Source organism: Oncorhynchus clarkii, chromosome 5 (assembly GCF_045791955.1).
Source record: "Oncorhynchus clarkii lewisi isolate Uvic-CL-2024 chromosome 5, UVic_Ocla_1.0, whole genome shotgun sequence".
Taxonomy (NCBI): Eukaryota; Metazoa; Chordata; class Actinopteri; order Salmoniformes; family Salmonidae; genus Oncorhynchus; species Oncorhynchus clarkii.
Window position 1 is genome coordinate 56,155,331 of NC_092151.1, and position 288,358 is coordinate 56,443,688.

Sequence of the window (288,358 nt, forward strand, 5' to 3'; positions counted from 1 at the left end):
CTGGTGAATAACCAAGTTTCCAAATGGAAAGGTGTGCTCTGCCATCTGTTGAGTTGTCTCAGTGTGATAATGCAAAGATTTAGGTAAACACAATAGGAACATTGGTGATTCATAAGCTCTTCTGTCCCTGACCACCTTAAAACGATGCTCTGTAACCTCTTCAACCTTGCATGTTATTTAATGAAATATGTTACCTAATCATTTTGTAGCCATTAGTTCAGTGGTTCATTAGTTAAAATACACATTTAATTGAAGTTATGCAATTGGTGATTAGAAAAAAAGCCAGCCTTTCAGCAATTGGACTATTGCTGATGCCCTCGACAGCCACTAACCATTACACATTGCAGAAGCCCTAAACTAAACTATACAATTCTCCATAAATAGTGGAACTAGACATCATCTATAAAGGCTGAAGCTTTAATACTTCACTAGCTATGTGAGTTGATGCCCTCATTACCGGCAGTTTGTTAGAATGCAGTGTATATGACAAAAGTGTGCAAAGCTGTCATCAAGGCAAAGGATGGCTACTTTGAAGAATCTCAAATGTTAAATATATTTTGATTTGTTTAACACTTTCTCGGATACTACATGATTTCATGTCTTATTTCATAGTTTAGATGTCTTCACTATTATTCTACAATTTAGATTTTTTTTTAGTTTTTAAGTTTTTAAAAAATTAAGAAAAACCTTAGAAGGAGTAGGTGTGTCCAAACTGTTGACTGGTACTGTATATAAACTATTGCCATATCAAAAACAGCATGTTTTCAATATTAATGTTAATATTTATCAATAATAATACATTAATATAAGAAATTGTTGAAATCAAAACACTACTCATATTAGAGCAAGTGGTAAAGCTTCACATGACACCAATATTTTCTCTGTAGCACAACAGATGGAACTATATGGTGTTTTATTAGGAGGCCTGAGTAAGTTATTTCTCAATTATGTTTTAAGATTCAAATGTCAAATATATGTCAAGAATCCTTCCTCCAAATGACCCTTCTATGGATACAATTGTGAAAATCCCCAAAATCATGGTATTATTATTATTATTATCATTAACATTAATTTTGCCTCCAATGTCATTTTAGAGAATTTGGCTGTCCAACCGGCCTCACAACACCATACCACGTATAACCACGTCAGCCCAGGACCTCCACATCCGACTTCTTCACCTGCGGGATAGTCTGAGACTAGCCACCCAAACAGCTGATGAAATTGTGGGTTTGGACAACCGAAGAATTTCTGCACAAACTGTCAAAAGCCGTCTCAGGGTAGTTCATCTGCGTGCTTTGAACAATGAACACAATTGCATTTTGTCGATGGAAATTTGAATGCATAGAGATATCGTGACGGGATCCTGAGACCCATTGACGTGTCATACTTCAGCCGCCACCACCTCGTGTTGTAGCATGAAAATGCACGGTCCCATGTCACAAGGATCTGTACACAATTCCTGGAAGTTGAAAATGTCCCAGTTCTTCCATGGCCTGCATACTCACCAGACATGTCACCAATTGAGCATGTTTGGGATGCTATGGATTGACATGTACGACAGCGTGTTCCAGTTCCCGCCAATATCCAGCAACTTCGCACAGCAATTGAAGGGGAGTGGGACAACATTCCACAGGCCACAATCAACAGCCTGATCAACTCTATGCGAAGGAGATGTGTTGCACAAATGGTGGTCACACCAGATACTGACAGATTTTCATGTCCACACCCATTCCTTTTTTTTGTTCAAGGTATCTGTGACCAAAAGATGCATATCTGTATTCCCAATCATATGAAATCCATAGACCAGGGCATAATGAATTTACTTCAATTGACTGCTTTCCTTATGTGAACTGTAACTAAGTAGAATCTTTGAAATTGTTGCATGTTGCGTTTAAATTTTTGTTCAGTGTAGCTGTATGACATTTGGTGTAGTAATCAGCTGGGTACCATGTGTTGATAGAACGCCACCCATTACAGCCCATTCTATCTTGATGTACCCCCATGTATGGCCTTTGAACCCCCAAGGTGGGCCAATAGAGATTATACCCTGATGAAAACAGCTTGGCTTTCAAAACAGTGGAAATAAATGATTGCTCCTAGAGTGTGCAGCTTTTCTTTTTTAAAGGGCCCATAGCCTCTTGAGACCCAGCAATTCATTTTTTTCCTCTCTAGTGAACATCAGTTCTTGGTCCGTAACTCTGAGGCCATACAGTCACTGTATTAAGGCGTTTTGTTCTACTGTATTATTGACTATGTTTTGTTTATTCCATGTAACTCTGTGTTGTTTCTGTCGCACTGCTTTGCTTTATCTTGGCCAGGTCGCAGTTGCAAAGGAGAACTTGTTCTCAACTAGCCTACCTGGTTAAATAAAGGTGAAATGAAAACATTTTAAAAGTCCTGTTGTCCCTTTAAGAGGACATTCTAGGCTTTTCAATGATATCATGTGTGGGGGTGCGACCTTGACAGCTTCATCTTCCTGGTTCTTAAAAAAATGGCTGTGGTCAAAATTAGCACATGCGGTGGACATTTGAAAAGAAGTGTGTGTAATTATAATTTTTGTGAATTTGACATTCAAATTCTTTCTGGTAAGTGAATATCTCAGGAATAGTTAAGGGAGTTGTCAGGACTGTGTAATACTTTCTTTCACATTAAATAAGAGCTTATCAAGAAATGTCCTCTGTACACAGAGTGGTACAGAGTGGTAGTGGTTAGAGCGTTGGACTAGTAACCGGAAGGTTGCGAGTTCAAACCCCTGAGCTGACAAGGTACAAATCTGTCGTTCTGCCCCTGAACAACCCACTGTTCCCAGGCCGTCATTGAAAATAAGAATTTTGTTCTTAACTGACCTGCCTAGTTAAATAAAGGTAAAATAAACACCCGGATCCCACAACTGTTTTTCACCTTCTGTCCCCATTGATTTTAATGTTATATATTTTTTCATATTTAGATCCCAATGACCACTACAGAGGACAATTTTGCACTTGCAATAAAATATGAATAACAATATTTGTTCTAATTTCTTTCTTGGTAACATGTTTTTTTCCCACCCCAAACATTTAATAATAATAATCATCACGGGTCTCAGGAGGATAGAGATGTCATTACCAATCCAATTGTTTCATACGTTAATTTGTGTTGTGTATAATGAAGTAAATGATATATGAATTGCTTTAGTGTGAGAAGATTGTTCCCTTATAATACAACATTTAATTTAATATGCTCAATATCCGGAAAGGGGTCATAACATGTAATGCAGTGAAACTATATTTAGCTACCTCCTATAAGTGGTTATCATACCAAAATATAACCCACAGACATGGACCTTAATGAAAATCATCATTAGACTTTGTCACCCCAAAGTGGACAATTATGTTAAATTTGGCCCTCTGGCTAATGGACTACAGTATATAGGAATAAATAAATATATAGGTTGAGCAACTGAAACTTAAGATAATATTGTAGCGACCTTAGCCAAACACCTACTTTGCAATCTCGTCAAGAAGTTCGCACCTCTTGGAGTAATGGCTAAGATGTTGTTTTCTGGACTTGGGATCATCAAGTCGGGGCTATGAACCGAATTCGCTCCCTTGGTCTCAGAAGTGAGATGGTGTTTGTTTTATCTGATAAACCCAATGCAATACACAACCACGCTTGATATCCGCTTAATCTCACCCTCAACATGTAATTTATCTTTATTTAAAAACACAAGTACTGTGAGTAAACTGTGACACTAGAATTAGGTATCATCCTCTCGTACCAGCGTTTATGTGGGTCACCCTCAATGAGAGGATGTGAGTGAGAGTGGACTGACAGTGTAACAGATGTGAAATGGCTAGCTAGTTAGCGGTGGTGCGCGCTAATAGCGTTTCAATCGGTGACGTCACTCACTTTGAGACCTTGAAGTAGTGGTTCCCCTTGCTCTGCAAGGGCCGTGGCTTTTGTGGAGCGATGGGTAACGATGCTTCGTGGGTGTCAGTTGTTGATGTGTGCAGAGGGTCCCTGGTTCGAGCCCGGTATGGGCGAGGGGACGGACTAAAGTTATACTGTTACAAAAGCAAACCCATTTTATTGCCATCATGCACACCCACTGGGCACACCCAATTCAACGTCTATTCCATGTTGGTTCATCGTAATTTCATTAAAATGACTTAGAAACAACGTTGATTCAACGTATTGACCCTATGTGCGTACTCCGGGTTTTTTGTTTACTTTATTTAGGTAAGCACAAAATCATATACATTTGTATTTTTAGTGAACCGTCCTTTAAAGAGGCTACCTCAGTAATGTCCAGAGTTTTTCCCTGCCCTGCTCATTAAAAATCAAGTAATTTGATTATTGACCACACGTCTATTATTTTCTCTTGCATCCATCAATCATGAAAACGTGTATCTGTGATAGAATGTCATTTGTCATAGTAGCTGTTTGCTTCACTTCATTCAATCATAGACTGCAATAAATACTGTACCTTTTCCCCCTCACAGAAAAAAATCTGATAATATGGTTATTGCAAATCAATTGGAGCTTAGAAGAGATACCACATTAAACAAATCCCAATCCCAGAAGTATAGTACCAATTGATGCTAGTAAAGGTTGATCTGGCAGCAATGAGATATATGTTTTCCATCGATCCAGCTCACCTGCTATTAGAGAGATCCAGACCTGCTGAGGTGCTGCTGCTGCGGCTGCAGGTTGGCTCCAGTCACTGTGCTCTTGGGCCCTCCAGGACACGACGTCTGACATGCCTACATTGGAGTACAGCAAAAGGGAAGGTTTGGGGGCCACCCGGGGCCTCAGCGACAACTCTGTGGATCACTGTGCCCCTTCCAACCCCAGAATATGATCAAGTCGATGTTTACCAAACGATAGAGTGGCTTTGTGAGTACTGTACCTCTGAGTGTGCCGGAGGAACGCAAAGCTAGGGATGGTGGGGTCAGGTAACCGCCTCAGGTTACTGCAACGTGATTGGCCCTCACATGTTGCTCCTGTTCCTGTTACAACGCAGCCACGGTGTGAATTTCAAGTTTCTCTCAGATTTATCAGCTGCTAATTTGTTATTTCCTCTCTGTAGATAGATATCGATCTGCTCTATAAATGCTGGTAATTTTTCATTTAATTGCAGTGCTGTGCTCTGCTGTGTATTATTTCACACACCATGCATTGAGGAGTCTTGTTTGTATTTGGGGTCATGTGGAGACGACCTGATACTCTGTCCATCTGACATCACGGAACAACAGGACAAGTGAACATGTAGCTGTAGGTAGAAGGCTTACCTGCACTACTCAACAAGGAATTCAAAAAAGGGAATGGTTGTACACGCAGTTTCCTCTAATCTGTACAGTATATTCTAAAGAACCACCCAGCCATAGGAGTATTAGACCAAGGGAGTTTTCTTGAGAGGGTGTTTTGTTTTATGATGTACTGTAAATCGGTATACAACTCAGTATGTGAGCTTACAATAACAACGGCATGGTTTTCAATCTAAAACACAAGAGGGTAAAATTAGGGAGTTGGTGACTTCTATAAGCAACAGATGCACATGACTGTTGTGAATAACTAGAGATTGAATAACGCTCAGTGGTCACAACCTCCTCACCAATGAGATCTGCATAGTCATTCACATGGGCTAGACCCATTCTTTCCCCTCTATTGTCCCTGCATCTGGGGGTGGTGAGTCAAAGCGGTTAGAACAGGCCACAAAAGGAGCTGAGCAACAAACCTTGCCGTAAACCCTTAAGTCCTCACATTCACCACTTACTTTCATAACCAATGAGCAAAGCTAAAACATACAATAGTTTACCTTCTCGTTACTCAAGAGCTTGTTGAAAAGGTTCTGTCAAGTTGCAGCAGCCGGGAAGGGAAAAAAAGTCTGCTTTGCCAGGAGTAGTTACATAAGGTTTTCCACAGGTCTACACTTCACTGGAAGTGTAGACTGCATGCTTTCCAGTCAGACAAACCTGCAACTATTTCTGCTAGTTATCTGGAATAAGATCAATATGACTGTGTTTACACAGGTAGCCCTAACAAAAAAAGTGGCAAATCTCCAAATTTGTATTTTTTATCTTATGACTAATACAGTAGCCAACAAACCTCTGCAGTCTTGTCTGCATTACCTTAGTGACCATCAACAAATATATAATTAATTGACCTAAGAAAGGACAGCAGCATGGAACTAAAATGATAAACTAGGGACAAAGAACATGAAAATATGTTTGTCGTAAAAACCAGTATGCACTATAAGGCGCTTCAACAAACTACTGAAACATACACCACTTCCACGCAGAAATCAAAGGTTTTTATTATAACAGTGTAAGGCATTAATACCCTGAGTTATACAAGCTAAGAGGGTAATGATAGTTAATGCAATAGGGGGAAACGGACAACGATGACCAACTCATGTGGCTGTATGTTTCTAAACCAATAATTAATTTGCTTGAATATCGAGCCACAAGGGCCATAAATCATAATATAAATAGAAGCAGCGTCAGACTATTCAGTGACGTCACAGTAGTGTATCGGCTATGAGTCCTCAAGTCTCTCCAGTGCCTCTTCTATCCACGACTGCAGATGGAGATGTCAACATAAAAAGGGGTGGGGAGACAACACATGGGCGTGGCTAGAAATGAGGGTTGGTGACACCCACTCCTTGGCATTCGATGATGTAGGTGTCATTGCTGGCATTCTCATCTTCTGCCTTGGTCACTGTAAACTTAGCCTGGGAATAAGGACAACACTTTCTATTAAAAAGTTGACTGGTTTTATAAAAAAGTTAATAAACCATTGACATTAACAAATGCGCATCTTCAGAAATAAATGAAAACCTTTTTGGGACCCACCTGGGTGAGCTGCTCTGCCACATGGATGGCAGTCTGTGTGTGTTGGGTGACTGGGCCAGTGCGGATTCTGGAGGTGCCATTCGCCAAGGCCATGAAGAGGATTAGCTGCCAGAAAGTGTAAGACAAAGAGTTCAGTGTGACTCTAAATAGAGTAAGGTCAAGCGGCTGCTGTTAGATGGAGAGTAAGGCAAAGACAGGGGTCAAGCACCTATTCAACTTGGACTTGGAAGTTCACGTTACTTACAATTAGTATAGATCACTTACAGGAGGACACCTAACATTGCGTTGTAAAATACCTGTGTGTGTGTCATTGCTAACCTGGTCCTGGAGAAACTCATCCACACAGCCGTTGTGCCTTATATTCCTGAGCAGCATCTCTGCAGCCTCGAAGCCCACTTTGTCTGCATATACACCTGAGGCATAGGAGAAAAGCATTAGTTGTCAATTTTTAAATAATTATTTTTTAGATCTGGGTCCGTATTTTTGGTGTCTAATAGAGCAGAAGTGGGATCTAGGATCAGGTCCTCCCCTTGTAATTTTTTTCATTATAATCTAAACAGCAAAACTGATCCCAGATCAGCAGGCCTCTTACGGCGTCTGCATGCTTCCCAGACAAAACAGTTCGGAAGAGATTGCGCATATATTATGACAACATTTTGTGATATTTTTGTTAGCGTTGGACTTCGGTAATGGTTTTTGTATGTCCCGGCATACATTTTCCCTCGAGGCAAGCTGATGACTACGCCCCCCCCCGTCTGATTAGTCCACAGCAGGGATTATTCAATAAAGCATTTGTCATTCAACGAGAGAACTAATTTTCATTCACATTTTTTCATTGTGAAATACTGCACCAAACATCTTAGTTTACTGTAAAATTGCACGACTAAGATCTCCTCTGCAAAAACGTAAAAAATTAACCGACATTTTTTTCCCGTCATCTTAGATTAATTCTGACTATTTTCAGGAAGTGTATACTGGCTACTGCATCTCAAAACGGACAAACAGTAATATTGCCTAAGGGAGTATGTAAGCACACTCGTTCGGTTCGCCTAGCTGAGCTCAAAGCATGCCAACGCCTTTACTCTAAGCTTTATGAATACCGGCCAAGAGGTTATCAGTGTGTGCCAGAGAGTTTGAGTCATTTGTTTCCCTTAACAGGTGCACTGCATACACCTCCTAACTCTGCTCCCAAGAGAACAAACTGTGTTGTTGTAGAAACAGACAATCTAAAAAAGAAAGAAAAAAAAACGACCTACGGATGCATCTGCTGATGGCAATTTAAAAATAGTAGCCACTACTGCCAAACAAAATACAATGAGCAAGATTTTCCCTTTTCTCAATATTTTCCAATTTCTCCACAGTTGACAACTTACCCTGTATGGCCTTAGAAATGTGGATGCACTACTTCACTCACCATCCAATCAGATTTTACAGTTTCACATCCTAGCATAGACATGCTAGGCATTCTCTGTCGGATGTTGCCGACTAGTGGTACATCGTGTACTGTACACTTCACAGACCAAGCTGCAAGCAAGCACAAGAACAGTGGATTTCTCACCTTTCTTCCCAAGAGCTGACCCTGCAAATATACAGCCCGTGGAAGACTCTGCGATGATTCTGGTGAAGATAGACAGCATGTCAAAAATGAGGTAGAACTGCTAAGCATTTAAGACGGCAGATTACCCATGGCAGTAAAAAAATAAAAAAAACCTTCTCTCGTCTATCCACCAAACTAGGGACACAACATTATGCAAGCCACCAGTCTACTTATGAAAGATTTTTCAGATGACGCCATCAATACACCCTCTACTAGTGCAAGTGGTTTGACAAGGATCATCTCCAAAAACATTGGCATAGTGACTGATACAGGTTTACTGAGGTCATACGGGTATTGGCATCTTTTGACAGTGTTTTACAGTCGGAGGGTTCACGGAACGGTAAACCGTCAGGTATAAGCTCACATGATGCCGTTGCCACTCCCACAGGCCATGTCCTTCTCCTGCAGCGTTTGGATGTTTATGTATAGGTCCTTTATCTCTCTCCTGATAACTCTTGTCGCCGTCGTTGCCATGTCCTTGGCGAGCTGGAGGAAAACAAGTACGAGCTCACTCAAAATGTAGTTCATATTTTTCTTCCACGTGCATAGAGGATAGCACATGTATGGGTGGAAAGAACTGCCCCGTGGCATAAATTTCACCTGTCCAGAAACATCTAATTCATTGTGGAATAAGGATGAAAACCAATCAACTCCATTACTAGAGTAGTATATTATTACACAGGTAAAACATTAACTTAATGTAAAATTCCTAGGCAATTCTAACCCAAAGCCATTCCTTTGTACTGTACCTTATAGGGTAGCACCCCAGCAACAAAGGACCTGCCATATATCTTGGTGATGGTCCCTCGTTCGGTCATGGTGACGGGGCTCAACTCACTCACTGGGTTTACCTTGGCCACCACCTCACCTCCACCTTTGGGGTAGTAGCCCCTATTCGAGACAGAAGAACAGTCATTTTTTGGGCGGCCAGGCAGTATTATCCCACCAACAATTCTCCCAACATGGGAAGGGATACGAACCTCATTCTCAAATCACAGTCAAAATGTACTCCAAACTTCTCCACGATGGGCTTGAATACCTGGAAGACATTTGTATGTATTAAAGTATTTCCAATGGCATTTAACAACAATAGGAGAATGGCAAGTAAGAGGATGTCGAGTGAGTCATATACCAAGCGGTCATCTGCGGGCTTATCTATAGACACAGGGTATATAACTTGAGAGAAGTCAAATTCATGATTTTCCAGGAACACAAGCCGCCATTACACCCGCTGGCACCTTTACAAACACAGGTTAGGTTAACCATACCTTTATGGTGTAGTCAATCTGCGGGGCCATGTCTGCGTTGGTGCCCCCCTTCAGACATAGCTCCGAGGGTCCGTCAGCATACAGGGCACAGGGTAGAGAGACCTGCAGCAGCAGCCCAACACTCCTGGCATAGAGCGACACAGAAGTACGAGTTCGATGGAGACTAATGTAGTACGTTTTTTCCTATTTGTTTGGTGAAATTAAAATATTGAATTCTATAGACACTTCTAGATATTATTTTGGATAGTGTTTCTACGACTATAAAATATGTCAGGTTGATAGTAACTACAAGGTTTTTAACACAACAAACTGTCTGTCCCATACTCTATTTGAATGTGTAGTTTGGAAGAACAGAGAAGCAGCCTGACATGATTTACCCTGCTGTTTGGGGGTCTGCGGTGTGCTTCCCAGCCTTTATTTTCCCAGGGGTGAGTGTGACTTCAGTAGATCCCACTGTGCCACCCTCTAGATTTCCACAACAAATGTCTCTCACCAACTCCAACCCTGACAGATGTTGTGGTCTTGTGAAAAGGGGAAGGGGGGTGGCGGGTTAACAATGAAAGAAACAAACGTCTTATTTCACTATAAAAAATAAGTAGGCTTTGATATTATCTGTGCAGAATAATATAGGCGATGAAGGGAAAGTTGAGTAGGCTAGTTCAGTTGTTGATAGAAATAAGTGAACAGCCATGTGCTAGCGCATTAACCAACAAAGGATCACATGAAAAATGTAACGAGGGCATCTGCCGTTCAATATAAAACAAATTAGACAGTTACAAATAAAGGCTGTAAAACGGTTATCAATTGTTTGTCGGAGACGTACGTTAATGCTACATCTACTTTGAAAAGAAAGGTCCTTTAGACCAACTTTGCTTTGTTTTCTGATTCACTAAACTTCTGTCTGGCGTCGCCGGGGATCGCCCCAGGGCTATAGACTGCGACTATAGTGAAGCTTTCATTTATTAGTAATGACATGTGGCTTTTGTTGTTATACATACTCTCTATAATAGTATGGCAAATATTTATTAAATGAATTACCTTAATCCTGGTGTACTTCTACCTGCGCGGATTTTGTGTATTCTGATGGATGCGCCGTTGATGCAACTCAGTGCGGCGGTTACTCTCAAAATTTGCCCGCCCTGAAAGAGGACAAAACATGACAATGTACACAGTAAATACATATCCTAAGTTTACTGTCAAACCATTTTTATAAAATATGTAGTAGAAAGTGTATTTTAATCGTGTGAAATACTCACACCCTCCATTATACTTCCGTCCATTTCCACTGCTGCGGCCATTTTTGAAAAAATAAGACAAATATTTATACTTTTCAATAACTTCACCGCTCTAAGAAATGTATTATTGCGGTCTTTAATGATGCGAAAACACGCCAATGTGGATGGTCTGCTCTGAAGTAGCCTTGGACAGCGCTTGTAGAAGACACTCGGCGGTGTCTGGGGCAGACAATACAGCAAGTCCAACCGCGAACTTCCCCCAACAGTCACTGCGCAGTGCGGTAGTACTTAGGCCTAATCAATTAACGCAATTTCTTATCACTGAGAAAAAAGTTACATCCACAATGGTCCCAAAAACGGGTTATATTTGAACTGGGATGTTCACGTTATTCAAAAATGTCCATGGAATATATTGCTCAGCATAGGCTGCTACCACAGAGCTGCTACTCTTGAGTCTGTTGATAGTTAGCACATGCGCACTCGTGATCAGCAACGCAATGAACCCCACTCTCCCTGTTCAAACTTGGTAGTGGGGGGGAAAGGGTGATGGCTAGAAGGATTCCAGTTTTAGTCAAATTAAGGTCAAAAGTTGTTGTTTTGTTCTTGCATTTTAGGTAACCATTTTTCTAGCCTTAACCGAATTATCATAACCTGCTACGTTAAGGCTAGGAAAAGAGTTTGGGTTAGCAAAAGTGCTAAAAAATAATACACTTTTGACCGTAATTTGTCAAAAGCTGGATCCCTTCTAGCCACGGCTGGAAAAAAAGCCTAGGAAAAAGGAGATTTTTTTTTTTTTTTTTTTTTTGGAAAAATAATTTTTATTTTCATTTCACATTCAAATACAAATTCAGTGCATAACGTTGTACATAACATGGATACTTACAAACAGTATCAAAACTCCTTAAAAAAAGTGCTGTTCTGCAGAACCTGAGCAGTATTATTGGCCTATATTCGAGATTAACATGCCTCTAACAATCTCCAAAAACAATACAAACAATTCTATAAGTAAAAATATATACATATGCCAAAATGCAGATTCCCGAAAAACAAGCTACTTCCATTCAGCTACGACTTTTTCGTCGCAGGTTAGGATAATTAACGTATCAGGTTAGGAGCTATAGGTTAAGGTTAGGGAAAGGGTTAGTGAAAAGTCACTTGTAATGAAGTGGCGTGTTTTTATGGAGTCCCAGAAAAAAGTGGCACCAAATTATCTCATCGCAAAGTGACATATCGGAATTATCAACGTGCGGTTGTTGTACTGTGTGTGACTATGTTATGTAGGGAATTTGTTATTAATGTATTGTCAAATAAAGCGTAACCAAACGTTCTAGGTGAATCAACAGCCAAGGTAAGTGGCAAATCAAGTTGGTTATTTTGACTCGATTTACGGATTTGTAGCCCAGTCTGAATATACTAGTGGACCACTAGTCCAATAACTCCAATCAAATGAATTTGATTCGCCACTCAGTGCAAGCAAAGATTTTGATAACTAACCCAAGACAGACCACAAGGTGTCATTTCCAATGGGAGCAAATTAAGCAGAGTGGGCAGAAAAAGTAAGGAGGTGGGCAGGGCTAACACGAGCTAGCGTTCTAGCATGTATTTGCATATTTCCGTTAGGAACGCCTACTGTGAAGCGCTTGTGTGCAATAACACAGTTTGCCCTTGCCCTTCTAAACAAAAAACAAAAATGTAAACTTTTGAAAGGGTAAAGTCTACAAATTTTAGTGCACTCTGTTCGTAACATTACAGTTTTGGGAACGGAAAACTGTTTTGAGATCGAATGTTTCATCAATAAGAAAATCAGAAGAATGTTGGCCAAGTTTCATCTAGCTTTATCTTCTCCCACTTCCCATCAATGGACTTCCTCTCAAAAAATATCACCCCCCCCAAATGCTAACCTCCCGTTATTGTATTGTTGACACTATGTACAAAAAGTGCTTGTACTTTTTATATGGTTTACCCGATGTGGATGAAAATACCCTTAAATTAAAACTGACATGCACTTTAACGTCAAAGTAAATGTTTAATTTCAAATCCAAACTTGTGGAGTGTAGAGCCAAGAGAAGAACAAATGCTTCACTGTCCCAATAATTACAGAGGGCACTGTTTTATCTGTGGTGCAAGTATGGGTAGCTGCAGCCCAATATGGCGACCGGAGTATGGGCGAGTCAGTGTGTTGATGGGAGTGGGTGTATGGAAAGCAAATCAGTTAATTCAGCAGATGTGTTGCCACCATTTGCCATTGCAAATGACTAGTGCACCAGTGTTGTATAGAGCTGCTTGCTGACCTGAGATGCTTCCCACAGGGCAGCTGTATCAGGATGTCGCCGGCTGTAGCTAACATGTTGACCAGTGCAAAGGTGTTGTATCAAGGTGCCTGCCAACCTGAGGTGCTTCCCACTGGGCAGCTGTATCACGGTGTCACAGGCAGTAGCTCACGTGGCAATTTATTCCATCACAGAATTTTATTTCAAGTGGGATAGCAGCCTACACAAGAAATAACTTATATTGAAAACCAATTTGGATGTCACCTTTTTAAAAATGTTATTCTTTGGATACATACCGTCTACTCAATGTGGAGGGTATGAACGGCAACAACACCGGTGTCCTTCGCTCCCACTTGACAAGCACCACTGTCCCGCAAGGGTCGTGGGAAGATAGCAACCTAGTAGCCAATATCAGGGAGACAGACACCGTAAGCCCACACATACAACGCATACAAGCAACAGTACATCCATCATCAGTACATTTAATCAAAAATAAACAATTGTTTGAGTTTATTTTATTTTTACAGGGACAGTACACATTAATCAATGTTTCAGCAAAAGTGCCGGTTTTAGCCAGCCGGCTAATTTTCAACCGTAGTCCCTGGGCAGGTTATTAAAAGTGAGTAGTGAGCACATGCAGAGCAACATAGGACAAGCAAGACGTAGCATACAGACAGAGCAACATAGAACAAAAAGCAGCAAGTCAAAATTCATAAAAGCAACAACGTGTTTCCACACTTCACAAGCTACAGATGACAGACAACATGGAAAGCGACAATACACAGCTAGGGATTATGATCACAAATCTGATTGACCTTTAGCCATGTATTCATACATTTTGTGAAAGTGTGATAGGTGGTGCAGTTATGTGTGTCTGATGGCAGTGTATTCCAGACATGGGAAGCTCTCACAGAGAAAGCAGATTTACTAAAGTTGCTTTTCCTTAAGGGAACTATAAAGTCACCTCTCATGGCGGACCTTGTGGATCTGCTGCCATATGTTTGGGTTTTCTGTTTAACAAAAATACTGAGTGGAGGGGGAACCAGGCCATTTAGGATCTTGAATAGAAGACATGCTTCGGTGTATTGCACAATATTTTCCCAACTCAGCAGCTCATGCTTTCTGAGGATGTAACAGTGATGATGGCTATTGGGCTTCCTATCAAAGCACTTTGAGAGCCTGTTTGTAGACAGACTGAATAGGTTTTAATGTTGTAAAGCAAGCTTGGGCCCAACTAGTCAAGCAGTATGTTAAGTGGGGGAGTATCATAGATTTGAAGTACAGTTTTGCTACCTCTGTAGTCAAACAATTTCATATAAATCGGAAATTAGCTAGGTTGAATTTGGTTATCTGAATGAACTTTTTCACATGCTTTTTAAAAGAGAGGTTGGAATCAAGTATGATGCCGAGGTACTTAAAATCAGATACCACCTGTGGCTTCTTCCCTGACACATAGACATCAGGTTCAGTAGCATCTGTTGCCCTCTTTGTAAAGAACATGCAAACAGTTTTTTTCACATTGTTAATATGATATCTGAGCGAGAGTGATTCATGAAATGAATGGGGGCCCCCTGGAGGTCAGGTCACCTGGGCACGGGCACTGTGTGCCTGGTCTGTAATTCGGCCATGATTACTACAGTCGTGGCCAAAAGTTTTGAAAATGACACAAATATTAATTTTCACAAAGTTTGCTGCTTCAGTGTCTTTAGATATTTTTGTCAGATGTTACTATGGAATACTGAAGTATAGTTACAAGCATTTCATAAGTGTCAAAGGCTTTTATTGACAATTACATGAAGTTCATGCAAAGAGTCAATATTTGCAGTGTTGACCCTTCTTTTATAAGACCTCTGCAATCTGCCCTGGCATGCTGTCAATTAACTTCTGGTTCACATCCTGATTGATGGCTGCCCATTCTTGCATAATCAATGCTTGGAGTTTGTCATAATTTGTGGGTTTTTGTTTGTCCACCCACCTCTTGAGGATTGACCACAAGTTCTCAATGGGATTAAGGTCTGGGGAGTTTCCTGGCCATGGACCCAAACTATCGATGTTTTGTTCCCCGAGCTACTTAGTTATCACTTTTGCCTTATGGCAATGTGCTCCATCATGCTGGAAAAGGCATTGTTCGTCACCAAACTGTTCCTGGATGGTTGGGAGAAGTTGCTCTCGGAGGATGTGTTGGTACCATTCTTTATTCATGGCTGTGTTCTTAGGCAAAATTGTGAGTGAGCCCACTCCCTTGGCTGAGAAGCAACCCCACACATGAACGGTCTCAGGATGCTTTACTGTTGGCATGACACAGGACTGATGGTAGAGCTCACCTGGTCTTCTCCGGACAAGATTTTTTCGGGATGCCCCAAAAAAATCGGAAAGGGGATTCATCAGAGAAAATGACTTTATCCCAGTCCTCAGCAGTCCAATCCCTGTACCTTTTGCAGAATATCAGTCTGTCCCTGATGTTTTTCCTGGAGAGAAGTGGCTTCTTTGCTGCCCTTCTTGACACCAGGCCATCCTCCAAAAGTCTTTGCCTCACTGTGCGTGCAGATGCACTCACACCTGCCTGCTGCCATTCCTGAGCAAGCTCTGTACTGGTGGTGCCCCGATCCCGCAGCTGAATCAACTTTAGGAGACGGTCCTGGCGCTTGCTGCACTTTCTTGGGCGCCCTGAAGCCTTCTTCACAACAATTGAACTGCTCTCTTTGAAGTTCTTGATGATCCGATAAATGGTTGATTTAGGTGCAATCTTACTGGCAGCAATATCCTTGCCTGTGATGCCCTTTTTGTGCAAAGCAATGATGAGGTAACCATGGTTGACAGAGGAAGAACAATAATTCCAAGCACCACCCTCCTTTTGAAGCTTCAAGTCTGTTATTCAAACTCAATCAGCATGACAGAGTGATCTCCAGCCTTGTCCTCATCAACACTCACACCTGTGTTAACGAGAGAATCACTGACATGATGTCAGCTGGTCCTTTTGTAGCAGGGCTGAAATGCAGTGTAAATGTTTTTTTGGGGATTCAGTTCATATGCATGGCAAAGAGGGACTTTGCAATTAATTGCAATTCACCTGATCACTCTTCATAACATTCTGGAGCATATGCAACTTGCCATCATACAAACTGAGGCAGCAGACTTTGTGAAAATTAATATTTGTGTCATTCTCAACACATTTGGCCATGACTGTACAAGTTTAGATAGTTTAGTGTTTGTCTAGCCAGCTAATTTACCAATCAACATTTGTTGTTGTTGACATGGGCTAATTGAGTGACTGTCATTGAGTGACATTAGAAGAGGAAAAGTGCTGATGCCCAACCACGTTTCGAAATTGCACCTTGTGTATTCTGCTATTCTAACTCAAATTTAATAAAATGTTATTTGTCACATGCACCGAATTTAACTGGTGTAGACTTTACCGTGAAATGCTTGCTTATGAGCCTTCCCAACGATGCAGAGTAAAATGAAATAGTAACAATATAAATAAAATACACAAGAATGGAGCTGTATAAAGCGAGTACCAGTACCAGATCAATGAGCAGAGGTACAAGGTAGTTGAGGTAGATATGTACATGAAGGCAGGGTAAAGAGACTAGGTATCAGGGTATTTAGTAATAATAGTACAATAAAGAACAGAGTAGCAGCAGCAAATGATAAGTGTAAAAGTGTTTTTGTTTGTGTTTGCATGTAATGTGCATGTATGTGTTTGTGTTGTGTCGGAATGCCTGCGTTATGTGTGTGCGTATGTGGTGTACCTGTATGTGAATGTGTGTATATAGTGTGTACTGTTTAGTCTAGTGAGTGTGTGTAGGGTCAGTGCAGATCAGTTGGGTACCATTAATTTAGTATTTAGAAGTCTGGCTATGGCTTGGGGGTAGAAGTAGTCTTGGAGCCTGTTGGTCCGAGAGCTGATGCTCCCGTACCATTTGCCAGACTTTAAGCAGAGTGAACAGTTTATGGTTTGGGTGGCTGGAGTTTTTGGCCATTTCTTCGGGCCTTCCTCTGACAGGACCTGGATGGCAGGGAGCTCGGCCCCAGTGATGTACTGGGCTTTCCACACCACCCCCTATAGTGCTTGCAGCTGTATAACATTTTGAGTATCTGATGATCACTGCCAAATCTTTTCAGCCTCCTAAATGGGGAAGAGGTGCCATTTTCACGACTGTGCGGGTGTGTGTGGACCATGTTAGGTCCTTAGTGATGTGGATGCCAAAGAACTCTTGACCCGCTCCACAGCGGCCCAGTCGATGTGATAGGGGGTGTGCTCTCCCCTCTTTCTCCTATAGTCCATGATCAGCTCTCTGGTTTTACTGATATTGAGGGAGACGTTGTTGTCCTGGCACCACACTGCTAAGTCTCTGACCTCCTTCCTGTACACGGTCTCATCGCCGTCGGTGATCAGGCCTATCACCGTTGTGTCGCCAGCAAACTTGATGATGGTGTTGGAGTCGTGCATGGCCAAGCAGTCGTGAGTGAACAGGGAGTACAAGATGGACCTAAGCACACATCCCATACCCTCACCACCTGGGACCAGCCTGTCAGGAAGTACAGGATCTAGTTGCTAGTGCTGAGCAATTAACCAAAATGTTGGTTATTTTTCATTTTTTAAATAACTAATTATTCATTATTCCAGTTCGTTCATTTTTTTTATGTGAGCTTGATGAGCAGTTTCTGTAGAACCTGAAATGTGCAATGTAGTAGGAAGTTGTAGTTTCCAACAGGCCAATATTCTACATAGTTTAGCTCAGAAAACATGGTAATTAACTACAATGACCATAATTCATTGTGCGCCCACTTAAACTTGTCCGGTCTGTGTGGAGCAGACATCGAGACTGAGAGAAAAGAGCATGCACTATAGAGAAGGATAGAAAGCTGTTGCTTTGCATGCCTGAAAATGCATGATCTAAGTGATTGGTAGTTGGTTCTCAACAGTCATAAATGTATGCCTTATTTACTTTGAAGACATACTAAAATAGTCATTTTGTCAGACAACATAGGCAACAGCTCTATAGAGATGAGATGATGACTTGGAAGGAAATAATAAAGTGATCAAATAAAACAAATATTTTATTAAAGTAAAGTGAATAAATGATAAATAAAAAGTAAGTGATAAGCAGTAATGGGCAGCCACTACCATCATGGGACTTTTATTCATTGTTTTATTCAGTGTTTGTACAGCATTCAACCCACATAATGCAGAGTGCATTTAATGTTTTAAAGAATAATCGAAAAACTGTGATAATTTTTTAATAATCGAACCAAAACCGAACCAACCTCAAAAAGCACTAAACGCTCAGCCCTACTAGACGGAGAGGGAGGGGTTCAGTCCCAGGGTCCCTAGCTTGGTGATGAGCTTGAAGGAGACTATGGTATTGAACGCTGATCTGTAATCTATGAACAGCATTCTCACAGTAAGTTGAGACCCTGATTGAATTCCGAATGTCCGGACCTCTCCAATAGTGTGTGATTGCGGCCCTCAATTTGGATGTTCCTGCATGTGTGCATTCATGAATCAGCAAGAACTGTCATGTATTGTCATATTATGTCTTGTTCCTGTTCTTTCTCTTCACTCCGTCTCCCTCTGCTGGTCGTATTAGGTTACCTTCTCTTCCCCTCTTTCCCCCAGCTGTTCCTCATCTTCTCTAACTACCTCGTTCACCCTTTTCCCACCTGTTCCCTTTTTTCCCTCTGATTAGGTCTCTATTTCTCTCTCTGTTCCTGCTTCTGTCTTTGTCAGATTCTCGTTTGAGTTTCTCATGCCAGAACCAAACTATCGTCTCGTTTGCTTCAACCTTGTCCTGTCCTGTCAGAATCTGCCTGTTCATCTGAGGCTACGTGTGATCAGGTACCTCTGTCCTCTACAACCCAGCTAATCTCCTCTGCTGCTAGAAGGGGACTCTACCCAGCTATTCTCCTCTGCTGCTAGAAGGGGAACTCTTCTGTGATATTCAGAAGGACTTTATGTTTCATTTGTCGCTCTCTCTGCGGGTTGTTTATTTTGCCATCATATACATTTGAAGAGGATCTATGTCTTACCTGTGTTTTGACATTAAAGGACTCTGTTTTTGTTAAACCGCTTTTGGGTCCTCACTCACGTGCATAACAAGAACACCCCTCCTCGAGCATCCCATTGGTTCCTGCATGTGGCTTGTGTTTAAGTGACACTTTTTATATTCTGGATTTCCCCTACTTGTCTATAGGGTTAAAATGTGGGTCAAAAGGGAAATAAAAGTATTGAGTTTCAGTTAGGCTATGACAGTTTAATTAATGTACAATGTAGTAAACAAAAGTATGAAACAAACATTTTACTTAGATTAGATTCTTCAAAGTAACCACCCTTTATGACAGTTGCACACTCTTGGCATTCTCTCAACCAGCTTCACCTGGAATGCTTTTCCAGTCTTGAAGGAGTTCCCACATGCTGAGCACTTGTTGGCTGCTTTTCCTTCACTCTGCAGTCCAACTCATCCCAAACCATCTCAATTGGGTTGAGGTCAAGTGATTGTGGAGGCCAGGTCATCTGATGCAGCACTCCATCACTCTCCTTCTTGGTCAAATAGCCCTTAGCCTGGAGGTGTGTTGGGTCATTGTCCTGTTGAAAAACAAATGATAGTCCCACAAAGTGCAAACCAGATGGGATGGCGTATCGCTGCAGAATGCTGTGGTAGCCATGCTGGTTAAGTGTGCCTTGAATTGTAAATAAATCACTGACAGTGTCACCAGCAAAGTACCATCACACCTCCTCCTCCATGCTTCATGGTGGGAACCACACATGGGGAGATCATCTGTTCACCTACTCTGTGTCTCACAAAGACACAGCGCTTGGAACCAAAAATCTCAAATTTGGACTCATCAGACCAAAAAACAAATTTACACCAGTCTAATGTCCATTAGTCGTGTTTCTTGGCCCTAGCAAGTCTTATTATTATTGGTGTCCTTTAGTAGTGGTTTCTTTGCTGAACTCTATGAAGCATTTATTTGGGCTAATGCTGGTAACTCTAATGAACTTATCCTCTGCAGCAAAGGTAACTCTGGGTCTTCCTTTCCTGTAGCGGTCCTCATGAGAGGAACCAGTTTCATCATAGGGCTTGATGGTTTTTGCGACTGCACTTGAAGAAACTTTCAAAGATCTTGCTCCAAATGCTCCAAATTGACTGACCTTCATGTCTTAAAGTAATGATGGACTGTCGTTTCTCTTTGCTTATTTGAACGGTTCTTGCCACAATACATGGTATTTTACAAAATAGGGCTATCTTCTGTATACTACCCCTACCTTGTCACAACACAACTGATTGGCTCAAACGCATTACGAAGGAAAGAAATTCCACAAATGGACTTTTAAGAAGGAAACCTGCTAATTTAAAAGCATTCCAGGTGAATACCTCATGAAGTTGGTTGAGAGAATGCCAAGAGTGTTCAAAGCTGTAATCAAGGCAAAGGGTGGATACTTTGAAGAATCTCATATTTAGATTTGTTTAACACTTTTTTGGTTACTACATGATTCCATATGTGTTATTTCATAGTTTTGATGTCTTCACTATTATTATACAGTGTAGAAAATAGCAAAATACAGAAAAACCCTTGAATGAGTAGCTGTGTCCAAACTTTTGACTGGTACTGTATTAGATACCATTTCACTGATTCCGCTCCAGTCCTTACCACAAGCCTGTTCTCCCCAAATAAGGTGCAACCAACCTCCAGTGCACCCTTCCTAAATGTCTTACATTCCCTGAGACCAACCAGAAAATGTTCCTAGGCCAAATATTCCCAGATTTTGTGCTCTCCCGTTTCTGCATTGCCAAATTCTGCACAGGCAAAGGAGTAGGCTGGGTGCACGTCAATTGCTCATTAGGTGCATAGATTGCAGGGGTGTCGTAGCACCTCCGCCACTTCTTACAATGGTGCTCCTTTAGTAAAGTTTAGATCAAAGCTGAATCAATGTCTTGGACAGTGGCGACCCATCATTCAGGGCAGGTGGGGCTGTTTTGAGCCCCACTTATTTAGCTAATATGTATGGACACACCCAGGGTGTGGACACACACAGGGTTTTTCTTTATTTTTACTATAAAAATAAAGAAAAACCCTTGAATGAGTAGGTCTGTCCAAACTTCTGACTGGTACTGTACATCAAACACATGATTTCCAGGTGGACCGTTTAGAAATTACAGCACATTTTGTACATAGTCCAAAAGATATTGGGACAAATTCAGTTATATGTGTATTAAACACAGGAGGTTGGTGGCACCTTAATGGCTGGAGCAGAATCAGTGTAACGGTATCAAATACATAGTTTCCAGGTGTTTGATGCCATTCCATTTGCTCTGTTGCGGCCATTATTATGAGCCGCCATTATTATCCCCTCACCAGACTCCACTGGAAGGGACTTTTAAATGAAGTAGCAGTAAATACACTATATATACAAAAGTATGTTGACAACCTTTCAAATTAGTGGATTCGGCTATTTCAGCCACACCCGTTGCTGACAGGTGTATGAAATCGAGCACACAGCCATGCAATCTCCACAGACAAACATTGCCTGTAGAATGGCCTTACTGAAGAGCTCAGTGACTTTCAATGTGGCACCGTCATAGGATGCCAGCTTTCCAGCAAGTCAGTTTATCAAATTTCTGCCCTGCTAGAGCTGCCCCGGTCAACTGTGCTGTTTGTCTGTCCTCGGTTTCAACACTCACTACAGAGTTCCAAACTGCCTCTGGAAGCAACTTCAGCACAATAAATGTTTGTTGGGAGCTTCATGAAATGGGTTTCCATTGCTGAGCAGCCGTACACAAGCCTAAGATCACTATGCGCAATGCCAAGCATCGGCTGGAATGGTGTAAAGCTCGCCGCCATTGGACTCCCTGGAGTGATGAATCACGCTTCACCATCTGGCAGTCCGATGGACGAATCTTGGTTTGGCGGATTCCAGGAGAACACTACCTGCCCCAATGCATACTGACATGTTTGGTGGAGGAGGAATAATGGTCTGGAGCTATTTTTCATGGTTCTAGCTAGGCACCTTAGTTGCAGTGAAGGGAAATCTTAATGCTACAGCATTCAATGACATTCTAGACGATTCTGTGCTTCCAACTTTGTGGCAACAGTTTGAGGAAGGTCCTTTACCGTTTCAGCCTGACAATGCCTCCATGTAGAATCTCCACATGAGACCTGGACAGAGTCTGAGGACAAAGTGAGGGAAATTATCTCTGGAGAATTGAAGATGGACCACAGGAAGATTTAGGTGGAGAGCGCCCACAGGACTGGAAAACTCACCACCGGCCCAGATGACAAGCACAGGCCGATAGTGGTCAAGTTCCTGAGGTTCAAGGACACGATAGATGTTCTGGAACGAGCCACTAACTTGAGAGGAACGTATATCTTCCTCAATGAGGACTATCCGGAAGCTGTGCGCCAGAAGAGGAAATAACTTATCCCAGCCATGAAAGCTGCCAGAGTGCGTGGAGACATTGCTTACATCTGCCATGACAGGCTCATTTTCCACCCTTCCTCCCAGAAGACTGGAAGGGATGAGCAAGCCAAGCCTATTGGTTTGTTGCTTCAACCCCGCAGAACACACACACACACACCAATTGATTAATGTACTGCTGAATGTAGATTTTTTAAAATCTTGCTTTGTTTGCTCTTCTCTATATTATGTCTATCTCTGATAAGCTACCCAGGAAAGGGCTGAAAATAGCACATATTCATATATGTGTAGCCTTAGAAATAAGGCTCATGAAATTAATAACTTGCTAACATCAGATAACATTCCATTTATTAGCCATTTCTGAGACTCACCTAGATAATTCATTTGATGATACAGCAGTAGCAATACAAGGATATAACATCTATAGGACAGAAATGCTTATGGGGGAGGTGTTGCTGTATATATTTCTGTATATAGCCATATCTCTGTAATGCTTAGAGAAGATCTTATGTCATGTGTTATTGAAGTGTTGTGGTTGCACGTTCACTTGGCACATCTAAAGTGCTAACAATCCGTATCTAAATAATATGTTTGAAATGCTTGATAGTGTATGTGATGTAAACAGAGAGGTCTACTTTCTTGGGGACCTGAATATTGGCTGGTTTTCATCAAGCTGTCCGCTCAAGAGGAAGCTTCTTACTGTAACCAGTGCCTGAAATCTGGTTCAGGTTATTAATCAACCTACCAGGGTGTTTACAAACACTATAGGAACAAGATCATGCACATGTATCGATCACATTTTTACTAATACTGTAGAACTTTGTTCTATAGCTGTATCCGTACCCATTGGATGCAGTGATCACAATATAGTGGCTATATCCAGGAAAGCCAAAGCTCCAACAGCTGGGCCTAAAATAGTGTATAAGAGATCATACAAAAGATTTTGCTGTGACTCATGTGGATGATGTTAAAAATATTTGTTGGCCTGATGTGATTAATAAGGAGCATTGAGATGCTGCACTTTATGAATTTATGAAATTGCTTCTTCCAATCATTGATAAACACGCACCTGTTAAGAAACTGACTGTTAGAACTGTTAAGGCTCCATGGATTGATGAGGAATTGAAAAACTGTATGGTTGAAAGATGGGGCAAAATGAGTGGCTAATAAGTCTGGTTACATATCTGACTGGCTGACTTACTGCGAATTGAGAAATTATGTGACTAAACTCAACAAAAATAAGAAATTGTATTATGAAGACAAGATCAATGATATAAAGATGGGAAAAAACATTGGAGTACTTTAAATGAAATTATGGGCAGAAAGACACATTTAACTCCATCTTCCAACGAATAGGATGGCTTACTCATCACAAAACCATTTGATGCTGCCAATTATTTTAATGATTACTTCATTGGCAAAGTAGGCAAACTTAGGCCGGAAATGCCAACAACGAACAGTGAGCCATCGTATTCATGCATTTAAAAAAATAATGGAAGAAAAGCATTACAAGTTTGAATTTTGTAAAGTTCATGTGGGAGAGGTGGAAAGATTATTGTTATCAATCAATAATGACTAACCTCCTGCCATTGACAACTTAGATGGAGAGCTACTGAGGATGGTAGCTGACTCTATAGCCACTCCTATCTGTCATATATTTAATCTGAGCCTAGAGGAAAGTCTTTGTCCTCAGGCCTGGATGGAAGCCAAAGTAATTCCGCTACCCAAGACTGGTAAAGTGGCCTTTACTGGTTCTAACAGCAGACCTATAGGCTTGCTGCCAGCTCTATGTCCATGATTTTGTAATGAGATGTTTGACGAGCAGGTGTCCACATACTTTTGGTCATGTAGTGCATGTTGAATGAGAAACTAATCAGCATGGAGAGCCCCCTTTGGCGAAAACATTTACAGCACCCCCACCCCCAAACACCTCTCAGCGGCTTTGTCACCAGTCGGCTTAGGCTACCACATCCTTATATATATTTAATAAACGCAACATGACTCCAAGGGATAGGTTGGAATGTCTGACTGAAATACGGAACACATTAAAAAAATGTATTATTTGGTATTAGCGGTGTTTGAATTTGTAGATAAAATGCGGGACTTGATTGTTTGTTTGCAAAAAGGGCAAAAACACAAGACTGTCCTGCACAATCCGGGAGATGTGGTCACCCTACACATGAAAACCAGAGAAAGGCGAATATCGGAATTCCATTAGGCAATGAATTGAAGATCCTGTAACGCCTCACACAGCAGATTGTCGACCAATCGCGTTCCCGTTGTCATGCTGCGTCACGCGGTTGCTAAACTAATCGTCACGAAATCCCGTCTCAAAATCAGGGTATGAGTCGAGAAACCTGCATATTTTCCTTGAAAGTACGTAGTCACGATTCCCCAGCTATACGATATAACAGATAACCAATTAATTATCTCGGAAAAGATTTGTAATGTTGACGAAATTCATGCTAATGTTGGGTTTTTGAGCTAGCGCCCAATTGACTCTCATTCACCGCTTGAAGGAGAGCTTTTCTTGTCCCAGAAAAGTCCAGAATGCATCGCGCATGACGACGCATGGTCAAAGTACACACGTTAATACGAGTTTCCCTCCACATCTGCTCTACTTCTATTGTATAGAAGACCAAAATAAAATAAACCGATTTGATCACTACACAGGCTCGGGCGTCTTCCAGCGCCAGTAAAACGTTTTTACAAGTCCCAACCATTTGTCTGCGCAACCACAATGTCCAGTTTCTTCTGAGGCTTGAGTTGTACAGTTTAGAACTGTGGCAATGAATGCCACAAAACCCACATTTTTAACACACGGGGTATCTTTTGACTTGCAGCAAACAGTTATTTCAGCATGTGGTGCATCCACTACCATATTTTCACGAGCATCACTTGTTTTCTCAATTATTTTGCCACCTCAATCTCCTTCACCAGGCACTCCAGGAACTCAGGTTCCCCACAACTGCAATACAGTTTTTCTTCTACACACTGTTCTTCAGTATACTCCGTCCGTCTGCCCACACTTGAAACAAATCCTTTACAGTTCTTACACTGCAGTGGTTTGGAGACTAAAGCTCTTACAGCGTGTCTTACTTAACCACGCTTCACATGAGTAGCATAGGAGGTTGGTTGCACCTTAATTGGGGAAGACGGCTCATGGTAGCGACATAAGTGGAACAGACTTTATTATTTTTCGCCATTCACCCATTCAATCTTCCTTTGTTCTTCAGAAATACAATGAATCAAAATAAGACCACTCCTGGTCACTGACACATTCCACTTTTCCCAGCGTGTACATCACCATTTGTCACCTCAAATGGGTTTCCCAGACATGCATTCTTACTCAACAAGAAGCGATTCATTATCATTCATAGACGTTTCCTCCACTCCAATTTCAGACAATTTCATTTTTGTTACAGTTTTTGAAACTACTGTTGTCCCTTCAGGACATGCATCTTCACCAACTTTGTTCAGTGCGCTGCTTAATTCGAACTCAGCATCCACTTCTACCATTTTACCTGTCTGACCTGGAACAATGTGACACCTTTCCCACCCAACAGGAAATATGATTTATTCTCAGTTAGGGGTAATTGTTCCCATCTCCTCAAAAGTATGTCTGACTCATATAGTGGATTTATGCCGCGTTCACAACCCCGTTGAAACTAGGAAATCCGGATATTCTGACTTGCTAACTGTTTGAACATGGTACGTGTTTCCTAGTTCCGACTGGCCTACGAACGCAGCAACATCTCTATAATGACTGATCTCTGATTGGCCATTGAAAGGGGCGTGCGTTGGATCCGGACGAAGAGAAACAAAGATGGCGGCAGTTACCAGAGGCTCATTCACATTTATGAGACGCTTGGTAGGTTTGTTAAAGTTTTTCCAGATGTGTAAACCGACGTGAAAGCTTTACGAGATAGTTGATGATGCACAAGGATCATACATTTAGAAATACTGCTACTGTACATCAATATAGATACGCTTCCCATGCAGCTGCTAGCCTGACTAGCAAACAAGCTAATTCGAGTCTGTTACAGTGAAGTGGGATTGAAATAGACAATTTTTTCCTAATTGTTTTGTAGTTATGAATAATTGCTGTGAATAATTGCTATCTGTTGGTTACTACTACCCAGATAGTCAACTATTTATTTGACTCAAACTGTTGACACTGTGTGTCTGAAAGAATTGAACTTGAATGCCAATACAATGTCATCCCTAACCCATTCATAGACCACTGTAACTAACGTTACCTTTATCGCCTGACGATAGTACTGTAATATTTTGTTAAGATTTTCTACGCTAGTTCTGAACGTTAAAACGCATCGCTTGCGGATGGTTTTGGAATCAAGTTACGTATTTTTCATATCAGCGACAAATGCATTTCTTAAATCAAAAGGTTAAATTACGACACACTTTTTATAGGGTTAGCGTTTGTGATAGGGTTTCCACACGGCAATCTCTGTTATATTACAACCTTTGTTTACGGAAGACAGGCGGCCACCTGTGCTAATTGGCTATTTAGCGTTCTCCGAACACCTGTGTGTAAACTTAACTGGGGAGGAAGTGTAGTTCGTCAACTGGAGGCATACACTGCGTATGGATTTGTGCAACACTTACCTTAGCAGTTTATCTTTGTTATTTGAAAGATTCTTTCTCATTGGTATTTTTATTTCACCTTTTATTTAACCAGGTAAGCTAGTTGAGAACAAGTTCTCATTTACAACTGCGACCTGGCCAAGATAAAGCAAAGCAGTGCGACATAAACAACACAGTTACATGGAATAAACAAGCGTACAGCCAATAACACAATAGAAAAAAGAAAGCCTATATACAGTGTGCTACTTTGAAGAATCACAAATATAAAATATATTTAGATTTGTTTAACACTTCCTTTTGGTTACTACACAATTCCATATGTGTTATTTCATAGTTTTGATGTCCTAACTATTGTTCTACAATGTAGAAAATAGTAAAAATAAAGAAAAAACGTTGAATGAGGTGTCAACTTTTGATTGGTACTGTGTGTGTGTAACATTAGATTGTTAAACTAAACTTGCTCTGCAGCTAGTCAACTGTTGAAAGCTACGAAGTCATGCTAGCTATATCTTTAGATGCTGAAATGGTATAGAAGTATCCATTAACAAAGCCTAGTCCTGAAACGTGACCCCATCTAATGACTGATCATGACATGGATCTATTTCTCGTTTATCATCGCAGCTCTTGGCACATCGGTACAAGCGTTGCTGCTCCAGGGTCCAAACTGGCCGACCAGACTACACCCGTCATCCCCACACTGTCTTCATCCCTCAGCTGTGCAGCTCTAGGTTTTTCCACACCAGTTATGGTAAGTAGGCTTCGGAATCGGCGCACAGGGATGTGGAATGAGGAAGATGCTACTGCTGACAGTGTACACTCCGTACAGACGGTAAACTAAACAATCTTAAATGCACGAAAGGCTATGTGGAAGTTATAGGTTAAAGAATGGATGTTTCATTTTTAATGATCATTTGCTTTCTTTAGTCACATCAGGACCAATTCTGCCATTCAAACTCTCAGATATTGGCGAGGGCATCATGGAGGTGACGGTGAAGGAATGGTATGTTTTCAAAATATAGTACAGCAACATACAAAGCTGTATATGAATTATGTTTTGTTAAGAGTTGCCACTAGAGGGCACACAAGTTCAATGATTACTAAGCATTGCTACTCCAAGAGAAAGATGTTAAGGTTGTCTTTCTGTTTCCATAGGTATGTGAAGGAAGGAGACAAAGTCTCCCAGTTTGATAGCATCTGTGAGGTACAGAGTGACAAGGCATCTGTCACCATCACAAGTCGCTATGACGGTGTCATTAAAAAGCTCTACTATGAGGTTGATGCCACAGCCTTAGTGGGCACACCCCTGGTGGATATCGAGACAGAGCCTGGTCCGGGTAGGTGTACCGCCAAAGCACCAACAATGGCATAATGGGAATCTCCCAACTTTTTATGTATCAAATGTTTAGACAATAGAACTGAAACTTGAGGCCAGTTCATATTACCTGGGTCACGTTTATAATAATAATAAATAAAAACAGTTTGGAACACCAAATTATCTAAGTTCAAAACAACGTTGGCTTCTGTAGGAAGGTGGGAATAGTGACTTTGGTCGATCTTTCAGAGGTGGTCCATGAGGAGGATGTTGTGGAGACCCCGGCGATGTCAAACGATGAGCACACACACCAGGAAATCAAGGGACACAAGACCCAGGCCACTCCTGCAGTCCGTCGTTTAGCCATGGAGAACAATGTGAGTTGTTATTAAAAGACCGACACATACACATGCAAGCATGCATTCACTGCAAGATGGCACTACAGCACAAGATTTAGCACCACCCATTTAAATCTGAAATGGCCAACTACTGGGTTTCCAGGCTTTTATGATGATTGTCTATTTACCTCTTTGCCGCCTACTTTCCATTCCTCCTTAGATCAAGCTGAGTGAAGTGGTCGGTACCGGGAGAGACGGACGGATCCTCAAAGAGGACATCCTCAACTTCCTGGCCAAACAGACAGGGGCCATCTTACCCCCGACCCCATTCCATGAGATCCAGCCACCCCCTCCCGCAGCATCCGCCCCCTCCTCGGCCTCCATGCCCAAGATGAAGCCCACACCAAGTGTCCAGCTCCCTGTCGTCTCCAGGCCCGTCTTCACGGGCAAGGACAGCACTGAGCCCCTGAAAGGTAGAGGGAGCTTTACAGAGATGGTTAATGGTTCCAATAAATGTGTTTGCTTTCTGGGATACATTTCTGATTCAGAGAATAACCCATAGTATTAGCTAGACAGGTTAAATATAGTCTATTATAATTAGAGTAGCAGTGATGTTTTGAACGTGTTTCAAAAAGCTAGTCACTGTATTTAAATTCCCAATCTAGGTTCAGTCCAGGTTCCAAACAACTTCCTTCTGGCTTTGTTTGTAACCGTCTAAAGCACATATGTCAGAGTCAAGGCCCGCGGGCCACATCCGGCCCGCAAGAAGGTTTTTTACGGCCCCTGGGATGATCTTGATTTATTATTAGAACCGGCCCGCAGCAAGCCGGCAGCCCGCAGATCTTTTACACGCACCAATACTACATTTCCCACAATGCAAAGGTGACGCACCGAGCAGTAGGCTGCTTCATTTCAATATTTATTGGCACAGCAGTCGTCAGCATCACAGTAAAATTAACTTTCAGATACCCATCAAAAATGGCAAAACGGAAGGTGGATACTGAGAACCGGGGGTTTCAAACAAGGTGGGAGTCGGAGTATATGTTCACGAAGGTAGCTGGAAAACCTGTGTGTCTTCTGTGTGGAGAAAGTGTGGCGGTACTGAAAGAGTATAATCTGAGACGACATTATGAAACGAAACACGCGGACACACACGCGGACGCAACTGTCAAGGCCAGTTTTATTTTGGCAGAAGAGATCGCTAAATCAGCCCGGCCATTTACGGAGGGGGATTTCATCAAAAACTGCATGATTAAAGTTTGTGACGAAGTTTGCCCAGAAAAAAGGCAACTCTTTTTAAATGTGAGTCTGAGCAGAAACACCATTGCCGAGAGAGTAGACCAGTTGTCCATCAATCTAAAAGAGCAGCTTGTGAAAAAGGGAAAAGATTTTATTGCATATTCCTTGGCTGTGGATGAGAGCACCGACATTTCTGACATTGCCCAGTTGTCAATTTTCATCCGCGGAGTGGACTCCAACCTAAGCGTGACAGAGGAGTTTTTGGCTTTACGTCCTATGCATGGCACAACTACGGGGCATGATTTGTATGAAGAGGTGTCAAGATGTGTAAATGAGATGGAGCTGCCTTGGGAAAAACTTGTGGGTTTGACAACCGACGGAGCACCTGCGATGTGTGGACACAGGAGCGGACTGGTGGCGAAGATACGGGAAAAGATGCAAGAGGAAAACGCGACAGGTGAGCTGACAGCTTATCATTGTATCATACACCAGGAAGCGTTGTGCGGTAAAGCCTTGAAAATGGAGCATGTAATGAGCATCATCACGCGCACAGTTAACTTTATCAGAGCCAAAGGTTTGAATCACCGCCAGTTCAAGGCATTTCTGACGGAGTTAGAAACGGAGCATGGTGATTTGCCTTATCACACAGAGGTGCGATGGCTAAGCCAGGGAAAGGTGCTTCAAAGATGTTTCGAGCTTCGTGAGGAGATTTGTCTGTTCTTGGACAGCAAAGGGAAAGACACAACACAACTCCGAGACGAAATGTTTCTGTGTGAAATGGCTTTTCTGTGTGACATTACGAGTCATCTGAATGCAATAAACTTGCAGCTGCAGGGTCGGGATCGTGTCATCTCTGATATGTACAGTACAGTGAAGGCATTTAAAACCAAACTGACTCTGTGGGAGACGCAGATGCGGAAAGAAAATTTGAGCCACTTTCCCAGCTGCCAGACCATGAAAGAGAAGCTCTCTACCAGTGCGTTCCCGAGCACACAGTTGGCTGATAAAATAGGTATGCTTGCCGCTGACTTTCGACGCCGATTTGCTGACTTTGAAGCACAAAAAAGCAGGTTGGAACTGCTCGGTAACCCATTTGCTGTTGACGTGGAAAGCTCACCACCAAACCTCCAAATGGAGTTGATTGACCTCCAATGCAATGATGCACTGAGGGCAAAATATGCGGCAGTGGGTGCTGCGGAGTTCGCCCGTTTCCTCCCCGGCACAATGCCCCAGCTGCGCATCCAGGCTGCTCAAACGTTGTCTATGTTTGGCAGCACATACCTGTGTGAACAACTGTTTTCTTTGATGAACCTGAACAAAACATCACACAGAAGTCGACTTACTGCTGAACACCTCCACTCAATTCTGAGGATTTCTTCAGCTCAGAGCCTTACCCCGAACATTGATGAACTTGTGGAAAAGATGGGACACCACCAAGTATCACCCTCAACCTCAAACAAGTGAACATTACTGTGCAATCACATATTTAGAGTTTTTACTCAGTTCAAGTTTAAAAGTTAAAATTTAATATTTGTTTTCACTGCATGTTACTTCTCCTTAAACAAAGTGTTGTTTTTGATTAATAGATTTTTGCACTTTATTTTTTTGTATTTCAATCCAATTATATTTTAAAAATATTTCAGTTGAGTGGATGATAGAAAATTGCTATTATTGTTTTTTCTTTGAAGTAAATTTAGCCCACTTTTGCTAAAATAGAAAATATAGTCTACTGATGGTGCCTTGAATACCGGTTTCTTTCATTTAATGTTCATGTTATGGGGATATTTATATAAAGGAAATTTGTCTTTTGTGTCTGTTGAAAATTAAAGATTACTGACAGAGCCATAAGAAAATATTGCTTTATTTATCTGATCATATTGTAATATATTTGTTAGGTTTTCAGTAGGTTCAATTAGGTTCACTAGACTATATGCGTCATTTAAAAATTTTTCAATGAACATTCGAACAGTCCGGCCCTCGTCTTGTAGCTGATTTTTTTATTTGGCCCTCCGTCCATTTGACTTTGACACCCCTGGTCTAAAGTGACCTGACCGGACAGGTGGTAACTTAGCAATATAGTACTGGCTTCATCAAAACATATCCCTTTTTTTCCAATGTGTTCTTCTGAACGACCAGGTTTCCACAAAGCAATGGTGAAGACCATGACTGCAGCTTTGAAGATCCCCCACTTTGGTTATAAAGATGAAGTGGATTTGACGAGGCTGGTGCAGTTGCGCAAGGAGCTGAAGGGCCTGTCAGAGGCTCGCGGTGTCAAGCTCAGCTACATGCCCTTCTTCATCAAGGTGACCTTTGACTCCTGACATGATGTAATATGAAGTTGTGAGGTGACATGTCTAGTGTCAAAGTGACGCTATTGCCAAAATGCATGGGGAACACCTAATAAGATGTGTTCGTTATGACGTTGAAATGTCAGCTCATGCCAGATCATGTACTCTTGTTATGACAGAGGTAGCAGCTTGTGTTATGTGACGGAAGTGTTATAATGCCCTGCACAGAAACTTCATTATTACAGGGGTGTCATGAAAGAATCATTGCACGTCATACCTGAAGTACTATGCCAGAGGATTTGGGTAAATAGCCTGCTTGCTGCGGTTTGGATCACAACATAGTCCCTGTGCCCATGAAAGCGAAGGTAATTGACTTAACGCCCCTTAGCACTCACGTCGGTAGCCATGAAGTGCTTTAAAAGGCTGGTCATGGCTTACATCAGCGCCATCATCCCGGAAACCCTAGACCCACTCCAGTTTGCATATCGCCCCAACAGATCCACAGATGACGCAATCTCAATCACACTCCACACTGTCCTTTCCCACCTGGACAAAAGTAACCTTATGTGAGAATGCTGTTCATTCATACAGCTCAGCGTTCAACACTGTAGTGCCCACAAAGCTCATCACTAAGCTAAGGATCCTGGGACTAAACACCTCCCTCTGCAACTGGATCCTGGACTTCCTGACGGGACGTCCCCAGGTGGTAAGGGTAGGCAACAACACATCTGCTACACTGATCCTCAACACGTTGGCCCCTCGTGTATTCCCTGTTCTCCCGCGACTGTGTGGCCAAGCACGACTCCAACACCAACATTACATTTGCTGACGTCACAACAGTGATCACCGACAATGATGAGACCGCCTATAGGGAGGAGGTCAGATACCTGGCAGTGTGAGGTCAGATACCTGGCAGTGTGAGGTCAGAGACCTGGCAGTGTGAGGTCAGAGACCTGGCAGTGTGGTGCCAGGACAACAACTCCTTTAACGTGCTTAAGACAAAGGAGCTGAATGTGGACTACAGGAAAAGGAGGGCCCGAGCATCACATCGATGGGGTTGTAGTGGAGCAGGTTGAGATTTTCAAGTTCCTTGATGTCCCCATCACCAACAAACTATCATGGTCCAAACACACCAAGAAAGTCGTGAAGAGGGCACGACAATGCCTTTTCCCCCTCAGAAGACTGAAAAGATTTGGCATCCTCAGTTATACAGCTGCACCATCGAGAGCATCCTGACCGGTTGCATCACTGGCTGGTATGGCAACTGTTCTGCATCCGAATGTAAGGTGCTACAGAGGGTAGTGCGTGCGGCCCAGTACATCACTGGGGCCAAGCTTCCTGCATCCAGGACTTATAATACTAGGCGGTGTCAGAGGAAGGCCCAAAAAATTATCAACGACTCTAGTCACCCAAGTCATAGACTGTTCTCGGCAAGCAGTACCGGAGTTCCAAATCTAGGTCCAAAAGGCTCCTTAACAGCTTCTACCCCAAAGCTGTAAGACTGCTGAACAATTAATCAAATGGCCAACCAGATTATTTGCGTTGACACCCCCCCGTTGTTTTTACACTGCTGCTACTCGCTGTTTATCAATGCATAGTGACTTTACCCCTACGTACATGTACAAATTACCTCGACTAACCTGTTCCCCCACACACTGACTCCGTATATAGCCTCGTTATTGGTATTTTGTGTTATTATTATTTTTTACTTTAGTTTATTTAAAAAAAAAAAAATGTCTTCACTCTAACTGCATTGTTGGTTAAGGGTTTGTAAGTAAGCGTTACACGGTAAGGCCTGTTGTAATCGGCGTATGTGACAAATAAAATGTAATTTGAAGATAATCATGATCTTCTCTGTTTGAGCAGGCTGCTTCCCTGGGCCTTCTCCATTTCCCTATCCTCAACGCCTCGGTGGACGAGGCTGTTCAGAACATCACCTACAAGGTAAGGCTGCAGGAAGGGGGGATGGTGTTGGGGAGACATTGCTTCCCTTTCAGTCAGTCAACTTTGGTACAACATACTATGGGGAGTTGCACTCTCAACTTCTGTTGAAAATCTAAAATCACTCCTGACAAGGCCAATAAAATCCTTTCCTCTCTGGAAGCCCCGCCTTCCACAGGTGATAAGTGTGAGGCTAGAATTAATTATTTCCATTATTCCGCTCTTCATCTCGGTGTAGACAGGAACGATTCACGCTACTAAAACAAACAATTGGAACACGAGACTGTCTCACGTTGCGCCAACTAAACTGCCCCTTTGTGGTAGAGCGTGCGCACCCCTGGATGTTGTGTGCTGGAGTTTGTATGGTTCTTATAGTTTCCTAATCACAAAAAATGTGTTATTCTTCTGATTGTTTGGCCTGGCTATAGCAATGAGTTAAAAATGCGACCTAGATGACGACGGCTAAGCCGGGTTTGGGTTCATAACCATGCCCAAATGAATAAAGAGATACTCAGGTTTGTTGTCTTTGTGTAAGTTGTGTAAGTTAGAGGTTAGAGGTTGACAAGGGAACAGGAATGGTAGTGAAGTTCTGGAGTGAGGCCTAATATATAATTTGCTTAATTAAAAACAAAAAAAAACAATAAATGGTAATTTCCTCGCTCCAGTTGTAGCCAGTCACTTGACCTCCGATGCAAGTGGAGAAATACACAGTTGCATGTCATGAGTTAATTCGACTGAAAGGTTGCTTGTTCGGCCTCCTGGGTGGTGCAGTGGTTAAGGGCGCTGTACTGCAGCGCCAGTTGTGCCACCAGAGACTCTGGGTTTGCGCCCAGGCTCTGTCATAACCGGCCGCAACCTGGAGGTCTGTGGGGCGACGCACAATTGGCCTAGCGTCGTCCGGGTTGGGGAGGGTTTGGCCGGTAGGGTCTCATCGCGCACCAGCGACTCCTGTAGCAGGCCAAGTGCAGTGCACGCTAACCAAGGTTGCCAGGTGCACGGTGTTTCCTCCGACACATTGGTGCGGCTGGCTTCCGGGTTGGATGCGCGCTGTGTTAAGAAGCAGCGCGGCTTGGTTGGGTTCTGAATCGGAGGACGCATGACTTTCAACCTTCGTCTCTCCCGAGCCCGTACGGGAGTTGTAGTGATGAGACAAGATAGTAGCTACTAACAATTGGATACCACGAAATTGGGGAGAAAATGGGGTGAAAACAAAAAAAAAACACAAAAAAAAGGTTGCTTGTTCGAATCCCAGAGCCGGCGAGGTGGGAAGAAAATCGTCCGTTCTGCCCGTGAACAAGCAGTTAACCCCCACAAGAACTGCTCCCAGTTGCTGATGATGTCGATTTAAGCCCCCCCCCCCCGCACCTCATTGGGTTAAATGTGGAAGACACATTTCACTTGAATGCATTAGGTATCCACTTTCCATCTGGGTAAGTAGAAAATCTCAATGTGGTTATCACAGCCATTAAACTCTTAACTGTTTTGAAGTCACCATGAGGCCTGTATCTTTGTAGTGACTGGGTGTACACCATCCAAAGTGTAATTAATCACCAATATTTAAATGTAGTTTATTTTTTAATATATTTATTTTCATCTACCAGTAGATGAAATATAATTATGTGTGGGGTACAGCGATGGTGTAGTCATTTTAAAAATCATGTTAAACACTATTATTGCACATAGTGAGTCCATGCAACTTATGTGACTTGTTAAGCACACGTTTACTCCTGAACTTATTTCCACTTGTCATAAAAGGGGTTGAATACTTAATGACTTAAACATTTCAGCTTTTAATTTTTAAACATTTTGAAAAATATATAATTCCACGTTGACATTATGGGGTATTGTGTGTGTGTAGACCAGTGACGACAAATCTCAATTGAATCAATTTTTAAATCAGGCTGTAACAACAAAATGTGGAAAAAGTCAAGGGGTGTAAAGACTTTCTGAAGGCACTATATAGCTACAACCAGGCCTGCCCTGAGAACAGTCTTGGTTTCCACTAAAGCGATTCTGTATGCAGAACGGGGGACCGACGAGCAGCTAACGGAGGAAGTTATTTCTGATTTCTGCACATACAAATTATCACGGGACAGGAAAATTCCGGGGTTATGGAACTGTTGCGGGATCAGGACATACAGGGAACATTTTTGACAAGACATGACTGGAATCAATTTTCAGTTGTAGGATGCGGAGATGGATTGAGTCTTTGGTCAGCAAATGTCTTAAATGCCTGGGTGGCTGCCCTCAATCAACACGGTTCTTGCGCGCTCTATCACCAGTTACGGGAGGCTACTCGACGAGTACTTCATGAAGCCGGTTGAGGGAATGCTAAGAGTGCAAAGCTATCATCAAGGGAAAGGGTGGCTTCTTTGAAGAATCAAAAATGTTTTGGTTTCTACATGATTCAGAATAGAAATTAGCCTGTAAAAGTAGAACAATGTTCTTATACCGAAATTAAAGATGTTTATTGAAAAGCAAAATATTAACCGTTGAGTCTTCATCCCTGCTAGAAATCATCATTATCATTTAAAAAATAAAATTTTTGCCTTGAACAAGTCACCTACACAGTAATAAAACACAATGCCGAAGTATATTTATATAATTTGCGAGCGACCTGTCCAATAGGTTATTTGTATGAACATTTTAAATGAATAAAGAACGAAACACAGACTCTAATTTAATTTAGCCTAGGCATGAACAATTAGGAGTAGGAGTAGTAAATAACAAAACATGGCTGTCTACAAACACCAGGGCCAGCCGGTCATGGCTAGAAGGGATCCAGCATTTGTCAAATTGAATGTCAGATTTGACTTGACTTTTTGTAGCAGTTTAGGAGAATTAGGTTAAAAGCTTAGGAACAGGGTTTGTGTTAGCTAAACTTGATCTTAATTTGACAAAAGCTGGATTCCTTCTAGGCATGACCGGGCAGGCCCGGCCCACTCACCATTCTCGCTGCGATTCAGCACCACAGCAGTGGAAAGAGGACACTAGGTGGTCACAAAATGAATAAATTATAAAACTGTTGTTGGACAATCACTCGATATGTATGTAAACGAAATTCGTTAAGGCTTATTTTTATAATGTTCCTGTGAAACGAGGCACGCGTCATGCATTTATGAAAGCACTTGTTTCCAAAACACAAATGATATCCCTTTTTACAGTTCTTCTAGATTGTTTATTGTAACGCTCTCTTATGTTTATTGAACGCTCCACGTCCTTTCCAACCGCTCTCTTAAACTGCCGCTCCAAATTTGCTCCATTCATTTAAAATCACCATTTAAACCAACCCCCATCTATTTTTGTGACTACCTGGACTGATATTTGGTTTGAAGTATTGAAACCAAACCCTATGATGATTCCACAAGGGGGCACCCTTCCCATAGGTTGTGCATTACTGGGATTCATTGCTGCTTCCTGTCTGTAGTTCACTAGTCCCTAATGAGGTGTCTAGTGATACAGGTTATGGGCCCGTAGGTGGTTGGAAGCAGAGTTGAGGGAACAATCGGGGTTGGACACAACCATGCTATTGTCCAACACACGTTCTCTGGTTCAAATGAACCCCAAAATGAGCTGTCTTTCCCCAGCTCAACACTTTTAATTCCTAGGAATTAGATTACGGATTCTCAACCTATTGCGCCCACTTGGGATTTGGTTTTGGATGCTCTGTGAGAGGCCTTCTTTTGAATGACTGAGTCTGGATCTGAAGATCTTCTCCTGTGACACCTCCTTTCTTGTGGCTTTAGCCTCGGCTAAACATGTTGGGGACCTCCCAAGTCATCCATGCACCCTTCCGGTACTTAGTTCGCCCAAGGCCATTCTGAGGTGACGTCACGTCCAAATGCAGTCTCTGCCCCGAAAGTAATGGCTATGTCCTACAGGTCCTTAAAAAAATGTTTAAGCTATTTTCTATTGATGAGCAACAGTTTGCATGCCCTGTGTCCGGGGGCCTTCTTTACGCACGTACATTGAACGGACCCGGGATATCCGACCAACTTTTTGTCTGTTTTGCTAATCCATCTTTTGGCAGGGCGCTCTCTAAGCAGCCTCCACAATCCAGTGGGAGAGACGCGATCTCCCTGGCATGTAGCAGCAAGCTAATGAGGGCGCCTCGCCTCAAGCGCCGATTTTAAAACATTGCAGATTTCTACTTTGTTTGTGTTCTAGTGTTTTTTTTCTTATTATTTTTGTTTTTATTTCACTTGGTCCCCCCCACCGCCTCAAGTCTATACTCTGCCTCCACCCTAATAGACATTGTATTAATCACTGCTACAGTTGTGTATATAGTTCTATCGTTTTTTTTAAATTAGCATTGTCATTTTATTTCCACTTAGTCCTCCACTTGTCCCATCCTACATCTTGAATTTCCTTGTTCGTGCTAGGCCCCTTAGTTCCATTGAAGAGAAATCTAAACGCTACAGCATACAATGACATTCTGTGCTTCCAACTTTGTGGCAACAGTTTGGGGAAGGCCCTTCCCTGTATCAGCATGACAATGCACTCGTGCACAAAGCGAGGTCCATACAAAAATGGTTTGTCGTGATCGGTGTGGAAGAATTTGACTAGCCTGCACAGAGCCCTGACCTCAAACCAATCGAACACCTTTGGGATGAATTGGAACGCCGACTGTGAAGCCAGGTCTCATCGCCCCAACATTAGTGCCCGACCTCACTAATGCTTTTGTGGATGAAGTCCCCACAGCAATGTTCCAACATCTAGTGGAAAGCCTTCCCAGAAGAGTGGTGGCTGTTATAGTAGCAAAGGGGGGACCAACTCTCAATATTAATGCCCATGGTTTTGGAATGAGATGATTGACGAGCAGGTGTCCACATACATTTGGTCATGTAGTGTATATTCAAATAGATGGGGTACTTGCTCACAGTGAGCTGGATGTAGAACTAGAATGACTCATGAACATGACATTTCTCTCATCCTTTCTTCAAAGTGACTGAGAACCTGAGCTGGTTCTGAGATGTGCTGATATGTCTCCTCCTCCACCACCAGGCATCCCACAATATTGGTCTGGCCATGGACACGAGCCAGGGCCTGCTGGTGCCCAATGTGAAGAATGTGCAGTTGCTGAGTGTGTTTGAGATCGCAGTGGAGCTCAACCGCATGCAGACCCTGGGCGCCACGGGCCAGCTGGGCACGGCTGACCTCACAGGAGGCACCTTCACCCTCTCCAACATTGGCTCGGTGAGCGGGGGAGTGGGCGGGGGAGGGAGGGGGACTAGTGGCTGGGAGGATGAGCTTAAAGTGATACAGATAAGGCAAACAGATTTATATATTTTTTTAAACCTTGTGTGATTTTATGTTGACGTTTTCATAATTAAAAGCTGTGTTTTGCATTTTTTAGTAGCCATCTAATGCTATTTTAGTAGCCATCTAATGCTATTTTAGTAGCCATCTAATGCTATTTTAGTAGCCATCTAATGCTAACTTGAATAGTAATTGACAGCTAGCGGCTGCATTATTTGGGACCTATGCTTGCTTAAGCCGCTTGTTCAGTCTTTACATGTCATGTATTTGTGTTTTCCATTGAATCAGATTGGAGGCACTTATGCAAAGCCAGTAATTCTGCCTCCTGAGGTGGCGATTGGCGCTCTTGGAAAGATCCAGGTTTGTGAAAATTATATTACTTTAACATTATCAGTTGTCAATGCTGGCTATGATGAGTGGCGCAGGGGTACGGACCTCAGCTGATAATGGGAGCTGAGTGTTGGTGCTAGTTCTCAGCTTAGTGGGCATGTGGCCAGCTGACTGGGAGGTGTCAACACGATACAGACGCCTGACTGAGCCTCATGACATTGTCTGGACTTACATTTATATTTATTTGATAGTTATGGATGTCTGGATTGATTTATGAATAATCATCTCCTGACATGTTTATGCCCCTTCCAGGTCCTACCCAGGTTTAACTCGAGGGACGAGGTGGTGAAAGCTCACGTCATGAACGTCAGCTGGTCGGCAGACCACCGGATCATCGACGGGGCCACCATGGCGCGGTTTTCCAACCTGTGGAGGGACTACTTGGAGAACCCGGCTTCTATGGTCCTGGATCTGAAATGAGCATGCGGTACCCTGGCCTGCATCCCCTGGACGCAAGCCCAGCGACGCAAAACCAGCCCCCATGATGATGTGAAGTTGGTCTACTGTACCCTGACTCTTTGGGTAGTCACTTTGACTCGGTGTTACTGGTCACCATACTGCTCCTGACCCCTTGGCCTTCCAAACCTTTCTTCCTCCGAACATGGATGGCTGCACACGCCACGGACACCACAAGTTCCCTTACTACTCAACGTTGTGAAACTAATCTCTAGTTGCTGGCTGTTTTTATCTTTGTGTGTGGCCTTAGTTTGATTGCTCTCTTCTGGTTGCCTTACTGACATAGGATGGGTATGAACAGTAGCGCTTTCTCCTGAAGAGCAGAATGTTGGAAAACAAACTTTTTTTTTTTAGTAAACCTGTTGTATTTCTGAAATACTGTATAACCCTGTAAAAATGTCTTTGCACCTTTTTGTTTTCTTACAGCCCCACACATTCCCTCATCAATGCTAGAAAGCTATTTTCAAGAGAATGTGCGGTTTAGTGATTCCCTATGGAAAGCACCATTGCACAACATGCGCTTGTTAGTGTTCATATCAGCTACAGTGCCTTCAAAGTATTCATACCCCCTGACTTATTCCACATTTTGTTGTGTTACAGCCTGAATTCAAAATTGATTCAATTGATGCAATACCCTACAATGACAAAGTGAAAACAGGTTTTTAGAATGTTTTGCAAATGTATTGAAAATGAAATATAGATCTCATTTACGTAAGTATTCACACCATTGAATCAATACTTTGTAGTAACATTTGGCAGGAATTTCAGCTGTTAATCTTTCTGGGTAAGTCTCTTAAGAGCTTTCCACACCAGCATTGTGCAACATTTGCCCATTATACTTGTCAAAATTCTCCAAACTCAAATTGGTTGTTGATCAAAGCTAGACAACCATTTTCAGGTCTTGCCATAGATATTCAAGTAGATTTAGGTCAAAACTAACTTGACCACTCGGGAACATTTACGGTCTTCATGGTAAGCAACTCCAGTGTAGATATTGGCCTTGTGTTATTATCCTGTGTGTGGTGGAAAGCAGACTGAACCATGTTTTCCTCTAGTATTTTGCCTGTGCTGATTTTATTTTTATCCTGAAAAACTTCTGTCCTTAACAATTACAAGCATAACATGATGCAGCTTCCACTATGCTTGAAAATATGGAGAGTGGTACTCAGTGATGTGTTGCATTGGATTTGCCCCAAACATAACACTTGGTATTCAGGACAAAAAGTGAAATAGTTTGCCACATCTTTTGCAGTATTCCTTTACTGCCTTGCTGCAAACAGGAGGCATGTTTTGGAAATTATTTATTCGGTACAGGCTTCCCTTTCACTCTGTCAATTAGGTTATTATTGTGGAGTAACTACAATGATGATCCATCTTCAGTTTTCTCCTGTCACAGCCATTAAACTCTAACTGTTTTAAAGTCACCGTTGGGTTCATGATGAAATTCCTGAGCGGTTTCCTTCCTCTCCGGCAACTGCGTTAGGAAGGACGCCTGTATCTTTGTAGTGACTGGGTGTCTTGATACACCATCAAAAGTGTAATAACTTCATGTTCAAAGGGATATTCAATGTCTGCTTTTTGTTTTTACCCATCCACCAATGGGTGCCCTTCTTTGTGAGGTATTGGAAAACCTCCCAGGTGTTTTGGTTGAAATAATTTTAAATTCACTGCTTGACTGAGGGACCTTACAATTATCTGTATGTGTGGGGTACAGAGATGAGGTAGTCATTCAAAAATCATGTTAAACATGATATTTGCACACAATGAGTCCATGTAACTTATTATGTGACTTGTTCAGTACATTTTTACTCCTGAACTTAGGATTGCCATAAAGGGGGTTGAATACTTATCGACTCAAGATATTTCAGCTTTTCAATTTTAATTTGTAAAAAACCTTTGACATTATGGGTGTGTTGTGTGTAGGCCAGTGATAACAATTCTCAATTTTATCAATTTTAAATTCCGGCTGTAACACAACAAAATGTGGGGTATGAAAACTTTCTGAAGGCACTGTATGATGTCAGCAGCTACTGGATAAAACACTCCAATGGTTCCCCAATTGTTAGTTTGATCAATTTGTGTTACTGCTTTTCTTGCTGTTTGATGATGTTTAAAAAAAAAAGAGGAAAATATTAAGTTATGGGTGGAAGTGAACACAAGCTTTGTTCGAATACACATACTACCTACTCAATTTATGTCACAAATAGTGCGGTTAGTATGAGTATTCGAACATAACCTTAGTGTAGGGTTTTGGGAATGCGTACTGTGGTCTCTGTATTTTAGGGAGATTGTACTATTTGAAGGTGTGTGAGAAATGCCTGTCTGACTTAATCACCGTTTCTGATATTGTGTGGATCCTGAAAACAAGTTTTAATAAATTTGAGGTGTAAAGATTTATTGGCTTTGCTGAGTGTTGTGGGTTATGTTCCCCAAGAATTCTGACACTCACTAGTTTGGCAAAATAAAGCCTTCAGTCTATAGATGCTAAATAATTGTCTTCGCCTGGAAGTATGGGAGAGATACAGGTTCATGTTGGAAATTCCCAGTCATTTTTCCCATGGGAATTCTTTTAATGGTGAAAATAAGGTCTGTATTATTATAGCCCTACAGTTCATTTAAAATATTTTGTTAACTGAGTAACCATCTTTCCATTGACCATTGCTCAATGTTTTTGTCTCCAGGACTTGGAATGAATAGAACTCGTCCTAAAATGCTTCTAATTTCCCACCCCATTGAACAGAGGACAAACATGTTGCGTGACCATTGGAACAGTTTCCACCCCTATTTCACACAATTCTTCCTACTGTCTTCTGAAGGCATGTGTTGTCAGGGGGACTGTAGTCCATGTGGCAAGTTTAGCTTGTGACCACCACCACTATTTTCAGTGTTCCACCCCTGACTAAAATGAAACCTCCGGAGTCACGTTTCATCTAGGAACACTACTGACAAGCTATGAGCTCTATTGCTACTCTTACAAGATTTTCAAAGCAAATAAGCTATTCCATCAATACAATAACATACACAAAGAGGGATATGTCGAGGGAATTTAGCACATGGGTTTACTTCATGCAAATTAGTGCAATTTAGAAGGTACTATTTAATTTGGCTGCGACCGCCCGGCAACAGGATTTGACTGTTTGTTACAGGACTACTGCAGCTGTGCTCCCATCTGTTTTGAACGTATACATTAACTGTGTTGGTGCTTCCATGAACTTTACAGTCTATTTGGAGTGAGATGTATTTGATCCTTTTTGTCAATTATGTGAAAGTTACTTACTACATGCAGTTTGGCTTGATAATGAATAAGAATTTAGGTCCAAATTGAAAAAAGGCTAATCATGTTGTCAATCATTATGAGGACCAATGCGTTTCCTTCTGCAGTGAAGAAATCTAAGCAGATATGTTCCTGCCTCTGTCCTTGTCAAGCCCTACCTGTCTAATTGAGGAAGCAGTGAGCAGGCAGACTCCAGTCCTGTTTTGAGTTAAGACTGTTTTGGGAGCTGCATTTGATCAGGGTCACCATGACCGGGGTGGCAGTGGCACCGTCATCTCTATCAAGTCCCTTGGGAGACTAGAATTAAGCAAACTAAACAAGATATGCAGAAGCAACAAGGTCAAAGGGCCGGTGTACAGTTGTGGCCAAAAGTTTTGAGAATGACACAAATATTAATGTTCACAAAATCTGCTGCCTCAGTTTGTATGATGGCAATTTGCATATACTCCAGAATGTTATGAAGCGTGATCAGATGAATTGCAATTAATTGCAAAGTCCCTCTTTGCCATGCAAATGAACTGAATCCCCCCAAAAACATTTCCACTGCCTTTCAGCCCTACCACAAAAGGACCAGCTGACATCATGTCATTGATTATCTCGTTAACACAGGTGTGAGTGTTGACGAGGACAAGGCTGGAGATCACTCTGTCATGCTGATTGAGTTCGAATAACAGACTGGAAGCTTCAAAAGGAGGGTGGTGCTTGGAATCATTGTTCTTCCTCTGTCAACCATGGTTACCTGCAAGGAAACACATGCCGTTATCATTGCTTTGCACAAAAAGGGCTTCACAGGCAAGGATATTGCTGCCAGTAAGATTGCACCTAAATCAACCATTTATTGGATCATCAAGAACTTCAAAGGAGAGCGGTTCAATTGTTGTGAAGAAGGCTTCAGGGCGCCCAAGAAAGTCCAGCAAGCGCCAGGACCGTCTCCTAAAGTTGATTCAGCTGCGGGATTGAGGCACCACCAGTACAGAGCTTTCTCAGGAATGGCAGCAGGCAGGTGTGAGTGCATCTGCATGCACAGTGAGGCAAAGACTTTTGGAGGATGGCCTGGTGTCAAGAAGGACAGCAAAGAAGCCACTTCTCTCCAGGAAAAATATCAGGGACAGACTGATATTCTGCAAAAGGTACAGGGATTGGACTGCTGAGGACTGGGGTAAAGTCATTTTCTCTGATGAATCCCCTTTCCGATTGTTTGGGGCATCAGGAAAAAGGCTTGTCCGGAGAAGACAAGGTGAGCTCTACCATCAGTCCTGTGTCATGCCAACAGTAAAGCATCCTGAGACCATTCATGTGTTGGGTTGCTTCTCACCCAAGGGAGTGGGCTCACTCACAGTTTTGCCTAAGAACACAGCCATGAATAAAGAATGGTACCAACACATCCTCCGAGAGCAACTTCTCCCAACCATCCAGGAACAGTTTGGTGACAAACAATGCCTTTTCCAGCATGATGGAGCACCTTGCCATAAGGCAAAAGAGATAACTAAGTGGCTCGGGGAACAAAATATCAATATTTTGGGTCCATGGCCAGGAAACTCCCCAGACCTTAATCCCATTGAGAATTTGTGGTCAATCCTCAAGAGGTGGGTGGACAAACAAAAACCCACAAATTCTGACAAACTCCAAGCATTGATTATGCAAGAATGGGCTGCCATCAGTCAGGATGTGGTCCAGAAGTTAATTGACAGCATGCCAGGGCGGATTGCAGAGGTCTTGAAAAATAATTGTCAACACTGCAAATATTGACTTTGCATCAACTTCATGTAATTGTCAATAAAAGCCTTTGACACGTATGAAATGCTTGTAATTATACTTCAGTATTCCATGGTAACATCTGACAAAAATATCTAAACACACTGAAGCAGCAAACCTTGTGGAAATTTATATTTGAGTCATTCTCAAAGCTTTTGGCCATGACTGTAGGTAGGTGAGTGATGTTTATCCTTGATAATTTTATGGAATATTGAATACCCATAGGTTCAAAACCCAATAGGCTTAAAGGGATACTTCAGGATTTTGGCAATGAAGACCTTTATCTACTTCCCCAGAGTCAGATGAACTTGTAGATACCATTTTTATGTCTGCGTGCAGCTTGAAGGAAGTTGCTAACTAGCATTAGCGAAATTGCTAACTAGCATTAGAGCAATGACTGGAAGTCTATGGTATCTGCTAGCATACTAGTAGATACAGTGCCTTTGGAAGGTATTCAGACGTCTTGACTTTTTCCACATTTTGTTACATTACAGCCTTATTCTAAAATGGATTGAAAAATATCCTAGGACAAATGCTGATTTCCAGATCTTTGGAATTTCTTTACATTCCAGGGTTAAATTGAATAGATATGTAAGGGAAAGGGGTATACCTAGTCAGTTGTACAACTGAATGCCTTTGACTGAAATGTGTCTTCTGCATTTAATCCAACCCAGAGTATCGAGTGTAGTTGCGAGTAAAACGTGGCAAGTGATTTTTTTAAACAACCAACAAACTACATTTTTGGCAAACCAATCAAGTGGCTTGATAACAATCCCTTTTAATAAATATTTGGAAAAAGAGCACAGGTTAAAACATTAACATGGAAGGTAAGTATCCTGGAATGTAAGTACCCAATTGTGCCTTGGGAAAGTATTCAGACCCTTTTTCCACATTTTGTTACATCACAGCCGTATTTTAAAATGGATTTAAAATATCCTCAGCAATCTACACACAATACCCCATAATGACAAAGCGAAAACATGTTTAGACATTATTGCTAACATTTACGAAAGCAAATTTCAATTTACAAAAAAAATGACGTTTTTGTCTTTTGAGCTTCTAGTCATGAAATCTATGCATCCTACCCAATCACTTGTTATAGCTACTGTTTACAGGCCTCCTGGGCCATATACAGTGTTCCTCACTGAGTTCCATGAATTCCTATTGGACCTTGTAGTCATAGCAGATAATATTCTAATTTTTGGTGACTTTAATATTCACATGGAAAAGTCCACAAACCCACTCCAAAAGGCTTTCGGAGCCATCATCGACTCAGTGAGTTTTGTCCAACATGTCTCTGGACCTACTCACTGCCACAGTCATATTCTGGACCTAGTTTTGTCCCATGGTATAAATGTTGTGGATCTTAATGTTTTTCTCAAAACCCTGAACTATCGGACCACCATTTTATTACGTTTGCAATCGCAACAAATAATCTGCTCAGACCAAGGAGCATCAAAAGTTGTGCTATAAATTCTCAGACAACCCAAAGATTCCTTGATGCCCTTCCAGACTCCCTCTGCCTACCCAAGGATGTCAGAGAACAAAAATCAGTTAACCACCTAACTGAGGAACTCAATTTAACCTTGGGCAATATCCTAGATGCAGTCGCACCCCTAAAAACAAAAAACATTTGTCATAAGAAACTAGCTCCCTGGTATACAGAAAATACCCTAGCTCTGAACCAAGCTTCCAGAAAATTGGAACGGAAATGGTGCCACACCAAACTGGAAGTCTTCCGAGTAGCTTGGAAAGATGGTACCGTGCAGTATCGAAGAGCCCTCACTGCTGCTCGATCAGCCTATTTTTCCAACTTAATTGAGAAAAATAAGAACAATCCTAAATGTATTTTTGATACTGTCGCAAAGCTAACTAAAAAGCAGCATTCCCCAAGAGAGGATGGCTTTCACTTCAGCAGTAATAAATTCATGAACTTATTTAAGGAACAGATCATGATCATTAGAAAGCAAATTATGGACTCCTCTTTAAATCTGCGTATTCCTCTAAAGCTCAGCTGTCCTGAGTCTGCACAACTCTGCCAGAACCTAGGATCAAGGGAGACACTCAAGTTTTTTAACACTATATCTCTTGACACAATGATGAAAATAATCATGGCCTCTAAACCTTCAAGCTGCATACTGGACCCCATTCCAACTAAACTACTGAAAGTGCTGCTTCCTGTGCTTGGCCCTCCTATGGTGAACATAATAAAGGGCTCTCTATCCACCGGATGTGCACCAAACTCACTAAAAGTGGCAGTAATAAAGCCTCTCTTGAAAAAGCCAAACCTTGACCCAGAAAATATAAAAACTATCGGCCTATATCAAATGTTCCATTCCTCTCTAAAATCATATGACCTACTGAAGAGATGAGTCTTCAGTAAAGACTTAAAGGTTGAGACCGAGTCTGCGTCTCTCACATGGATGGGCAGACCATTCCATAAAAATGGAGCTCTATAGGAGAAAGCCCTGCCTCCAGCTGTTTGCTTAGAAATTCTAGGGACAGTAAGGAGGCCAGCGTCTTGTGACCGTAGCATACGTGTAGGTGTGTACGGCAGGACCAAGTCGGAAAGATAGGTAGGAGCAAGCCCATGCAATGCTTTGTAGGTTAGCAGTAAAACCTTGAAATCAGCCCTTGCCTTAACAGGAAGCCAGTGTGGAGGCTAGCACTGGAGTAATGTGATATTTTTTTTTGTTTCTAGTCAAGAATCTAGCAGCCGTGTTTAGCACTAACTGAAGTTTATTTAGTGCTTTATCTGGGTAGCCGGAAAGTAGAGCATTGCAGTAGTCTAACCTAGAAGTAACAAAGCATGGATTAATTTTTCTGCATTTTTGGACAGAAAGTTTCTGATTTCTGCAATGTTACGTAGATGGAAAAAAAGCTGTCCTTGAAACAGTCTTGATATGATCGTCAAAAGAGAGATCAGGGTCCAGAGTAACGCCGAGGTCCTTCAGTTTAATTTGAGACGACTGTACAACCATCAAGATTAATTGTCAGATTCAACAGAAGATCTCTTTGTTTCTTGGGACCTAGAACAAGCATCTCTGTTTTGTCCTAGTTTAAAAGTAGAACATTTTCAGCCATCCACTTATGTCTGAAACACAGGCTTCCAGGGTAGGCAATTTTAGGGCTTCACCATGTCTCATCGAAATGAACCACCAAGACTCTTCCTAGAGCTAACCGCCTGGCCCAACTGAGCAATCCGGGGAGAAAGGCTTTGGTCAGGGAAGTGACCAAAACCCGATGGTCATTCTGACAGAGCTCCAGAGTTCTTCTGTGGAGATGGGAGAACCTTCCAGATGGACAACCATCTCTGGGTATTTTGTTCTTCTCCTGTGAATTGTTTTTTTTACTAGATTACCTGTAGTTGTTCATGTCTGTCTGTAATTGTGTTATGACTTGGTGTTGCCTATCTTGGCCAGGAATCTCTTGAAAATGAGATTTCAAATCTCAATGAGCCCTTCCTGGTTAAATACAATTTTTAAAATACTCAAGCCCTAGTCCAAATGACACTTGAGCCAGTGTGAAAACATTCTTAATAGTGTTGCCCAGGAAAAGCTGCCATTTGAGAAGTTACCCTTTTCAATGGTTAACGAGGAATCACCAGCTCATTGATGAACAGTCTTAACACCTTTACTATGGTTATTGCTCCACTTGAATGTCAGGATATGATTGCTGCTGAAGTGTTTTTCTGTGTAAAAACTGCACCTATGGGTATGAATATATACATATATGTATGTATATTAAAATTTTGTTTTCCAAAAATGTCAGTGGTCAAGCCTCTGATCAACTGCAATTAAATCTGTTGGTTTGTCGTCTTGAAACAGAAGTTGCATCTTGTGGATCTCCTCAAATAGTTGCATTGCCAAATCAAGCTTACAGAACCATTTGAAGACAAACTAGAAATATAGCGTGACATTTAACTTTTTCTTGGTGAAATAACTGCCAGCAATGTGTCCATCTCACCTGTCGTCAATTACAGCCTGCTGCCCAACACAGCAAAACATGCAAAATTATATTGATAAGTGTGTATCCTATCACATAGTGTACAATAAAAGGCTGCGGGTGGAACCCTAAAATGCATTGACTTCAAGATTCATCATACTGGTATCTCATGTTTGGATTTAGCTCAATGTTCCCTTTACCTAAGTTTCCCAACCATAAATCCATCAAAATATTCCACTTTATTGAAATGCATGGTTGTATACTTACTGTATATTTACAAGGTCAGTCAACAAATGTAATATTGAAAATAAAAGGCAGCAAAACAATGACAATACATGGAAAAGAAAAAAACTGCATACAGTATTTCAAGAAATTGCTGTTTTACAGAACACCAACTCATAAATAGCTAGAGCACACTTTCACAACTTTCATGATTCAATATGTACTTTTGGTATTTGGTCAATAAGCAAGTTAAAACGAGAACATATTTTGTTTGTACAAGTGAAAAGGTTTTTAGAAGGCCACGAGATGGATCTACGGATTCCGTAACTATGCAACGTGTTGTCTGACATAGGGTGTCCTTCGTGTAAATGAGATATTTTTTAAAGGCAAACCCTTCTTGTATGATCATTTTCTGTAACTGTACAATCCATACATGTCAGGAACTTGGCCGTGTACATGAACAAAATGAGAATAAAAGACAAAATATCAAGCCAATCTGTCACATTCTGTGATGTCAAATAGTAAGCAGGGGTTGATACGATATCTCCTTGTGGTCCCGCCAAAAAGTATCCCACCCCAATTGAGGCACCAGTCAGTCTGAAGAAGTGGTAGTAGGAATTCATATAGGCAGCAGTTTGATATAAGCATCAAAACAAAGGTGCTTTAAAAATTCAGCTGTACCATTCCAAGTCCATCGCGTCTTCACATTCCGTGGTTAGTTTGTGGATTAAGGCTGTTTTATGCAGAGATCTGGGGGAAATTTCAACTGGATTTCCGATTCAGCCCCGCATTGTCATTTTTCTCACACACAGTTCCGTAAAGCTGAAGGCCCAACTCTAGAGGACTAACCAGTCTTTTTTGATGCTTCTTTTTCTTTCTAGGTTGTTGTTTTTTGTGCAGAGACTCCCTCTTCTGATTGTGGAACACACTGTGTTCAGAAACAGCCCAACAGGTATGTCCCTGAGTTGAGCATTGCCCTGTCCAATATCATCAAAACAACGGTTGAAGAAAAACAAAAAGTAAAAGTTTGAGGAAAAACAAAAAAATTAATAAATATAAGCCATTGCAAATAGTGCCTTTGGGTAGAACTTTCTTTAAAAAAAAACATACTCCTATGTATACATATATAGTGGTAACTCTTAATATAGCATTTTGATTGTTTACTACACCTACACATGAGCTCTCTTGCTTTGTGTGGTTTTGAAGAGGGGGGGAGTCAGGCCGAGTAGCCAGGTCTGTGTTACACATTTGTGTCCTGCAGTAGGGGCTCTTTGGCCTCCCCGGGTGGCTGTGGGCTGTGGGGGTGCCCGTGGGGCGAGCTGTGCTTCTTCCAGCTGCCAGGCCGGGGGCCCAGGTGGGGGTGCTCTGGTATGAAAAGGGCCACCAAGAGTGCTAGCAGCACTGAGCATGCTCCGAAGAGAAAAGGTGGGCCAGGAATGATGGACGTCTGAGGAGAGGAGGGGGGAATAAAAAGGTACAAGAGAATTTGACAAAATTAGGAAAATGCTTAACAAATTAGGGTTACACTTGTACAAAACATATTCAAAAACAGTCACGTAAATACTTGGTAACTAGTTAACATTAAATAGTGGCCACAAACCTCTAAGATTGCATAGTGCCTAAATAATGATAGCCACTTTTAAGACAGCGATAGAGCCTTGTTGAACTGCTTGGTCACTTTTGAGGAGGTATGCTGGCTGTTGAACTCCACCCAAATTCAAGCCTCGTCGGGTTCAGGCTGCGTATCAAAACTATGAGGAGGAGGAGAAAAGTTTGGGGCTGGGGGCTAACCTGTGGGAGGTGCTGAAGGTGGGGTTGAGTGTGGACCGGTGTGTCCTGGCTGCCGTCTGGGGGTGCATCTAGCTCCACGTGGAAGATGTAGAAGATGAAGCCGTAGAGCGCCGGCCCCAGGCCGTTACACAGACCTCGGATCCCCGTCACCATCCCCTGGCCCACCCCTGTGGGATGAGCGCCAAAATAATTTTCGTATTAGTTTATTCAACTTTTAATTCACAAGGTAAGTTAAAGGGATAGTTCTGCAAAAGTACATATTTATTTCCTTACCTTGAAAAGTGGTCTATGGCTAAGCATTAACTGGTTTCAAGGTAAGGAAAAAAATAAGTCATTTTGATTAACTGCCCCTTTAACAGAACCATTTCTCATTTGCATTTATGACCCTGCCAAAAGACAAATCAAAGAAAGTTGCAAAATAAAGTTATAACTAAGTACAAACCTTGTTGGTCTGGCTCAGCGGTGCGAGAAACCAACGCACTGATTGCTGGGAAAGTGATGCTTGACATGGCTGCTACAGCCCCTGCTGCCCACATCATCCTGTGGAGAGATAGTCACTTTAAAGAGTATCTATCACTGTAAAGAGTATCTATCACTGAACTGAATCATCAGATGCGTTCAATGGTTTGAGTCGCCTTGAAAAAGCTTACCATGGCTCGGAGCCAAACCCATACCAGGCGAGCTGCAGTATCTGGAACCCAAGGCCGAGCAAGATGGTGTTCTTATTCCCGATGGAACGCATGAGTAAACTCAATATTACAGTCTTTACAAAGGGAACAAAAAATAACAATTAGAAACACTTTATTGGAATGTTCATAATGCCTATAATGAAAGTCCTTGTTATATGGCCAAACCAAAGGTCGTTATAACATGGCAGAGAATGGAATAACTATATAGATATATACTACATGACCAAAAGTATGTGGACACCTGCTTGTCTAACATCTCATTCCAAAATCATGGGCATTAATATATTGTAACAGCCTCCACTCTTCTGGGAAGGCTTTCCACTAGATGTTGGAACATTGCTGCAGGGACTTGCTTCCACTCAGCCACAAGAGCCGGCCACTGATGCTTCGCAGTCGGCGTTCCAATTCATCCCAAAGGTGTTAAATTGAGTTGAGGTCAGGGCTCTGTACAAGCCAGTCAAGTTCTTCCACACCGATCTCAACAAACCATTTCTGTATGGACCTCACTTTGTGCATGGCGGGTATTGTCATGCTGAAACAGCAAAGGTCCTTCACAAAGTTGGAAGCACAGAATCATCTAGAATGTCATTGTATGCTGTAGCGTTAAGATTTCCCTTCACTGGAACTAAGGGGCCTAGCCCGACCCATGAAAAACAGCCCCAGAACATTATTTCTCCTCCACCAAACTGTACAGTTGGAACTATTTATTGGGGCAGGTAGTGTTCTCCTGGCATCCGCCAAACCCAAATTCGTCCGTCAGACTGCCAGATGGTGAAGCGTGATTCATCACTCCAGAGAACGAGTTTCCACTGCTCCAGAGTACAATGGCCGCGAGCTTTACACCACTCCAGCCGACGCTTGGCATTGCGCATGGTGATCTTAGGCTTGTGTGCGGCTGCATGGCCATGGAAACCCACTTCATGAAGCTCCCGACCAACAGTTCTTGTGCTGCGTTGCTTCCAGAGGCAGTTTGGAACTCGGTAGTGAGTGTTGCAATTGAGGAAAGACTATGTTTACATGCTACAGTGCTCGGTGGTCCTGTTCTGTGAGCTTGTGTGGCCTACCACTTCGCGGCTGAGCCGTTGTTGCTCCTAGACGTTACTACTTCACAATAACAGCAGATCTAGCAGGGCAGAAATTTGACAAACTGACTTGTTGGAAAGGTGGCATCCTATGACGGTGCCACGTTGATTGTCACTGAGCTCTTCAGTTAGGCCATTCTACTGCCAATGTTTATCTATGGCGATTGCATGGCTGTGTGCTTGATTCTATACACCTGTCAGCAACAGGTGTGGCTGAAATAGCCAAATCTACTAATTTGAAGGGGTGTCCACATAATTTTGTGTGTGTGTGTGAGATAGATATACACACACACATTATATATATATAAAAACATAAATATAATTAATGTAATGATAGTTAATGACAACTAACCTGTGCAATGATTGAAAGCAGTCCTAGAACAGCTATGAAAGCTGCAACATTTTCAGGTGAAAATCCCATAATCTGAAAAAAGGGAGAGCGAAAATGTGATCGTACTGCCAGTGAAACAAAATTAGTATGCCTATCATCAAGGATATATATATACAGGCCTAGCTGTGAGCAGCAAAGAGCAGGGGTCCAAGCAAAATATGATAACTTGGTTGTATACTTTGAATGAGCTACATAGTCAAAATCCCTCGACAACTCTACCAAATTATATACTGACTATGAAGGGGACTTGACCTCAGTTACATTGATAATGGAAATAGGGGGATGGGCTGACATCTGACGCGCATCTTACACGTCCGTTTATGTATTTGACAGTATACATTGCCGACCTGTCGTAAGTAGAGGAAGAAGCTGGAGTACTGGCCAGCCTCAGGGAGATAGGACAGGAACACTGTTATACAGATGAGCAGCACAGTGGAATCCTGGCCCACTTTCCTTAGAGACTGGAGACAGAAAGAAAAAGGGGTTAGGAGGACGGTAGGTGATAACAAGTGTTAACGATATGATGTGCAAGAACACCCAACCACTACTCCTGGTCGGAAATTAGGCCTATTGTGAGAACTGGGTCTCATCCCAAGAGAGCAAACTAGAGAAGTAGAGTTACAAAACAGCTGTGGTCTGCGTCGGAGAGTCAGGAGACCTAGAATTACACCAACACATAACCACCTACAACAGGGGCCCCCCCCCCCACGGGAAGCCAACGTTTGGTGGCGGTGTGCGGGACCTTCCTTGATTGGGGGGGCGGGGGGTACTTTTTGAACAATTTGCAATTTGTTTATACAAATCTAAAACTACGCATTTATCCGTGATGCTTTAGGATATAATCAAGTGGTGAAATGCAAGAGTAAGACGCAATTCTGGTGCACGTCGGAATATCGTTGGTTTGTCTCCATGACATTCATAAGCTGAGCTACGACCTTCTAAAGTGCTTGGGAAGTAATCTAATACAATGCGTGACTGTTGCTATCAACTGATCTAATCACTTTACGGGAAAAATTATATCATGTATAATTACATTGAGGGTTCATATACATTATAATAAACCAATATTTTCCTTATCCATTACTATCATATTTAAATAGTCTACCTCATGAGTCTTGTTAAACTATGTAGAATTGCAGGAAAGTAGCTTCAAAACAACACTTTTCTTAGGTCTCTCAAATTAAATAATGTCAAGCTGCTGTTGTATTTAATATAGGCCACCTTAATAAACAATAATAAATAAATAAATAAAAGGGGGGGGGGGGGGGGGGGGGTTTAATGTGAAAAAGGTGGCACTGGGGAACAAAGGTTGGGAACCCTTGACCTACAAACACCCCCATACTGTATTGTTATGCTACAATATCAGTGACTTGGGCCTTCAGCGTTATACAGCGTCAATCGTGATGATTGTGTTAAGAGCAAAGAAAAGAGAGACTTCACTCGGACTCAAAATAAATACTCCTTTAGCTTAAGTTTTGTAGGTCAATCGTGTGATGATGCTTATTTCCCTGGATCGATCATCATAACACACTTACATTTATTAACACAATCTTGATATTATCTTCGCAGTGCCTTGAGAAACTATACATACCCATCGACTTATTCCACATTTTGTGGTGTTACAGCCTGAATTCAAAATTGATTATATTGATGCAATACCCCACAATGACAAAGTGAAAACATGTTTTTCGAATTTGTTGCAATTTTTGGGAAAATTAAATACAGAAATATCTCATTTACATAATTATTTACACCCCTGAGTCAATACTTTGTAGGAGTATCTTTGGCAGAAATTACAGTCTTTCTGACTGTAAGCTCTTTAAGAGCTTTCCACACCTGGATTGAACAACATTTGCCCATTCTTCTTTTCAATATTCTTCAAGCTCTGTCAAATTGGTTTTTGATCATTGCTAGACAACCATTTTAAGGTCTTGCCATAGATTTTCAAGCAGATTTAAGTCATAACTCTAACTCGGCCACCCGGGAAAATTCACTGTCTTCTTGGTAAGCACCTCCGGTGTAGATTTGTCCTTGTGTTTTAAGTTATTGTCCTGCTGAAAAGGTGAATTCATCTTCCAGTGTCTGGTGGAAAGCAGACTGAACCAGGTTTTCCTCTAGGATTTTGCCTCTGCTTAGCTCAATTCCATTTATTTTATAACCTGAAAAACTCCCCAGTCCGTAACGTTTACAAGCATACCTATAACATGATGCAGCCACAACTATGCCTGCAAATATGGAGAGGTGTACGTAGTAATGAGTTGTATTTATCCCCAAACATTACACTTTCTTTCAGGACAAAAAGTAGATTTCTTTGCCACATTTTTTCCCAGTATCACTTCTGTGCATTGTCGAAAACAGGATGCATATTCTGTACAGGCTTCCTTCTTTTCATTCTAATTAGGTTAGTATTGTGGAGTAACTACAATGTTGTTGATTAATCCTCAGTTTTCTCCTATCACAGTCGTTAAACTCAAAGTGTTTTTTTAAGTCACCATTGGCCTCATGGTGAAATCCCTGACGCCTGTATCTTTGAAGTGACTGGGTGTATTGATACACCATCCAAAGTTTAACAACTTCACCATGCTCAAAGGGATAATCAATGTCTGCTTTTACTGATCTACCAATAGGTGCTCTTCTTTGCGAGGCACTTGAAACTCCCCCTGGTCTTTGTGGTTGAATCTGTGTTTGAAATTCACTGCTCGACTGAGGGACCTTACAGATAATTGTATGTGTGGGGTACAGAGATGAGGTAGTCATGTTAAACACTATCATTGCACACAGAGTCCATGCAACTTATCATTTGACTTAAGCACATTTTTACTCCTTAACCTATTTAGGCTTGCCATAAGAAAAGGGGTTGAATAGTTATTGACTCAAGACATTTCAGCTACAATATGTCATTTTTGGGGCGACCTGACCAAATTCTCATAGAAATCTGTGTTATAAATCTGTCATTCGTATCGAAAGCAAGTCTAAGAAGCGGTAGATCTACAATGATTATCTACACAATGACTACTTGTTTTGTCACAAACTGAAATTAGACAAACTATTCGAATTTTAACAACCAGGAAATGGTGGAGCAAGTTCTACATATTGCATCTTAACATTTTTGTAAAAAATAAATAAAAATAAACATAATTCCACTTTGACATTATTTGTAGGACAGTGACCAAAAAAATCTCAATTGAATCCATTTTAAATTCAGGCTGTAATAAGAAAATATGGAAAAAGTCAAGGGGTGTGAAAACTTTCTGAAGACACTGTAAGTACCCTGCAATCATCATTGGTATATCATGTGATGTTGATGTATTTCAGCGACACGTCAGCCTTCCCCCTCAACATTGCCTGAGGAAGACCTGTTTCGCTGTGCCATGTAGCTGCTGTACATTGTGCCATGTAGCTTTAACTGTTGTTGTACAGCCCCTCAGCAATATAGAGGATTATGAAAGGTTAATTGTTCCCCTATTTGGCGTCTGTCTAACAGCCTGTTGAACTCCCTCCCCCTTTTACACACACACACACCACCTTGGCTCCTTCAAACAACCCACCTTAGGGGAAGTTCAGGTTTGGCTGACAAAGACCACATCCTGGCCTAAATGCGCCATGAATGTTTGTTCCTTATTCTGGGTAAATCCAATTGTGTTTATCAAATATGATTTATTGTGTACTATTCCTGCACTGTTTTGGGCACCGTTTGTGCCAATGTGCAATTAGAACCACCGCCACTCGCTGAAAGCCTACTATAGAGAAATTATGAAAACAGTGCGCATAAATTAAAGACGAGGTAAAACTAACATGGCCAGTACCAAACAAGTTGGTCCAAATACATGAATCGTTACGTTTACAACTAACCACATTAGAACTTGTCAAGTTTCTCTTCCCAAATGCATACGACATCAGGTGGTCTTGTTCTTCTATGAACTTGAATGAAAACAGTAGCTTAAGTGATAGAGCTATTGTAGGGAAATAGGAAGACTGAAGAGGACCACTTGTAACATGAGTAGCTAGTTGAAAGTGTCAACACAAAAACAGATGCTATAATGTTTCCCTAAGGGGAACCATGGGCGGGGGTCTTGCAGCACAGCCATTCTCACCACATTCTATTCCTAAGCCCTCTTTTAATCATAAACAATACCGGCCTCCACCCCCCCGCCACCAATTCCGTTGATACCATTGTCCCTTGAAAACAGACACACATTACCCGTATAACCTTTTTGGGATTTCTAAATGACCCCAACGTCAGCAGTCAGGAGGACTGTGATGCAACAGAAATGAAAAATGTCCATATTCCGCCTCGGTCTCTTTGAGACCCCCCAAATTTCTAGCTGCACCACTGATCATAGTGCCAAACTGAAGCACACATTTTCAAGAGGTTTATCATTTTGCGTTCTGAAAGCACACTAATAATGGCTACACAAAATAATAACACTGACTGACTGAGCCTTTAGAGGTGGACAGGTACTCACAGCAAAGGGGTCGGCTTGTTCCCAGGAGATGGGAGCCCCCCAGGACGCTGGCCTCATCTTCTCAGGTAGAGACTCAGGCACGGCCACCAGGATAAAGCAGATGTCCAGCATAGCGATGGCCGAGGCCAGCACCACCACCAGGCCGTCCCCGTACACACGGCCCAAGTAGGCGCCAATGGCCGGGCTCGTCACCAGGCTAGCAGCAAAGGTGGCCGACACCTAACGAACAAGAGTAGACAAGGTTTACTACTGCCAAGCTCTGCTACTACTACTACTCTTTGAATGAAATTGTAGTTTCACTTTTGTTTTTAGCATAATTTCTGCTTTGTTTAAGAGGGACAAATCTGCAAATAGGTTCTGAATGATGTACTATTTTAGCAATGAACCACAAATCCCTGAATCAAAAAAGGTGCTGTGGTAAACAAGATTAGAAGAAACTGCGTAGGTAATGTTCAATACACACCAGTCCATAGGCCATGCTGCGCTCATGCTCCTGCGTGATGTCAGCCACATAGGCAAAGACCACAGAGAATGTAACAGCGAACACACCGGACACCGAGATAACTGCAAAGTACCACCTGAAACCCGAGGCAGGATATGGCACTCAGTTAATAATACACTTGATTCAGCTTTTAAAATGGTGATCTCAGTAACTATGAACTCTCTCAGGTTGGGACCCATCGTACCACGGGCTTATCTTCATCAGTGGAATGGGAGCGCAGGTGAAGAAAACGGTGAGCAGGAGAAAAGACTTCCGACCCCACACATCAGACAGGGCACCAATCAGCGGAGCACTCAGGAAAGACAGCAGGCCCTGTAATACAGCAAGACACACACCCCAAAAAATTGTAACAGAATTGAAAGATAACTGTTCAAAATAATAGCACATGTTCAAACACCATACCTTTACCCCCTGGATCAAGCCATTCATCAGAAACGTATGCTTCGGGAACGTCTCATGTAGGACCTGGATTGGAAGGGGACAGGAACAGAGAGTGGATACTGTAAATTGGAGAAGGTCTTCAACATAGTTTCATCAGCAGCCAACAAATCATACTGTATTAAATAATAGGTCATAAACAAGACAACATACCACCAAAGTGGGTGCTGTAAGCAGGCCCCAGGCAAAAAATTCCAAAAAGATGACAATTACAGCATGGTACACGCTGGGAGCTCCAAAACCTTGTGCCTGGTGAACAGAGTGGAATAACTATGTAAGTGTGTCAACAAGAAACAAGTAATACTCAACTGTCTTACTTTCAAAGAAGATATATTAAAAGGTCAACTCAGCAATAAGTCACCATAATACACAGTGGGGCATCTTCCTGCTTACACAACATTCATAATTGACACTAGAGCAAGTAGCGGTGTTGCAGTCTTGGCAAATTTCACTTTAGTTGTTGTTGATTTCAGTAAGCAATGTTAGGAATTTAGCTAGCTACCATATTGCTGAATAACTATAACATCATTGAACTAAACAAACGGCTAGCTAGAAAGCTTGCCCATGGTTATGGAACTCTATTAGCCTAGCCACCTTTTTAACAATAGTGTTTAAAAGTTACTTCCCTAGCTAGTCAGCTAGCTAATACTTGTCCACCTCAGATGGCATCTAGCTAAATTACTGTCAAATATACTGATATGCTAGCTAACTTAGCTAGCTAGTGCCACACATCTGGTGCTAGCCAGCCAACTAGCTAACGTTAGCTATGTTGTTTTTGAGAGAACTATGAAGAGGCATATGATGAACTTCCCGGACGCTAGCAAGCAGGAGCTAGCTAGCTCGCGAAATGTGACATATTGTAGACATACCAAATGCTGCTAGTTAATCTCAAGAAATACGATGGCAAATACTGTCATTTAGGTGGAAACTCACCGTTCCTCCATCCTTGATAATAATTTTTTTCGCCAGCAGGAGACTGCGATTCGCCCGTTTCTTCTTTTTGCTCTGTGTCATATTACCATTCTAGTTCTTCGTTTAATAAGAATCTATTTATTAAGGAATTTCAGAAAATAAACTATTTAAATCAGATTGTCGGAAAATAAACTGAAATACCTTAGAATAAATATATTTTTCAAACTAAAGGGGCTGTATCGTCCCATTCACTCAACCACCGCCATCTTTGCAAAAACAATGTTAAAACGTAATGACGTCACATCATACGATATTCTTTCTGACATCCGTGTACCTGCTTGGACGGGTACTGGTATGACTTCTTTTTAGAACTGTTACTACATCTCAGTATACATTGAATTAGAGAATAGTAGAAAAATCTGCGGACCGTGTCTGCATTACATTTCTACTTTACTCTCATGTATTAAGCACTACAGTATTCCCCCTCACTCTAGAACCGTCAACAAACAAAGACCCCATAGGTATCACAGGATCCTCCTGAAAGGCCCTGAATGCATCCTATACTACATCCTATACATCCGATCCTAGTATCAAGCGGCAGCTCTGGAGTCGAGCCTCCTGTCCCTAAAACCCGCCTGTCAAATCAAATCAAATTTTATTAGTCACATACACATATTTAGCCGACGTTATTGCGGGTGTAGCGAAATGCTTAGTGTTCCTAGCTCCAACAGTGCAGTAGTATCTGTCACTAAACATATTATTCTGTACGTAAATCCGTGCCACGCCATTTAGTATGATATGCTACCTTACGTTAGGTTACATTACATTAGGCTATTGATGGAATAGCTGTCGTACAATATAATACAAATTGTAAGACGTATAGTATCCAAAGTCTTGATTGCACCAGCTTTGGCCCATTTATAATATATTACGTTCGACTGCTTTAGTATGATATGATACCTTACATTAGATTACATTGGGCTACCAATTGAGCTGCGGTCATAATAAAATACGAATTGAAGGATGTACAGTATCCTACATCTTGATTTCACACATACAAATACTTAGAACAAATTGAATAAAGCACTACATGATGTGTATACTAGTTACACGACAATCAAGAGTCATTTCTGCCTAGAGTGATAGGACAGAATCCACAGTATGATACAACAAGTGACAGAAATGACATACTGTGGCTCTGACCTAATAAGTCAATAGTTGTGTTTGGGTTATATTTGAACAGGATGTATACCGTACCTGAGAGCAATCTCAACTGTGCATACTGATAAGACTGAATAGGCAATTTGAAATTATTCAGCATAAACAAAAATGTGATATACAAAGTTAACTGTGTATGAAAAATGTAAGGGTTGTAGCATTAACAAAATTCAGAAAGATAATCAGGTTCTTATTGTCACGTTCACATGTACAGTGAAATGCCTTTCTTCCTTGTGCAATCCCAACAATGCAGTGATCAATATCAGTAGTACAATATAATAAAATAAAAAAAGTCAAGTAGAACAAAAACACACGAGAAAGTAAGTAAGCTATATACAGGGTCAGTTGCAGGGTCAGTGCCAATACCCATATTTATAGTGTGCAGGGATAGTAGAGTGGTAGGGTTAGATATGTATAGGGGTAAGGTGACTAGGCATCAGGATATATGATAAACAGAGTAGGGATCTACAGGGAGGGATCTATAAGGGGGGTGTAAATGGGATGGGGGGGGGTGTAAATGGGATGGGGGACTGTCATCCAACGGGATTGGGGCCACCTCTTGACAAAACTATTGATATAGCACTGGGAATAACAAAGAAAAATGACAATGTTATTAAGTTGGAAAATTAAAAGTACAGTCTAAAAACCATGGATAACGCTCCCTTGATCAGGCATTTAGATTGCTGGCCTAAGCCTCTTAAAACATTGGCATGGGGAGGCCAGATGCATGCTACTACTTTGAGCTGCATACTACTACTGATGTCAGAGGAGAAGAGGAGACAGAAGGAGAGATAATGAGTAGCAGGAGGTAGAGATAGAAAGACAGGAACAGAAAAACAGAGGAAAAATACATTAGACAGACCGTGAAAGAGAATGTGTGCGTTTGGGAGAGGCCATGAAAGAAACTATGAGATAGATACAAGATGCAGAGAGGGTGTGTATGTGTTAGAGAATGATGTGTCCACGTGTGTGACAGCTGTACTAACCAGCAGAGCTGGAAATGGGCTCCTTGTTGGTAAAGGATGGACTCTCCATGGACGCCTCACCACTGGCACTGGGGAGAGAGAACAGTCTGTGAGCACACACACACACACACATGCAAAAAGTCACATAGTAAAAATGCACACCTTTTAGCCAGCTACCTGGAGAGCTGGAAAATAATGATCCAATTGAAGGCTGCCATTATCAAAAAATCAACAATCAAAAAAAGTCTTACCCGTGAAATGTGCTTGTATCACAGAGTTTTCACACTAAGTTATCTAAATCCTCTTTGCTAGTATCATCATTGGTTATGAGCCCAAAAATTATGAAATGACGAAAGGTAGCTAAGCGTGGACAAGTTTTGGCCAACATAACGTAACATACTCTATAATGCTAAATGGAGTGGCACGGATTTACGTACAGAATAATACGTTTAGTGACAGGCAAGTTTTAGTGACTGGCGGCTTGCCTCCGAGACTGTAGGTGGATGCATCTCAACGCATCTGATGATCCAGCAGTCCAGAAACGAGAGATGTACCACCTATCCCAAAAGCCCAGACCTCTGACAGATGCAGTATTAAAAAAAGTCTGATTGCAGTAAAACAGAGCCGTTTTGTCCTGGCATGTGGAAAAGGCAGCAAGTAACTGTTTCAGTGACCTGCCAATGCAATTCAGGCTGAGCTGCGTTCAGTACGAAAAAAAACAGTGTTTAACCTTCAATTAAACAGAATCGGTGCTGTTCTGAACGACCAGTTAAAAAACAGAGAGGGGTTGGGGAACACTGTCAGTAAGGCTGCTGCCCTTTAAATGGGAGATTCTCAAATGGCATGCTCAACTTCATCTTCCGTCCTCTCCTCGCCTCCTATTGAAAAAGGTCAAAGATAACCGGGGAGGGGAGGAGAGGAAATGTGGAAACAAATGTATGAAATGAGACTCACTCATGCAAATTACATTTACAGCGGTGGAATCCCAAATTAAATGTGTAAAGTTGTAAAAAGTCATTCAGCTAGTTGTGACATTTATAGATAAAAGGATAAGTAGCGTAATGTTTTTAAATATGTGTGTGCTTTTCTCCTCTGAGTAAACAACAGCTGATTCAAAGGGGGTGTGGCGTATCTCAAAACTCTTCCACAAAGGACTTATGTAGGATACTCTTGTGCTTCCTCGCCGGGAGAAGGCTATTGAGGAGGCGAGAACACTCCTCCATTCACCTACTAAGTAATTTACACTTCTCAGAGATACTGTATATAATGATGAGATTATATAAAGGCCATCCAGAACATCTACTCGAAATGGTGCCTAGGAAGGCACGCAGCACCATGAAGGACCCCACACACCCCAGCCACGAGTTGTTCTCTCCCTTGCTGTCGGTTAGACGTATCGGAGCATGAGGTCTGATACCAACAGGCTCAGAGACAGTTTCTATCTAAAATCCATCAGACTGCTGAACACTTGAACTGGACTGACCTCCTGCTCTGATTCACCGCACCTTAGCACACATGCACTCACTCATGTCCATACCTACACAGACATAGACACACTGAGTGTACAAAACAACTGCTCTTTCCATGACATAAACTGACCAGGTGAATCTAGGTGAATGCTATGATCCCTTATTGATGTCACCTGTTAAATCCACTCCAATCAGTTTAGATGAATGGGAGGAGACAGGTAAAAGAAGGATTTTTAAGCCTTGAAACAATTGGGGCCTCAGATCCTTAAAAAGTTCTACAGCTGCACTTGCAAAGGCAACTGCTTGGCATCGAACCACAAGCCGCTACAGAGATCAGTACGTATGGCCCAGTACATCACTGGACTACGCTCCCTGCCATCCAGGACCTCTATATCATGTGGTGTCAGTGGAAGGGACTAAATATTGTCAAAGACTCCAGCCACCCAAGCCAGACTGTTCCATCTGATACCGCACAGCAAGCGGTACCAATGCACCAAGTCTGGACCCAACAGGACCCTGAACAGCTTCTAACCCTAAGCCATAAGATTTCTAAACAAGATTGCTAAGTAGCTAATCAAATGGCTACCCAGACTATATACATTGACCCTTTTTTTGCTGCTGCTACTGTCTATTGTCTACATATCTATTGTGTTGCCTTGTCACTTTATCCCTACCTATATGTACAGTACATAGTTACCTCAATTACCTCGTACCCCTGCACATTGACTCCCTATATATAGCCATGTCATTTTCTACTCCCTGTGTATAGCCATGTTATTTTTACTTTTTATTTCTATTCATTATTTACTGTGTATTTAATCCTCGTGTCAACTATTTCTGTTTAATTTTTATATTATCTTTAACTCTGTATTGTTGGAAAATCACCCATAAGTAAGCGTTTCACTCTTAGTCTACACGGCTTGTCTACGAGGCATGTGACAAATAACATTTTTTTTTTTTCGTTAGGGAACACCTACTTGTTGTACTCCTTCTAAACAATGCAATATTTTATCAACTTTGGCAAAGGTTCAAGTCTACCCCAAAATGTGTCCACTCTGTTCGTAACAGATTCAAGATTTGGGAAAAGTTGTATTGAGATCAAATGTTTCATTGATTAGAAAATGTGCAGAGTCTGGTTCAAAATCCATCTCGCTCTAGCTTCTCCAACTGCTGGCCACTGGGCTTCCACTCTTCACCATATTTGGTGTCTTGTTGTTTGGAGCCAAATGGTGTCTGTATGTTAGCTTGCATACTCTCGCTAGCGTTAGCGCTAGCATTAACTTTGCCATCCGGAAGGCATTACAATTTAGCATGATTATTAGCGATTTGTTTTTTTCTGGGGTGCTACTAGGCTATTTTCTGATGTAGATCCCTCATGCTTATTGTGTTTTACACTGTGTAGATACACTACATATACACAAAAGTATGTGGACAACCTTTCAAATTTGTGGATTTGGCTATTTCAGCCACACCCGTTGCAGACAGGTGTATAAAATTGAGCACACAGCCATGCAATCTCCAAAGACAAACATTAGCTTTACTGAAAAGCTCAGTGACTTTCAAGGGGGCACCGTCATAGGATGCCACCTTTCCAACAAGTCAGTTTGTCAAATTTCTGCCCTGCTAGAGGTGCCCCGGTCAACTGTAAGTGCTGATATTGTGAAGCGGAAATATCTAGGAGCAACAACGGCTCAGCCGCAAAGTAGTAGGCCGCCACACAAGCTCACAAAACATGACTGGCGAGTGCTGAAGCGCGTAGCACGTAAAAATGGTCTGTCCTCGATTGCAACACTCACTACTGAGTTCCAAACAACCTCTGGAAGCAACATCAGCACAATAACCATTCTTCAGGAGCTTCATGAAATGGGTTTCCATGGCTGAACAGCCGCACACAAGCCTAAGATCACCATGTGCAATGCCACGCGTTGGCTGGAGTAGTGTAAAGTTCGCTGTTTTTGGATTCTGCAGTGGAAACGTGTTCTCTGACGTGACGAATCACGCTTCAACATCTGGCAGTCTGACGGACGAATCTGGGTTTCATGGATGCCAGGAAAACGCTACCTACTCCAATGCATAGGGACAACTATAAAGTTTGGTGGGGGAGGAATAATGGTATTGGGCTGTTTTTCATGGTTTGTGCTATGCTCCTTAGTTCCAATGAAGGGAAATCTTAATACAATGACATTCTAGACGATTCTGTGCTTCCAACTTTGTGGCAACAGTTTGGGGAAGGCCCTTTGCTGTTTCAGCATGACAATGCCCACCTGCACAGAGCAAGGTCCATACAGAAATGGTTTGTTGAGATTGGTTTGGAAGAACTTGACTGGCCTGCACAGAACCCTGACCTCAACCCCATCGAACAGCTTGGGTTGAATTGGAACACTGACTGCGACCCAAGCCTAATAACCCAACATCAGTGCCCAACCCCACTAATGCTCTTGTGGATGAATGGAAGCAAGTACCCGCAGCAATGTTCCAACATCTAGTGGAAAGCCTTCCCAGAAGAGTGGAGGCTGTTATAGCAGCAAAGGGGGGACCAACTCCATATTAATGCCCATGATTTTGGAATGAGATGATCGACGAGCAGGTGTCCACATACTTTTGGTTCTGTAAATTCATTAGCCCCTAATCTATGGATTTCATATGACTTGGAATACAGATATGCATCTGTTGGTCACATAGACCTTAAAAAATGTAGGGGCGTGGATCAGAAAACCAGTCGGTATCTGTTGTGACCACCATTTGCCTCAATCAAACACATCTCCTTCACATAGAGTTGATCAGGCTGTTGATTGTGACCTGTGGAATGATGTCCTACTCCTCTTCAAATAGCTGTGCGAAGTTGCTGGATATTGGTGGGAACTGGGACACGCTGTCGTACATGTCGATCCAGAGCATACCCAAACATGCTCAATGGGTGACATGTCTGGTGGGTATGCAGGCCATAGAAGAACTGGGACATTTTCAGCTTCCAGGAATTGTGTACAGATCCTTGCAACATGGGGTTGTGCATTATATTGCTGAAACACGAGTTGATGGCAGCGGATGAATGGCACGAAAATGAGCCTCAGGATCTTGTCACGGTATCTCTATGCAAACAAATTGCCATCAATAAAATGCAATTGTGTTCGTTGTCCGTAGCTTATGGTCGTTGTCTGTAGCTTATGGTCGTTGTCTGTAGCTTATGGTCGTTGTCTGTAGCTTATGGTCGTTGTCCGTAGCTTATGGTCGTTGTCTGTAGCTTATGGTCGTTGTCTGTAGCTTATGGCCGTTGTCCGTAGCTTATGGTTGTTGTCCGTAGCTTATGGTCGTTGTCTGTAGCTTATGGTCGTTGTCTGTAGCTTATGGTCGTTGTCCGTAGCTTATGGTCGTTGTCCGTAGCTTATGGTCGTTGTCCGTAGCTTATGGTCGTTGTCCGTAGCTTATGGTCGTTGTCCGTAGCTTATGGTCGTTGTCTGTAGCTTATGGTCGTTGTCCGTAGCTTATGGTCGTTGTCCGTAGCTTATGGTCGTTGTCCGTAGCTTATGGTCGTTGTCTGTAGCTTATGGTCGTTGTCTGTAGCTTATGGTCGTTGTCCGTAGCTTATGGTCGTTGTCTGTAGCTTATGGTCGTTGTCTGTAGCTTATGGTCGTTGTCTGTAGCTTATGGTCGTTGTCTGTAGCTTATGGTCGTTGTCTGTAGCTTATGGTCGTTGTCTGTAGCTTATGGTCGTTGTCCGTAGCTTATGGTCGTTGTCCGTAGCTTATGGTCGTTGTCTGTAGCTTATGGTCGTTGTCTGTAGCTTATGGTCGTTGTCTGTAGCTTATGGTCGTTGTCCGTAGCTTATGGTCGTTGTCTGTAGCTTATGGTCGTTGTCTGTAGTTTATGGTCGTTGTCCGTAGCTTATGGTCGTTGTCTGTAGCTTATGGTCGTTGTCTGTAGCTTATGGTTGTTGTCTGTAGCTTATGGTCGTTGTCTGTAGCTTATGGTCGTTGTCTGTAGCTTATGGTCGTTGTCTGTAGCTTATGGTCGTTGTCCGTAGCTTATGGTCGTTGTCTGTAGCTTAACCCCACCGCCACCACGGAGCACCCTGTTCACAAGTTTCGAATCCCCGAGCTGACATGGTACAAATCTGTCGTTCTGCCCCTGAACAAGGAGGTTAATCCACTGTTCTCCTGTAGAACCGTCATTGAAAATAACAATTTGTTCTTAACTGACTTGCCTAGTTAAATAAAGGTACAAATATATATATATATGTATGAGCTTTCTAAATGGTTCACCCAACATGAATGAACATACCCTCAAATTAAAACGGACAGTCTGCACTTTAAACTCAGTCATTGTATCATTTCAAATCCAAAGTGGTGGAGTGCAGAGCCAAAACAACAACAAAAGAATTCTGTAGCTAGGTTTCCAACTAATTAGCGGGAGATTTTCATACCAATATTCTAAAATCCATGTAAAGAAAACATGTGCCTTTTCCCACCAGTGGTGTGTTTTCACCTAACTGTCCTGTTGCAGATAAAAATCAGCGTGTGACAACATAGTCCTGAAAATGTAACTTTTCATGTACTGAATAAAAATCTAAAATTCCATCGCCATTTCAACTCTACCTATAGTTTTGTCATAAAAACTGTTGCGGTAAATAGCAAATGTGCCTACTCTGGACTTGGCATGTGCACTCTAGGCAACAGATCGCAGAGACAGTGCAGATAGGCTAGTCTACACGATGAGATTATTCTAGATAAGAATATGTGTATTTGTCAAACTGCATTCAAGCATCGATCATCATGTCACCAGAATAAGACCCTTGAATAGGCATCAAGATCACGTGCACTTTCACCACCCTGTGAAGTTCATCATAATTTATTTAATCTGTAGCCTAATGAGCGGCATGGTTCCCCGAGTCTGTAGTGGGAGGACCACACACCATGTCTTCGAGTGACTCCAAGTTGTTGGGAAAATTATGATTAAATGACTGAACAAATCATTTTAAATGGAACTGTAACTAAGTAAACTTATACTCTGTTTTATTATATCTGATTAACAATATGAGTTCATAAGAAGGGATTGTGAGACACGGACAAGGAGTAATTAAAGTTAATGTAAACCATTCCAAATAGGAAGAAACTAATGGGTTGTGGATTAAGTAAACAGATAAGGTAGTTAACCTATGGTTGAACCGACGAAACTGAGCTCTGGGGTTTTTAGATAAGACAGTGAGTGCATTCCTAGGTTTTCTGTTAATTAGAACTGTCAGCTAAGTGGTGATCGATAATGTTCAGGGGTCAAAAGTTACCTGGGAGTGTGTTAGTAAGTTAGAATGAACTTTTCACCTCACTTTGTCCCTGTCGAGAGGAGGGGTTTCTGTTAAGCAATGAAATGACGTCATGTTTTGTATATAAACTGTTGATCGTGGTGAAGTGGGAGCGCGCTCCGAGAATAAATTCTGTTACCTATTATTGAAAAGACTGGTCTCCGTCTATTTTATGCAAACAAGAATCTTACAAATTCTCATAAAATAGATGAAGGGTTTTCAATTAATGAAAACACATTGGCATAATTAAATTACAGTAACACAAGTTTACTTTGATATGATGGTTGTTATATCAATATTTAAGCATAAAGGCGTTTCGAACCCATTTCTCACCTAATTCATTTTACCCACACATCAAGATTCCACCATGTCAAAGTGATCTGTCTGCATTTCTACAATTGTATTGAAACTTCCAGTTTCCATTACAGGGGCGGCAGGTAGGCTAGTGGTTAGAGTGTAACCGAAAGGTTGCAAAATCGAATCCCCGACCTGACAAGGTAAAACATCTGTCCTTCTGCCCCTGAACAAGGCAGTTGACCCACTGTTCCCCGGTAGGCCGTCATTGAAAATAAGAATTTGTTCTTAACTGATTTGCCTAGTTAAATAAAGGTAAAAAAAAAAACTACTGTCATAGTTGTTTTTTTATACTGTATGACTTTACTCACATAAAAACTGTGTATGGAAGCGTGGTTAGTGTCCCAATACTTTTGGAGCTGTTGGGTGAGACCGGTTGTATGAAACCAATCTGTGCATAAAGTAAAGCTCTCAACCATGCCAGCCCACTCTTAATTTCTATTCAGTTCAACTAACCATCAAAGTTAGATTCCCAGCTATCCATCAGACACATTTTCGGTATGTTCAGGTCAATAGATCTTTGACTTCTAGGGTACATACTGTATCAGAATTACCAGTATAAATTGCTTTAGAAAGGACACACTGTTACATTTGAAACTTTGTTTGACAAGTGGTTCTGAACAGTAATGACATTACCTTCCAAATGATATATAATATAACCAACTTTGGAAGCACCAGCTACAACTAGTGGCTCCCGAGTGGCGCAGTGGTCTAAGTCGCTGCATCTCAGGGCTAGAGGTATCACTGTAAATCCTGGTTCAGTTCCAGGCTGTATAACAACCAGGTGTGATAGGGAGTCTCATAGGACAGTGCACAATTGGTATGTGTTGTTAGGGTTTGGCCGTCATTGTAAATAAGAATGTGTTCTTAACTGACTTACCTAGTTAAGTAAACAACTGTTCATTGTAACTCACCCATATTGACATTAGAATGTTGGAAGCTTAGCGATAGAATTCCATGTTGTGGGGCAGATATGTTTTTGGATTGTAACTTTGGTGATAGAAGCACCAATTTTTAAAGAGATTTATACAGCATTGCTTGCTGTTTGGTGTTTTAGGCTGGGTTTCTGTACAGTACAGCACTTTGTGACATCAGCTGATGTAAGAAGGGCTTTATAAATACATTTGATTCTACACACACAGCTAGAACAGGTTTTTAAACGATTTGTAGCTGGGCCAATGGAATGTCCAAGTGAGCCCGACCACTCCCCATTGGTGGTTTCATTGACAACAGGCTTGAATTGAAAGGATGGCAGTATCCTTTATTTTCATCATGCGCAAAAGCTGTTGGGCTTTCTACTCAGTTGCAAAAGGGTCCATTTAATAAACACAGGACACCAGCAATGTGGATAACACTCATTTATAGAAGAAAATGCAAGCGACTTCAAAGACTAACTTCTCTGAACAGGGGAACAAAAACATCCCCAAATTCACTGAGAATACATGACATAGTATGAATAAACAATACTCCTAACTGCAGCTTCATACTACTTGTCAAACATAGAGAACTGATACTTACCCTTTGGGGTAAGTTTGGTGTGGGGTATGGGGAGTCCATGGGTGGCTTTTCACCATTTACACATCTGAGCCATTGTTATGTTGTTAGGTTCAAATCAAACTTTATTAATCACATGCGTCAAATACAACAGGTGTAGACTTTACTGTGAAATGCTTGCTTATGAGCCCTAATCAACGATAAAATAATACTAAAAAGACAAATAATAACACGAGGAATCAAGTACACAAGAATGGAGGTACAATAAGGGAGTACCAGTACAATGCGCAGGGGTATGAGGTATTTGGGTATGTTGGGTATGAATATAATATGAATCATATCAATTCAAATGGAAAATTTGAGTGCAATCAATTGCTTTTCAACAAAATAATTTTGAAGAAATGCTTATCTGTTTCTAACTACAGAAATCATTTCAGAACGATCTGAGATGGTGAGTGTCATGGCTTGCTGAAATTAAATGGAATGACCCAGAGTTTCATTTGCACACACTGCATACAGATTTTCCATTGTGTTATTGATTGTACGTTTGTTTATCCCATGTGTTGTTGTTTTTGTCGCACTGCTTTGCTTTATCTTGGCCAGGTCGCAGCTGTAAATGAGAACTTGTTCTCAACTGGCCTACCTGGTTAAATAAAGGGGTGTCACGTCCTGACCTTAGTTCCTTTTTTATGTCTCTATTTTAGTTTGGTCAGGGCGTGAGTTGGGGTGGGCATTCTATGTTTTTGTTCTATGTTTTGTATTTCTGCTTTTGGCCTGGTATGGTTCCCAATCAGAGGCAGCTGTCAATCGTTGTCTCTGATAGAGAACCATACTTAGGTAGCATGTGTTCCCACTATGATTTGTGGGTTGTTGTTTTCTGTTTTGTATCTGTACCAGACAGAACTGTTTCAGTTTCGTTCGTTCACGTTGTTTTAGTATTTTTCAGTGTTATATTAAAGTAATTATGAACACGTACCTCGCTGCATATTGGTCCGATATTTCCTACTCCTCCTCAGAAGAGGAAGACGACAACCGTTACAAGGGGAAATAAAACAAATAAAAAAAGTAGGAGGGAAGGTTTTATGCCTACATGATAGGTCAATCTGAGACAGTTTTAGGCAACCCTCAGCCTTATTAGATAACCAAGCAAGATTTGCAAACCAGTCAAAAGCATGCCATTTACAACAAGTTTATCTTCCGTACACAAATGGCTAGTAGGTCAGCAATGTTCTTGTGGATGACAAAAGCACTGTAAACTCAAGCACTGTAATCTCAAGCACTTAAAGCCAAAAGACCCTCCCCCGTAATCCTTCTTCTTTGTCCAAGTCTTCACCGTGACTTAATCTCTCACTAACACCGGAGGCACATGCGTGTGCATGCCGTCCAAGGGCTTCATACTCATGGCTTCCTCATGTCCTAAATAACTGGATTAATCACTGAAAGGAACTCACATCCATGACGTTGCATTTGATTACAACATATAGATACACCAGAAACCAAGCAACTTAAAACAAACAAACAAATGATTTTTCAAATAACTACAATAAATGAATCTGAAGAAACAACGTAATTCCTTGAGTACTATGTTGCTATGATTGAGGGAAGAATGGTATGGTAGTTTGTCTGTGTGCATTGGAAAACAAAATGGTTGGTGTCTGTGTAGATAAATGACTTAATCTTGCGGACAAGTGACATTTTTTATTTAAGGCAACATTACATTTAGGTTTTTGAATACAAGAAAAGCAGGGTCACATATAAAAAAAAAAGATCATCAGACGACGTGTTTTGAATTAAACAACATTTCCCCCCCTGTACTTTCCCTTTAGATTGTTGAAACTGCCAATAAATGTTAGGTGCATTAAATAGAAGACGAAGTTGAGTGAATTGAGTTTATTGCCATTGACCCAGAATGTCCAGTATGACCCGACAGTAGACCTACTTCCTTTGCATGCAAAAAAAATAAAATCAAGCCAAACAAGTTGTTCAAAATGCATACCTGCATGCTGTTATTATGACTGTCACATGGACCATAGAGACCATGGTGAGGAACAGTGAGAAAAAAACATCCAGTGAATCCACAGCACGTTGGACGACTCGAGTTAATAGCAAGAGTCAATACCACATAGACAAGATCGTAGTAGTACATTTGGGCGATTCCTAACTCATCACTGTTTAACTTTTTTTTTTTTTATAAATAAAAGGTATTTGTGGAAAACACTGATTTGTCCATTACAGTGTCACCGACAAAGCGAAAATGTTCAGTCACAAAAAGTTCTGTCACAAAAAGACTGGATAGGGGACAGCAGGAGCAGGTTCTTTCAGTACCGTTTCATGGCACGAGTAGGGGAAAAGTGCACCAAAGTTGTCCGTCATTTGAGGTTAATGTCTTTCCAGGAGTTAAACTTGACAGATGTTGTAGTAGATGGTAGGCCTCTCATTGACTGTGTCCCCCATCACATCATAGCAGCAGTCCTGCTTGTGCAGAGGCAGCTCGGTCATAGGCACACCGTTCTGCATGTTGTGAGAGTTCTGTGTGCCATATGAAGGTTGTGACTAGGAAGGAACACACACACACACACACACACACACACACACACACACACACACACACACACACACACACACACACACACACACACACACACACACACACACACACACAGATCAGTATCTCTGTAATAAGTGACAAACTGTGCAGACATTGAGGTCTAGATTCACATGACATATTGATTTCAGATTGTTAAATGTGTAACCCTGGCTGGCAGACACATTTCATCAATTTAAGACAATCATTATTATGTGCAGGGCCTCTGATACCTCACAAGAAAACAGTTTGACTGGAGCTTAGGACTATAACTCAATTGTTATGATGTGGTTGCGGCTAGTGATGTGGTTGCAGACAGTGACAGCTGCCTACCTTGCCAGTAGGTCTGCGAGGAAAGTCTTTCTGACACAAGTGGCCGATGATTCCTACTGCCAGGGCGTCTCCCAGCACGTTGATCATGGTTCGGAATCTGTCCCTGAGAGGACAGGGAATACAAAAGCTCCAGAGGTCAGCCTCTCACTCCATCCAAAAAACGTTTGCTTCTTGAATGCAGAAACAATTTAAGATTTCCTTTGACATATGAATGAATTCACTTTTTAACCATAAAATGTTCTGTCGTTTCATTCACTATTAACATGTGGTATGGTATATGTTCCACTGTGGAGATATTGAATATGACTAATTGTTGTCATAGTGAACTTACAGTACCCAGTCGATGGACACAATGAGAGTGATGTCATCAGGTGGCAGACCCACTGATGTCAGCACAATCACCATGGTGACGAGGCCGGCCTGGGGGATCCCAGCAGCACCTATGCTGGCAGCTGTAGCTGTTATACTTTGAACAGAGACCAACACAATCAATTACTCAGCTAAGAAGGTGCATTACAATATTGTCCTGCCATGGTTAATATGATATGAGCTATACCCTTTAAAAAGTTCAAAAACAGTGACCAAATCTCATCATGAAAAACATCACATTAACTTTGTACAGTGACATTCCCATGTAGTTGTGTGAAACAGGTCACATCAGGATGTTACTTTTTGTGAAATGGTTATAATCCTGGCACCCAGAAACCAAGACTGTCATGGCAGACTACACCGACCGGTTACTGCTTTTGAGTTAGGACTCAAAGTTCCCCCCAGTATATGGACTGGGTAGCTTTATGAGAAAGTTTACATAAGAATTGGAGTGATTTGAAACCACATACATACCTAATGGTGACCAGCTGGCTAAAGTCCAGCTCATAATCGTTGACCTGGGCGATAAAGATGGCCGCCACGGCCTCGTAAAGAGCTGTTCCGTCCATGTTAATGGTGGCGCCTACCGGCAGCACGAAGCGTGCTATCTGCCGATCCACATTGCAGTTCTCCAGCAAACACTTCATAGTAATGGGCAGAGTGGCAGAACTTAAGAGAGAGAGAGAGTTGAGCTAAGGAACCATTCTAACTGATGTCCTCTGGATATATTATTGCTTGTTTTCCTCCATTTGGAATAGTTTCGTTTACACTACTTAATTACAGCAATCAGCTTTCATGCTTTTTTGTTGTTGTTGTACATTTAGGCTATTATTCTCTTAATACATTTCTGTGCTTGACTGTTCGCCTCTAAACACCATAGTGTGGATCAATAGCAACATGATGCAGATGCATTTGAGTAAGTTTTAAGAGTTCCAAAGAAAGTGTTTGAAACTGGAGATGATCAATCAAACATTACAATGTTTATAAGGAACCCTCTGGGACAGTGTTCTTCACACCTGGTCCTGGAGGGCCACAGTGTTTGCAAGCTTTTGTCCCAACCCCGCACTAACACACCTGAATCAAATGAATCAGGTGTTATATGACTCAGCTGAATGGAGGGGGGGGGGGTCACTTTAATTTCAAATCAGGGGGTGAACTGAAATTCGATTCACAAATTGAAAAAAGTACATTTCCGATTCAACATGAGTTTAATGTCAATTCACTTCCTGCTGAACTGACTGAATTAAGAAAGGAATTGACCCCAACCCAGGTTGTTGGTTGCACACTGCAGCCTGAACACTGCAGCAACCTCCAGGACAGTGAAAAAGATCATTGTTTAATGAGAAAATAGGACACAGACAGACCTTGAGGATGTGGCCAGTGCTATGACCAAGGCTTGAAGCAGGCCTCTGATGAAAGTGAAAGGGTTTTTCCGAGTCAGGATGAGGTAGAAGAAGGGGAGGAGGATGAGGCCGTGGACAAAAAGCCCAGCCAGAACAGTGATAGTGTACCAGCCCAGCTTCTTCCCAAGAGTAGATGGGTCTTGCATGTCCAGGATTTTTCCAGCTACGAGGAATATGATCCCAAATGGAAAATACCTGTCCGGAAAGGAAGAACTGTGTTTCACTGTTGTTCAATAAACACCTCCAAAGACTTTCTATGCAACCTACATGTAACTGCCAAAATAAAGAAAATCCCAACATAAAGTGTCTTAATAGTGCGTTGGGCCACCATGAGCCAGAATAGCTTCAATGCACCTTAGCATAGATTCTATTGGACGGATGTAACACCATTCTTCCACAATAAATTCCATAATTTGGTGTTTGTTGATGGTGGTGGAAAAGGATATCTCAGGCACTATTAAAGAATCTCCCATAAGGGCTCAATTGGGTTAAGAGCTGGTGATGGAGGTGGCCATGGCATATGGTTAATATTGTTTAAATGCTCATCAAACCATTCAGTGACCACTCGTGGCCTGGGGATGGGGGCACTGTCATCCTATGGGGTCATAGCCATGATGGACAAAACAGCATTTTTATACCTTTTATACACCCTAAACATTAAGGGATGTTAACTGGTTAATTAACTCAGAAACCCTGCTTTCAATATAGTTTGTATCCCTCATTTACTCAAGTGTTTCCATTATTTTGGCAGTTACCTATAGGTCAAATGTGCTTTTCCTAATGAGCGGTTTCCACCCAGTAAAACAGAATAAAAATAAATAAATTGTAATTTACATCATGCTATGTATTGACCAAATCTCAAAACTGTATTCACAAAAAAAAAGAAAACTAAAATTGCCCTGTTGTCTCACGTGAGTTTATTCCTGCCGCTAAAAACATGTCAGAGCCAAGAGCCATTCAAGGCTTTGAGGTCGGTCTTATATCAGCAGAACCTCTGTGGTAAGTGACATCGTACAATATGGCCGGGCCAGTTTCAGGTAAACCTGAGCTGCATGCAATGTGCCTAATGACTGTATATAAAAATGGACAAAGCCATTGATCACATGACACCATTCACTCTTATGTGAAGACTCAATAGCGCATTTAAGCCAAATGAAATTGGTTAAGATGGCGTCTCATGGAGAAATAATATTGTTGCCTCTAGTTACCACAGCCACAAAGTAAAATCGGGCTATATCATAAAAGTCATGATTTATTTTGTTGCTTAATAGTTCTAATTTAAGGTTAGGGTTAAACATTGTGGTTAAGGTTAGGTTTCAAATCAGATTTTAAGAAGATACGTTTTAGAAATAGGCAGGGTTTAACCATAATTCAGACTTTGTGGCTGGGGTAACTAGTGACGGCACAGTTTGAAATAGTCCAATAAGTGACGTTGCAGGCTAGCTTTAGTGCTTTTCCCCTCTCATTGAGTTACTCAAGTTGAAGGCCGACTGGGGTACTGCAAGCTGCCATTAGCATCTAAATGATCAATTATTGGTTCCATGGTTGTATTCGATTTTAACCAAAGATTGACCCCAAAGATTGTCATTTTACCTAGTCACTATAATGGGGGATCCTGTTTTCTGCAAACAATGCCTGCAGTACCACGGTCGGCCTTGAACCGCTGTTGCTTCAATGAGAGGGGGCAGTCACTGTCCTAGTGGTGCCAGAGGCCCCTGGGATAAGTCACTTTTGACCCTGAGCACAGGATGAGCTACTCCTGCTTGACTAATCCTTGGCATGTGCAGTTCGCTGCTGGGTGGAACGAAGCAAGATCGCCGCCTGACTTCTCCACCAAAGCTTGACCATAAGACAATGACCCCATTCTCACCACATGCCCGTGTACAGGTCGTAACCTCAGAAAGTCACACTGAATGGACATCACATCCACAAACCTGATGTTGCCATTCTCTAACCCACTGAGCCAGTGGAACCATGATAATGTAAACTATTGATAAAGCTCGTCCCCCACTTACCAAACAGCAGTGTTGATGATTTTCATGACACATTCGTTGATACACTGACACAAGTGAACTAGTGGTGCTCCTCTCTCGCCTATTTTCCCCAGTAACAGCCCTAAAAAAGCCAAATTAAAATGATTTAGATAGAGATGGATTCATATACAGTTGAAGTCGGACGTTTACATACACTTAGGTTGGAGTCATTAAAACTAGTTTTTCAACCACTTCACTAATTTCTTGTTAACAAACTATAGCTTTGGCAAATCGGTTAGGACATCTACTTTGTGCATGACACAAGTCATTTTTCCAACAATTGTTTACAGACAGATTATTTCACTTATAAATTCACTGTATCACAATTCCAGTGGGTCAGAAGTTCACATACACTAAGTTGACTGTGCCTTTAAACAACTTGTAAAATTACAGAAAATGATGTCATGGCTTTAGAAGCTTCTGATAGGCTAATTGACATAATTTGAGTCAATTGGAGGTGTTGTTTTTCAAGGCCTACCTTCAAACTCAGTGCCTCTTTGCTTCATGGGGAAATCAAAAGAAATCAGCCAAGATCTCAGAAAAACAATGGTGTGTGGTGATCCTAACTGACCTAAGACAGGGAATTTTTACTAGGATTAAATGTCAGGAATTGTGAAAAACTGAGTTTAAATGTAGTTGGCTAAGGTGTATGTAAGCTTCCGACTTCAACTGTAGCATTGATACAGAAAAGAAGAAAAAAGAAAAGATAAAAGAAAATGGAAGATAATCTGTCTTTACCCATGGTGGCAGAGAAGATGACAATCCCCAGCACATTCATCTGTTGGCTGCTGCCAGCTCTGGTCTTGTAGTGAATCTCAGGGGGTGGAGTGAGCTCCAGGAACACCGCCCGACCAGTGGGGCCACTATCGTCAGGCATGATGTACACAAAGTTGGGCTGTACTGTGACTCTGGGGACTTTCAGGATACGGACCAGATCTGTTTTGTACTGGATCAATTAGAACATTGCAGATGAGGAAGGTGATTTAAAGTACAATACCCATGAGCTGTAGGGATTTGTCTTGACTTGTTAATCACTACCAATGGAAGGTCTTCTATGTCTGGCATATGATTAAATAAACAATGGTACAGTGCCTATAGAAAGTATTCATACCCCTTGACGTGTTGCACATTTTCTTGTGTTACAACTTGAATTCAAAATGGATTAAATTAATAAAAAATCTCACCCATCTACACAATACCCCATAACAAAGTGAAATCCAGTTTTTAGAAATGTTTGCAAATGTATTGAAAATGAAATACAGAAATATCTCATTTACACAAGTATTCACACCCCTGAGTCAATACATGTTAGAATCACATATTGCAGCGATTACAGCTTTGAGTCTTTGAGAGGTAAGTCTCTAAGAGCTTTGCACACCTAAATTGTACAATATTTGCAAATTATTATTTAAATAATTCTTCAAGCTCTGTCAAGTTGGTTGTTGATCATTGCTAGACTGCCATTTTCAAGTCTTGCCATAGGCTTTCAAGCTGATTTAAGTCAAAACTGTAACTAGGCCACTCAAGAACATTCAATGACGTCTTGGTAAGCAACTCCTATGTATATTTGACCTTGTATTTTAGGTTATTGTCCTGCTGAAAGGTGAATTTGTCTATCAGTGTCTGTTGGAACGCACACTGAAAAAGCTTTTCCTCTAGAATTTTGCCTGCGCTTAGCTCTATTCGGTTTCTTTTTATCTTAAAAATCTCGCTAGTCCTTGCCGATTACAAGCATATCCATAACATGATGCAGCCACCTCCATGCTTGAAAATATGAAGAGTGGCACTCAGTGATGTGTATTGTTGGATTTTCCCAAAACATAACGCTTTATATTCAGGATATAAAGTTAATTTCTTTGCCACATTTTTTGCAGTTTTACTTTAGTGCCTTATTACAAATAGGATGCATGTTTTGGAATATTTGTTATTTTGTGGAGGCTTCCTTCTTTTCACACTGTCATTTGGGTTAGCATTGTGGAGTAACTACAATGTTGTTGACCCATCCTCAGTTTTCTCCCATCACAGCCATTAAAAGTTTCCTTCCTTACCGGCAACTGAGTTAGAAAAAACACCTGTATCTTTGTAGTGACTGGGTTTATTGATGCACCACCCAAAGTGTAATTAACAACTTCACCATACTCAAAGTGATATTCAATGGCTGCTTTTTATTTTATTTTTTACCTATCTACCTATAGGTGCCCTTTTTTGCGAGGCATTGGAAAACCTCCCTGGTCTTTGTAGTTGTATCTGTGTTTGAAATTCACTGCCCAACTGAGGGACCTTACAGATCATTTTATGTTTGGGGTACAGAGACGAGGTAATCATCCAAAATTCATGTTAACAGTTAGCGTACAATTTCCAAGTCCCCGCGGAAACCTAATTAACCTAATTCTAAATTCGCCATCAAAATCTGTCTGTTTAAACTATCGATATCTGACATGGGCTCAATCCATCGCATCTGCCGATATCACCCTTCCACATCTACGGTGTTTGTCAGACCATGATACTTCCCTAAAACCTGTTTTCTCACTTAAAGTCTGTAGCGTCCGAACTGTTTGGCCTACAAACTCACGAACACGGTGGTGGGTGTTTTCTGTTTTGCTCTACGACCCCCACAAGAGTCACGGGACTCATCTGATGTTGGTCCAGCCTCTTCTGCCTACTTCTGTGTGCAGCGTACGAACAGTTTGGGATACACACTAACACACTCTGTGGAAAGGTGAGACTCTCACAATCATGTACATGTCGGTTGTATTGCTCTATTAACAAAGGGATTGAATTACTTATTGACTAAAGACATTTCAACTTTTCATTTTGAATGAATTTGTAAAAATGTCTAAAAACATAATTCCACTTTGACATTATGGGGTATGGTGACACAAAATCTTAATTTCATATATTTAAAATTCAGGCTGTAGCACAACAAAATGTGGAAAAAGTCAAGGGGTGTGAATACTTTCTGAAGTCACTCTCTAATGTGTCATACTGTACATTAGCATTGGTCTGGTGTTACCTGTTGAAATGTCGCCTCAATAAGATTGGAAGGAACCATATTCCTGTAAAAAGATGATGTTATGATTTAGCTTAGCATGTTGATATGTTGGTGCATACAGTCAGGGTAACACGCATGGCCATTCATTCCTGATCGGTATTTGTAAGGTCAAGTGTCATTATTACCGTATAAGAGGGAATCATAATAATTCCAACTTGATAAGTATGATCATGAATAACATGCTTTTTCAACCTTTTGAATCAAATCAAATCAGTTTATTTGTCGCGTGCGCCGAATAGAACAGGTGTGGTAGACCTTACAGTAAAATGCATACATAACCAATAGTGCAAAAAAAGGTGTTAGGTGAACAATAGGTAGGTAAAGAATTAAACAACAGTAAAAAGACAGGCTATATACAGTAGCGAGGCTATAAAAGTAGCGAGGCTATTGTCACAGTAATTTGTGAGCCATTTGTCATTTGTGAGCCATGCAAAGGAAAGTGGTCCCCTGCAGTCTAATCATTGATGTGTATTCCACAGAATGTATAGAAGTGATGAACACACCTTTTGATGCATGTCTGCATAAAGTGCAGCTTTTTGACAATACAAAACATATTTTATGAATTGAAGTATTTTAAGGTTTAAAGTATTTGCATGGGCCAAACAATTACTATGCCTCTGCTGTAACGAGCGTCGTCATAGGTGGAAGGAGGTAAGTGTCCATATTCTTTAATAAAGTAATTGAACACTGAAACAATAAATGAAACGACAAACAAATAGTCCTGAATGGTGCTGGAAAAAACACTGAACAGAAAATAAACACCCACGAAACCCAGGTGGAAAAAGGCTACCTAAGTATGATTCTCAATCAGAGACAACTAACGACACCGGCCTCTGATTGAGAACCATACTAGGCCGAACACAAAAACCAACATAGAAAAACAAACATAGACTGCCCACCCCAACTCACGCCCTGACCATACTAAAACAAAGACAAAACAAAGGAACTAAGGTCAGAACGTGACATCTGCAAAGAAATGAAGAACTTGTGAAGTGTCTTCGTTTTACATCAGTGAACACAGTAGAGGCAATTTGCCCCCTACGTTATCAGTTTTTACTCTGGCTCTCCTCTATTCCTCTCTTTACTCTGCAGTGTCAGAGGTCGAGTTAATAAGTGGATGAAGAGGGCAGACGACTCCTGCGAGGGCCCTTAAAAGAGGGAAGTACTTTCAGACAGGCACGAGCCAGAAGCCCTCCTGACGTGTGCCGGTGAAGCAATCCTCCACGAAGATCCTTTGTATCCCCGCTGTTCATGACTGGGTTCATCTGTAAATCATCCCTTTTGGACAACTAAAAAAACGTTCATCATCCCTGTCAGTTAACTGGATTGTGTGTGTGTGTGCGTCCCAACCTCCTGAGATAGTTGTTGCTACTGCGTAGAACTACCAAGCATAGACAACAATAGGTCATAGCATGCCTATCAGGCCTATAGTACTGTACTTAACAGGACTGGAGTCAATATATCCTAATTAGATTTGTTTTTAAACTGGGGAAAAAAACACTTTGAATTTACATGACCAAGTTACATGTCTTTGTATTCATTTACATTTTTTAAAATTGAATAATTACCAGAAGTAGGTATTTGGACTGGAATGTCTACTGAAGTTCTTAATTTTAGTGAGGAAAATAAACATTTTGATTAACACCCAAACAATAGATCTCACTTTAAGAAATAGCCTTGGACTTCAGCATGTCTTGTATTACAGTGAAAGCCAATAATGCAGCTCCCAGTTTTTTGGGTGACATTTTCATCATTATCAGGTGAACAGCACTTTTTTTCATTCTGGATTATCAGTAATCATGGTAGCATCCACATGAATGTAGAAGTGTTTAAGAAACATGTTAAATTATTATTTACAATAAAAGTGACTCCAAAATGACACAATACATTATTGACAATTAATTTCTATTGGGCACAAAATAATCTGAAACACAACCAAAACAAACGGCAAATGCATCTAACAAATTTGCAGAGTCACAAGCTTGACGTAGTCATTGCGTGCTATGAATATGGGACCAAATACTTAAGTTTTTACTACTCTAATATACATGTAAGTGAATTTGTCCCAATACTTTTGGCACAGTAAAATGGACTATGTAGTTTCTAAACGGTTTACCCGATATAGATGAAAATACGCTGAAATTAAAGCTGACAGTCTTTCTCTTAACCTTTTAGTCATTATATCACTTCAAATGCTGGAGTACAGAGCCAAAACAACAACAACACAATTGTCACTGTCCCAATACAGTGGAGCTCACTGTAGAAACTGGCAGTCTGGTTGTGGGTGCTAGATTTGCCGCCAGCACTGAATGGGGCCATGCCACAGGACTGCCGGTTTCTAAATCTAGTCTCAACTCCCTTCATCCAAAACACACTGCTGTAACAAATCCAACTTACTCCTGAAAGCACTTTCTGGAAATCAATGTCTGGAGTCTGACTGAGGAGTGCCTTCCATCTGGCCACTCTACCATAAAGGGGACGATGCTTGGGGTTGAGGGTGCTGTGACTTTTGCCCGCGCTACATAGGGATACATTGGTCCGCTAATGCAGGACTACGTTACAGCCTTATTCTAAAATGGATTAAATAGTTTGGTTTTCCTCATCAATCTACACACAATACTCCACAATGAGAAAGCAAAAACAGGTTTTCAGAACTGTTTGCAAATGTATAAAATTAAAAATTAAAAATATCACATTTACATTGGCGCACCTGTATTTGGGGAGTTTCTCCCATTCTTCTCTGCAGATCCTCTCAAGCTCGATCAGGTTGGAGGAGAGCTTTGCTGCAAAGCTATTTTCAGGTCTCTCCAGAGATGTTCGATTGGGTTCAAGTCTGGGCTCTGGCTGGGCCACTCAAGGACATTCAGAGACTTGTCTCGAAGCCACTCCTGTGTGGTCTTGGCTGTGTGCTTAGGGTCGTTGTCCTGTTAGAAGGTGAACCTTCACCCCAGTCTGAGGTCCTGTGTGCTCTGGTGCAGGTTTTCATCAAGGATCCCTCTGTCCTTTGCTCCATCCATCTTTCCCTCGATCCTGACTAGTCTACCAGGCCCTGGTTGGTGGAGCGCTGCAGAGGTGGTTGTCCTTCTGGAAGGTTCTCCCATCTCCACAGAGGAACTCTGGAGCTATGTCATAGTGACCATCGGGTTCTTGGTCACCTCCCTAACCAAGGCCCTTCTCCCCCGATTGCTCAATTTGGCCGGGTGGCCAGTTCTAGGAAGAGTCTTGGTGGTTCCAAACTTCTTCCATCTAGGAATGATGGAGGCACTGTGTTCTTGGGGACCTTCAATGCTGCAGAAATGTTTTGTTACCCTTCACCAGATCTGTGCCTCGTCACAATCCTGTCTCGGAGCTCTACGGACAATTCCTTCGACCTCATGGCTTGATTTTTGCTCTGACATGCACTGTCAACAGTGGGACCTTATATATAGGTGTGTGCCTTTCCAAATGATGTCCAATCAATTGATATTACCACAGGTGTACTCCCATCAAGTTGTAGCAACATCTCAAGGATGATCAATGGAAACAGGATGCTACTGAGTTCAATATCGAGTCTCATAGCAAAAGGTCTGAATAGATTTCTATTTATTATTGTTATAAATTGGAAAAAATGTCTTAAAACCTGTTTTTGCTTTGTCATTATGGGGTATGGTGTGTAGATTGATGAGAATTGTATTCTTATTTAATCAATTTTAGAATAAGGCTGTAATGTAGCAAAATGTATAAAAATAGAAGGGGTCTGAATACTTTCCAAATGCACTGTAGCAGGGCCATTCCACGAATGAGTGCCTTTTACGTCCCTTTGATATTTTAAGTAGAAATCACGCTTCAGTTTTGCTTCTGGTTTTTCGTTATTGGTCACTCACCTAATGAGATCTAGCAAGGCATCAGCAGAAGTCATGACGGGCCCTCCTCCTAGCCTGTTGCTGTCCATCTCAGTGCCCACCCCGGGCTTGATGATGATCACCAGCAGGATACCCACCACCACCGCAATGAAGGTGGTCCACAGGTAGTAGGTCACAGTGAGAACACCCACACGACAACAGGCTTTGGACTCCATAGACGACAGGCCTGACATTAAACTGTAGAGAGAGAAAAAAAGAGAGAGGATTGGTTAGGATGAAATAATGAAAACATGCAATAAAAATGGCCCAATAATTGCTCAGGTTCCTAAATTGGTACCCACATATGGTTCCATTCTAGTGAGTGATTAAAGGAAACTAAGGAGAATGTGGATCTAAGTGAGATCTAATGAACATTTCTATTGAAGTGGCAGAAGGACACCTTTTCAAGTGTTTGTTGTCAGCACTACTTCCTATACTACCTAACCAAACATAGCAGGCATAAAATAAATGCCTGAAACTAGATCCCTTACATACTGGTATTGACAAGAACATAAAACAACTGTGGGGGGGGGGGGGGGGGGGGTTCTCTTCTGCACTGTTCAACCAATCCAGTAAATGTGGAGGAGGAGTTAAAATGGAGCGTCGCCTTGTTTCCATTTCCCCTGAAAACCGGAATATCTGGTTTTTGGGGAATTGGCAGAGGCTATATACTATCTGACAGTTGTAATATAACTGGAATCTGTCATGTTATGTCGACCATATGGAATATACTGAAATCTGGTTTCTAAAGTCTTGTTTAGTGGTAATGTTTTACCCCCATTCAACTTGAATGAAGATGTGATATCATTACCTGTCTATAGGGGGTAGCGACTATCATTGAGTGCGGTTATGCACTTTTCTCAAAAGTCACTTTTGAGGCTGGCTCTTTTTTTGTGGTGTGTGAAGTATATTCAATCAACAATAGAGGAATTCTCAGTGAAGATCAAATTATACTTTTATTACTCTATTGCTGGTTGAATATGCAACCATATTACTGGAAAGAAGTTGACATTAAAGATGTTTACCTGGACGTGATGAGGGGGAGGATCAGCATTTTGAGCACTCTCATGAGAAGTTCTCCAGGGAATGAAAAATAAATCTTAGCCTGGAAGGGGGGAAACATTCATGTTAATTAATGTAAGTAGGGATGAAGCCCTCACTCCAAAGCAGTGGCAGCTGGTGACTGAACACATTCGAGGAGGATGATTGTTGAAAAAAAGGCCACCTTGAAACACATTCCAAAACTTTGTCTCTTTCCACAGGAGACCCGTTACAATAGTTGGACAGATATTTTTGTTTCAAGTATTCCTGTCTTCTAGAAAAAAAGTGCCCATCAGCACACACTTGGGTGAATGTCAAAAGCCTTTTGCTTGATTCTTTGTGTCCTCTCTCCTAGATTCCTTCTCAAACCACCAAAAGGAGGTCAGAGAAGGTTCTTTCTCCTCCAATGCTCCATCTCCTTCAATGTTTTGAGAAAGGAAATTGAGGAAAAGGCTTTTCGGATTCACCCCTTGTGAAAAGGTGAAAGGTTGTTCTTGGTTTTCAAAATCGTAAAGAAATAACTGTGAATAATATTGGTTGATTAAATCTGGTTCATAGGCATGGACTATTACCTTTTCTATTACAAGATATCACAACACTGCTTCACATCAGTCATTTGTGTTGATAAAAATTATAAATCACGTGGTTTAAAATGTTTGGATGGCACTGATGGGTCTCAGAGCCATCTATGACTATACTGAACAAAAATATAAACGCAACATGCAACAATTTCAAAGTTTTTCCTAAGTTGCAGTTTGCACAAGGAAATCAGTCAATCAGTCAGGGGGGGGCATAGGCCCACCCACTTGACAGCCAGGCTCAGCCAATCAGAATCTGTTTTCCCCTACAAAAGAGCTTTATTACAGACAGAAATACTGCCCCTCCCCCCTCTGACAATCCCGCAGGTGAAGAAGCTGGATGTGGAGGTCCTGAGCTGGCGTGGTTACACGTGGTCTTCGGTTTTAAGGCCGGTTGGACATTCTTAAAAATGGCATTCTCTGGCAGCAGCTCTGGTGGACATTCCTGCAGTCAGCATACCAATTGCACGCTCCCTCAAAACTTGAGACATCTGTGGCATTGTGTTGTGTGACAAAACTGCACATTTTAGTGGCCTTTTATTGTCCCCAGCACAAGGTGCATCTGTGTAATGATCATGGAGTTTAATCAGCTTCTTGATATACCACACCTGTCAGGTGGATGGATTATCTTGACAAATGATAAAATGCTCACTAACAGGGATGTACAGTAAACAAATTTGTCCACAAAATGTGAGAGAAATAAGCTTTTAGTGCGTATGGAACATTTCTGGGATACTTTATTCAGCACATGGGACCAGCACTTTACATGTTGTGTTTATATTTTTGTTGAGTGTAGTTCTTGGTAGTAACTCCCACAGTAATTTCCTCAAGTTAAACCTCCGCTCACTTACAAACATCAGCTTTGGGTCATGCGTCACCTCACACACCTGTGATTATCGAGCACACTTTAGGCCATGTTTGCTTTGGCAAGCCAAGTCTCAGTCTGAGATCAAATAATCCCCTTCTACTGACAGGACTGAGCTTGGATTGACCTCAACTATCTACTGTTCTGAACATCACATTCCTTTTGTTTTCATGTAAAAGGGGACAGGAAGGGCGTGATGATGTGGGCATACGATACCTATCCTTCTTTACCTTATGAGCACCATAGATGGCCTATAACTCTCTAGGTGTCTACTGTTGCTCCACAACAATATGCTTGCATTTATTTTTCTGAAGCCAGTAATCCGTTCACCATCAATGGCCTAGATTAGAATTTATTCTGCCACAAAATGCGTTGAAAGTGCTACATTTGCATCAGCGGAGAACTTTTCTCTCAGGGACTGAAACACCTTGCTGAGTAGAGGTCATTAACTCCTTCCCTAACAACCACGTATTCAATCAGGGGGATGAATGCATGCTACCAGGGCTGCTCTTCTAGCTGTGCACTGGCTCTCTGTTGCTATAACAATTAACGCACACCACTTTTCAGGTTCCAGTCCCATCATTTGCTGAGGGTGTCGTGCACTAGAAGCCTCTCTCAATGGTCCATTACGTCTGCCGGTTGATGTTCTCCAATGCAAACAGGAGCTCTATCGGCGTTTTAAGTGGAACACTTTCACGGATCCGCCTCATCCGAAAAGAGTGAGAGATGGTCAAACACAGAAATGTACACACTGCCAAGGGAGACACATGGACCTGGCAGGCTGGCACTTCAATTAATCAAGCAGCATTTGCACATGCGTCCGACTTTGTGATAAAGAACCACGTACCTGGGTAGAGAGATGGCTCCCTCTCAACATGAACCCCAGGAGACAGCCGGCCAACACGGCAAAAACCGAGAGTGTCAGCAAGCCGTTGAGCTTCAGGTACTCCCTCAGCCACTGTTTCAAGTCAACGACGAAAGTCCCATGTAAAAATGTCTTGACGCGTTCGTACATGGGTTTCCCCCCAGAGTCTCCTCTTGGAGAATACGTACTATTGTTGTATCGTGTTTCCTTGCCATCTGTGGGCAGTAGTAGCTCCTCCATAGTGCCAAGTCCTTCACTGGGAAGACAGTCAACTTCTTCTGGAGGGTGCAATTAATTTAGCTTACATGGGGATTAAGCCATCGTGCAGAGTGAATGCCAGCCAGCCAAAGCCCACAATTAGGGAGAATGTGGAACTAAGAGGCTTACAAACGTGTAACAACATCTAACAAGTATTTGTTGGTAGGTAGCAGGCTGCCATGCTTTTGAACGTCATTGTTTATATCTTGTCATCTCAATCAATCATCACATTTATTTATTAAGCCCCTTTTACATCAGCAGTTGTCACAAAGTGCTCCCACGTTAACACAGCCTAGACCGCAAAGAGCAAGCAGAGGTGGAAGCAGAAGCACAGTGGGAAAACTAGGCTAAGAACCGAGGATTCATACTCTTCTAGCTGTTCTGGGTAGTCCACCGGGTCAACTGCTTCAACCTTGCTTTTCGCAAAACCTTGAACTTTCTTGGACGAGTTATAGGCTACTGAGGGAAAAGGTTTGACATCCCCATGAATCATGGATTTCATGTAGTAATAGTGTAAAAGGATTCAAGGATGACATGAAGCCCGTCCCAACTTATCCAGAACATTAACTGGTGGAAAGCAGCATAGAGCTGAGATTGGTCCATGGTTCTCACAACCCTTTCACCACCATCTGGCCTCTTTTTTTTGCTGTTTGAACAGCCTTTATGCTGATGTCTCTCTAATGAACCTGCTATTCTTAGAATGCAGAAGGCTCCCATGCCGCGCTAACTTCACAGCTTAATGAGATTTCCCCTTGTTTGCAAATGGCTCCTGATCGTCGTCATGACTAGATTTACTTCAATACAGGCTCTATGTCCTCTATTGTCATTGGTCAAACGTAATACTACTAGCCACCTAGCCACCAATTTTAGGAAGTTGGCTTTAGCTAGCCCAGATAGGTTCCCAACCTCATAACTAACTACCAAGAAGCCATTTAAGGCTATCAATCAAGTTAGAGTAGCTAGCTTGTCTAACTATCTTAGCTGGGATGCCTTATTGCGAGGTTGGTCGACTTCAGAAAAGCAAGCAATAACTAAATGTACTGAATAAGACTCAAGTTCCTTTCAATATTTGACCTAGATTTGAGCAAAGATTCAGAGAAGCATATTTAGTTTCTTTAAAAAAAGAACCAGAGTGGCGCAGCGGTCTAAGGCACCTCATCGCATGCAGTGCTAGAGGTGTTACTACAGACCTGGGTTAATTTCCCGGGCTGTGCCACAACCAGCCGTGGCCAGGAGTGCCATAGGACAGCGCACAATTGGCCCAGTGTCGTCCAGGTTAGGGCTCATCGCGCTCTAGTGACTCCTTGTGGCGGTCCAGGTGCCTGCGGGCTGACCCTGGTCGCCAGTTGAACGGTGGTTCCTCCGACACATTGGTGCTGGCTGTTAAGGAATGCGGTTAGGTGGGTCATGTTTCGGGGGACGCATGACTCCACCTTCGTCTCTCCCGAGCCCGTTGGGGAGTTGCAGGGATGAGACAAGATTGGAAATTGGGGAGAAGAGGAGGTAAAATACAACAAAAAAGTATGAAAAGAACCATTAGTCAGGAGGATACAGACAGCTCAAGATCTTAGATATGCAGATTATTTGGGGGGGGGGGGGGGGGGGGGCTTAATGGCTCTAGATTGCAGGAAAAACCTATTCAGGGGTTAGGGTCAAGATGCTAAAATGCTAAAAACCTACAATTTACAGTCGAGTGGCCTAGCCACCCTCCAGCCATCTTCACGTACTTTGTGCCCCCTCAGATATTTGGGGTGCATGACGCCCTCGCTACTGTATGAGGTCCCTCATGGTTCCAGCCCTGCCAGCTTCGCCCCAAATTTGCTCAAATTGGAAGATGTCATTGTAGTAGCCTCTTATCAAAGAAAACTACATCTAACATACACTGCCAAACTGAACAATTCTGTACCAGGGCCATATTTTATCCAAATTGTGAATAAAATCGAATTTATCAACTGAGATGAAATGGATCCCAATTGAACTGACCCCTTCTCGAACTTTTAAGGATCAGTAGATTAATATTTCTTAAGGTCAATCAAAAAGGTCAATCAAAAAGGTTTGATTGTAATTTTGTTCTAGTTAACAAAACAAATGCACGGCTGCAATCCAGTCAAATCCTATTAGAAGCTGGTTGCATTTTAGTATTGAGCCCAAATGTCAAAGGTGAGGGAGAGAAGGGAACGGAAATGACTGTGAGGAACATATATTTGGTGTGTCAATAAGAGGAAAGGTCAGCCAACAGGTAAGTGATGGAAAAGGCAACTGAAAACGGGTTTGAGAGGCCTGGAAGGTGGCTGTTCCTTCTTTTCACCTTGATGTGTGGCAAAGGGTATTTAATTCAAGATCTTAATGTGTCCCTGAATGTTGTCTGTGGATTTACAGTTACAGTCGCTAGTGAATGTCTACACAGCCCTTGCAGTCTTCACATTCTGCTACCTTAAATTTAAATCTAAAAAAAGATTACATTTGATTTTTTCCCCTTACTGATCTACACAGAACCGGCTTAGCTCCTTTTATGTTTATTTTGAACCTGACAAACTCCCCAGTCCCTTCCGGTGACAAGCATTCCCATAACATGATGCTGCCATAACAATACTTGAAAAAACAGAGGATCAACAACATTGCATAAACTCCACATTACTGGCCTGTATGACAAAGTGAAAAGAAGGAAGCCTGTTTTATGAAATCCACTCCAAATCAAGCATTCTGTTTGTAACAAGGCCGTTAAGTAATACTGAAAGACAACACAGCAAAGAAATTAACTTTTTTTGCCTAAATTAAAAACTACAGGTTTGGGTCAAATCCAATACAACACAGAGTGAAACCCTCTGTATTTTAAGTATTGCAGTGGCATCATGTTGTGGGTATGCTTGTCTCCGGCAAGGACTGGGGAGTTTGTCAAGATCAAAAGAAATATGAAAGGAGCAAAGCCAAAAACAATGGATATAATAATGTTGCCCTAAGAGTTGTGCAAAATTGGAAGAATCTTTTTCACAACTGAAATGGCTTCCAAAGGTGTTTCCACCAAGTAATAACTCTGGGGCGTGAAGACATACGCAATCAAGACAACTTCATTTTTTTGTGTATGAAACTGTTCTATAATTTTCTTTCACTTAAAAATTATGGAGTAGGTTGTGTCGATTAGGAAAAGAATTTCATCCTTTTTAGGTTTAATTTTAAGGCAGAAAACGTGAAGACTGTGCAAGGGGAGTGTAGACTTACACTAGGCACTGTATCTTTATTATCTACAAACGCTACATAATAATTAACCTGTCATAACATTCGATTAACATATTATAACCTCCTAATGTTAATACATTTCATATTCTGTTGGCATTGTTCTATACTGACAGAATCAAGCAATATTAAGTTTAAAAAGGGATGCTTTATCCAATTTAGCTATACATTTACCTAATCTCATGGACCCCTAGAATGTAGTCTACATGGGCTCTATCTTCAGCTGAGTGCAACTAAGTGACAGTATTTATTGTCAAATGCAAGCATTTTGGTATACTTTGGTCCAGCACAGGACAGCAGTAATATTTCCTGTTGCCGATCGATACAGCCACATTTGCATTAAGTTATGAGGAGTGGAGTAAACAATATCTCATGGATAGAATGTATGGACCTGGAGAATCAGTGACTGATGATGATTTGCAGTATTAATATGGTGAGGTGAATTTGTAATTTGGTTGATTTCCCCCGTAAAGGTCAACAGCATCATGAGCTTTACCCTGTACCAGGAGATTTTAGCTAAAAAAAAGGTTGCTGAAAATTGGCCGCAAGGTTATATTTCAAGAAAGACAATAACCCCAAGCACACATCAAAACCCACAAAGAAATGGTTAATTGGCCACAAAATGGCCATCTCAGTCTCCGCACTTGAAATCTATTGAAAAAGGCGCTGCAGGTAGCCTAGCAGTTAAGAGCATTGGGCCAGTAACTGAAAGGTTGCTGGTTCGAATCCCTGAGCAGAATATGTGAAAAAGCTGCCAATGTGCATTTGAGCAAGGCACCTAACTGCAATTACTCCTGTAAATCACTCTGGATAAAAGAGTCTGCTAAATTACAAATGTAAATACTGTGGGTTGAATTGAAGAGAGCAGTCCATAAGCACAGACTAAGGGCCTGGAAGAATTCTGTATGTAGGAATCGTCTAAGATCCCTCCCAATGTGTTCTCCAACCCATAAAACATTTTTGAAAAAGGCTCAGTGCGGTTATTCTTACAAGGTAAGATATTGAAAACAGGGGTGTCAATAATTCTGACCCCTGCCTTTGAGAAAATAATGATTACTTGCTTAACAAAATCGCTTTCTCTGATCAATTGCATTAGTGTAAGAGAATCTAATTTCCCAATTTTTGTTGAGCTTACAATACAGCTCAGTATTTGAATAATTTATTTGAGTCAATTTCGCTCATTGTTATCAAGGGTGTCAATAATTTCAGACCCCACTGTATCTGTTACATTAGTATATTTGAATCAGTGTTTACTGTTCCCATGGTTTACTTAGGGGAATACTCAGAACCTTCGGTAAGACCCAAGGTTAACTTTTGACATGCTGAACAGGGCGTTGTCTCAAACCCAGACCTTTGACCCTGTAGACATATTTAACGGAGGGCTCAAACTATCTTTGTAAATTATCCTACTGTAGAACTGTCAATATCACAGAGCTGTTCTTGCCTAGTTCTGTAATGTCATGTTTCATGAGGCCCCCAAAGAAGAGTAGCTGCTGCTTTTGCAACAGCTAATGGGCAACCTAATAAAATACCAAATACACCGGCTACATCCTGACATCTCCTTACTTGGAAGAGAGCCATTTGGAATATGTTATTGAAGGTGTGAACGTAAATAGTTAGGTTGCACTACAGGTTAGACGCCATGGTTTGGCCAGTTGCTAGTTCACCAACTGGAATGGAGGAAATCACATCTAAATATACATTTGAGTTCACAAAACAGTAAGAACAAGTGCTCTTTCCATTACATAGACTAACCATATGAATCCAGGTCAAATCTTATGATCCATTATTTATGTCACCTGTTAAATCGACTCCAATCAATGTAGATGAAAAGGGAGGAGACAGGTTAAACAAGGATTTTTAAGCCAAGAGACGTGGTTTGTATATGTGTGCCATTCAAAGGGCGAATGGGCAAAACAAAATATTCAAGTGCCTTTGAACGGGGTATGGTAGTAGGTGCCGGGCACACTGGTTTGTGTCAAGAACTGCACCGCTGCTGGGTTTTTTCACACAACAGTTTCTTGTGTGTATCATCAAGAATGGTCCACCACCGTAGGACATCAAGCAAACTTGACACAACTGTGGGACACAATGACGAGCACCCCTATGGAAGGCTTTCAACACCTTGTCGATTCTATGCCCCGACGAATTGAGGCTCTGTGGGCAAAGGGGGGAGGGGAAGGTGTTCTTTATGTTTTGTACACTAAGTGTACGTATTTGGGCATTTCCTTTCGAAAAACAGAGCTCAAATTTAGAAATCACACCTATGCCATCCAAGGTCAAAACAGTTTGTGGTACTGTTCATCTGACTGCGACATGTTTCTAAAACATGAACCAAATAGGATAAAGGAAAAGATGTCCGGCCATGGTGTGAGTAAGGTTTTCTTTAATGCTCAATTCAATCAAATTAAAATGGAAAACCTCACCGCCAAAACATGTAATACACAGTATATATATAAAAATAGTTTGAGTTAAACATTTGTCACAACATTGCAAACAGTTTTCATTGAAGGGCTGCTATTATCTAATATAAATAAAGTATTTAACCATCACCAACCCCATGTTGTAATAGAAGTCATAACTTATTTGCATTTCACTGTTCATTATATAAAGGAAAGCTGGTTGCCACTGAATATATATTTTTTGCATTAAAACTATTTTCACAATAATGAAAGTTTACTTTTGTTTTAAGACCCTAAAAGCACAAATTGATATGGACACATTCAATGTATAACTGTGCCCTACAATACATTTGAACAACTGATCTTATGTAGATTTTAGGGAGCACAATAAGGGTTGAGCTTTACAAATGTACCTTTTACAGTAGGCTTCCTCCAGTAAGTGTCTTCTGCAAAACATGTTAAGTTCTACACATTCACATCAGGAGCAAAACATTTTTCACAAGTAAAAAAAAAATATTTAAAAAAAGAATGTATTTAGGTGAAAATGGAATTCCTCTAAGCTGTGTAAAATGATCTGTCAAAACTAACTGTGGAAAAGACAAATAAAAAACAGACAGCCTCTACTGCTGATATCATATCTGTACCCCATAATTCATATAGAGAGACATGGGTCTCAATGTGACTCCCTGTTAACATAAACCTAAAAATAACATCTTGAAAAGGAAACCATTGATATAATCTCAACGTGACAAATATCAGGACCATACACCAGGCTACACAAATGGTTTCCAGTGAATTGATTCTTATTTGACTAGGGAGTTAGGGTAATAATTGTAAAAAGGCTAAAGTATCCAACTAAAATTACACAATTAGGAAAGGTATTCTGACTTGAATTCAATGAACGATTTGCACACATTTTTTTCTCAACTCCTTATTGGGCTATTCATTCTAGGAAACACTTACCTCAACAGACAAAAACAAATCGAAACTGTTTACATTTGACAATGGTACATTGAAATATGCACATATTTTAACATAGCTTACTGATCATGGAAACAGCAGGTACATAGACCAGACAGGAGACAAAATGAACCACTCATACTAACCACCATTATATCCTTCAACCACAAACATCAATATGTTAATATCAGTTACATATCACTGCACATAGCACATTTTCTTCAATAAAGGTTTCCTTTATGTTACAAGTCGTTCACTTCACTACCAAAATGAGTCTTTACTATAAATGCTATACATTTGTTTTCTGGATCTCTCGACATCCGTTTTCATCCGGTATCTGGAAACATATACTATCAAAGTGACTAGTTTTACCATTACTAATCAATGTCAGGAGCATGTATTCCCTATGGCAGAAACGAACACAGTAACATAGCCTGACTTGGTAAGCAAACATGTTCCAGTGCAAAGAAAAAAACTACGATACTTGATTTACTGTTCCCCTTTACCAAATAAAAAACATTTACTTTGGTAGTGCCTATGTGCACACAATACAAATTGTGGTCAGTGTGATAATCAGACAACTGATTGCATTAAAAGGCTTCTTCCTTCCATCACCATTTGATGAACATTAGGCCTGCTAGAACTCCATAGCCCAGTATGAGAAAGAGCACCTTAAGCAGTCTGTCATGTTTATCCTCCAGCTCCCGAGACAGGATCTCAAAGAAGGTGACAAAGAGGAAAGTACCAGCAGCCAGGCCTTGGAGCACCACCGATGCAATACTGCCTGCCAGGTTCTGGGCACTATTGATGCACATGCCCAGTCCGATGCCAATGGGTATCATGAGGCTGACGGTCACACCCAGTTTGATGGCATCCCTCATGGGCAAAGAAGCTTTGGCAACACTCACCCCCAGAGCCACGGCAGCCAGGGTCTCGTGGATGCCCACCCCCAGAAAGAGGCTTCCAAGCTTGGCCCCGTCCTCCTGGAGGCCCAGCGCCAGTCCCTCAAACACAGAATGGGCAGAGAGAGCCAGGACCAGGCTGGCCAGCCGTAGAGGCCCAGCTCTGGCCAGCTCGGTGGGGCTGAGGTGTCCATGGTGATGCCCGTGGTGGTGGCGGCTCACAGGGGAGCCCCGGGTGGGGGAGATGAATGGAGCGTCGTACTCAGAGTCGCTACCAGCCTCTGAGCCCCTTGCGTTGAAAGTTTCCAGGTCAATGAAAGATGGCTTCTCCTTCTTGAAGGTGAGCACTGCCTGCTCCACGAAGACTGTGAGGAAGAAGCCCAGCATCATCATGGTCTCTGCCAGTGGGTAGTCTGTGGTGATATTCACCAGTTTAAGGACCTCATCCACCTAAGGCAGAGACACCCAGTAAATGAACATTAGCATAAACATTCTACTTCTATTCTACAACAGCAAAAAAGTTGAGGCTTTCACTGATTGTCAGAATACATTTTTGGGGGATTCTCAACACAGCTTCGGTCTTCCAAACTACTTCTGAGATGACATGATTATGGGAGGTTTTATAAACCAATCAACCTTTTCCTCTACAAAATCTAATATTTTGAAGACATAGCTACTTACCTTGTCTCGTACGGCAGGCAAAAGAGCATTGAAGCAAGTGGCCAGAAATACACCCCCTCCAAAAGAATTGCAGAGTGCAAGAGCCTTCCTGTACCTTGGGGCTTTTTCATAGTCCACCTGAATCATGAGTCGCACTGGGAGAAGAATCCCAGCCAACATGAGGGAAAACACTCCCAGAAGGCAAAGGACCTTGGCCACTACAAGCTCCATAATGTCCAGATATGGTATCGCTCAGTAATATGAGTGGCACATAACCCTCAAAGCCTCTTCTCCTATTTTCTGTCAGAAACAGAGATATGTCTTGTCATGCTGGTCCTGGTCCGAGAGGCTGTGACATCAACTACAAATTATAAAATAAACAGTTAAATATGTGCAAACAAACTAACTAGGTCAACTGTGAGATGTATCTGTAGTGACAGTCCGTTACAAACTAGAACAGATAGCTAAGCTATGACCACCTTGACTGGTTTGAAATGATTACATCTCATCACAGCTGCGAGTACTAGCTAGATGTGTAATCTTGAATGATGCAAAGCAGTCTTTAATACTGCACAAGTATAGATATGTACATATCCGACAGCATGTAACGTTACCACGATACAATCAACATGCGAGATTGTTGCTAATTTAGCTAGCTAACATTGCACTCACGGCAACATAACGATAAGTCAATTATCTGAGCAACCCGTTGATAGAACACAGCTTTCTAAGTGGATACTAGTCGGTATAATTAATAATAATTTGGATCACGTTGCAATCTTTGTCAGCAGCTAAATTGTACACGAGTAAATAATAATACAATGACTATAGCTAGTTTCTGTCGAGCTTTTTGATGATAAATATGAAATACCTCTGTAGTACACCTTCCCTTCACAGCTTCATTCCTTGTTCTGGTGACACTTCGTGTTCACACGACGTAAACGTTTGATTGGTGGAGAGCATATCATTATATGATGACGTTTCGTTGAACGCATTGTAAACAGAAGTCTCCATTTGAGCGAGTTCCTGAAAATTAATGCTAAGCCCCTGAAAATACTTTTTTTCCCCTAAATATATCAATGGAAAACACAAATCCGCACACTGCTGCTCAAGAGGCAAAACATTTTTTTTATAGTTTCAAAATGTCCAAATTGAATATATGTATATTACTGTACATGTTTATCACATTCCCGGTGTATGATCATATATTTTGATACATTGATACATGTTTTCCCCCTGGATTCAGGAAGTGATGTCACTGAGTACTGCCTCTATATATAGGACCCTCCACCCCCATCTGGGATATGAAGACCTAAGGGTCAAAATATTGTTATAAATATAACATGGAAGCATCAGCAGTGTTTTCCGTGAGATGCCTACAACTCCAGCACTTGTGGAAATGACCTGGATGTGCGTATGTCCTTCAGCTTTCCTAAATGTATCAATCTCACCATGCAAGGCAGTTTTTTTATTTATGTTTCAGTGCACATAGGGTACTTGGCATCAATTCAATCTTCAGTCAACTCAAAGAAAGAATTGAACTTCAATTGATGAATTCAACTCCATTTAGAAAATATATTCATGAATTGAATTTCAACTCACTTTCTGAGTTGAAATAAACAATAGGTTTACAATCAAGTAAACATGTTAGGCTAAAGTTACCAGTGGGATTTAATCAAAGATTGGGAACAAAAACAGACAGCCACCCATGTTGTTAGAAAAAACAAATTTCTCATTACAAAATAAGAACAAAGTGGACTGTAGGTGTTATCGTGTAACTCAAGAAAAATGCTGATACAACTCCTGGATTACACTAGACAAGTCAACAACCATAAAAAAGGTCCTATTTGAAATGGTCCATTTAATTCCAATAATGTTGACAGTACTCTACATGCCATCTTTGCCTACCAGTATATCTCTGTACAAATAGATGCTTCTCAAATGAATGTAGCTGCTGAAATATATCACATAATAATCTGTTGTTGTGCACCTGAAATGACAAAGTTCAAGTGATGCAACTGCATTTAGTCCACTGGGGGTGTAGTGATTCAGTTCACTGGCAAGGATTAGTAACATTAAACAGTTAAACCAAGTGCTATACTGGCATGACATTACAGATCCGCTCAATCCATACACTTCAGACTAGATATCTGTTGACAGTGGGTTTATCAAATTTGATCAAAGTTTCACTGACTGGTTTCCTTGGAGGGGAGGGAGGGGCTGCACATGCAATAATTACTCAGTGAAGAAAAGCTTTTTGTCCCCGGAGTTGCGAGAATAATACAAATTACAAAAAAAAAAGGACACAGGCCGTCTTCACTTTTCCACACACAAATCTCTCTCTGTAAAAAAACAAAGAGCAGACCGTTTTAGGATTAGCTACATGAGCAGTGTGTACAAAAGAAAAACAACTCTACGATACATGGACCAACCCATCAAATGTCATTTTAAAAATGTTAATCTTACCCATCTGAGGGTCAAGGTTGCTCATCGTTGCTAGCGCTAGACGGCCGGCTGCGAATTTGACTCCTCAGCTGTTCAATTAACTCTGGGTTCTGCTGTTGCATCTGCTGCGCAAATTGTTGGCCCCTAAATGGACATGGTTACAGCGAGGTGATGGAATGGCAGTTACCAAGTACAAGTCACAAAAAGGTCATACATTAATGTATTTTATTAATACTCTCACATTTCAAATGCTTTCATGTCTATCACTGATGTCATTGGTATAACATACAATAATATAGCCTAATGTAATAACAAATAATACAATACAGAAGTCATATTTGGCACAGACTGAGTAGAGCTAGTAGTCGACTTACGCTTGGATGAGACCAGAGATGTCACCCGGACCCGCTCCCCCCACTCCAACTCCTGCTGCCGGTCCGGCTCCCAACCCTAACCCTGGTACAGGCCCTGGTCCTGCACCTAAGCCAGGCCCTACTCCAGACGCTGCTGGAGGTCCCATTGGCCCGTAAGCCCCTGACATCATCCCCGACATCCTGTACAACACAGACAAGAAAGTGGTATATTCTACATGCATTAAACTCAAAGCTAGTTCCCAAGTATGGAATCTCAGAGTGCATTTACAAAGTCCTTGTGCTACATCTAAAAAGAGAGTGTATGTTATAGAAAATAAATGGATAACTTACAGTTGCTGTACTTGTGGGTTGTTCATCAAACCAGATGCCTAGGATAAAGCAGCCGTAACAATTAATATAAATACTAGTTCTACTCTTTGGTAAACCAAGGCACTTGAATGCACACAACTTGTTGCTTACAGTTTACAAGTAGTATTTTCAGAGTTTCCCCATTTGTCATGCATACAGCATTATAATAGTATAGTGGATCAGCCTGGTTGTTCCTAGTATCTCTCATTTGAAAGGGCCAGTTTTAGTTAATTGGAACTCACCATGTTCATGAAACCAGGGTTACTGAGCAACCCAGCCAGATCAACTCCTCCCACTCCCCCTGTCTGAAGGAGATAATTTAAGAACAACATGATCAACAATGATTCATTCCACATGCTTCCAGATGATATGCATTTTCCATAGTGGCTGAGATGTTATCAACTTACTGGGCTTGGAGTCTCCATTTTCTGCTCTGCTATTTTCAGGTTGGATTTGTAGGTGTCGTTCTCTGGGTCCAACTCCAGGGCTTTTTTGTAATAACTTACAGCTTCTGTGTGTTTGTTTAAACTGGCTAGAGCCAAACTGGAAGCATGGGACGTTGAAGTCAATGTAAGTCAACCATCAGTCAATAACAAATCAGCAACACACTGGCCCATGTCCACTGTAATATTGAACACTAGTGTCTAACATACCCCATTCTTCCATACGCTTTGCTGTAGTTTGGGTCAATACCAATGGCAAGTTCACAGTCCTGCACTGCTCCAGCGTAGTTGCCTAGTTTGCTGTATGCAGCAGCCCTAGCAAAAGCAAACCATACAATTAGCAGTACCTTACAAAAACAAATTGGATACACTTGGATATACCTAATGTGTACATAATTGTCACATTATCCTCCAAGTTCAGGAGTTTGTTGGTCAATACCTGTTGCAGTAGTAAACTCCATTCTGGGGGTTTATGGCAATAGCCTTTGAGTAGAATTCCACAGCTGCCCCATAGTTCTCAACCCTCATTTGATCATTCCCTACCGTGAAAAACACATACAATTATTTGCCAGAAGAATGTATAGGCTGTATAGAATGTAACAGCTTAACCATAGACCCATTTGAAGAGAGCTGATATTGAAGACTGAGTAATATACAAACTATTTACAGGGAAGGTCCTACCATCAGTTTTGAGTCGCTCAGCCTCTGCCTCTTCCTCCTCAGTGGGGGAATCTGTGGCTGTGTTTATATTCACTTGGAGGGTGTTTGGATGCTGCAACAGACAGTCAACACATTTGAGACAAACTATTGACCACATATTCAACTTCATATAAAGCGGATGTCTTAAATTTACCTTCAGTGTCGCAGAGGCAAAAATCTCTGGTAGCGTTTGAGTGACAGCTAGGGTCTGGTCGTCGGTCGAGACATTGAAGGCGGTCTCCAGGCATTGGACTGCAACTGGGAAAGCATCAGATGTTGAGAAATGGCAATGACTGGACAGAGTTGAGTCCCTGACCATCTTCCAACATGGGCTAGGAGTCCATCTCCTTTTACTGAATCTTGGCTTCCCAACTCAAGCTTACCTTCTAAACTTTCCTGAGCATCTGATGATAGACTCCCAGAGCCCAGTTGATCATGAAGAAAGTGAATGATGGAGAAGGCAAGACGCTTTGTGTCAGTCATTTTGGATTGAGGTCCAAACCCCTTAGTAGAAAGTGTATTGTGAGGGACCCTGAAGAAGAAAAGAAGAGAAGAGAATATGATGTTGTTGGTACACTCGGGGAGGCAGGGTAGCCTAGTGGTTAGAGCGTTGGACTAGTAACCTAAAGGTTGCAAGTTCAAATCCCCGAGCTGACAAGGTACAAATCTGTCTGCCCCTGAACAGGTAGTTACAGATGTTTTTCTTGACTGACTTGCCTAGTTAAATAAAGGTAAAATAAATAAAATAAAATCTCCATTGTAAACTGATTGGGATAGATTGTAGGTAGCTAAAACAGTAACATTTACACATACCGGTATTATAACAAATAAACCTATATGTTACCATGTCATCTGATTAGATAGCTTCTTAATCCTAGGCTAATAACTAGCTAGCAAGTTTGATAACTTGACAAGATGTCGCGAGCTAGCTAGAATGTTCTAGCAAGTTGCTTACGGTCGGCTGCTGTTAGCTAATAAGGCTAACAGAGCTAACAGTTGGCCTACCATGTGAAAATACTATGACCGTGTATTCGTTCACGTTAGGTGTCTAGTTTTGCATGAGAAATTATTAAGCTTAACTACATGGATATCTTAGCTAGGGCTATCTAGCTGATTGTAGCTAAATAATGTTAGTTTTCTAGCCTACTTAGCGCATTAGCTTTACTGACATGACGCCAATAACAAAATGCTTGGAGCACTTTAACTCGATTTACTCGACTTTCGTTGACATTGACGTGTGGTTTAAAAAATGATACGTTATGGCACACAACAGATGTTAGCAAAAATGATCCTCACCAGTTGCCTTTGCCTCAGGTGCTTCTTGCAGTAGCTGGTGGTGCCAGAGATATTAGAATGGTATCTCTGCTGATAAGTCTGGTGATGATAGCAAAAAAGGTGTTGACTTCGTCGCAAGTGTTAGACGTCATCACTACGTAGCTAAAGCATGCCCGCACTACAGTCGCTTTATCGGCAAACACAGACTGCAAAGCGCTCTGAAAACGTTGCTACTTGGTTTTCTGGAAGATGGCACCGACAGGTGAGTACGAAATGAATCCATGTTAGTCTTTCCTAACACTTCATTGCCAAATGAATACAAACTCAAAGTTATGCATATTAATACGTCTGTGCTTGGCTCTCTGGTTTTCTGAATGCTACCTAGCTAGTAACGTTAGCTACCTGCTTTTTAGCAACGTTTGCTAGTATTTAACGTTACACACTAGTTTTACTAGGAATTAGTTGACAAAATAACGGAATAGTCCGCCGGAAGGCAGATGTCAAATACAAGTAAAGTTCAACTTTGCCGATTGTCTATAGGGTTGGTTCTTATACTGGGCCAGGGGGTATTGACATAAACGTCTAATAAAACACAAATTAGACTTTCCAAACGTGGGTCTGTAGACTCACTTCCTTTCCCGCTCACTGTCAAAATAAAAGTCCTGAACGTGCTATACCTGCACAAAAAAAGCAAGCACTTGTGCTGTGGGGGACTTCTATTTTGACATGGGGTAAGCAGAGAGGAACTGCGTGAGTCTTCAAACGACTCACATTTGAACATTATGTTTAATTATATGTGCCATTAGAAGGCAGGGCAAACCCTTTTTGGGGATTTATGGTATATCATCAAAATAAACCAATCGCAGCACGTTTTTGGAGTTGCAGTTACCATTGGAAATTAAGGTTGAAAGTTCAATTTTATATGACTAAAACAGAAAGAACCAAAATTATTCCGTTGCTGCTTCCTGTTGACGCTTCCTGTTGACAAAGACATTTTGATAAATAGTCCAATGTCAAAACACAGTTAACGGCGTCCTAACCAATATGCAGAAACAGTTCGTGATTATAATGAAAACATAGCAAATGTTATGTTTATCTGCTCATACATGTGCAACAATAGTATTACTTGTAAAAAAATTTTTTTGAGGAGACCCTTATAATCGGCACAAGCACTAAAAACTCGTTTTAACAAGTGGCAATGAATCACTTACAGTGCCTTCAGAAAGTTTTCCGACCCCTTGACTTATTCCATATTTTGTTACCTTAGCCTTATTCTAAAATGTTTTTAAATTATTATTATTTTTACCTCAATTTACACACAATAACCCAGAATGAAAAAAAAAACGTTTTTTTTTAAATGTTTGCTAATTTATAATTTTAAAACCCCCTGAAATAAGTAAGTATTAAGTATTCAGACCCTTTAATCAGTACTTTCTTAAAGAACATTTGGGAGTGATTACAGCCTCAAGTATTATTGGGTATGACGCTACAAGCTTGGCACACCTGTATTTGGGGAGTTTCTCCCATCCTTCTCTGCAGATCCTCTCATGCTCCGTCAGGTTGAATGGGAAGTGTTTTTGCACAGCTATTTTCAGGTCTCTCCAGAGATCGGGTTCAAGTCAGGCTCTGGCTGGGCCACTCAAGGACATTCAAAAACTTGTTCCGAAGCCACTCCTACATTGTCTTGGCTGTGTGCTTATGGTCGTTGTCCTGTTGGAAGATGAACCTTCGCCCCAGTCTGAGGTCCTGAGCAGGTTTTCATCAAGAATCTCTCTGTACTTTGCTTCGTTCATCTTTCCCTCAATCCTGACTGGTCTCCCAGTCCCTGCCGCTGAAAAACATCCCCACAGCATGATGCTGCCACCACCTTGCTTCACCGTAGGGATGGTGCCAGGTTTTCTCCAGACGTAACGCTTGGCATTGAGGCCAAAAAGTTTAATCTTGGTTTCATCAGACCAGAGAATCTTGTTTCTCATGGTCTGATAGTCAGGTGCCTTTTGACAAACTCCAAGCGGGTTGTCATGTGCCTTTTTACTGAGGAGTGGCTACAGTCTGGCCACTCTACCATAAAGACCTGATTGGTGGAGTGCTGCAGAGACAGTTGTCCTTCTGGAAGAGTCTCCCATCTCCACAGAGGGACTCTGGAGCTCTGTCAGAGTGACCATCGGGTTCTTGGTCACCTCTCTGACCAAGGCCATTCTCCCACGATTGTTCAGTTTGGCCGGGCGGCCAGCTCTAAGAATAACTTTGTCTGTTAGTAAACTTAAACCAACCATGACGTGGCACAGTATATCAACAGTGACAATGGTTGGCTGCTATTTGAAGCTGCAATATGAAACTTTTTGGGTGACCCTACCAAATTCACATAGAAATGTATTAGAGGTCGACCGATTTAATCGCAATGGCCGATTTAATTAGGGCCGTTTTCAAGTTTTCATAACAATCGGAAATCTGTATTTTTGGACACCGATTTGGCCGTTAAATTTATTTTTTTACACACCTTTATTTATCCTTTATTTAACTAGGCAAGTCAGTTAAGAACACATTCTTATTTTCAATGACGGACTAGGAACGGTGGGTTAACTGCCTTGTTCAGGGGCAGAATGACAGATTTTTACCTTGTCGGCTCGGGGATTCAATCTTGCAACCTTACAGTTAACCAGTCCAAAGCTCTAACCGCCTGATTACATTGCACTCCATGAGGGGACTGGCTGTTACGCGAATGCAGTAAGAAGCCAAGGTAAGTTGCTAGCTAGCATTAAACGTATCTTATAAAAAACAATCAATCATAATCACTAGTTAACTAAACATGGTTGATGATATTACTAGTTTATCTACCGTGTCCTGCGTTGCATATAATCGATGTCGTGCGTATTCACGAAAAAGGACTGTCTTGCTCCAATGTGTACCTAACCATAAACATCAATGCCTTTCTTAAAATTAATACACAAGTATATATTTTTAAACCTGCATATTTAGTTAATATTGCCTTCTAACCTGGTTCGTTGCGAACTCTGTGAAGACTATTTCTTCCTAACAAAGGGGAATGATTTAATAAAAGCGCATTTGCGTAAAAAGCACAGTCGTTATACGACTGTACCTAACCATAGACATCAATGCCTTTCTTAAAATCAATACACAAAGTATATATTTTTAAACCTGCATATTTTGCTAAAATAAATCCAGGTTAGCAGGCAATATTAACCAGGTGAAATTATGTCGCTTCTCTTGCATTCATTGCACGCAGAGTCAGTGTATATGGAACAGTTTGGGCCACCTAATTTGCCAGAATTTTACGTAATTATGACTTATGGATGCCACCCGTTAGATAAAATACAGAACGGTTCCGTATTTCACAGAAAGAATAAACGTCTTGTTTTCGATGTTAGTTTCCGGATTCGACCAAAGGCTCGTATTTCTCGTATTTCTGTGTGTTATTATGTTATAACTAAGTCTATGATTTGATAGAGCAGTCTGACTGAGCGGTGGTAGGCACCAGCAGGCTCTTAAGCATTCATTCAAACAGCACTTTCGTGTGTTTTGCCAGCAGCTCTTCGTTGTGCTTCAAGCATTGGGCTGTTTATGACATCAAACCTATCAACTCCCAAGATTAGTCTGGTGTAACCGATGTTAAATGGCTAGCTAGTTAGCGGGGTGCGCACTAATAGCGTTTTAAACGTCACTCGCTCTGAGACTTGGAGTGGTTGTTCCCCTTGCTCTGCAAGGGCCGCAGCTTTTGTGGAGCGATGGGTAACGCTGCTTCGAGGGTGGCTGTTGTCGATGTGTTCCTGGTTTGTGCCCAGGTAGGGGCGAGGAGAGGGACGGAAGCTATACTGTTACACTGGCAATACTAAAGTGCCTATATGAACATCCAATAGTCAAAGGTATATGAAATACAAATCGTATATCAAATCAAATTTATTTATATAGCCCTTCGTACATCAGCTGATATCTCAAAGTGCTGTACAGAAACCCAGCCTAAAACCCCAAACAGCAAGCAATGCAGGTGTAGAAGCACGGTAAGAGAGAAATGGTCCTATAATTCCTACAACCTAAAACTTCTTACCTGGGAATATTGAAGACTCCTGTTAAAAGGTTTCATATGTTCTCATGTTCTGAGCAAGGAACTTAAACGTTAGCTTTTTTACATGGCACATATTGCACTTTTACTTTCTTCTCCAACACTTTGTTTTTGCATTATTTAAACTAAATTGGACATGTTTCCTTTTATTTGAGGCTAAATAGATTTTATTGATGTATTATATTAAGTTAAAATAAGCTCATTCGGTATTGTTGTAATTGTCATTATTACAAATACATTTTTTTTTTAAATCGTCCGATTAATCGGTAGCAGCTTTTTTGGGCCTCAAATAATCTGTATCGGCGTTGAAAAATCATAATCGGTCAACCTCTAAAATGTATGTTTAGATCTCCTTCTCATTTAAAGCAAGTCTAAGAAGAGGTAGATCTGTTTCTATCTTAAGTTTTGTTTTTACTTCTTCTTCTTAAGGTTTTGTTCACCAGCTTCAAACAGCTGAAAATATGATATTTTTGGTTATTGAAAATATATTTTACAGTGGTTCAGATGGTACATTGATTCTCTACACTAGCTTGATTTGTCACAATCTGAAATCAGGCAAACTATTAGAATTTGAACAACCAGGAAATGGCAGAGTAATTACTGCATAGTGCATCTTTAAGTGATAGTTTGACTGTCAAATCCATTTATTGTTGTGTGGCCAGCAACCTTTATAGAGACTGCCTCAAATTTTCCTGTGCCATTTCATTAACTCTACATTTTAAGTACTGCACATCTCAGCCACTTGTGACAAAATCAGTGGTACAAAGCTTTGGGTTAAAGATGTAACCTTGGTTCTCTGAGTAGAGTAACGGGTCGCCTGACGACCTTCACGCGATGTGTTTGAGATGCTTAATATCAAAGATGTTTACAGTCACGCCACACCCTTACTGTACCCACGTGACCTGTTACTATAAAAGGCGTGGTGTGACACACTGTCCATTACTTCACTCAAACCCCACAGAGGTGGAGGAACGACATGAAAGATTGGCGACCTGTTATTCTTCTGAGAGAACCAAGGTTACATCCATAACCCAACGTTCTCTTCTGTTTTCGTAACGGGTATCCAAACGAACTATGGGAGAGGCTGTACCAAAGAGGTCTTTCGAACAACAGAGTGAGAACTCACCATTTAACTTAGTCCGGATGAGTCCCTGGGACGTCCTTGAATCCACCACAGGATGCAACAGAATATAATTACCCAACAGGTAACACAGAATTTCAACTGTACATGAGCAAGCTGAAAGCTAGAACTGACAACACGAGGTTTCAATTGGGTGAAACAGCACCACTAGTGGAATGGCTCTGTACAGTCATGGCCCAAAATTTTGAGAATGACACAAATATTAATTTTCACAAAGTCTGCTGCCTCAGTTTGTATGATGGCAATTTGCATATACTCCACAATGTTATGAAGAGTGATCAGATGAATTGCAATTCATTGCAAAGTCCCTCTTTGCATGCAAATGACCTGAATCCCCCAAAAAACATTTCCCCTCCATTTCAGCCCTGCCACAAAAGGACCAGCTGACATCAGTGACTCTCTCGTTAACACAGGTGTGAGTGTTGACGAGGACAAGGCTGGAGATCACTCTGTCATGCTGATTGTTCGAATAACAGACTGGAAGCCTCAAAAGGAGGGTGGTGCTTGGAATCATTGTTCTTCCTCTGTCAACTATGGTTACCTGCAAGGAAACACGTGCCGTCATCATTGCTCTGCACAAAAAGGGCTTCACAGGCAAGGATATTGCTGCCAGTAAGATTGCACCTAAATCAACAATTTATCAGATCATCAAGAACTTCAAGGAGAGCGGTTCAATTGTTGTGAAGAAGGCTTCAGGGCGCCCAAGAAAGTGCAGCAAGCACCACAGGACCGTCTCCTAAAGTCGATTCAGCTGCGGTCTCGGGGCACCACCAGTACAGAGCTTTCTCAGGAATGGCAGTAGGCAGGTGTGAGTGCATCTGCACGCAAAGTGAGGCAATGACTTTTGGAGGATGGCCTGGTGTCAAGAAGGGCCGCAAAGAAGCCACTTCTCTCCAGGAAAAACATCAGGGACAGACTGATATTCTGCAAAAGGTACAGGGATTGGACTGCTGAGGACTGGGGTAAAGTCATTTTCTCTGATTAATCCCCTTTCTGAAAATCTTGTCCGGAGAAGACCAGGTGAGCTCTACCATCAGTCCTGTGTCATGCCAACAGTAAAGCACCGTTCATGTGTGGGGTTGCTTCTCAGCCAAGGGAGTGGGCTCACTCACAATTTTGCCTAAGAACACAGCCATGAATAAAGAATGGTACCAACACATCCTCAGAGAGCAACTTCTCCCAACCATCCAGGAACAGTTTGGTAACAAACAATTGCATTGATTATGCAAGAATGGGCTGCCATCAGTCAGGATGTGGCCCAGAAGTTAATTGACAGCATGCCTGGGAGGATTGCAGAGGTCTTGAAAAAGAAGGGTCAACTGAAAAATATTGACTCAACTTCATGTAATTGTCAATAAAAGCCTTTGACACTTATGAAATGCTTGTAATTATACTTCACTATTCTATAGTAACATCTGACAAAGATATCTAAAGACACTGAAGCAGCAAACTTTGTGAAAATGTATTATTTGTGTCATTCTCAAAACTTTCTGCCACGACTGTACTTCTGATAGTACACCTGCCACAGTATCTTCTAATCACATGAACAATACTGAAACTCTACCTAGTTCATACCACATGCCATTGAATGCCATGACTCATCCCCTGCATAGTGAAACAAAACATTTCCTCATACGCTTTAGAAGTAGGCCTTTTCCAAGACGAACCATCCAACTAATGTCCAACCTTTCTTTCACCCAACAGAAGAGTTGGCATCTGGCACTGGTGCGCCAGTCTGTGCTGACAACCGCCTGCGCTGGGACCTGACCCCCGAGCAAATCAATCAGCTCTCGGATGAGGTTATTGCCAAGACCAAAAAGGTATATGACTGTGTCGGGGCCCTGGACCTGGCCAGTGTTTCCTATGAGAACACCCTGAAGGCTCTCGCTGATGTGGAGGTGGAGTACACAGGTGGGTGTGACTCCAAAATAGCATCATTTCTTCAACCCCTTTCCTGTATGACCACAGTGGATTGAAATTAATAGGTTATGATGTGTAGCGGGTTCAGTCCATAGCAACCACAACTAGCATCTACTCCACTGGCCTTGAAAGCGATTGGGAAAATGTCTGAGTTGGCACGAAAGAGGTATGCAATGGTAAAGACAAATCAGCACTTTTTACATAAAAACTAGCTGACAATAGTCAGTGGACACTGGACTCTACATGTTAAATCAGTCAGTTGTAGCCTTTTTATAGACTCAAGGCAGCAAATTACCTAATCCAAAAGAGCTTGTTTTTATCATCGCCTTACTGCTTTTCATAATTTTAGGCCTTTTGTTAAGACTGTGCGTAGTGATGAAATAATCTACAAAACCTAAGCCTATGTTTCAAGCTGACAATGGTCAGTTTAGACTGGTTTTTATAAACTGTTGGTGCGTGCTACACATTGGTAATGGATTGAGTCCCCCCCATTTCAGTATGAAAGCACTTTGACCACTGAAAAAGCACGATATATAATCCTCATGATACTTAGCATCACGTACAATGAAAATTACACTCATAATAACTGCTCACTTTTACATTTTGACGTGTTACTCCAGTTGACCGCAACATGCTGGACTTCCCCCAGCATGTGTCCTCCTCCAAGGACGTGCGCACGGCCAGCACCGACGCCGACAAGAAGCTGTCGGAGTTTGATGTGGAGATGAGCATGAGGGAGGACGTCTACCAGAGGATCGTGGCGCTGGAGGTGAGGAGGGCCGTGTGAGATTAGTACGGAAGGTCCCACTAGTCCGTAGATAAGATGTCAATAGTCTGTAGTTGCTTCCTCCGCATCTCCTTATTCTTCATCTACACTGATCTGAAAATGCACGCAGTGGATGTGCTTTCATCTTCCCACTTCATTATATCAGTACTAATAAAGGAGAGGAAAAGGTGATCCACTTTGACCTATTGAGCTGTACCTAGGAAGATCTCTATAGCCTGGATGTTTTTACATGTTTTTACATTTGTTCTTAACTGACTTGCCTAGTTAAATAAAGGTAAAATACATTTAAAAAACATGCTCTTGCCTCATGTTGTCTTCAGAATTATCCCATGGCTATGTAAAGGTTGCGTGTAGTATCATTCTCATTGACTGAGTTCTGCTTTTAACCTCTCACAGCGCAAGGTTGACGGTGACACGCTTACTCAGGAATCCAAGAGGTACATGGAGAGGCTGATCAAGCTGGGCCAAAGGAATGGTCTCCACCTGCCCAAAGAAACACAGGATGTAAGAGACTTTACCGTTTTCAAAGGAAGTGACCTTGACGGATATCACGGCCACGCTCATTTCCAAGTGGCTCGTTCCATTTAATTTCAAATGGTATCTCTGAGAAATGAACCCAAATTGGCCTTTTCAATTCATAAGGTCATTTAGCTATTTGATTTAGAATTTTAAGACTCTGAAGTATCCACAAAAATATTAAAAATAATTATTTACGTGTTTAACTCATTTTTGGCCCTAAAAAGTCTCCATATATACTTCAATTTTTTTTTACAACTGGTACCGGCTGACCTTCAGATAAGACTTGTGAGGCCTAGAGTGTTCGGAAGCTACAGACAGAAGTAGGCAGATTGGCTGTACTGACTTGTGGAGGTCATAGAGCAAAACAGAGAACACCCCCTTCCATAGAGGGGTCATAATAGTTTTCAGGCCAAACCGTTCAGACGATTTTGTGATGGCCGATTTTCGGGATGTCTCATGGTCTGACAAGCACTGCTCTAGCTCTGTCACCTTTCACTGCAGATGCGGAAGTGCGATATAGGTGGATGCTGTGGATTGAGACGCATCCAATGCAAAACAACCTGATATCTCTTAAACTGACAGACAATTATGGGGATTTCTGTAGTATGCTATTTAGTTTACCTTGGGGCGTGGACATCGACCTCGGGGGGTTAACAGTGACGCGAGGAATCCAAATAAATGGTCAAAAGCCACCCACGGAACCCCTGTTCAGAGAAATTAGCCATTTTGAAGTCTTGCATTTTTCCCCCATAAGTGTAAGTACCACTTTTGACCATGGATGCAGCTCTTCCTGCTGTTACTGCCACACCCTTTTATCCATATAGCTGATTTCTTGTGTTTATTAAATGGACCCTTTTGCAAATTTGGGTAGAAAACCAATAGCTTTTGCCCATGATGAAAATAAAAGGTTTGGTCATCCATACAATTCAAGCCAGTCCTCAATGAAAGCAATTCAAACACACACCTCTTAGGCTTAACCTGTGTCCAGGAAACAGACAATGTATGTTTAGTTTATTCCCTTCCAAAAATGTCTGGATTCAACATTCCTGGTGAACAAGCAAACTAACAGCAGTTCTAATGGTTTCAATGTTATGGTCTCTAAAGGTAAAAGTCCCAAATACACACTGTATATTGTTTTGTAATGGTATTTGGGTTGGGTTTAATGTTAAATGTCACTAATCAAACAACATATAAATGTTTTCTTACCATTTTTATTGAAAAACAAAAGACTGCTATGTAATGGTTTATAATAATAAATTGTTTTATTTTATTAGGGATGTCACAACATTTTAGTCACTAGCCCATTTCTCCATCACATTTTTGGACTTGTAGGAAAAGTCTTCATATGAGAATTGCACCATAGGGATAACCCTCTCAGAGAGCTGCCATTTGTTGGATTATTTGAGAGGAGTTGGGCTGCTAAGAGACGAACTGAATTGCTTTCATTGAGGACTGCCTTGGTTTGTGAGGATGACCACACTATTTATTTTCACCGTGAGCAAAAACTATTGATTGTCTACCCAAAGTTGCACGAGCATTTTCGTGATCCATTTAAGAAACACAAGAGACCAGCAACATGGATAAAAGTGTGTGGCAGTAACAGCAGCATCTAGTGAGAAAAATCTGGTATTTTCACTCTAATTTATGGGGGGAGGATGCAAGTGACTTCAATGGCAAATTTTTCTGAACAGCAGGGGAAAATCCACCAAATTCATTGAATACATTATATAGAATGAATAAAGAGTACTCTAACCCGCAGCTTCATACTACTTGTCAAACATACATAATTAATACTGTATACTTGCCTTTGGGGTGGTCCGTGGGTTTTGGATAACGTCTTAATCATTAAGAGGTTTCATATACTATATTTATTGAATAGTATATGAATCCTATAAATTGAAATGGCCAATTTTGGGTGCAGTCGATTTAGCTTGATTTCTCACAGTTCAAATCATCTTGAAACAAAATAATGTTTCAGGAATGCTGATCGTATCTGTTCCCAACAAATGATTTCAGAACAATCTGAGATGGTGGGTGTCAATCTTCTTTCTTGTGCGTTTTGAGGTGGAATGACTCGTGTCATACTCTGATCTACAGTAGGTTCATTGTTGTCAACTTATTGACTTTATCTATCTAATCCAAACAGGAAGTCAAGAGGATCAAGAAGAAGCTGAGCAACCTGTGCATTGACTTCAACAAGCACCTGAACGAAGACACCACTAGTCTGACTTTCACCAGAGAGGAGCTGGGTGAGACCATGTTCACGCGGCCTGTTCTGAGACCCCATTTCTGTTGTTGGACCTTTGCTCATAGAAATAATGGGTACTATCCACTAATGGCAATAATGTGTACTATCCATTAATAGTAACTAAATATTACTTAATAGTATTGGTATCAATTCCAATTTGTTAAAATATCTTCATTAAAAATAGATGGCCCTCTGAATTTGAATTTCAGTATACTATCTACTTAATTGAGTCAAAGTGTCCTGAAGTGAAATTCATCCCAACCTGACTCTTTACAAGCGATAAGCACCCAGGCACCTATCGAACCCGTCCCTGTTCTCTTGTAGCAGTCACCATCAAAAGGATGCAAAAAACCTAACTTCCTACGACAGTTGCTGTGTTGTTCGACCTTAACTGATTCCGCAACATTAAGGGGGAGGACACTTATGGAAACTGTTGTAGAATTTCAATGTTTCATTCTTAGCTATATGAAAGATCTAATGTGTTTTCAGGTTTCTAATTTGATTGCTTAAAAAAAAGAGGAATAAAAAATCACTAACATTGAAAGTAATCCATAAGTAGGACTTGTGACATGTCTGACGATGCACTTTAGGCGGTCTCCCTGAGGACTTCCTGAGCTCGCTGGAGAAGGATGGGGACAAGCTGAAAATCACCCTCAAGTACCCCCACTACTTTCCCACCATGAAGAAGTGCTTCATCCCCGAGACCCGCAAGAAGCTGGAGGAGGCCTTCAACTCTCGGTGCAAAGAGGTGAGCCAGTGTCTGTTTTGTGTGAGACCGAGATACTATCCTGTACTGGGAGAGCGTTGACTAGAGAAAATCGCTGAGCCCCTGAGAAACTCAAAGAAAGTCTTAACTGCTGCCCGAAATGAACGTTTATGTCGGCCAAAATTGATAATAGACAACAGTTGTGTTTTTTTTTCTCTGAGCACCAAGGAGGATAACCTGTAAAGGACCAAGGATAACCTGTAAAGTTACTTAAAATGGTCCCCTGGAATGAATTTCAGCCCTCACCCTCTGTCTTTTACCCTGGTGTAGAAGAACTCTGCCATCCTGAAGGAGTTAGTGCAGTTGAGAGCCCAGAAGAGCTCCCTGCTGGGTTTCACCACCCACGCTGACTTTGTCCTGGAGATGAACATGGCCAAGTCTGGCAAGAAGGTGGCCGGCTTCCTAGGTGGGTGTTACTGATCGAGATGGGGTACAACTATCTGAAAGGTTGTTATGGTCCGTTGTTCCACTTCCAACTGACCAGTGTATATTTAACTATTCTTAGCTGCTGTCAGTTGTATCAGAAACAATGCAGTGCTTCGGCTGCTTCACTATACTGCCCTGACAGTATAGTGCTGATACTGCTACTGGCCGTAACTACCCTGTTCCGTTTTAGTAAAAGTATTGATGTCATATTGTATTTGTTAAGGGCATTGCTCACACTCAACTATGCATTAACAAACACAACTGCTACAACACAAAGTGGTTCACATTGCAAAAATGGAATGACAGCAGTTCACACATGTTTTTTTCTGCATAGAAAAGTATTGTGTCAGCCACTCTAAGTGTTTTTTTATTTATTTAAATGCTTCATCTGTGGTATATCATAGCTAGCCTTTTAAAAATGTATATATATTTCACCTTTTATTTAACCCGGTAGGCCAGTTGAGAACAAGTTCTCATTTACAACTGCGACCTGGCCAAGATAAAGCAAAGCAGTGCGACACAAACAACAACAGAGTTACACTTGGAATAAACAAATGTACAGTCAATAACACAATAGGAAAAAAAGTCTATATACAGTGTGTACAAATGGCGTGAGAAGGTAAAGCAATAAATAGGCCATAGTAACGAAGTAATTTAGCAAATTAACCCTGGCTTGCTAGCATTATGTTGTACAGCCAAAGGTAGCTACTAGCTAGGTAGTACCAGCTATCTTGTACTTAGCTAGCAAACTTCAAAGTATTTCAACAGATATAATCCATTCCTGGCCATATTGTTTAAATGCATTGGAAGTTTGCACCAATTTAATGGGAGCCCATTTTCACTCCTATTTGTTGAGCGAAATGTGCGTGCGTTGCACCCATATACAGACTTGACAACATGGTCCAGTAATTTCACATGGCAGCTGGGTGCTGACCACAACGCATTGTCTCAATTGGGCATCATTGGCAAAAGTGGGCATGTAAGTAATTCATACCCAACCCTCAAGTAAAAAAAAAAAACTCTGTTTTGGACGAGACTTACTTTATGACCAGTTATCCTACTTGCAGTTTGTATTCCATTTTGACACTAGAATAAATGTTTGACTCATATCAATGCCACAAACTGCATGCAGAGACATAAAAATGGTGTCCACGTGTTCATCTGACTCGGGAAATAGATAAAGGGCCTCATTGCCAAAATCTCTGAAGTATTCCTTTAAAACAGCAACATTTTGTCTCTGCGGCCAATAGGGCCTCTAAAATGTTCAGTCGGTGACTGCCATTGACCACACACTGCTATGCCCCCCGCATGCAACCTAAAGTCCATTTTGATCCAGACAAAAAACCTTACACACACACGGTTTCCACCCCTCACGTCTCTGCTCCAATGTGTGTGTGTGTCTCTCTGTGTTTGGGAGGGATTGGGATAAAGCAGAAGACACATTTCCTTTGGGTACATTTGACAATAAGGTCATCTTCCTTTTCTCCAGAGGAACTGGCCCGTAAGCTGATGCCCCTGGGGGAGGAGGAGCGCCATGTCATCCTCAAGCTGAAGAAGGAGGAGTGCCAGAAGAGGGGCCTGCCCTTCAAGGGCGAGTTATACGCCTGGGACACACGTTACTTCATGACGCAGGTAGGCCATAGGTAAAAACAACAAATGTCTGCACCTCTGTTTTTCTGGGGACCCAACAGTATTTTGTTTTAACACCCATAAATACATTGGCATGGCGGGATGTCAGAGTTGCAGATTGCAAAGGTTATTCTGCTGTTGTATTCCATAATTGCTATCCCAGTATGTGCAAAGCCTATATTTATCAAAAACACAAAACAGTTTAATGTGAGAACCAGGGATTGGTCTGAAGCCCAAAAAATAAAAGGAAGTTCACAAGCACCACAATGCCTACTCCACCCATGCACTACCAAGGTTTTCCATCACACAGCTTTGACACCTACTACATTAACTATATGTATGTTGTACTTCAATCAATGTGTAGGCAGGTTACTTAGGATTGAAACTTTCTCAAACATCCTAATTTATACTCGTATAGGGGCTCCCACAATAATGTGGTTTGTACCGCATGCAAGATCATGTATTGCGTTCTTCCCAACCCAAACTAAGACATTATCCCATTCCACTACCCTTTTCAAGCTGCTTTTTGTAAATTATATGTAAGTCAGCTTTGCTTTTATAATTAAAAAGACCATTAGGCTTGATCACATGAGCTTTGTTGTCTTGTCGTAATGTATGTGGTGCTTGCCTGTTTTTTTTGTTTATTTAAAGCTTTATTTTAGCAATATAAAATGTTTTCGGGAAGTATTCAGACCCCTTGACTTAAAAAAAAAAAAACTGTATGTTACAGCCTTATTCTAAAAAGGATTAAATTAGTTTTCCCTCATTAATCTACACACAATACCCCATAATAACAAAGCCAAAACAGGTTTAGACATTTTTGCAAATTTAGGATAAAATAAAATAAACGGATTAATGTTTACATATGTATTCAGACCCTTTATTCAGTACTTTGTTGAAGCCCTTTTGGCAGTGATTACAGCCTCGAGTCTTCTTGGGTATGACGCTGCAAGCCTGGCACACCAGTATTTGGTGTGTTTCTCCCATTCTTCTCTGCATATCTTCTCAAGCTCTGTCAGATTGGATGGGGAGCATCGCTGCACAGCTGTTTTCAGCTGTTCAATCAGGTTCAAGTCCGGGCTCTGGCTGGGCCACTCAAGGTCATTCAGAGACTTGTCCTAATGCCCCACCTGTGTAGTCTTGGCTGTGTGCTTAAGGTCGTTGTCCTGTTGGAAGGTGAACCTTCCGGCCGGCCAGCTCTAGAAAGAGTCTTGGTGGTTCCAAACTTCTTCCATTTAAGAATGATTGAGGCCAGTGTGTTTTTGTGGACCTTCAATGCTGCAGAATTTTTTTGGAACCTTTCCCCTGATCTGTGCCTCGACACAATCCTGTCTCAGAGCTCTCCGGACAATTCCTTTGACCTCATTGCTTGGTTTTTGTTCTGACATGCACTGTCAGCAGTGGGACCTTATATAGACTGGTGTGTGTGTGCCTTTCTAAAGTATGTCCAATCAATTGACTTCACCACAGGTGTACTCTAATCAAGTTGTAGAAACATCTCAAGGATGATCAATGGAAACTGGATGCACCTGAGCTCAATTTCGAGTCTCTTAGCAAAGGGTCTGAATACTTATGTAAATAAGGTATTTCTGTTTTTTTCTGTTTTAATACATTTGTAAACATTTCTAAAAAAAAAAAAAAAATGTTTTGCTTTGTCATTATAGGGAATGGTGTGTAGATTGATGAGGGGGAAAAAAACAATTTAATCAGTTTTGAGTAAGGCTGTAACAAAATATGGAAAAAAGGGTCTGAATACTTTCCGAATGTCATTGAGGGGGGAATCGGATCCTTTTTTTTTCTCCGTAGGTGCTTAACATAACAACAGGTTGTGTTGGACAGAGTCATTCATATAGATATAGAGGTCTTTAGAGCCTTTCTGCCTTCCTGATTTCTGTAACCATTATCTAATCTGTGCAATATTGACATAAACTCAGAACCACTTGTTTTGCAAATATGGACCTGTTTTATAATTTGCTGTTCTGATCAATGGCCAGTTCATTACCTCTTGTCATATTTAATATGCAGCTTAATATTATGTTTGTATTTATAAAAAAATTACAATATGCCTATATCTATAAAAAAAAACAGCCATGATATTTACAGTGCCTTCAGAAAGTATTCATACCCCTTAATCCAGATGTTGTTGCTTTGCAGCCTGAATTCAAAATGGATGAAATTTTTTGGAAATGAAATACAGAAATATCTAATTTACATAAGCATTCACACCCCTGAGTCAATACATGTTAGAATCACCTTTTTGGCAGCGATTTACAGCTTTGAGTCTTCCTGGGTAAATCGCTTTGCACACCTGGATTGTACAATATTTGCACTTTTTTATTTTATTCTTCAAGCGCTGTCACTTTGGTTGGTGATCATTGTTAGACAGCCATTTTCAAGTCTTGCCATAGATTTTCCAAGTAAATTTAAGTCAAAACTGTAACTAGACCACTCAGGAACACTCAATGTCGTCTTGGTAAGCGACTCGGCAGTGTATATTTGTCTTGTATTTTAGGTTATTGTACTACTGAAAGGTGAATTTGTCTCCCAGTGTGTGTTGGAAATGCTTCCAAAAGGTGTCACATCGTTGGTTCTAATTGGACATGTGAGAGTGATAAATTGTACGATGTATAAGCGGGTTGCATCTGAACTTATTCCGTCCAAATAAAACCAAGTCTGATGGTCATTTTATGGATGCTGTAGTCTTGTTTTAATCCGACGTCTAGAATTTGAGCTAGGTTTGGGCAATTATGCTAATGACTTTGTGAAAAATCCGGTATGTGTTTCTCCGTAACGGCTGAACGGATCATGTCGAGTGTGTGTGTGTGTGTTTGTTTGCAAAGTTTCATCGACGTTGGTGTTAAATTAGCTTAGATATGATGTAGGAAGATTGCAACTTAACGTTGAGCATCAATCAATCCCTACTCAAAACATATAACATACTTTTTAAAAAAAATCATAGCTCTGTGTTTTTCACTGCGGTGTTCGAGATGACCCAGTGGGCTGTGTGGTCTATATTTGCCCCTGAAGGGATAATGTTTTGAAGTGATGAATTGAATCTGTCCTTTGCTCTTCCCCCCTGTAGGTGGAGGAGACCCAATACGCGGTGGACCAGAACCAGCTGAAGGAGTACTTCCCCATGGAGGTTGTGACCCGGGGCCTGCTGGACATCTACCAGGAGTTGCTGAACCTTACCTTTGACCTGGTGGAGGGGGGCGCCCCCGTGTGGCACGACGACGTCACCCTCTACTCCGTCAAGGACCGCACCACGGGCACGGTGGTGGGCCAGTTCTACCTGGACCTCTTCCCACGGTGAGTCGGAGGAAAACGGAAGAGATTGAAAAGGGCAGAGGATTTTAAAGATGGCCGCATACAATTAGTTATGTATGATGATTGTTTTGATATAACCATCTTTTTTTAATAAGGATTTTAATAGTTTTTTGGGGGGAAAGTCTTTATTTCATTGCTCTGAATTTGTCTACAGCAATTGAAACAGAGAAGAGTCCACCTTTTCCTCCTCCACATTATGGGGGAGACAATAAAATTAAAATGTTTAGCCAGTCATGGTGGTTGTGTGTAACCCTTCCCAGCGAGGGGAAGTACGGCCACGCGGCCTGCTTTGGCCTGCAGCCCGGCTGTCTGCTGTCGGACGGGACCCGGCAGATGGCGGTGGCGGCCATGGTGGCCAACTTCAGCAAGCCCACGGCCGACGCCCCCTCTCTGCTGCAGCACGACGAGGTGGAGACCTACTTCCACGAGTTTGGCCACGTCATGCACCAGCTCTGCGCTCAGGTGTGTATGTATACGTGTGTGTGGTGTCATTGCTACTATAGAGTATACATTGTTGCGTAATTCCTAAGCACCTAAATGAATGTTTGACTGAGTAAAGGCATTTTAGTGTGATGGTTAATATATTTCCTGCTCTCAATACGTCATTGGCTATTTAATACCTGTAACATCAACCTAAAACACATTTGTAAGCAGTGACTTTTTGCCAGTTTTAATACCTGAGAGCACAGTGTACTCCGTCAATGACCATTCACTATAAAATCTATATTTAATATGGTATAGAAAATGTCATCAAACCTATATGAACACCAAAAATGAACACCAAAATAATATATCCCTTTCCTGTCCAGTTTGATGTCTAACAGTAGTTCTACCACAGGATGCGGGGATTAACAGATGCATGTGTCTCTCCTCCTCTGCTGCTCCCAGGCGGACTTTGCCATGTTCAGCGGGACACACGTGGAGCGGGACTTTGTGGAGGCGCCGTCGCAGATGCTGGAGAACTGGGTGTGGGAGAAGGAGCCCCTGCAGCGCATGTCCAAACACTACAAGACGGGTGCCCCAATCCCTGACGACCTGCTGGACAAACTCATGAAGTCCCGCTTGGCCAACACGGGTGGGTCACCATGAAACAACACCCTGGCTCTTTCATAGAACACCCAGCTTAATAACACCTTTTACACCAGTGCCGGTGTTTAGGTTACTGGGCAGTGGTCACCAACACAACTCCTGAAGAGCTACTGGGTTTAAATGCTTCAGTGTGTTATTGTGTTAACCCTCTCCCTCCCATGCAGGTCTGTTTAACCTGCGTCAGATCGTCCTGGCCAAAGTGGACCAGGCCTTACACACCAAGAATGGGCTGGACCCGGCCGAGGAGTACGCCCGGCTGAGCCAGGAGATACTGGGCGTGCCTGCTTCCTCAGGTCAGAGACAACCTCAACCAATGGGCCATAGCACTATCACAGCTGTAGTTTGGTAGCCTGTTCCCAGATCTGTTTGTGCAGTCTTGCCAACTCCTTTAGTTATTGTCCGTTTTTTAAAAACAAATCCTTTTTTTCTTCGCCATTGTGCCCATAGGAACCAACATGCCAGCCACATTTGGCCACCTGGCGGGTGGTTACGATGCCCAGTACTACGGTTACCTCTGGAGCGAGGTCTACTCCATGGACATGTTCTACGCCCGCTTCAAGCAGGAGGGCATCATGAACCCCAAGGTTGGCACAGCTAGTTATTTACAATTCTGTTTTTACACTTGACCGTCCGCTCTTATCAAGTAGTTGGTATCAGGCGTCGTTGGTTCTTGATGCTAGTGAGCTGGCCTGCAGCCCTCCAGAACTGGAGCCAGATGATTTCACCATGGCAGAAATGTCATTGTTGTCAGCTTCAATGGTCACCTGCTTGATGCTGATGAAGTACATTTCCATCTCTTCTAGGTGGGGCTGGGCTACAGAAACTGTATCCTAAAGCCCGGAGGCTCGGAGGACGCTGAAATTATGCTCAAGAACTTCCTAGGGAGGGAGCCAAAGCAAGAAGCTTTCCTCCTGAGCAAAGGATTAACGGTAGAGCTGGAGGCAGACACTCCATGTGCCTGTTGACCAATCAGAACCAGCTCAGTGTAAACGCCCACCCCAACCAATCATATACTTGGGACACGGGCACAAGGGACATACATGTTCTAGAAAAAACAATGAAAACAAGAATTGATGCATGCTATTTCACCCTTTTGTGCTGTGTTTTTTTTTTTTTTTTTAGTTTGGAGATGTTTTAAACTATTGTATGCAAGTAAGGTTGAACAAAATACATTAAGAATTGACTTGACCCATTTGTCGCCTTCTGTCAGTTTTCTCAAATTAAGTAGCTCTTAAGGGGTTTCAAACTTATTTTGTTAATTTTATACTAAGACGTTCACGGGCCGCATTAAAACAGCTCTTAGGTCGCATGTTTGAGGCCCTGATATGCAGCCAGTATCATATAGATTCAGTATCCTTTCTGGTGAAACAAGGCGTAATACTGTGTCTCATTAGTATTACATAAGACTAACTCCCCTGAGAATGAGTCTGTAGCCTTGAAGTACACTCGCTGCCATAAAGATGTTACAACGGCAGTCCTCATGGTTGTATAGCAGTAGTACATTCCAAATGAAGTATAACCTCGTATTACAAAGATTTTGTTAGGTGTTTTGTTAGGTGTTTTTTAACTTGCACTACCAGGAATATTGTCGCAGATGTTGTTGCCAGTTCTAGCCAGAGGCAAACTCAGGCTTGACTCACTTTATAAGCTCTGTAGTTAAATACCCTGATGATTAAATGAACTCCAGGGATATTCCTGTCGTGTTCTGAGGATTTTGTTTGGTAAAATGGAGCCCGTGTCAAAACAGCTTAAGGGTAGTACAGTACTGGGGAACAAACATCATGATGTATGGTCAGGGTAATGAGCTGGAATGCCTAGTCATTCTGAAAATGAAGTACATTAATACAATATCTCAGATCTCTAACTTATTTGAGAGGCAAGCAACTATAACCAGGTTATACTTCTGTATGAAGCTTTTCTGAAATATCTTATTTCTATTAAGTATAAATAATGGGATATTTCAGAAAAGCTTCATGAGGCATTAAATAAATGTTATGCTTAAGTATAATCCAAAGCTACCCTTGTTGCAGAATATTCTTAAGTGTTCCCATGATAAAATAAAAGCTCAGTTTCTGAGATTTCTGATAATTGATTTGTTTAGTGGCATCAAGCCCGTCAGCTCCTAAAAGTGCTTGGTGAATGCTACAGTCTGATAAGTTGAAACCAATGACTGTATATTAAAACACTCTATTAGTCTTGCCCCTTCTCCCCCATGTCATTAAAGGTGAGCCTCAGCTGCAAGGCAACAGCCAACTCCCTCTTCTCCTTTCCTTACCCTAAGGGACCTCCAGTCCCAGGAAGGCACCATTCGTAAACATAGGCCCTGCTCCAATACTTTGAAAGGGCATCCTACCTTCCTCCCCTCAATGCAATCACTGACTGGGTGGGGGAGAGCTATTTTAGAGAAACCTTGGCTTTCACCTACCTGCTAGTGTTACACCGGTGATTACCTCAAGGAAAAGAGGAACGAAGGGTGCAATTTGAAAATATTTGAACAGGGCCCAAGGTTGTCTTGGAGAGCTTGATCTCCAAGGATATGACAAATAGGATTCAACGGGAGAGGGGGAAAAACATTCAGGTGTGTATCTCTCATCTAATTTCACTTTGCAACATGAAGCACAAGGAACAAGGGGCAATTGGATTGGATGCTTAAATAGTTATCTAAAAACTGTAACACAAGTACATGCTTACAGTCAGAATAGATAAGTCTGCTCACATGCTTCTCTGATGACTTTTGGAAGCTGAGCAATTATTGTGGGTCATTGTGAGATGAGAGGGAGGTTTTAGCCTGGGACAGTGCTAGGTGAGGAGGACCATGGCATCGCCAAGAGGATCACTCATGGAGGTTCTCAAAGGCCGGGCGACTGAAGGACTGAAGCTCAGGTCCAACGTGGTCCGAGTCTTTGTCAGCTCCACATTTACAGGTGGGTGTATTTTCATGATGGTATGGGTTCAGTATTTTCATTGTAACATGGGCTCAGCCTCGCGTTATAACACAAGGCATATACAGTTGCGGCCAAATATATTGGCACCCTTGAACATAAATAATTTCCTATTTCTTCTAAAATAAGTTGAAATTGAAGAAAACCTTTGGTCCCCACACCTTATTGGATTTTCAACATTGCATAACCAATTTTATTTTTGTAAACTTAAAATAGAAAATGAAGACACATGGCATTGACAAAATTATTGGCACCCTGGAGCTAGTATTTGGTTGCACAGTCTTTGGCCAAGATAACTTCAGACAAACTCTTCTTGTAGCCATCAATGAGCTTGCTGCACCTTTTCCACAGATTCTTCCATATTTGAGGGGTACCCTCCACCAACTGCTGTGTTCAGCTCTTGCTATAATTTATGGATGTGATTCAGATCTGGCCACACCAGAACAGTCCAGCATCTCTCTTTGAACCATTTTTGATGTGTGCACCCTGAAGATGGTTCATTATGAAACACGGGACTGCTCTGGAGTGACCATCGAAGAGTCCGGATGATTATTATTATTTTTTTTTTTTGAACTTTTATTTATACAGGTTTTTTCCTCATTGAGATAACATCTCTTTTTCAAGAGAGACCTGGTCCAATAGCAGCACAGGGAACAAAGCCAACACTGTCACAACATGAAACAAAACTATAGACACACATACAGTACAACAATTGCATGTTACGTTAAAAAACCCCCACAAATGTCTCGACTAAAAAACTGTTGTCCTAAAGACAATTACACTCTTATATGATATTTACATATAAACTCCACCAACAAGACTAGATAATCATATGTTTTAATGTTCAGGAGAGAGTGCCAGGACCTGAGTAACTAAAACTATTTCTACCGAAACCTGTTCTAATTCTTGGTACTGATAAAAGGAAATGAGAATGGGACTGTAATTTATATTTATTTACCGACCTGATTAAAAAGAACAGAGAAAAATAGTATCTTACCCAATATGACCTTATAAATCAGTGTACACCAGTGTTTAAGCCTACGCAAGGTCAATGACGATGAGCCAACAGCGCTGTAGAGATCACAATGATGTGTAAGACGTTTTTGATTTGTAATGAACCTGAGGACCGCATGATATACTGAATCAAGTGCTCTCAGGGTGGTGGTTGAGGCCTGCATACATATACAGTGGGGCAAAAAAGTATTTAGTCAGCCACCAATTGTGCAAGTTCTCCCACTTAAAAGGATGAGAGAGGCCTGTAATTTTCATCATAGGTACACTTCAACTATGACAGACAAAATGAGAAAGAAAAAAATCCAGAAAATCACATTGTTGGATTTTTTATGAATTTATTTGCAAATTATGGTGGAAAATAAGTATTTGGTCAATAACAAAAGTTTATCTCAATACTTTGTTATTTACCCTTTGTTGGCAATGACAGAGGTCAAACGTTTTCTGTAAGTCTTCACAAGGTTTTCACACACTGTTGCTGGTATTTTGGCCCATTCCTCCATGCAGATCTCCTCTAGAGCAGTGATGTTTTGGGACTGTTGCTGGGCAACACGGACTTTCAACTCCCTCCAAAGATTTTCTATGGGGTTGAGATCTGGAGACTGGCTAGGCCACTCCAGGACCTTGAAATGCTTTTTACGAAGCCACTCCTTCGTTGCCCGGGCGGTGTGTTTGGGATCATTGTCATGCTGAAAGACCCAGCCACGTTTCATCTTCAATGCCCTTGCTAATGGAAGGAGGTTTTCACTCAAAATCTCACGAAACATGGCCCCATTCATTCTTTCCTTTACACGGATCAGTCGTCCTGGTCCCTTTGCAGAAAAACAGCCCCAAAGCATGATGTTTCCACCCCCATGCTTCACAGTAGGTATGGTGTTCTTTGGATGCAACTCAGCATTCTTTGTCCTCCAAACACGACGAGTTGAGTTTTTACCAAAAAGTTATATTTTGGTTTCATCTGACCATATGACATTCTCCCAATCTTCTTCTGGATCATCCAAATGCTCTCTAGCAAACTTCAGACGGGCCTGGACATGTACTGGCTTAAGCAGGGGGACACGTCTGGCACTGCAGGATTTGAGTCCCTGGCGGCGTAGTGTGTTACTGATGGTAGGCTTTGTTACTTTGGTCCCAGCTCTCTGCAGGTCATTCACTAGGTCCCCCCATGTGGTTCTGGGATTTTTGCTCACCGTTCTTGTGATCATTTTGACCCCACGGGGTGAGATCTTGCATGGAGTCTTCCATTTCCTAATAATTGCTCCCACAGTTGATTTCTTCAAACCAAGCTGCTTACCTATTGCAGATTCAGTCTTCCCAGCCTGGTGCAGGTCTACAATTTTGGTTTCTGGTGTCCTTTGACAGCTCTTTGGTCTTGGCCATAGTGGAGTTTGGAGTGTGACTGTTTGAGGTTGTGGACAGGTGTCTTTTATACTGATAACAAGTTCAAACAGGTGCCATTAATACAGGTAATGAGTGGAGGACAGAGGAGCCTCTTAAAGAAGAAGTTACAGGTCTATGAGAGCCAGAAATCTTGCTTGTTTGTAGGTGACCAAATACTTATTTTCCACCATAACTTGCAAATAAATTCATTAAAAATCCTAATGTGTGATTTTCTGGATTTTTCTTTTCTCATTTTGTCTGTCATAGTTGAAGTGTACCTATGATGAGAATTACAGGCCTCTCTCATATTTTTAAGTGGGAGAAAATGCACAATTGGTGGCTGACTAAATACTTTTTTGCCCCACTGTATGTGTATGTATATGTATATATATACATATATAACATCACTAAAATCTAAATCTACGTGTAATGTACATAGTACCAGCTCCTTCTTGGCCTCCAGAGAAAAACAACCCTTATGCCGGTAAAAAAACTATTCTCAGCTTGAGCTTCCTTATCAAGTTCTCCACATGAACATTGAAGCTCAGCTTGTCATCATCCCACACACCCAAATGTTTGTACACTTTGACTTGCTCTATAGTATTCCCAGCCAATATAGCAATGACATGATTTGTAAACATGCCTGGCATTTGAAAATACCAGGCATTTTGTTTTACCTGAATTCAGAACCAGCTTTAAATCATACAGATTCTGTTGTATGATGATAAATGCTCTTTGGGCATTTTCAAAAGCTTAAGGTAAACTACTATCCCTTGAATAAAGAACAGTATCATCTGCATAAAAAGGAGCATCTGCTGTTTCAATATAATCCCCAATGTTGTTGATATACAAAATGAACAACAGTGGGCCAAAAATAGAACCTTGCAGAACACCTGAGCGCAACTCTTTGGACTCAGATTTACAACCATCCGCCATTACACATTGTGTACGATTTGATAGGGAATTTATAAACCAATCTAGACCATGACCAGTAATTCCACAACATTTTAACCTTTGCACTAACACAGCATGGTCCATAGTGCCAAATGCCTTCGACAAATTAATAAAGACACACAATGTAACTTCTTGTCAAGAGCACAGTGGATGTCATTTAAAACCTTCAATGTTGCTGAATCAGTGCTGTGGCCAGATTTAAGCCTGATTGCATTCCATTTAAGATGTTATTTTCTTGGAGGTAGGCCTTCAGCTGCCTACTAAAGACACCAATACCTTAGACAGTGCAGACAATTTTTATATGGGTCGATAGTTGTCAAGTAGCGAAGGATCTCCACCTTTCAGGAGAGGCAGTACAAAAGCCGATTTCCATAACTTGGGGATTTCCTTATCATCAAGCATAAGGTTAAAAATACATGCTAAGGGAGAGCAATGATGCCTGCAGCTAGGTGTAGGAAGTGGGGGTCTAGATCATCAGGGCCAGGGGATTTTTTTTCTATCAATTTATTTCAGGGCTTCTGAAACAGAGAAGGATGAAAAGGGAACCTGGCGATGGAGAGCACAGGGGTGTCAGGTAAATTCATAGGGGGCTCAATTATACCTTGACCTTCTCAAATAAACTGCCTGCATCTAGAAAATGCTGTCAGAGTGGAGGTTCTCTCAGTTACAATCTGTGTGTCTTCCAACAATTGTTTTGGAAGCTTGTGTATCTTTTTTGCACTCCAAACCATTCACTACTTGCCAAAATTTGGATGGATTATTTAAATTACCTGAAGTAGATTTCAGGTAGTGGTCTGCTTTCAATTTACCAATCATAGCCACACCCATATTTCGAAGAGGTATCACATCCATAACTTATGGTGAGAGCTGAAAACAGCAGTTGGAGAGTATCCCTCAAACATTGAAGAATTAAAGAACTTTGCTGCTGAAAGTGGGGAAAATTTGCCAGTAGAATGGTGCAGCAAGCTCATTAGTAGCTCCATAAAAGCATTTGGTTGGCAGTTATCTAGGCCAAAGGCTGTGCAACCAAATACAAGCTCCGGAGTGCCAATAACTTTGTCCATGCATTTGTCTTTATTTTCTAAATTAAAACTTAAGTTTACAAAAATACAATAACAAGATGTGGAGACAGTTTTTTTCAATGGCAACTTATTTTAAAAGAAATAGTGAATTATTTAAGAAAAGTGCAACGGTGCCAATATATTTGGCTGCAACTGAATTGATCAGAGATGTGATTATTCCTTATTTAGCAGATGCTACATCATCACTACAACGGCCCAGCCATTGTATCTGTTTTGAAAGAATCATATCCCGAATTTGCAGGGGCGCAACTTTGGTTCTAGAAGTTGGGAGGATATAACAACCTACCCGACCGCTCAGAGGTGTCCGCATGGTTGCCTCGTTTTGTATCACATTCCAAGGGGGGGGGGGGAATGCAATTTCAGAATGTGGGGTCCTGTCCCCAGTGAAAGTTGCACCCCTGCTAATTTGTAATCTTCCGGTGAATAGCCTCGTGTTTAGTTTTGGGTAACACTGCAAACCTAGTGTGTTTTCTGACCTGATGTGACCGTTTGGCAGATATGAGCAGTGAAAGAAATGCCTTATTGGACAAAACCTATCCTGAACTTCAAGCTTTTTGTCAGAGTCTGGGCTTAGTGTTTGAGGTGAGTAGCAGTACATTACGGGCCGCCATCAGACACATGTCAATTCATTCTAATTTCATATGAATTCGGAGATCATTATTCGGAGAAGTGTGATGTTAGTGTTGTTGGAGGAACTTCTGTATTTAGTTCTTTATCCCTGAAGGTTGTGGATATGAGATGGGGTCTCCAGGATGCAATTGCTGTGGACCACATGACCACAGAACTGTGTCTTAAGGAAATCGAGGCCTGCAGGAAAGTATCCGTAGGACCAAGTTTCATTGTAAGTGTTGTTCAATACTGTTCCTCTAGCACAGGGGTCCAACTCCGAACCTGGAGAGCTACAGGCTTTTCTTCTAACCCATGACATGAAATAACTGTGGCCCAGACTGAAGACGGATCATTTGATACCTGTATCCCAACGTTTGTTCCACGTTGGTTCAATGTAATTCCATTGAAATGATGCGCAAACAATGTTGATTCAACCAGTGTACCCAGTGGGATGTAAGTGCTGTCTACTGTGCTGGGTCAAAAACCTGCACACCTACTAGCTCGCCAGGACAGGAATTGGAGAACCCTGCACAAATGTTAATTGGCTCTTCTTTTCCTTGAATTCAATGGTTCTTGAAATATATAATTCCAGCAGGGTGTTATGTGTTTTGATTTAATTTGATTCGATATGTCTCCCTTGTTCTCAAGGCTCTGCTGGGGAACCGGTATGGCCACCGCCCTATCCCCCGTGTCCTCCCAGGAAAACAATTTGAGGTGCTGCTGTCCAAGCTACCACAGGACCAGGTGGGGCTTCTCCACCAATGGTTCAGGAAAGACAACAATGCTGTTCCGCCTGTCTACGTTCTTCAGCCAATCACAACTCTGTTGCCCCACTACAATGACCTTCAGCCTGAGAGAAGGCCGCTGCAGGATGACAGTGTCATTTCCTGGCGCTACACAGAGGCTCGATTATTGCAGCTCCTACGCACTGCGGCCGTGCAGGCTGAAAAAGACGGGGATATAACGGTTGAACAAAAACACCAGTTCTTCAAATCTGGTCAGAGCTTGCCAATGTCTTGGACCAGTCATGTTAGAATAGGAGCAAGCTAAAAACCTGTTATGTTCTGCCTTGTGATGTGTAGACAAGTGTTGCTAGATTCAGTCTTGGTGGCTTTCTAGTTACATTTCCACTTAAATTACTATTTATTCGCAATGACTTGGTAGCTTATTTGCTCATTAGCTGTAACTTATTGTAGAAAATCCACATTTTGTAGAACCAATCAACCCATTTTCTGGTGTTCTCCCTCCTCCATAGTGGCGGAGCATGAGATAGAGGAGGGTCTGCGAATTCCAGATGGGGACGAGAGCGAGCCCTCCGCCATCCTCTTCGTGCGGGAGCTACCTCACTTGCGTAAGAAGGACGGCCCGAAGCGGCTGGCCCAGTACATGGATGTGACGGCTGATGGCCTGCTGGATACCGAGGCTCAGGAACTCCTCTCGGGCCTCAAGTCGCGTCTCTTCGCTGCCTCGCCGGGCATGCTCAACCTGCACAGTGTGGAGTTGTGCAAGGGAGCCATCGAGCCCAGCTGCAAGGAGCATGCCCAGTACCTGGAGAGCCTCTGCGAGCAGCTCGTGTCCCAGACGAAGGCCCGCATTGCCAGGAGGGTTGGTGCTGGTTCGTCAGTGGAGGCTGGTGAAGTGAGGACGAATGGGGCAAGAGGAGGAGATGCAAGTCAGAGGAAGGGGGAAGAGGACAGAGGTTGGCTGCTCCAGGAGCTTAGTCACCACATGGCTTTGAGTGCCGGGAAGTGTTCAGGCGTATTTCGCGGCAGGGAGGGACTCCTTGGGAAGATCTGTCTGGCCATGTGGGAGCACACCAACACCCGCCACACGCCCCTGGTGGTGCATGGGCCACCAGGTGTGGGAAAGACAACGCTGCTCTGCAAGCTGGCACAGGAGATGCGTGGCCTCCTGGACCCCAGGGCTGTGGTGGTGCTCAGGTTGCTGGGGACGTCGGCAGAGAGCTCCGACCTGGGCCGTGTCCTCCAGAGTGTCTGTTTCCAGATCTGCTCTGTGTTCAGTTTGTCACCTCCCACTCCAATAACAGCACACACGAGTGAGGACCTGGTGAGGTTTTTCCATGGCCTTCTAGCTGAGGTGTCGGAGCGAGGAGACACACTTCTTCTGATACTAGACTCCTTGGACCAATTGTCCTCAGCCACCCAGGGCCAGAAACTCCACTGGCTACCCAAAGACATCCCCCCCAATGTCCATTTGGTGGTGTCCACCGCAGATACAGGCTCTCCAGTTTTGGCTAACCTTCGGAGAACAGTCGAAGTGCCGGGAAATTTCTTTGAAGTAGAACCCCTATCATGTGACCAGGGCAGAGAGATCATGAATGCCTACATGAGGGAAGCGCAACGAAGCCTGACTCCAGAACAGTGTGAAGTGGTACTGTGTAGCTTTCAGCTGAGTGGAAATCCTCTGCATCTGAAGCTACTGCTGGACATGGCCAGGCGATGGGCGTCCTATACACCCGTGACTGACCTGGCCCTGAGCAGTAGTGCACAGGAAGTGATGTCACAGCTACTCCAGACCCTTGAGGAGAGGCATGGGAAGCAACTGGTTGGCGCAGCTTTGGGATATATCGTTTCTGCTAGGTGAGGTGTTCGTGTACACACACAGATGCATAGTCCACAGGAGGCTTGTGAGGGGAGGACGGCTCATTATAGCTGGAATGGAATGGAATCAAACACATGTGTTTCATGTGTTTGATTCCATTTATTTCCATTCTAGACATTATTATGAGCACATCCTCCACAATTAAGGTGTCACCAGCCACCTGTGACGCACATACACACGCCCACACACATCTGGTGCATTAACCGACAATACAACATTGATATTTCAATCATTAGACCACTGGAATATCAAGCCAGAGTCATACTTTAACCTACAGACAATCCACATGACGAATTCCCAGATCAAAAGCTGCCGTACCCCCCCCCCCCCCCCCTTATCATACATTGGGGTTAGAAACTGAAAAATCCATCCTTCTATTTATAAGGATTTCTTTTCCAAATGATTATTACTCATTCTGTTCTCCAGGGGTAGTCTATCAGAGGCAGAGCTGCGTGATATCTTGTCCCTTGATGACAATGTCCTGGCTGAAGTCTACCAGTACTGGCTTCCCCCCAACCACTCCCTCATCCGCCTCCCCCCTCTACTGTGGGTGCGCCTCAGGCACGACTTGGGAGAACTCCTTGTGGAGGGACAGGCCAATGGCGTCACGGTGCTCGACTTCCACCACAAGTAAAGATCCTCTCTATATATCTCAGCCAAACAGGTTTAGGGGCTGGGGTTCCAAACTCAGATTAAGCCATTTATTTTTGCTAAAAATCTATTTTAATAATGTAGATTTTTCATTGAGCATGCTTCCAGTCCAGTAGTAGACAATACTTCTTGTATTGATCTGCTTATGGCAGAACTTCCAATCCTGTACTTTGTCTGTGCAATTTAATATGGTAATAGGCTGTTGACTGAAACTGTGCGAGAGAGGTACCAGAGGTCAGAGCAGCAGGCTGACAGACACAGGGTCCTTGCTGAGTACTTCTTGGGTAGCTGGAGCCAAGGCCGATTCAAAGCTGTCCTCCTACCCCCACTGACGACCACATTGGACGCTGACCGCAAGGTAAACAGAATGATGGGATTTCAGTTCAGTTTCCTATGATGACATAGAATGGCACCTCAAAGAACCCTTAGATGTGTTTTCAATAATAATCGGTGTACTCCTCTAGTCATTACAGTGTAAAATACAAGGGTCAACTCAGATAGTCCTTGTAGCCATTTTGTTAGCTATTTAGCAGCCTTATTGCTTGGGGGATAGAAGCTGTTCAGGAGCCTGTTGGTGTCAGACTTGATGCACCGGTACCGCTTGGCTTGCGGAAGCAGAGAGAACAGTCTATGGCTTGAGTGGCTGGAATCATGAACAATTTTCCTGGCCTTCTTTTTACACCGCCTGATGTAGAGGTCCAGGATGGCAGGGAGCTCGGCCCCAGTGATGTACTGAGCTGTCCGCACCTCCCTCTGTAGCGCCACGCAAACAAGGCCTTAGCACCTCAAAAGAGTGACGGCCATGATTTGCAAACCAAGTGCAAACGGATTTTACCGGTTGAATCACGCGAACATGTCTGCAGTCAGACAGACGTCCACCAGGGTGGTCAACTAAAACAGACTTCCACGAACAAACGGCAGATGAATGGTAGATCAACGTTCGGTGTGTGTGTGTGTGTGTGTGTGTGTGTGTGTGTGTGTGTGTGTGTGTGTGTGTGTGTGTGTGGTCCATTTGAGCTGGATAAAAGTCTCTGACACTCAGGGCCTTTTTTTAGAGGGAGCACAAAAAACACAAAAAATATCACAGTAAATAAGATCTGAAACTTAGGAAGAACAATTGATAGAGATGCACAAGAGGACATGTTTTCCATTTAATGAAATGGACGGTTGCTTTTGATACTACCTTGAAGCTAACCGGACGTGTTTCCATAGTGAAAATGTTTCCGCGGGTTACTTGTGTCGTGTTGAATCATGAACGTACACCTGTCTACTCTCTCCCCTGGCATGTTGCCAAGGTGCCCCCTCAGCCTCTGTGGTTCGCTGAAGGAGTGGCAAATGTCAAAAAGCTGCAGGAGCTGCCCTACCACCTCCTCCACGCAGGCCTCTGGGAGGAGCTGCGCCAGGAGGTCATAGGTAAGGCCACAGTGCAAAAGTCAATGGTGGGAAGAGCCAATACTGGCAGACAGACTTGGCTGATTTGAATTCTCTTATTGTTGATGTCAGGATATTGTCTTACTGTGTATGATGATGTCATATTACGAAGTCTACCTTTAAGCTGCGACTCTTTGCCCCACAGGCAGTAGTGAGTGGCTGTACTGTAAGACTCTGACCTGTGGCGTGGCCAGTGTCATTGAGGACCTGACCCTCTGCACCAAGCTCATGGACTGCCCCGAGACTCAACTGATCCGAGACACTTTCATTCTCCTCAAGCCCACCCTGGACTTTCTAGATGGCCAGATGGGTCAGATGGGTCAGGGGGGGTGGTATCGTAGTCGAGTGTTACATGTTCAATTAATGCACGTTCTGTTGGGTTTAAATCTGCCCGGTTTCAGGTAAAGTAGCTGGATCACTATTTCACATATTTACGAGCGATGCAACAACAACAAAAAAATTCATAGATCAAAAGAGAATGAGTGCTAACTGTAGGGTAGGTTATTGATGACTCTCGTCCCTCTGGCTTGGAACCAGAAACATTGGCATTATACTTGGATGGGTGGGTGGTTGGGTGATACTGTATCAGGAGAGCCTTCTCTTCACACTATCTCACCAACTATCTCACTCCGTTCTAATACTATGTTTCCTCTCCAAAGACCCCCCCCTCTTCTACACAGAGGTCTTGGCCAGGCTCCACTCCTTCGCTGAGATGTACCCTTCACTGATAGGACGACTCTGCTGCCAGTGTCACGACTGGCTCTCATGCTGTCCCGACCCCATTCTTGTCCCCAAGTGCACCTTCCTCCAGCCTCCAGGGGGAGCGCTAAAGACGACGCTTGCTGGTTTACAGAAAGGTTTGTACACATAGTGTAGGATTCTCCTGTTCATTGCAATTGAGCCCAGGAGTAGGATGAAGTAGCCACCAGATGCTGATCTAATGTCAGTCTGTTTTTCACATCTCCAATGGTTAAAGTTAGGATATGGCATGGGTAAGCTGATCTTACATCTGTGCTTAAGGACAGCTTCTTGTCTTGTCTGTCTGAAGGGGTCACAGCTCTGGATATTTGCCCAGAGAGAGGGATCCTGCTGGCAGGCTCAGAGGACGGGAAGGTGATTGCCTGGGACCTCAATGATCTAGAGGTCATCCAAACCTTAGTGGGACACACAGGTGAGGGCGAAGGTGTGTGTGTGTGTGTGCGTGTATTTCTAAGGAAAGGTATTTGAGTTTGTAATTAATCACTGTCAAGCGTATCCACATTCTGCTCTTCAGCTAAGGTGCTATCAGTGAGAGTGATTGACAGCGGCACTCACTGTCTCTCATTGGCTGCTGACGGGAGTCTGAGGAAGTGGAGCCTGCTGAGTGGCAGGCAGCTGTACTGTACCCAGGAGGCGGTGTCCATTAACTCCTTACCTTCCACCACACACATCCATGTGTCTGAGGAGAGGGCGCTTGTCTTCACTCACTCTGGAGGCCAGGTATGACAGACATGTGAAGGGGTTAATTGTATTCTATCAAATACATTTTCTTTGAGGAGTTTTCCTTCAAATGCATCTTTTCAATCATTCTGTTAACCAACCTTTTTTATATTTACAGTATGTACTCACAAAAAGATATGATCATCTGTAACGCTTCTGCTTTACCTGCAGGGGAAAGTATGGCATCTTAACACAACAGAACTGCTCTTCCAAGTCAAAGATACCGGTGTCTCCATTATTCTTGGATTTTTGAATGGAATGGTCGTCTCCCTCTCAGACGGAGGACTTGTCACATTTTCCCACCCATCTGCCGAGGACAAGACAGCGCAGATACATTTGGAAAAATCTTCACATAGTTTGACGCTGACGGCAACCCTTACACTGCAAAGAAATGGCCGACTACTTATAGCATCCAAGGAGGGCTTTCTCTATCAGGTCCAGATTGTCGAAACATGTCCTGGAGGAGGATGATTCAATTTCCTATTAGATGGACTGTATTTCTGATTTTAATGGCATAATTGGTTTCTCATCGCATTCTGTTCGACCATCTGTCATTTGTAGGTTTCCAGCACGGTACAGGGCAGACAGTCACAGTGGACTCTGAGACAGACAGTCACAGAGCTTCCAGTCTGTGCAACCTTCCTCTCCGCCTCAGATGACGAAAGGATACTTTTGGCAGGTAGCAGTACTACAGTACAGGAGGACCTTAGGAGGAACCCCATGAATGGCATTGACACTATGTAGCCTACCTCTGTGTCTCTATGGTTCAGGGGGTTGGAGTAGAGTTTCATTCCCATATGGGCCACATACAGTGCATTCGGTAAGTATTCAGACCCCTTTACTTTTTCCACATTTTGATACAATACAGCCTTATTCTAAAATGGATTTAAATATTTTTTTTCCCTCATCGATCTATACACAATACACCATAATGACAAAACAAAAACAGTTTTTGTAAATGTTTGTAAATGTGTGGCTGTGTACTTAGGGTCGTTGTCCTGTTGGAAGGTAAACCTCCACCCCAGCCTGAGATCCTAAACACTCTGGAGAAGGTTTCCATCGAGGATCTCTCTGTACTTTGCTCCATTCATCTTTCCCTTGATCGTGACTAGTCTCCTAGTCCCTGCTGCTGAAAAACTTCCCCACAACATGATGCTGCCACCACCATGCTTCACCGTAGGGATGGTGCCAGGTTCCCTCCAGACATGACACTGGGTATTCAGGCCGAAGAGTTCAATCTTGGTTTCATCAGACCAGAGAATATTGTTTCTCATGGTCAGTGTCCTTTAGGTGCTTTTTGGCAAACGTGCCTTTTACTGAGGAGTGGCTTCTGTCTGGCCACTCTACCATAAATGCCTGATTGGTGGAGTGTTGCAGAGATGGTTGTCCTTCTGAAAGGTTCTCCCATTTCCACAGAGGAACTCAGGAGCTCTTTCAGATTGATCATCAGGTCATCTCACTGACCAAGGCCCTTCTCCCCCGATTGCTCAGTTTGGCTGGGCAGACAGCTCTAGGAAGAGTCTTGGTGGTTCCAAGCTTCTTCCAATTAAGAATGATGGAGGTCGCTGTGTTCTTGTGGACCCTTCAAAGCTGCAGACATGTTTGGGTACCCTTCCCAAAACCTGCGCCTTGACACAATCCTGTCTCGGAACTCTACGGACAATTCCTTCGACCTCATGGCTTGGTTTTTGCTCTAACATGCACTGTCAGCTGTGGGATCTTATATAGACAGGTGTGTGCCTTTCCAAGTCATGTCCAATTAATTTAATTTACCACAAGTGGACTCCAATAGATTTGTAGAAACGTCTCAAGGATGATTAATGGAAACAGGATGCACTTGAGCTCAATTTCGAGTCTCACAGCAAAAGGTCTGAATACTTATGTAAATAAGGTATTTCTGTTTTTTTATAAATCAGCAAAAATGTCTAAAAACCCGTTTTTGTTTTGTCATTATGGGGTGTTGTGTGTAGATTGATGAGGAAAAAAACAGATTTAATCCATTTTAGAATAAGGCTGTAACATAACAACATGTGGAAAAAGTCCTTTGGTTTGAATACTCTCCGAGTGCACTGTATAGCCTGGTCCTAGATCAGTTCATGTTGTCTTGCTGACTTCTTGACTATAGTAATTAGCAAGACCGCACAAACCGATCTGGGACCAGGCTAGGCCACATATACTGAATGTGCTAACTGGAAAAGTGTCTGGCAAAAGACTATTATATACAGTAATATTCATATCATTACAGGCTGTGAGAGGACACTGGTCCTTTTCCATAGAGAGTCAGACTGTGTCCAGAGCTTCCTGGATCTGCACCACGAGGACACAGTGTTGTGTGCCTGTGTGTCAAGCGACAGCAGAGTGGTCATCTCGGGCTCTGAGGACCAGACTATACGGGTCAGTATTGGTTAATTGGTACCCATGAAAATGATGCACTTGTATACAACTTGTTTCTAGACTGTTCTGTAGTTATTGATTATTACTGATAATAGATGGCATTGATATAGATGGCAATGTAGAGGATATAGATGGCAAGTCACATACTGGGCTTATTCAAATAAGTCACTTGTTCCCAATGACGAACTTTGATCCAAATGTCTTATCTTGATCCCAGATCTGTTTGTGTGTTTTTTCCAACTGCCATTGTTATTGGTATAGCTACAACTTTGATGAAACATCCCTAGATAATGTGGCCTTGTGATATCCTACGTTTCTAAATTGTGCCCCAAATATACACTGAGTGTATTGAGTTGCACTGCCAATGCTTCCCACAGTTGTGTGAAGTTAGCTGGATGTCTTTGGATGGTGGATCATTTGTGATACACATGGGAAACTGTTGAACATGAAAAACACAGTAGCGTTGCAGTTCTTGACACGAACCGGTGCTCCCGGCACCTACTAGTTGCAAGACAGCACAAACAGATCTGGGACCAGGCTAACATTGATCCACTCTGCTTTTTACAGGTGTGGTCTATGACCACGGGAAACCTCCTTGACTGTTTCCTTGGCATGGATGCCCCTGTCACCACTCTGGCTCTGTATGAGGGCACTGTCGTCTCCGCCTCCTCCTCAGCCTACTACCTGAAGCTGTGGCATCTGCCCTCACCCAACAACCCTCAGCAGAGACCCAATTGCTGCATTCCAGCCGGGTGCCCTCAGGTTGCCCTCACTAAAGATGGCGACACGGTATACTATGTTAGAAACGTAGGCCAGAAAGAAGTGATTACATGGAATTGTCACACAGGTAAAAATACATATGTGCACCTTATGTTTGGGTGAAAAATATGACCTACTTGAAAATTGTCAAAGCAAAAGTTCATAGGGATATACAGTGGGGAGAACAAGTATTTGATACACTGACGATTTTTGTAGGTTTTCCTACTTACAAAGCATGTAGAGGTCTGTCATTTTTATCATAGGTACACTTCAACTGTGAGAGACGGACTCTAAAACAAAAATCCGTATGATTTTTAAGTAATTAATTTGCATTTTATTGCATGACATAAGTATTTGATACATCAGAAAAGCGGAACTTAATATTTGGTACAGAAACCTTTGTTTGCAATTACAGAGATCATACGTTTCCTGTAGTTCTTGACCAGGTTTGCACACACTGCAGCAGGGATTTTGGCCCACTCCTCCATACAGACATTCTCCAGATCCTTCAGGTTTCGGGGCTGTGTGTTTTGGGTCGTTGTCATGCTGGAAGACCCAGCCACGACCCATCTTGAAGGCTCTTACTGAGGGAAGGAGGTTGTTGGCCAAGATCTCGCGATACATGGCCCCATCCATCCTCCTCTCAATACGGTGCAGTCGTCCTGTCCCCTTTGCAGAAAAGCATCCACAAAGAACGATGTTTCCACCTCCATGCTTCACAGTTGGGATAGTGTTCTGGGGTTGTACTCATCCTTCTTCTTCCTCCAAACACGGCGAGTGGAGTTTAGACCAAAAAGCTCTATTTTCGTCTCATCAGACAACATGACCTTCTCCCATTCCTCCTCTGGATCATCCAGATGGTCATTGGCAAACTTCAGACGGACCTGGACATGAGCTGGCTTGAGCAGGGGGACCTTGCGTGCGTTGCAGGATTTTAATCCATGACGGCGTAATGTGTTACTAATGGTTTTCTTTGAGACTGTGGTCCCAGCTCTGTTCAGGTCATTGACCAGGTCCTGCTGTGTAGTTCTGGGCTGATCCCTCACCTTCCTTATGACCATTGATGCCCCAAGAGGTGAGATCTTGCATGGAGCCCCAGACCGAGGGTGATTGACCGTCATCTTGAACTTCTTCCATTTTCTAATAATTGCGCAAACAGTTGTTGCCTTCTCACCAAGCTGCTTGCCTATTGTCCTGTAGCCCATCCCATCCTTGTGCAGGTCTACAATTTTATCCCTGATGTCCTTACACAGCTCTCTGGTCTTGGCCATTGTGGAGAGGTTGGAGTCTGTTTGATTGAGTGTTTGGACAGATGTCTTTTATACAGGTAACGAGTTCAAACAGGTGCAGTTAATACAGGTAATGAGTGGAGAACAGGAGGGCTTCTTAAAGAAAAACTAACAGGTCTGTGAGAGCCGGAATTCTTACTGGTTGGTAGGTGATCAAATATTTATGTCATGCAATAAAATGCAAATTAATTACTTAAAAATCATACAATGTGATTTTTTGGATTTTTGTTTTAGATTCCGTCTCTCACAGTTGAAGTGATAGGCCTCCCGGGTTGCGCAGTGGTTAAGGGCGCTGTACTGCAGCACCAGCTGTGCCACGTGCAGTGCATGCTAACCAAGGTTGCCAGGTGCACGGTTGGTGCGACACATTGGTGCGGCTGGCTTCCGGGTTGGATGCGCGCTGTGTTAAGAAGCAGTGCGGCTTGGTTGGGTTGTGTATCGGAGGACGCATGACTTTCAACCTTCGTCTCTCCCGAGCCCGTACGGGAGTTGTAGCGATGAGACAAGATAGTAGCTACTACAACAATTGGATACCATGAAATTGGGGAGAAAAAGGTGTAAAAAAAAGAAAAGAAAAGCAAGAAGTGTACCTATGATAAAAATGACATGTTTTGTTAGTAGGAAAACCTGCAGAATCAGCAGTGTATCAAATACTTGGTCTCCCCACTGTATTTATCATAGAGAAAGAATAAGAAATAATGTTACAAATGTGAGTGTATAATGTGAACCTAGAAGGGCTAACGAACATGTTTCATTGTATGTTTTCAATATCCACATGCAACATGGAGAATATTTGCTTGTATTTGACAATGGGGGCCTGTTAAAGAGAATCTCTCTCCTGTTTGTCTCAGGCTCTTCCACTGACACCATGGCCGTCTCTGCTGAGGTGTGTTGCCTAGAGCTGGCCCAGAACAAGAAACTCCTCTTCTGTGGCCTCACGACTGGCACGGTCCTCATCTACCCCCTAGCCTTCCCCAAAGAGACCCTGTGCATCCCACCTCCTGAGACCCTGCCCACGGTGCGCTGCATGGCCATTGGCGGCCAGGAGAAGCACATGGCCGTGGCCTACGAGGACTCAGTGTGTCTGTTTGAGATCACGGCCAGGGACAGTTTCCCCAGCGTGGAGGGGCCCTCCGCAAGGTTTGCCCTCTCCCTGCTCCACTCGCCCGTCTCCTCCATGGCCCTGCTCCCAGACTGTAGGCTGCTGTACGGAACGGCCTGCGGGGAGGTCTGTAGCATCATTGGCCGACGTTACCCATAATGCTCTGTAGGCCTACAAGATATTTCGTTTTAACTTAGTAAAGATGTTGCTGAAGCTAGCATTGTGTCCTGTCTCCTTATTAATATAAGGTCACCATGTACGACTTCAAGTCCGCCTCAACCGCCACCCTGGATGGCCACCGCAGCAGGGTCAACTGCGTGACGACCAGCAACTGGGGGACGCACGCCCTGGTGGGCTCAGAGGACGCCGTGCAGAGGCTGTGGGGGCTGACCCCCCTGGTGCTGGATCACACCATGGAGTACAAGGTCAGGTTAAAGGTCAACGGTCTAGTCAGGGAGAATCTATTTTTCAGACACACCTCAGATTGACTCATTGACATAAATGTGTTTGTACCTTTTGAAATACAGGGGTTCTTGTTTGAAGGGGTTCTCTGTGCAGCGTTCTCTGAGAGTGACAAGCACGTCTTCACTGGCTCACAGGATAGAACTATTAAAGTCTGGGATGTTGCTAGTGGTATGTGCTCACTACATTTCTCCATTTGAGTTTTTTTATTTTATTTTACATTGTTTGTTTACTACTATTACAAATAAATGTTGCTCGCTACTATTTCAAACCATATATCAAACCCACATTGGTATACACAAATGAACACTACATATTGTGTATCATTTTTTTTTGTCCCAGGGAGTCTGTTATTCGTCCAGTATGTCTACGCTCCTGTCACCAAAATGTTGACCTACAGGAATGGCTTTGTGGCAATCTCTCAGCTGGGCTACGTCATCAAGGAAGGATTCCGCTGTCCGGATGGCGTCTGTCCGGAATACAACCCACTCCGGAACGTCAACGCACACTACAGGGTCACGTCCCGGCAGAAGACTGCAGACAGCCCTCACAGCGTCATCACAGAGATCCCTGAGTACAATCCCGCTCAGTTTAACTTCATGGCCCTGATGCTCAAGAGCAAACCCTCTCACTCATGCCAACTGTTGTAAGGAAACTGACATAACATAACAGACATAGTGTCAATTGTAGAGATCTAGTGTCATATACGGTCCTAAGGTGTGCTGCTACTGTATACAGTAAGTTGACTTCAGTTTCCCACACTGAATTATATGAAAATAGGGGCTATGTCTGTCAGCTCAATTCACTTGCTTTAAATCAGCTATGCACATTACTTATTATAAAACATTCTGTGAAATGTAGGAATTTGTGTTAGCACATGTTCATCACATGACACGTAGAGATGACAAATATACAAACTGTTACAAAATGCCGTGATTATGTATAAAAGCATCAATATGCAGAACATTTAAGGGCTAGTTGCTGTACAAAGCACACATGTACACTGAGTGTACAAAACATTAGGAACACCTGCTCCTTCCATGACATAGACTGACCAGGTTAATCCAGGTGAAAGCTATGATTCCTTATTGATGTCACTTGCTAAATCCACTTGTCATGGAAATTACCACCAGGGACTCAGTCAAACATTAAATTACTCATTATTATCAGTAAACTGGAGAGGTTCCAACCAACTTAATGCACAATAGTACACGTTGTTCGGGAGATCTGCCGGGGCAGTCCCGTTAGTTCTCTTATAGTTGTATTTGCATGATTTAGCTTATTCATAATTAATTAATCATTAACGTTTGGTTCATGCATGTAACCAACCAATACCTCACAAGGCTTCTTCTCGCCAAGCTAAGACCTTGAAACCGAGATACCCTTTTCAGTTCTCAAAGCAATGTTCTGGGCAGACTGCCAAATTGCTTATACTGATTGTGAGGATACCTCCCAGGCGCGATCAATCCGTCAAATTGGTTCTTAGAAAAGCACAAACCATAAACTGTTCCTTCACACACTTACATCAGTGTAGATGAAGGGGAGGAGAGAGGTTATATAAGGATTTTTAAGCCTTGAGACAATTGAGACATGGATTGTGTATGTGTGCCATTGAGGGTGAATGGGCAAAACAAAAGATTGTCTTGCCTTTGAACGGGGTATGGAAGTAGGTGCCAAGTTCACTTGTGTGAGGGGATCAAGAACTGCAACGTTTCCTGTGTGTATCGAGAATGGTCCACCACCCAAAGGACATCCAGCCAACTTGACACAACTGTGGGAAGCATTGGAGTCAACATGGGCCATTCCCTGTGGAACGCTTTCGACACCTTGTAGAGTCCATGCCTCGACAAATTGAGGCTGTTCTGAGGGCAAAAGGGGGTGTGTCTCAATATTAGGAAGGTGTTCCTAATGTTTTTTACACTCTGTGTAGAAATGTTCATATTTTGTAGAATGCTAAAATAAAATATTCTGACATTTTCTGTTGTTGGAAATCATATATAAAATAGTTATTATCTTTGCCTTCCGGCGCTCTCTTGAACAATCTTTTGACATTAAAGTACAGAGATTCACAGTGCGTACAGACTACTTCTGTTCAAAGTTGTTGCTAAACAACTCCAATGGACCAAGAGGAGGGCCCTCTCATTTATTATTGAAGTCCCAGGAAGCAGGGCACCAAACATTGCTGTCTAGTCTTTCTCTAGTGAAGGAAGGCTCTCTTCCACCATCTTGTTTTCCCCTCTGTTGGACCTTTATACACGGCTTGCAAGAAAAAGACACAAAAACTTGGTACATGATGAGAAATAAGGTTGGGCATTCTACAAACATGCTGTACAATCACTCATATGTTCAAGTCCTTTTGAAAGCACCGTCTTTCTGTTTATTTAGAGAGCATTGCCTTTCTTTTTTTGTATAGACAATTTCCCCCCCCAAAATTAATCTTTAACATAACCACCATATTACACAAAAAAAACACACACATGCAAAACACAAATACATATTTAAATGATATGCTTTTTCATGGTCATGATTATTTCAAGTGTCCTTAAAGAAACACAAGACTCGTTCCCGAGTCTGTGTTATTTTTCTCCAGCCTCTTTGCTAACACGATCTCATGCAACGTTTTAATCAACATGTTCATCCACTCCGTGAACACTAGCTCATTAGAGCTTTTCCAATGTCAAGCATTGCCTTCCTGTTCTCTGTGACTTGTGTAGCTTCCTATGGGCTTCTGCTTGTTCTCAACTGAACTTATATCTTGAAATGTGATTAAATATATTATTGGAGAGCTAATCTAATTGTGTTTTTTATTTATGGCCCCTATGCAGCTGACAATTTACTAAAACTCTACATGGTATAATCTTACTTACTTCTTACTGGTCCTGCATACAGTTGATTCCTAATGACTTGTAAATGACATTTGTTGCCTTAACTGGGGCATAAAGACATCCAGAGCAAGTAAAAACAAATATATTTAATTTGGGACTGCTATTTCACTCGAAAGGGATTTGCACTTGTCTGATCTGCACTTCTCCGGGATCGACTATGTTTAGAATATCCAGCCAAGCAAACTAAACATGTTTTTCCCCAATCAAATTCAAATGTGAACTACTGAGCCATGTCTTACCTCTAAACAGAGCAGACTCACGGTAATCCCCCCCATTAAGAAGAGGTTCTGTCTCCCCCACCACACAACCTTATCCAGGCAGCCAGCGGTGTACACGCTCGCCCCCTGTCGAACTCCGCTCCATACTCTGGGCCTCATAGCCACACATGGTGTTGAACACTGTCTGTGGAAATACCGTGGATATAACATTCCGGAGCATGACTGTTGGGTGCGCAGGATTTTGTTCCGGCCTGGCTCTAAAACCCCTGATTCTGATACAAAGCCAACTCATGAATTATAGTGAATAAACTTGATTTAAACATTTCCAGGTTTAGATTGAGTTGCTTCACTGCAGTTCTGTCATTCTGTTCTATGATAGTAGGTTGTGCTAAATTGCTCTTGGATTCTGCTAATACAGGAAGTATTTCAGCAGTCCGCTGTCCACTGTTCTGTCAGTATGCAGTGCGTAGTGTTGTGGTCTATTTCTTCTCATTTCATTTTCATAGCAAATGTTGTTCCCAAAGGTCATTTATATACTGTCATTCTTTAGTAATTAGTACATTATTAATGATTCATGTGATGCCTCTCTCCCCATTTAACGATCATGTTATAATATAGTCATATTTTAATTTATTTATTCTTTAATCCGAACACACCAATACACAAATACTCTGTATATGAGGCCCATAACGAAATCAAATCCACAATTCTAGTAATTATATTTCTATGGCCAGCACCATGCTCCAACCAACTGAACCAGTGTAATTAACCTGTTTCAGAACAAAGTCAATAACATGTTTTCAAGTCCAAATCATCCCGATTGCCTTTTCATCAACTTTTCAGTCCTCTCCAAAACCTGAAAGAACACCAGAAAACATCTCAGTGATCTCTGATACCTACAAGCAAATTAGTTTAATTTTGGTGAAACCTTTATTCTAAAATGGTGGCATGCAGAGAATTCAATTCTGCTTTGGCTTTGCATGGGATGCAATTCTCAGCAAAATACCGGCTTTCAGGGTCCTAACATTACCTTGTCAGTGAATAGGAAACCAAGCCCTGCAGCTGCAATCTGCAGGAGGATTGCCAGCCAATATCCCTAAAAACTGACAACAGAAATGATATTTCAACCTTGTAGTAGGCTAGGACAGTTGCAAGACATGATGGTATTACTTACTTTCTGCAATCACCATAAAGACAACTACAGTGTTGAGATAATTACAGGTACTACTATTTACCATAATCTATCTATGGCTTTCCAATATACAGAAAGCAATATTGTACGTAGGGCTAAGTCACAGTGATATTGTAAACAATGGTAACAAGCAAGGAGCTCAGCTACTGTCTTCAGTAGGCAGCTTCGATTGTGTCATGCCCTGACATTAGAGATCCTTTTTATTCTCTATTTTGGTTAGGTCAGGGTGTGATAAGGGTGGGTAGTCTAGTTTTTTAATTTCTATGTTGGCCTGGTATGGTTCCCAAGCAGCTGTCTATCGTTGTCTCTGATTGGGGATATTTAGGCAGCCTTTTCCCACAGTTTTTTTGTGGGATCTTGTTTTTGTGTAGCTGCCTGTGAGCAGCCCAGAACGTCCCGTTTCATTTTCTTCTGTATTGTTTTTGGTGAGTTTCATATTTATTAAACATGTGGACCTCTAAGTACGCTGTGCCTTGGTCCATTCAGATGAACGTGACAGATTGTGCAATGATCCAAAACACCCAAAGAATCTAAACATGAATCTACGTGAATCTACGTGAATCTACGTGAATCTAAACATTGAGGCAATGATGATCAGCAAGATTGCTGGGTCAGTCGTCAGTGTCCACATCTTTGGCAAAACACACACACCTAATTAATAGTCGCCCATCATTGAGTTTATTTTGCCATTGAAAATATACATTTCACTACCTATTATTTAGACTGATGCCTGACTTTTCTCTTTGGCAACCTTGGCATAGATTCCTACTGCTATAAGAACAGCACTGGATGCCTGGGAAAAGGAATGTTAAAATCATTGTCATTTGTACAGCATGCAGTTATGTTCACAAACTTGTATTACAGTATGTCCATTATAGCCCCACTAGGGGCATGTGACTGATGAAAGTAATCATTTAGAATAGCCAATCATTTTGAATTCCGTGTAGGTGGGCTGCCATTCGCAGAATAATCAATAAACACATCAGGCTTGTTGTTATATTTTGTCATCATATGTTAATGCAGTGGTCACCAACCGGCCGATCGCGATGGACTGGTAGATGTTCAAGGCATTCCTTGTGGATCATCAAACATTTCTATACAAAAGCCAATGATAAAAGCCTGCACTCCTTTTTTTGTATTTGTGTTGAGCTCTTGACACTAAGTGCACTTGATTCAGAAGCACTACGCACCGGGTAGGTGTTCCCTTTTTTAACCATTTCACTTATCTGAAATCTGAAATGACAAACTCCGCCTACCCTGCCGACCGGGAGATCTGTGTCTAAATCGAGTGCGCATACTGCCCTGGCCAATCCGATAGCTCAAATCACCGTGCCTACTGTGCTTTCAAGACCCCGGCCAAAGCAACGTTTGATACTAGCCTGTGTAAAACCATTTAAAGTTGCCATTAGGCACTGGATTTTATTTTATTAACTAGGCAAGTTCAATGATGGCCTACTTGTAAAGCCCCCCGGCCAAACCCTCCTCTATCTGACGTCGTGTAACCTGTATTCCTCCTATTTGTTTCCTAATCCGGACTACACTGGGCCAATTGTGTGCCGCCCGGGATCGAACCTGGGTCTGTAGTGACGCCTCTGGTAGACCGCTGCGCTACTCGGGAGGCGTAAGTGTACCGTCCCCTAAACGTAACAATTTGTGTGAATGCAAAACTGACCTTAGATCATTGTCTAAGGGCAACTTCATTACACTCCTGGAGGGATCACTAAGAATGCGCGTACACTGACACCTGCTGGGTATCCTAATACATTCCACACAGCAACATATTATTCCCGTTAGAAATATAGACAAATAATAGGCAGACACCCATATAGGCTGTTTTACCTGTTGAAATGAATACAGTGTAGCAGAAAAACAGCTGTTGGAATTTGGCACTGTACAATTTTAGATAATTATAATCTGTATTCCTATTGGTTTCCTTCTAGCCAGTCGTGATCCTTGACCATTCCCTCTCCACCGCCAAATGACGCACAGAGGGACTCTCCAGCAAAGCGGATTAAGGAGACGAAACCTGTCCAGTCAGCGGATTTGAACTGCGCGAGGACTCAGATTTCCACAGGGAAAATATAGTTTATTTATATGTTTATTTTTTTAGAATTTGGCCTTAAGAAACTCCGAACTCTGTAACCCGTCACCATGGGTATTTCAGAAGTACTTAACAAACTTCGAGATCGCGCAGATAAATTTCTAAATGAGAAAAACATGGTTACAGATTTCCTTGGAAAACTGGAGGAGAAAACGGGAATCAAGAAAAAAATGATTGCCCTAGGTATGTCATTTTTGTGTAGCCTACTCGGAGGACAAATTTGTTGTCATGTTAATTTGATGTAGATGTTTAAATACCATTATGTCAAAGATGGATTCCTGTAGGCTATTGATTCATTGGAAGCCTACATTCGTCGAATGCGCAGCACACTTGTAGTCCTTGCTGTGAACACGAACTGCAGCCAATTGGAAGGCCTATAAGTAGGTTATGCTATGGCGCACAGTTTGGTATTGACCAACAGGTGTGTTTCTTTAGAGCACACTCTTCAGATGTACCTATACCTACATTGTATACATTATAAATATTAGATCTACCTAATAATATTGCAATGAAAGATTATTTCCATTAGATTTTTAGGAACATACATATTTGAATGGTGCAGTATTATAATTGAAAATACTACTGCTATTACTGTATGTAAACAAAAAACAACCACACTTCATTCAGATACTTCACAAATCCAACCACAGTTCCATGTCTTGGTAGTTTCAGACTGTCCGTTATGTTGAATAATTCATTGTCACCCTCCAGAGGACTTTGGCAAGGCATGGGCCAGGAGTGGGTCCATGCCAGTGGGTTGCACTTACTGTAATACTGTTCCATGTCACATGTTGGTATTAGCCCTAGACAGCACCACCATAGGAAGCCATGTGCCCTTGTGCCATGGGTTCAGTTGTGATGATGTAATTACCCGTGCCTGGTGCCCAATGATACCCACATACTTCCATGAACCCACAATTGCTTCCAGCAAATTCTCAATACTGCTTTATTCAACAAGGAATGAATGCACAAGCATGCACGAGACTAGAAAGTTGTCTCTGGGTGTAGAGCTTAACAAGAAATCAACAATGCCATAGAACAACTGTAGTCACCTGTAGACCTAAATATGAGAGTAGGCAGATGTAAGTATATCATCACTGGCAAACACATCCTTTTGTAGATTGGACAATTCTCAAGTTCTAATTTCTTAAATGTTTCTTCTGCAGCTGTTACCAGACATTCTCTCTCTCTCTCTCTCTCTCTCTCTCTCTCTCTCTCTATTTTTTAAAAATGTATTTCCCCAGAATTATGAAATCAGTTTTGTGTTGCTACCAAGACAATTATGCATTTTCCATGACATTCTAAAGTTCTGTAAATCCTTCACTATCAGTCAATAGCAGCATTTGAGACTCCTCTCACAATTTCCCTAAGACTACCTACATTCTCATGAAGTAGCAGTGCACTGCTTGATTAGCATCTTTGTGCAGTATTACGCTTGACCTCTCGTCGTGTGTCTTGTGTTATCGACAGGTGCAGTGTCTCTGACGGGACTGTATTTGGTATACGGCTATGGCGCCTCCCTCCTCTGTAACATGATTGGATTTGTGTATCCTGCATATTACTCGTAAGAACAGTAGCAAACTAGCTTTAAAGTTACATGTTTTAAGCTAGACCGTTTATGTGTTGCCATTTTATGTTATGTAGTACCTTACCTCAATTAGGGCTATGTAATGTCGGGTACTGTTTCCACTCTTCCATGTAGAATCAAAGCCATCGAGAGCACAAACAAAGAAGATGACACAAAATGGCTGACCTATTGGGTCGTCTACGGAATCTTCAGTTTGGCGGAATTCTTCTCTGACATCTTCCTCTACTGGTTTCCTTTCTACTATGCTTTCAAGGTAAGGTGATAATCAGATGTGTATCACACAGACAGACTGTGTGCCTTACATTCTAAGCAAACTGAAAACTGCTTCAACTCACTCATTGTGACCAACCACTGACCTTACAGTTACAATATAATTCAAAATCACTATAGGCTATGGAATACAGCCACATATAACACTTAATAAGCAATTAACAAGCTATTATAAGCTTGCTATACATAAACATTCATAAGTACATGTCAATAAATGTGTGGTATGCTGTGAAATACCTGTGATCAAACACCTGTATTTATGCTTTATTTTGGCTCATGGAGGTGCCATGCTTTGCTTATGTGGTTACGGTAGTACTGTATGTGCTGCCCTTCAACATGTGCCAATCATGTTCTTGTTTTTTTCCCACCCTCTTTGCCAGTGCCTGTTCTTGTTGTGGTGCATGGCCCCCGTCACGTGGAACGGCTCTCAGATTCTGTACAACCGGGTGGTGCGGCCCTTCTTCCTCAAGCACGAGGCCACCGTAGACAGCATGGTCAATGACCTCAGCGGGAAGGCCATGAATGCAGCCGAGTCCGTCACCAGAGAAGGTACAGAGGCCCCTGACGGCCCAGTCCAGAAACAGCTAGCTCCTAGCCCCAATGCATTTCATGTACATCTTAAAGTGAAGTATTATCTTATTTTCGACTTCCCTAGGGTGTTGTCATTTCCTCCAAACTGTTTTAAAATATGTTAGTAGGTTATTTACCAGTGTCCAAAATCTTCTTGTAAGCATGTTTGGAGAATGTACAGTGCATTCGGAAAGTATTCAAACCCCTTCCCCTTTTCCACATTTTGTTACATCCCACCCTTATTCTAAAATGTATTAAATAAATAAAAATCCTAATCAATCTACACACAATACCCTATAATGACAAATTGAAAACAGGTTTTTGCAAATTATCATTTTTTTTGCATATTATCATTTTCTATTTTTTTTTTTTTTTTTTTACATAAATAACTTATTTACATAAGTATTCAGACCCTTTGCTATGAGACTTGAAATTAAACTCAGGTGCATCCTGTTTTCATTGATCATCCTTGAGATGTTTCTACAACTTGTTTGGAGTCCACCTGTGGTAAATTCAATTGATTGGACATGATTTGGAAAGCCACACACCTGTCTATTTAAGGTCTCACAGCTGACAGTGCATGTCAGATCAAAAACCAAGCCATGAGGTTGAAGGAATTGTCCGTAGAGCTCCGAGACAGGATTGTGTTGAGGCACAGCTCTGGGGAAGGGTACCAAAAAATGTCTGCAACATTGAAGGGACCCTAAGAACACAGTGGCCTCCATCATTCTTAAATGGAAGAAGTTTGCAATCACCAAGACTCTTCCTAGAGCTGGCCACCCGGCCAGACTGAGCACTCAGGCGAGAACGGCCTTGGTCAGGGAGGTGACCAAGAACCCAATGTTTATTCTGACAGAACTCCAGAGTTCCTCTGTGGAGATGGGAGAACCTTCCAGAAGGACAGCCATTTCTGCAGCACTCCACTAATCAGGCCTTTATGGTAGAGTGGCCAGACAGAAGCCACTCCTCAGTAAAAGGCACATGACAGCCCACTTGGAGTTTGCCAAAAGGCACCTAAAGAACTTTCAGACCATGAGAAACAAGATTCTCTTGTCTGATGAAACCAAGATTGAACTCCTGACACCATCCCTACAGTGAAGCGGGCTGGTGGCAGCATCATTCTGTGGGGATTTTTTCAGCGGCAGGGAGTGTGAGATTAGTCAGGATCGAGGGAAAGATTAATGGAGCAAAGTACAGAGAGATGCTTAATGCTTAGCGTCATACCCAAGAAGACTCGAGGCTGTAATCGCTGCAAAAGGTGCTTCAACAAAGTACTGAGTAAAGGGTCTGTATACTTATGGTAAATGTGATATTTCAGTTTCTTATTTTGAATAAATTTGCAAACATTTCTAAAAACCTGTTTTTGCTTTGTCATTATGGTGTATTTATTGTGTGTAGATTTATGAGGGAAAAAAACTATTGTATACATTTCTGAATAAGACTAACGTAACAAATGTGGAAGAATTCAAGGGGCCTGAATACTTTTCAAATGCACTGTAGCAATCGATGCCAGTGGAAACGGATTATATCATTTTGCGGTCAGTACATTCAAAAGCATGCCCAATAAATGTTGTACCTGATTTAGCTATATAGCTAATTTCCCTCTGAAGTCCCTAAATGGCTTGGTATTTCACAGTATAAATCCTATTAGAGAGCTGTGTGTAACACTGCACCCATATAGATGCGGTAAAGAGGTCAATAGAGTGCAGGCCGTGGGGGATAGAAGAAGGACGCCGTGTTGGTGCAGATTCAGCCAATCTGATCTAACAAAGTGGATATTGGTCAAATCTGTCATGATTGATGCATTGTAACAGGCACACAATGCGATTACTAAAGTTCGATTAGGATATATTTCTCTGTTTTCGCTGCATACCATTTAGAAGTTGTCCCTTTTCAGGTTTAGAAGACGTGACTGCTAAATGCTTTCGCCTGTTCGTATAAGCTGGTAGCATAGCAAGCATACAGATATGGGTGGTGGTAGTCAGTCGTTTTTAACTAATGCAGTTGATTGGTGACGATGACATGGACATGTATTGGGGTTGACATCCATACAAACAATATACTCCGATTTTTACCTCAACGTAGTGTGAAATGTACATATAATCAATAGCCTAAATGTAGGCTAATTTTGCTGGGGCAATGAGGATATTCAGGATCTTTCCCCACACGTTTCCATGTCATTTCCATTGTTTTGGTTGAGTTCCTTTGAACTCTTTACTGTATCTATTGAGAAAACAACGAGGATATATTTAATGTGCTGTTGGCTATGAGGTCACACCAGTGATGGATTTCATAAGCTGGCAAATGGTCCAGCAGGGATTAATGATGTCAACTGAGGTCATAGACAGCTTATAAAAGGTAGACAGAAGGATGGCAGGAACCAGGTCAGCTGATATAGAGGTAGCTATTTTCAACCTGTGAAAGAATGCATACTTACTGTGAAAATAATGCAAAGTATTCAGAATAAACAAATTTGCCTAAATATTGCTATCCATTTAAGTTTCAGGAAAAATTGAGATACACTTGTGTGTGTGTGTGTGTGTGTGTCTGTTTGTGTGTGCACATGCATGTGTGTTTCAGCCTTGATTGTTTGTATACATCCTTTCCAACTGCTTTTGCAATTTCATGTGCACAGATCGCTTACTTGTTTCAGAAGCAACCTTCATATACCTTTGTTTGCATGGGGCCTGTCTCTTTCTCTCTTTCCTGTCTGCCCTCAGTCCTTCAATCACTGGTGAAAAACAAGACTATAGTACCACAAGCATCAGGGGCCATAGGCTTACCCAGAGCATCAGGGGCCAAAGGCTTACCCAGCACATCAGATGCATCAGGGGCCAAAGCCTTACTCAGCACATCAGAATCAGCTGTATGTAAAACAAACTCTTTATTTCTGTAACAAACTCTTTATCACTTGATTTCCTTTGCCATTAGTTAGTGCCTAACACTGCTCCAGCTAAGCTAATATAGTCTCACTATTAGCTTGTTTGCATGTTAGCTGTGTGTTGTTTCCCTAGAGTATGTGTTGTCTATATAGTGCCTTCCGAAATTATTCATACCCCTTGACTTATTCCACATTTTGTTGTGTAACAGCCTGAATTAAAAATGGATTAAATAGATTTTTCTTTCTAACCCATCTACACACACCCCATAATGACAAAGTGAAGACATGTTTTTAGACATTTTTGCAAATGTATAGAAAATGAAATACAGCGATATCTCTTTATTTAATATACATTTAACATTTTAAACATTTAACAGAGTGACTTACAAAAGCAATTAGGGTTAAGTGTCTTGCTCAAGGGCACTTCGACAGATGTTTTACCTAGTCGGCTCAGGAATTTGAATCAGTGACCTTTCGTTTACTGGCCCAAAGCTCTTAACCTCAAGGCTACCTGCCGCCCCAATTCTTTATAGAAGCACCTTTGGCAGCGATTACAGCTGTGAGTCTTTCTGGGTATGTCTCTATAGCAGCGGGAAGATGTTTGGGAGTGCTGCACTTTTTTTTACCCGTGCTACAGACACCTATATCGGTGTGCTAACACAGGACTAGTAAAGGCCCAGAGCACTACTAATATATATATTTGTATTCTTTAAAAAATATATTTTTCAGGGGGTGCTGCAAAAACAACTTGGATGAGTAGGTGTGTCCAAACTTTTGACTGGTACTGCATGTCTCTAAGAGCTTTCCATACCTGGATTTTGCAACATTTGCCCATTATTCTTTTTAAAAAATCATTCAAGCTCTGTCAAATCGGTTGTTGACCATTGCTAAACAACCATTTTCAGGTCTTGCCGTAGATTTTCAAGTAGATTTAAGTCAAAACTGTAACTCGGCCACTCAGAAACATTCATTGATTTCATATGATTTGATTCCCTGTCTTATTGGTAAGAAACTCCAGTGTAGATTTGGCCTTGTGTTTTAGGTTATTGTCCTTTCCTTTCCCAGTGTATGTTGGAAGGCAGACTGAACCAGGTTGTCCTCTAGGATTTTGCCACAACTATGCTTGAAAATATGGAGAGTGCCCCAAACATAATACTTTGTATTCAGGACAAAAAGTGAATTGCTTTGCCACATTTTTTTGCAGCATTACTTTAGTGCCTTGTTGCAAACAGGATACATGCTTTTGAATATTTTTATTCTGTACAGGCTTCCTTCTTTTCACTCTGTCAATTAGGTTAGTATTGTGGAAGAACTACAATGTTGTTGATCCATCCTCATGGTGAAATCCCTGAGCTGTTTCCTTCTTCTCCGGCAACTGAGTTAGGAAGGACACCTGTATCTTTGTAGTGACTGGGTGTATTGATACACCATCCAAAGTGTAATTAATAACTTCACCATGCTCAAAGGGATATTCAACAAAGGGGTTGAATACTTATTGACTCAAGACATTTCAGCTTTTCATTTTTTCTTATTTGTAAACATTTTGAGAAATATAATTCCACTTTGACATTATGGGGTATTGTGTGTAGGCCAGTGATGACAAAATCTAAATTTAATCAATTTGAAATTCAGGCTGTAACACAACATGTGGAACAAGTCAAGAGGTGTGAATCATTTCCGAAGGCACTGTAACCCCTGCTGTAGCCTCTAAGAAACCACTCCTTCATTCTAGTAGCTAGTATCAACTCTTAGTTTTAATATCTCATTTGATTGCTATTATTTGTCAGAAATAATTCAATGGTTTAATTGAACAACAGAAGACGACAACACAGTGTGATCGAAAGTGCCAACACTATTGAAATGCATGTCATCAAAATAGAATACAGATATGTATTTTATGGAGCATGTGTCAAGCCTCTAGTCCACACCGTGGACCACTATTTTCTCTCCTCTGGCTGGTAAATGTTGTTGGTGGGATCATTCCTAAACTGATACTCTGTACAGTCATGTGGAAGTTAATGGGTGCTAACTAACTAATCCCACTCCACTGCAATCTGTAGACAATGGATACTGATAAAGCTGCCATTAGTTATTTTTCACATAGTCACTTTCTGCAAGCTTGGAATCTGGGTCTATTGTTTAATTTTGGGAGTGTCTTGTTGGAGGAAATGCAGTAGAAAGCACAGCCTCAACACAAAATAAGCTTTCAAAATGTTTTGCCAGAGATTTTACCACAGCAACAGATGGCAAAGTCTGTTTTCTCAAGAATGAAAACGAGGATGTAAGTCAGCAAATCCGACTTGTGAGAAGAACACATGGCTGGATTAAAGATTCTGCTAGGCTTCCCTCCTCAGGTTTAAAAACAAATCAAGGCCCACTACAGCAGGCATTACCTGAACTGTGAAAAGAGGTAGTCGACCATCAGCCAATTAGCCAATATTTCAATGATTCTAAATGTATGCTTCCCGCTGCTTTGTGCTTCCCTTTCGTAATATGGTTGTGAAGCTCTTTTGAAAGTAATTATTCCTCACTGTCTTGTCTGTTCCTATTCCATGTCTATTCAGAAGATTATCAATGAGTTGATCTACACTGAACCCACTGCAGACTAATGGTAAGTGCCACACAGTCACACTGTGTGTGTATACAGTATCACTCACTGTATTCACCCGGTCAACCACAAGGTTTTGTGGGCAGTGGCTGAATCTGGTGGCACAGATTGCTATTTGCATTAACCAAGTGCTCTAACCTCCTAAAGGAATAGTTAATTACTAAAGTTTGTCAGATGGTTTTAGACTTCCAAATTCGTCTCGCGTCGTATGAGTCCATGCCCCATGCCATTTGTTGTGTAGATCCAGCTAGGCCGTTTTCCCAAATGAATGAGAAAGATATGGGCACCATCTACTTCCTGTACACTCCCCTCCATATGTATTTGGACAGGGACGCAAACGTTGTACATTTCTTCAAGAATCAATGGGAACATATTCATTTATAAGTCCAAAAATGTATGTAGCAACTGCAGATTGCCTCTTTATGTGAATTTGTCCAAATACTTATGACTTCCTCAACTGGGGAGTCATGTGAAACATTTGATCTCAAATCCAAAATGGTGGAGTATAGAACCACATTTGAAACAGTATCTTCACTGTCCAAAAACATATGAAGGGGAGTGTATACTGTGCCCATATTTCTTTCATTTGCCTATATTTCTCATGTCATTTTGACATAACTACTTTGAGTGTCTTACATTTTATTTGGTGAACTATGAGCAACTACAAGTGAAATATGAGCAACTATGAGTGAACTTTGAGCAAGTGTATTTCATTATCTTTACAGACCAACAGGTAGAGGCATCCAACCAAGACAAGTCTCAGTGATGGTACTGATGACAGCAAACCAAACCATGCCAGATTCACAGGAAAGACTTCGGGTTTCCATGTTGAATTGCAAACTGCTGAACCACTAATACTTATGATTGGAAAACAATGACACAAGTCTGACAGAGATTGGGATACCATTACACAGACAGATAACGGGACATGAAAAAAACATAACCAAGGTAAAATTCTGCTTTATATCGACCAAAACCATTGCAACTGAAAAACACTTCACATCCTCAAGGTTGTGGGTGGTTAGTTGAATGGTATGCAATGTCTGATATTTTGACCTTCTCATCACCTGATTAGAGTAACTGAATTTAAACTGGTCTTTGGTTTACAATAAATGCAGTGTCCTTGTCTGCAGGAGTGTGTGGGCTCAATGCTTCAACAATAGCCCACAGTGTTCTGGTCTTGGACTTCATTGCTTTAGTTTTCACCGTTGTTCTTTGTTTCTTTTTGGACATGTTTTTCTCTCTTTGTGTCTTGTAACAGTTTTGTATAGTCGGATCTAGGCCATATGAAAATGAAATTGACACATACCTCTACTGTAAGTTAGAAATGCATTGGGTCTTGGAATCCTAGTGATATTGTCCAATGGTAAATACTAGTACTGTGTATTGAACCAATCATTTAAGTTGAAGGAGAAAGGGTAATAAATGGTACGTCATGAGTTAGGCAATTAAGTTATTTCAAAAACAGTCCTTTATTCCTTTTATTATACATGTACATATGTTGTACTCTCAAAAGGATGTAAAGTAAGTTGTACCTTGTGTATCAATAAAAGTGTCCTCTTCTTATTCAGTGTATTGCTTGTCATTATGATGATCACTGATTCTTTGGCATGGATCATAGGAACTAATGCTGCGTTCAAAGCAACTGGGAACTCTGAAAAATACGAGACAAATCATGACGTCAGTGATCTTCCGGTCGATGTGTTATGGTGAGTGAATGAGGACCCAAAAGCGAACTAACTTAAACAGAGCTTCTTTAATAACCAAACATAGGTAGGCTCAGATAGACCGGCAGATTCCGACAGGACAGGACAAGGTTACAGCAAACATGACGATAGTCTGGCTCAGGCATGAAACACAACAAACAAGAATCCGACAAGGACAGGAACAGAAACAGAGAGAGATATAGGGACCTAATCAGAGGGAAAAAGGGAACAGGTGGGAAACGGGGTGAATGGGTAGTTAGAGGAGACAAGGAACAGCTGGGGGAAAGCGGGGGAGAAAAGGTAACCTAACAACGACCAGCAGAGGGAGACAGGGTGAAGGGAAAGGACAGAGACAAGACACAACATGACAGTACATGACAGTACCCCCCCCACTCACCGAGCGCCTCCTGGCGCACTCGAGGAGGAAACCTGGCGGCAACGGAGGAAATCCTCGATCAGCGCACGGTCCAGCACGTCCCGAGAGGGAACCCAACTCCTCTCCTCAGGACCGTACCCCTCCCAATCTACGAGGTACTGGTGACCACGGCCCCGAGGACGCATGTCCAAAATTCTACGGACCCTGTAGATGGGTGCGCCCTCGACAAGGATGGGGGGGGGGCGGGGAAGACGAGCGGGGGCGCGAAGGACGGGCTTGATGCAGGAGACATGGAAGACCGGGTGGACGCGACGAAGGTATCGCGGAAGAAGAAGTCGAACTGCGACAGGATTAATGACCCGAGAAATACGGAACGGACCAATGAACCGCGGGGTCAACTTGCGAGAAGCCGTCTTAAGGGGAAGGTTCTGAGTGGAGAGCCAAACTCTCTGACCGCGACAATATCTAGGACTCTTAGTTCTACGCTTATTAGCAGCCCTCACAGTCTGCGTCCTATAACGGCAAAGTGCAGACCTGACCCTCTTCCAGGTGCGCTCGCAACGTTGGACAAAAGCCTGAGCGGAGGGGACGCTGGACTCGGCGAACTGAGATGAGAACAGCGGAGGCTGGTACCCGAGGCTACTCTGAAAAGGAGATAGCCCGGTCGCAGACGAAGGAAGCGAGTTGTGGGCGTATTCTGCCCAGGGGAGCTGTTCTGACCAAGACGCAGGGTTACGAAAAGAAAGACTGCGTAAGATGCGACCAATAGTCTGATTGGCCCGTTCTGCTTGACCGTTAGACTGGGGGTGAAAGCCGGAAGAGAGACTGACGGAAGCCCCAATCAAACGGCAAAACTCCCTCCAAAATTGAGACGTGAATTGCGGACCTCTGTCCGAAACGACGTCTGACGGAAGGCCATGAATTCTGAAAACATTCTCGATGATGATTTGTGCCGTCTCTTTAGCAGAAGGAAGCTTAGCAAGGGGAATGAAATGAGCCGCCTTAGAGAACCTATCGACAACCGTAAGAATAACAGTCTTCCCCGCTGACGAAGGCAGTCCGGTGACAAAATCTAAGGCGATGTGAGACCACGGTCGAGAGGGAATAGGAAGCGGCCTGAGACGGCCGGCAGGAGGAGAGTTACCGGACTTAGTCTGCGCGCAGACCGAACAAGCAGCCACGAAACGACGCGTGTCATGCTCCCGGGTGGGCCACCAAAAACGCTGGCGAATGGAAGCAAGCGTACCCCGAACGCCAGGGTGGCCGGCTAACTTGGCAGAGTGAGCCCACTGAAGAACGGCCAGACGAGTAGGAACGGGAACGAAAAGAAGGTTCCTAGGACAAGCGCGCGGCGACGGAGTGTGAGTGAGCGCTTGTTTTACCTGCCTCTCAATTCCCCAGACAGTCAACCCGACAACACGCCCCTCAGGGAGAATCCCCTCGGGGTCAGTGGAGGCTACTGAAGAACTGAAGAGACGAGACAAAGCATCAGGCTTGGTGTTCTTAGAGCCCGGACGATAAGAAATCACGAACTCGAAACGAGCGAAAAACAGCGCCCAACGCGCCTGACGCGCATTAAGTCGTTTGGCAGAACGGATGTACTCAAGGTTCCTATGGTCAGTCCAAACGACAAAAGGAACGGTCGCCCCCTCCAACCACTGTCGCCATTCGCCTAGGGCTAACCGGATGGCGAGCAGTTCGCGGTTACCCACATCATAGTTACGTTCCGACGGCGACAGGCGATGAGAAAAATACGCGCATGGGTGGACCTTGTCGTCAGAGAGGGAGCGCTGAGAAAGGATGGCTCCCACGCCCACCTCTGACGCGTCAACCTCGACAACGAACTGTCTAGAGACGTCAGGTGTAACAAGGATAGGAGCGGATGTAAAACGATTCTTGAGGAGATCAAAAGCTCCCTGGGCGGAAACGGACCACTTAAAGCACGTCTTGACAGAAGTAAGGGCTGTGAGAGGAGCTGCCACCTGACCGAAATTACGGGTGAAACGACGATAGAAGTTCGCGAAGCCGAGAAAGCGCTGCAGCTCGACGCGTGACTTAGGGACGGGCCAATCAATGACAGCTTGGACCTTAGCGGGATCCATCTTAATGCCTTCAGCGGAAATAACAGAACCGAGAAATGTGACGGAGGAGGCATGAAAAGTGCACTTCTCAGCCTTCACAAAAAGACAATTCTCTAAAAGGCGCTGGAGGACACGTCGAACGTGCTGAACATGAATCTGGAGTGACGGTGAAAAAATCAGGATATCGTCAAGGTAAACGAAAACAAAGATGTTCAGCATGTCTCTCAGGACATCATTGACTAATGCCTGAAAGACAGCTGGAGCGTTAGCGAGGCCGAAAGGAAGAACCCGGTATTCAAAGTGCCCTAACGGAGTGTTAAACGCCGTCTTCCACTCGTCCCCCTCCCTGATGCGCACGAGATGGTAAGCGTTACGAAGGTCCAACTTAGTGAAAAACCTGGCTCCCTGCAGGATCTCGAAGGCTGAAGACATAAGAGGAAGCGGATAACGATTCTTCACTGTTATGTCATTCAGCCCTCGATAATCTATGCAGGGGCGCAGAGACCCGTCCTTCTTCTTGACAAAAAAAAACCCCGCTCCGGCGGGAGAGGAGGAGGGGACTATGGTACCGGCGTCAAGAGCTACAGACAAATAATCTTCGAGAGCCTTACGTTCGGGAGCCGACAGAGAGTATAGTCTACCCCGGGGGGGGGTGGTTCCCGGAAGGAGATCAATACTACAATCATACGACCGGTGTGGAGGAAGAGAGGTGGCCCTGGACCGACTGAACACCGTGCGCAGATCGTGATATTCCTCCGGCACCCCTGTCAAATCACCAGGCTCCTCCTGTGAAGAAGAGACAGAGGAAACAGGAGGGATAGCAGACATTAAACATTTCACATGACAAGAGACGTTCCAGGAGAGGATAGAATTACTAGACCAATTAATGGAAGGATTATGACAAACTAGCCAGGGATGGCCCAAAACAACAGGTGTAAAAGGTGAACGAAAAATTAAAAAAGAAATGGTTTCACTATGATTACCAGAAACAGTGAGGGTTAAAGGTAGCGTCTCACGCTGAATCCTGGGGAGAGGACTACCATCCAGGGCGAACAAGGCCGTGGGCTCCTTTAACTGTCTGAGAGGAATGTCATGTTCCCGAGCCCAGGTCTCGTCCATAAAACAGCCCTCCGCCCCAGAGTCTATTAAGGCACTGCAGGAAGCTGACGAACCGGTCCAGCGTAGATGGACCGACAAGGTAGTGCAGGATCTTGAAGGAGAGACAGGAGTAGTAGCGCTCACCAGTAGCCCTCCGCTTACTGACGAGCTCTGGCCTTTTACTGGACATGAAGTGACAAAATGACCAGCGGAACCGCAATAGAGACAGAGGCGGTTGGTGATTCTCCGTTCCCTCTCCTTAGTCGAGATGCGGATACCTCCCAGCTGCATGGGCTCAGCACCCGAGCCGGCAGAGGAAGATGGTAGTGATGCGGAGAGGGAGGCGACGGAGAGCGCAAGCTCCTTTCCACGAGCTCGGTGACGAAGATCAACCCGTCGCTCAATGCGAATAGCGAGTTCAATCAAGGAATCCACGCTGGAAGGAACCTCCCGGGAGAGAATCTCATCCTTTACCTCTGCGCGGAAACCCTCCAGAAGACGAGCGAGCAAGGCCGGCTCGTTCCAGCCACTGGAGACAGCAAGAGTGCGAAACTCAATAGAGTAGTCTGTTATGGATCGATTGCCTTGACATAGGGAAGACAGGGCCCTGGAAGCCTCCTCCCCAAAAACAGATCGATCAAAAACCCGTATCATCTCCTCCTTAAAGTCTTGATACTGGTTAGTACACTCAGCCCTTGCCTCCCAGATTGCCGTGCCCCACTCACGAGCCCGTCCAATAAGGAGAGATATGACGTAGGCGACACGAGCAGTGCTCCTGGAGTAAGTGTTGGGCTGGAGAGAAAACACAATATCACACTGGGTGAGGAACGAGCGGCATTCAGTGGGCTCCCCAGAGTAACACGGCGGGTTATTGATTCTGGGCTCCGGAGATTCGAAAGCCCTGGAAGTGGCCGGTGGATCGAGGCGGAGATGGTGAACCTGTTCTGTGAGGTTGGAGACTTGGGTGGCCAGGGTCTCAACGGCATGTCGAGCAGCAGACACTTCCTGCTCGTGTCTGCCTAGCATCGCTCCCTGGATCCCGACGGCTGAGTGGAGAGGATCCGAAGTCGCTGGGTCCATTCTTGGTCGGATTCTTCTGTTATGGAGAGTGAATGAGGACCCAAAAGCGAACTAACTTAAACAGAGCTTCTTTAATAACCAAACATAGGTAGGCTCAGATAGACCGGCAGATTCCGACAGGACAGGACAAGGTTACAGCAAACATGACGATAGTCTGGCTCAGGCATGAAACACAACAAACAAGAATCCGACAAGGACAGGAACAGAAACAGAGAGAGATATAGGGACCTAATCAGAGGGAAAAAGGGAACAGGTGGGAAACGGGGTGAATGGGTAGTTAGAGGAGACAAGGAACAGCTGGGGGAAAGCGGGGGAGAAAAGGTAACCTAACAACGACCAGCAGAGGGAGACAGGGTGAAGGGAAAGGACAGAGACAAGACACAACATGACAGTACATGACACGATGAGTCAGAGCTCTAAAAATAATTGTGTGAATTGTTTGCTGTTAAAGACTGTGTGATAACCTCTATATGCAATATTCCAGTCAAGGGAAAAGTAACATACCTTGGGATTACCATATCTTAGGATCAACAGGAAAGATGCTCATTAGATTGTATACCTATTATTGAAAAAAAAACAAAAAGAAGTTTAATCATTGGTTTCAGAGGGATTTATCCTTGAAAGGTCGAGTATTGCTTTCTGAAGGTATCTCCACACTTACTTATGCAGCCCAGTCCCTATATCTTGACAACAAAATAGGTAAAGCGGTTGACCAGGTGCTTTTCAACTTCATCTGGAAAAATCGTACACATATTAGGAAATCTGTCGTTGTGAACTCGTATGAATATGGTGGTCTCAATTTTTTTTAGATTTTCCTACTTTGAATAATACTTAAGATAAATTGGGCTAATTTTTTTTTAAAGAATCCAACTTCAAATTGGAATTTCATCCTTCATTATATCTTCTCCCATTTTGGTGGCCTCAATTTTATGTTACTTTGTAACTGTAACATTGATAAGACCCAAATCAACAACAGCCACCCTCAAAGCATCGTTACCCATCGCTCCACAATAGCCACGGCCCTTGCAGGGCAAGGGGAACAACTACTTCAGGTTAACTAGCTAGCCATTTCACATCGGTTACACAAAATTATCTGCTTTTCATAGAGAAGTATTCTTAGCGTAGTCATTAATATATAAACATAATTGTTCAATAATTTGGTTCAATAAGGACATTTTGTATAGAAACAAGTCTTTATTTTTTAAGAACTGGTTCAATTATCATATCCTGCTGGTGAGTCAACTTTTTAATGCAGAAAGATTGTCACTCAATTATGAGGAATTTTTATCTCGTTACAATATCTCTGTAACACCTAGAGAGTTCGCCATAGTCTTTTATGCTATTCCATCTGGAACGCTCATGTTATTTAGAGGTGTAGCCAGACCTCACCTTCTTGACCTACCCTCGCTTAATCCAGTTCTCTCCAATAGGGAAAATATGTTTCTCCTTCCTCCCTCAGAACAGATCTATACGTGCTTTATTTTAAAGGGATATTGTCTTCATTCCTTATGTCACAAGTTACTGGAATACATTGGTCACTAATATCTGTTGGAAAAAAGTCTGGTTATTACCACACAAATACTTGCTCGTTAACAAGGTCAAAGAGGTCTCTTTCAGAATGATCCATAAGTATTACCCTGCGAATCATTAACCGAAGAAACTCAAAAAAAAGACATTAACATTGATTCTACTTTTGTTTTGAGCATCCAGAAACAGTTTCACATTTACTTTGGCATTGTCTACATGTAAAATAATTATGGAAAGATATTCAGTTTTATAATTGTTAATATACTTGATTACTTTTGTTTGTTATGGGTGAATGTGCTGCTCAGTTTCCTTAACCATAATAAAGATAAAAACAATTTTACCTCAAATATAATTGTGCTAATGGGAAAATGTCATATTCATAAATGTAAATTCACTAATAAAAAAAACACTTCCGTAAGGAATTCGAGCAGTACAATAAGACCATTCCACATTCTTCTAATAAGAAAGTTGTTAAAAGAAGCACACATATTGATTGTTTTAAGGTCTTTGTATAATATGTAATTTGTTGTACCCCCTAGCATGTTATCATTGTCTATGTATGTACTTCTTGTATGTATACAGAGTGTTCTACATTATATAAAATAAAATGAGCTCTAGAAAGAGCCCGAGTTCCCGAGTTGAAAGACCGTTCAAATCGATGTTTTCCAGTCGGAGCTTGTTTCTTTCTGAGTTCCCAGTTGTTTTGCCCGCAATGAAGTCGGCAGTACGAGAGTTTTGAACGCCGCATTTGCTTGTCAGAACTAGAAATTCGGAAATGTCCGACATTTCCTAGTTCCGACTAGCGCCTGAACTCTGCAAAAGCATTTTAGAGGAAAGTGCTCTCTCTAGTCGTCATGATTAGTTAAACTTCTAGGGCAATATACCAGGGCAATATATACAATTGAATGTATTATTATTATTATTATGAATTAATTTTTTTCTTGCTAAAAACATAGGATTAAAAATACAAGGTAAAAATAATATATATATATATATATATATATATATGAGCAATGACGTGTCCGTCTCACACAAATGACGTGTCAACTTCAGCTCCACGCACAATCCGTTGTTTAGCCTCTACCTTTGTAGCTAGCTATGAATATTGTTTCAAGTTATGTTGTATGTAGAGTTAGCGACGTTTGCCCGACAGCTTGGTGAAATTGCACCGTAGAAAGTATTCAGTTAGCTACCAACAGATAAGTGGTACGTTTAGAAGACCCCGCAACACCATTGGCTTGCTTAGGAAATCAGACAACAAGACTCTGATGCAAACTGTTTCGTAGCTAGCTACATGTATAGACATAATATTCCACGGTATCATTATTCCATATAGTACGCTCTGCAGAATGAATATCAGCATGGGTGCCAAAAATAAGAAGCGAGTGGTACTTCCAAGTCGACCAGATCCGCCCACTGTGGAGCAAATTCTTGAGGACATCAACAGAGCCTTTTCGAATGATCCAGTCTTCAACGTCCTGGTAGATGGCAACCAAGGTACGCACTATGCGCATTTGAATCCGGGTTGTATTCATTCGCCTGATTCCGTTGCAAAATATTTTACAATGGAAGCAGTTTACTCCAAACGTAAATCGTTTTGCAACGAAAACGAGTTTCTATAGGACAAATTCGGTTAGGTCACTTCCCGTTTCGTTCCGTTTGCTCAGTTTGCTTCCGGTTAGTTCCTAAACGGTAAAGAATCCTACTAATGAAAACACCCCAGTTCATCAGTCAAACAGATGGCAAGTCATTAAAGGTAGGCTCAGCGAAATTACGTTGCCACGAGTAGCACCAAAACCGCGAGGAAAGGTTGAACCTCGTGCTTCACAGTTTCGGAAATTTACCGACTGTTTACTTTCTGCATCTACATCATATCGCTGAGTCTACCTTTAAGTATCCTGTTCATTACCATGGTAGCCTGCCTTATTACTGTGAATTCAAACAGACACTTTCACTTTATTTTACCTAATGTAATGTTGAGTTTTCAGCAAATGGTCTTCTTGATTAGATAGCCTATATGTTTTAACAAACCTATAGAACTAAACTGGATGTTGTCCCTTTCCACAGATACCAAAAGGGGGTCCTCAGACAATGAAGCAGAGACAAAGTACCTTCAGAGCCGCAGGTACTTGGAGATGAACGAGCGGCTTCAGGAGGTTAGAGGTGAACTTGTGCAGCAGAGGGAGGAACTGTGGGTGGCCAAAGAGCAGTTGGAGAAGAGTGTGGCCGAGGTCAAAGGGAGAGCCCTCTGACCAGTCTTCCCTCACACCTCAGGGCTGGGGGAGCACATTACCTCAGCTTAAACAGATTCATCAGGAATTAACTTGGCTTCCTTGAGTCATGCCACCTCAATCTCGCAGAGGGTCTCATAGCAGAAAATAGAAATTAGGACACAACAGGTTGTTGTTCTGACTCATTGGAGTTTAAATGTGTCTCCATAAATTGGTGTGACTTTTCACGAAATGTTAAGGCAAATTAGTTGTGTATTGTCTACATGTTCTGTAATGACAATTAATAAAATAATTATTTGTGAACAAATATAACTTGGTTTTTAATGTTCAATAACACTGACATGTGCAGGAGTCAGGCTACGGCTCATATGAATGTTATATTTTAACTTAAAGGTCATTATGTAGTTAATGCAATGATCAAGTACATGTCAGTGTAGAGTATATATTTGTTTCTTAATTAGCTCAGAAAACTGTCGGTCTATGTCCACGTTTCATTGGCATGAATGCATGTTTAGTCGATATAATTGAAAGCTCATATTATATTGCTTTGATATATTCAAGAAAAAGTCAAATGAAGCTTTAAGTCAGCCAGGAAAATGATACACGTCCACAATTTATTTGATGAGAAAATGTATTATGATGACTTTCATTCCTTGGCCTATATCACATGGTACCATTTGCCTGTGGCCCTGTTTATACATGGCATGAGATTTCTTCTACCCCATATCTGATCTGCTATAATCCTTTCCTTTCACCCCATGGTCCAACTTAATTTAGCCTATCCTAGTTGAAGCAAAGTGAGTAATATCAAAATGACACTGATCTCACAGGATACCTAATTGCTAATACAGTATTCCAGTTCCGAGTCATGGCTGATCCAAATCGGCTTTCTATTCCAGCTTGGGAGTGGATTTCACTAGACTCGTTCACAAATCTTTCCGGTGCTTTCAAGCATTGAATCTAACTTTACGTAATTTAATGCCAGGTATAAACAAGGTCTATGACGTTCATGGTGTACAACCTTGGATCTTTTAATCTGATTCGTAACATACATTATACAACATTTCCGTTGTAAGAACCTTTACAAAAGATTTAAAGAATACTGTCTTGATCTTTGACATTGTCACTACAGGTCTTTAAGGGCTGTTTATACATTATCAATGGCCATTGTGACAAAGGGGCTTGGTTAATTGCATTCCTCAAATGCTTTGGAAATGTTACCTGACTCAATTTAACATTGTACATTAAATGAGAATAAACAGCTCTTAAATTCCATGGAAATCACGCCAGATTAGTTTCATTTCTGACAAGCACTTCTCTCAATCGAATTGTCTTGGTTACATCTCTTAAGAGAACATATGAACAGGTGATGTTACAACTACAGAGAATATGCATTTTTATTTCTAAGGTCTTTATGCTTGAGTTCGTTGACCTATCACTACTGACAGCAAGACGTTTAAGCGGATATTAACACCTTTCTGTAAATATTTCTACAGAATAATTTCTGTATGTGTACTCTTGTGTAGAACCCAACAGTTGTTTCTTAACGACCATCATCCACCTTCACACCATATTGTACAGTACCTGCTCTCTGATTACTTTAAGTGATTCTAGAGGTGAACACATATGTCATAGCATTCAATAGACAAAGGCATTTACAGCTATTATGTTGAAATACAGTCATTCAGACTGTTCATCTACAGTTAGAATCAATGAGCATGGCATATTCTCACTGCCACTTGATCCAGAATGGAGATGGACAAGAAATGCATGTTTGTTTCCATGGCTGGTTATTTTATGTTGGTCTTTTTAAATAAGGAAGAATGCCACTGAGGAGAAGTTCATTTTAGTTCAACATCTACAATATTAACAGGTGTAATACAGGTGTATTTAGCATGCTGTAAGGAGCAACACAACACGAGTTGTTTTTGCTCACTGGGAAGCTTATAGAGTTCTACTGCATGTCTGCACCAATGTTCCCTCAATTGTTTTGGTGCGCTGCGCAAATCAAATTTGAGGTCTTGTGAACGGAAACTTGAATGTTGTGAGAATTTTGTCCAGCTTCCTGTGTTTACAGTTTTAGACAGTAACCAATAGGCTATTGTGGCTATTTGAGCATAATGTAGGCCTACCAAGGAAACGAATGGCGCAAATCCCATAACATTCATATAGAAAAAGCTTTTGATTTCTATGAAATAGCCTACAGTAGCCTATATGTGGTGTTCAATGCAGGCCTACATTGCATGAGTCTTTTAAAAACGTTTTTACATTATGAAGGGCTTGACATTAATTAATTATTTTTTTTAAACTTATTCTGTAACACCATGGGTAAAACAAATTGCATTGTATAGTATTATATGATGCAAGAAACCACTTTACAAAATTCAATTAATTATCATTACCATACAGCGAATTAGACAATGTAGGCTACCCCTCTTCCTATTGGTTTATGTGCATATTCACGCCTGTCTCAAAACACAACACTGCCCCTTTAATTAAGACACAAGCTTTTTACCTGACTGGCTTTTCAACGAGCTTGAAATGTATCCTACACGTTTTGTGCTATTGTATGAAGCAGTAACTCTCCATTGCTGACCTATACTTACCTATAACTGGGCTAATAACTCGCTATCTAGCAAAGAATATCAACAAATGTCCACACGCGCGGCTCTGATCTGAAAAGCGCATTCACTTGCATTCAGATCGTGGGCTACACCCGCAAATAGAATTCTTCTCCGTTGCGCTCTGGCTCTGCCTACAACAAAATAACCGACTAAATCTTGCAAAGATGGATTTGTTTTGTTTTGTTGCATTAAACATGGCCTGATATAATGTTGATTCGATCACAGAAAATGTTGCTATATATAATGTGAACTCAGTGAAGTTCAAACTCTTGAATCTCTGAGCCATCTGGCTTTTTTTCTGCGTGGCAGTCCTGGAGGAGGTACACGGCTGCGCATGCGCTCAGTTTAGAGGGAACATTGGTCTGCATGCATTTACAATACCGCTTCTAAAACAGAATACAGTTAACATAGTGTTCCAGCAGTGCTGATTATTTAACGTTAACTATTGGCAATAATAATTCCTGCAGTGGTTCTAAAGTGAAGGCTAACAGTGTGGTATCCTCAGTAGTAAATAGTGTGGCGAAGGCAAAGCAGTAACATGTGGGTACATAGTAAATACTTTACATAATATTATGTCCATATTTTGATGTATTTCAACAATCTTTTTCAAATGAGTTTGGAGCCACAGTAGTACCTTTTCAAAAACACACAAGTCTTCCAGCTGGGTTTTCACTCAATTATTTGCATATTGTTTTTCAATAATGGTTGTTCCTTCATTTTGATGATGGTGCTGTATGTCTTGAAATCCACAGACAATTGTATTTTTTTCCTATGTTGTCATGTCTACACTAATCTTCTAACAAGCAATGGTTTATATACAAATACAAAAAGTACAAAAATGTGCATTTTGTACGAGATTAGGCTACTCCCCGTAACTCCTCTCTAAATATAGGATAGTGTTATTCTATCCAATGAAGTCCTGTCTTAATGCATACATCCAACTTGTATGAATGACATGTGGGATCAGATGATTTGAAATGACGAGTGTTCTTTTTTGAAGACATGTTTCTGATGGAGTGAGGAAAAAGAAGGTTCAATACCCGAGGTAAAAGGATTGACATACACAAGTATTTGTGTTAGTTTCAATCAGGAACACAGTAGGATTTTTCTCATCTCAATTGTACAGAATTACATACGGTACTACGTAGTAGGTACTAGGCTTCAGATTTTTCACATGACTTCTCATTGATTGTTGTTGCTTGGCTCTGTGCATCTTGCAGGCAGCAGGCCATGGGGCTGGGTATGTAGTTGAATGGGGTGACCCGAACTGCCTTGCTGGGGGAGCTCTGACGGAAATGGCCGACGCCGCCTGTGTGAGTTTCCACAGAGTGAGCGTTTCCAGAGGATGCTGTGCTGTAACTCTTTAGGGATCCATCAGAGTCTCCATCTTGGCCGGAGCCAATGCTGATCTTTCTAAGGAGGGCTAGTCTTGCTGCTTCCTCTGAGATGATTGGAGCTGTCTCAACAGTTGGAGAGGTGCTTGAGTTGGTCTTGTTGGACGAGAAATCCTCTGTTTGGACTGTAGCGTCGCTCGTCTTTCTTGACTTTAGTAAAATGGTCGGCAGTTTCCTTGGCAGTGCCGGTGGTTTTGGTTTTGGCCCTTCAGGAACAGGCAACAGAGGCAATGCAGTAGATGGCAGAGTGCTCTTCAAGATTTGAGGCACATCCTCATCCCGAATCCTCCTCCAGGTGACTCTGTCATTGAGGTGTGATCCAGTTCTCTGCTGCTTCTTCTTTGTATCGTCCTCACTCTTGGCTCGCCCACTTGAGTCGGAGGACGAGGAGCGGAGGGAGGAGCGGCTGGTTACTCTGCTTAGTATGTTTATGCTGGGCGATGAGGAATGGCGCTTGATGTTGTCTCTTGCTTGTTGCTTGGTTGCGGAGACGTTTCTCGGAGGCACCCTGCAGGGACTCTCTGAGCTGGTTCTCCTGGCTGGACACCTCGTTGAGAGGTCTCGGTCACTAGAGCAGGCTCTGGACAGAGTCACAGTCTGCCTTTGAAGCCCCTGCTCCTGCCTTGGCTCTTGCCTTTGCCCGGGGCCCTTTCCTTGCATTCTTCTTGGTCCCTGAGCAACTGCCTTTAGCTCTTGGCATCGAGATGAGCATAGGAAGACTGCAGGAGCACCTGGAATTGCTTTTCTGGGCGATGCGTGCTGCGAGGTAGGCACAGAGCGTGAGGACGAAATGTCACGTCTCATCCTTGTCTTTGATTCCTTGATAAATGTCAATTGCCTCAGGAACCCATTGCGGTCAGACTCGCTGCTGCTTGAATGGGTAGATGGCATGCGGACTAAGTCAAAACGATTGGCTGGAGGGATTATTTTTCCAGACACCTGACTGTTTTGTCTGCTGATACTTGTGGGTTGGTTGGTTACCAATGGCGATAGAGTTCTGGACTGTCTTGCTGCATTCTGCATGAAGGGTATTCGGACGGGTGACTTCTGTGTTTTGTGTCCTGGAGGTATTGGGCTCTGATTTGAAGGAACAGTGGAACGTCCCTTCCTTTCAGGTGGACTACTTGCTGGTGTGTTATCTTTTTGGGGAACAGGTTTACTTGTTTGTGAGGGCGAGATTATTTTCTTCTGTGACTGTCTCGATGGAGTAGAGCTTTGAGATGATCCAGAGGATGAGCTCTTTGGTATCCTCGGAGGTGGGGTTGAGCTTCTTTTCGGCAAACACCACTGTGTGGAGTCCAGGGGTTGTCCCAAACGGTGGAGACTCTTTGACCTCTGTTGAGCAAGGTTTGGATTCTTTGGAGCATCTGTTTTGGGGGATTCTTTATTAGGAGGCGGCCTTTGCGAAAGATTTGTCTCTTTCTTAGGCGTGTATGTCACTGTTCTACCTCTGAAGACCACTGGTAGATTTGGAACTGGTTTACGTTGGTTAAAGTCCAGTGGTTTGTTTGCTTTTTTGTCTTTAAAGATCTTCTTTTCTTTAGGCGTAAAGCTAGATCCAGACATGAATGAGAGGACAGATTCAGTCTCTTCAGAGGAATGTTCTTGAGACTTTGATGCTTGTAACCTTGTGACAACAGAATTAGCTCCTTCTTGTATTACTCTCCATTCAACACTGTTGAGGTCTGAGTCTTTATCAGATGCTATATCGTCACTGTCAAAGTCTTGGTCGTTGTTCCATCCACCGGACACTTTCTGCATGTCGTTTTTTTGTTTCTGCTTCTTCTCTGCTTTCTTTCTTGCAGATAGCTTCTTCCTCTGCTTGGGCATTGCAGATGTTATGCATTTTTGCAGAAGATCGTCCTCTGAATCCATACTGACTGAGCTTGGTGAGCTTTGTTCCTCATACTGATTGTGGATGTGCATTGGTCTTGTTTGTTGGACCTGGTTAGATATCTTGTTGTGTTTGTTTTTCACCCATACTTGCTGGGATTTTGATTGGTGTTCCTCAAATTCTGCATCACTCAAAGAGCTAAGAGATGAACTAAGAGAGTAACATGGGGGTGTTTCCTCCATGATTAGTTTGTGCTTGATCCTATTGAAGCCTTTGGGTCTTGTCTGGGAATTGTCAATCCGACCAATATTAGTCATACTTCGGGAGAGAGTGTTTCTGCTGGACTCTCTCATCTGTTTTCTCCCTGTCCTTTTCATCACTCCCTCCTCTTTGTCTGTCTGGTCATCATTCAAGCAGTAAATGGCTTCCCCTGTAGGTGTTGGATGGGGCATGGACTGAAAAGCCTTATTTCTCTCTAGTGCTCTCTGATTTTGGTTCCCTTCTGTGTTTTGCTTTATGATAGGTAGATCCAGTTTCCTTGTCAGGACCTGTCCCTGCTTTTGTCTTTGTTGATTGGGTGATTGATCACGGTTTCTCTGATTAGCCACTCTATCAGCAACTTCTTTGCTCTGCATCAGTACTCTTTGAGTGGGAATGACATGTTTGATTGACCTGCTCATTTGATTGACTGGTATGTCAGGCTGACTGGTAATTTTAGTGGGTTTGTGGAAGTGCGAGAAAACCCGAAGGTCTTCAATTCTCTTTGCCTCTTGATCCAACAATTCCTGTTTGTTCATACTTCTAACCCTCCAATCTTTTGCCCCCTTGTCCCTCACTGGGTACTGAAGTGTTTCGTCACTTAACGATGTCGTGCTGGAAAAGTTGACAGGGGTGCCCTCGGCAGAATCCGTGTATGATGAATCATCAAGATATAAGTCCTTTTGTTGCATCACAATCCTTCTCCCTGAGCACATTTGATTGGCATTGCTAGGAACCATCATATAAACAGGTATAGGTTTTCGGGTTTGTGAGTTTAGAACATGGGTGGGTAAGGTGGAGATCAAGGAGGGCATTACTTTCCTGAACTTGGAGGGCATTGCTGAATTGATGCATTCTTTGAGAATTTCTATATCATCATCTGAATTGCCCTCACTATATCTCTCCCCTTGGTCCATAAAAGAAGGATGCTCATTGTCATCTCTATCTCCATGAGCCCTTGGGAATGATGGATTGTTGTCCTTTTGCTGGAGTAAGGGAGTCAATTTCAGTTCCACATCCTTCTGAATGTAGTGCTCATGAAGAGGTAGAGCACTCAAGCTGGAGGCACATGAAAAGTTCTCTGTGGGTTTTTCTACTGTAAAATAGATCATGGTGTCCAAATCTGGAGGTAAGTTGATCCTTTCCTTAAAGTCTGCAACTTCCATGAACTTGCGCAAGCTGCTTTCCCACTGCCCTGCTGTCCCCGCATTTTGGGTTTCTGGTCCATTTGATTCAGCAAAGCATGGGGTTTTGCTTCGACTGGGGGGCATGGTTTGCCCTGGACTGTCAGGAAGATCACTTGGACTTATGGTTCCACTGATCATTCCGCTGCATGGATCACTAAGTATGGAGCTGGCAATTGAATGAGACTCAAAGCTACCCAGTGAGCTGACCGAGCTACAACGGCTCATCACAAGTGGGGTCTCATGGATGTAATTCTCTGATGAACTTGAAGGTGATCTGTCCTCAAGTATGCCTGGTGATACACCCCTGAGGAACACCTTTTCACGTTTGGTGGGGCAGGGAATTTCAATAGGATCAGACCCAATGCTCAGACAGGTTTTTGAATCAGTGACTAGCAGTTGGCTATCACTTAAATCCTCCAGAGTCTCATTCTCCTCCTCCCTATTGACCAGATCCCCATCTTCCATTTCAATGATCTCAAGTGATGAGTCACTCTCCAACTCATTTTCACTTTGACTCTGTCCGTCAAGAGCTCCATCACCAGAGGAGAGGGAGGACAGGGAACTGCAACGGGAAAAACAGATTGGGGTGTTCTCCACTGAATACTTCTGCAGTGTCTCCATTGGGCCAATGGTTGGACTTCTAGCAGAGCTCATTGGAGAAAACTTGGCTAAACTCCCTCCAGTCATCACAGTTGGGACCCAGGCTTGTCTCCTCATTGCTTGAGCTGCCTGCACATTGATGGCACTTTTTGCAACACCAAACTTGGAGACACTTTGAATTAGAGGGACATGTTGGTAGGAAGGGGACAGCTTTATGGAAGTCATGCTGACATCAGAAGAGAGTTTAGTTGATGCACTAGCTGGTGTTTGTGGGGGCAGCTCTTGGCTCTTCTCGGTTTCTGTGCTATTTAGTTCAAGCAATTGAACCTCTTTGTTGTCCACAGAATCTCTCTCTGGCACATCAATCGGACTTGTCGCATTGAGAACATGAGCTCTGATGTTAAGATATTCTTGATGGGCAACCTTAAGATCAAGCTTGTTAGGTCGTATTTGAGCTGTTGCTGACCTCGCTGAGGGCCTAATCTGGTCCTTGCTACCACAATAGCCATCACTGGTACTGCCACTGTTGAGACTGTCAGTGGACAAACTTGCATGGGTGGTTTTGAGACGTAAGAGAGCATAGGCTCTGTTTAGACGTTCTCTGTGTGCAAAATTGCTGGTATCAGAGAGGCGGCAGGGGGAGCATGACTTGGCCCGGGCCTCATGGAGTTCATCTGATCCATAAGGCCAGTCTGCAAAATGGTCCTCTGAGCTAAGGCTGAAGCTGTCCTCCGAAGATGTATGCATGGTAATGTCCTCCACAAGCTTATCAATCTTGGCCACAGTGTTGGTGATCTTTTTTGCTAATTTTCCTGCTGCAACAGACACCTCGTCTTCTGGAGGCGCGGGCCTCTTATCCTCTGTCTGCTGTGGCTCCACGTCTCTCTCCGGTTCACTGTCCTTCTTGCGAGGCTGGTTTTGAAGAAAGTTGGAATTGGTCAGGAACATGGAGAGCATGGAGAAACTCCCTGTATCCAGACTACTGGAGACATTAGGGGCCTCATCATCATCAAAGCAGCCTGAGTCAGATGCATAATCCTTTGCCAGGCTCTCGATATGCCGCAGCGGCTTGTTAATGCTTGGATGCTTGGGGCTGCTTTGTTTTTCAATGGAATCAAATGTTTCAGCAAGGTGCTTTGCATCTAGCTCAGCCTCCAGTGCTTTCTGCTTCCTCATGTAGAGCGAGGGCATGCAGGAACCAGGGGATATGACCGCAGCATCCTTATACTTGAGGGGCCGATTTGTGAGCAGGTTCCGTAAAGCTGCGGCACTTCCCATGGCTATCATTTTGTGCTTGGAGTGGATGAGGTTGCGCAGCATGCTGACTGCTCCCAGGTCCCACAGCAGCTCCTGGTCCTTGGGACTGCGGGCAGAGAGGTTCCAGAGGGTCCCACAAGCGTTGCTCACAATCGTCAGGCTGTGAGAGCGCAGGTGCTGAAGCAGCGTTTGGAGGCAGTTGTGGTCCCTGAGGATTTGCCTGAATTGAAAGAGAGAAAAAACGTATTAGAATTAATTTTGTGGTTATTTACAGTTGAAGTCGGAAGTTTACATACACTCAGGTTGGAGTCATTAAAACTAATTTTCCAACCACTCCACAAATGTCTTGTTAACAAATTATAGTTTTGGCAAGTCGGTTAGGACATCTACTTTGTGCATGACACAAGTACATTTTCTAACAATTGTTTACAGACAGATTATTTCACTGTATCACAATTCCAGTGGGTCAGAAGTTTACATACACTAAGTAGAATGTGCCTTTAAGCAGCTTGGAAAATTCCAGCAAAAGATGTCATGGCTTTAGAAGCTTCTGATAGGCTAATTGACATAATTTGAGTCAATTGGAGGTGTACCTGTGGATGTATTTCAAGGCCTACCTTCAAACTCAGTGCCTTTTTGCTTGACATCATGGGAAAATCAAAAGAAATCAGCCAAGACCTCAGATTTTTTTGGGGAGAACTCCACAAGTTTGGTTCATCCTTGGGAGAAATTTCCAAACGCCACGTTCATCTGTACAAACAACAGTACGCAAGTATAAAGACCATGGGACCATGCAGCCGTCATACCGCTCAGGAAGGAGACGTGTTCAGTGTCCTAGAGATGAACGTACTTTGGTGCGAAAAGTGCAAATCAACCCCAGAACAACAGCTGGAGGTGCTGGAGGAAACGGGTAAAAAAGTAACTACATCCACAGTAAAACGAGTCCTATATTGACGTAACCTGAAAATCCGCTCAGCAAGGCAGAAGCCACTGCCATTAAAAAAGCAAGACTACGGTTTGCAACTGCATGTGGGGACAAAGATCGTACTTTTTGGAGAAATGTCCTCTGGTCTGATGAAACAAAAATAGAACTGTTTGGCCATAATGACCATCGTTATCTTTGGAGGAAAAAGGGGGAGGCTTGCAATCCGAAGAACACCATCCCAACCGTGAAGCACGGGGATGGCAGCGTCATGTTGTGGGCGTGCTTTGCTGCAGGAGGGACTGATGCACTTCACAAAATAGATGGCATCATGAAGTAGGGAAATTATGTGGGTATATTGAAGCAACATCTCAAGACATCAGTCAGGAAGTTAAAGCTTGGTCGCAAATGGGTCTTCCAAATGGACAATGACCCCAATCATACTTCCAAAGTTGTGGCATAATGGCTTAATGACAACAAAGTCAAGGTATTGGAGTGGCCATCACAAAGCTCTGACCTCACTCCAAAATAAAATGTGTGGGCAGTACTGAAAAAGCGTGTGCGAGCAAGGAGGCCTACAAACCTGACTCAGTTACACCAGCTCTGTCAGGAGGAATGGGCCAAAATTCACCCAACTTATTGTGGGAAGCTTTTGGAAGGCTACCCGAAACGTTTGACCCACGTTTTTAAACAATTTTAAGGCAATGCAATACTAATTGAATGTATGTCAACTTCTGACTCACTGGGAATGTGATGAAAGAAATAAAAGCTAAAATAAATAATTCTCTCTACTATTATTCTGACATTTCACATTCTTAAAATAAAGTGGTGATCCTAACTGACCTAAGACAGGGAATTTTTACTGGGATTAAATGTCAGGAATTGTGAAAAACTGAGTTTAAATGTATTTGGCTAAGGTGTATGTAAACTTCCGACTTCAACTGTATGGCAATAATTATTAAACTGTTGCACTGATATACAGTAGAATTCAATTCAAGTAAATACCTGTAATCATCCCGTGTGGCCACAAGACTGGAAACATTGCGCAGGATGCCACCTCCACTCTCGATGATTGCCAGTGAGTTGGTCTGACATCTGTAGGTGAGGGTGCTGACCAAGAAGCCCAGAGCCCCATCTACTGAGCAAATGGCTACCTTGTTCTCAGGACTGTGTGCTGACAAGTTCCACAGAGCGCTGAGGAGGCTTTTCAACGTGGATTCCTAAAATGGGATTTTACATTTACATTGCATTAGAGATTAGAATTGTGCAGATATTTTGCCATTGTTTCCTTTGGTTATTGCTTTGGTTACAATTGCCACCATGCATCGATGACATTATCTCGGTGTGATCTTACTTTTGTGGCTTGAAGAGCACAGGTTATCAATCCTGTTACACTCCCTATGTCCCTAAGGACCCTCTTGCTGTTGATGTCTGCACGCCATGACAGATTTCTCAGAATACTAGACACTACCTGTGAGGGGAAAAATAGATATCTCTTTAGCCATGTGGTACTGGAAACATTGACTTAAACCACTGAAACTGAAAAGAGTAATGTCTCGTGGTTCTGAAATGTTGACAAAAAATAAAACACTCTCAAGTAGTTAGGATAGTAGTAACCATGTTGTACCTGATGTAGTTCCTCACTATCAGATGCAAGTTGGGCAACAATGGCCTGCAGGCAGCTTTTCTTTGTGCAGAGAGTGGCCTGTGTAAAAGAGAGGTCAGACAGGAGTCATTTATCTTGAATAAAAAAATATTCTTAAGAATTGGGATAAATATGTATCCCTCTCAGTTTTTTAAATGCTTTTCTCATCATACATTACCTTGTTGACGACATCTCCGAACGTGAGGTTTGTCAGCGCCATGCCTGCGTAGCGTCGAAGCGCCATATTGATGGGATCGTTCTTCATTCCGTACAGCTCCTGGTCCAAGTGCATTAGCTCTGCGACTACCTGCAACCCCCCTAAACAGAGACACACCAGCCATGCACATCACAAACTGAACAATCACTTCATTCACATATAATATTTGTCAGTAAGGTTATGCTTTATCATCTTTGCTGGAAGTATATTTCCCATTGACATGTTCACTAACCTAGTTCATTCATGGCTTGTCGGTATTCCTCCTCAAAGGAGAGCTTCATGACAGCACACATGGCCTGGCAGATCTGGGGCTCCAATGTCTCAGGGATGTCTGAATACAACACAGACAAGTACAACTGGAATTACTTTCACATTCACAGTATAATCCACAGTGTGCTATAGAGATGGCATTAATCGCCTAAAATAATCCTGCTTCCCTCCACTACTAACCTGTGGTTGTAGTACCTCCGGGGGAGGGCCTCCCCACGTGGCTCTCGATCCAGTCCCAGCCGCTGTCACAGTGCGAGCGGATCTGCTCCAGCACGTGCAGCACCCTCATCTCCCGCCGGGCTTGGCCCTCGTCTGGCTGGGAGTACACTATGTTGTGCAGGGCAGCGCTGGCTCTGGATCGGGCCTCCCGGCTGCACCCTGTACTTCCATCCGCCTCTCCGGCGCCCCCTGGCCCGTCGTGAAGGATCTGCACCAGCAGGGGTACACACCCTGACTTGCGCATGGCGATGCAGCTGTCTTGGGAGCTGGACATGGTCAGCAGAGTGCGGGACATCTCCTCCCTGTCCCGGTTGGCCAACATGGAGAGCAGCCAGAACACCATCTCCACCTAATCCAGATAAAATACAAAATGGCCGTGGTGAGTACGTATTTAATTCACCTTCATTTTGACTTTTGTATTTTAAATACTTGTATTTTACTACAATATTTTACAACAATGACTTGAGAAGAATGTTTGATATTATAACATTGGCATGCATGACCAACGAATCGGAAAATGGTGGATGGATAGTATCATATGCATGTAAGCTCCACTTTTGCTACACATGGCAGGGCAATGGGACCATTATTGTCCACCTAAACAAATATTCATCTAGATAATGCAAAGCCAGTAATGTAAACTGCATTGTAGATCTGAACTGGCATTCATCATACTAAATATGTAATGGTGCCCTTACTTTGCTTCCATCTCCTTGTGCATCAATCGCAGAAGAAGACGACGCATTTTCTGTTTCACAGCTTGAGATCTGCAAATACAGAAAGGGATAGGAAATGGCATGGTTTTAAAATGCTTCATGTCAATGAGGGTCAAGTAATGTGCATTATTTCTTGTTTTGCAGCATGAGAGTCATGTTTGCTTTGAACTTTCAAAACAGTCTTCACGATCAAGCCGGTCCCCAAGTGCCCTCGAGAAAATGTATTTGGTCATTAATTGCAGACTAAATCTCTAAATTACGTAGAGATGTATGGATCAATCCCAAAGGTTATGTAAATGAGAACAAAATCGTTTAAATTAAATTATTCTATAGTTTCCATTTGTGTAGGTTTCTTTGATCTAACAGACTTAATTTTGAAATAATGCCATTTGAATGGAAAGATTGATACATTATTTATTTACAGTGTGTTAGCTAGTATCTCATGAATTATTGTACAAATATAATTATACCTGATAGGTAGGCCTAAATAAATAAGAAATGTATGCAGCTGCTGGCATTGGTAGATCATTGGAATTTCATACAAGTTAATAAACAAATGTTCTACATTTTCTGTTCAATCCTAAGTATTTAGGAGTCAGCGTCAAAAACCAGAGTGAGATGTTATTGTCAATAGACAGCTACAGTGCCTTCCCGAAATTATTCATACCCCTTGACTTATTCCACATTTTGATGTTACAACTTGAATTTAAAATTGATTAAATTCTCACCCATCTACACACAATATCCCATAATTAAACATTTATTTAAAATGTAAAAATAAAAATAAAAATATATTATTTACATAAGGATTCACACCCTGAGTTAATACTTTGTAGAAGTACATTTGGCAGGGATTACGGCTGTTATTCTTTCTGGGTAAGTCTCTAAAATTCTTCAAACTTTGTCAAATTACTAGACAACCATTTTCAAGTCTTGCCATAGAATTTCAAGTAGATTTAAGTCAAAACTGTAACTCTGCCACTCAGGAACAGTCACTGTCTTCTTAGTAAGACACTCCAGTGTAGATTTGGCCTTGTTTTTGGTTATTGTCCTACTGAAAGGTGAATTAATCTCCCAGTGTCTGGTGGAAAGCAGATTGCACCAGATGTTCTATTTCATTAATTTTTTATCCTGAAAAACATTCTAGTACTTAACGATTACAAGTCTGTGAAATGCTGCTTTAGTGCCTTGTTACAAACAGAATGTATGTTTTGGAATATTTTTTATTCTGTACAGGCTTCATTCTTGTCAATTAGGTTTTTATTGAGGAGTAACTACAATATTAAACTCTATAACTGTTTTAAAATCCCTGATCTGTTTTCTTCCTCTCTGGCAACTGAGTTAGGAAGGACGCCTGTATCTTTGTAGTGACGGGAAGTATTGATACACCATCCAAAGAGTAATTAATAACTTCACCATGCTCAAATGGATAATCAATGTCTGCTTTTTCTAGGTGCCTTTCTTTGCGATCATTGGAAAACCTCACTGGTCTTTGTGGTTGAATCTGTGTTTAAAATTCACTGCTCGAGTCACGACTTCCGCCGAGGTCAGTCCCTCTCCTTGTTCGGGCGGTGTTCGGTGGTCGACGTCACCGGTCTTCTAGCCATTGCCAATCCACCTTTCATTTTCCATTTGTTTTGTCTTGTTTTCCCGCACACCTAGTTTGCATTCCCTCATTACTCGTCTTGCATATAACCCTCTGTTTCCCCCCATGTCTGTGTGTGGAATTGTTATATGTAAATGTATGTGTACTCCAGGCTGGTTTGCGCCGTGTGTGTTTTGTTTTGTGTTTTGTTCGCCTCAATAAAGGGCTCCGTGTGCTTCCCATTTCTGCTCTCCTGCGCCTGACTTCCCTGCAGCCAGTTACACACTCCTTTACAGCTCGACTAATGAACCTTACAGAGAATTGTATGCGTGGGGTACATAGAGGAGGTAATGATTTAAAAAATCATGTTAAACACTTATTGCACAAAGTCCATGCTACGTATTGTGACTTGTTAAACATATTTTTACTCCTGAACTTAAGGCTTGCCATAAATAAGGGGTTGAATACTTATTGACTCAATTTCAGCTTTTAATTTTTAATTTGTAAAAATGTCAAAAACATTGTGTGCAGGCCAGAGACAAAAAATCTCAATGTAATCCATTTTATATTCAGGCTGTAAAACAACAAAATGTGGACAAAGGGGTGTGAATACTTTCTGAAGGCACTGTATAAATACATTTAATTTCAGCTAATTTAATTTCAACTCTATAATATCTTGGCCCTGCAGACAGACATACTCTTCATCAGGTACCAGCTGCACACTCCAAGCATACAGACCACACTCCATTTACATTCGACATACCAATTGGCTACATCACAAATCATCAGAGAATATCTATCCACTCTTTTATCCTCCCAACCCATCACCATGGTAACCCTTGGTGCTGCAGGGTGTGTGTGTGTGTGTGTGTGTGTGAGAGAGCCTGTGCCTGATCACACCAAAGACTCACTCTCAGACAAAGGGGGAGGGCTATAGACATATGCTTGTCTGAATAGCTCCATGTTGTAAGCAATAAAGTGTTATCTCGCCAATAACAAGACAACCATGCTAAATGTGTCTGTGTTTTGATGGATTGAATCTGCAGTAGCTTTTACCCCATTAATTGTCGCAGTTCAAATACATAATCAATAGCTTACAATGTATTGACCAGGAACCTGCTGTCTGCTACAAGATGGATGACAATAGCCCTGAAAAACATGGAACAATGTGTCTATTGTATAAAAATAAAAAAAACTAGGCAAGTCAGTTACAATGACGGCCTACCAAAAGCCCTCCTGCGGGGACAAGGGCTGGAATAAAAATATAGGACAAAACACACATCACGACAAGAGAGACAACACAGCACTACATAAAGAGAGACCTAAGACGACAACATGTCATGTTGTGTTGCTGCTATGCTAACAATATGGTAGCAACAACAACATGGCAGAAGCACAACATGGTACCAACATTATTGGGCACAGACAACAGCACAAAGGGCAAGGTGGAGACAACAATACATCACAAGAAGCAGCCAAAATTGTCAGTAAGAGTTTCTAAGTCTTTGAATGAAGAGATTGAGATAAAACTGTCCAGTTTGAGTGTTTTTTGCAGCTCGTTCCAGTCGCTAGCTGCAGCGAACTGAAAAGAGGAGCGACCCAGGGATGTGTGTGCTTTGGGGACCTTTAACCGAATGTGACTGGCAGAACGAGTGTTGTATGTGGAGGATGAGGGCTGCAGTAGGTATCTCAGATGGAGGGAGTGAGGCCTCAGAGTTTTATAAATAAGCATCGACCAGTGGGTCTTGCGATGGGTTAACAGAGATGACCAGTTTACAGAGGAGTATAGAGTGCAGTGATGTGTCCTATAAGGAGCATTGGTGGCAAATCTGATGGCCGCTCGAGAGCACCCTTACCTGCCGATCTATAAATTACTTCTCTGTAATCTAGAATGGGTAGGCTGGTCATCTGAATCAGGGTTAGTTTGAAAGAGGAGCGATTACAATAGAGGAAACCAAGTCTAGATTTTACCTTAGCCTACAGCTTTGATATGTGCTGAGAGAAGGACAGTGTACTGTCTAGCCATACTCCTAAGTACTATAATGAGGTGACTACCTAAAGCTCCAAACCCTCAGAGGTAGTAATCACACGGTGGGGAGAGGGGCACACGGTGGGGAGCGGGGCATTCTTACCAAACCACATGACCTTTGTTTTGGAAGTATTCCGAACAAGGTTAAGGGCAGAGAAAGCTTGTTGGACATTAAGAAATCTTTGTTGTAGCCCCTTTTATTTATTTCTCCCTGCATCCTGGCACTATAGAGATCATTGCTATTCTCCTATAGAGCACCCACAGATAGAAACACAGACACATAGACGGGCCAGTCTGGGACACAGGTAACATTGTTTTAGGCAACCGAAACACACCTCCCTTCTTTGCCAAGTTTGCAGTCCCTAAGCAACTCTATACTTTCTGGGAGGAGCGACCAATTGGAGCCGAGCTAAAGAGGGGTAAAGCCTGCATTCTGCATAGCAGCACGGCAGCACTGGAGAGCATAGCCAGGGAGCGACACAAGGTGAGAGGGATAGAGAGAGAGAGAGAGAGAGAGATGCGGCTGGGCCTGCTGCGCAGTGCAGCAGCTAAGCTCAGTCAGCTCAAGGTTAATATTAAAGTGGATTTTCAGTATATTACAGGATAACAGCATTCCACACTCTACAGGATTAGATCCTACTTGTATAATAGGTATTCTGTAAACAGTCACAGTGCACTGTCCTTATTAGAATCATATGTTCAAGCATCAACCCCCCATAAAAACCATATAGGATGGAATAAACATCATTGACATGTACAGTAAATACTAATAAAATATTATACTTATGTAAAACAGGTGATTCTGTATTAGAATTTTAGTTTGAATTGATAACAAAATAGTACGAAGGCCCAATCAAACGGTCACTTCATAAAATGTACAATATATTGTTTTGGTTAACCAACAGATCTCTTTTTGTTTATCCCTGTTTTTCTAGGCCAAAGGTTCACCCAGGTTGAATCTGATCAATTATGAAATTGCCTCAATCGAATTGTCTACAATGATTTATTTAAACTAGTTCATAATTAATTAACCCAAAGTGGAACCCCCTCAAGTAAAATAACTGATTATGTGAATCAATATATGAAGAATATATGAACTCGTTTAAAACCTGAAATTCCCAAACTTGGTGTAACCAGTTAATTACGTGGCGAATACAAATTCACAATTATCAAGTTTCAACCAAAAACAAAATGATCTCATCGGTGTTGCTCAGCAATATCAAATGAACGGGAGCAGCTTGTGGGTTTTCCAGGCGTAGACACGGGGAGCCAGGCCCACCCAATAAGATTGGCTAATATACATAAATCATTTTGATTTCATTTGTATGCTTTACCTGTCAGTGTTCTAAACGGGACATGATGTGTCTTTACTTGACTTGGGCATGAGCTCACCGGAACGGAGGACCGGCACCTCCTATAGAATATTATCTCGAAAGAATTGAGGAGTTCCTGCACCTAAATATAAACGGTACCGGTACCCAACTCAAGCACTGGCCTAAACATGCATTCACCGTCAGATAGAATTCATAGCAAGCAGTAAGGGGGTGCTGGGAAAACGAAAGAGATTGACAACTTGTAAAGTAAACAAGTAAAATGGCCAAACAAAGCTCACTATGAGATTTTTTTCAAGAGGCAGTGTATAGACGAGAAGGTTGGAGCATTTGTCAAGTTATTTGATATCAGTGATTTCGCCATGAAGGGCCTCCACCCTCTAGATCAATCACTGATTGCATTATTCTAATCGGAGGGCCTTAAAGACAGTTTTGGTACATTCAGAGACACTGATCACCACTACAACACTGTTTTTATGCAACACTTTCAGAAATCAGGAACGCGCCCTCCGCTGAAACATGACCATCAGTCCAGTGAAATAAAAAAAGATTAAAAAAAAAAAAAAAAAAATTATTTCAACTTATGCTCCGATGTGCCTCACAAGTAATAGGCTATAACAACTGACCTATTACCAGTGTTATCATACAGCTTAGCTATAACAACTGACCTATTACCAGTGTTATCATATAGCCTAGCTTGAGAATCGAGTTTTGAAATATAAGGGACTCTACATCTCTTATTATACTATATATGAAAATAGGCAAATGCATGAAACAATATTTATTTCCAGTCAACATAAATAACCTGTCATTTATTTATTTAAAAAAAAAAATGGGGGGGGGGGGGGGTGATAAAACTGCCCTGTAGTTAGGCCCTATAGGCTATTGATAATTTAATTGATATCAAACAATACATTGTAGGCACACTCCATCTTCCGCGCCCAGCAGAGAATTGCACTCTGCTTGCATTTTGACTCATAAAGTGACCTCGGTTAAGAAAAGGTTGGTGACCACTGTTTTAGTCTATATAGGCTATGGCCTAGTATTATGTGTATTAGCATACTACTAGGCTATTATTTAAGTTTCCTTTGATGATGTCTAATGCAAACCGGATCTACTTTGATTGGCCTCCGTGCCAGTGATTAACACTAAACAGGCCTCGTTGGACACCCCCTTCGGGCCAATGACGTGTCTTTTGAAAATCAACATTCTAACTGTCTGCTCTTTCTGTTACTATATAGACATCAAAACATCTTACCTGCTTGCGACTGTAGGATCATTTGCAAAGACCCTTTTTGGCACTCTGTTTCATTTCCCTGCCTCTGTGTCAATTCCAAGCTGCGCGGTTCATTACATTCTTCATATATATTTTAACAATTGATAATATTCTTACCCATCAGACTATTGTCAATTTAATCTGGTCTTTAGGCTAACTCTATTGTTGCGTGTGAAATTAGTTTCGATATAGTTAGGTGTAGTTTCGACGGGTCATCATCAGCTTCACAGGTTTGATAGGCATGAAGAAAAAAAAAAAGACCTGTCCTCTTTTTAAACTGCTAACACAAATTCTGTTTGTGATATTAATATTTGAACAACAATAGTGTGTTAGATAGACTTATTTAGAAAAAGTCAAGCATGGGGGGGGGGCATAAGTGTAAAAATGGCAAAGCAATTTAAAAAAGTACATTTGTTTTTAGTCAATATGACGCTCTCTGCTTTCCTAGTGTTAAATGCTTACATTTGTGGCCGCCTAGCCTAGCATCTCCTGGTATCTGAGCCAGTGAGAGGTTACCAAGCCTATTGCAATCATTACTGTTACATAAGGGCATTATATTATAGTCTCATTGTCTATTCATTATATGTCTATGGTTATTTATATGCCTGCGTGTAGGTCTATGTGAGTCGCATGTGAAACGCAAGTAACGGATTTCCGTTGGCCTACGAGACTATTTGGTCTGTAATCCGAAATCACATGTACTATGGTTTGTTGTGTGTGGTCCATTACAGTAGGGTATAAGGTCGGCTATGCTTTTATGATCATTTAATGAGGATTTGAGTGCCCAAATTTTGCCCAACCCACATTTCTTTTCTGGCCCTGCGCCACCGCACAGCATGAAACATTTATTTTAAAATCCAATATGGTGGTGTGCCTGTGTACTCTCAAAAAATCATCAATAAAGATGTTTCTAGAAGACACATCAAACATCACTCAGTTTCAGCACGTGTCGATGTTGAAGGCAGCGGCGTGGCACTGCGCCTGTTTGTGTACCGGCCCCCTATAGTGATTGCATAGCACCGATAAAACATGCAGCGCGGTGCTGACAAGACACAGGAGAGGAATTAGAGAGGGAAATATTAAACCAGTCACAGGACGAGGAAAACTGACAATATGATTTAAATTCACCGACAGATGCCGAGAGGCGGGGGACAACGTGAAATCAATCACATCGGAGGGAAACTAATCCTTGTCATCTTTCATGTTTTACAGTACAAAATCATTTTGTGAAAACAGAACACAGGATTATCTACCGCACCTCAATCGTTGTGTGTATTGACTGTTCATAATGGCCTTTGCAGTTGAAGTCTTATGTACATACTTCAGAAAACCAATTCATCTGTGCTGCCTCTGTTGGACAGTCGACACTAGGCCCCTTTGTTTTACCTGTATCTCAAGTGTGTGTGTGTGTGTGTGCTGTTTATTTCACCTCACACAGGTTCTTTTCCTGGCTGCCTCTGGACTCCTTGGCCTCCTGTAGCTCTTTCTCTAGCTGTTCCAGACGAGCCACACGGATCTGCGAGGGGAGACAGAGAGGGATGAGCAAGTGAGAGAGGGAGAGTCTTTGGTCGCCACGGACATTTTGTGAGGTGACAAACATTGTAAAACACCCTCCATAACAGCACAGTTTTTAATTTCTGTGTTTTTTACATGTCAACTGTGTATGGATATGGATATGCAGGCCAAACTGGGCCATCTGTTGCATCCCAAACACGTTTCAGGAAGAAGTACCACACTCAATAATGTAAGTGAATGCTTTGACAACAGCTGCCAAATGTCACTGTCTGTGTTGCCATTCCAGAGACAGACTTGGCAGAGAGTCCTTCTCCTTACCTGAGTCCGCTGGACCATTTCATCGCTGGTTCCGAAGCGTTCCTCCATGACAGAACGCAACTGCTGCGCCTCGAACTCCAGCTGCTGCCGAATGAGGTCCATCTGTATGGAGAACTATGACAATAAGGAAGAGGAGGTTAGTTCCCACGCAACACAAGAATCAATTTTGAAACAAAATGGTTGCTAGTTTGAATCTCACCTGCACACCTGTTTAAACAATAATGAGTTGATTTCATGACAATGAGCATACCAACAAAACATTTTTTTGTGTATATCTATGTAAACCAGGGGTGTCAAACTCATTCTTCCCCAGGGAAGCATTTGGTCTTCAACAAGGTCTGGAGCTGAAAATTGGTTATATTTCCTCGCTGTCAAAATGGTCAAAAAGTAGTCCTCTATCCATCGGTTTTGGAATTTTCAAATTCTCCCTGACTGTTTAGCTTTCATTTAGCTGATTATTAACGAGCTGGACACAGTCAAGAATCTGTATGAATGTAGGTCCATTATAATTTCTACACAGTTTAAATTTTGAGTTTGCTCTCACTGTGTCGATGCGTGGCAGTTGGTTCAGCCGCTGAGACAGGCCCTGGAGCTGGCTGTAGTACCAGTGACGCTCCCTCTCCTCCTTGTCTATCTCACTCACCAGCATGGCCCTGGAACACACACAGCCACACAAACCTTTAACACACAGAGACTACCATCCGCAACATCACTGGGGATTCATAGTACCTCACCTTTTTTAATGTGGGGGTGTGGGGGGGGGGGGGGGGGGGGGGGACTACAGATTTCCAGTGAATGATGATGCTTAAGGTAGTATTACAAGTAATGCATGCATCTGATTGAAAAATGGTAAAGCGCTTACCTCTCTTTGTAGAGGTCTTCCAGATGCTGGGCCATGATACGTCCGTCTCCCAGCATGGCTTTGGCCAGGGCTCCATCCATGAGGTGGGGGTGTCCAGGATGCACGGCCGTGCCCTCCCCTGACAGAGAGGAGCTCTGGCGGGATGAAGGCCGTAGGGGGCTCCTGGCTCTGGAGGAGGAGGGAGGCAAGCAGGCCAGACGATCGTCCATGTCACTCGACTGAGCTCCCAGACTGGCTAGACTGTCTGGCAGGACGCGCAGATTGTGCGGCTGGTACTTCAGCTCATAGTAGTTGGTCAGGTCCATGTGCAACTCTGAGAGAGAAAGAGAGAGATTCATTTTTTTTAATGAACCATTGAAATGTCCTATTATTGAATGAGCTGTGTACAATATCAGTTTAATGCAAGACAGACATTAAAATGGGAGAAAATAGATGGAAAACTACATCAGATGTACCTTTGAGCTGATCCAGCACATCAGTCCTCCCTGAGGAGGCCAAAGTGCCAGCCTCCAGCTCCAGTTTATTCTGCAGGCCCTTCAATACCCCCTAGAGTGGAGAAAGCAAATCATAATTACTGTGTCAACTTCAAATTGCTGTTGTGGCCACAGTAAAACAAAAAAAAAAGAGTTACAACCTGCTGGGTCTCTGATGACCTAGAGGTGAAATAAACCAAGCAATGAAAACACTGTATATGACTCTTGTTCCACTCCTTTTTATCCTCTCGTAAGATGGCATATCATAGCAGCTTGCCTGAAATCCCAGCCTTTCTTCGAATGAATGTCCTCTTTACTGGAAAAGATACATTTTTTTTCTTCTTCAGATGGACGGTTTGGTCTGTTTGCCACCAGTATCCGGCAGTGTGAGCTCTCTACAGAGAATCTTGGTTTTCTGCTGATAGCTAAAGCCGACCTCAGGAACTTAAAGGCTTAAGCTGGGGATTATCCAGCTGTGCTCAGCATCTGGGCACATGTGCCAGAGGAGTTGTCGGACAAACCCACGTGCATTGGGGTTGGCACCTATGATTACAGTTTCAGATTGAGAACTATCACGACCATGATTGATGTTGCTGGCTGCAGCTATGGGTCCGGAGAAATCGTATTTCGGGTATGTTTTGTTGTTCATTTCGTCAATTCTGATTTGAAATAATTCACTATGAAAGAAGGATGAGTGGGGCTTTTTTTAATAACCAGATTATGTTACATGTTTTGACCTTTCTGCTCATGCCTCTCAGAATCAGGTGCACAGTGTTTTAGTGGTAGTCCACAGTACACAGAATTTAGGCTAAAGCCACTCTAAAGCACAATGGAAAGCCCGATTCCACCACTCTTGGGATGGTCCCTAATTCTACCAGTAATCCAAACTCCCCTGACATTGAGAGTGTCTATTGGGTCAGAAGTAGCACAACAAAGCAATCAAATGGGTCTATGGTTTATTCTCTCCATTTTCAAATGATGGCACATCGTTGGGAATACAAATCTCTATTCAGAGCCAGTAGAGAACCAATAGGTATATTCCTCCCTGTGAATAAAATATGCCAAGGCAGAAGTCCCTGCTATCTCTTTCATCAGTTTTCCTCTATCTTTAAATTTTTTAAATTTTGTAAATTTATTTCACTCCCTTTTTTCTCCCCAATTTCGTGGTATCCAATTGTTAGTAGTTACTATCTTGTCTCATCGCTACAACTCCTGTACGGGCTCGGGAGAGACGAAGGTCGAAAGTCACGTGTCCTCCGAAACACAACCCAACCAAGCAGCACTGCTTCTTAACACAGCGCGCATCCAACCCGGAAGCGACCCGCACCAATGTGTCGGAGGAAACACTGTGCACCTGGCGACCTTGGTTAGCGTGCACTACACTCGGGCCCGCCACAGGAGTCGCTGGTGCGCGATGAGACAAGGATATCCCTACCAGCCAAACCCTCCCTAACCCGGACTACACTAGGCCAATTGTGCGTCGCCCCACGGACCTCCCGGTCGCGGCCGGCTGCGACAGAGCCTGGGCGCGAACCCAGAGTCTCTGATGGCACAGCTGGCGCTGCAGTTCCTCTCTGTCTTTTGAAGAAGGAAATCATTTTCCAAATAACACAGTTTGATTTGAAGTAACAGTGACAAGAGCTGGGTGATTATGCAGGATAGAGCTGATTTATTCCCGAGGTAACGCAAGGACTCTGCAATGTTCTGCAGGAGATGAAGTGGTACACAGAGTCGGGGTGTGCCATTTAATCTCCATCTGATCCCGATCATATTAATCCACACTGATATCATATTATGATGAATGTCTATAAAGGCCAACCGTTTTGTCAATAGACAGACGAATACCAAACAGCAAACCATCCTTGCAATGACACATGGTGTGACAGAAACTTGAAGCGGATTCTTTCCTGGAATCCAGGGAGAGGATTGGCCACAGAGGGGGGAAAAAAGGACTATCCGGTCAGACACGCAAGGATTTCAAACAGCAAAAAAAATCTATAATGAGAAAACATCTTATGGGCTGAATGGTCTAATGATTTCCTTCTTCCTCAGCGGCTTGTCTCAATCCCTGCTGGCATCATTACTGTAACAAAGACAACCGGATGGATCCGTGCAGAAAGAAGAATGATTCAAGTGTGGCCCAGTGCCTCGTCTATCTAGGCTAGGGATGCTAGCCATGAAGCATTAGTGTCTCCAGTCACTCAGGAGGGAAACTGGGTCATTAGTGAAGGAGTTACATGAAGTCTACAGCATCCTCCAGAATTGGGGCTGAACTCTATCCATCTTGGGCAGAACTGAGTGGATTTTGAATTGGAATACGTCCGATCTGTATCTCAATTATGCTATTAGCCACGACTTGACAAAATAGAGGGAAGGATCCTACATCTTAATTTGAGCCTGTTTGCTACTGCAGGAGAATAATCTTGCAGCAACAGGAAATGTGAATTATGTGGATTATAATTAATGGACATTTTTGTAGTGGTTGATACATTTTTGGTAAGGGAAAATCGTCTGAAATTTCAATGTAGAAATTACAAACATCAGAAGCCTTTTTAAATCCTCAAATACACTACAGGTTTGACATTTCTCCTGCAACATGGTGATCAAATTAAGATCCTACATCTGTAGGCATAGAGAAATTCCAAAATGAAAACATTGTCTTTTAGATACCAAAGCAACACTTTATCTTAGCAACACTTAATCATCTGTGTCTTAAACGTTTTAAAATCTTTGGTCTATATGCAACGAAACAACAAACTATAAGGTCAATGCAATGGTTGAACTTCCACCTTTGCGACATCAAATCAACACTCGAATCCTATCCTATTATTATTTCCCCCATAGCCCTGGGGTCATCCCTTTGCCCTCTCTCACCTTCATGTCGGTGGTCTCGTTCTCGAGCTTAGACAGGTGGTTGGAGTTGTCCTCCAGCTCTCTACGCAGATGGGAGTTCTCCTGGCGGAGAGCTTCCACCTGGTAGACCAGCTGGTCATAGGAAGCCGTGGAGTTTGCCATCTTCAGGCAGTGTTGTGGTCCCTGCACGGAAGGAGAAACAAGTGAGATTGAAGGTTAGTGTGGTGTGGAGGTTAGCTTCTTGGCAAACTCTGGCATATCATGCATTTCTTATTATAAGGTTATTTCATTGTCTTTGCAGAGTCATTTTTAGGAAAACTGCCCGTTTTATTTCCCAATTGATACTTATGCAGCACATAGATAAAAAGAGATGCTCAGGGCTCCTCCATACGTACACTACCGTTCAAACGTTTGGGGTCACTTAGAAATGTCCTTGTTCTTTAAAGAACAGCACATTTTTTGTCCATTAAAATAGCATCAAATTGATCAGAAATACAGTGCAGGCATTGTTAATGTGAGTCGGAGTCGCCTCTTAACCGTTGACGTTGAGACTGGTGTTTTGCGTGTATTATTTAATGAAGCTGCCAGTTGAGTACTTGTGAGGCGTCTGTTTCTCAAACTAGACACTCTGATGTACTTGTCCTCTTGCTCAGTTCTGCCCCAGGGCCTCCCACTCCTCTTTCTATTCTGGTTAGAAGGGAGTAGAACACAGCGTTGTACGAGATCTTCAGTTTCTTGGAAATTTCTCGCATGGAATAGCCTTCATTTCTCAGAACAAGAATAGACTGACGAGTTTCAGAAGAAAGTTATTTGTTTCTAGCCATTTTGACCCTGTAATTGAACCCACAAATGCTGATGCTCCAGATACTCAACTAGTCTAAAGAAGGCCAGTTTTATTGCTTCATTAATCAGAACAACAGTTTTCAGCTGTGCTAACATAATTGCAAAATGGTTCTCTAATGATCCATTAGCCTTTTAAAATGATAAACTTGGATTAGCTAACACAACGTGCCATTGGAACACAGGAGTGATGGTTGCTGATAATAGGCCTCTGTACACCTATGTAGATATTCCATTAAAAAAATCTGCTGTTTCTAGCTTCAATCGTCATTTACAACATTAACAATGTCTACACGGTATGTATTGATCAATTTTATGCTATTTTAAAATTGACAAAAAAAAGGATTTTCATTCAAAAACAAGGACATTTCTAAGTGACCCCAAACTTTTGAGCGGCAGTGTCGATATAAACAATGTAGAACATGCGAAGGGCTCCTCCGGCTACATCCCTTCTCTCTCCTCTCTGCAGTGTAAGGTTGGCAGCAGATGGTACACAGAGAACCTAATCATCTGTCAAATCAAGTTTAGCTCGGTTTTGATCAATCTTTGTGCTTGGCCGAGCCTGAATTCACTCTCAGTGTGGCCATTCAATATTGGCAATGTGCTCTGCAGTTTGTTTAAGCAACGCTTTAATCTGGTTTTAGAGTCTATGGTTGTTATGGAGATTGGATAATATTATGGTATTTGATACCGCTGGTTACAGCAGTTGAATATAAAACCATATCAAAATGACATTGCAGCATACAGTATTTATCATAGTTGCTGATCATTTGAAACTTTTGTGCATCATTTGTGTATACATCACATTGTAACTCATAAATTGGATGTGCTACAGATGTAGGATCTTAATTTGACCAGTATTTTCACAGTAAAGTAATCCTGCAGCAACAGGATTTGAACGTTTCTCCCATAATGTTACTTGAGCAGTGGTTAAGCTATTAGTTTATTAAAATGAGGGTACATGAAAGGTGCAATACTGTTAATATAACCGTGTGTTAGTGTGGGTTTTCAGTGAATTTATGTAAATCATAAAGCTTATCTGCATTTCCTGTGGTGCAGGAAATGTTCTGCAACAAAAGAGTGATCAGATTAAGATCCTACACCTGCATGTTATTTGATAATTTGTTACTAGATAAGAAATGTTGTCAGTGAGGAAAAACAATGCAGCCGTTTTGATAAAGGGGCTGCAGGGAGCCATTTTCTGAGGTTTGAAGGAGTGGAAGTGTTTCATAAATATATGGTACAATAAATCGAATTTGACTCCAATCTCACTACTGGTGGCTTTGATGCAATTATATAGAAGCAAATCAAATTCACAATTTCATCCCCAGTCACCTTGACATCAATGAAACCAAATGAAGCCAGTATGCATTTGTGCATAATGCCTGAAGCAGTCATTCGCTCTGCTTTTTATGGAGACTCCGACGGCAGTGACAGATCTACATTATTAAAGCCTTCCTGCTCTTCATGACAACAACTGCAACAGTGATTCTCCTGGGTCTGTAATTTGACACATCATTTTTATGTGTAAGACTTGCACGACAAGTGGTGTGACATTTTGACTACTTGAGGATGTTTGCTTTTCAGAGAGAGCAAGAGCAATCGTCTGCTCTATTACGGAATTTCAATGGTTGCTATTTTTAACAAAGAAATGAAATGTAACGCAGAATTGAAATGCATACATTTTTGGGGGGTAATTAATAGTTAGAAATATTACTTGTTGAAGAATTACTCGTCATCAAATCCCCACATGAATACAAACCAAGACATACAAAAAAAGACAAGTCTTATTCAAATTAATTTCAATGGGTTTTGATGACACTTCATTTCACTTGAACAAACGTTCATTCCTGCACAGTGCAGCCATCTGAATTGCTAAAAGACCTCGGCCAGTCTTTGTTAGCCCTAGTGATGAGATTCCCTTCCCGTAGCAGTAGCGTTGATAAGGGGGAGATGCAATCCAGCCCACTTCGATATTACCGGAGGAGGGCGTCTGCGACTATGGACCACGGTGCTCTGGGGGCAGACAGGCAATGTCAGTGCGGCAAACCCTCCGCTGGAATAGTGCTGCATTTCATTACCTTGTGTCTGTCTTTCAACCCTTTAGGGAATTCACAGTGGAACAAAATGGAGGAGATAGGGCTGATGTAGTATTGGATTGAACGTGTTGAAATGTTTTATAGTAGAAAATAGAGGACTGGCACATACTCAAACTCAATCTGATTTGCATTGAGAAAAATATAATTGTTATTACGCAACATCAATGCACATTTGTATGTGATTAATTGTACAATATTTATTGGTGAAACAGACATTTTGATTGCAACAATTATTTTTCCAAAGTGTGGGTTTGATTGAATTCGGTCCATTCTTTTGTTGTCCTGTCTGTGTACTCTGTTGCCTTATTCCGCTAAAGTCAAATCCCACAATTTCTCTCTCAACAAGCAAACTGAGCAATTACGTAATGTTCATTTAAAGTGAATGTCAGGCCAGAGTGTTATGCAAAGGACATCCACAAGCTTGGAAAAATCAATGTAACTCAAATACAGACTCGCAAATCAATACTGAATATCCAATGGGTTGGAGCAATGAGAGTGGTGGTATTTTTCCTAATGTTTCCATCAGCGAGTCACATTCTCTCACACATTGTTATCTGTGTCCACATGTACTGATAAGCAACGCAGTATGTTACTGCAATTAGGCGGGTGATGATATGCATCCAGCCTACACAAAGCAGCCTTAGCGTGTCTATCTAATGGCTGTGGACATATGGGGACACATCAATGCCAATGCCTTGAACACACAGCTCTTTGTCATTTCAAAGTGGGGGACATGAAACACATTCGTTATTCTGCCGGACAGCATTGAAGGCAGTGTGGCAGTCTGTTATTGAAGGCCAGCCACTGATGCTTGAGCAATGCTGGATAGGGAGTAGGTACTGAGGGGGCGTGTTGGATTGTGGTCCTAAGGGAATTCAATACAGCTGGTTGATTTTTCCAATTAGGTTTCTTCCATCAAAGGAATATATTCATGAGCTGGCTCACGGTTCAACGTTATCGCAACGTCCTTCCATCTTAATTGCCCTTGTGGCAAAAGCATTAATTGCAGTGACATATTTATGTCAGGTGATGGCTATTTCTCTTGCATTTTTTCCTCGCTCTCTTTTTATCCCCAACATGGCTCTTTCTGTTGTGTCCCATTTGCTGCTGGTGGGGCCGCAATGCATGCTGGGTAATCTGTGAGGAAATTGTCCCCCAGAGGAATAGAATTCAGACGGTGTGAGTGTTAGCGAGCCTGCCAACGGAGTGCTAACAGTTCGAGACTGTTTCTATGGAAACAGCCAATCCCCTTTCACGCTCTGGAAAAGGTGGTAAAAGTGAGGATGAGATGAATAAAGGCCGAACCAATCAGAAGGGGTAATAGGGGGTAGGAGTAATCGATGTAGCAGAGCCAAACAACTCTATATTATATTCTCCATCCTGTAGCTATGTTGGACGGCACATCCCTATTGTGCGTGGTTAAGAAAGCAATTCATATAGTGCAAGTCTATTAATACCAGCCAAATGGAATGCTATTGACATGATGTGCTGGGTACTTCACAACTGGCTTGTGCAGTTTCCATTCAGAACCACAATCTGATGTTGAATCACTGTTTATTTCTATCAGTGAGTGACTAAAAGCAATACATCATCAGAAGTATCTGGACACGTGCTCGTCAAACATCTGATTCCAAAATCATGGGCATTAATATGGAGTTGGTCCCAATTTTGCTGCTATAACAGCCTCCGCACTTCTGGGAAGGCTTTCCACTAGATGTTGGAACATTGCTGCAGGGACTTGTTTCCATTCAGCTAGATGCAAGAAGATTAGTGAGGTCGGCTACTGATGATGGGCAATTAGGCCTGGCTTGCAGTCGGCGTTCCAATTCATCCCAAAGGCGTTCGATGGGGTTGAGGTCAGGGTTCTGTGCAGGACAGTCAAATTCTTCCACAACCATCTCGACAAACCATTTCTGTATGGACCTCGCTTTGTGCATGGGGGCATTGTCATGCTGAAACACCAAAGGGCCTTCCCCAAACTGTTGACAAAAAGTTGGAAGCACAGAATCATCTAGAATGTCATTGTATGCTGTAACGTTAAGATTTCCCTTCACTGGAACTAAGGGGCCTAGCCCAAACTATGAAAAACAGCCCCAGACCATTATTCCTCCTCCACCAAACTTTACATTTGGCACTATGCATTGGGGCAGGTAGTGTTTTCCTGGCATCTGCCAAACCCAGATTCGTCCATTGGACTGCCAGATGGTGAAGTGTGATTCATCACTCCAGAGAACGTGTTTCCACTGCTCCCGAGTCCAATGGCGGCGAGCTTTACACAACTCCAGCCAATGCTTGGTATTCTGCATGGTGATCTTAAGCTTGTGTGTGGTAGCTCGGCCATGGAAACCCATTTAATAAAGCTCCAGACCAACAGTTATTGTGCTGACGTTGCTTTCAGAGGCAGTTTGGAACTCGGTAGTGAGTGTTGCAACCGAGGCAGTCCCGTTCTGTGAGGTTATGTGGCCTACCACTTTGTGGCTGAGCTGTTGTTGCTCCTAGACACTTCCACTTCACAGCATTTACAGTAGACCGGGGCAGCTCTAGCAGCGCAGACATTTGGCGAATTGACTTGTTGGAAAGGTGGCATCCTATGACGGTGCCACGTTAAAAGTCACTGAGCTCTTCAGTAAGGCCATTCTACTGCCAATGTTTGTCTATGGAGCCTGCATGGCTGTGTGCTTGATTTTATACACCGGTCAGCAACGGGTGTGGCTGAAATAGCCAAATCCACAAATTTGACGGGTTTTCCACATACTTTTGTATATATAGTGTATATGCAGTAACCAGAGTTTACACAACCCTTGGCCCGGGAGGCTATCTTCAACTCCTCTACTGTGAGTAACACATTACACACCTACACTTTATAGAGAAATGTGGCAAGATGATTCCGAACTGATATATGACCATTTTCAGATTTCATAATAACTATGTTTAGGATTAAGTAATAGCCATGTTTAGACAATGTAAACAAACAAAAACGCAAACAAAGCCTTGTTCCACGCCTATAAGGTCAGGCTGAACATTAGCCATGCTAGAGCATAAATGCCCTTCAGCAGCAGTGGGCTGTGGACGAGCCGTGCTGTGATTAGCTAGTCAGCTCTGCACTACAGGCTCTCTCTCTCTCTCCAGTCATGCAAACACAATAGGAGCCAAAGGTCTGAGCCACATCCACTGGCTGCAACTGGCGCTTGTGAAGTCAGCGAACTAAGTCAGGCGAAACAAAAAGGCTAATCAAGAGCACTGTCCCCTGACGATGGACAATGACTCAAAGGCTGTGTGGGCATAAAGGGGGAAAAGGGGGTTCTGGGTTTGACAATAAACAAGCAGACATCATGGTTTCTGAGTGTTGTCTTGTTGTGCTGAAACAGTCAAGGGCTTAAGTTTAGAGGTCCATGAGGGTTTGTAGGAGCCAAATAAGCTTTTTGATGCCTCTCCCATCTTGTTTGTCATAATTATGGCCATATGTTTAAATACTTAGCCACTAATAGCAAGGATGCTGTAATAATAATACTAATTCTACTAATAACATTTTTAAATAATAATAATAATTCGAATACATATTCATTAACAATAACCATATTATAATATCAAATAATAATAGGCTACTAATTTTCTAACATTACTGAGTTTCTAAATGTAGTTCAGTCCCAAAAAAACAGGAGGTAAGTAATAGATTTGCGTTATCATGATCATCATAATATGTTTATTTTTTACCCTATCATTAGGTTATCATTACATTGTTTACAGGGTGAGTCATTTCGATACAGTCCAACGGTCCGCAGCTCATTCTGTACAGTGAAAGTAGGCCATGAATGGCTGCGCAGAGTGTGAGGCCAGAACAAAGAACACGAGTAGCATACAGCTAGGATTCTCCCCCCGACCCACACTGCTGCATTATTTCTTCCTCCACCACCCTTTCCCTCCAAGACCGTCTGGTTACCACGGCAACGGCACCTACCCGTGAAGATGGCGAGCCTGAGGATCTCCCTCTCCTCAACCAGACTGTCTCGTTCTTTGTGCACTATTCGGTGGAATCAATCGTATTGGGCTGTAGTAGGTGTCGCTGAAAGACGCACAATGCTCTCACAGTAGGGCAGTAGCTCAGGTGCATTCACGGTGTTGATAAATGCCTAAACCGTCGATAAGTCTTTTTCTAGTATAAAGTGCAATGAAATAATATAGTCTACGGATCAACAATGCAGCAGTGCAGTGGTTGTTTATTCCTAGCTATTATTATGGTCCCTTTGGTCAGAAACATACAGTGAAACACAGAGGTTTTGAATGAAAGTGAGTTCCTAAATGCCACGACACAGCATTAAAAGGGCATTTCCCATCTCATGAGAAATGCGTCACCTCACCGCCATCTTTCATTAATGGAGAAACCCACTTCCATGGATTGAGCATGGGGTCAGACCAGCCCATTCTGACAGTGACGGAGCTTATGTGGTCAAAAGGCCAGGTAATATACTGTCATGCCAATATTCTTAGAGTGAGCCAGGTAGGAGGAGCATCTACTGTAGACGCTCATCCAAAATTAAATCCAGAACATCAATTATTCAGATATTGCGAACGGGCGAGGAAGTCCTGCAATCTGATCAAAATGTAATTTCCTAATGGTGAGGTTTCCAGACACCGATATTTTTTCTTCTTTCAAAATAGCGTCTTTCATGGCAATTGGACACATCCAAAGCTTACAGAGGGATTGTCCTGGCATGGGAAAATAAGACAGAGCAGCCTTATTTGTAGATGTATATCGAGTTTTCGGGGTCTGACACATAGCTAACACAACATACATGTTGTCAGTAGACCTACCTAGCCAGCTCATTGCTAACGTTACAGCTAATGCTAACAGCACAGATCATTGCTAGTCTGGAACTAAATGGCCATCCCAGCCTAGGGACTGGACTGTGAGAGCTAGAGTGTTTCCATCAGCTTGTCACAGCTGGGACTGACTATTCTGTACATGTTCATTAAGTGAGGAATCAATACGGTGTTAGCATTGGAGTTGACTTGCCAAAAAGCCTCTCATCGACAGTCTTTAACTCTGTGCCGAAGTTCTCAAATGACCCAGACACAAAATGATCCGTCTCTCTGGGGACACGTCCTTCAAAAGTGACCGCAACATTTTGTTTTCATCAATTACGTGGATGCTAGATGTAAAGGGTGATATGCGTGTGGTAAAAACAACTCAAGAAGACTGCATAATTAGTGACCTGCCGTTGGCCCTTTGTTTATACAAGCTTACATCATGAAAGGAAAGGCTTTCGCTAGCTATAGCCGTCTACAGGTTCTAAACCATTCATGGGTCCAAATGTCAGACAAATGATGGACTAACGCTATGATCTTTAACCTAAGTGGGTCTCCCATAGCAACTAATACAGTAACGATGAGTCAAGAGAGGAGGTTAGCAGTGTACAATGTAAAGAGGTGGTAGGCTTCCATAGGTAGAACGGAGGACATTTCCCATTGTTCTAGTGACAGAGGTTAACATCATCCCACTATATCTTCTGTGGATAAGAGATCTTCCATTTGCATTCTGAGTGATGAGCATTCAAATGGTGAGTAGGGCAGGCATTAGTTCACTTCAGCTAATTCTGTCAATAACTTTGGCTCAGAGCTGAAAGGCACTGCCTCAGAGATTGTATCTGAAGCAGCAACAGGAGCAGCATTTCAGCATCCATTAGAAGAAAGAAGGCTTTCAGTGATAATGGAAATAAGGCCCTTAGCTGTAGGAGAGACGAAGCAGAGGAGGAAAACAAATAAATGATCGTTCCTGCCTCCCAATCATTGGAAAAGTTGGCTATTTATTTTTAAAGGGAAACTGCCAAATGCATGTCTGTATGGTTGTTTCCTCAATGTAGATGACAGGGGTTCTTCCCCATCAGTGACATTGAAGAGAGAACCATAGACATGCATTTGATCTGAGGTTCTGTAACCGACTGTCAAAATAGTCAGAAAATAGAAATCTCTCTGATTAGGTGTTATGCATTTGTAATCTGCCGACATTGCTAAACTTGGATATTCCCTTGAGTGCGTCAAGACAAAACACACATCATTAGGAAAACAAATATATCACAGCTACACTAGACTGGCAAATGCTTCCCTCAATAACAAAGTCATACAAAGACAAATGCTGATAATCCTTCGTACTTATTCTCTGGGCGTGGTTGCCAATGTCAATTCACATAGACTGCTCATGAAAGGTCTATATCCTAATCTCCCTTCAAATATGATGTAAAATGTTTTGGACCTGTCAGTAAAGCCCTTCTCCCTTCTTCTCAGGACTAGAGAATGATGTGAAGTTATGGGAGGCAGGCCAATTAACGCTCTCTTGGTTAAAGCAAATTGACCTGTCAACCTTATTGAATCTCAATTCAAGGCTTGTCGTTGTCCATAGACATCCATACACAGAATAAATAGTGATGCCAACGACATCAGGGCTCAGCTGTTTTCCTCCACAATATCTGGCGTGTCAGTTAGTAGCCCACCCCTTCCCTAAAAAAAATCATCACGTTATGTAATATTACATAAGCGCTTTCCATTTTGTTGGGATTTTCAGGCCTGGGGATTACATTTACATTTGAGTCATTTAGCAGACGATGTTATTCAGTGCAACTTACAGGAGCAATTCGAGTTAAGTGCCTTGCTCAAGGGCACATTGGCATATTTTTCACCTAGTCTGCTCTGGGATTTGAACCAGCGACATTTCGGTTACTGGCCCAAAGCTCTTGGAAGATTCCAGGCCCAAGATTCCAGACCCTGGCAGTTCTCTCTGTGGTCCAGTTCAGTTCCCCTGGACAGTTTAGCCAACTGCAACGAGGAAGTGAAAACAGTGAGGGAAATAGTAATATTGGATTCCTGGATGTTGGTGTGAAGACCTGGAGACATAGGCCTACACAGATGGTAATAGACCTAATAGGGCACAGCCACACCCGGTAGTTGTATGATTGAAGCCACTCTGAGTATAATCAAAGCCATAGGCACAGTCAGTGGCCAGTCCCTAAGAGACTCATTAGAGTAGGATCTGCACTGGTTACCATTGCTCTGTGTGTGTGTGTGTGTGTGAGAGAATAAGATCAATGATGCTATATTATTTTCTGCTGCTGGGTTTAATCCCCATGTTTCATGTGTTATATGAAGCCTGTCATATTTAGCTCTATGTGTCTACTGCTTTCCTTCTTCACATACCCTATCTATTTTCTTATGGGTGGGATATTTTGCCCAGAAATGTCACAATCAATTATATTTTACCCTGATGAGGTTCAGGTGATTGATTCAAACAAATTACAAAAATGATACTCCATGAAAATGTGCGTGCAAGCATTCTAATGTAAACGCGATACATTGTTTTTAGCCTATGGATTACACAATGACAGACAATGAAGCCTCCTTCTCATCAACCAGTGTAGGTTATGAATGTCAATCCACTATTGCTTAGCCCGACAACTTTATAAAAAAGGCTCCAACTAGCTGTATGGAAAATAAACTGCATCTATGAAGGAGGAGGACATCACACAACAGCGATGGTCTCGTTTTCTTCCATTGACGACGTCAATGATTCACCTTCCAAATAGGCCACCGTCGAACAAAATGCACCAACATGCACGAATCAATTTCAATGCAAAATATGTCCACGATTTATTGACTTCAAATGGAGGGTTGGTTATCTGTTTGATAAATAGCCTGCCACTTACCCTTTAGGATAAACCATCAAATTAAGTTACCTGGATAAGCCTACCTATTTCAATCGACCTTGCCCACTACAACCCCATACATGTTCAGGTATTAGGCTACACTATCCAAATACTTTGGACAATTGGGGCTCCAAAAGATTGAACATAAAATCTATTCAATTATAAAAGCGTCATGTATATCTTGAACAAACCCACTTTCATGCATTTGCCTGTTTAACATTCTATTCACATCAGGACCACTCTCCCTCCGTGCAGCTCGCGACACAACCAATCTAATATGCAGAGAGATAGAAATAGTATAAAAAATTATCGTAGATTTAAAATGTTGTCATGTAAGACAATTCTAAGCGTTACAATTGTGTTGGATTCTTACCTCATTCCCCGAGCCGTGTTGATTTCAGTAGGGCGTGGAATGAGAGCGCGGACTCTGTGGGATGGATGCTGAATTCACCACTAGCTGCGTGCTGTGACGCTATAGTCTGATGTCACATATCACAGCTCTCTCTCTCTCTCTCTCTCTCAATTCCACATAAAAAATATCTTTATTTCTCTTGGCAGGCAAATGTTGAATATAGAAGGTATTATAACTATTTTTGAAATACGTTTGACCTCTAGCCAATGTCTATTTCTTAATGTATTGCATCGGCTGCATTCAATGGAAACTTTAGAAACTCTACAAAGCATGAATGCAGTAAACATAGCCACATGGGTTAAAAGGATTTAGTTCAGACGTTCGGCGTAAAGAATGGTCAGCAAAGCCTGAACTTTAACTTAAACTTAAAACGTGTGCGTGGAAGTGCGGGACAAGCAAACAGACGTCAGATTTTGTACCCACCTATAATGTGTGCATCTGTGAATTATAATACTGTGCACACTTTTATTGAATCAATGCTCGGTCGTTTTGACGTGTTCTGCTACAGGCTTGCCATGGGCTGTTGTCCATGGTGCTGAACAGGTGGATGGCGCTGCTGCCTTTTCAGAGGTTGCTGGCCAGGGTAGCGAGGTGCTGAACGGACAGATCCCCAGTGTACTTTGCCTCCCAGGTATTATTTATTCTTATTAATTCACCTGGCCGAACACAGTAAAGATAAACATTAAAGAAGTGCGCATGACCCCATTCATCATTGGTTAACCATGGCCCATTGTTATGGAGGTGGGTGTCGTCTCACTCTTGGAGTTTCTCAGTTTACCACTGGAGCGAGACAAAAGCTCATCTATTGTGTCAGCTGCACCAAAGAAAGGTTGGCTGGGAAGTGGGAATGCGTTTGTGGGAACATTTTTAATGGCCAGACAGTGGCGCCATTACTCTCCTGACACCAATGTGGCAAATTTGTGTGAAGTCCATGACGTACCTCACAATACAATTTATGGTGGCTCTTGCATCTTGCTAACAAAGTTTTGGAGGTATTGACAAGTTTTAAAAAAAGAAAGTAATATTCTTTTGACATTTCATGTGTGAATTTGAGTTTGAAACAAGGGGACAAAAACTGAAAATGAGGTGTAGCCTAGCCCTAGGATACATGACATGCCACATATAGCCTACAGTAGGTCTACACAGATTCAAGAAGCTATATGGACTAGCACGCCGGGGAGCCCCTATGCTATTTATCATCAGAAAATAGCATCTACTCAATTACACAAATTATGTAAGCCCACAGCACCGCATGTAACAGTATATTTATTACATGGACTGACTGGAAGAACCCGATCTAATCAAAAGCAATCATATATTTTTTGATTGACATGATACTGTTCCAGCTTCTCTCCAAAATAAACGGATTGGTTTCACAAACAGGCTATAATCTAATAATCGACGAGTGAGAGAAAAAAAACGATCAAAAACAACCCACATGATTAAATTCAGCAATCATATTAGGTGTTGAAAACAACAATTGAAAAAAAATGATCAAGATAAAGACGGAGCCGAATGAGAGGCGTGTCTCAGAGGCGTAGCTGAATGATGGAGGAAGCGCACACATCTTCAGCAAAAGCAGGATAAGGAGTGTCAAAAGCGCACGATTTTTCTATAACTGCCCATTCGCTTGCGTCAGTATTCGATGAGCGACTGAATAGAAAGGAAAGCACCTCCTATCTTTGGCATCAAGGGGTTTAAATCAGAAAAACAGAGAGAGCGAGCTGCAGTGAAAAGGGGAGGACCTGGCTACATCAACACATCACGTATATTGTAAAATGTTATTGCTATAGAAGAACTCTAGCGTCAATGTATTTACTTGAATGCGGGCATATTTAAATCCGCATCATCACAACGGATCTGGGAAAGTAAACTTGAGGTAAGTTCGATTCATTTCAACTCAACACGTTCATCCATTCATTCACTTTTCATTCCCTCACTCATCTAGCCTACTGACTCATTCATCCTTCTCTCCATTGTTCATCAGTATTTGGTGGAAATGTATACTTGCCTTAGGTTACATTTGACAGCCATAATAGTGAGGCCAGTCCTTTACTGTGTGATAATATCCAACCTGGATGAGTGAGGATGAGACACTGTAGGATGAGACATAGGATGAGACACATAGGATGAGACACTGTAGCGACGCTTTCTAGACAAGTGTGGGTTAACATACCCTCTTTATGAAATAAATAAATACTCAGGTGCGTCTGATTAGGGTCTGAGCGACAACCACCTTTGCTTTAAAATGTGTGTTTGTGGTATACAGGACTCGAAACTCTGCATTTCTTTCTCAAAGTTACCACCCAATACACCTTGCACAGATACTCTTATTTTCTCTATAGGGTTCGGAATGATGTTTCATTTCTGACTTCCCATAGTTGACCATGGTGCGGTTATATAGGCATGTCGCTGCTATAGTAGGATATGGTCATCCATATGGGATGTGCTACAATATGGAGTGTGTGTTTGTGTAGCCTAAAAGCGTGTGTGGGACTGGGGGGGGGGGGGGGGGGGGGGGGGCTATCAATGTTTCGTTCATTCATCCAGTAGTGTGGATGTCGCCGCCAAGCATTATGCCAGGGAATGAGTGATTGATGTTTTGATTTAATGCCGTTAAATCGGTATCGCGAGCCCGTTAAGTCAAATTCCTGTGTGATTATCCAAGATGCGCGGTAGCAATTATGTCAGTCTTCTAAAAATTCGTGGGAGACTGACACTTCGTTATTTGCGTGGGCATGGCATAGAAGGGGGCAAGCCTGAGCAATGCTGCTTTGACGTAAGCTACTCTGTAGTATACCCACGTCTTTGTTGTATAAGAATGTTGTGACGTACATAATACGTTTATGTTTGTGGGCTATAATGTCTGCATATATTCGACGAGGTTTACAGTACCTTCAGAAAGTATTCACACCTATTGACTTTTTAGAAATGTTGTTGTGTTACAGCCTGTATTTAAAATGTATTAGATAGAGATTTTTTTTTGTCACTGTCCTACACACACACACACACACACACACACAATACCCCATAATGTCAAAGTGGAATTATATTTTTACAAATTAATTAAAAATGAAAAGCTGAAATGTTTTGAGTCGATACGTATTCAACCCATTTGTTATGGCAAGTCTAAATAAGTTCAGGATAAAAAAGATGGGCTTAACAAGTCACATAATACGTTGCATGGACTCACTCTGTGTGCAATAATACTGTTTAACATGATTTTTGAATGACTACTTCAAACACAGATTCAACCACAAAGACCAGAAATGTTTTCCAATGTCTCTCAAGGGGCAGCTATTGGTAGATGGGTAAAAATACAAAATTCAAACATTGAAAATCCCTTTGAGCACGGTGAAGTTACTAATTACACTTTGGATGGTGTATCAATACACCCAGTCACTACTATGGTACAGGCATACTTCCTAACTCAGCTGATGGAGAGGAAGGAAGCCGCTCAGGTATGTTGACTTTAAAACAGTTACAAAGTTTAATGGCTGGGATAGGAGAAAACTGAAGATGGCTCAACAACATTGTAGTTACTACACAATAACCAACTAAGCTAATTGATAGAGTGAAAAGAAGGAAGCCTGTACCAAATAAAATATTCCAAAACATGCCTCCTGTTTGCAACAAGGCACTAAAGTAATACTGCAAGAAATGTGGCAAAGCAGCTTTTTGTCCTGAATACAAAGTGTTATGTTTGGGGCAAATCGAATACGATACGTTACTGAGTACCAATCTCCATATCTTCAAGCATAGTGGTGGCTGCATCATGTTAGGAGTATGCTTGTAATCATTATTAAGTACTGGAGAGTTTTCAGGATAAAAAAGAAACAGATTGGAGCTAAGCACCGGCAACATCCTAGAAGAAACCATGGTCCAGTCTGCTTTCCACCAGACACTGGGAGATAAATTCACCTTTCAGCAGTACAATAACCTAAAACACAAGGCCAAATCGACACTGAAGTTGCTTACTAAGAAGACAGTGAATGTAGAAGACGGTGAACGTTCCTGAGTGGCCTAGTTACAGTTTTGACTTAAATCTGCTTGGAAACCTATGGCAAGACCTGAACATGGTTGATTAGCAATGATCAACAACCAATTTGACAGAGCTTGAAGAATTTTTAAAATAATAATGGGCAAATGTTGCTCAATCCAGGTGTGGAAAGCTCTTAGAGACATACCCAGAAAGGCTCACATCTGTAATTGCTGCCTGTCACGTTTGTCGTAAGAATTATCGGACTAAGGTGCAGCGTGATATGGTTTCCACATGTTTATTAACTGAAACGCACAAAAACAACAAAGAATGAACGATCGTGAAGATAATGGAATGCTCAAAGGCAAGATAAACAAGATCCCACAAAACACATTGAAGAAATGGCTGCCTAAATATGATCCCCAAACAGAGACAACAATCAACAGCTGCCTCTGATTGGGAACCATACCAGGCCAACATAGAAATAGATAACCTAGATTACCCACCCTAGTCACACCCTGACCTAACCAAAATAGAGAATAAGAAGTCTCTCTATGGTCAGGGTGTGACAGTACCCCCCCCCCCGAAGGTGCGGACTCTGGCCGCAAAACCTGACTCTATAGGGGAGGGTCCGGGTGGGCATCTAGCGTCGGTGGCGGCTCTGGTGCGGGCTGAAGAACCCGCTCATCCCGCAGATCCAGCCATGGACCCGGGCTGAACACTGTGCCTGGACCCCGGTGTCAAGGAAGGCTCCTGCCATGGAGCGGGACTGGACGCCGTGCCTGGACTGGGCCCCGGTGTCAAGGAAGGCTCCTGCCCTGGAGCAGGACTGGATGCCTTGCCTGGAAGCTCCGAACCGTGGACCGTCGCTGGAGGTTCCGGACCGTGGACCGTCACAGGAGGTTCCAGACCGTGGACCGTCGCAGGAGGTTCCGGACTGTGGAAAATCGCAGGAGGTTCCGGACTGGAAACCGTCACCGGAAGCCTCCACAGCCCAGTACGTCCTGTGAGTTTGGAGAGCTGGCACAGGATGTACAGGGCTGGGAAGGCGTACTGGAGACCTGGTGCATGGAGCCGGCACAGATTTTACCAGACTGATAGCACGCTCCTCAGGACGAGTACGGAGAGCTGACTCAGGTGGCATTCAACTGATAACACGCTCCTTAGTGCAAATGTCATGCATCCTCCACCAACTCAACAACTCTCTCCGTTCTTTCTCCTCCAATATCTCCATCCACTCACTGACGGTCTCGGACTCTCTCCGTTCACTCTCCTCCAGTTTCTCCCTCTTCTCCCAGACTGGCTCTGGTTCACTCCTCGGCTCCGCCGACCACCCCTTGTGCCCCACCTCCAAAAAAATGTGGGGTGTTTTTTGGTCTTTTTTTGTGGCCACGAACTCCGGCGTCGTCGCGTCCTCCCTTTTCTCCTTGTGTCTTCCGCCAAGGAAGGCTATCCTGTCCTGCCATGATTTCCTCCCAAGTCCAGGATCCTTTCCCATCCAAGATCTCCTCCCAGGTCCAGGATACCTTCCCATCCAAGACCTCCCAAGTCCAGGATCCCTTCTCCTCCTGGGCACACTGCTTGGTCCTGTTGTGGTGGGATCTTCTGTCACGTTCGACGTAAGAATTATGGCTGCCAAAATATGATCCCCAAACAGAGACAACAATCAACAGCTGCCTCTGATTGGGAACCATACCAGGCCAACATAGAAATAGATAACCTAGAATACCCACCCTAGTCACACCCTGACCTAACCAAAATAGAGAATAAGAAGGCTCTCTATGGTCAGGGTGTGACACTGTCAAAGGTGACTCAAGGGGTTTAATACAAATACAGGTATGTCATTTTCTTTGCTTATAGCTTTGAAGCACTGTTATAATTACATGTTAATACAGTGTTTGCACAGTACACTCTTAGAACATGAAAAAGGTTCTCAATTTCTTCAAGGGTTCAGCAGGGGAACCTTTTCATCTGAGAACGTTAGAAAGACCACTCCAAAGATGTAGCCTTTACTGCTAGAACTACAATCAATCATTTCAACTTGTATACTGACATGGACATTTGGACATTTTACATTGGAAATCAATGTAATTATTGTGAGAGACAGAAAGGGATTTTCAAGGAGAACATTTCTACATTGCAAGAAGCAATGGTAGCATGTGTGATGCAGAGATAATGCATTTTATATGGTGAGACCCTCTTGAAGTGAACGATAAAGAGCCTGACTCTATAACTGCTAGCATTAGCATGTGTTAGGAAAGTAGTGGGGCAATCGTCACAGCTTGATCACTAGCGTCCAGGGAATTATCAACCATTTTTATCACCACCAGCCAATAGGGAACCAGCTTCACATCAATGACCCCTGCATGGAATGCCTCTCAAGGGCCATAACACATTTTATTATCAATCTAAAATACAATCATATCTACTAGATAAACATTTCCTCAGACGTCACCAGATGTTAAGAATCTATGAATGTTTTAACCATTTACTGATTTAATGTTTTTAAATGAACCTTTATTTAACTAGGCAAGTCAGTTAAGAACTAATTCTTATTTACAATGACGGCCTACATCATATAACAATTACTTGTCCCCTGTTAAATTTTGATTTGATGTGTGACTTTTTTTTACCATATCCAATCCTTTCAGATCTAAACATTGAGAGGTATGGAGGAACTAGGCGCTGTTCATGTTTCTAGATGGGTCTATCGTGTCATGGGGTTGTGGGGCAGGGGGTGGTTGTAGGGTATCATAGGGGAGCTTTCAAAAGCATTGAAACTTAGTCCCAGTGGAGCAATCTGTCCAACGATTGAAAAAGGAGAAACCATACACACACAAACTGAGAAAAGACAGTGGATACATCTAGCCAGGAGTCCATCTCTCATGTCCTCTACCCACTTTTCTCAAGGCCACCACCTAAGTGTTGTATGGCAACATTTGGCTAAACCTACACCCGAGATCTGTAGTAATAACAGCATACAATATAATACAGTATGTCATGTCAGCATTGTCTTTGTTCTTTGGGAAATTCAACTGTAATTCATAGATCTAGAGATATTGTTCATACTAATTTCCATCAAAGAGGAACTACCCCCTATATCAAACTGTGTGTGTGTGTGTGTGTGTGTGTGTGTGTGTGTGTGTGTGTGTGCGTTGCCATGTTTTGGCAGTTATTCCTTGCTGAAATACACAGGAATCAAGAGATTTGAGGCTATTCTCATGACACTCGAAATCGCCCTCTCTTGACATAATGTTGTTTATCAGACATTTTGGTCTGTCTACTACCTCCTCCACACCATTCTGGCAATACTGGTATGTACGACACTTAATGTCTCTAATAGATCTGAGTGGGTGTTTGTGTGTGTGTGTGTGTGTGTGTCTGTGCAGATGGCCCATCTCCAAATGTTTGAATGGTCTTGTGTGAGTAACCACATAGACTAGTGCATACTAATTCAAAGTCCTCCTTTATTCAAGCCTACAGATGCCTTCAATCAGAGATGAGAAAATGTGGCTAGCAAGTTGTCAAATCTCGGTAGTGGTCCAAACATTGGTAATTCCTATCTGTCAATGTCAGAAAGCTGTTAGTGAGAAAGAGTTTGGCGTAAATCCTTAAAAATGTTCCTGTTGTGTTGTTGACCTCTCTGAAAAAGGATATGACATAGAAGGGTGTGGGAAGGTAACCATGGCAACTGAATGCTGACAGGGGTGATGACATGTTTATGCCCCCGTCCCCAAATACAAAAGTCATTACCCCCCTCCCTTTGTCTATCTCCCTTATGTGTGCGCACCCACGCGTGCAACACACACTCTCTTCCTCTGTCATAGATTTTCCTCTGGGCCCTGTTTCCACAGTAACCAGAGAACTCCCAGAGATATGTGGGGGAAAAAAAACACAACTGGAGAAATCCCAGAGCTGCAGAGGGAGGGAACACGCACGCACACACCTATACATAATAGCAAGATACACCAACACAGCAAGAACACCTGCCTGCCCAGCTCGTCTGCTGTCGTCAAGTGGTTTGCAGTTGTCACCGAGGGAGAGCATACATGACCAAATCCGGGGACTAGATCGATTACCAGACCTTCAATTAGTCACTCTTCTAAATCTGTCTCTCACTGAGGGGGAAAAGGACTGATGTCAAACATGAGCGTCAAAATCTCCTTCTGGAAATGCTACTTTGTGTGAAATTGCTTTGACGCTCTGTTCATACAGTAAATCAATATAACTAGAATCAAACACTCTCCCTTTAAGACCAGAGGGATTTATTTGATTTATTTTGTAAGGTACTTATATTTTTTTTAAACACGAAGCACATGTCAGGGAAACAATATTAGATGTCTATTATTTTTAGTCTAACTGGGAACAAGCCACGTGGTTAGTTTCCTCATATAAATCATGTCACAAATGACAATGTAGCCATAGGTTCACACGCGAGAAGAGGGGCTTCCAATCTTTCCCCATTGAAAGCAGTTTCAATCAAGCCTGAACTCAAGCAATAACGAAACATATAATTTAAAAAATCAATTGAATTATAACCGGATTATAGTTCCCGTCCAAATGTTGAACAGTGGCCTCCTGGGCTATATGATCTGACAATCACCCCGCCACTTGAAATGGCCACCAGACATGCAGCAGTGTCCAGGCTGTCACTATGCATGATATCGCAGTTAGATAGATGGGAGTGGAAGTATGGAAATTTCTCTCTCTCTGAATTCTGTCGCTGTACATTTCAAAAGTGCTGAACAAATAGTTTGTGGCAGACGGCAGGGAGAGGTGAGGGGAGTGGTTATTAAGGAGAGATATCTTGCAGCCTGCTGGCTCCACCCCCAAGCCTTATATGGACTTCCTGCCTCAACGAGGCAAGGCTGTGGGTCGTTAAGCCAGGGAGAACTTGGGGATAAAGGATGGAGCAGCCTGCACAAAGGTGCAGAGTAAGGAGAGAACAAAGTGCAATATGAAGAGAGAACAATAGCTGTGTGATTACCTGTTGTGACCTGGACAGTGGGACATGGTCATCATAACCAACCCAGTAGCGTCTGGACACAGCTGTACAGCAGGCACTGGGGGAAACTGACAGACAGGGTAATAACTCAAACCCTAGGAGTGACCCAGCACCATTTCATTATATAGCAAACCTGACAAAACATTGAGTTGTTTTTCGATGTTCATACAGGACATTAACATAAGCAAGAACCAACGCTTTTCACTGTTTGCCACAGAAGCATGAGGTCAACCTTTCTTTGTGTCAACCAAAACTGAAATTAGCCGTTATCTTTATAAGAACAGTTAGATAGATGTAGGATCTTAATTTGATCACCCTTATTGCTGAGAATTTTCCTGCACAACAGGAAATGAAAGTGCATATTAAACGTTTAAAAAGGCTTCTAACCTTTATAATTTCCACTTTAAAATGTCAGATTTGATTTTGCCTGAAAAAATGTATCAATCCCTACAAAAATATCCATTAATTATAATCCACATTTCCTCTTGCTGCAGGATTATTTTCCTTCTTTATCAAACTGGTTCAAATTAAGATCGTACATCTGTATTTATGGATAGTAATTGGGCAGCAGATCACAAAATACTGTAAAGACTAAATATTTGTGTAGTGGGGTTGTGCCACATAGCATCATGGGGGTTGTATGTATTGAGATGATCACATTCTGGATAAATGGTTCAACTGAATTACTGTCTCAAGGCATTACAAAAGATTGGAGACGAGTAGGTCTGAATCTACAGTAACTAGTCGGTCTGTAGAAAGTTGTGTTTTACAAGTTTAAAACAGTTATTTATCATTGTACAGTCTATGCTAATGTTAGCACAGTGTATTGCTAGCAGAGACAAGTGCATAGTTGAGCTAACTAAGAGAGAGTTAGCATCATGGACTGCAGAAAAGGAGTCGAGGTAGACATTGACGTGGGAAAAAAATATTAAGGCAGGAAAATACAGTATGGATCGGGCATAAATTCAACTGTGAAGACAAACTTTAGAATTTAAAAAAATTGCTAAATGGGCAAACTTGAGGATGAAACGTCAGTGAGTGAAGTGAAGGAAGATCGTGACTGAGGAAAATATTGCTGTGCTGGAAGACAATATTGAAGTGAGTGACAATCAGGAGCCTATTGAGAAATATGAAATGGCTTCCATGTCACCAGGTTTAATAACTAACCATGCACCAGCACACTATACAAAACAATATCCCACATCACAGGTGGGAAAAATGACACACTAAGTATGATCCTCATTTAGAGGCAACGATCATCAGCTGCCTCCAATTGGGAACCATACACACACACACACACCAACATAGAAACACAACTAGAAACGCCCCCTAGTCATGCCCTAACCTATTACACCACAGAGAAGCCCCGAGGGCTCTCTATGGTCAGGGCTTGACACCAGTAGCATAAATAGAATGCAAATGGGGAGTTTATTAGGGATTTTGGTACACTGGGGAAGAAGGGGGTAATTCACCAATCCAGGGGTGGTCCTCAGCCAATCCGGTACACAAGGGGGAGGAGTCCCACTGTCCAGGTCACAACAGGTAATCACACAGCTATTGTTCTCTCTTCATATTGCACTTTGTTCTCTCCTTACTCTGCCCCTTTGTGCAGGCTGCTCCATCCTTTATCCCCAAGTTCTCCCTGGCTTAACGACCCACAAATTTTGTCATCAAACTTTGTCATCAAAGTCTGTCATTATCTGGATTTATGGTGCTTTCAAGACAACTGGAAACTCTGAAAAAATAAGGTTGAATCATGATGACATCTGTGATCTTCAAGTCACAGTTTTAGAAAGAGGTCCAAGTTCCCAACCTCCAATTCCTAGTTGGATGACCGTTCAAAACGCAGTTCCGAGTTAAGTTGTTTTGAGTGGGGCACAAATCATGCTTCATTGACAGCATGGCCAATATTGAATGTTTATAATTTTAAGCTTGGAAAAGAGACCCTTAATCCAGACTTGGGACCATACAGCCACTCCAATGAATAGCAGAATAATAATCGCTTTGCAATGCTTGCAGTTAGCCAATGATTACTTCCAAACCACTCATTGTACTGTTTGTGATTTCCATCTTGTTGTGTAATGTTTATGTCCAATGTCCGATGAGCACCGATACGTTTTATCTATAATTTCTATTCAATTTTCCTCTTCATATGACAAGGATTAAAAGGTATTTGCCAGTAGATTGTCGACTTGATTCATGATGACTGCTAGCTAAGATTTAGAAAGTATGATGTTGACGTGATCAGTCTAATCTAAGCTACTGTAGATATAACGGGATTTTACGTAATTTATCTGTGGCCAATGACCTTGAGCCTTCTTGGATGGGCACTTCTAATGTAATTCTATGGCAGCACCCATGGGGCTTGAATTTTCGCCCTCTATCCTTAGACTCGGCGGTGACGTAGTGTCCCCATGAGTGGCAGAACACTGAGCCAATCACGGCGCAAATAGAGAACATGACCAACACCTACGCTCCGTATTTTCCGCTGGCTGCCCCACCACCACCACCACCACCACCACAGAAAGCACTGAGCTAGGCTGAAACACCTGTATTTTGGAGATGCCTTACTCAATAAAGCAAAAAGAGACCATGTTTGTATGCAGCTTTATTAACTCAATTATTTATTTACTTTTTTACATTGTTTGCAAACTGATGTGACATGGATTAATGCCAAAATAACATGCAAAAAAATGTAGCTAAAAAGTGTGGGGCTCAAAACAGGTGGGGCTCTGACTCACCTGCCCTGAATCACGGGTCGCCACTGTTGCTGAAAGGTTTAGGTTCCACGGAAGAAATCAGGAAGAGGGAGAATCAGTGAAAATGTTTGCTAAAGAAACTATCAGAGCACTGTGAGTTTAATGATGTTTTAAATGACACCATTAGAGACAGACTAATAATGTGGGCTACGGAGTGAAGCTACACAAAAGAGACTATTGAAGTCAGTGTGGAACTAGCTGCTAAAGAGGCTCAGCAGACAGGGAAATCAGGACGAGTGCACACGAGTGGAACTGAAAATCAGAGACAGGGAAATCAAGGCACATGCTTCCACTGTGGCAAAGCGGGACATCTACAGTACATGCTGGTGTAAGGACATGGATTGCTGAGCCTGTGGTAAAAATGGCCACTGCTGCACAAGCCTGCAAAAACAAAAAGATATCCAAGAAAGAGACGTTCCTACGAAAGCAAAAGAGACATGTTCACGCTGTTGAGCAAGAGAACACAGAGGCGAGTGACTCAGATGAGGAAGTCACATTGAAAATAGTGACTGTGGGGGGTGGGGGGGTATATCACTGTGTCAGACACAGTCTCCGAAAAGACACTGAAACACCTTCCACTTCAGCCAGTACACATCGTGTTTAGGACTTACACAGGCGAAGAGGCATCCCTGAGGTCACAGTTCAGTTAAATGGACAAACTGAAGCTGCCACTCTACGTAATAAAAAGAGACTATCCATCACTACTGGGATGCTCGTGGCTGGAGGAAATCACACTGGACTGGCCATCAGCACATCAGAAACATGGAGGACTCTTTAATGTGGAGCTGGGTAGCATGAAAGACATAATAGTGAATCTTTGCATTAAGCCTTACAGAAAATCAACGTTTCCGATAACAAGACCAGTACCTTATGCTATCAGACCAAAAGTTTAGGCTGACTTGGACACTTTAGTCATGAACAAAGCACTGGAGCCAGTCAGCGTGAGTGAATGGGCGACACTCATCTTTCCAGTCCCTAAAGGAAAACTCCACCCAACAACTATATCCACCCAACAAATATCCATTTGTTTTCCAATATCCCAAAATGTTTTGCTTGTCAGAATGTTTGCAAGATATGTGACTCAAAATACACAAATCCTCCCTGTATGATGCATTGTGCATCCTACGATGCTGCGTTTTGCATCATATGATGAAAAATACATCATACAGGGATGATATCTGTATTTTGAAAGGTACATATCTTGAAAACGTGATTGCTGACAATCAAAACATTTTGGGACTATGTCAACAATGGACTAATGAAACAAATACCAAAATATAGTTTTGATTAGAGTTTTCCTTTAGGAAGAATGGTGGAATCAGGATATGTGAAGACTTTAAAGTCACGCTAAACCTTGTGTTGTCTGCTGAGCAATATCTGCTACATCGACAACCTTTTCGCAGGTTTAGCTACTTCTGGTGGCCTGGACTAGATGGAAGCATTGAGGAGAAAGCAAAAACACGTTCCCCATGTCAGAAGGTACCTCAACTTTCACCTCTTCATCCGTGGAATTGGACAGAGGAAGCGTGGCAATGCATCCACATCGACTTTGCTCATAGCAAGTGGACAGAGGTCTACTACTGAAGAGAAGACCATCGAGGAGCTTGGATAAGTGTTTAGTCGGTTCGCCAATCCATCTTGTTAGCAACAACAGACTGCAGCTAGTGTCCCAAGAAATGGCTACGTTCCTACAGATGAATGGCATACAACACATCAGGTCCGCACCGTATCATCTATCTACCAACAGGCTAGCAGAGAGGTTCATTCAGACCATGAAACATGCCTTAAAAGCGGTTCAAGGAACACTGCACCAACTCTTGAAAAGCTTCCTGCTATCCTACAGGAACACTCCTCATGCAACCACCAAAGCCTCGCCTGCATCGCTACTCATGAAGAAAGAACTATGCACAAGCTTCGACCTACTAAAACCTCTGAACGCAAAGGAGACGTCAACAGGGGAGTCAAGTCAAACATTGTGAACTGAGAGCAAAGGACAGAGCTTTCGATCTTGGAGAAACTGCCTTAGCTAGGAACTACCTCAAAGGGTTCCTGCCACAGTCCTTACTCAGACTCGTCCTGTGTGGTACACGGTTCACACTGCAGAGGACGTTGTCTGGAAAAGGCACACAGCTCAGTTACTGTTGAGTAACGCAACACTGACAGAACCACCAGTCATGAGTGGTCCAGAACTGTAACTGGGTGACACCATGACCCTGGAGGCTCACAGTCACCTTCTCGGGTCTGTTATTCAACAATTTATGTAGGAGGTAAGGCGTTGTGATTTGGGGTTATGCCGCCGAGCATCATTGGGTTGTACGTGTTGAGACGATCGCGTTCTGTATAAATGGTGGAACTGAATCCCTCTCTCCCGCATCATCATCGTTTAATTGTTATAAAGACGTGGTTATGAAACCCAAAAGACATAACAAATGTACTCAGACGTCTATGATGATAGCCAAGTATATTTGACCCAGTAAGGCAGTGGAGAGCTCTGTAGCTACGCAATGGCCTCCCGCTCTACCCGAACATGAATGAATCAGAGTGTTGTTTGATATGTTGGACAGGACCAGGTGTTGGTGGGAAGCATTGGCAGCTCCTCAGAGAACAATACAGTGATCACAGAGCTGTGTGGTGTACTTATCAAAGCCCAACTTCCAATAGAGAGAGAGAGAGAGAGAGAGGGAGGGAGAAGAAGGGAGAGAAAGGAAGATAAAAATAGTGTACGTGAGAGAGAGACAGAGAGAGAAACCAACACCTCTTTTAGATGAACACAGAGAGGTGTCTGCTCTTACTGTGGAAACACCAAGGGCTCCAACATACTTCAAACAGAATGCTCTGCATGGAGTACCACAGGAGCCTTACTCTAGAGACTAACGCCAGAGCTCCAGCTAGCATCTGTCTGGTCCATGAATGGGGGGTTCCTTTGGCTGTAACACACAAGGCTCAGATACCCATGGAGGGAAATATGTCTCCTGCTGCTCAATGATCTGAAGGCACTTAATAGGTGGGAACAACATGGCAGGGTCTGGAAGTACAGTACATTCAAGTGATATTTTGCTTGAAAAATCCAAGTTGCTCAGATGTTTTCAGACCTCAAACCCTGTCAAGATGGAATGGATTATCCCTTTAACATAAAGAGTAATGAGTTTCACAAAATTGTTTCTACCTGCCCAGGCTTGTTACCTCTTCCACCCCTTTTTTTCAATTTTTGCCTAAAATGACATACCCAAATCTAACTGCCTGTAGCTCAGGACCTGAAGCAAGGATATGCATATTCTTGATACCATTTGAAAGGAAACACTTTGTAGTTTGTGCAAATGTGAAATGAATGTAGGATAATATAACACATTAGATCTGGTAAAAGATAATACAAAGAAAAAAACATGTGTTTTTTGTATATTTTTGTCCCATCATCTTTGAAATGCAAGAGAAAGGCCATGATGTATTCTTCCAGCCCAGGTGCAATTAATTTTTGGGCCACTAGATGGCAGCAGTGCATGTGCAAAGTTTTAGACTGATTCAATGAACCATTGTATTTCTGTTAAAAATGTTGTATCAAGACTGCCCAAATGTGCCTAATTGGTGTATTAAAAACTTTTCAAGTTGAACCTCGTGCTAATCGCATTAGCCTACATTAGCTCAACCATCCAGAGGGGGACCCACCGATCCTGTAGAGGTTTTAAAGATAAATATTCACAAGATAAGCACGGCATAGAACTCTGGTTGCTCAGTTATGGTGTGGGGTGCATTTTCCTGGCATGGTTTAAGTCCACGCAACCCCTAGAGGGCAAGGTAAACACCAATAAATACACAGCCATTCTGATTGATAACCTTCAACCTATGGTGAAGCATTTCTATCCTGATGGGAGTGGTCTCTTCTAGGAAGACAATGTCCCCATCCACAGGGCACGAGTGGTCACTGAATGGTTTGATAAGCATAAAAACGATGTAAACCATTATGCCATAGCCATCTCAGTCATCAGATCTCAACCCAATTGAGCACTTATGGGAAATTCTAGAGCGGCGCTTGAGAAAGCATATTCCACAACCGTCAACAAAACACCAAATGATGGAATTTCTCGTGGAAGAATGGTGTCACATCCCTCCAATAGAGTTCCAGACACTTGTAGAATCTATGCCATGGTGCATTGAAGCTGTTCTGGCTGCTCGAGGTGGCCCATGCCCTATTAAGACACTTTATGTTGGTGATGCTTTGTGTTTTTAACAACACAGAACTGATACCGATCACTTGATTAAGTGACAGATAGCTGGCATAATGCTTTTTTGACCATGTCCCTATGTTTGAGCAAATCCCCCAACCAAAACCATGAATTGGTCATTTTGAATCTAGATCCGCACTGTTCTTCCTCTTAGTCTCTCACTCAGTCATCTTCCCACTCAATGGCAATCTGTCAGCCCTCCCCAGGCTTAGCCCCCTTCCATTCCACTTTATTTCTCCACCACCTCCATACCCACAGCAAGATGAATGACTCCCTAATGCAATCTGACTATAGTGTTGATGGCAGATGACACACACAATCTCTCTCTCTCGCTCGCACATACACACACCAGTGCAATTCTTATTTGCATGTCTGAAAGTGTTCTCATGTGACTGATTGGGTATTGAACCTGGGTCATCTGTCACCTCAGGATTGTGTTAGCCCTCTGAGCTAAAGCCTAGGTAAGGTTATTCATCATGCAAGCATAGCTTACCGAACTATCTCCATTACTCTCATTGTCATGCACCTGAGCGTACATTTGAAAATGCAATAGTACTACATAACACCCCAACTGTGAAGCTATAGTATTGTTTTTTCTAACATCCATTTTTATCCATTACCACTGAGCATTAAGATCAATGGTACATGTAATACATTTTCAATGGCTATTTGGATCAGTCTATTGTGTCGATGTATTCCATACCTTTCCACTCTCTGGTATTATCGCAAGGCAGTCCTCATGGAACATTGGACCACACAAAAAATAGCCTAGTCTGAGATGTGTTTTTTTGCTTGCCGTGACAATCTACATAGGAGTTGGCAAGACAGAACAAACAGATGTGGGCCCAGGCTACACAAACACACCTTTGATGACAATGTGCTTGGCCTCTGCTTCCCACTGCACTGTGCTTTCATAGATCTGAGAGCCCATCAATTAACTGCCTCTCCTGTTTCTTGTTCAGGTTAATGATAATCTATGATGGCAGGCCTGGCTTTAAAGGGACCAGCTTGTTGCACTGTTTATCTCAGTCGAGGGTCTCTGAGATATTGTTCAAGTGCACAAGAAGATAGCGAGGATGCTATTTAGATAAGAACATTTATTATTTCTTGAGATAATGCTCACTGTTTGTCATGATTATGCTATTGTGTATTGTAGTGGGGATATTTTATTGCCTTGTCCCAGCTGGCAAAAGTGATTGAAAGGACATCATGTCAACCAACTTTGGCTGCTGGGTTAGCTTCAACTACAAGGCAAATTCCAATCAACATAGTTGAATGGCATTCATGTTTTTTCTGATAGTGCTTCTGATCCCATCCTTTGATGACCATTCCTGATCTTCTCTTCCTTCTCTTCCACAGGTCTTAGGAAACAGATAACAACAGGGATCCCTACCCCCCCAACATGCCGGAGCAGAGTAATGACTACCGTGTTGTGGTGTTTGGGGCTGGCGGTGTGGGCAAGAGCTCCTTGGTCCTTCGCTTTGTCAAGGGAACCTTCCGGGACACCTACATCCCCACCGTGGAGGACACCTACCGCCAAGTGATCAGCTGTGACAAGAGTGTGTGCACCCTCCAGATCACCGACACCACGGGCAGCCACCAGTTCCCCGCCATGCAGCGCCTGTCCATCTCCAAGGGCCACGCCTTCATCCTGGTCTACTCTGTCACCAGCCGCCAGTCTCTGGAGGAGCTCAAGCCCATCTACCAGCAGGTGCTGGCCATCAAGGGCAGCGTGGACGCCATCCCCGTCATGCTGGTGGGCAACAAGAGCGACGAGACCCAGCGTGAAGTGGAGACCAAGGAGGGTGAGGCGCAAGCGACAGCATGGAAGTGTGCCTTCATGGAAACCTCGGCCAAGATGAACTGCAACGTCAAGGAGCTCTTCCAGGAGCTGCTCACCCTGGAGAAGAAGAGGAACATGAGTCTGAGCGTCGACGGCAAGCGCTCCGGCAAGCAGAAGCATGCCGACAAGCTTAAGGGCAAGTGCAGCATCATGTAGGGAGGGAGAGATGATGCCTGACCACTAGGAGGAAAGACAGAGGTTGGGGAGGGTAGCGGTGGTGGTGGTGGTGGAAAGGGTGGGCGTTCTTGAAAAGACTCACTTCGAGGAATGGAGGGAAGGTTGGGGTGGGGGTGGGGGTCGTCTGAGAGGGATTTTGTTATCCCGAAAGAGGCAACCCCCCCCCCTTACTTTATACCACTGCCCTATCTCCACCTTTTCCCCACTCTGCTCATACCATTAACCAGGAATCACCCCTAGGGCACAGTCAACCCGTCTGTCTCACTGGTTTTGATTTGGAGGTTTGCCTCTCCATCAAAAAATGTATGCCACTGAAGGCCCGGATAGAAAAGTTTGGGACGCAAGAGTCAAGTTCTAAGAGAAGGTCAAATATTGATGCATCTCTGCTGTGATGGGAAAAAGGAAAGAATATGGAGCCCTGAGAATTCATATCCTGTTCAGGGTATAATGACAAAAAGGAGGAACTCCCGACACAGTGCCCATTTCAATATTATTCACTCCACGTACACCCTCTTTTCTCTATAGCTGTCTGTCTCCTGCTAATATGAGATAGCCACTTGACTTATGATTGTGAAAGGGAATAGGGTGGATTGGCGGGAGATGAGAGTATCAAGTTTAATGTGAAAGTAATGGAAACATGACTTTCGTCAATTCAAGTCCATTTCCATAAGCACAAGTTGGACTTTCGCCCTTCAGTCTCTGTGTATTTACCTGGTAATTGGACGGGAGTTGAGAACTAGACATTGTCATCAATAAAGGGCTCTATTCAATCTGTATAGCAGAAGTTCAGCGTTACAGCATAATTGAAATTTAGAGGCAATGTTCTTGCGTTAGAGGAGACTGCATTCACGGTAAACGCTGCATACCATGCATTCGGAAAGTATTCAGACCCCTTGATTTTTTCCACATTTTTTTTTACGTTACAGCCTTATTTTAAAATGGATGGGAAAAAAATATTCATAAATCTTCACACAATGCCCCATAATGACAAAGCAAAAACAGATTTTTAGAAATGCATGCAAATATTTTTTTTTTTTTCCTAAGAACACTTTGACCTTATGGGGCATTGTGTGTAGATTGATGAGGATTTTTATTTCTGTAATCCATTTTAGAATAAGGCTGTAACAAAACAAAATGTGGAAAAAGGGAAGGGGTCTGAATACATTCTGAATGCACTGTATGTTGGCTCAATCGGAAATGACCTTTACATTTCTATCGCTGCAGCGATACAGATTGAATATAGTTGTTGACGGAAAGTTATTTGTTCATTAAACAGTGCGTTCTGACATTTTTCAGACCCCTTGACTTTTTCCACCTTTTGTTACGTTACTACCGTATTCAAACATTTTAAAACAGGTTTTTAGACATTTTAGCAGTTCTTAAAAATAAAAAGCTGAAATATCACATTTACATAACTATTCGGACCTGAAGCACCTATGTGAGCAATTACAGTCTTGAGTCTTCTTGGGTATGACGCTACAAGCTTGGCACACCTGTATTTGGGGAGTTTCTCCCATTCTTTTGTGCAGATCCTCTCAAGCTCTGTCAGGTTGGATGGGGAGCATCGCTGCACAGCTATTTTCAGGTCTCTCCAGAGATGTTTGATCGGGTTTAAGTCCGGGTTCTGGCTGGGCCACTGAAGGACATTCAGAAACTTGTCCAGAAGCCAGTCCTGCATTGTCTTGGCTGTGTGCTTAGGGTTGTTGTCCTGTTAGAAGGTGAACCTTCGCCCCAGTCGGAGGTCCTGAGCGCTCTGGAGCAGGTTTTCATCAGGGCTCTCTCTGTACTTTGCTCCGTTCATCTTTCCCTCGATCCTGACTACTCTCCTAGTCCCTGCCGCTGAAAAACATCCCCACAGCATGATGCTGCCGCCACCATGCTTCACCGTAAGGATGGCGCCAGATTTCCTCCAGGTGTAACGTTTGGCATTCAGGCCAAAGAGTTCAATCTTGGTTTCAGCAGACTAGAGAATCTTGTTTCTCGTGGTCTGAGAGTATTTAGGTGCCTTTTGGAAAACTCCAAGCGGGCTGTGCCTTTTACTGAGGAGTGGCTTCCGTCTGGCCACAATAAAGGCCTGGTTGATGGAGTGATGCAGAGATGATTGTCCTTCTAGAAGATTCTCCCATCTCCACAGAGGAACTCTGGAGCCCCTTCAGAGTGACCATCGGGTTCTTGGTCACCTTCCTGACCAAGGCCCTTCTCCTTAGATTTCTCAGTTTGGCCGGGTGGCTCGCTCTAGGAAGAATCTCGGTGGTTCCAAACTTCTTCCATTTAAGAATGATGGAGGCCACTGTGTTCTTGGGGACCTTCAATGCTGCAGAAATGTTTTGGTGTCCTTCCCCAGATCTGTGCTTCTAAACAATCCTGTCTCCGAGAGCTACGGACAATCCCCTCGACCTCATGGCTTGGTTTCTGCTCTGTCAACTGTGGGACCTTTTATAGACAGATGTGTGCCTTTCCTAATCATGTCCAATCAATTGAATTTACCACAGGTGGACTCCAAACAAGTCGTATAAACATTTTAAGGATGATCAATGGAAACAGGGTGCACCTGAGCTCAATTTTGAGTCTCATAGCATATAGTCTGAATAATTATGTAAATATATTTTTCATATATTTTTCATTTTAATTACATTTGCTAAAATGTCTAAAAACCTGTTTTCGCTCGGTCATTATGGGGTATTGTGTGTAGATTGATGAGGAAAATATATAAATATCAATTTTAGAATAAGGCTGTAACGTAACAAAATGTGGAATAAGTTAGTGTCTGAATACTTTCCGAATGCACTGTATATTACAGGTGCAGGTTAGGCCTATCAGTGGTTGCTAATTAACGTTAGCATGTGTAGTAATACAAATATAGGAAATATAGCTGCAAGTGGTCTCTGCATTTTGCTGTACATTTGAAATGCCTTTCCTACCAGTTGACTTGACATTTTGCATCATTTCAACATTTAAGTGAGCTTTAGCCAAACAAAGCACAAACAAATAACAAAAGCAACAAGCAGTCAAAGCACGTTCGAAATGTAAACGTTTTTGAAGAAATGTAATGAATCTCTATAGCACAAATATCATTAAATTAGGTGTCTATATCAATGTTGATCACATTATATGCCTATCTTCTGTTAATATACTGTATAATATACTGTAATTAATATATTTTATGCTCCAAATGCTCATATTGTCCTGCTTTGCCTCTCCTCCCTATTGAATATTTGTTGCAATCCAGAAATCCCATGGCATTGCTTTAGCAATATGACTGCACTTTGAGGATCTGGAGCACAGTGACATTTGATATTTTGGTAAACCCTTTGACGTGCTCTGGAGGAATCATTTCACTTGAGGGGATTTTGCAATTTGAATCATATAAAGGAACTGCCAAATAAAGACAACTAAATGTACATATAATTGTTAATTGGTCAATTTACACGCACACTGTTACATGCAAGGTCTAAAGCAGTGATGTAGTGGTAATAAAATGGGTAGGTAAACTCTGATTGCCAGAGTCGCAGTGAGAAAAGTAACTCTCCCTATATTTTCAATCCATTTTCCCCAAAAGGTGGGCAAACTGTGGGTAAAAAGTGGGTAAACTGTGGGTTAACTGCCTTTACTTGCGTTTACACTCCACTGCACCACTAGTTTAAAGAATGAGTCCTGCAGGAGTAAGTACATGATCATTTTACTTGGAGAAATACTTGATCTTAGGTGTGCTGTACCATTTAATTCATTGCCTAATATGAATAGAATGATAGAACATTTATCCAACACTTACCCCTCATCCCAATAGATGTCCCTATCTTTTCAACAGCCTGACTGTTTGGTATTCAGTTAGTTCCCAGAAAGAAAATTACATCTGTCATTCCTGTACATGCTCACTATTTCCTCCCAGACAGTGTTGCTATAACGGCACCATGATTACATTGTAGATGTTATTCTACTCCGTCTGAATACTGACTTGTCGTGTCATGCATTATTGAAGCTTAGGGAGGTTCTGTGCAGCAGCTGCAGCTGGATGGATGGATGATGGCTACCGAACAAGCTGTCTTCTTCATTGATTGGCTAGCGGCGAAAAAGCCCACGAGTCCGGCGGTTGGAAGGAGCGGGCTGAAATCAATGGGGGGATTTGCTCGGAGGATTGGACAGGTTGCAGGGCGACAGTGTTTGATCACTGCAGAGAACAAGTACGAGCTGCCATCGGGATGCTTACTAAGTAGAGGGCAGAAGAGAGAGAGGAAGAAGCCAACAGACAGCTATAAGGGGATTACACACGGCCAATGGGCCATAGTAGTAGCCTATCCAGGAGGACAATGTGTACACTACAGTATACAGGGTTACAGAGTGTCACTGTTTCACCGACAGATACAGATTCAAGGCTGTTGTACCCTATCATTAGCAACACATAACTGACTCCCATGTGCTCTGACTGGGGAAGGGTCAAGAAGAGATGTTCCCCATGAGATTTCTCAGTGTTGCTTTATATTAATGCCATCATCCAGAGAGACAATGTTATGGACAGAGGAGTAACACCTAAATGTAGCTACCTCTGTATTTATTTATTTTGATTTGATCAGATGATGAGATCCTTTTCAGGGCATGACAAAAATAGCATTCTTCCTGCCCTGCGAGAGAGTCCTTATTGTACATATCAAAGAGAGGCATGTTCGTTCTATGTAGCATATATCGTAACGCGCCACTGTATTTCTGGGTGAGAATGACACCACATCCAGGTCACACACTACACAGGATCGGGAGTAACTTATGCTTTCAAAATTGTACAATCTCATACAATTTTCTATCGTAATCTTTTTACGGATTTAGGATGCTTGACACCTTGAGTTTTCAATATTATAGATTTTTCCACTATACAACAAGGTGCTTCATTTATCAACAATCAGCTATAATTTTTAATTTAGTCATGCTTGGCAGCCATTTTTGCTATTTGTCACTGTAGTCATATTTTTGGGGGAGAGATGTCTCACATTTGTGTGATCCCTCATTAAACTCTCGCCTAAAAATGAGTAGTCCTTCAATTCCTGCTGAAAAATGACTGTGCAGTGACTAAAACAGTCATTTGTAGATTGCACAAAATATGGAGCCAGCATCCTTTGACTGTTTTATCAAAACCGTATTTAAAAAAAACAATAATAATAATATTTTTTTTATCCCCCTATTACTTATTATTTACCCTACCACAACAACGACACTTCTTCTACTGCTATTTACAGCCACAGACTAACCCATCTTACCCAGTACACTACCATTTTACCATTTCCTTATGTAATACATCCTATTTGACTGTGATGTATTATGAGGGTCTTACACCTCTCTATTTAAAAGGTTTTACAGAGATTGCCCTAAAAATAAATACTTTACCAAAGAGTATAATCATTTTTTCCATTGATTAATAGTTCCCCCCCCCCCCCCCTACTCTCCTAACGGTACTGTTTGTAGGTCCATCTGAACACATTCATTATGACCTAAAAAACATTCCTGGACTTTAGTCGGGCCTGGCTCCACGATGGGGCAAAAGTGTGCTTAGCCCCCCTCAGTTGAAACTTGTGCCCCCTCAGTTTTAGTTTTATTTCCAAAAAGTTCAAACGATTGAGTGACAGGTTGGCGCAAAATCTGTATCAGCACAATGGACAGAGCGTGCCGCTGTGTGTGTGTTGGGAGGCTATGGAAACCCACTGGGGTGGTTATGTAGGACTCATTTGGGTTTCCATAAAAAAAGTGGGGGGAAAATGCTTCATCTGTGGTAGGCTAAGTGAATAACGTGATATGCCTCCAGGTGGGGTCAAGTTTACTGTTGAAGCTGCTTCACTCAACTCTGCCTCACTCTCCACCACTACAGAGTTCAGTTAGCTAGCTTCTTAGCTAGCTGTAAAAAGCGGTAGTGTTATTAGCCTTAGCCTGTTTAGCTAGCTCAAACCAGCTAATCTGCCAGGATAGATAACAGAATCGCCAAATTACCCAAACAAAGCCAATGGAGAAAGAGAGCGATGAGCAGCAGCAGCAGCATTAAACCACCAAGGCCACCGCCAAGACCATCAGCGATGATGCTGCCATGATCCAGCTAGCAGAGCCTACTCACTCTTCCACAAGCGCTGCCAGGATAATGGCGCCACAACCCCTTCCACCTCCGACTGTTCCTGACAATCTTAGAACAGAGGAGCCAGCACAGGTTAGCCTAGAATCCAAATTTAGCCACAGAGTTTCTGTCCAGATGTATTCATGTAATAGCTGCTGGTTAATAGGAAGAGTGGCTGGAATACTCGGTTACTGCAGATACTGCATTTTGTTGGGTCCAATGCTAATGCAGACAAGTCCTTCACAAAGAGCTGGGTATTCTAAATTGAAGCATGCTATTGATAGTACCAAAGGATTCGCTAGACACGCATCAAGCAAATAGCATTTAAAATGCACTGCACTGTGGAAAGAAAGAGTTTGAAGTGCTATGGTAACATTGGTGTCAACACTTGTTAGCTGACAATAAATCATATGTATTTTGTCGCGATTGTGGAAATGATTGAGTTCCTTGTTTCAAACCAGCAACCTTTGAGGGGGGCATTAGATGCAATTAGAGTTAAGAGGGGATGGGGGCAGTGGAGTTTTTCTGTCTGTGATGGAATATACTCTTTGAAAAAAGAAGGAACTTGCCAAGGTGTTTAGCACCATACCCCATAATGCACATACATGTCGCACAATATTCAAATTGAAATCCTAGGCCGCATGAGTGGGGAGTCCACAGCTACATTGTGACGGCCCTGAATTTTTCTGAACCTATCAATGCTTCTCCTTCCAATAGGGTGCTTTCCCTTTAATTCCCAATTAAATAGCCAGCATCAGCTGCGCAAAAGTGGGGTTGTGATGGAGACGTGAATGAGGATGTGTTCAACCCTCAGTTCCGAAGCTTCTCTATTTCGGTTTGTTTTGTAGCCTAATAGAGTTTAACCAGGATCGGATCCACTCTTTGCGTCCGTGAACTACACCTCTCCGTTCTTCGTGGCCTTTCTCCGCTGGAGATCTATTGGCGGATTGGATTGTCTGACTGACTACCACCTTTTTGTATACGGTATTTCATTTGTTTTGATATGTATACGGTATTTCATTTGTTTTGATATGTATACGGTGATGATTTATGTAGTTGTAGTTGAGGACAGTAAGAGTTTATACGCTTTAAAGTTCTGTGGTAAAATAAATGTTATATTGATTGTATGATTAATACTGGGTTTACGCTACACTTGAATGAATGGACAAACATTGCGTGACAAAGGTCACTTGAGTTCCCTGAACTCCTTTACCGGGCTGGACTCTTTTTAGGCCCGAGGTACAGGACATCTCTGGAGGAACCAGAACTCATTGTGTTATATTATTATATGTGTGTGTAATCATTGATATTGCTAATACAACCCACGCAAAATAATATAGTTTTCGAAGTTCTTTTCAATGTTTTAAGGGTTTATGAAATGTTTATTTCCATCCTGACTTTTACATAAGTCCTTTGTATTGGTGTAGACTTGACGGACCAGATGGGACTCATTCCCTCCCGAACCAAAAGGAGAAACCAATGTTTTCTCTGGTAGGCACAACCTACCTGGCACCCATAATAACCTCAAGTCAAAACCGTTACAACATGCGAGAACTAATTTCCCATTTTAACAAATGTGTTCAGTCAGCACAGAAGAAGCATGCTACACCCGAGGAAAGCTCAACTAATCCCATTGGCACTTGAGGGGGATCTTACAAGACGATTTCAGGGAGAATGGAATGATCTATCACTCAGGAAGTTCCACAGAGCATTAAGAGGCTGCAAATCTTCTAGAAAGGTAAGAAACAATCTAGCTGGTGGTTTTGTTCAAAACCTTGGTGGTATAGCCAGTAGCGTGTTTCAGCAAAAATGTAGGGTATGGAATGGCAAAATACATTCCTTAGTCAGACTAGGTTTTCAAAGGCATTGCTTTAGTATGTAGGGCGCTGCCCATGGTGCCGATAGAGCACAGAGGAGATTTCACGCCAACCTGTCACTACTTGGTCAAAAGCACTCGATGGTATGGAAGTCCACAGAGGAAATATGAATAAGAAAATAGTACACTCGTTACGTCGATCACAACTTATTTATCTCACGATCGCTACATGACAAAAGTTGTTTGGTCATGATCACAAGATCATTTTCTTGTGATCACGACAACAAAAGTACCACGCATCATCCATTAAATTTGTTCAGATGCACTATAGCCACTTCAGCAAGGAGCCTTGCGGCTTTCAAGCCCTGAACTATGCCTGAAATTCAGCTCTATTTCTCAGGCTGCATGCCGCCCCCAAGACTTGGCTAATCTTGTGAGCTAGCTAGTGAATGCTGCCAAAGACGACCAAGAATACGTCTTTCCCAAAGCGGATTCTTTGTTCGGACCTCCACCCTGGACATGCAATCTTATCCTAGAGGCCAACCCAAAACAACGTGGTCGCCGCAGGAGAGGCAGACGGAGCGGCCTACTGGTCAGACTCAGAAGGCGAGCACACCGTCCACCGCTTCCTAGCACATTACTCACCAATGTCCAATCTATAGATAACAAGGTGGATGAAATTAGGGCACGAGTTGCCTTCAAGAGAGACATCAAAGATTGTAACATTCTCTGTTTCACTAACGTGGCTCACTCGGGATACGATGTCAGAGTCGATACAGCCACCCGGTTTCTTCACGCATCGCGCCAACAGAAACAAACATCTCTCTGGTAAGAAGAAGGCCACGGTGTATGCCTTGTGATTACACCATGAGTCGTTAATCACAACATACAGGAACTCAAGTCATTTTGTTCACCTGACCTAGTACGTCTTACAATCAAATGCCGCCCGCATTATCTTCCAAGAGAATTCTCTTTGATTATAGTCACAGATGTGTATATCCCCCCCAAGCAGATACCTCGTCGGCCCTGAAAGAACTTCACTGGACTCTATGTTAACTGGAAACCCTACATCCTGAGGCTGCATTTATTGTAGCTGAAGACTTTAACAAAGCTAACCTAAGATCAATACTCCCTAAATTCTATCAGCATATCGAATGCGCAACACGAGCTGGCAGAATTCTGTATCACTGCTACTCAAACTTCCGCAATGCGTACAAAGCCCTCCCGCGCCCTGCCTTCAGCAAATCTGAACATGAATCCATTTTGTTGCTCCCAGCCTATAGACAGAAACTAAAACAGGAAATGCCCGTGCTCGTGCTCAATGCTGGTTTGACCAATCAGATTCCACGCTTCAAGATTTCGATCACATGGACTGGGATATGATCCGGATAGCGTCATACAACAACATTGATGTATACGCTGACTCGGTGAGCGATTAGCAAGTGCATCGGAGATGTATCCGCTGTGACAATTAAATCCTTCCCTAACCAGAAACAGTGGATTAATGGCAGCATTCACGCAAAACTGAAAGCGCGAACCACCACTTTTAATCATGGCAAGGCGACCGGAAACATGACCGAATACAAATAGTCTAGCTATTCCCTCCTCAAGGCAATCAAACAAGCAAAGCGTCAGTATAGAGACAAAGTAGAGTCGCAATTTAACGGCTCAAACACAAGACGTATGTGGCAGGGTCTACAGTCAATCACGGATTATGAAAAGAAAACTAGCCCTGTCGCAGACATCTATCTTGCTCCCAGACAAATTAAACAACTTCTTTGCTCACTTTGAGGACAATACAGTGCCACTGACACGGCTCGCTTCGAAAGCCTTTGGGCTATCCTTCTCCGTGGCCAATGTGAGTAAAACTTTTAAACGTGTTAACCCTAGCAAGGCTGCCGGTCCCAGACGGCATCCCTAGCCGCGTCCTCAGAGCATGCACAGACCAGCTGGCTGGTGTGTTTACGGACATATTCAACCAATCTCTATCTCCGTCTGTTGTCCCCACATGCTTCAAGATGGCCACCATTGTTCCTGTTCCCAAGAAAGCGAAGGTAACTGAACAAAATGACTATCGCCCCATTGCACTCATTTCTGTCATCATGAAGTGCTTTGAGAGACTAGTCAAGGGTCATATCACCTCCACCCTACCTGATACCCTAGACCCACTCCAATTTGCTTACCGCCCCAATAGGTCCACTGACGATGCAATCGCCATCACACCTCACCTATCCCATCTGGACAAGAGGAATACATATGTAAAAATGCTGTTCATTGACTACAGCTCAGCATTTAACACCATAGTACCCTCCAAACTCGTCATTAAGCTCGAGAACCTGTGTCTCAACCCCGCCCTGTGCAACTGGGTCCTGGACTTTCTGACAGGCCGCCCCCAGGTGGTGAAGGTAGGAAACAACATCTCCACCCCGCTGATCCTCAACACTGCCCTCTCCTATACTCCCTGTTCTACCATGACTGTGTGGCCATGCACGCTTCCAACTCAATCATCAAGTTTGCAGAAGACACGACAGTGGTAGGCCTGATTACCAACAATGACGAGACAGCTTACAGGGAGGAGGTGAGGGCCCTCGGAGTGTGGTGTCAGGAAGATAACTTCTCACTCAACATCAACAAAACAAAGGGGATGATCATGGACTACAGGAAACAAGAGGGAGCACCCCTGTTTAAAGGCACAGTCTACTTAATATGTAAACTTCTGACCCACTGGAATTGTGATACAGTGAAATAATCTGTCTGTAAACAATTGCAGGAAAAATTACTTGTGTCATGCGCAAAGTAGATGTCCTGACCGACTTGCCAAAACTATAGTTTGTTAACAAGACATTTGTGGAGTGGTTGAAAAATGTTAAGTATATGTAAACTTCCGACTTCAACTGTATTGCTCATCTCATATGCATTTACTGTATTCTATACCATCTACTGTATCTTGCCTATGCCGCACGCCATTGCTCATCCATATATTTATATGTACATATTCTATTCATCCCTTTACATTTGTGTGGATAAGGTAGTTGTTGTGAATTTGTTAGATTACTTGTTAGATGTTACTGCATAGCAGGAACTAGAAGCACAAGCATTTCGCTACACTCGCATTAACATCTGCTAACCATGTGTTTGTGACCAATGAAATTTGATTTGATTTGAGAGACTGAAAAACAGCTTTTATCGCCAGGCCATCAGAATGTTAAATGGTTACCACTAGCCGGCCTCCACCCAGTACCCTGCCCTAAACTTACAGTAGTCCCTGTCACTTGCCGTCTACCACCCGGTTACTCTACCATGCAGCTTCGAGGCTGCTGTCCTATGTTCATAGTCATGGAGCACTGGTCACTTTAATAATGTTTACATACTGTTTTACCCACTTCATATGTATATACTGTATTCTAGTCAAGGCCTATAATACTTAACTATTGTTGTACATACAGTATACTATTCTTCAGATATACTACATATTCTATCCATATTGTCTATACATCACATATATAGTACCAGTCAAAAGTTTGGTGTCATGTCTGTTCCTCCGACGTCGCCAGAGTACTAACCACAGGTCCTGGGATTCATCATTACGCGCACCTGTGAATCATTATTTCCTCCCCTTTATATATGCCACTCTCCCAGGTTCACTCACCAGTTGGTATTGCTCGTGTGTATTGGCGGTCGGCCTTATGTTAGTGTCGTGTTCTTGGTTTTGTTTTATTAACAACGTTTCACCTGCCTCCGACTCACCTCCCCATCATTACTTTTGGACACAGCTACTCATTCAAGGGTTTTTCTTTATTTTTACTATTTTCTACATTGTGGAATAATAGTGAAGACAAACTATGAAATAACACATATGGAATCATGTAGTAAGCAAAAAGCGATAAACAAATACAAATATATTTGAAATTCTTAAGTAGCCACCCTTTGCCTTGATCACAGCTTTGCACACTCTAGGCATTCTCTCAACCAGCTTCATCAGGTCACCTGGAATGCATTTCAATTAACAGGTGTGCCTTAAGTTAATTTGTGGAATTTCTTTCTTTAATGCGTTTGAGCCAATCAGTTGTGTTACAAGGTAGGGGTGGCATACAGAAGATAGCCCTATTTGGTAAAAGACCAAGTCCATATGGCAAGAACAGCACATATAAGCAAAGAGAAATTAGTCCATTAATTTAAGACATGAAAGTCAGTCAATGCGGAAAATGTCAAGAAGTACAGTCGCAAAAACATCAAGCACTATGATGAAACTGGCTCTCATGAGGACCACCACAGGAAAGGAAGACCCAGAGTTACCTCTGCAGAGGATAAGTTCATTAGAGTTACCAGCCTCAGAAATTGCAGGCCAAATAAATGCGTCAGAGTTCAAGTAATAGACACAACATCAACTGTTCAGAGAACTGTGTGAATCAGGACACCAAAAAGAAGACTTGCTTGGGCTAAGAAACATGAGCAATGGACATTAGACCCGTGGAAATCTGTCCTTTGGTCTGATGAGTCAAAATTTGAGATTTTTGGTTCCAACCGCCATGTCTTTGAAACGCAGAGTAGGTGAACGGATTATCTCTGCATGAGTGGTTCCCACCGTGAAGCATGGAGGAGGTGTGATGGTGTGGGGTTTCTTTGCTGGTGACACTGATTTATTTCGAATTCAAGACACACTTAACCAGAATGGCTACTACAGCGATACGCCATCCCATCTGGTTTGCGCTTAGTGGGACTATAATTTGTTATTCTACTGGACAATGACCCAACACACCTCCAGGCTGTGTAAGGGCTATTTGACCAAGAAGGAGAGTAATGGAGTGCTGCGTCAAATGACCTGGCCTCACTAATCACCTGATCTCAACCCAATTGAGATGGTTCGGGATGAGTTGGACCACAGAGGGAAGGAAAAACAGTGGGAACATGTGGGAACTCCTTCAAGACTGTTGGAAAAGCATTCCAGGTGATTCGTTGACAAGTTGAATTAGATATGCTAGCTGTGGAATAGTTCAAATACATGGAACGGCTGGGGGGTCCCTGAGGAGAGGTTTGAAGACTCCTGGTCTAGGGTATAAGATTCACTAACTAGTTCTAGAAGACAGCCCAAAATGTTTCCCTTTGCACAAGCACATGACGGTAGGTAACATCATAATAGAACAGCTGGGGCACATGAGAGGACAACCTTGACAAAATTGGACACTCTCAAATCCTATTTTATTTGTCATGTGTGCCGAATACAGCAGGACCTTACCGTGAAATGCTTACTTACGAGACCTTAACCAACAATGCAGGGTTTTAGAGTTCTCCATGGTTAGTCTTGGGATGAACAACACTTATGGCTAAAAGTAACCTTTATAATTGAGGTGACAATGAAAGTAATAGACATGTTGATCAATGTCTCCTTATGCGCTAATTTAAAAAAAAATCACATTCTGTCTGCTTTTCCCTCATCTCCTTCACCTCATTAAAATGTTACATTTCAACTTGTTGGTGAGATCATGTTGATCGGTTAGGCTTTTTGTCTCTGAAATATGTTAATTACGTGAGAGGAAAGATCTGTCTGCCTTTGCATCCAGGGTTTCATCAAAATATATTACCATAGATTTGTCTTTATTTAGATTCTGCAAGATATTTTTTTTTATAGTGGCTTGGTCCTTCGAGTTGATATATTCAGAGCTCTTTTCCCTTTCACATTATTTGTTGTGTAAATGAAGAATCCAAATAGCCTCTTACCAGGTTTGATTGTATATGGCCCACAAAAATATCTGAAATCAAAAATATTTGTGAAATAAAGACCTACTTTCACCTTTTCTCTGTTCTACTTGACCACTGCGGGTTACTGATGAGTTGAAGTTCCAGGGGCTTTCTGTCAAGTGTTTAATAGCTCTTTGCTAGAAACCCCTGGGAAGTGAACTGATGTTAAATGCATGTAACATTTTTACTGAGAAGATAATATGGCAACAATACAGGTCAGAGATGCTGTCCTTGAGTGTCTTATTCAGAGTGCCAACACATCTGTGGAGAGGGAGAAACAATATATAGCCTAGAACATCAGTATATAGGAACTCTTCCTAAAGGCAAATTGTTGATGCTCTCGATTTACCAGTCAAGTCTTTAATAAGTAACCAGCTATCCCGTAATTGATTTACTACTGTGTAGGTTCTCATCTACACTGAACTGAAACTTGTTATGTGATGATAAATGGCTGATTCAAATCCCAGTACACAATACTTAAGCCAAATCTGTCAAAAAACCTTGCAGAGCTGCTTCCATCACGTGGACTGGGAGATGTTTCGCATTGTGTCAAACAACATTGACGAATACGCTGATTCGGTGAGCGAGTTCATTAGAACGTGCGTTGAAGATGTCGTTCCCATAGCAACGATTAAAACTTTCCCAAACCAGAAACCGTGGATTGATGGCAGCATTCGTGTGAAACTGAAAGGGCGAACCACTGCTTTTAATCAGGGCAAGGTGACCGGAAACATGACCGAATACAAAACAGTGTAGCTATTCCCACCGCGTCAGTATAGAGACAAAGTAGAATCGCAATTCAACGGCTCAGACACAAGAGGTATGTGGCAGGGTCTACAGTCAATCACGGATTACAAAAAGAAAACCAGCCCAGTCACGGACCAGGATGTCTTGCTCCCAGGCAGACTAAATAACTTTTTTGCCCGCTTTGAGGACAATACAGTGCCACTGACACGGCCCGCAACCAAAACATGCAGACTCTCCTTCACTGCAGCCGAGGTGAGTAAAACATTTAAACGTGTTAACCCTCGCAAAGCTGCAGGCCCAGACGGCATCCCCAGCCGCGCCCTCAGAGCATGCGCAGACCAGCTGGCTGGTGTGTTTACGGACATATTCAATCAATCCTTATCCCAGTCTGCTGTTCACACATGCTTCAAGAGGGCCACCATTGTTCCTGTTCCCAAGAAAGCTAAGGTAACTGAGCTAAACGACTACCGCCCCGTAGCACTCACTTCCGTCATCATGAAGTGCTTTGAGAGACTAGTCAAGGACCATATCACCTCCACCCTAGACCCACTCCAATTTGCTTACCACCCAAATAGGTCCACAGACGATGTAATCGCAACCACAATGCACACTGCCCTAACCCATCTGGACAAGAGAAATACCTATGTGAGAATGCTGTTCATCGACTCAGCATTTAACACCATAGTACCCTCCAAACTCGTCATCAAGCTCGAGACCCTGGGTCTCGACCCTGCCCTGTGCAACTGGGTACTGGACTTCCTGACGGGCCGCCCCCAGGTGGTGAGGGTAGGTAACAACATCTACACCCCGCTGATCCTCAACACTGGGGCCCCACAAGGGTGCGTTCTGAGCCCTCTCTTGTACTCCCTGTTCACCCACGACTGCGTGGCCACGCACGCCTCCAACTCAATCATCAAGTTTGCGGATGACACAACAGTGGTAGGCTTGATTACCAACAACGACGAGACGGCCTACAGGGAGGAGGTGAGGGCTCTCGGAGTGTGGTGTCAGGAAAATAACCTCGCACTCAACGTCAACAAAACTAAGGAGATGATTGTGGGCTTCAAGAAACAGCAGAGGGAACACCCCCTATCCACATCGATGGGACAGTAGTGGAGAGGGTAGTAAGTTTTAAGTTCCTCGTCGTACACATCACAGACAAACTGAATTGGTCCACCCACACAGACAGCATCGTGAAGAAGGCGCAGCAGCGCCTCTTCAACCTCAGGAGGCTGAAGAAATTAGGCTTGTCACCAAAAGCACTCACAAACTTCTACAGATGCACAATCGAGAGCATCCTGTCGGGCTGTATCACCGCCTGGTACGGCAACTGCTCCACCCACAACCGTAAGGCTCTCCAGAGGGTAGTGAGGTCTGCACAACGCATCACCGGGGGCAAACTACCTGCCCTCCAGGACACCTACATCACCCGATGTCACAGGAAGGTCATAAAGATCATCAAGGACAACAACCACCCGAGCCACTGCCTGTTCACCCCGCTATCATCCAGAAGGCGAGGTCAGTACAGGTGCATCAAAGCTGGGACCGAGAGACTGAAAAACAGCTATCTCAAGGCCATCAGACTGTTAAACAGCCACCACTAACATTGAGTGGCTGCTGCCAACACACTGACTCAACTCCAGCCACTTTAATTATGGGAATTGATGTAAAATATATCCCTAGCCACTTTAAACAATGCTACTTCATATAATGTTTACATACCCTACATTATTCATCTCATATGTATACATATATACTGTACTCTATATCATCTACTGCATCTTTATGTAATTCATGTATCACTAGCCACTTTAAACTATGCCACTTTGTTTACATACTCATCTCATATGTATATACTGTACTCGATACCATCTACTGCATCTTGCCTATGCCGCTCTGTACCATCACTCATTCATATATCTTTATGTACATATTCTTTATCCCTTTACACTTGTGTGTATAAGGTAGTAGTTTTGGAATTGTTAGTTAGATTACTCGTTGGTTATTATTGCATTGTCGGAACTAGAAGCACAAGCATTTCGCTACACTCGCATTAACATCTGCTAACCATGTGTATGTGACAAATAAATTTGATTTGATATTTGATTTCAGAGTTGTGTAGTTCGTAATGGTTCACATGGAGTCAGCTTAATCACATAGGAAAATTACTTTTTCAAATTAAATGATTGGGTTCCAATATTGAATAAAGGCTGCCTTTTGCTGTACATGGCTCTGTACGGAAAATAGGCAACCGTAAGGAAATAAATTACGACCATACCTTCAAAAACTCTTTTCCTCAACTAGTTTCTCTAACTTTATAGCAAGTCAAGCTAGCTTGCACTGCAGATCAGCTAGCTAGGTTGAAGATACCATTGTAGCTAGCGACCTCCACCTAATAATGATAATCAAAAACAAATGTCATTACCATCATAATAAACTTCAACAGGAGGCAACAGTCATATAATATAATTGGCTTAGCTGCCAATGTGTTTTATTTACCTAAACTATTTTACTATTAAGATAGTACTCACTTATAGGAATGGGTCATTTTTACAAGTTGCTAACTATCCCATAAAGCCATCACCGAAAACCACATATTATACTCTTATTCTGTGGTTTGGTAACTTTCTGTTCTTCGATGGACTCTGGCTGGACTGAAGACGAAGCAAAGTTCGCAACAGAGCCCTCAACCGCAAGGGGGCATTGCATTTCCACTCCGTTGTGGAAGTACCCATTGAAATGCATGAGATCTGGCGCAACGTAACTGAATGCTTATGGGTATTGTGACCGAGGCTTCACTTGTGTAAACGGACTGGAAGTGGGAGCGAACCGCAGTGCCAGGACGAATTTCCATAGGCGGGCACATTTTCTAAAGGGACCTCCTATGTGTGCACACGCTTGCACATTCACCCATGTTTTTAATGGGTTTCAAGCAGTGGCAGATTTAGGTATAGGTGACATGGGCAGCCGCCCAGGAAGGCATCTTGCCGGTGGAAAAAAATGTGGAAAGGTGACATTTGCACAAATGGTTTCCTATCGCTCATTTGCACGTCACGTCAACGATACCATGTCACCGTGTGGGACTGTGGGTCCATTAACCTTGTCGAAGTGGGCGCCCTGATTCTAGTTTGTGAGATAGGCAGGCTACTGCCTGGGAAGGTCTCCCACTCTGAAGTGCGAGATGGGGAGGGGGGCGGGGGTAGGTTGACCTCAGGTCTCCCCACTGGAAGCCCGAGGTAGTGGGAATGGGGGAATTTATCAAAGAGCGCACCTCTAACTTTGTACAGTACTAATGCAATTAGTAAAATCAGTCACACTACCAAATGCTACCAAATAAACCACAATTCATTCATATTACTGTGAATATATATAGTTTCATTTTTTTCTGGTTTGTGCGAAATCGTTAAGAATAACATAAAGCCAGTCTGCACACGACTATAGGCCAATGCAGTACTAGGCCTATAACTTCCATGTCAACTAAGTAAAATACATTGGCCTCAAGTCAACAAATAAAAACAGCAGAAAATATCCCGATGGAAATGCAGGTAATTTCGATCACGTTAATCTCTCTACTCCGCCTGTCTGCCTCCCTTTCTATCTGTCTTGCTAGTGAAGTGCAAAATTGTATCAGACTTCATTGACTTACTGTGCAAGGTGAAGAAAACATGTACCGAGAAGCTCATCTTATTAGTGGTTGACGTGGCGAGCTAAGACAATCAGACATTGCCAAACGGGCACTTACCTACATTAACTTGTTTCTCACAAGTGTAACAGATTGTGAACTTTGTAAACAATGTTTCCACTCCGAGAATGAAAAACTGTAAATGACTATGATTAATACATGAATTAACAGAAATGTATGTAACCAAATGAAGGTGGATTAACAGTATGTATATTTACTAGGCCTACTGGTAACATACATGTATGTAATGGGGATTTATTTTATTTTTTTACTATTCACATAATGAAACAATGAATGCACAATAACTGTCAGCAGACCACTGAGTGCATGCATTCTGGAGAGCTGAGTGCATGCATTCTGGAGAGAGACAAGCCATATCTTCGCCACACACCCGTCATCTTCTTATGCCAACATTTGCTGTTATTTTCAGGATACATTATCATTGTCCTTTTCACTGACAGCCACAACTCAATCAGCTAGACATATTGCTATTCATGCTGCCCAAATGGCTCAATTCCCAAATAAGCATAGGCTTACACACTTGTGATTTGAAACAATCCACAGCAATTTTTTTTAAAACAAGCTAATGATCCTCTGTGGCTAAGTCATGCTCTCTGGTGACGGATTTTGAATGTTTTTCTTTAGACAGTAGTACTTACATAATTTTGTCAAAACACCAGTTTACTTTAGGGGAAGATATTATCCTATCAGTGCACTACACCCGACAACGTTCCTTTCCAATTCACAGGTCTGAAACCAGAGATATGTATATAAATGACAAAATGCTCATGTTTCCGCCCTATCAATGGGAGTCGTTGTCCTAAGGGCGGGAAGGCAGGCAAAGTTTAGGTCTGCTTATTATGCATTGGGCTTATCCTGGAGAAATTTTGGCGAGAGCCCTCTCGCTTCGCCTCTTCCTCTCTTCTTAAACTCTCTCACTGGAGAAAGCATCCCAGTGAGTGAAACAGCACCCCTCTGTCTTTCTAAATGTAGCCCATGCATCTGATGCTGTCTGGCCAGAAATGGTATGACATGGCATACTCTTTTGTTCCAGACAGAATAAGACACATGGGCTACATAGAGGGGCGCTGTTTCGCTCGATTGGATGCTTTATCTGAGATTGATGTCTTTCTGACGGCGCGGGTTTCTGTGAAATAAATTAAAAATATATATTTCAATGTTATTTGGACGGGCAAGGTAGGGCGGGCCTGGCACCCTAAGGCCCTCCTTGAACAGAGAACAAAATAGTAACTTTCAAGCAACTCAATACACAAGTTAATCCACGTAAATAGCCTAAAATAAATATGTTTTGTGATAAAGAAAATAAACAATATTCGCCTCTAAAGCAAAGAGTAGGCCTAGCCTACTGTTGATGAACAGGTGAGATCCACCGCAGCAAGATGTGTGTTCAGTGTTCTAAACTGAAATCATTATGCACACTGGTCTCAACAGTTGTTTTTATCCGACCAGCTGCTTTTTCTACTACTGTGTAGTTATAGCCTAATACCGGTACAACTTGCGTTGCGTGAAGTGCTTGGTTTGTGGGAATATAACAAGTCAAGTCAGAAAGTCGAAACAGATTTGTTTTGCCACTACCATGTCTCATGCCCATGACCACATTTAGACCCAGTTGTTTTAGATATAGGGATGGGTAGACGATTAAAACTCAACTCCACAATTTACGATGGAGTTGAGCGGCGACTAGTGTGAGCAGACTGCATTTAAAAAAAACAATTAAAAAAACATATTTTTTAAGACTGATTTCAGCCCCCAAAGAATAGCCCGCAATTACACACGGCATTATGATGGTGGACTTTTGGGAAACATTTTACGTTACGTTACTGTTTTGTTTTTAATTATTTATGTAAAAACTGTATTCATAACCCTATCCGACACTAGAACATTGGTTCCAAAACTTTGATCCTAGAAAATGTGTCTGGACATTGTTGTGTCAGAAGCCAGAAGTTGGTATGACTGTCAAGAGTCAGTGATAAGGGTTTGTTTACTTAACCATCCATGGCCATCAGCAACCCATTCTACACACCGTAATGTTAAACATTATAATGTCGATTTCTATGCTGCCCAAATGCTCTGTCTAAACGCAAATACGCCTCACACACACACACACACACAATACAGTTTTGGAAACATTTGGAACTGAACTTTCATATAAGCAAGCAGTGGCGATCCATCATTCAGGGAAGGTGGGTCACCTGTTTAGCTCATTATAAAAACATTAGATTTTTTTGTCTGTTTTGCATGTTATTTTGGCATTAATACGTGTCACATCAGTTTGCAAACAATGTAAAAAAAATATTTAAAAAAGCAGCATACAAACATGGTCTCTTTTTTTTGCTTTCTTGAGTAAGGCGGTTCCAGAATGCAGGTGTTTCAGCCTAGCTTTCTGTGGTGGTGGTGGGCCACCCCGGGGAAAATACGGAGCGTAGGGGTTGGTAATGTTCTCTAGTTATGCCGTGATTGGCCCAGCATTCTGTCACTCATAGGGACACTACGTCACCACAAAATCTACGGGGAGAGCTCTAAAATTCAAGCCCCTTGGGTGCTGCCATAGTTACATTAGAAGTGCCCATTCAAGAAGGCTCAAGGTCATTGGCCACAGATAAAATGACGTCAAATCACGTTATATCTACTGTAGCTTTGATTGGACTGATCATGTCAAAATCATTCTTTCAAAATCTTAGCAAGCAAGCTAGACAAGCAGTCATCATCATGAATCACGTAGACAATCTACTTGCAAATCCTTTTCAGTCCTTGGTATATGAAGATAAATTATAGATCAAACATATCGGTGCTCATCGGCCATTGGACATAAACATTACACAACAATTTGGAAATCACTAATTCAACAATGGGGAGGGGGGGGTTGGAATGAATCAGTGGCTAAGCAATCACTAGCCTGCTATTCGTTGGAGTGGGTGTGTGGTCCAAGTCTGTGGTTAAGGGTCTCTTTTCCAAGATTAACAGGATTAACATTCACATACCACGGGCCAGAAAAGGTTGAATACATTGGCCATGCTGTCAATCCAGCAAGACTTCAGTGAGTTCAAGACAACTTGGAACCCTGGAAAAAAATATTATGCTTTGAACGGTCATCCAACTCGGAATTCCAAGTTAGGAACTTGGACCTCTATCTAGAGCTCCAACCTGAACATCACTGACATCATTATTCAACCAAGTTTTTTTCTGAATTCCCAGTTGTCTTGAAAGAACCATAAATACAGAGAATGCCAAACTTGGATGACTAAGTTTGATGACAGAATTTGCCCACAAGGACCGCCGCGTCACCTTCCTGTTCAAGTGAGCACCGCACAACAAGGTGAGTCCAAAAATGTATTGTATGCTGCTACATGAATGATGTAATATTCCAGGGAGATATGTATACTGTCGCTAAGAAAGTAAATACTAAGTGTATGTTGTGTAGTAAGCTGTTAGTAGCCCATGTGCCTCACCCTAATAATTTGCTCCCTTTCCCCCTTAATAATTTGCTCCCTTTCCACCTCATAACTTAGCCTACTGTTCTGACTTGGTCAAATCAATTAAAATCCAATTTTATTGGTCACGTACACATATTTAGCAGATGTTATTGCGGGTGTAACGAAATGCTTGTTCCTAGCTCCAACAGTCCAGCAGTATCTAACAATTTACAACAATACACACAAATCTAAAAGTAAGAATGGAATTAAGACATATATAAATATTAGATTGAGCAATGTCAGAGTGGCATTAAATAAAATACAGTAGAATAGTATATACATATGAGAGGAGTAAAGCAGTATGTAAACATTATTTAAAACATTATTAAAGTGACTAGTGTTCCATTATTAAAGTTGCCAGTGATTCCAAATCTAAGGTGCAGGGTTGCATAACCGGGTGGAAGCCAGCTAGTGATGGATATTTAACAGTCTGATGGCCTTGAGATAGAAGCTGCTTTTCAGTCTCTCGGTCCCAGCTTTGATGCACCTGTACTGACCTCGCCTTCGGGAAGATAGCGGGGTGAACAGGCCGTGGCTCGGGGGGTTGTTGTCCTTGATTATCTTTTTGGCCTTCCTGTGACGTCGGGTGCTGTAGGTGTCCTGGAGGGCAGGGAGTTTGCCCCTGGTGTTGCGATGTGCATACCACATCACCCTCTGGAGAACCCTGCGGTAGCGGGCAGGGCAGTTGCCATACCAGGAGGTGATACAGTCTGATACAGTGATACAATTGTGCAGCTGTAAAAGTTTGAGGGTTTTTGGGGCCAGGCCAATTTTTTTCAGCCTCTTGAGGTTGAAGAGTTGCTATTGCACCTTCACCACACTGTCTGTGTGGGTGGACCATTTCAGATCGTCGGTGATGTGTACGCCGAGGAACTTGAATCTTTCCACCTCCACTGCAGTCCCGTCGATGTGGATAGGGGCGTGCTCCCTCTGCTGTTTCATGAAGTCCATCATCAGCTCCTTTGTTTTTTTTGACATTGATAGAGAGGTTATTTTCCTGGCACCACTCTCCCAGGGCCCTCACCCCTTCGCTGTAGGATGTCTCGTCATTGTTGGTAATTAGTCCTACTGCTGTTGTGGTGTTTGCAAACTTGATGATTGAGTTGGAGGCATGCATGGCCACGCAGTCATGGGTGAACAGGGAGTACAGGAGGGGGCTGAGCACGCACCCTTGTGGGGCCCCTGTGTTGAGGATCACCGCACTGGAGGTGCTGTTTTCTACCTTCACTACGTGGGGGCGACCCATCAGGAGGTCCAGGACCCAGTTGCACAGGGAGGGGTTCAGACCCAGGGCCCGAGCTTAATGATGAGCTTTGAGGGTACTACGGTGTTGAATTCTGAGCTATAATAAATTAACAGCATTCTTACAGGTATTCCTCTTGTCCAGATGGGATAGGGCAGTGTGCAGTGCGATGGCGCTTGCATTGTCTGTGGATCTATTGGGGTGGTAAGCAAATTGAAGTGGGTCTATGGTGTCAGGTAAGGTAAAGGGATATGATCCTTAACTACCCTCTCAAAGCACTTCATAATGACATTTGCTTTCTTGGGTACAGAAACAATAGTGGACATATTGAAGCAAGTGGGGACAGCAGACTGGGATAGGGAGAGATTGAATAAGTCTGTTAACACTCCAGCCAGCTGGTTTGCTTATGCTCTGAGGACGCGGCTAGGGATGCCGTCTGGGCCGGCAGCCTTGCGAGGATTAACAAGCTTCAATGTCTTACTCACGTCGGCCACGTAGAAGGAGAACCCAGCCCTTGGTAGCAGGCCAAGTTGGTGCCACTGTGTTATCCTCAATGCGAGCAAAGAAGGTGTTTAGCTTTGAAGCAAGACTTCGGTGTCCGCGACGTGGCTGGTTTTCCCTTTGTAGTCAGTGATTGTCTGTAGACCCTGCCACATACGTCTCGTGTCTGAGCCGTTGAATTGCGACTCCACTTTGTCTCTGTACTGACATTTTGCCTGTTTGATTGATTGATTGATTATGGAGGGAATAACCACACTGTTTGTATTCATCCATATTCACAGTCACCATGCCATGGTTAAATGCGATGGTTTGCGCTTTCAATTGTGCGCGAATGCTGCCATCTATCCACGGTTTCTGGTTTGGGTAGGTTTTAATATTCACAGTGGGTACAAAATCTCCTATACACTTCCTGATGAACTCTGTCACCATAACCGTGTATTCTTCAATGTCATTCTCAGAGGCTACCCGGAACATATCCCAGTCCACGTTACCAAAACAATCTTCAAGCATGGATTCTAATTGGTCAGACCAGCGCTGAATAGACCTTAGCACAGGTACTTCCTGTTTGAGTTTCTGCCTATAGGAAGGGAGGAGCAAAATGGAGTCGTGATCAGATTTGCCGAAGGGAGGCCAGTGGAGCACCTTGTAGGCATTTCGAAAAGTTGAGTAGCAGTGGTCCAATGTTTTACCAGTGCGAGTATTACAGTCAATGTGTTGGTAGACTTCGATAGTGTTTTTCTCTAATTTGCTTTGTTAAAGTCCTCTGTTACAATAACTGCTGCCTCAGGATATGTGGTTTCCAGTTTGCCTAAAGTCCAGTGTAGTTATTTGAGGGCCGTAGTGGTATCGGCTTGAGGGGGAATATACACGACTGTGATTATAACCGAAGAGAATTCTCATGGGTGGTAATACGTTCAGCATTTGATTGTGAGGTATTCTAAGTTGGGTGAACAAAAGGACTTGAATTTCTGTATGTTATCACAATCACACCATGAGTAATTAATTACAAATCACACATCCCCGCTGTAATGACTCTTGTGGGTTGAAGAAGGAGACCAAGGTGCAGCGTGGTAGGCGTTCATGATTTTTAATAAACTGAACACCGCAACAAAATAACAAAGTAGAAAAATGAAAGCGCACAGTTCTGTCAGGCAACAAAACAGCTAAACAGAAAATAACTCCCCACAAAACCCAAACGGAAAATCACAACTTATATATGATCCCCAATCAGAGACAACAATAGACAGCTGCCTCTGATTGGGAACCACACTAGGCAAAAACAACAAAGAAATAGAAAACATAGATTCTCCCACCCGCGTCACACCCTGACCTAACCAAACATAGAGATCCTTATTTATTCTCTAAGGTTAGGGTGTGACAACCGCCTTTCTTCTTCCCGGAGAGTTCTTTATTCCTGTCTGCATGATGTACTGAGAACCCAGATGGCTGTATGGACAGGGACCCCACAGAGCCATGTTTCTGTGAAACAGAGTACGTTACAATCCCTGATGTCTCTCTGGAAGGAGATCCTCACTCTGAGCGCATCTACATTATTATCCAGAGACTGTACATTAGCGAGTAATATACTCTGAAGTGGTGGATTGTGTGAATGCCTCCTGAGTTAGACTAGAAGTCCACTCCGAATACCTCTTCTCAACTGGTGGTGTTTTGGAGCAGCCTCTGAAATAAGTTCAATTGCCCTGGGAGGTACAAACAAATGATCCAATATGGGAAAGTCGTATTCCTGGTTGTAATGCTGGTGAGTTACCGTCGCTCTGATATCCAAAAGTTGTTTCCGGCTGTTTATAATAACACAAAAAATTCTAGCTAATAATGTAAGAAATAACACACAAAAAAAACAAAATACTGCAAAGTTGCTTAGAAGCAGAGCTGACATATCGGTCGGCGCCATCTTACTAAAGGTGGTGCACATGTTCCCTATAGCCTGTTTTAGAGAAATGTAATCATTGAATATTGTAAGAGCTTCCATTGTCTGATTTATATGCCTCCTTTATTTTTCCTACGCTTCTGACTTGGTGTACAGGGAGAATACTGTAAAAACAGCCCATGTTCTGAATTTTGTCACTGTACATTTCAAAAGTGCTGAACAAATAGTTAATATTGACTTTGTCCGTCCTAGCTCGCTCGTTAATGTCTTAATCGAAATTACAGATTTCTTCTTATCCGCTCGTCATCTCCTTATGCCATAGTCTGTACATCTCAATTGTCAGTAAAAAACACATTTGTTTAAGCAAGTCCGCCATATCAACTATGTTTTTTTTTAAAGGCAGTAAATTAACTGTTTCGCTGAATGAACTGTTTCGCTGCCAGACAAGGTTCCTCTGATAGCCAGTGGTAAAGTGTTGGGACAGCTTTATGTAGGCCCTAACAGTTTGTGGGCACCGTTTGTCACCGTTATAGTGCAATTAATGTATTATTTCGTGATTTGTTGTGTAGTGGCTTTGCTGGCATGCATCCCAAACCATTTTTTTTGTTTGCCCCACCAAGATTTACACGCTAAAATCTCCACTGAGCATGTGAACAGTCATGGGACTCCTAACGTGAAACAAGTATCCCTCCTGTTTGGTGTTTAGTTCCCTTCCCTATATCTTTAGTACAATTTATAGTATGTGCTTCTATACAACCAAATACATATTTGAAGTAAGACTCAAGAATGGGTAACATATCAAATACAATGCATGGGTCCTAAGAAGTTGAACCATGGACAATTGTTGCCATAAAAGTAAGTTGTTAATGTCAAGTTATTGGATCTGCATTGATAGCGCTAACAAACAGCAAGTAGAACATATTATCAGCCTATTTTACTTGATCTCCCATGCATTTTACATGGCCCACAAGTAGCCATAAAAGCTTTGGATGTAATTACAGCTCCTCTGTCTTAATTGAAGTGATTGATATCAACAATTAGTGCTCTGAGCATGTCTAGATGTAATTACCACTACGAAGGGCCCCTATAGAATTTAGGTGGGAAACGGGGCCTTCATCAACAAGCCTGATGGAAAAAAACTAAGCTGAGCAGAGAAATATTCCCTGTCGATTATTGGATATCCAGAGATTAATAGATACAACTACAGTAGTCCCTTTCCAGTTGTCTATTCCCAAATAATAATAAAAACTGCAATGCAAACACAGTGGTTTGAGCAGGACTAGGTCAGCTGAATCAAATGCTGCGCAGTGCACCATAGCAACAGGATATAAACATCATTGGACAGCGAAAGTGTGTTAGGGGGAAAGCAGGCAGGATACTACAGTTAAACACACGCAGTTGTGAGTAAACCCTTGCCACAATCATGTGCAAATCTAAATCAGATGTACATGTAGCACATATGGCAAATTCAGTTTATAATAGTAGGGCTTCGCAATTGACCAGAAATAGAAGCCAGAGTGCGTGATGACGTTAATGATGTAAATTACTCTAATCTGGTTTACTGTGAGGTCATAATCTCATCACAGGCTAACAAAATGATCCATAGGAGCATCAAATTAACAAAGTTTACCTTCGGTCCCCCATCTCATCTTTGCTCTTTCGCCCCCAGAGAATGAGCAGTCACCCGCGCGCTCTGAAATATAATTTCTTTGGACAAATCCAAAATGATTTTGAAAACAACTTTGACTCCGCATCCTAAAGTGCCACCATACACACACTTGTTGGTCTCAGGCATAACTAAAAATGCAGGGCAAACCGGGTCTTGTGTTTGGAGTATTCATTGCAGTGTGTAATGCACTGTAGCCTAGTTTATTTTTACACGATCCCAGCAGGGCAAAAGACTCAGGGCTGAGACAAAATCATTCGGGTCTGAAACAAAATCATTCAGGACTGAAACAAAATCATTCAGGACGAAAGCCCGCGTCTGGTGACGTCATTGGCACTGCCCAAATCAACATGATTCTTATTAGACAAATTCAGATTTGACTCCTAGCTCAAAACTTAAGATTCAAACCGTTTTCTCTCATTTTGTGCCTGCTGAAAGTGGCTGTTCAGAAAACCTTGAAATGTTTAGAACCTTGCTGAAAAGTAAAGAGCTGACACGATTCCACGAGTCTCTGATCCACCTCTACGCAGAAGACACCATTCTGTATACTTCTGGCCCTTCTTTGGACACAGTGTTAATTAACAACCCTCCAGACGAGCTTCAATGTCATTACAACTCTCCTTCCGTGGCCTCTAACTGCTCTTAAATACAAGTAAAACGAAATGCATGCTCTTCAACCGATCGCTGCCTTGCCCGCCTGTCCAGCATGACTACTCTGGACGGTTCTGAATATGTGGACAACTACAAATACCTAGGTGTCTGGTTAGACTGTAAACTCTCCTTCCAGACTCACATCAAACATCTCCAATCCAAAGTTAAATCTAGAATTGGCTTCCTATTTCACAAACAAATCATCCTTCACTCATGCTGTCAAACATACCCTCGTAAAAAACTGACCATCCTACCGATCCGCGACTTCGGCGATGTCATTCACTTAGCTACAGTATACATATCTCGCTGGCATGTTACATCATTTATGCAGCACCATACAAGACATTTTTGTACTCACCTTATTGTGCTGTCCTCACTTGAACAGGAAGGTGGCACACTGGTCCATTGTGAGCATATTTTGTCATCAAAGTCTGGCATTCCCTGGATTTATGGTGCTTTCTAGACAACTGGAAACTTGGAAAACGTCAGTGATCTTCAGGTCATAGCTCTAGAAAGAGGCCCGGGTTCCCGACTTACAATTCCGAGTTGAATGTCTGTTCATAACATATTTCCCCAGTTATAGCTCCTTTTTTCCTGAGTTCCCAGTTGTCTTGAACTCACTGAAGTCAGATTTCCCAGCTCCAAGTTTCCAGTTGTTTTGAGCATGGCAGAAGTCATGCTGATTGACAGCAAGGCCAATGTTGAATGTTTTTCCTTTTAAGCGTGTAAAAGAGACCCTTAAACCCAGACTTGGGACCACACACCCACTCCATTTAATAACAGGCTACTGATTGCTTTGCTATGCTTGCAGTTAGCCACTGATTCCTTCCAAACCACTCATTGTTGAATTTGCAATTTCCAACAACTTGTGTAATGTTTATGTCCAATGGCCGATGAGCACTGATGCTTTTATCTATAATTTCTCTACATTATTTATCTTAATATGACAAGGATTAAAAAGTATTTGCCAGTAGATTGTCGACTTGATTCATGATAATGACTGCTAGCTAACATTATTCAGTCTAATCAAAGCTACTGTAGACTTGACATAATGATTTGACATAATTGTATCTGTGGCCAATGACCTTGAGCCTTCTTGGATGGGAACTTCTAATGTAACTCTATGGCAGCACCCAAGGGGCTTCAATTTTCGAGCTCCACCCTTAGATTTGGAGGTGACGTAATGTCCCCATGAGTGACAGAACACTGAGCCAAACATGGAGCAACCCCTACGCTCCGTATTTTCCGCTGGCTGCCCCACCACCACAGATAGCACTGAGCTAGGCTGAAACACCTGCATTTTGAAGCTTCCTTACTCAAGAAAGTAAAAAAGACAACATGTTTGTATGCGGCTCATTAACTCAATGATTTATTTTGTATTTTTTAACATTGTTAGCAAACTGATATGTGTCATGCCATCCTAACCTATGTCAGTGCACAACAACCCTGAATAGGAATGACACTAAATGATGATATTGTGGTTTGCGTCCATACTCTCTTCAGCATGGTTTAACTTTATGTTATTGTTTCTTGCATCCATACTTCAGCACGGTTTACTTAAGCAATAAGGGGGGTGTGGTATATGGCCAATTTACCACGGCTAAGGGCTGTTTCATAACAGGTTGGAGCGTTCAGTCACGATTACCTTGTTTTCAGGCCAGAACACTGTATTGTGGCGATCTGTCACATTTCCACTTTCACATTACTGTGCCGTTTAACATCTGCATTTGTGGTACTTGCCTTATAATTCTTGCCTTATGTTGTGAAACTTGCCCAGAAAGCCCTGTGTTGTAGTAGTACAGTGACATAGTACTAATAAGCATCATTCCTGAGAGTTGAGAGTATATTCTGAATCTGAAATGAAGATCTGAACCCTGAACATAAACCAGTGGAGAGTTTAGTCTACCTTGAATGGGATGGTTTAGTAAGACGTTTAATTACTTATGTGGTCCACCAATTCTTCCTCAGTGCTTGTGGCCTTAGGCAAAGTGAATCGAGAAGATGTATACTAGTCAGGCTGACTGGTATCTGCTTCTCAGGTAAGAGTGCAATCCATCAGTGGTTGAAAACTAGCTTCTGTTAGCTCGCAGAGTTGCAAACCTTTTGCGCTCCCCTTTAGGATGTAAAATAAGCAGGGCTTGTTTTAGGATCTTAAATACTGTATGTCTTGGTGTAAAAAAAGGACTTGCTTTTGAAATGATTTGCGATGCAAATTGATGGGAGAAGTCGTGCCGTGTCAACGCGTCCCTCTATTTTTTTTAGCGTCCCCCACAAGATGGTGCCATTGTCATTTTGAATCTAAACCTGTTGTCTACTTGTTCTACGGAGTACCAGTGTTCTGCTGTGTTTGACTACGTCTGAGTATGCCTTGCTGATGTGATGTTTGTTTGAAATGTCTGTTTTTTTACGACGTAGCAGGCCTAAAATCAAGGACTTTATTTAATTTAATTCCATTAGGTATAGACTAGATCCGTGTGTATCCGAGTCTTCTGACAGGGAAGCTGTGCATGGTAAACGTGGCATGATGATGATGATGATGACAGCATTATCTGGCACACAGTCAGAGTAATGGGATTATTTCTGTGCTGTTCCCATGCAGCGCCACGTAAATCTTCGCTCAGTCTATGATTAATGACACAGTTAGCCACTGCACACAGCCTCAAGCTTCTTAATTTCATAACCTCTCCTGGTTCACGGCGTCAGTCACATCTCACTCTCTGGGGATTAGTGTGTTAGTAGTTTGGCCTATTGCCCTCGACCAGGTGACCTATATCCCTGTGTGTGTGTGTCAGTGCATGTTTGTGTCTGTGTGTGTGCGCATGTGTGCGTAAGTGAGAGCAGAGGAGTTGCTGTAGAGGAGAGTGTAATTGGTCCCATGACCAGGGCTTTGTTCCTTGCCCATGTGATCTCATCATGTCGTCACTACAGGGGCCCCACTTGATTTCCGAGCTACTTCAAAACAATACAGACATCCGGACGGATATCTCTCAGTTAGCCTACTAGCGTGCGGCGCGGGGCACTAAGTGGCTAACCAGCTAACACCCATCTCAGACCCACGGCTGTTGCATAAAGTCTTTCAGGTCTAGCTGACGCATCCCACAACACATGGTATCATGGTGTCGGTGGGCAACAAAGGCCCAGTGGGCTCAGGAAGAGGGGTAATTGCCTAACTCGCACACACCTGGGCTCTTGACTTAAAGGGCCAATCAGCAGTTGAAACAATAACAAAGGGCATCCCACTACTGTTTCTGTAAAAAGCTGAGGGATGGCGCTGGAGAAATGCAACCACTCTCAAATTCATAGACAGAGCTGTGGTTGCAAGGACTGACAATCCATGATATCAAAATTATGGGTTTAACCATGTTTTGAGACTATACAGTGTTTGTTTACATTTACTTTGTTTACAAACATTGGAGCAAAACAAGCTTATATTTTGGATTTTGATGGGGTACGACAGTTAAACTCAGCTCTTTTTAAGTTATATCTTCAAGAATCCATGGGTACATATCATTCATTTTATAAGTCCCAAAATGGATGTAGCAACTGCTGATTTCCCCTTTAAGAGTGCAGACACGTGTGCACACACACGCACGCACGCGTGTGTCCTATCGTGTAGTGTAGCCTCTTATCTCCCGTTGTGTTGAAGGAGAATATCATTTCATCCAGGATGTGGTAATGATTAAAGAGGAAGAGTTCCTATGTGTGTGTCGATGGTGATAGAGGGTGAGCTTTAGGGAGGATACAGTGACTCAGGCTCTTTCGTGTGTGTGTGGAATGGCTTTATAGGTAATGAACACTTAGCACACAGGCTTTGCTCGGAAGGAAGGCAGGTTCGAGCAGAAATTGCCCTCAATCACAGATCTAGGATCAGCTGACTCTGTACTCAGTTCAACTCTAACTAGTAGGCTGGATGTTAAAATGTCAACCCTGCTAGTGCATACGGTTTCAGCTCATGTCTTAACAGGCTCTCCCCCTCTGCTTACAACACAGCCATGCAGATGTGCTGTTGTGTTTTATCTCAGAGGCTCGGTACAGTTTGCTCTGATTGAGGGAAAGCTCAAGGTTTGGACTCCTGGGAATTGGGTTTATGGTGCAAAAGAAACAGTAAGCAGTAAATACAAGCCCAGCTCAGGGAAGTGCTCTCTTTCCACAGAGAAATCCCTCGGTAGATAATGATTACTGTAAATGCTGAACTGAAGCATTTAAGTTTAGTTGCCCGTACATGGTTCTCACAAGTCCGTTAAGGCTATGATTGGAAATACAAGAAACGAGAGGGTCGCATTAATGACAGTTTTACGCCATTAACCGTTAACTTTCTGGTCTGCTTTCGTTTCAGTTTGCCCTATCATGTGTTGCAACGAATAATTGAGTGACATTAGGCGACGTCAACATTGTTGTCTTGTTACAACACTTCAATGTTGAATATTGTGCCCTAATGCAATCGTCACAATTCCTACGGCAGCTCTAGTAGGGTCAAATTCATGACTCATAACCATTACATTGCCTTAGCCCCATGCGAACGATCTTGATGTGATCAATATCCTACTGCTAGGTGTGAACAAGATGAACTACGAGGTCGTGAATGACGCGCTTTACAACCACAGTTCTCAGACGTCTTGGCATCAGGCCCAAGGCTTAAGTCTACAGTACGTGCTCTTCCACTTTCTCTACTTTTTCCTAGTATACGAGCCTACCGCCACTCGGACTGTAAAGCTTCCCAGAAGCAGATTGAGATATCGCTTATGTTTGTTTACCTCCCTGTCATGTTCATTACATAAATCATTAAAAACATGGCTCCAGTCCACAGCAAGTTCCTAGGGTAAGGACAGTTTGAGTAAATATGAAGGCTTCAAGTGGCTTGCTTTTTCTTAGATGTTTCTCCTCGTGAACTGTAACTGTTGTTGCAGTAATACAAGCACGGTTACTCGGGTGACAGTAGGGTAGCACGGTTGATGGTGGTGTGACGCAAGGACACGCCATACAGACAAGGCTAGGCCCTGGCTGTTCTGTCAAGAGGACAAAACAACAAGTGCCTGATTTCCCCCCTTCAGTGAAGGCACTCGCTATCCATCACGCAGACTGGAAAAAATACTACAGACAGAAATACGCAGGCCATACAAAGGTAGTGCAGCTACTAAATTCAACATTTCTGAAACATGCATTGGGTAATTAGGCATAAAATAAACAGTATCGCCTATGTTTTTGGCATACAAGTGGAGTGGATAAATGGGCCAGTTTCAGCTACTCTGAAACATATAGTTTACCAAGCTACCAATTACTTCACACTGGAGGAAGTTAAGCTACACAAAAGCAACTCCTTAAGAATGTGGTTTCCTTAACGAAAGTTACTTTTAAAAAGTAGTTCACTACATCCAAACTACCTTGCGATTAAATGATCACATCTAAATCTGAAATGTCATAGACTACAGATTGTAGATCAGATCAGAGTCAGATATTAACAGAATGTGTAATTTAACCTTTAAAACACATACAAAATATGTTTCAAGTGAGAATTAGGCAGGTCTGAAATGATTGCCTACTTCACTGCGTATTTTATTTTAGCAAAACAAGTTGTGTGTACTTCCAGTAGTTCGCTACACCGCTACATGGCAAAAAAGTAATTAACTACTGAAAACATTACAAAGATTTTAATTTAGTTCAACTACCACCAAGCTACTGAAAAATGTTGCTATATTACTGGTTGAACTACATGTAGTTCACTACTCCACAACACTGAAATGGGCATGATGCCACTGTCTGTGTGTGTCTCTCTTTTTCCACACCAGGAGGGCTTTGCATTGTGGGAGTCTGGGAGACACATCTGCATCAGAGCAGTGCAACAAAGAAAAATCAACAACCCATAATTGTTTCTCCACTTGTGAGAGCAGGCTTTGTGTGTCAGCAGGATGAGAAAGGAGCTACTCTCTGCGACACATACAGTCTTGCATTGTGTTTCCCCCCCTCTTTTAGAGTTGTAGATTACCCACATCTTTGAGCCATCAGGGGCCAGGCACAGTGGAACGGCCCAGGGTGGGGGACAGGGAGGCCAAGCCAGAGCTAAATGGAAGCCAGCTGTTCTATTAGCCACCCTGGGTGTGTGTGCTCACTGCTTGTGTGTGTCTGTGAGAAAGTGTGTATCTGGATGAGATGACCTCACTACCTTTGCTCAGCATTATCTAGTGTTTGGTAGTGGCGTAAGAAGCAGCCGTGTGCAATCGGAGACAATTACAACATGATGGGTTCCAGTTCTACTCAGACTGGGGGTTAGGCTGCTTTCCAAACTCTGTCTGAAAAGGCCCCTTAGCATCTTCTCTCCTCAGTGGGTTTCAAAGGGCTATGTAGGTGAAGGCAACTCCTTTATTTTGCACTGCTCTTATGGTCAACTCTAAAGAAAAGGAGATGAGGATAGGAAGCTGCAAGAAATATTTGAAAGTATAAGGACAGAGATGCAAATCAACCGAGCTAGCACGTGACGTTCTGAGATTTGGAATATTCTCAGCGCATTAAAGAAACTTGACAAAAAAAACGTAATTTTCTACTTATTTCATTACTTTACCAGAAGTTCAAACGTGGTTTCATTTCAATTTTGCCAATGTTCTAGGAACGTTCTCCAACTGATTTGACATTGGGAATGTTCTAAAATACAGTAGTTCAGAAAAGGTTAAACAATGTTCTTCTGTGGGAATTTCAGTACTTCAGCATAACGTTTCCTCATGGTTCTATTTGAAGGGATGTTTTGAAATTGTTTCGAGAAGGTTAATTAAGAAACAACGTTCTTGCCTCCTGAGTGGTGCAGCGGCCTAAGGCACAATAAAAGGGAAGAGTTTCTCGACCTTTGCTGACCTTTACAACCTTTTACTGTAATGCGGAGTCCTCCTCAAGGACCGCAACCCGTTGTGCAGGATTTTGTTCCATTCCTGCTCTGATTCTACTAATCAGCCGCATAGACCTCTTACCTCCTAACGGGTGTGTTAGTGCATGTCTGGAATAAAAATCTGCACATCCAGTAGGTCTCTGTAATAGGTTTTGAGCTTGAAACAGACCTTGATGAAGATTACGTATGTAACTTGTGAGAGAGGCCTGTCATTCGAGTTGTTGTTGCTGTGCGCACGCTGATCGTCACTCAGGGGGAGGGAACCAGAACATTTATGGAGAATGATGTCAATGGTGGAGGTCTGGAGCATGTCAGCCTCTCTCTCATTCTCTCGCTCTCGCTCTGCAGTTGTGAACTTGCTGATGTAGCCTGTTAGCCTGTCAAGGTTTTCTGATGTGTTGTTGAGTGTCCTGTGTCCTGTAGTGACACGATGCTCAGCGTGTTAGTGGATCGGTGCTGAGTCATGAAGACAGACAGACCGGACAGACACCCATGTTTGTTTATTTGTTTGTGATGATTGGCTGTAGTGTAAGTAATCTAAGCTGGTGTTCTGGAGTGTTCTAGCTTTGGTGTGTGTGTAACATGTATGTACACACTAACGTAGTAGTTTATTTTTATACATTTTTACGGAGTACAAGGTCAAAATGTATGGGAGTGATAAAACATTGGCTGATAATATCTTCGTCATAAATGGTAACAAAGAGCTGTTTGTCTGTCCTCAGAAGAATTGACCATTAGGTACATGATGTGTTTTTCCATTTCCTCCTTGACTTGCACCGACGTCAGTATGGCTGCTGCTGCCTGGTCAGATAACTGTGAACATGAACCCCCCCCCCCCCCCGCACACGTGTCTAGAAGCCTCAGGGTCACAATACACACTCGCCATCGCTGGCCAGAAGTCGCACCTAGGCATCAACTGGCACCGACACGCGCCAAGAGACGAGACCCTAACGAGGGGCAAATATGAGTGTGACACACACATTGGTCCTATTTTAACCCCCCCCCCCCCTCATTCCTCCCAAATGCCCAGACAAACCACACATCCCATTTTAGGGAGTGTTCTGGTGGGGTGTTCCACTATTCCCAGAAATTGATTTAGCAAACTGGGGTTTCTCCCCAAAAAGGAGGCTTTTGCTGAGGAAAAAGTGTAGTATTTCTGGTCATGATAGGAATATATGGCTGTCCGCTGACTATGCAGGTCACTTTTGCTGTGTGCAAAATGAGTCATACCACCAACCTCAGAGTTTATCTCTTGTGGAGAGTTTAGTGTGGAGGAAACTCTTAAAAGTTTTTTGTGTCATTTTGGGAGACCACTGCAAACCCTGCAAATGAATTTGTTGTTGCTTTCGCCATAGAAACCCCAACGTGTGGCAAAGATTTCTGTCAGAGAAATGTTTTAGTGTGTTTTTTCCCTTAAAATGTTTGTGGAAGGCTCTGGGATTAAGCCAACCACTTAAGGCTACTGTATAAGCCTAGGTGCCCCTTTTTCAAAATGTGTTGATGTGGTTGTGGTATCATGGCAACAGAGTTTAGTTCCAACGTCAGACACAGCACCTCTGTCTTATTGCATAACTCGTATTTGCTCATTTTTAAACTAGCAGGCTGTTCAAAACCCGCATTTTATGTGACACTTTCCGAGACTAGTCCAGGAAAGCAGCAGAGAAAAATACAAGTTCATCTCCACTGTCCAGTTATGTTGGAAGAGTTCTGCATTGATGATGCATTCCATTGCCATAAACATTGAAAATGGATGAATGTACAAATAAATATTACAACTCTTTTAGGACACCATCACATGTCCCCAGCACTAAAGTTTTTTGGAATTGTTTGGAACAATTCACAGCAGGTTCTCCATTTTCCTATAGCCTGTGATAGTCCTCAAAAACAACAGAGGTGAGGATGAAAAACACCCCTTCTCCTACCTTTCACTATACTCTGGCCCTCTTTGTCTCTTTCTCACAAAGCAAGTGCTCTCCTGCCCTGTCGGTTGGTGGCCCACTGTCCTCGCTCTTTTTCCTGAGGTGGGCTGGTGTGGTTAGGGGGTGGGAGAGGCTATATACCAGGCTCTTCGTTCGGGAGCCCCACCTGTAAAAGGCAGGCCCTCTGGCTTTGTGAAACACATGCCGGAGGTGACTACACCTTAACAGCATTTCCATCCAAATGGCTCAGGCCAGTTTTCCAATGCATTGCGCTGTTGTATTTGGCCTATGCATTGTCCAAAAATCTGTTTGTTTGTTTATTTTTTACAATTTAACTAGGCAAGTCAGTTGAGAATGAATTATCTTTTACAATGACGGCCTACTGGGGAACAGCGGGTTAACAGCCCTGTTCAGAACTACATATTTTTACCTTGTCAGCTCAGGGATTCGATCCGTCAACCTTTCGGTTACTGGCCCAACACTCGAACCACTAGGCTACCTGCTGCCCCTTTATACCTTTTGTTTGTGACCTTAGTCGAGGCCAATTTGATTTAAATTCAACCATTTCAATCATTTACAAGTGCATTTATCTATCTATGAGGATTTCACCCCTCATTTTAATTTGTAATTTGACACCAACCCAAATTGGTGAGCCGTGGACTATTCTTTCTGTCCTCGGTCAGTGAAACCCTTATTTGCCCAACTCTTCCTGAAATCCAGCCCAGTGTTTTGTAATTTAGTGCTTTCCTCTGTTGGTTTGTTTGGCAGAGGCTGACTTTTATTTACTGTAATTGCTAGGCCTCTCGTGTGTTTTGTTCCTGTTTCATGTGGACCTGACCCACAGAACAAGGTGATGTCCCTACTAGTACTGGAACACAAAACAAAAAACAAGACTTATCAGTGATAACAGTGTCTTCCCACATGCACACCTACACAAACACAGATATTGATCTGTCACCTCAACTCAAACACCGCCTCTGCAGAACACACAGCATTTTCTGCAGTAACATCAATAACCGGGAAACTCCTTACCCTTTTCCGATTCTATCGGCTGCTCTCTGATTGTTTGTGCACTGCACAGGGATTGGCCAGCCGCAAGATGGGTCCATCCTATCAGCTTACTCCACTATGGTGCACTGCTATCTCCCGTGATGCTGCAATTGCATTGCGGGGAAGAATGTGAGGAAATGCCAGCATCGTAACCCTCCCCTCTCCCGACAGCTCTGAGTTTCCAGGAAGTGTGTGTGTGCACTGTACATGTGGGTTATCAATTTTCCAGTAGGCTGTTAGGGAGGAGGGCTAGCTGGAAGGTGTTAATGAAAGCATTACCTGGAGATGCTCTTTCTGCAGTAAGAGCTCTGTTCCAGTCAGATGCTGCAGGATAATGGTCACAATGACTCATCAGAATGCACAGCTACTGACATTTATATAGGCATTTTAAAGGTCTTTGGAGTTTTTTTTTTTAACTAGGCAAGTCAATTAATTAAGAACAAATTCTTATTTACAGTGACAGCCTAGGAACAGTGGGTTAACTGCCTTGTTCAGAGGTAGAATGACAGATTTTTACCTTGTCAGCTCGGGGATTCGATCCACCTACCTTTCACTTACTGGCCCAGCACTCTAACCACTAGGCTACCTGCTGCCCCTTAATTAAGGAGCGATTGAGGGTGGATTATTGTGGGTTTTCCCTTAAAAGGCAAATGTTACTATAAATACTGTAAAATATGCATAACCACAATGAGGGAATATATCTGTATTTCTATAGTATGGATCTGTGTCCTTATGATTGGTGATTTTCATTTGACTGTTTCATGATTCCACCTGTTTTTGCAAGAACTGAGGTCATCCAACAGAATACACCTAGCAGCCACAGGGGGGCGATATAATACCACAAAATGGCAACCCCCTGGCCGAGCTTGTTTCCCAGACTATTGTTTTCCACTTCAGGTTGAGGGAGCGGGCCAGGCTGTCTAGACTGGCAGTGTATGGGCCGGATTCCTGCCCTATTACATCAGTTCACCCGTAGACTGTGACTCAACGGGGGCAACTAGCAGACGGTTTGGGGCCCCGTCTAGAATCCCACCACAGGAAACAATCCCCCCCAGAGAGAGAGAGAGAGAGTGAAGGAGATGCCTGGTTAGCGATGAGACTTTAGTTACCCGGGCTAGAACGTTTGGTTCCTTGGAAGGTGTGGGGTTGTATGTTTTTGGATTCCCATTGGTTCTGGGAACTAAGCCATACGTTTCCTGACTATGGTTCCCCGAAAGTTTTCCTGGGAGGTTTTCTTAACGTTCTGAGAATGGAAATTCGAGGTTGGTGAAGGTCATTTGAAAAACGTTCTGAGAACGTGCAATAAATGTTGTGACTGTTTTGAACAAAGTGTAAAGGTTATTTGGATGTTTTTGAATAACTTCCTTAACACTTTCCCTGAATATTTCAATAAGACTTTTAAAAACTCGGCTAGCATGCATACAACTGTTTTGAACTCCAAACACAGATAGGACACATGGAAATGAATTTGCTTAGGCATTAATCATGCAAACACATTTATATTTTTATTGGGCCACAGCATCAGTGAGATTCAGACCTATGATATTCTGTTTTCTATCCATGCACCACCAGGATGGAGCTAGCATGCTATGATTTTTTAACTCATACAAAGCTGTTCATTTGTCTGTTCAAACAGACTCCATTTCAAAGGAAACAAGCTCCAGTGTGGCCCATTAGTGGGCGTGGCCAACACACCTGAGCACACCCCTTATAGAGAGTTTGGTTGATGCTGAGAACGGAATGTTTACGTTTTTAAATAACATTAGTAACGTTGTAAGAATGCTTTCTTGTGTTTTTTTTTAGTTTTTTTTTTATGGAAAGTTCTGAGAACATGACTAAATAGAGCCGTGAGGAAACCTGTAGAAAACCTTATGCTGAAGTACTGAAATTGCCAGCTAAGGAACATGTGGTTCTCAGAACGTTATATGCTAGCTGGGTATCCTGCAACATTCCAAGACTGTTTTGAGAAAGTTGTATGCAAAATAACCAAATGATAAACACGCTCTAAGAGACGTATGTTACCAGAAGGTTACGTGCTTGCTGGAGACTTTAAATAGAACCACGAGTAAACCTGTAGGAAACGTTACGCAAAAGTACTGAAATTCCCACAGAAGAACATTTGTTTCTTAACGTTATGAATCATTTGAGAACATTCCCAATGTCAAACCAGCTGGAGAACATTCCTAGAACATACCAACATTTTTAATAATTGTAACCATGTTTGAACTTAGGAAACATTCTGTTAAAGGAATGAAATACCAAGAGTCATGTTTTTTTGTGAAGTTCCTTAAGTATGCAGAGAATGTTCAAAAGCCATGCAACTATCCTGCACCATTCCCAGAAAGTTGTAGGAAGGTTGTATGCAAAATAACCATCGGTCAACCAAGCTCTAAGAAAGCTCTCAGGATGATTTGTGCAAGCTGGGTACTGTCTAGATTCCTCACATATTGATGCATGTTGTTTTCCCTTTCACACATACTAGGCTCGCTGGCTGGCTGCCTCCCTGTTCAATTGACTTGAACCACACATACTACCACCGCTGGCTGGCCTCATGGAAATGAGGGCACGCGGGCTGCATAGGGTGTACACTCCCCTATCGCCCCTTCTTGGAAACACATCCCCCCCCCTCCCCAGGAGAGAGGGAGAACGAGATGTACTTTCAAACAACCCTTTTTTAATTTTAACCACTCACTCAGGTTAAACAAACAAGTATTAAAAACTGTAAAGCAGCAGCTGCTGCGCAGCGCACCAACATTAACACCGAGAGAGCGAATTCGAAAGGGTGAGGGCAGCAGTTAATAAGCTGCACAGTCACATCACTACAGAAAGTGACAGATGGAGAAAAGTTATCCTGCTCTTGCTCTCTTAGGGGGGAAAAACCCATTACTTTCCTGTGTGGTTAAGTGAGAAACCCCTTTCATTCGCTAGCTGTTGCTGAGGGCAGATTCTGGTGCATTGCACTTGAGTTGCCTCATAGTCTGGGTAGTGATACTACCAGGGTTGTTTACCTTGGTATGCTCTGACCTATATCACCTTCCTCCCTCCCCACCTGGGTGAGGAGATGACTCCACGACTTTTAAGTTGAACATTCTGACTCTACTTGTTTACCGTATATGTCGGCAAGCATTTTCCTCCATCACAAAAAAATATCAAATCAAATTGTATTGGTCGCGTACACAGGTTTGCAGATGTCATCGCAGGTGCAGAGAAATGCTTATGTCTAGAGCTCCAACAGTGCAGTAGTATCTAGCCAATACATTAACCCCCAAAAATAAGAAATAGTCACAGTCCGGAATATATATAATATATATTAAATAAATAGTGTGTATAGACAATATGGACAGTATATGAATAGAAAAGGTGTGCACAGCAGTAGTTATATAGGATGAGCCATTACTAGAATACAGTATGTACATGTGAAGTGGGTAAAATAGTATGCAAACGTGATTAAAGTGACCAGTGTTCAATGACTCCATGTACATAGGGAAGCCGTCTCTAAGGTGCAGGGTAGAGTACCGGGTGGTAGGCGGCTAGTGATGTTCAACAGTCTGATGGCCTGAAGATAGAAGCTTTATTTCAGTCTCTCGGTCCTAACTTTGATGTACCTGTACTGCCTTTTCCGTCTAGATGGTAGTGGGGTGAACAGGCCGTGGCTCGGGTCGCTGAAGTCCTTGATGATCTTGTTGGCCTTCCTGTGACACCGGGCGCTGTAGATGTCCTGGAGGGCAAGCAGCGTGACCCCGGGGGCGCGTTGGACTGACTGCACCACCCTCTGGAAAGCCCTGCCGCTACTAGGCGGTGATAGAGCCTGACAGAATTTTCTCGATGGGGCATCTGTAGAGGTTTTTGAGGGACTTAAGGGGCCAAGCCACATTTATTCAGCCTCCTGAGGTGGAAGAGGTGCTGTTGCACCTTCTTTACCGCAATGTAAGTGTGGAGGGAACATTTTCAGGTCCGCAGTGATGTGGACGCCGAGGACCTTTTGACCGTCTCCACTGTGGTGCTGTCGATGTGGATGAGGCCGTGTTTCTCTCTGCTATCAGTCAAGGTCTTTGTTTTTATTCGACATGCTGGATTGCCGTGAGTAAGATTCTTCACAGATGCACTGGACACTTTCATCATTCGCCTTGTGTTATAATGGATAAGATGGATTAATATGAATACAGGATGAGGCAACAGATACCGTCTCCTCTCCCTCCTCCTACTCTCTCTACCCTTTTGCGCCGCTCTCTCTGTTCTCCGCTCGCACTTCCACCCACGCTTGTCGGTCAGGGTGTGTTTGAGAGAGGCAAGCAACATGTGTAATCTAACCTTTCGTTTAAAAAAAAAAATGTAATCGCTACCACGCGCACACTCACACACACCTACAAGCGCACTCTCTCGCACTCCCACTCTCTCCCACTCTACACAACCACACAGGTAGAGAGTCATACATATTAGGTATCTGCTGAGCCAAACAATGCATCCCTGCAGAACACACACACACACACCACTCTCACAGGGATCCCCTCTCTCTTTCTGCTCTATTGTAGCCCAGCGTAATTACATTGGTTATTTCTCTGTAGTTACTCCGATTATAAAATGTATGTACAAAAGCCAGAGTTTGTTTGTCCTCATACAGCAGTATTTTTCCACTCCGCCGCTGAAACTGACTGTCGACATGACAAATCATAGACTGGGTTGCAAGAGAAGAAAATATGGTCTTATGCAACAACACTCCAGCAAACAGTATCAGTTCCTGGAAGTACACCCTCCCTTCTACAGAAGGCAATTCACTATTAGCTTTACTGTAAGAGGGGTGTGTGTCCAAGTACATCAGAATAAACCATTTCTTCTATTTCATTTGCTTCCTGCTGCACTTATCAGCTCCGGTTTCGTTTGTTGTTAGGCATACCTGTTAGTCAGCATGCTAACGTTTTGGCCAAATGTGCATCGTCATCCTTTGTGAGGAATACAGTTCACCTTGATATGGGGCTAACTCCGGTTTTCAGTGTAATATATCCAATCCCAATTCAAATCCAATCCTAATTAAAACAAATACATGCAGCTTTTACATGCTTTGCATATCTATATGCTTTCATTTATAACTCATGACAATCTCAAGCCATTTGCATGTAAGGAGTCGTACTGATGTTGATGAGGATGTACCCTACTTAGCTGCATCTACACACACATATACAGTATAAGGCATACTATTTAGATAAATGCCCAGAACGTGTCACATTGCATGTGTGTGAGTCTAATTCCTGAGAACCATTACTCTCATCATTTGTTTTAATGAATAGCAGTAAACTAGTGGCAGTAAAATAGCTGAGCTAATGCTAAGCCAAGCAAACATTTTAGTGTGTTGACATGAATTGGCTAGACTCAGTTGAGCCAGTGCTCTTGTCTAATTTTTGACTAAGCTCATAGTATCCTGTGTAGCATTAGCATAGCTGTTAGGCTAAGGCTAGTTCCCTCGGCTCCAGTGGCTTGGAGTGGCTTTGATGCTGGTTGAGCTAGCCTGCAAAGCTTGGGTCTTCTGATTCCAGGAGGACCATGAACTGTTGCTATTGATAAGGTGTCTGATTATGATTAAGATTCCTCCCAATGTCGTCTCCAATCTCATAAAACATTTTAGAAGAAGGTTCAGTGACGTGATCCTCGCAAGTTGAGGTAGTGAAAACGGGTACCAATATTTTTGATTCCTATATTTTTGATAAAAAGGAATTACAAAATCTCTTTTGTGTCTGATTATTAAAAGGTTAATGAAATATATCCATAGCATATCTATAGCGCATTCATGCTATGCAAGAGCTCATATTTAGGTATCTTAATAGATGCATCATTACAATGACAGCTTAGTGTCATCATAATGGCTGTTCTCAAAACTGTTCTCCCATACCCGTGTTAAATATGCCAAAAGGCCAAACCATGCTTTTAAATTATGTTGATATATAGGCTGTACCAGACCCATTTTGGCCGGTATAGGCCCTTGACTCATCTTCTTCTTGAGGTCAATGGTACTTGAAGATCCCCACAGGGTTGAATCCTCAAGGTCAGGGGTGGAAAGAGTACTGAAATATTTTACTTAAGTATAAGTACTGTTACTTTAATGAAAATATACTCAAATAGAAGTAAAACTACTGGTGTAAAAAACGAATTAAGTAAAAAGTAGCTAATTTAAACAGTACTCAGAGTAAAAACATTGCCCTTTTATAGCTACACTGAACAAAAATATAAATGCAACATGAAACCATTTCAAAAATGTTACTGAGTTAAAGGAAATCAGTCAACTGAAATACATTCATTAGGCCCTAATCTATGGATTTCACATGACTGGGAATACAGATATGCATCTATTGGTCACAGATACCTTTAAAAAGAAAGGTCTTACCTTGAAATGTGGTACTACGAATTGGCCCTGACTGACCCCGCAGACCCGGGCCAGCTGCGCAACACCATCTCCTCCCAAGGAGCCACCATCAGTAGGCACAAGGAATTGCTTCCTGGTCTTATGGAGGGGGTCCAAACGTTGGCTGAAGTATCTGGTGTATCTGGTGTTGCCTTTTGGCCTCACCAACGCCCCAGGCACTCGTAAAGGATGTTCTCCGCGACGTGTTGAACCAGTTCGTCTTCACCTACATTGATGACATCCTTGTCTTCTCCCGCTCCCCCCAATAAAACGTGCTCCACGTGCCAATAACCAGGTGTTCCGGGACCTCAAACACCGCTTCATCACTGCTCTTATCTTTGTTCATCCTGACCCTTCCTGTCAGTTTGTGGTGGAGGCCGATGCTTCGGATGTCGGAGTGAGGGATGTCCTGAATGAACGTTCTGCCGTGGACCTTAAGCTGCATCCCTGCGCCGTATTCTCCCACCGCCTCAACGTCACAGAGAGGAACTACGATGTGGGGAATCGAGGGCTTCTTGCGGTGAAGATGGCGTTGGAGGAATAGAGGCACTGGCTGGAAGGGGCGGAACATCTGTTCATTGTGTGGACCGACCACAAAAACTAGTTCTGCGCTGCCAAGCGCCTCAACTCCAGGCAAGCGAGATGGGCCCGGTTCAACTTTTCCCTCTCTAACTGGCCTGGGTCCAAGAATGTCAAGCCGGATGCCCTGTCTCGCCGCTATAGCCACCCTGGAGTCCGAGACCATCCTTCATGCCTGGTGATGGGGGGGGGGGGGGGCGGAGATAACCGGATGTTTCTGCCTGACGCTGTCCGCTCCGCGGTTCTGGAGTTGGCCCATTCCTCCAGGCTTGCCTGCCACCCGGGCTCCTATCGAACCCTGGCCTTTTGGTGGCCTACTATGGTTCCAGATGTCGCCACGTTTGTTTCCGCCTGCACGGTTTGTGCTCAGAACAAGACTCCTCAGCAAGTCCGGCTGGTCTTCTTCATCCACTGCTTGTCCCTCAACCCACATCCAAGGATTTTGTCACGGGTCTCCCCCCGTCTGAGTGCAACACTCCCATCCTGACTGTGGTCAAACGGTTTTCCAAAGCCGCCCACTTCATTCCTCTTCCCAAGCTACCCTCGGCCAAGGAGACGGCCCAGCTTATGGTGCAACACGTCTTCCGAGTCCATGGACTGCCCGTGGACATGATCTCCAACCGGGGTCCTCAGTTCTCGTCCAGGTTCTGGAAGGCGTTCAGCACCCTCATTGGGTCATCGGCCAGCCTTTCTTCTGGGTTACACCCCAGTCTTCCCTGAGCTGGAGGAAGAGGTCGGCATACTTTCTGCCCAGATGTTTGTCTGTCGCTGTCGTTGTACCTGGAGGAGAGACCGGTCGGCCCTCCTTAAGACCACCTCCTAGGTATCAATGACAAGCAGATGGCGCCTCCTCCAGCTGTGCCATCAGAGTCCCTGGGTCCGCGCCCAGGCTCTGTCGTAACTGGCCGCGACCGGGAGGTCCGTGGGGCGACGCACAATTGGCCTAGCGTCGTCTGGGTTAGGGAGGGCTTGGTTGGTAGGGATGTCCTTGTCTCATCGCGCACCAGAGACTCCTGTGGCGGGCCGGGCGCAGTGCCCGCTAACCAAGGTGTTTCCTCCGACACATTGGTGCGGCTGGCTTCCGGGTTGGATGCGCGCTGTGTTAAGAAGCAGTGCGGCTTGGTTGGGTGTTTCCTCCGACACATTGGTGCGGCTGGCTTCCGGGTTGGATGCGTGCTGTGTTAAGAAGCAGTGCGGCTTGGTTGGGTTGTGTATCGGAGGACGCATGACTTTCAACCTTCGTCTCTCCCGAGCCCGTACGGGAGTTGTAGCGATGAGACAAGATAGTAGCTACTACAACAATTGGATACCACGAAATTGGGGAGAAAAAGGGGTAAAAGAAAAAAGAAAAAAAAGACAAGCAGATCGCCATCGGACCCCGGATCCTCAGGCAGAAGGTATGGCTATCCACCCGGGATCTGCAGAAATCCTGCAAACTCTCCCCCCGATTTATTGGCCTGTTCCCCATCTCCAAAATGGTTAGCCCATCTGCTGTTCGTCTTCTGTTTTACCCGAACCCTTCGTATACATGCCACCTTTCATGTGACCAGGGTTAAACCCATGTCTCACAGCCCTTTGTCTCCTGTCTCCTGTTTCGTCAAGCCTTTCAGTGTTTTTCCCTCTGTTCCTGTCTCTTGATTGTTCCTGTTTTTTCCCGGGTATGACCTTTTCTGCCCGCCCTTACCCTGCCTGCCTTGACCTGTCGTTTGCCTGCGCCTGTTGCTGTAGTAAATAATTGTTAGTTCGACACAGTCTGCATTTGGGCCTTACCTTGAAATGCGATAGCAGGCCATGGAAGAACTGGGACATTGTCATCTTCCAGGAATTGTGTAGAGATCCTTGCAACATGGGGCTGTGCATTATCATGCTGAAACATGAGGTGATGACGGCGGATGAATGGCATGACAATGGACCTCAGGATATCGTCATGGAATCTCTGTGCATTCAAATTGCCATTGATAAAATGTAATTGTGTTCGTTGTCCGTAGCTTATGCCTTCCCATACCATAACCCCACCTCCATTATGGGGCACGCTCTTCACAACATTGGCATCAGCAAACCACTTGCCCACATGATGCCACACACCCTGTCTGCCATCTGCCCGGTACAGTTGAAATCGGGATTCATCCGTGAAGAGCACACTTCTCCAGCGAAGGTGAGCATTTGCCTATTGAAGTCCGTTACGATGCCAAACTGCAGTTAGGTCAAGACCCCGGTGAGGACGACGAGCACATAGATGAGCTTCCCTGAGTCGGTTTCTGACAGTTTGTGCAGAAATCATTTGGTTGTGTAAAACCACAGTTTTATCAGCTGTCTAGGTGGCTGGTCTCAGACAATCCCACAGGTGAAGAAGCCGGATGTGGAGGTCCTGGGCTGGCATGGTTACACGTTATCTACAGTTGTGAGGCCGGTTGGACGTATTGCCAAATTCTCTAAAACGTTTTATGGTAGAGCAATTAACATTACATTCTCACTCAACAGCTCTGGTAAAATTCCTGCAGTCAGCATGCCAATTGCACACTCCCTCAACTAGAGAGGTCTGTGGCATTGTGTTGTGTGACAAAACTGTGCATTTTATTGTCCCCAGCACAAGGTGCACCTGTGTAATGATTATGCTGTTTAATCAGCTTCTTATTATGCCACACCTGTCAGGTGGATAGATTATCTTGACAAAGGAGAAATGCTCACTAACAGAGATGTAAACACATTTCTTTACAAAATGTGAGAGAAATAAGCCTTTTGTGTGTATGGAACATTTTTGGGATCTTTTATTTCAGCTCATGAAACATGGGACCAACACTTTACATGTTGTGTTTATATTTGTGTTCACTATACAACTGAAAAAGTTTGAGGGTTTATCTACTCTTGCCTCGCTTGATATTAACTCATATCGCTCTGGCTAACATTAGTTGTTGATCTTAGAGAGGGAGAGAGAGCCTACCTTTTCACGCTTGTTTGATCAATAGGGCTGTAAGTTCCCAAATGTAAGAGGACTCCTGTGGTATTTATATATTTGCAGAAATCAATTCAGGTGCATTTTGTGGCTTTTGGCGAATGCATTGTAATGGTCTAAAGTCGCGCTGTTGCTACTGCCTATAAACACACTGCCCAGGTCTAAGTGTATTATGGCAAGACCCTTGTGGCAAATGGCTTATAGGCCTACAGTTGCTCTGATTGGCTATGGCGCACCGGTCTGTGTAGCATTCGGTCCTTGGACAAGATTGACACATTTTTATTCGGTTTTATTTACTGCATTGTCTATTAATTGTCCAACCTCAGGGCCGCTTTCCCACTCTATATCGCTGTAGAATTTTCACAAATGCCTTACTCTACGTCATTCCCAAACATTCTATAAAAGTATGAAAATGTAAAAATGACTATATAGAAAAAGGCGTCATTCTTCCTGGGGATGTACTGTAAATGAACAGATATACTGTTATTTATATCTCTGGGAAATCTCGAGAGACACGACCCTGTTTAATAAGAATGGCATGCATTCCAGCCGTTATTGTTAAGTGCATCAGCAAGAGGACTGTGTGTCCCTGCTCCAGGCACCGTCATTTGGATTGTGGTGATGGTTTCTAATGGAGCGAGTCTGTTGACAAGCCCTGGGGTCCACACAGGCACTGCGTGTGCATTCCCAGTGTTCTATTGGCGGGAATGTGAGGACGTTGTGAGCCAGAGGGTGTCAGGCAGACTGCATTCACATCCTCTCCCCAGCCGCTTCAGGCTACACTTGTTTCTTTCCCTCTCTTTCTTTTACATGCCACGTGTTGAGCCGTATTCTGAGCAGAACGCTTACCTGGCTCCCGCTGATGGAGGGGCTGGTTGAACTTGATCTGTGCATGCCTCTCCTATGTACTCAGCCCCCCCCCCCCCCCCCCCCCCTGCCATTGCAGGATTAGTCTATATACTTTGGGGTTAGTCTATAACCATACTGAAAACCCAGCATCAGCTATCATGTCTGCTTATAATGTCTGTTATGTCAAGTTATTGTCCATCTAAGGAGACCATGTATGGAAGAGATTTCACTGCATCCATACAAGCTCTGAGAGCGAGAAGCAGTGACATTATACTGTATATGCACATGATGTTGGTTGACATAGTATACAGCAGAGTATCTCCAGAATCAAACTAAAATATTAAATCTACAGTGCACCTAAAGGACAATATGGCCGCCCTGCTTACAAAGCACCGATTCGTCAATTCAGTTCGCTATCTTGCACACCTAGCAAGGTTTGAATAGAATGCCAGAAGGAAGTCATACGCAGCATTTCCCGCTCATCTGCCCGAGCATACCAAGGAAGCAACGACATTTAGCCTGTGCTATTAGCAAAGTGTGACATGATGTCACTGACCCTGAGTAGTAATGTTGGAATGAGGTTCGGAAAGACAAAGTCAGTGAGTCAACATTAAAAAAAGGGGCTGCATTGTCTTGTTCAGCTGCAAGCCAACTTGTTTTGAGCCATTTGAATTGTCCAATGAGAATGGAATGCAACCACCTCCTGTCCAAAGAATAGCTGCTGCATTGGACTGGAATAGTTGTAAGTTAAGTATTTCATGAAAGAACGGATGGCAGCTAGCCAGACTAGTACTGTAGTCGGCTCGATAAAAGCGCTGATGCGGTGGTCAGATTTGGGAGACAGAAGGTAGAGAGAGAATACTGGAAATAGCAGTCAAGAATCAACCCTGGTTGGAGAAAAAATGCTGGAGGCAAATGTCATTACGCTGCATGACATTTCATTGAAACTGTGAATGCTATTTTGGTCTTGTGACGAGAGGAGTGCAAATTCAACAATGCGCGGCGTTTCCCATGCCATAGCAAGTGAAATCTCGTTGACTATATGATGATGCCGGAATTCAGGTACTGATAGTGGTGCTAGCATTCCCCTGAGCAGAAGACTAAGGTTTTGTGGTATGCGACTGGTGGATCTGATAACTTCTGTCAGGCAGGCTTTACTTGTTTTGTTCTTTCTCAGGCGTGGCCTTGAACTTTAACAAGCGTGGCCTTCCTGACAGTTATATTAGCGGTGGAGACGCTTAGCCTCTTGGCTCCGCGAGTCCTTTCCCCTCCCGTCATTCATTCCTGTCTCGTTCCAAACGTCCGTTTGGCCGGCACGGCCAACCACGTGAGTCGTTAGACACTGAAAGGAAACATGACACTAGAGCGTCAGGAGCGGGAAAGGCAAGGCGCGGGAAGTCCAGAGCGGCATAACACTGCCAGCTAGGGCAAGGTCTGCTGGGACTGGGCGGGCAGTGAGAGAGGGAAAGGGGGGAAGAGAGGTGATGGGAGGAGGAAAAGAGAGCTTAGAAAAAGACCGAGAGGGGAGGAGGGAAGGTTGTAAAAGGCAGGGTTTGAGGGAGGGAGAGGGAGAAAGGGAGGGTAAAAAATGGGGGAAATTATGTTGTCGGTTAGAGGGTGGTATCAACCGGTAAATCTGCTCCCTGACCCACAGGGAGTTTCGTGGTAAGGAGAATTCCAGTAGTTTTTACTCATCTTTGAATCTTTCGTCACTCAACTTCCCTTCTGTGTGTGTGTGTGTGTGTGTGTGCTTGCCTGTCTGTCTGTGTTTGTCCAGCCTGGTCTCATAGACTAGACATAACATAGTAAACGTAAAGCCCGAAATGCTCAAATTTGTTAATTTGGTTACATAAGACAGAAGATTTCTTAAGGCGAAACGAAAGTAGGGTGGTTGGGCTGGGTCGATATGCGGCAACCCAAAGGGCGAACATCTCGTAACGCAAAGGTTGCAAGTTCGAATCTCATCAGAGACTACATAGCATGTTAGCTAACCATAACCCTTTAACCTAACTCCTAACCCTAAACCCTAGACTTGCTAATGTTAGCATTAGCCACCTAGCTAATGTTAGCAACAACAAATTGTAATTCGTAACATGTCATTCCAAATGGATGATGGACATCCACAATTAACACATACCATGCAAAACCTAACATATTATACTAATTGGGGCTGTTGAATATACTTTAACTATGTTACGTCTACCAATGAGTCCAAGTTGGTCTGTCTGTACTTACTCTCCTCCCTTTTTGAAGAAAGTCAGGATTTTACAGCTATTTTTCTATGTTCAATGTTGGATGGTTCTGGGAAAGTCTTTCACACAGAGGCTGGCTCTGTGTACAGACTTACTTCAAATCAGACCACCCTCCCCCACCGACCTTCCTCTCCCAGCCAAGACTGTCCAAACTGACCTCAGTTCAGCTGTCAGAGGGGCATCTCATTTCCACGAGGACTCATTTATTGGCTTTTATTTTTAGATGGATCTAGAATTATATGCAGGCTGGTCATTAGTCACTTCTGACCCACTTTCGATTGATGCTCTCATGTACACTCACACACGCACACACACCCACACCCACAGTCTCATAGGCTCGTATCAGGTGCTACTTTATCTGGGAGCCTTTATAGGAACATTCTGTACAGGGTATGCTTGTCTTTGACTTTCTTCCCGCCCTCTCTCGGCACATAGAGCACCACGTCTCACCGCCTGGCATTCCTGCCCGCCTACGGCCATGGCACAGGGGTCAACTCTCCGTTACGGTGCCTGCCTGGCACTCCCAAAGCGTGGGCACCACTTAGCTGGCATATGGTGATGCCAAGTGGAACTGAAAAGAGTTCTGGCATGCAGAACACCGTGTCTGTAACAGTTACTGGTGAAACGGACTGCTTTATTATGGCCACCTATAAGCGCCCTCAGAGAATGTGTTCTCATTCAACCTTCCTGTGTGAAAACAACCATCACATTTAAAAAGAGGGGAAGGGAAAATGAGTTTGGAATATTGCAGTTCACGATTGTATTGTGCACATCGCCTATGGTTTATCCACTATTTACTTCACTATTTACTGCACTATTTACTGCATAAATTATCACCACCATTTCAGTGCCACCATTTCTGTGACATGGTAAATTGAGAGGTTTTGATGATTAATCCCGATGAAAGGATTGTGAGTAATGCCTTCTTTTTTGAGCATTCAAGCTAACAGAAAATGTCACCCAGAGACACCCTAAACATCTATAATCTACACCAGTGAACTTGGGGAAAAACCCCTAGTAGCTTGAACCTGCTGTGTCTCATCTCTCTGTTTCTCTGAGATGAGAAAACCAGGGGTCCTTCCCAGCCAAGCCCAATCAAGCCTGTCCAGCCCCGCCTGCTCATAAATCCGGCTACCAGCCTTAATAGCCTCTATCAGCTAGATCAACAAGAAGCCGTGTCTCTTCTCAGGCCTCCGTGTCAAGCTTCACCCTCCTCCTTCGAGGGGTGCTGGTTCCCACACTTCAACTCCCACTTCCATCATTAGTAGAATATCCCCCCTGCACCCCTCTCCCTTCCTTCTTCCATCTCTCCTCCTACGTTCCCTCCATCATTCACTTCCTCTTTAGCTCCTCATTGCTCCCTCCCACCCACTCGCTCCCTTCTGTCTGATTCAGGTCAGGTTAGTGCACTTCATTTCTTCTCTCAGACAGGCCCTGGTTAGTTCCTGATGTCATGGTGGTCTGTAGTGTTCCCCTGGCTCTCCCATGACCCAGAGTTGGAGGTGTGAAACCCTGAGGGGTCCGCTCCCTGGAGGCAGGGGGGCCTCTGGCTGGTTGATTTTGACGCCCTCTAGCCAGGGTGCAGGCACTTTTCCCAGGACTGGCCACAGGAATGGATACCCCTCCCCCATCCCCTATGGTGAACTCTGGGTGAGCTGACCGTACTTGCTGAAAACTTGGTTCCCCTGCAGACCAGGTGTGGGTGTGTGGGTAGGAGTATGCCTGTGTTCATACCCCCTGATGTTGTTGATGACAACAAAACCCTGTGTACTCAAGTTTCAGTTCATTCAGCTTTTTTCTGATCTCTACCAACAACACTCAATTCACTTTGGTGGCCTGGATAAGTGTAGTTACAGTGTAGTAGTTTTGTTAACTTCCTTCATGTTTATGTACCTGTTGAAATTTCCTGGCAGCAATCGTGTCCCCATCAATCAACAATGGAACAGAGCTGTTTGTCCCCAAGCATTCCCAGATGACACATTAGCTAACATGGTGTTCTCTGCCCTTATTTGCACAGACACACTCTCTTCCGTACACAAACACATATTTACCACGGGTACATGCACAAACACACACACTGGGGGGGGGGGTATAGGTCACTGTGTGTGTGCGTGTTTGTGTGTGGTACTGCCTGCTCCATGCCCCAATTAAACGGGAGTGAAAGAGGGGAGGGTCAAACTCACACCGAAACATTTAGAGTTTGATAAAAGTCCAGCTACCACTACAAAGCCTGAGGTTTAAGACTGTGCCATGAATTATTCAGCACTGTCATTTATACAGTAGATCACTGTTTCAAGCTTACAGCTGGAAACCGTCAGCGCGGACTTCACCCGGGCGCGAACATGGTCGCAAGTCAGCAGGCCTTACCACTAGCCGTGTGTGTGTGTGTGTGTGTGTGTGTGTGTGTGTGTGTGTGTGTGTGTGTGTGTGTGTGTGTGTGTGTGTGTGTGTGTGTGTGTGTGTGTGTGTGTGTGTGTGTGTGTGTGTGTGTGTGTGTGTGTGTGTGTGTGTGTGTGTGTGTGTGTAAATATAGTGCCACATTTGACAACTGCCTGCTTGCCTGACGGTTGTCGTCGTTGGTGTTAGCCAATAATACTGCTGTCTGTGCATCACTGTCCCGTGGGCTCCAGAGTTTCCAGCCAGACTGGTATTTGTACAGTGGAGTCGCCAGGGGTTTTGCTCTGATATTTAAAGCATGGCCTTTCATGGCCTCCCATTAGTGGTGGAGGAGGTCTGCTTATAGGTTCATATTTTTGGAACTTCATATTCTGTAAATGGCACTTTTTACGTTACCCAAAGACCGCTTCAAAGTTAGTATCCAAATGATATCTTCATCCACAAGGATTCTTATTTTATCATCTTGAACTCTGAAAGCCCTTGCTTATTTTATCGCCCTGTTTTCCCGTGAAATCTTTTCTCACCAATTTAAACAAACGTGGTGTGCGTGTCGAGGACTTGTACTCTAGGTTCAAGAAATGTGCAGAAGCTCAGGGGGTATCTATGTATGTTCAAGGCCCCTCAAGTGCTCCTGTGTACGAGATGTTCTCACAAAATAACACAAACAAAAGAAAGACTTCAGAAGAGTGGTGGACCCTGAGAGCATTGAAGTGTTTATCTCCCCAGAAAGATATTTCCTGAGATGCCCGAATATTAAATAAAATACAGCAGATCATATATATATCAACATGACCTTTCTCTTTAGGCTCCTCATTGTGGAAAGTGTTCAGTAAAACTGTTGCAGAAATAATTTCCCAATATCCCTGTATGATTTGGCTCCAGTGTCCAGTGTCCACCTGCATTATCAGTGAGGAATTGGTATGATATTGCATGGAGGTTGTTACTCATTATAAAACAGGTTGTTTGGATCCTGGATGCTGATTGGTTGATATGCTGGAGTTGTGGGTCAACAACTCCTGCAAAATACCATGACGCGTTTAATGTTTCTCTCCGCAACTTCGTAAACTTAATTTCCTTTGGGAAAAGAGCATCTACACATTTACATGCTATTATCTGGTTTGCAACAGTTGGGGGTTGTATATACATACCTGTCTACCTCTAAGGCCTGTGCAACAATGTATCATTTTACAAGTGCGATCTCTCCCATGCCAAAGAGGAGGAAAACACTGGCTGTTACCAAACAGTGCCAGGACCATGGACAGTTCTGCCACACGTGTGCCATCAACGAAAACGTCACTATTAACATCACCTACTAGCTTGGTTAGGTCAAACTCGCCAACTATAATAGTTGTTGCCTATGTAGGCCTATTGGATATTTATTAAATCATTATTTATTGAAGTCAACATCGAATCATTAGAACAATTCGAATGAAACGATAATTTGTGGTTTCTCAGGCATTATTGCTTAATTAACTGTCACTGCAGACATCTTTGTAACCTGACATTTTAGCTGCTCACCTACTAACCTCTGGATCGGCTATTCCCAATCTGGGGTACGCCAAATACAATGTTAAAACATTTTCAAACAGTCCATTTAGCTTTTCCAACGGGGCTATACATTTGGGTGATGTTTTTTTTTCTCGACTGTGTAGCCTTGTTTCACTGCCAAAAAATAAAATTAAACCATCTAGTGTTCAGCGAAATAACAACACAATGTCAAATACAGGTAGCCTAGTCAAATAAATAACATCTAATTACATTAACCGTTAGTCTCTCGCGGGAATTCCACTAACGGTCCGTATGTAGCCAAACATAGCTGCTGCTCATTCCGTTTGCTCGAAAATGGATAAATGTTTTTAAAAAAGTAAGGCCCGCATCCATAGAGACACATACCAGCTCTACTGGTAGTACTGCTACTACCAGCAGTACTACACCTGCACCTGTCGACAACACAAGTTGTTCTGCTTCCACAAGCACATCCAATGCTAGCATCAGTAATTCTACATTTGCTGCTAGCTCTAGCTAGCATGGACACTGACAGTTGTGAATCTGATGCAGCCAAAGAGCTACTGCCCCCTTACTCTGGAAAGCACCGAAAACCAGACAGGGACGTTGGATCATCGAAGAGGCGCAAATATGATGAGAACAACATTGATTTGTGGCTCAATTATATTGGGAGTAGTGCCTTTCCTCAGCCACCGTGTGTTATATGTGCAAAAGTACTATCTCACAACTCAATGAAAGTTTACTCTTGTGCAGACATTTAGAAACAAAACATGCCAATTTGAAAAATAAGCTACAGGACTTTTTTGAGCGAGAATTATGACGACTTTTAAAAGTAAGACATATAAAAGCAACATATACCATTAATAAGAAGGAGCTAGAAGTGTCTTATATGGTGAGCTACCGAGTGGCTAGGACAGGCAAGCCCCATACTATTGTGGAGGACTTATTATTATTCCTGCTGCCACAGATATGGCTGGGACAATGCTGGGGGAAAAGGCCCAAAAAACTATACAGACAATGTCTTCATCAAACAACACTGTTTCACGACGCATCAGTGACACGGCAGGAGATGTTTTGAAACAATTACTGCTTCGCATACAAGCCAGTGAATTCTATGTGTTACAGCTGGATGAGTCCACAGACGTGGCGGGCCTGGCACAGCTCCTGGTATATGTCAATTACGTTTATGGGGGGTCAATTAAGGAAGACATCCTCTTCTGGAAACCAGGACAACTGGAGAGGATATTTTTAAAGTACTGGACAGCTTTGTGACATCAAATGGACTTTGGTAGTTAAGATGTACTTGGTATCTGTACTGATGGCGCAAAAGCCGTGACAGGGAGACATAGTGGAGTGGTAACACGTGTGCAAGCAGTTTCTTCCAACGCCACCTGGGTACACTGCAGCATCCACCGAGAGGCTCTTGCTGCCAAGGGAATGCCTGACAGCTTGAAAGACGTTTTGGACACTACAGTGAAAATTGGTAACTTTGTTAAAGTATTATGCAATGATATGGGCAGCCACCATGTAACGCTTTTACAACACATAAATGCTCTGGTTATGTAGGGGCAAAGTATTGACACGTTTTTTTAAATTGAGAGACGATCTTAAAGTTTTCCTTACTGACCACTTTCACTTGTCTGATCGCTTGCATGATGACGAGTTTCTCACACGACTGGCCTATCTGGGTGATGTTTTTTTGTTGCCTGAATGATCTGAATCTAGGATTACAGGGACTCTCCGCAACTATATTCAATGTGGGGGACAAAATTGAGGTTATGATTAAGAAGTTGGAGCTCTTCTCTGTCTGCATTAACAAGGACAACACACAGGTCTTTCGATCATTGTATGATTGTATTTTTTTGTGTGCAAATTAACTCAAGCTTACAGACAATGCCAAATGTGATATAGCGAAAGCACCTGAGTGAGTTGGGTGCGCAATTACACAGGTACTTTCCAAAAATAGACGACACAAACAACTGGATTATATGAAAGATGGCAAAATAAAGAGCAAAATTATTGATTATTATTATATTATTATTTGTGCCCTGGTCCTATAAGAGCTCTTGTCACTAGTCGGGTTGTGACAAAAATACTTGTTCTTATATTTAATAAATTTATTGTGTGTGTGTGTGTGTGTGTGTGTGTGGCAGGTTTACAATGATGGCAAGAAACAACATTTGAGAGTGCACTGACCCTGGTGCTAGAGGGGGTACAGCTGGAGGTTGAATGTTTGAAGGGGTACGGGACCATAAAAAGTTTGGGAACCACTGCTCTGGATGAAAGGAGTCGGCATTCTCTTTAATGTTACTAGCTGACTTTTTTTGCTCTGTGTATTAGTCCGACGTTAGTCCTTACGTGCCCCCTATATATTCAGTAAATTATCTCGCCAACGATGGCTTTGATAACCGATGCAATACATGTTGCCACTTCACTTTTTAGTCATTGCGTGGCTCATTGTCAGGAAATTAGAATGGTGTCATTTGGGTGTTGTTGCTGTCACTTCTGGCATAGATGAATGGAGGTTGAATGCATACAGTAGGAATATGCATTCTTATGCATTCATGGGAACATTACTTACATCCGGCTCATTGTCAACCCTCCCTCCCAAAAGCCTGGGACGAATGAGAGAGCCAAGCCACAGGGTCAGTAACTTAAGCCCAATATCACACACACACACATATATCTATTTTTCTCCATTTAATGCCTATCTATGACAAGCTACCAAGAAAAGGGATAAGAATAGCCCATATTAATATATGTAACCTTAGAAATCAAAGTTCATTGGTCACGTACACAGTTTAGCAGATATTATAGCGGGGGCAGCCAAATGCTTGAGTTACTAGCTCCTAACCTTTTACTGCAGTAAAAGGGTCACACAGAGGGTTTCTTGGTAGTCTTGAACAAATCTACTTTAAAACAAAAGTATACACCTCACATGCATGGTTATGGTCTTTAAATAAAAGACACCTGTACCATGTCAGATATAGAGTTGAAATGTATTCAATTTTGAGTTTGCATCCCAATATTACACTTTATATACATAACAGAATACTAAAATATAACAAAACGCTTTGATATAAAAACACTGGATTTTCGGCATTTGAGAAAAGTAACAATGTCTATGAATTATGAAAAATATTCACAAGAACACAACAACCCTCCGCAATGACTGGTCTGGCTAGTTTCCTAACTTCTCTTCACAGTTTTTCAGTGCAAACAGCATGTTAGCTAGTGTAACTCCTGGGCCTTGTAGCATGGCTAGCGTACCCTTCTTGAGGCTCAATTGGATTTCTACTGCCTTTAACCTTAGTGGATTCAAGAGTGTCAGAGTCATCTATCTATATATCATCACCTAATGAGCATATTAATGCTAATGCTAATCAGTGCTAACGCTAATTCGCTAGTTGTTTCCTTCAAGCTAATCCACATATACGCCCCGGCCGGGCAGACATATGTGGATGCCTAATGTTGAATTTACTCCTTGTGTTAATCACTTGCGCGTCTAGATCCATTCTACTTTAATTTTTTTACTGGATTTAGCCAATGCATTAATAGCAAACCTGTTTTCATACAAGCTAAATAGCCGCTGCACAAGAGCTACCGCTAAATGCCTAATATACAAAATGTAATGAGGCATTTAGATTATTTCAGTTAAAGTCACTTTTCTTTCAAGTTGTTGTCAAGCTGTTGTTTCAGACAATATTGTTTTGCCTTTGTAAGTTCAGTTAAACTAAAGTTGGGTTTTCCCAGGACGAGTAAAAAGGCATGTCTCCCCTGGTAAATTCTTCAGTGAGCGAAGAGGTGCAAAATGTTTACACCTGGGCAGCTGGTGGGGGGTGTGGGGGTGGGGGGGGGGGGGGGGGTGCCAGAGAGGTCAGAGTAAGGGCTCAGGGAGAAGGAGGTTAGAAGGGGGGGTGTGTTGTGTGAACGGTTGTGTTGGCCTCTTCCAGGGCAGAGGTGTGAAAATCCCTTAGACTAAATGATGGTGAATAAACTTGTAAAAGTGTGAGAAATGCTGGTCTGTCTTGATGGGAGTTGCAGACTCTTCTGTTGAAAAACCTTATGCTGCCTTCTGAGAGACTTGTTGTGTGTGGTGGTACGGGGTGCCCAATTGAATGGTGATGCTAATTTTGCAATGATAATGGTGCTTATCTTCTGTAAGTGCAATGAATAATGAATTAATATACTTAACTTGGGTTTCCCTGTCCTATTTATATAGCTAAGCAATTCACATTTTACTCTCTCTTCCTTATTCATGAGTTATGTTGCTTAAAGTAGCTGTGATACACCACAGACACTGGTTGGTTTGACATATTTTGCTCTTTTCAAAACAATCTAGTGTGTCCCAGATTCCCTTCGCCTGGTCTTTCTCATAGGTCTCCAAGCTAATGTGTCTTTAATGGATTGATAATTAGCATTTATCACTGTCTCCTTTTATAGGCTACTAAGAGCAAACAATCCAGGACGTAGAATGAAGTCATTGCCCCCATCATGTGACCATTATCAATATCAGAACAGAATGTGTGCAAGTCAAACAATCTCAACCTCCTCTCCCTTCATTTGTCATTAGATAACCACTACACATGTTGGCCTCCCTGAAAGATCACAATGCACACCCATATGCAGTAGGAAACAGAATTAGATGTGGCGTGCCTTTGTAGTGAACAAGGATTGTTCCTCTGTTGCAAGGTAAAGTGCTTTGAGACCCAGCGAAATGTGTTACATCTATGTAATCAACTACTTTTTTTCTCATCATTCATAAGACTAGATTGAAATGGTTCTCTGAAATGCTTTTGAATGAAGAAGACCTCAATTAGCTATCGGACAGGGTAGTGTTTTGGTGCGATAATTCTCCACCTGAATCATCCATTTACAGGAGTTCAAAGGTCACCTATCACTTCCTCACCTTTGGCCCTTAATTAGTGCAGAAGCGTCAGAAGCCGTGGTCACACCTTACATTAACATGTGGTTGACGTCATCCGATTAAGATGTGATCGAGATTCGTTGCGTCACACATGTTAATAAAATGTCTCTTATCCGCCCACTGCGTCTGCATTGTGACCAGATTCCCCGGTCCCACCCTGTATGCAAATTATCCAACCTGCTTTATGACACAAGCTGTCTAAGTCAGCAGAAAACAGCACACTTTCATAGTCAATAGTTGTATGCTCTCATCATTACAGCCTAATTTTGTTATGGAATTATTTAAAACTGGGCATAATACTGTCCCGATAACCTCAACCAGTCCACATTAATATTCCCGAGAACCTCTCCCAAAACCACACAAAGGAGCTGAGCATCTGGATGTGTGTACACAATACAATTCATGCACAGAATAAGTACAAATGACACGTAGGTCCTAATGCCCAGAGTAGAAACAGAAACAGGTTAAGTTACAGAGTAGGCTACAGATTATTGTTCTTAGTCACAACTGAAGCTGCTGTTTTAAAGGGAATAAAAATGCACACAGTAACCCATCCATAACCTTGATGAGAAGGACGTCTCACTGGACTGCACGTCTGGCATTCAAAGAGCAAGAAGAAAATAAAGAGAAAGAAAGAAAGGGAGAGCAGTGTTGGTTGAGGAAAAAGAGAGGAGGCAGGATAGGGAGAATAATGTGGAGGGAAAGGGCAAGAGAGGGTGAAAGGGGATTGCCGGAAAGAGGTAGAGTGTGTGTGTGTGTGTGTGTGTATTCACTCATGTGTTCCGTCAGTGATGAAGTGTAAAGGAGGACACCCCTCTCAGGGGCAGGCAGTGTGACTCATCTACTCTTTGCAGAGAGCCAGGGTGAAAAAGAGCAGAGGGGTAGAGCAATTGTATAGGGGAGAGAAGGGGAGGAGAGGAAGAGTGAACTGTGCACAACCCAACTGTAGCCAACAATACTAGTCATTATGGAGTGCAGGCCCAGTTTAAAGGTCTCCCATTGGAATAATGAGTCAGTACCTACCCACAGTTGCCCATTCCATAGAGCACAAGATGTCATGATCCCTCTGGATCTTTTTTGTGTGTTTAGTTTTGCCTACTGCACTCCTAACTCTTAACTCTGTCTGTTAGATATTTAACAAAGAACATTATGCAAATCTGCAATATTTACTTCCGAGTGTGTTTATTCTAACAAGGGTTAGAATATTGTTTAGAATAAAGACACTTTGGTGTATATTCCGCCGTATGCAGTCGTCCTATTCTGCTGAGGCATTCTTCTCTTACAATGGATGCATTTTTGATTCATGCAACTTGACGCAGTCACTTTGTGTGTGGAATGAGGCAGGACTTTGCTTCTTGCATCGCCCTAGCTGTGGGGTTTAAGTGCCTTTCTCAAGGGCACAGTGGCACAGCAGTGGATTGTACCTGAAATCATGAACCAGCAGCCCTCTGGTTAAAGCTGGTTTATTATTCATATCACATAATATACGGGGAGTATGCAGCGCAACAAAATCCTTACTTGCAGGATCACCTCTGGACACTGCAACAGCAATTGAAAAGTCATTAAAGATGCAGTCTTGTTAGAATAAACACACTCGGAAGTATGTATTGCAGATGTGCATAATGTTCTTTGTTAAATATCTAACAGACAGCGATAGAGTTAAGCACAACAAATGAGTTACTTGTACTAATTGGATTCGTAACATATAATACAAATTGCAACCCACCCCTTAAAAAAACGACGTAACTCATACAAATTGGATGATGTAGTACACACAAAACGAGGAGTAAACACAAACTCTCAAATCAAACTTTATTGGTCACATGCGCCGAATACAACAAGTGTAGACTTTACCATGAAATGCTTACTTACAAGCCCTTAAACAGCAATGCAGTTCAAGAAGAATTAAGAAAATATTTAGCTTAGTGATGAGCTTCGTGGGCACTATGGTGTTGAACGCTGAGCTGTAGTCAATGAACAGCATTCTCACATACAGTAGGTGTTCCTTTTGTCCAGGTGAGAAATGGCAGTGTGGAGTGCGATTGAGAACATATTCTAGTTTGTTCCAGTTTGTGCTAGCAAAACAGTCCTGTAGTGTACCATCCACATCATCTAACCACTTCTGTATTGAGCGAGTCACTGGTACTTCCTGCTTTAGTTTTTGCTTGTAAGTAGGAATCAGGAGGATAGAATTATGGTCAGATTTGCCAAATGGAGGGCAGAGGAGAGCTTTGTATGCATCTCTGTGTGTGGAGTAAAGGTGGTCTAGGATTTTTTTCTCTCTGGTTGCACATGTGACATGCTGGTAAAAATGTGGTAAAACAGATTGAAGTTTGCCTGCATTAAAATCCCCGGCCACTAGGAGCGCCGCTTCTGGGTGAGCATTTTCTTCTTTGGTTATGGCCTTATAGAGTTGGTTGAGAGCGGTCTTAGTGCCAGCTTCGTTCTGTGGTGGTAAATAGACGGCTACGAATAATATAGATGAGAACTCTCTTCGTAGATAGTGTGGTCATCTGCTTATCATAAGGTACTCTACCTCAGGTGAGCAAAACCTTGAGACTTCTTCAATATTAGACATCGCGCACCAGCTGTTATTGACAAATAGACACACACTCCCACCCCTCGTCTTACCAGAGGTAGCGTCTCTGTTCTGCGGGTCATGGAAAATCCCGCTAGCTCTATATTGTCTGCATCGTTGTTCAGCCACGTCTCTGTGAAACATAAGATGTTACAGTTTCTGATGTCCCGTTGGTAGGATAATCTTAATCGTAGGTCATGAATTTTATTTTCCAATGATTGCACATTAGCAAGAAGAACGGATGGCAGTGGGAGTTTACCCGCTTGCCTGTGGATTCTCAGAAGGCTGCCCGATCTGCGGCCCCTTTTCCTGTGTCTTTTCTTCACGCAAAGGCGTGGATCTGGGCCTGTTCCAGTGAAAGCAGGATAACATTCTCGTTGGACTCGTAAAGGAAAATGTTTCTTCCAGTCTGCGGTGAGTAATCGCTGTTCTGATGTCCAGACGTTCTTTCCTGTCATAAGACGGCAACAAGCAACATTATGTACACGATAAGATACAAAAATAAGTTACACAAAAAAACTAACAAAATAGCACGATTGGTTGGGAGAATGTAAAACGTCAGCCATGTTCTTCGGCACCATTTGTAAAATGGTGCGCATCCCTTTCAAAACTACTGGCTGAAATTATGAAAAAGTTATAGAGCTTCACTTTAAGTGAATAAAAGAGTAAAAAACAATAGCTCAATGGGAAAAAAAAGAGGATACAAATGTAGCAAAAATATAATAGAAGAATACAAAATAATTTAAGTAGGATATGGGTATTTGTGTGTGTGGTCTTTCACATGTGATATGATAAACTCACTTCTACACACAGACACACACACACATATTATGCAATTCTTAAAATGCATTGGATAGGCAGAGGTCTGTTGCCAGGGTAACAACTCTAAGCTGCCCAGAACACACTCTCTCTCTCTGGTATAGTGAAGGGGTGATTAAAGCCACTGACTGAATTCAAATTGCAGCCAGGTCTCCCATTCATATGGGAGACATATGAACCGGTTGACTTATAGGTTAACACTGGCTGCTCATCCATACTGACCACAGATCAACCTTACCCCCAGGGGCCCAGCAGGTCACAGAAGTCAATGGTCGTTTGAACTGACTGTAGGAGTAAGAGTCATGCATGGCCTGGAGGTACTTGGCATCCGGACTCTCTTGCACTATTTTTCTACCATTCTCTCATTTTTGTCTCTGTCTCTCCCCTGCTTTCTGCATCTCCCTCACCATCTTACTCAATATGTATCTCTCTCTGCCCCAGGTGTGACTCTTTCTCTCTCGTTCACACACACACACACACACACCCACCTCCTCTTCTCTGAGTATGACAGTGAGCGCATAATGACGTCAGCAGCTCCGACCCAAAGTCCCTCTCTGATGTCATCAATGTTGGACAGAAGCGTTATCTGCATCCTCATGTATCGACACACACACACACACACACACACACACACACTCCGTCCAGCTCACTTACCAGCCACCATCAGTACTGTATTTCCTTGGGGAGCGGGGAGGTGGCCTAACTGCTTTAATACAAAAAAAACTCAACACTGTGCTGACATTGTATGTTGCAGCATTTTGTGTAATGCTCTTGAACCCATAAATGCGAGTTTCATGGTATGAATGCGAGTTTCATGAAAAGGTTAACGTCTCATTTTAGTTGTATTTTCAGAGAAACCATTTCATGGAAAATGCCACTAGCAAACACTTTTTTTTACAGACTGGTAGAATTCCATTAGGCATAACAGGAAACATAAATCTATTGATAAACTGTTCATAATTTCACTGTAACAAAATATATAATAATAATTTAAAAAATAATAATTTCATTGTAACTAGCATTTATGATGAAAGAATGAGCCCAACATGAAAAAGTGCCATCTGAAACAGATATCAGATAATATGTAGAAGGAACGGTGAGCTACAACACAATAATACTATGGCTCCCTCCTGGTCAGCTGGGATCTTTAAGGCTTTCTCTTAGTTGAATCACTGTACACTCGAGTCTGAAAAGACGTCAGCGGCTGTGAGTAAATTACTATCGGCAAAATTGTGGCCCCGAATCACCGATTCTACAACTGTATTGGAGCTCGGGATCTGTTATACCCCCGTGTTGTGGGCACGGAGTGATTCAACAGCAATAAAACAGACACAGTGGACATTTGAGTGTTTCTTCAGGCTTGAGAGGAGGCACTGAGGCAGTGATATTGACTTGTAATGATCTGAGGGAGTGGGACTGTATTGACATGGGCTAGTAATAGAAGTTGATCACTTAAGATGGGGAGATGGGGAGGGAGGGGGAGAGAGAGAGGGAGGGCTGTGGAGGAAAAAGGTTGAAGAGTGTCTTTTCTGCCGCTCTGAACTGGTGGAAGGGAGAGCGAGAGAGGGCGAGAGAGGGCGAGAGAGGGCGAGGGAGAGAGCGAGGGAGAGCGAGAGCGAGGGAGAGCGAGGGCGAGGGAGAGCGAGAGCGAGGGAGAGCGAGAGCGAGGGAGAGCGAGAGCGAGGGAGAGCGAGAGAGAGAGCGAGGGAGAGGGAGCGAGGGAGAGAGAGGGAGAGAGCGAGGGAGAGCGGGCGAGGGAGAGCGGGCGAGCGGGCGAGGGAGAGGGAGAGCGGACGAGGGAGAGCGGACGAGGGAGAGCGGGCGAGGGAGAGCGGGCGGGGGCGAGGGAGAGGGAGAGCGGGAGAGGGCGAGGGAGAGGGAGAGCGGGAGAGGGAGAGCGGGAGAGGGAGAGCGGGAGAGGGAGAGCGGGAGAGGGAGAGCGGGCGAGGGAGAGCGGGCGAGGGAGAGCGGGCGAGGGAGAGCGGGAGAGGGAGAGGGAGAGCGAGAGAGCGGGAGAGCGAGGGAGAGGGAGAGGGCGAGGGCGAGGGCGAGCGAGAGGGAGAGGGAGAGGGCGAGGGAGAGAGGGCGAGCGAGAGGGCGAGGGCGAGCGAGGGAGGGCGAGGGAAGAGCGAAACTGAGCCAAATTGGAAGTAACCCTTAAATAACAATATTCTTGAAGAGGTACTTGGAGACCACTCAATCAATCAAATGTATTTATAAAGCCCTTCTTACATCAGCCGATGTCACAAAGTGCTGTGATATTTACTACTACTCAAATGTACTACTACTGTAAAACATATTTGCCACTGCATTTTAAACAAATAGGCGAATAGTTGAAATTGGCATTATTTAGGAGACCCTCCAAAAGTTTGACTTCTGTTGCATTTAGGGGAGCTAATGTCTCATTCAGGGGAGCTGAGCCCCCCCTGGCTCCCTTGTAATTTGCACCATGGTCTGAAGACTACACTTTCTCTGCACACTTTGAGTTGAGATTGTTCATTTAATATAAATTGTTAATTTAACATAGCCCTTACATTTCCAAAAGATTTTTGATTGAAATGAAGCTCTCACACATAGAAGAAGAAAAAAGACCTTCTATCCACTTTCTGATTCTGTCAGACCAAGACAGTGTGATTTCCAGCATACAGACCATGGAAATCCCCTCAGGCTCAAGGTGCAAGGTGTTTATTTGAAAAGAAGGGCGAGTAGAACTGGACAGATGTTTAGCTCCACGGTTTGAGTCAAAAAGGGAGAGTTACTTAAAGTCCCAATGCCATTTTCTGGAATCCCCCCAATCTTACTATAAGAATGACCACGAGATGATGCTTGATGGGTGCGAAAACAGAGCAAGGGACTTCTATTGTGTGGTGATAATATTCTAAAGATGCTATCACTGGAGTAGCAGTTAGCATTAGTAAAGGACTAGAGCAGGCTCGTTTTACGAGTCGGCCAACGGCCAGGAGGATAGAGGTTATAGGTTAGGTGGACCAGTAGCCAGGTTCAAGCCCCGGACATTACAATCATCCTATTTACACACACACGCTCCATGACTTCTGCAGCTGGACTATTATTGCACAATCTATTGCAAATGTGTGTGGTCAGTGTAACTCCGTACAGAACTGTGTGTGTCTGTGTGTAGAAGTGAGTTTTCATCATATCACACGTGAAAGACCACACACACACATACACACCAGCCTCGACTCTGCCTCAGTAGGGCTTTCCCTCTCTCTCTCTACCGGTGGTTGTTGTTCTTAGGCTAGAGCTGCTGTATGCTGAGACCGTGCGCGTTTTCTTCCTCCCTTATCGCTCATGTTGCATTCCTATTTCCACACGGGCATTCGGCTGACATTGTCACCCTAGCCACGGTTCTCGTGAGCTGTCCCCAGGGAGCCTTGAGGTTAGAGCATTGGGACAGTAACTGAAAGATTGTTCGAATCACAGAGCCCACAAGGTGAAAAATCTGTCCCTGTGCCCTGGAGCAAGGCACTTAACCCCAATTGCTCCAGGGGTGCGGTACAATGGTGACCCTGGCTGTTACCCTACTCCCTGGGGGTGTCTCAGGGGTACAGTACAGTAACTCAGTACAGAACTGTTTTTACAGTACAGTAACTCAGTACAGAGCTGTTTTTACAGTACAGTATCTCAGTACAGAGCTGTTTTTACAGTACAGTAACTCAGTACAGAGCTGTTTTTACAGTACAGTAACTCAGTACAGAACTGTTTTACAGTACAGTAACTCAGTACATAACTGTTTTTACAGTACAGTAACTCAGTACATAACTGTTTTTACAGTACAGTAACTCAGTACAGAACTGTTTTTATTGCACGGTAATTCCTGATTTCTTGTACAGTATCTTGTATATCTTGGCGTGTGTGTAGTTGTGTATTTTTTTCTCATTGATTGTTGCGTGTTCATAATGGCCATATTGTTTAATATATATACAGTATGCACAGTATGCCTATATGTGTCTTCATTAATATACGTTCCCTCCATCAGGTGCAGTCAGGATCCATATCAGCGTTGCACAGGTCGTGTTTACCTGTAAACCTCTGGCCTGGCGGAAGGTGACACAGGCTACGTCGGAGAGCCAGAGAGCACGCGGGACAGCATGATGAGCAACGACAGAGAAAGGCATGATCAGAGTGAGTGTCCCCCCCTCTGATTTATGTCAGCCATTGAGGAGATGAAGACAGCTGAGACTTGTTTGTTTTAGTCATTGGTTTGGACCGTGCACAACCTGTACACTGTACAAGCTGTCAAGCTAATTAGCAGCTGTGATCCCTGGGTATACATTGGATTTGGACTGATAGATTGCTAATGTGTGGGTGAATGATTCGCATGCTCTCTTTGGGTGCAGGGTTGTAAGTGCTAATTGTAAGGACAGAACACAACTTATTTCGGTTGACCTCTGCTGCTGTTAATGCACGAATCGAATGTTTCTTCTACATTTCTGTTGTAGTGCAGGTGTCACTTGTGCAGCAGTAATTGTACACGGTAGAAAGCTCCAAAGATTGTTCATTGCTTTATCTCAGCACTATACTGAGTGAAATACTGCGCCGGTAAGCAGGACAGTGTTAGCAGATGGCTGAGAACACAAGCAGAATCACACAATGGTTTCAACAGTGATAATACAATGGTAGTAGGCATAGCCTGTGCCTGTGTGTCATCCTCACACCCCAGCACGCCTGTGTACGTCAAAGAGAATAATTAGCGGGGGTGGGAGTGTGAAGAGGGGTGTCTATAATCTCAAAAGTTATACAGCCCCCAGAGGGCGCTTTGCGCGTGGGAGAACGAGAGAGAGAGTGTGTGTGTGTGTGTGTGTGTGTGTGTGTGTGTGTGGTTGACTACAGCTGCACCATAGAGGAAGATTCTAGCGTGGTCTGTGAATGACGCTGTGAGTGGGCAGGCAGGAGTGGGCTTTGCCTGCTGGCTCATCTCTGAATATGATCTCAAATGTGATGATATTTCACCCGGACAAAAAAGAGAGAGGGATTCCATGAGGCTTTCTATTGTGACTCAACTTGAGGTCGACCGATGTGGATTATTTACTGTGAGAAAAGGTTACCTTTCGAAGGTCAATGTTGTTCTTTCTGTCTGGTTTACTCACAATGATGCTGGCAAAGCAACCCCCACACACCATGCCTGAACATGCATACACCTGCAAACATAGCAGAACAGATACCCCTTTGCAAAACCGTATCGACAAGTGCCCTAATTTAATCAAATGAACGAGTAAGAAAGAATCATTGTTGAATAGAAGTGAAATGGTGTCAAATATGGTTTTGTTGATTTTAATCCATTCAAATGTAGGCCTACATTCTCACAGCATGATATGAGTATTCTGTCTGACTCAGAAACGCAGCCAACTAGCCAGCAGCCAGTCTGTTGAACTGGGCCTGAGGTCTTATCTTATCAGCTTGTTGACTTTTACAAACACAAGCCTCCCTTCTGAGGAACAAACTGTGGCATACACAATCCTGATTCCTGACATCTTTACTGTAACATTCAGAGGGACGGACATTTCCTATTTTCCTCAGGAACCTATCACGTCCACATCGGCAATGCCCATTTGAAGGACAGGATATGCTCCATTCACTTCAACTGTGTAATTCAGGGAATGAATGAATGGGAAATTGAATGTACCTCTTTCAAAAACATAGTTAACCCTTCTGCAAAATACAGATAATGAACCACAATTCATGTTGTATTCAGTCGAAATACATTTCCTGAATTGTTGCGTCGAGAACTATGCCTAAGCCTGGATAAAGGCTTGAGTCTGAATGAATGACAGCCAATGCTGTAGCCCTTGTGATAAGACTAAGACCGTAGACAAGGAAGAGATACTGAACTGGTAGTGTCCCATTTATTGTCAGTAGACCCTGGGCCATCTAGTACTGTACTGTATGTCCGTCTCAAGGTCTGCTGCATGGAGTCAGTGCTGGAGGCGGGGTGGCTGGGTGCCCAGCCGTGGTGCGTCGACTCTGGGATTGGAGACGTCAGTGGCTGCCTTGACTGGTCTGTGTCATCTCTGCATGCACAAGGGGTCTAGAGCACAACCCATCCACGCTGGCTCCCTGCTATGTTCCAGCCAAACCACGGACAGGCCAAGCCAGGCATACAGTGCGTGTCTGGCTCTGTATACATATTTGTGTGTGTGTGTGTGTACACGTGCACACAGACATGCACATACAGTATGCACTCGCATACACAGACGGACAGGCAGGCTGGCAGGCGCGCGCACACATCGTGTGAGCATTACAATTATTGCGGACATTGTACGTCATGGCCGTACTGTTAAGATTGCAACACAGTGCTTAGTGTCATTATTGGAAATGCACTAATTAACCTGATTGCCCAAACGGTTGTCCAAGGTTGAAGGAAGCGCCACACCAGGCTTGCCTCATTTCTCCACTGTCTTGTTCTTGCAATTGACTTTAGCGAAATGTTTATTGGCAGTCGTAAGCTACGCGTGGTGTTCAGATGCAGTTATTTGCTGTGTGTGTGTGTGTCGGCCCATGTTTGTCAGTGACCGCATCAGAATACTGGAAACCACGTGGCTCCACACATGCAGGACTTCCCACTTCCTGGTCTAATTTCCTCCTCTCTCCTTATATGGTTGCACCGGTCTCTGGGTCACACACTTCTACTGACAGAGTCGCAGCAGAGTGGAGGGAATGTGGTTTGTCATTCTCTCTTTTGCTCTCTCTCTCTCTCTCTCTCATTCATGCACACACGCACACACACACACACACACACATACCGAACACACACTCGCACACACACACACCGCACACACACGGTTATCACAGCCAGCCTCTCTGCAGCTGTTGGCACTACTTGGCAGAGTTATCGCTGTGTAGCCTTCTGCCCCCCCTCGCCCACACCCACCCATGTGTCGCCAGCTAATTGTCCTTGGTTCCTAAAAATGTCCTGGTAGGTTTTAATGGTTAGGAATTAGGGTCACCGTAACATTCATTTGTTCTGTTTTCTGGGTGTTTTATCTAATATATTATTCTGTGAACAATGAATCGATTTATAACAAGCAATTGACATGGAAAAAATATCTAGTTTGTGCCACATTTTAAATGGCTACTGAACAGA

General features: G+C 42.6%; 12 protein-coding genes, 2 long non-coding RNA genes and 2 other non-coding genes across 20 annotated transcripts in view; 9 read left to right on the top strand and 7 right to left on the bottom strand.

The window, feature by feature from the left end:
• Nucleotides 1-6,279: 6,279 nt before the first annotated feature.
• On the bottom strand, nucleotides 6,280-11,439 carry LOC139409040 (RNA 3'-terminal phosphate cyclase-like). The gene is made up of 11 exons (XM_071153701.1): nucleotides 10,955-11,439; nucleotides 10,737-10,837; nucleotides 10,076-10,219; nucleotides 9,699-9,822; nucleotides 9,411-9,469; nucleotides 9,180-9,321; nucleotides 8,795-8,916; nucleotides 8,392-8,450; nucleotides 7,152-7,246; nucleotides 6,834-6,938; nucleotides 6,280-6,712 (listed from the first exon to the last, which is right to left on the bottom strand). The coding sequence occupies exons 1-11, from the start codon at nucleotides 10,994-10,996 to the stop codon at nucleotides 6,614-6,616; spliced, it is 1,092 nt and encodes a 363-aa protein (XP_071009802.1). The 5' UTR covers nucleotides 10,997-11,439; the 3' UTR covers nucleotides 6,280-6,613.
• A 14,977-nt stretch (nucleotides 11,440-26,416) lies between these two features.
• On the top strand, nucleotides 26,417-42,849 carry LOC139409041 (lipoamide acyltransferase component of branched-chain alpha-keto acid dehydrogenase complex, mitochondrial-like). 2 transcript variants are annotated; one of them, XR_011634354.1, is made up of 12 exons: nucleotides 26,427-26,495; nucleotides 27,851-27,977; nucleotides 28,154-28,229; nucleotides 28,382-28,563; nucleotides 28,791-28,918; nucleotides 29,100-29,352; nucleotides 32,255-32,421; nucleotides 34,273-34,350; nucleotides 39,352-39,543; nucleotides 39,895-39,966; nucleotides 40,249-41,035; nucleotides 42,428-42,849. XR_011634354.1 is itself a non-coding variant. In XM_071153702.1 (11 exons), the coding sequence occupies exons 1-11, from the start codon at nucleotides 26,451-26,453 to the stop codon at nucleotides 40,414-40,416; spliced, it is 1,488 nt and encodes a 495-aa protein (XP_071009803.1). In that variant the 5' UTR covers nucleotides 26,417-26,450; the 3' UTR covers nucleotides 40,417-42,849. The 2 variants fall into 2 exon arrangements, 1 of the variants encoding a protein (XP_071009803.1); XM_071153702.1 differs by having other exon boundaries at nucleotides 26,417-26,495; nucleotides 40,249-42,849.
• Nucleotides 40,010-40,148, top strand: LOC139410341 (small nucleolar RNA SNORD94). The gene has a single exon (XR_011634502.1). It is a non-coding gene; the product is annotated as a small nucleolar RNA SNORD94 (small nucleolar RNA).
• Nucleotides 42,850-49,646: 6,797 nt separating the features above from the next.
• Nucleotides 49,647-60,219, bottom strand: LOC139409051 (hippocampus abundant transcript 1 protein). The gene is made up of 12 exons (XM_071153710.1): nucleotides 59,941-60,219; nucleotides 59,161-59,256; nucleotides 58,972-59,034; nucleotides 58,754-58,881; nucleotides 58,531-58,645; nucleotides 58,068-58,286; nucleotides 53,949-54,062; nucleotides 53,563-53,634; nucleotides 52,090-52,202; nucleotides 51,882-51,979; nucleotides 51,440-51,606; nucleotides 49,647-51,095 (listed from the first exon to the last, which is right to left on the bottom strand). The coding sequence occupies exons 1-12, from the start codon at nucleotides 60,019-60,021 to the stop codon at nucleotides 50,889-50,891; spliced, it is 1,473 nt and encodes a 490-aa protein (XP_071009811.1). The 5' UTR covers nucleotides 60,022-60,219; the 3' UTR covers nucleotides 49,647-50,888.
• A 12,207-nt stretch (nucleotides 60,220-72,426) lies between these two features.
• On the bottom strand, nucleotides 72,427-87,959 carry LOC139410102 (excitatory amino acid transporter 5-like). Its single transcript, XM_071155545.1, has 11 exons — nucleotides 87,702-87,959; nucleotides 85,396-85,475; nucleotides 84,353-84,568; nucleotides 80,451-80,493; nucleotides 78,176-78,383; nucleotides 77,420-77,519; nucleotides 75,366-75,599; nucleotides 74,476-74,670; nucleotides 73,964-74,098; nucleotides 73,633-73,735; nucleotides 72,427-73,268 (listed from the first exon to the last, which is right to left on the bottom strand). The coding sequence occupies exons 1-11, from the start codon at nucleotides 87,957-87,959 to the stop codon at nucleotides 73,113-73,115; spliced, it is 1,728 nt and encodes a 575-aa protein (XP_071011646.1). The 3' UTR covers nucleotides 72,427-73,112.
• A 5,621-nt stretch (nucleotides 87,960-93,580) lies between these two features.
• Nucleotides 93,581-97,069, bottom strand: LOC139410103 (zinc transporter ZIP3-like). Of its 2 annotated transcripts, XR_011634448.1 has the most exons (4): nucleotides 97,007-97,069; nucleotides 96,157-96,496; nucleotides 93,859-95,925; nucleotides 93,581-93,807 (listed from the first exon to the last, which is right to left on the bottom strand). XR_011634448.1 is itself a non-coding variant. In XM_071155546.1 (3 exons), exons 2-3 carry the CDS (start codon nucleotides 96,364-96,366, stop codon nucleotides 95,185-95,187), a joined length of 951 nt encoding a protein of 316 aa, XP_071011647.1. In that variant the 5' UTR covers nucleotides 96,367-96,496; nucleotides 97,007-97,060; the 3' UTR covers nucleotides 93,581-95,184. The 2 variants fall into 2 exon arrangements, 1 of the variants encoding a protein (XP_071011647.1); XM_071155546.1 differs by having other exon boundaries at nucleotides 93,581-95,925; nucleotides 97,007-97,060.
• A 519-nt stretch (nucleotides 97,070-97,588) lies between these two features.
• On the bottom strand, nucleotides 97,589-101,888 carry LOC139409043 (small glutamine-rich tetratricopeptide repeat-containing protein alpha-like). The gene is made up of 12 exons (XM_071153704.1): nucleotides 101,741-101,888; nucleotides 100,828-100,976; nucleotides 100,599-100,702; nucleotides 100,427-100,517; nucleotides 100,185-100,284; nucleotides 99,956-100,060; nucleotides 99,710-99,845; nucleotides 99,545-99,607; nucleotides 99,285-99,322; nucleotides 98,955-99,134; nucleotides 98,602-98,724; nucleotides 97,589-98,477 (listed from the first exon to the last, which is right to left on the bottom strand). The coding sequence occupies exons 2-11, from the start codon at nucleotides 100,925-100,927 to the stop codon at nucleotides 98,613-98,615; spliced, it is 1,029 nt and encodes a 342-aa protein (XP_071009805.1). The 5' UTR covers nucleotides 100,928-100,976; nucleotides 101,741-101,888; the 3' UTR covers nucleotides 97,589-98,477; nucleotides 98,602-98,612.
• LOC139409042 (thimet oligopeptidase-like) lies at nucleotides 101,884-120,843 on the top strand. Its single transcript, XM_071153703.1, has 14 exons — nucleotides 101,884-101,981; nucleotides 108,646-108,852; nucleotides 109,482-109,630; nucleotides 110,045-110,152; nucleotides 112,314-112,416; nucleotides 113,006-113,163; nucleotides 113,452-113,587; nucleotides 115,097-115,239; nucleotides 118,319-118,545; nucleotides 118,824-119,025; nucleotides 119,452-119,638; nucleotides 119,817-119,945; nucleotides 120,100-120,236; nucleotides 120,456-120,843. The coding sequence occupies exons 1-14, from the start codon at nucleotides 101,969-101,971 to the stop codon at nucleotides 120,615-120,617; spliced, it is 2,061 nt and encodes a 686-aa protein (XP_071009804.1). The 5' UTR covers nucleotides 101,884-101,968; the 3' UTR covers nucleotides 120,618-120,843.
• On the top strand, nucleotides 112,703-112,838 carry LOC139410325 (small nucleolar RNA SNORA16B/SNORA16A family). Its single transcript, XR_011634487.1, has one exon. It is a non-coding gene; the product is annotated as a small nucleolar RNA SNORA16B/SNORA16A family (small nucleolar RNA).
• A 1,680-nt stretch (nucleotides 120,844-122,523) lies between the features above and the next one.
• Nucleotides 122,524-140,719, top strand: LOC139410104 (NACHT and WD repeat domain containing 1). The gene is made up of 20 exons (XM_071155548.1): nucleotides 122,524-122,576; nucleotides 127,518-127,603; nucleotides 127,746-127,862; nucleotides 128,279-128,627; nucleotides 128,886-130,230; nucleotides 130,679-130,882; nucleotides 131,102-131,261; nucleotides 132,199-132,316; nucleotides 132,480-132,644; nucleotides 132,994-133,191; nucleotides 133,383-133,505; nucleotides 133,608-133,813; nucleotides 133,985-134,248; nucleotides 134,375-134,492; nucleotides 136,059-136,207; nucleotides 136,775-137,054; nucleotides 139,107-139,483; nucleotides 139,606-139,782; nucleotides 139,885-139,990; nucleotides 140,162-140,719. The coding sequence occupies exons 2-20, from the start codon at nucleotides 127,520-127,522 to the stop codon at nucleotides 140,467-140,469; spliced, it is 4,848 nt and encodes a 1,615-aa protein (XP_071011649.1). The 5' UTR covers nucleotides 122,524-122,576; nucleotides 127,518-127,519; the 3' UTR covers nucleotides 140,470-140,719.
• Nucleotides 140,720-146,141: 5,422 nt separating this feature from the next.
• Nucleotides 146,142-154,133, top strand: LOC139410105 (receptor expression-enhancing protein 6-like). Its single transcript, XM_071155549.1, has 6 exons — nucleotides 146,142-146,398; nucleotides 147,686-147,779; nucleotides 147,918-148,056; nucleotides 148,454-148,622; nucleotides 151,364-151,509; nucleotides 154,089-154,133. The coding sequence occupies exons 1-6, from the start codon at nucleotides 146,266-146,268 to the stop codon at nucleotides 154,131-154,133; spliced, it is 726 nt and encodes a 241-aa protein (XP_071011650.1). The 5' UTR covers nucleotides 146,142-146,265.
• A 1,391-nt stretch (nucleotides 154,134-155,524) lies between these two features.
• LOC139409045 (uncharacterized) lies at nucleotides 155,525-162,661 on the bottom strand. Its single transcript, XR_011634356.1, has 4 exons — nucleotides 161,863-162,661; nucleotides 161,135-161,206; nucleotides 160,978-161,032; nucleotides 155,525-155,786 (listed from the first exon to the last, which is right to left on the bottom strand). It is a non-coding gene; the product is annotated as an uncharacterized lncRNA (long non-coding RNA).
• A 368-nt stretch (nucleotides 162,662-163,029) lies between these two features.
• On the top strand, nucleotides 163,030-164,538 carry c5h19orf25 (chromosome 5 C19orf25 homolog). Its single transcript, XM_071153707.1, has 2 exons — nucleotides 163,030-163,497; nucleotides 164,068-164,538. Exons 1-2 carry the CDS (start codon nucleotides 163,350-163,352, stop codon nucleotides 164,250-164,252), a joined length of 333 nt encoding a protein of 110 aa, XP_071009808.1. The 5' UTR covers nucleotides 163,030-163,349; the 3' UTR covers nucleotides 164,253-164,538.
• Nucleotides 164,539-166,528: 1,990 nt separating this feature from the next.
• LOC139409046 (adenomatous polyposis coli protein 2-like) lies at nucleotides 166,529-200,687 on the bottom strand. 2 transcript variants are annotated; one of them, XM_071153705.1, is made up of 15 exons: nucleotides 200,623-200,687; nucleotides 189,638-189,799; nucleotides 186,746-186,836; nucleotides 186,291-186,603; nucleotides 185,973-186,081; nucleotides 185,429-185,542; nucleotides 185,025-185,111; nucleotides 177,357-177,425; nucleotides 176,620-177,007; nucleotides 176,402-176,500; nucleotides 176,131-176,270; nucleotides 175,935-176,012; nucleotides 175,662-175,778; nucleotides 175,313-175,527; nucleotides 166,529-173,605 (listed from the first exon to the last, which is right to left on the bottom strand). In XM_071153705.1, exons 2-15 carry the CDS (start codon nucleotides 189,776-189,778, stop codon nucleotides 168,010-168,012), a joined length of 7,557 nt encoding a protein of 2,518 aa, XP_071009806.1. In that variant the 5' UTR covers nucleotides 189,779-189,799; nucleotides 200,623-200,687; the 3' UTR covers nucleotides 166,529-168,009. The 2 variants fall into 2 exon arrangements, with proteins under 2 accessions (XP_071009806.1, XP_071009807.1); XM_071153706.1 differs by lacking the exons at nucleotides 189,638-189,799; nucleotides 200,623-200,687 and adding an exon at nucleotides 186,925-186,973.
• Nucleotides 200,688-202,337: 1,650 nt separating this feature from the next.
• Nucleotides 202,338-218,623, top strand: LOC139410106 (GTP-binding protein Di-Ras1-like). The gene is made up of 2 exons (XM_071155550.1): nucleotides 202,338-202,540; nucleotides 217,984-218,623. The coding sequence occupies exon 2, from the start codon at nucleotides 218,027-218,029 to the stop codon at nucleotides 218,621-218,623; it is 597 nt and encodes a 198-aa protein (XP_071011651.1). The 5' UTR covers nucleotides 202,338-202,540; nucleotides 217,984-218,026.
• A 6,899-nt stretch (nucleotides 218,624-225,522) lies between these two features.
• LOC139410107 (uncharacterized) overlaps nucleotides 225,523-288,358 on the top strand; it is a 120,335-nt gene continuing 57,499 nt past the window's right edge. Inside the window, exons 1-4 of one of the 2 annotated variants that reach the window (XR_011634449.1) lie at nucleotides 225,523-225,716; nucleotides 226,160-226,223; nucleotides 226,317-226,470; nucleotides 285,254-285,399. This is a non-coding gene — a long non-coding RNA (uncharacterized lncRNA). The remainder of the gene's footprint in view (nucleotides 225,717-226,159; nucleotides 226,224-226,316; nucleotides 226,471-285,253; nucleotides 285,400-288,358) is intronic. The other variant, XR_011634450.1, reaches the window with a different exon arrangement.

Coding starts and splice junctions, on each gene's coding strand:
- LOC139409040 (XM_071153701.1), bottom strand. CDS start 10,996: ATGGCCGCAGCAGTGGAAATGGACGGAAGTATAATGGAGGGT. Junction 10,220..10,736: donor AGAAGTACACCAGGATTAAG/GTAATTCATTTA, acceptor CCTTTTCACAAG/ACCACAACATCTGTCAGGGT. Junction 8,917..9,179: donor CTGGGGTGCTACCCTATAAG/GTACAGTACAAA, acceptor GTTTTCCTCCAG/CTCGCCAAGGACATGGCAAC.
- LOC139409041 (XM_071153702.1), top strand. CDS start 26,451: ATGGCGGCAGTTACCAGAGGCTCATTCACATTTATGAGACGCTTG. Junction 29,353..32,254: donor CAGCACTGAGCCCCTGAAAG/GTAGAGGGAGCT, acceptor CTGAACGACCAG/GTTTCCACAAAGCAATGGTG. Junction 32,422..34,272: donor ACATGCCCTTCTTCATCAAG/GTGACCTTTGAC, acceptor CTGTTTGAGCAG/GCTGCTTCCCTGGGCCTTCT.
- LOC139409051 (XM_071153710.1), bottom strand. CDS start 60,021: ATGACACAGAGCAAAAAGAAGAAACGGGCGAATCGCAGTCTCCTGCTG. Junction 54,063..58,067: donor AACAAGCCGACCCCTTTGCT/GTGAGTACCTGT, acceptor TTCTGTCTCCAG/TCTCTAAGGAAAGTGGGCCA. Junction 52,203..53,562: donor TGCTTTCAATCATTGCACAG/GTTAGTTGTCAT, acceptor CCCTTTGTAAAG/ACTGTAATATTGAGTTTACT.
- LOC139410102 (XM_071155545.1), bottom strand. CDS start 87,959: ATGGAGGAGCTACTACTGCCCACAGATGGCAAGGAAACACGATACAAC. Junction 84,569..85,395: donor CTCCCCCTCATCACGTCCAG/GTAAACATCTTT, acceptor CTCTCTCTACAG/TTTAATGTCAGGCCTGTCGT. Junction 74,099..74,475: donor AGCCAGCTGGTCACCATTAG/GTATGTATGTGG, acceptor CTCTGTTCAAAG/TATAACAGCTACAGCTGCCA.
- LOC139410103 (XM_071155546.1), bottom strand. CDS start 96,366: ATGGAGCTTGTAGTGGCCAAGGTCCTTTGCCTTCTGGGAGTGTTTTCC. Junction 95,926..96,156: donor TGCCTGCCGTACGAGACAAG/GTAAGTAGCTAT, acceptor TCTCTGCCTTAG/GTGGATGAGGTCCTTAAACT.
- LOC139409043 (XM_071153704.1), bottom strand. CDS start 100,927: ATGACTGACACAAAGCGTCTTGCCTTCTCCATCATTCACTTTCTTCAT. Junction 100,285..100,426: donor TGAGCGACTCAAAACTGATG/GTAGGACCTTCC, acceptor TTTTCACGGTAG/GGAATGATCAAATGAGGGTT. Junction 98,725..98,954: donor ATCTCTGGTCTCATCCAAGC/GTAAGTCGACTA, acceptor ATGTCCATTTAG/GGGCCAACAATTTGCGCAGC.
- LOC139409042 (XM_071153703.1), top strand. Junction 110,153..112,313: donor TGCCCAAAGAAACACAGGAT/GTAAGAGACTTT, acceptor TAATCCAAACAG/GAAGTCAAGAGGATCAAGAA. Junction 115,240..118,318: donor CACGTTACTTCATGACGCAG/GTAGGCCATAGG, acceptor TCCCCCCTGTAG/GTGGAGGAGACCCAATACGC.
- LOC139410104 (XM_071155548.1), top strand. CDS start 127,520: ATGAGCAGTGAAAGAAATGCCTTATTGGACAAAACCTATCCTGAACTT. Junction 130,231..130,678: donor GGATATATCGTTTCTGCTAG/GTGAGGTGTTCG, acceptor TCTGTTCTCCAG/GGGTAGTCTATCAGAGGCAG. Junction 139,484..139,605: donor ACGGAACGGCCTGCGGGGAG/GTCTGTAGCATC, acceptor TATTAATATAAG/GTCACCATGTACGACTTCAA.
- LOC139410105 (XM_071155549.1), top strand. CDS start 146,266: ATGGGTATTTCAGAAGTACTTAACAAACTTCGAGATCGCGCAGATAAA. Junction 146,399..147,685: donor GAAAAAAATGATTGCCCTAG/GTATGTCATTTT, acceptor TGTTATCGACAG/GTGCAGTGTCTCTGACGGGA. Junction 148,623..151,363: donor CGAGTCCGTCACCAGAGAAG/GTACAGAGGCCC, acceptor GTCTGCCCTCAG/TCCTTCAATCACTGGTGAAA.
- c5h19orf25 (XM_071153707.1), top strand. CDS start 163,350: ATGAATATCAGCATGGGTGCCAAAAATAAGAAGCGAGTGGTACTTCCA. Junction 163,498..164,067: donor CCTGGTAGATGGCAACCAAG/GTACGCACTATG, acceptor CCCTTTCCACAG/ATACCAAAAGGGGGTCCTCA.
- LOC139409046 (XM_071153705.1), bottom strand. CDS start 189,778: ATGGCAAACTCCACGGCTTCCTATGACCAGCTGGTCTACCAGGTGGAA. Junction 186,837..189,637: donor ACGAGACCACCGACATGAAG/GTGAGAGAGGGC, acceptor TCTCCACTCTAG/GGGGTATTGAAGGGCCTGCA. Junction 175,779..175,934: donor ATAGTGAGGAACTACATCAG/GTACAACATGGT, acceptor TTCCCCTCACAG/GTAGTGTCTAGTATTCTGAG.
- LOC139410106 (XM_071155550.1), top strand. CDS start 218,027: ATGCCGGAGCAGAGTAATGACTACCGTGTTGTGGTGTTTGGGGCTGGC.